The sequence below is a fragment of the Corvus moneduloides genome, chromosome 21 (assembly GCF_009650955.1).
Source record: "Corvus moneduloides isolate bCorMon1 chromosome 21, bCorMon1.pri, whole genome shotgun sequence".
Classification (NCBI taxonomy): Eukaryota; Metazoa; Chordata; class Aves; order Passeriformes; family Corvidae; genus Corvus; species Corvus moneduloides.
Genome location: NC_045496.1, coordinates 6,411,105 through 6,699,462, shown reverse-complemented (window position 1 = coordinate 6,699,462; position 288,358 = coordinate 6,411,105). Strand labels below are relative to the sequence as shown.

The window sequence follows — 288,358 nt, the reverse complement described above, 5'->3', positions numbered from 1 at the left end:
CAAATAATGTATATACCAAAAATACCGATCTGGATAAGATACAGAAAGTCAATTTATTTCTAGGATCAAATGATACTGGAGCAAATCCCTGTTGTTTCAATCTCCCCACATCGCTTCCAGGTTAAATACTGGCTTGATGCAACCTTATTGCTTAAGGTTTTCTTTCCCCTCTTTTTTCATATGTTTTCAAATGAAAACCTCTCAGCAATCTCCTCTCTCTGTTCTAATACCGTAAATAATTGATTACACTGATAAAACATTTTGGCTGGACTAAAGCAAACATTTACCCTCAATATCTCCAAAATCAATCCCAGCAACACTGAGGGGCTCAGCATGGAGCCAGTTTCACTGGGGCCATTAAACCGTCATTGTGGTCTGGGTATTTGTTTCAATAAATTGTTTGTGTTTGTTATCATTTCTTGGTAAAACTAATTAAGGAACTAATTGATTGTTTTGTTGTTCTACTAATTAACTCCATATGGTGCACATCTCCATGGAGATACTGTATGAGTTATTGAAACTTCAGTGATTTAATGCATCACTATTGGATGTGAGGACACTTGTTTAAATCTAAGCATCCTTTCTATTTAAATCTCCTTTGGAGATGAGCTTCCTGCCTTTTCTGCCTCTCTCTCTTTGGTTAGAGACATTTTATGAACACAGCTATAGAAAAGCAAGCCATTTGGAAGACAAGACAGCCAAAGAAGATGGAGATGTGGTTAATTGCCATGAGAGGGCTTTATTCTGTGAATAAATGAGGAATATGTTGGCAATTTTGCCTCTTTGCTCCAGGCTAGTGAAAGCAAAATCTTTAGGTTCACTCAGTAGTCAAGAGGGCAAGGTAGGTTCCTCAAATCAGTGATTCCACAGCAATCCAGCTCCTCTTCCAGCCATCCTCTGCATTAAAAGCTGAGAAAGATTAGCACAAAAATAAGTCCCCCAAGGAATCTCCTGAGTGCCCTCAACCATCCCTAAAATCAGGACTGGTGCAAAAAATTCCCAGAAAAGCAATTAGTGGAGCTATTTAAGTTATTCCACAGTCAGCACTTTCTCCTGGGATTCAGGAGACACAGGTTCAAATCCCACCTTTGCTACAGTCTCTTCATGCTGTACATTATGTTAGTACATATCAACCATATGGTATCTAAAGATCCCCAGCCTCTGTGTAGCACAAGTAATTCGTGTTCCTGTGACAGGGAATCTGATCCTGCATGTTCCTGGCTATTTTTACCCATTTTAAGTCACAGCATGATGCCTGCCTTTGGGTCACAATTGTAAAAATTGAATCCAGGACCATTGGTTTCAAAAAGCACAAGGTTTGTCTCTCAATCATCTCCAAAGTTTGAAGGCAAAGCCATCATTCTATCAGAATAAATTAGTGGAATTATCCCCTCTATTGAGGCCAAGGCAGCAGTTGCTAAGACAGCTGTGTGGTCAGCTCACACAGATGCAGGTTTTACACACCCGACCAAGCGCACACAGAAAATTAGGTTCAAAACCTAATTTGTACTCCAAAGACATTTTTTTGGTGAATAAATAAACACAGCATGGGGTAAATACTCAGAGCTCTCTTTCGAGGCTGGCTTTGATGAGAGTGACTGGATAAATCCCTTCAAATTTCATCTGTGGTTGAGCTTAACAATGATGAGAGAGTGGACTGGACATAGAATTGCTGTTGTATTTCAAGTTTTCAAGCTGCCTGGCTCAGATATAGAGGGCTGTATGCAAAAGCTCCACGTAAAAATTACTTCCCTGAGGTCTGGGCTTGATGCGAGAAAGCTTTTGAGTTCCAGTGATCCTGAAAGCCACACTGGCAGACAGTGACCCTCCCAGGAAAACCACCTATGCCTGCACAGGGGCAGATGAAAAGGCAGCTCCTGCTCCGCTGAGTTTGCGGTGGAGCATCTGTTCAGAAAATAGGTTTGCTTTCTCACTCATGTCCTCAGCAAGAAAAGGAATTAGGAGGAAAAGGAATTAGATCCAGAATGCTAAAACCCACAATTAGACCTCCCTGTAGCATCAGTTTTCACAGTGCTTTTTTTTTTTCCTAGAATCCAATTATTTAAGGAGTTCTCAGAAAATTTCAGCTCCTACAACCAAGTAGGAGCTTGAACACAGGCTTTTTAGGTTTTTTCCCTAAAGAAATCCGCAAGTTCTCTTGGCAACCATGCATGTGTGCAGGCAATATATGCACATAAGTATGTACTCATATACCTGTAAACACAAAATCTCAGGCTTCTTAAGCCAGGTTTCTGTTTAGAAGTTTTAGCAGTATAGTCTGACTTAGGATACAAATCTGAGGGGACCTCTGGTTTGCATCCCTGAGAATATTCCTGAAGTTGCCCTATTATCTGTGACTGAGGGAAGGGGAGTGAGCAGCAAACACTGACTCTGATGTGGAGAACTTGTCTCAGGCTGAGTCTTCTCTAGTGCACTTGTCTGTACTCAGTGGCTGCTCTTTCCACCATTCAGTCTTCCAAGAGCCAGCAACAAACCTACCAGGGCAAAACCAAACCAAATTGGGACAACTAAACTGGCCCATCCTATCCTCAGTTAGAACTTCATCCAGTCTGTTTAGGGAAGGAACGGTCCAGAACCACCAGGAGCCTGCCTGGAGGCTGACACAGAGACAGAGAGGAAAAAAACCTCAGGGAATAGAGGGGAATACTTTCTTCTTCCTTTTACTCTTTAATATTCAGCCCTGACCTATTTTAGCCTTAAGCATTGCACCGTGACTGATGATTGCTCTCCTCTGGCCTTTGTTTTCAGCATTCAGATTGTTGATGTATTGCCGAAATGATGTTGTCTGAAGCACCTCTGCTGATCACGGAGGCAGCAATCAGCTCACCCTTCGATGAGCTATTGAGACAGGCAGGCAGCCACATTAGCCTGTCAATTCTGCCTCTTCCAACAGTTGGAACAATTTTGGTGAATTACAAGCAATAGAAAATCACTTTAGCTGCTCATTAGCTGGGAGACAGGATTGATGATAAATGCTCAGAGGCTTTGAAATGGCTTATGCAGACACAGTGTCCCTCCACAGCAAGGTCCAGTTAACCCTTTTGCTGGTCAGAAAACAGTGATGGATACAAGCCAGGGACCTGCTGGGCTCTGCTCATGGACTGGCAAACAAAACCCAGCTCTAGCATAAGCCACAGCTTCTAAAATGAAGGGAATCTGTGGGATTTGAACTTCCATATCTTATTGACCTGTTGGAGTGAGTCCAGAGGAGGCCACCAAGTTGATCAGAGGGATGGAGCAGCTCTGCAGGGAGGAAAGGCTGAGAGAGCTGGGATTGTTCAGCCTGGAAAGGAGAAGCTTCAGGCCTTCCAGTGCCTGAAGATGGAGAGAGACTATTTATAAGGGTCTGGAGTGACAGGACAAGGATGAATGGCTTCAAATTGAAAGAGAGGAGATTTAGATTGGATATTGGGAAGAAATTACTCCCTGCGAGGGTGGGGAGGCCCTGGCACAGGTCACCCAGAGAAGCTGTGGCTGCCCCAGCCCTGGAAGTGTCCAAGGCCAGATTGGACGGGGCTTGGGGCAACCTGGGGTAGCGGGAGGTGTCCCCACCCATGACAGGGGGTTGGAATGAGATGGGCTTTAATGTCCCTTCCAACCCAGGCCATTCTATGATCTTCCACTGGGCTGAAGAAGTAACTCCATCTCATTTTTTGGAGGAATGTGGCATGAAGGCCTTGTTTTCCATGGTCTGATCTATCCATCTGAAACACAGTGACTTCAGCAGCCTGATTTCATTCTATCCACACACACCTGAACTGTGTTTTAAATGCACTAAAGCATGTACTGGATAATGGAGTGGAGAAGGTCTGTGGGAGCAATATGATTGCCTTGCTTGGAGTGGCTTTCTCATGTGGGAGGAGACCCGTGTAAATACTAATGGCAAATAGAAAGGCCTCTGGTGCTGGTGTTTTGTGAGGACGGCAAGTCCTGTACCAGAATTTCAGGCTGCTGACACTGCAAGTCAGGGCATGTTGCAATGTCCTAGACACAAGTTTTGGGTGTTTGATATTCATAGTTATGGGAAAGTAACTCAATCAGAGTTCTTGAACCAGCAGTTTCAAGCTGGGTTCCTCACACAGGTCATATCTCTCAGCCCCAAGAGGTGAATTATTAGATAAATAGGAGAGGAAAGGATGGGAAAAAAAGGCAGTACTAGGGGAAATTCTGATAAAGTAAATGTACAGATGCAATGATCTCAGTTTTCGAACGCTCACCCACTCACACTGTGGAAGCTGCTCAAACACCACGGCAATGAACCTTGAACAAGAACCTGGAAAGGAGCAAGGATGTGGAGTGTCTAAAGAGTGAGCAGACTGTCAGAGATGAGCAAAAATTGATCCCAGTCTCGTCAGGGGGACAAAAGACTTTCTAAAGACATCCTAGAAATTTGGGCCTGACTTGTAGCACTGCTGTGGTGCTGGTATCTCACCCGCCCAACACACATCACCTCACCTGAAATAGACAATGACGGAGGGGCCACCCTGAATGGGGCTGTTTGTGGAACTCAGCCCACAGAGCTCCCAGGATGAAGAAGCTCTCTTTTTGTGAGAACTGAATAATCCAGGTCTGGCCCTGAAATTCTGAGCATTCATAGACTAAGCTGCACCTCTGAGCACTTTGTCCCTTGTCTGCTGCTATTTTAGGCAGCGTGCTGGGGGACTGGTTCCCCCTGCCATGTCATTGAGAATGACAAAGCCTCTCTACAGCATTCAGGAGAATTGGATGGATGAAGGACAGACAGGACAAAGGAGCTGATATTTTGAGAAGCTTCTTTTATTCAGATCAGGTCTTTTAACTTGCCCTCATGCCTTTGTTCTGCTGATTTAATGATTCCTTCCTCCACGCCTCTCCTCTATTTCCATTTGTGTGGATCAACTACAGCAGCAGGAAACTCTTTAATTGGTAAAAACATTTGCTCAGATGCAGAGGTCTGCAGGTAAAGGAGCACATTCAATGAGGTTCTTTCAGCATAGAGGAGAAGAAATTGCCATATCTTCTCTACTGGCAGGACCATTTTCTCCTCTTTGGATCTGGATTCTGAGATATCTACAACTGGTCAAATAGGCACTGCTGCTCCATTTTCCTTTTTTTTGGTCAGGAAAAGAAGGCTGACACATGAAAGGAAACTGTTCTGGAGACACAAGTTCAGTTCCCTGTTTCACTGCAAGCTTTCTGTTGGTCTCCCAATAAACTCTTTAATGCATCACTTCAGCATTTCTCTGCAAAGTGCTGTAAGAGGCAAGATTTAGGCAAGTAAGATTAACTTTCAGCTGAGATTAAGCCACCAATTAAATACATCACTGTGAGTATGTCACTTGGACACCTAAGCCATTCAAGCCATATTGTGTTTAACAGAATCACAGATCTATCCCTTTACAAGCCTGGTCCTTAGAGTGACTATTCCCAGCTCACCCTTCAAGACGTGAGAGCAGCAGCACTTCTGTACCAGGCTGGAGAAATGTGAGATTGCTGTACTGCATCTTGAGGCTCTAGGGTGTTTGTGAGTCATAAACAGCTCAGATCTGCAGCTCCTGAGCTGTGATCCATGGGCAGCAGTCAGTGGTCAGCAGCTGCTTGATCTCTGTGTATATAAAGCAGCACTTCTCACAAGTCTGTGCTGCCTTTGCCACCAAGGCAAAAGACTCACCCAGAAAACTGATTGATAATTAAATAAGAAACAGACGAGATTATGCTTTGGAGATTAATATCTCCATAGCAATCAAAAGTAAGGGAACGAGACACACCTGGAAGGCAAACCCACCAGGGGACTTCGCTGTGAGACAACCAGCAGAGGGAGGAAACTGACACACAGGGTGACTTGATAACTCCAAAACTGAGGGACTGAGACAACGTCATACTTGGGTTAATACACTGAGGTGTCATAAAAAGAAGCAAACCCGATGCTTTGGTCTGTCTATGCAGAGATGTGACAGCTGCACCAAGAATACTGATATATCACGACTAGGAGACCTCCAGTTGAGCTGGGGTTGAGGTGTTCATGCCTCTAATTTTCACTTTCCAGTTCTGCATTCAGATGGACAGAAGCCTGTAGGAGAATATCAAACTTCCACTAAGACCTTTTTAAATAATAATTACTCTGTAGCAGTGCTGTGAAATCTGTTATTAACCTGAGGCCAAAGGCCACTCTGTTAATCAGTCAGGGCTCATATTCTATCAAAAGAAGCTGGGGCTGATTGCTGGTCTAATCATAGGGTGACAGCAACTCTCAGACATGACATCTCTACTAGAATAAAAACAGCCCTAAGGGCTCAACTTTGCTGTGGACGTTACAAGACAATGGCTCTTCTGCTGAGGGATTTTGTGTTGGACATGGCAAAGTGACACTTCTATGACTTAGCCATGTGGTGGCTCTTGGGCTCTCAGTGGAACGTTTCTTTGCCCTGAGGGCTACAGCAGGTAGGAGAGCGTGACAGCACAGGAGCACTGAGTGATGTGTTCTCTCTCAGAGACACCTTTCAGGTAGCTTTTGGTGCCTCTGCCCTGATAGTTACTGAGAAGTGAGAGCAATGAAAGCAGAAATCAGAGCTGTGCTTCCCCTCATCCTCTTCCCTTTGCGTCTCACTGCCCAGATGAAATCCCTGCCATTACTGATAACCAACACAAAATCTTAGCTCAGGTCCCAGGCAAGCTCTTGCCAAGGAAAGGAAGAGCCTGCTCCACAGTGCAGAACAAGGTGAGAACATGGAGGAAAGAAAACCAAGAGTAAAGTGCCTGAGAGCTGGGAGGGGACAGAGTTACTGAAAAGCAAGAAAAATGGGGGAATTAGGCTGGGGGAGACAACTGAGTTGTAAAGGCACATCAGTGTGCAATTGAAGGAGAGAATGGACTGGCTACTCTATTTTAAAGCAGTTTTTGTCTTTGAACCAACACATTTTCACCTGCCCTGGGTGAGCTCCACCTCAGGTTCACCAAGTAGAGACTCCAAAGGGAAACTACAGCAGCTTCAGGTTCTTTACTTTCAATTGCTTTATTGCAATTCTCTCCATGCCCCCTCATCTTCTGCTTGTATTACCAGATTACCCAGTCTCATATTCAACTGTCTCTAAAAGATTAAACTGTCCCCTGGAAAAGGCCATCCATCCTGAAGGAGGAGATCCCATTTCCACTCCATGTCCCAAGAAAGAGTCTTTGCAAAGTTTTTCAAATTTGTAAGTCCTCATCATAATAAGAAATCTTCTGGCTGAAAATGAGAGCAAAGCCTAAGTGACAGGTGCCAGTCAGTTCCTATCCCATGTGGCACGAAACCCCATCTGCATGGGAAAGGGAGAGTGGGGCAGTGAGGGATCACTCAGTCGTGACCAGAGTGGTGGAACTCAGCATTTTTGCAGGCTCCATGGGGCAGGGCTAACTTCCTGGGATTCAAATTGAAGGGAGGAAAGGATAAACACCGTTGTGAGACACACAAGTGTGGGGGCTGCTGCCCACGGCTTTGCAAGAAAAGCAGCAGCAGGCACCTCCCCTGCCATGCCTGGGGGGCACGAGGACACAGCCACACTGCTCCTCACTCTCCCTGGGAGCTGGAGCTTTAGCCACGCCTCGTGTATTCCTCACCTTGTTCCCCAAGATTATCTGCAGCCTCCAGACTCTGCCTCCTGTTCACAAGAGCAATTTCCTTCCTATTGCTGAGGTCCAGTCCCTGTCAGTCATCCCCGACCTCCCCCTTTTCCCTCCCCTCCCGGGTCACACACAGTTATACCAAGCAGCATATAAATCTCAGGGTTTGGGTTATTTTTTCCCTTCTCACATCTAGACCTTTGCTCAAACTCTCGCTATCATCCTCATTTTATCCCCACTGTTGACAGCCTAAACTTCACACTCTGTCCATTGCTTGGCAGGTGTATTGCCAGGATGCCACTGACAACAATCTGCACCCTGCCTGCTGCACTACCCTGGCTCCTGGCTGGTCTCCACAGCTCCTGACCAGTTCCCGGGTCACAGTCTTGTTTCCTGGAACCATTTCAGCAGCTCAGTAATGCTCCCACATCCAGCAGTGCAGCAGAAAGGACCCTTTTCCTTCCCTTCCCCTTGCATATCCCCCTCAAACAGGGTAGCCCCACCAGAGGGGTCCTCATGGAATTTTCTCCATCTGCTTTGTCAACAAGCAGTGAGGCCAGAAAATCAGCCAGAGCCACACTTGAACCATTCCTCTGCTCTCAGCCTTTGTGCCACAGTAACATATGCAGAACAACACCCACCCTCACATTCCCCCTCCAAAAGCCACAAATCCAACTAATTAAAGCTGGACGCTCCCCACAAACATCCTGCCCAAGCTTGGAGGGAAATGCTGGAAGTGCACGACAGCAGGCTGTCGCTGTAACTTATTACTTTGTCACCCTGTAAATATTATAGATGCCATATGGATTTTCAATACCTGAGCAAAACTCTGCCATTAATATAAAATGTAATAAGATATCATATGCATGACAATCACAGGGAGGAAATGCAAAGCTCAGAAACTGCATGGTGGAGCTGTGCACAGTTTGGTTTTGCCATGAAAAAGCCAGAGGAAGATATAATGAATCATTTAGCAAATAAATTTTCTGTCTTTTCCCGTTTGCAAACTATCTGCCAGCAGATTGCCATTTTCTCAAATGTGTCCATTATTTGGAACTTGTCAGTGGACAATCACTTACATGTCTAATCATGGGCCATTGCTGAGGGATTTGTTGTGGGTGTGCATCACACTAAACGTGAGCAGATTTGAGCAATTCCCTGGGTCCCGTGGTGTGGTTCTCTTTCCTGACTGAATGAGACAGTTTGGAAGCCAATGTGGATGTTAAGGACTGTGCATCAGGAATCTGTTTAGCATGGCTTTGGCAATATTTTTTGAAGAGTAGCTAAAAGCAGATCTGTGCAATATCTGGACCACTCCATTTGCAGCCTCATGGCAGGTCAATTTTACCTGGCTGTGGGGAAGGGATAACATCTGTGGCTTTCTCTAACCTTGCTCTCCACCTTACAGTCCTGCAGCACCAGAATCCAGAGCAGAGTTTGCCCTTGCAGGGCTGGAAAGCCCCACTGAAACCCACACAACAATGGCTGATTTCCTGACTAAGGAGGCTGACACATTTTCTCCTATAACCTCCTACATCCAGCAGACTTGGTGACAAAGAGTTTCACTGAGTTTAGACTATCATCGCCAATATTAAACTGGAGATAATAACCCCTTGCTATGCCTCCTGAGGGTATTTTCACTTGTTGAGAGGCACAAAATGAAAGGACCTTTCCACATCCTCCCTATCCCTCTCCTATGTCTGTGCTGGCTAGTGGCAATAGAAAGGCAGTACCCTTTGAGTATCCATAGTTTATAGGAAGCTTGCAGTGACCATTTGCATAATGGGCTGTGCTCCCTGGTGCAGAGTGTGACAGGAATCGCTTACACACACTTTATTACAGATTTAATATAGTGCCTTTCACCAGAGTCAAACACAGAGCCAGGCAGGAAAACAAGCCCCTCATGAAGCTCATGGATAAGCACGTAAAGCGAGAATAAACTGAGATAAGGCAGGGTGGGAAAAAAGCATAAAAGAACTTGAGTTAGGTATTAAACGAGTTGATGAGCCCGTGGCTTGGCTCTCTGAAGGGAGATTTCTGCCAGGCTGCAGAGCACAAGAGAAACTGCTCGAAGTGTGGAATTTGAAACCGGTGACAACACAGCCACCAAGAATTAGCCAACCTGACAGTGCCTGCACACAGAAAACCCAGTGCCTGCACAGCAGCAGCAATGATCACAACCCCCAGTCTTTTCTATCAGGTGCCTCCCAGCTGTGGCTGCTGCAGGGGGTCAGGAAGAAGATGGATTCTCCCCATTTTACACACAGGGAAACTGAGGCACGGAGCAATGGGGTGATTTGTCCCAAATCATCAGTGGGGAATACAGAAAGAAAACCCTCTCTTGTGACACCCGGACCAGTTCTTTATTGTCCATGCTGACAGTTACCAAACTGGCAATTGGACACCCTGTAACTCACAGGGCTGCAGTAAGGAAAGGAAAAGTGTCGTCTAGAAATTATTTTTGTCTAAAGTGCAACCTTTGAGAAATCCAGGCCACCATGAAGGGTCTGAGGTCCTCCATAGTTGCAACAGCTGCATTAAACCAGACAATTTCTCAGTGGAACACAGAAGCAGTGAGATAAACAACTCACTTTCTTTAAGTTTCAGGTGGGATAATTTTGTTTCTCTCACAGCTGCTGGGCCAGTATGGATGGCTCTGACTTAGTGTTACTGATGTGCCCTGCTGGCAGAGCTGCAGGTGCAGAGGGGAGGCCACAGGCTGTGTAAATACATATGAGACTGTGGGAAAGAGGGGGAGAAGTGGGAGAAAATTTTCATTTTTGGAACCAGTTTCCCATGACATCATTAGAATGGTACAAGATAAGGATAGTGCCCCCTCCATGAAATACAATAAAAAATAAGATATAAAAACAGGATGGCAACAAGGAGAAAAGCTTTTCAGTCAGGTTAGAAAAGCTATTACTAGCAGAACAACTTCACTTGTAAAGCTGGATAGAGCTGTATACAACTGCCGACAGTGCAATCAGCTGCAGCTTCACTGATCCAGGCTCTTCAATAAATAATTTCAAAAAAGTTAAGGCTAAATTTGAAAATATTTACAAAGCTTTCAGTGAATCATCTATTAGTGCCCGGCTCCAGGACATCTTTTTCCTTCTTTCTGGTCCCACTTGGCTGACCTCTCCTGCAGCCTTCTTTTGAGACATCCAAGAAATCAAATTTCTCTCGCAGTTTTCCATCCCTGTGGCTGGTGAGGTCCAACACGCTCATTGTTGTTTTATCGTTCTTCTTCACTGTTTTGTCTAAATCTTTTCTAAACCTTGCCTGCAGCATCACTAGGGAAAAGATCAGGCCAAAAAAAATGAACGGTGTTACATTATTGAATCATAATAATTTGAAGAATGGAGATCTGGAGAGAAAAAAAAATATCTAAAAGGGGTTTGTTTACATTGAAACACTCCAGTCTTTTGTTTGTCCTTCTGATGTATGCTTGGATGGAAATGAAGACAGAAAAGACAACTTCTACTGGGCAGATTTCAGGCTGGTAGAAAGATTGAATGTTCCCTCCCCTCCTTTCCCTCCCAGCATCAGCAACGGTGTCCACACACTCCAGCGCTGAATGACTGTTTCCCTGAGAGAAACCGGTCCTGTTGAACGCATTAAGACCATTCTGGATATAAATCAAGATTATTTGTAAGTAATGAAGTCAGAAGTGACTGGGTTTGTTCAGCTGGAGAAGAGCAGAATGAGGTCAGCCCTCACCAGGGGCTGCAGCTCCTCCTGAGGAGTGCAGACCTACTTCCCACTCCTTTGGCATGTTCCTTATGTGGCCAGCTCAAGTGTCTTGTTCAGTGTCCAGGACTGTGGTCAGCAGAGCAGACACATCCTGACCTTCAGATGTGTGAGATATGGTGGTCTGGCTGCCCTATAGAGAGCGTACTTTGTGAAGAGCAGTCATGGTCACAGCTGCAGCACCGGCTGTGCTGCACTGGCCAGCAAGGGCTGAAAAGGCTTAGTCAAGTTCCTGAACTGCCTTTGTATCAAATTCAGCCCCAAATCACAGCATTTACAGTCATGGTGGCAGTGCTGGCAATCTCACATTGGGTGATGGGGAAAAGAAGAGAGGGAACATGCAGGAGTTCAAAGTAAATAGAAAAAGTTTTATTTTAAAGATGGGTGATTTTAGGCCCCGTGACAGGACCCAGGGAACGGCTGGAGCTGTGTCAGGGAAGGGTCAGGCTGGAGATCAGGGAAAGGTTCTTCCCTCAGAGGGTGCTGGGCACAGCCCCGAGGCTGCCAGAGCTCCAGGAGAGTTTGGACACCACTCCCAGGGATGCACAGGGTGGGATTGTTGGGGTGTCCGTGCAGGGCCAGGAGCTGGACTGGTTGAGCCTTGTGGGTCCCTTCCCACTCAGAATATTCCATAATCCTCTGATTCTAAGGATCAATTTTGCAATCTGAAGGCTGTGACGGAGTGCCAGAGGTTCCGCTGAGGCTCAGTGAAATAAAAAACACTTCTGGAAACGGCTGATAAATAAAAGCACAAGATCTTAAAGACTAAGTTAATGAATAAATGGAATAACAGTTGACAGCTGGAAATGAAACCCAGATTTTTGTAGCTCAGAAATGAGAGACAGCAGAGATGGGTTTATCTTAAAATGTAAAGACACAGAGTGACAGAACCTAAAAATAAAATCTCATTCTTAACTGTGCTAAATAGTAAACAATTAGCAGCATCCAGCTGGAAACACCACTTGGGCTATGAAAAAAACCCTGACAAAAAGAATCAAAAACTTAAAGAAGGAGCACTAAATCTGCTTTCTGTCTGCATAGAAACTAATGCTGAAACCACTAAGAAGTGTCAGGAGACCCCTGAGCAGAGGAAAGGATACAGAACTGAGCTGAGCACAAAATTCCTTTAAAAATAATTGGAACAGCTAGCTGCCCAGGGGGAATTGCCTGAGTGATTCCTACCACAAATGTGGGCACACAAGACCTGAAATAAACAGCTTAGAGACAACCCCAGGCTGAAAGCATCCTTCCCACAGTGGTGCAGAGCTGGAGAAATCCGCTGCCTCATAGCCCCTTAGCTGCTCCTGATCCCACACACCTCCCCTCAAAGGAGAAACTTGACATATTACACATCAAGGTTAAAGCTGGAAATCAATAGCTCCAGCATAACTTAGATATTCATTTGATAATGAGAAAATTTACCTCTTCATGTGTCAATTTGCTCATATGTAAATGAACGACTATGATTAGACACCGAGATAATGACACTTTAGCAAAGCAAGGATAATTTTAAATTATTTTCCTTCTGCTATATACACCTGAAAGCTAAAAAGTAGATGTATATACCTTGATTTTAATGAGAGCTGAGTATGAGTTTTAGGACAATATAGAATTTCTTTTCAATGTATACACAAATTCGGTAATTCTAAGGCAGGGACTGCAAGACAACACCCCTCATTTTCCATTCAATAAACCCAGAGTTACACAGGTGATTGATAGAGGGGGTTTGGAGCAACTACCATATTTAAGGGTGGATTTAACATTGAAACACGTTTGAATTGATCCTGAGCGTCCTACCTATACACAACCTGATATTTAATAGAAGTTCTTAATATATTAATGTTATAATATATTAACAATATTAATAACAATATGTATACATAATGTTCAGCCTGGAGAAGAGCAGACTGAGGTCAGAAACAGAGTTTAAGACACCACAAGTAGAAGTTGTGTGCTGGTTCATTAGAGATGTATAAGAGCAGCAAACAGTTTTAGCAACACATAGACAACACATTGTGCCATTATCAGCCACTGAAATTCTGCTTTGTCCACTAAAAAATTTTAATTAATTGCCAAGACACACTACAGAATGAGAACGCCTCTTCCTAGAGAAAGTCACACTTCCTGCTACTGCATTTCCCTCTGCCTGCTTTTCTGGGAATACTCACCACCTATGACAGTGTCAAATGAGTACCTGTCCATGTCATATTATTTATAAAACCTTTCACACAGCCCCAGTGTGCTGGGACTGCAAGTAATAATAAACTCTAGTCTGGTATATCAATGGCTCAGGGAAATTTTCTATTGCAATTTTCAGCACAAAATGAAACATCTTAGCAGGAGCCATTCTGAGAGGAAAGATTTCAGGTAATTCATCATTATGAAACGAAAATGCAAATGCCGTTGACATCTCCCAAAATTATACAAATAAACCCATGCTGTAAAGTCCATGATCAGTGAGGGGTTATATTCAGCAGTACTTGGTCCAATAAATATTGAGATACTAAATCATTCTTCATGTATCACAGTTCCCTTTCAGGGTGTGTGGCAAGAGCTTCTCAGAGCAACTGGGACACAGGCAGCTTCCCTGACATTTCCATCTGGAGTCTCCCTTTGCTCTCAACACCAGGAAGAGTAAACTGGAGAACTGAGCATTGTATCAAGTCCAGTGAAAGATTCAACTACTGCTCTCAAAACTTGTCCATCAGACATTAGGTCACAGCTCTTTCTGCCCTGGACTTGGCTGGATGTGAGTAGAGGTGGATAGATGATTTCAGAAAAACAAATTGGTCAAAAAATGCAGTCCCAAGAGGAAAAATTTATAAATATTGCATAATAAACCTGCACGAAGCATCCTTGAATAACTGTGAGTGAAACAGAAAGTCTTCTAGGCTTGAATCAAACATTTCTGCTGGGCTTCAATGTGAAATATATAGCTTTATTGACTAGAGAATTCAAGCTACAAACCAAAAGCTTTTTGGAATTGCTCTAATCAGCACTCAGTGCACTGATAAGCTGATGGAATCCCTAAGCCCAACAAGTCTAGTGGGTACTTAATGCCTCTGGCCATACCAAGAAATGCTTATTCTCCCAGGTGTAAGTGATGGGACAAGGGGAAACAGCCTCAAGTTACACTAGAGCATGTTAGATTGGATATTAGGGATAAATTCTACATCAAAAGGACTGTCAAGCCCATGCCAGGGCTGCCCAGGGCAGTGATGGTGTCACCAGTCTTGGAAGCGTTCAAAAAACATGTGGAGATGGCATTTGGGTACATGGGTTAGTGGTGGGATCTGCTGTGCTGGATTCATGTTTGAACTCGATGATCTTAGAGAGCTTTTCCAACATAAATGATCCCATGATCCAACACTTGAACCCTCACAAGATCAGCAGGAAAAACCTCCTTTGTGGGAGGAAAAGCATTTTACTCCCTGCATTTCCAACCTTTCAAAGTCAGCCTAACCTCAGGGGTCCATCTCTGCTTCCTGAAATTAGACAGCACTTCTGTTCTTTTGTCAGTCTTTAGCTGGGACTGGTTTGGGATCAGAATAGCAGATGAGAATTGTAGATGGCGAGGTGTGTAGGAAAGGCAGCACGAGGATACCCAGTTAAAAAAACACAGAAGATCATCCACAGCAAAAGTCATGTGCCTGCAAAGTGCTGCCTGGAAGGCTGGAACTAAACAACACATGGCAACTTCAGCTTGACTTTCCAGGGGATGAAATTTCCACTTCTTTAGTTCACACTGCACCTGATCTGTCCCCAACCAGTGCCATTAATCACATGTGTCTGCTCATATTCCTCCTGTCTGAAGACCGGGAAAATAGCACTGGGTCGTTCAAATAGCTCTTTAAAGAAATTTCCCTAGACCAGACTCAGATGAGAACTGAGTTATAGTTAAGCACATTTTGCACCATGAGACTGGTGGTCCATTGATGTGATTATGGACAGTTTTGAGCCCCATAAGAGTAGTAGATATCTGGCTCCCTGAGACTTGTTGAGTGTATCTAGAAAGGAATTATGCCTTTCTGTCAGAAATGCCTGTGTTTCTGCTGAGTGACAATCTCTCTCACTGTACCAGTTAAGCAGTGCAGAGAGGATATTCATGAGGCAGACAGAGCCATGTGCTCTTCCACTCTCTCCCACTGCTAGTCCAGCGAGCACAGGCAGCTCAGCTCCACCTGTGAGAGGTTCTGGAGGGCTAAAATTGCAAACAGCACCTGCCAGGTACCATGAGAGAGCACTGCCTTGAGGAAGTCAAAGAGGGCACACCTGAGGACTCCAGAATGGGATCTCAGCCCAGGAGTAGGCAGGACACTTGGAGGCACAAAACAAATATTTAGAGATGAAGACAGACAGCCAAAGAAATAATGGACAAACAGTCAGATCCTTGAGTTATTGTGCTGGAGAAAATAAATCCTTACTGGATCTTGTTTGACTTTCACTCCTCAGTTTCATGCCTGAAAGTTCAGCTCTTCCTTTCACAACACACTGACAGAGGATTTTCAGTTGATTGGCTCCAATGGATGCAAAAAGAGGTGTGATAGCACAGGTATCCTGTCCTCATTGGTACCCAGAAGCATGTCACAGAGTTAAAAAGACATTTCAAAGAGAGAAAGAGAAACGACCTGCACAAATCCTGCATTTCCAGCCAGGCACTCTGCAAGTTAATTCACATGACACAGCTTCAGTTGGGAAAGTTTCTTTTTTTTCCTGTGTCTAATGCAGATGAAGGGTAATACATAGGGAACTTGTTTCTCAGCAGCAATTCATGAAGTAGTCAAAGTTTTGAATCTAGGGCAAGTAAATCAAGCAGAAATAAGGAAGAACGACATGCAAGTTGTAATTGTCCTTCTCTATCGCTGAGCAGGAGATCGCTGTAAGGGCAGAGCAGGGGCTGCCGCACCACGGAGCCTCTTCCTGAGCAGCCTCACTGCCAGCAGCTCTGAGCCTCTGGCTTGTGGGGACAGCCACAGACAATTTTTCTGGGAAAAAAATATTTCAAAGGAATTAAGAGAAATTTAATAATGTAGAAGACCCAGAAGTGCTGGGAAGAAACCAATTGTTTTAGTGAAAGAGTTTCCCTTGGCTTTTCTGCCTTTCCCAGTGTGGGGAATGAGGGCAGTATCTGACAAGGATATTTTTAAAAAAAACCAAAGAACTCCATCAAAAACCAAAAAATAGACTGGGCAGGACAAGGGATGCTGGAAATGTCACAATTTTTCTGTCTAAATGTCTTGGAAATATTATTCATAACCCCGAACTGGTAAATAATAAGATATTTAAATAAACCCCCATTAACTCCTATATAATAAGACGAAATTTTTTCCCAGATGCTATTCATTTCTCTCCATACCAAAACTCTGATTATAATCAGTGGGGGAGCTTTTGGTATGACAAATAACTAAAATGGTTGGGGTTTCAGTTATTACAGGTAAGTCGAAAAAGAAAAAACTGGTTTCAGAAGGAAATACGCTTACACAGGCTGGGTAGACCAAATTACTGTAAATGGTAGCACTTGGCTCCACTAAAGGAGAGAAACAAGGAAAGAACTTCAGGTTATTCTGTATTCCAGTGCTGAAAGACCAAACATTTTGATTTCAACCTAAGTTACCTTTCAGGTAGATTCAGTGCACAAAATTACCATTTTTCCCCGTGACTAGTGGCAGGCAGAGCAAAAATGGAATGGACTAGAATAAGAATGGCACATGTTTCTCTTAACTCTCTTCGTATCATTTGGGAAAGAGAGTGCGGTGGAAAAGTCACTGTGGTGGAGCTTAAAAGACCAAGTTTAACCCCTGATTCTGCTTCCAGCTTCCTGCACAGTGCTCAGAACCTCAATTCCTCGCCCCATTCAAATGAATGAACAATCCTTTCCCTCATATCCTACACACATTGTCAATTTTTCGTGGGAGGAACTGTGAACATTTTGTGTACTCTGCTCAGGAGCAGCATCTTGAGCTGCTGTCTTAATTCCCCATAATAAATGAGAGTGCGAATTGGCACACGCCGGGGTCTGTTCTCTGGGCTTGGCACATCCTGCTTGCCCTGGGCTCCCAGCCCTGTGGCTTCCACAGGAACAAAGGCAGTCTAATTACAGTCAGGGCAGATTATTGCAATTTGATTACAGGCTTGGCTCTGATGGTTCTCCTGTGCTACTGAGAGAAGGAGTAGAGGCTCTTTCCTGTGGAGCCTGCGATACAAATGAAGAGAGAGAAGATGGAAAATATGCAATAGAGAAAATGCACAGTGGCTGCAGCCTCAGGGTCATTAGTCTGTATATTTTAACAATCAAGTGGCAGAATGTTGCCCAGAAAAGGTTAAAATCTGTGCCCTCCAGAGAGGAAGGGAAGCAAAGGAGTTGTGCACGTTACCAAAAATCTTATCTTCAATCTGCAGAGCCTCCATTTACCTCAGCGAATTTACTCTTCTTGACCTTAATTTGAGTGCAGACTTCAGTCCTGGGCACAGCCACGCGTCCAGAACTGAGGCAGGAGGAGCAACTTGCATCATAACATGTACTGAGCATCCACTCAGTGTGACTCAGCGTGAGCAGACCCTGTCAGGTGCGGAGCCCTGCCTGCCCTGCTCCTCTTCTCTGTCCACTGTTCCCCCAGTCCTGCATCCATGGGACTCTCACCTCCGTCGAAGCTCTTCTACCTGTGTCAATTTTACAGGAGGATCTAAAGCACAACCACTCCTTTAAGAGCCCTGAAGGTCTTTAATGATTAGAGGTTGACTCAAAGCCCACGTTACACTGGTTTGTCTAGATCCTTGCAGCAGTAAATCATATAACACAGCACACATTCCAAACATCCTTGTATAAAAGGCCAAAACTCCCTATTCATATTCCCTCTGAACCCTCTGCTGGTATCTCTGTCACTGCCTCATTTCTACCGGTTGCAGAGATGAAACTAAGTAAACATAGGTGTTACTATAGGGAGGAAAAAGAGCATCTTCCTCCTGCCTTCCTCGCTGCTCTGCCCTTATACTCCCAGCACAGGTGAATGACACTGGAGGTCTTGGTCCCTGTGTGTGGGAGACACCTCGTGCCTTCAGGCTGCTGTTTCCTGGAGAAAGATGTGAAGGTGAAGTTTAGGGGACTAACTCCAAATAACCTTGTGAATTACAGCCCTGCTAGGAGAGGATACAATTACATGACCCCCGGCCTCCTGTTTTCCATAAAATTTGTCTTTAAGCAAAATACTACAGCCCAAATTAAATAATATGGAAAGCACACAGCAGCCCCCTCACTGCATTTTTGAGTGGTGCTGCACTGAGACATCTCTAAGTTCAGTGGAGTTATGTCCCTTTGCCTCTGTGAAATCCACTGAGTTTGGACTGACCCCTGCTCCTAAAGGCACAAAAGCTGCAGCCATTTATCCGGTGCTGGTTTCGGCTTCCTACATCCACATTAGCTCCTTCTGCAGCATTCCACAATATTAGGTGCTTTCTTTGATCAATGAGTGATGAAGACACTTAGAACTTTATAGCACTTTAGGTGACAATTTTCTGGGTTGATTTTGCACCTCCCTTGTAGCAGAGGTTTCTGCATCACAGATGGTGTTTTACACGTAGCAGTAAAATTCCGTAGTTTGAACTGAAGCATATGTGCCTTTGCTGTGTCTCTGCACCCAGGCAAGTCCGTTGGGTTTCCAGCTCGCTCCTATTTTGCACAGCTCAGCTTAACATTCAGCAGATGGGATGCTGGCCTCTTCTTCATCCCTCAAATGACGGAAAGGATTGCAAAATTATAGTGGAGAAAAAGAAAATAAACAGGACGTTGTCCATGAATGTTATGTTTCCTTCCACTACAAAGCCACGTCTTTGCAATGTTATAAAATTGCTGTTATCCCTTTCCCAGTCTCCCTCAAAATAAATTGGCAGCAACCACTTTCATGGGTCTCCATTTAAGAGAATCCTGCAGGTTCTTTGGTGTTTTAAGCTTGTTAAGTATTTCCAACCTGATTCATTGAGAGTTATTACTGATGGGCATTTAGCACTGCCTAAAGTTCCTGGATTGTCCATCTTGGGAACGTAATGTTCTTTTCAGCTCACAGACCATTCTAGCAGAGACTGGGGAGGATGATTTCCCAGAGATATTCACCAACATGCTCAGGCTGCCCTCAGCTAGGAGGAAGAGCGGAAGGCTAATTCCCACTTGGACAGTGCCTCCTCCACCGAGCCCTTCTGCTGTGGGACCGTGCTCTGATAGAAATCTAGTTTAGTCTTCTTTGTGTTGGTGCTTTCCAAGGAAGGTGTTCCCATGGCTGAGGGTCAACGCTGTACAGATCAGTGACCCTGTCAGCCCCTGAACACTCATCCAAGAGGAACTGGGAGATACCATGAGAGGATGATCCCTTAAGCACAGCCACAGCAGAAGAACAGACGAGATTGAGATCAAGATATGAAAGTTGTTAGCCTGGCTTAACCTCTAATAAAATTGATGTCAGGCTACTCATAGCTGGAAAATGTTCTGAAGGGAGTTTGGGACCTGTGAGTAAGTTCCACAGTCTCTTTTCCATTTCTTCCAAATTGACACCCACCCAAAGACATTACATTTCCTCCTTGAGAGAGAGCTAAGGAAGAAATCCCTCTTACACCAGCCAGTTGCCCTGAAATCAATGTGCCCAACAGAGCCACATCTCAGGCTCCTGGGTGCCTCCAACAGAGCCCTTGTGAAACTCCAGTCAAGAACACATACAGCAAAGGTGTGCCTGCCTTGACAGTCTTTGTTTCCATGATGTTCCCAGGGACAAAGCACTTCTGTCCTGGCAGGGAGAGAGGCAGAGCAGTGTTTATTGTATCCAGCTTTCCAACCTCTCTCCTGCACAGACCTGGCTGTTCCTGGACCTGTCTTACCCTGTCACCCATTCCTTACACAGACACAGCATTTCACTCTAACTTCAGTTTTAAGGATGCAGTAGTAAGGAGCATAAGCCATGCAAACACTCTCTGTTTCTTTGTGTTTTCAGCTAAGTGCTCAAAATTTAGTTCACAATAAAAATATTCCTGGGGAGGTAGCAGAATTTCCCTACCCTTTTATTTCTGATATCCAAAGAAAATCAAGATGGACCTGAGTTGGTGCAATGACATCAACTCATATTTCTGTTGTTTCACTGTTTGGCAGAGTTTAATCTCAAAACTCCAGCTTTCAGAGCCATGTGGTAAGGCTCAGGAAATATAGGAAGTTAATGCAATTGCCTCTACCTTTTCACTGAGGGGAAAAATTTTAAAATTTAGTCTCTGTGACCCCCTCCAGTCTCTAAAAAGATATAGCAACAAATGTCTGAATCCTTCCCTTTCTTTATTAAGAAAAAAACAGCCATTTTGGAACAAATATTTTGATTTATAGAAGAAATTCACTCATGAATGCTCAAGTTTGGCAACTTCAGCCCTCCCTTATATTCCAGGAGCATATGACAAGGAGACATGCTATATCACCTGTAAACAGTGAAAACTGTATTTATGTTGAATAATCCCATGTGCAGGGCAAGAGATAAACAAAGCTCATGGCGCTCAAAAAAAACGTGGGGGGAGCAAGATGAAATCAATACCCCTTTAGTTCTCTTGTCTCAGCAAACGAAGGGTCTCAGGCAGCTTTTTAACCCTTTCCAATGCTAAAGAGGAGGAGAAATAACTCCAGACTGATTTGGGTCTTGTCATGCCTGTTAACATTAATTCTCTGATCTGACTCGAGATGTTGTGACAACAGCCTAAGCCCATGTCCAATAAAGATTTTAAAATACGAAATGTGTATGGTAAAATATGAAGACTGATGGCAAGTGCAGGGCATGGAGTAGTGCTTCAGCAGAGAAGAGCGGGATCCCTGCCTGGCAGGAGATGCAGTCCTGCACCCCATGGGCCCATGTCCTGTGTGATCTATCACTTGATGAGCATAGGGCACCCACCAACATCTCCAGAGGAGCAGCTGAGCTGCCTCCTGGCCCTGCTCACCTCTGTGTCGTCAAACTATTGCCTATACTGGGAGTGAGCAAACACATCACTTTCCCCATCTCATCATAAGTCAGAGAATGGTTTAGCTAGGAAAAGACCTCCAAGATCATCAAGTCCAGCTGTTCCTCCAGCACTGCCAGGTCCACTACAAACCCATGTCCCCAAGCACCATATGCACATGTTTTGTGAACACGTCAGGGATGGTGATTACACCACTTCCCTGAGCAGCCTGCTTCAAATTAACCAGAAAACCTCTACATCCACGTCCCAAGCTTGTTCTATTCTCCCTGGATGCCTCCTAATCCTCAGAAAATATCAGAGCTTTGTGGGGCTGCAGGCTGAGGAAATCAGAGCCAGGCTACAAGCTCAGCTTCCTCAGCCTCTAACATATGCAGGTAGCACCACTGGTTCCTATGATGTCACCCCAGGATTAGCATGCTGATTAACAGCTGGTTTCTTGCCATTTTAACAGTCTTTAAACACCTCTCCTAGGAGCTCCTAGCAGGAATTGGATGTTGGGAGGGGGCATTTTGTATTCACAAGGTCTTCTTCTTACCCGTAAGAGATTCAGTAATTCTCAGTACTGGTCCTACGCCTTATTTTTAAAGCTCATTGTTTTCAAAAATTATTTCATTGGTAGGGGCTGATGCATTCTCTGTCCCCGATTCCTGGCTCCCTCTTTTCTCTCTGGAGTTACTGATCTTTTGGCAGAGCAAGTTTTGTCTTTATTATACGTGAGCTGCAGTCTCCACAGATATTAGTGTAAGCTCGTGGCAGCAGATTGATTTGTTCTTTGCATATGGAAGAAGGGGGTCCCTCCCATGGTTTATCAGAGTTCCCTAGAGCCAGTTGTTCCTTACAAGGACAAAAAAATGGAAATTTGATTTCAGTTAAATACATCAGAAATTAGATTAGATGTTATTATTTCAAAATGTCAAGCTTCGGGGAAGAGTGTTCCTCAAAGAACTTTAAAAGAAGCGTTTTGTATAGAAATACAAAAAAACTTATGCTTTTCTTTCCACCACTCATGACCAACAGATCTAAGAGCAATCCTGCTCAGCAGAGTGCAAAACTAAATGATGATAAGACTGAAAAGTCATTCACCCTTCGGGACTAGAACTGCAAAAAGAAAGTTTGCATTCCCAACAGCCCTGGAGCATCATTCCTGCTGGTCCTTGCTTGTTGTAAGCAAAGAGTTCAAGAGCTAAACATGGTCATAAAGAGATATTTTTCCATCAGAACCCCCTGTTTCCATCAGAACACTTGCACACACTGCTGTGTGCAAGCAAATAGCAGGCATCAGTCAGGCTTTGCTGAATAACCTCCTGCAGTCACAGGCATCTGGGTAAAAAGGGGATGAGAGATGTGCACCAGGGCCACAAAACCCTCACAGAACAGCACATCTGGCACTCTGGGCCACCAGGAGCACTGGCCATTGTTGTGGCAGTGGCCAGGGAGCAGCACCACTCAGGTGCAAGGTAAAACACACCAGGCTTTAACAGTTCATGGACATCCCACAACTGTGGATCCCACTGAATCCCAGTGGTCCTTCTTCACCCCAATCCTCTTGATGATGGGGTCCAAGAGATGCTTTCTGGAGGTGCCAGCTTTATAGAGTCCGAGTTCTGGATACCCACAGGGTGGTTGCAGATGTTCCCACAACTTGGCTGGCATGGATGCAAGCAGTGGTTGCCTTGCCTTTCCCACAGTCTGCACAGCGGGAATTTTTGTTTGCTGTGCTAACCAAAACTTCACCTTTTTAGGAATTAGCAACTTCCTCTTTCAAATTCCTCTCTTATCTCAAATTTCTGCTGTGGTGGCTAATCTTACAGTTCCTTTGGCTTTGGCATTGTTTTGAGACAGGCACCTGCATTTTTTAAGTACTTGCAAGGTCACAGCCTCTTGCCTTGGGCTCCCAAACCCAGGGCTCATCCTGGAGCTGACACTGCAGCCGCACCCCGAACCACCTGCACTGAAAAGATTCCTCCACAGCTGGAGGTTACCAAGGACAGACTTGACCTGGGATTCACAAAGAAACAGGTTGGCACCCAAAAACACCAACCAAGTGGAGGGAGTGCTCAGCACTGTCCCATCACCTGTAGAACAGCTGCTGCAGAGCTGACTGAGCTGCACAGTCATCACAGGGCTTTTTTTTTTGAGTCTTACATGAAGAATGACAAGAAATAGTCTTTTCCCTGAGGAGATGTCTGAGAGTTTTGACATTGTCACCTATTGGTAAAATATCTAACAGATTTTTATTCTATATTTAGATAGTCCACAGAGCCAACCCAAGCAAGCCCACTCAACATCTTGTATCCTGATTGATAGTTTTCTTTCTGCTCGGAAAGATGTAAGCCATGCAATTCCTGTTAATTCAAAACACTGCTGCAATCATTTTCTCTAGCCACCCTTCTGACCCCTTCACACTTTCCTCTCTCACCTTCCCTTAGCTACTTCCTATCTATCACTCCTAAAACAACTTTTTTCCCTCTCAAACCCTTTGTGGATTAAACTGAGATAAGATAAAACATAAGGTAATATTTAATTACACTCGTTATTTTAGATAGATCCAATTCCAGCCAATCAGAGTCAGTTATGACAGAAAGGTGCAGGTTTATTTAAGCAGAAATTAAGCTGTACAGCTGATGTTTCTATTATGAGGACTCTTGCAAACAACTTGGTAATAGGCTGTTAACACTTTTATATTCATAGCCTTTTTGGTCTGGAAGAAAAAGATGTTAATGGTTCTCACGGTTCGTCAGTCTTTCCTATTTATATTGCAAGCTCTCCAGAGACACTTTATTTAGAAGCCAGCACAATGGAGTCCCGAATTCTCTCACGAACACAGGTGCTATTCCTTTTTTAATCACCATGCTCAGCACTGTCACTGACCCTTTCATTCCACGTTCTGATCCCACTGTCGCACACAGACTTTATTTTTGGAGACAATTCACAAGTCAAAGGTGGTTAAATGGCTCTAATCGTCATCATCCTGGCAGCCAGAAAAATTGCTGCCACATAAGGACAAAGTTTTCCAGGAACAGGAAAGCTGCTCAAGAACCTTCTTCTCAGTTTTCCAAAGCTAAGAGTGTCACTGAGAAAGGCATTCACACGTTCCCTCTGCAATGGGCTGGAATTAACGAAGGGGTGAGTCATGTTTCATTTGCAGAAATTTAATGACCCTCATCAACAGCATTTGCATTCATTATTCCTTCATGACATACCAAAGAGGTGGGGAAATTTTTGCTCTTTGAAAACCACATCACGGCAATACAAGTTGTGTCAAGGTCTTAATATTTATTTTAATTATACTTGGCAGGTTTTTTTCTTCTCAGACCACCATGAAGCATGTAATTTCTGAAGTAAATATACAATCCCACATGCACGTTTCTATAAAATAGTGTAAATATACGACAGAACCAATCATCTTTATAACATAAATATTTTTCCATTGAAGGATCATATGATTTCATGAGAAGAGTTTACTTCCATTTCCAGTCGACTGGCTGTGCAGTGTGGAAATGGGCAGCGGAGTGAAAAATCCATAGCCAGGAACTTCAAAAGGAAAAAAGGATACAGATTATGGTTTTTTCGTGGAAGATTTGGGGTGTCTCCATGAAGAACCTGTATTTTAAAGTTGCAGATACCTCAAATAACACATGTCCCCAGGTAAAACGATGAAATGGGAGCCATTTCTGCAAAGCCACATCTTGGCAATGAGCCAAACACCAGAGGAAATATTCCCAAGATCTTTGCCCCACGCTTTCCACAGCCCCAGTTTGGAGAGGCTGCCCGGCAAAGCACAGTCCTTACAGCAAGTTCTCGTCCTGGTTTCCCTGGTGAGAATGAGGAAAAATGAGTTAGCTCGCGCCAAGGAAGAGAACAGCTTTTCTGATTTAGAATTTCCACCAGTAAGAAGAGCTCAGAGAGAAATACCTTGTGCCAGTTGGGTCAACAACAGATCCCAGAGTGTTCTGGTTTTTCCATTATTTGATAAAACAGATAAACCTCATCCAATACATAGCCAGCAGAGGGATAAAACCCTCTCTAAAGAAATTAAGTACTCATACTCTCACATTTGTTAGGAAAGACACAGGTAGGAGACAGGACAGTGTTAAACCAGCTCCAGGGGCCGGGTCTGTCCAGGGCACAGTCACTGCTGCTTGTGAGGTCTCAGCAGTCCTCAGGAGCAAGGAGCAGCAAACTGGGAGCAGTAGCTACGCTTGCCTCTGAACCTTGTAGGGACTCTTGATGGATTGGTGTATTTATTTTTATATCTTAGGGTAGGAAAGCATGAACATTTAATGATAGAAAGCATGTTTCCCTTTGGTTTCAATTCTGGCTGTAGCAGAGCTTCGCTTTCATGTTGGCGTATGCCTGGTAGTGCAGATTTTCAGTATAATAAACCTGAGCTAGAAAACTGACCTGTCATAGATCATTGCAAACCTGGCCTAGATTTTAAACCCATCACGAAACAGTGAAAGACCCCATATTTTAACTTTTATCTTTTTAAACACAAATATAATTTATTTCATTCTTTGGTAGCCTAGTGAACACGAGCACCAGGACCAGCAGAGGTTTCATGTAAAACAACTGGAGGTCTGTACTCCCAAAGGCCGACTCTCCGTGGTCTCCCTGGATATGGTATCATCTCTGCCTTAAATTCTATGTTGTGCTGACTTTCCCCAACTAATTAGAGAGACACTTTATGGTACCAAGGAAACATTTTTCCCTTTCAGTCCCAAACTTGCGAACACCCTGATTCCATGTCCTTATTTGATCAAAAAGGAAAGTAATGACAAATTGGTCATTTATAATTCTCCAAGTGAATCATCCATCCCTGGGTGTCTCTAACTAAGCCAGTCTGTGTCAGGAATTCCTGATGCCATCTTTTGAAAGCACTTAGAGTGCAAAGCTTGTAAGAAACAGTGCACCGAAAAAGCCATATTTTATACTTTGCCTCCCTGTGTGGGACTCATACACACATGGAACAGCATTTAACAGTAGTTATCTCTACTCTATTGAAAAAGGAACTTTCCAGTTTTTACTTATGTTAATACAAAACCTAATGTCCTGTGGAAGCAGATGTGAGTTGTGCATGCATGAATTATTATCGATTTCCTTGCAAACACTTATCTCTGGACTACAAACAGTCTCAACATAAAATTTAAAGTGAAATACTCTCTCAAACGTGTTACACAAAAGGAAACTATTTCCATTCTAAGGCATTAAGCAAGAAAATACTGGATGCTATTCTTGCAAATGGAGCTTGAATAAACTATCGGTGTACAGGAAAAAGTGGAAAATGCATGAGTCAGGCTGAACCACTCTATCTGCTGGGGAGAGTGGAGAGACAAACGCATCAGCAAGGCTCTGTCTGGAGCAGCAGAGTGCTGAGATGGATATTCTGTCCTGGGAGCTGCCTCCCAGAGTGGCAGCTTTGTCTTTTGGTGGTGACTGAGAGTTAAATCTTTGTCAGAAAATAATTGTTCTGCCTACCTAGAGAAAACATTGATCTTTACATGAAAACCTCAAAACTTTACAATTTTGCACACTATGTACACCAAATGAGAATATAATAAATTTTGTGACAAAATTTCACAGGCATCTCTGTGTCTCTCTTCTTTGTATTTCCATTCTCCTGTGTGGGGGTGTAAAGTGGGTGCATTCCGGTATATCCGCAGTGCACTGAGATTTCCTTTGCTTGTCTTAACCATTGCTCATCAGAGGAGTTCCAAGTAGAAGCTTAACAATTGTTCTGTGTGCACATGAGGGGCCCAGAACAAAGATACAACTGCAGGAAAAGAGAACAGAAGCACATGAACCAAGGCTCATCCAGCAGTGCATTTCCATTTGTGAACACAAAGTTATTCCCTCTGGAGCTCCAGACTGGGAAGTTCCCTTCACTTCCTTTACCACTGCTCCACCAGGAAAAGCTGCAGCCATGGAGAAATGATATTCCCTCAGTGTGTGAGAGTTGAGGCTGCTCAGCCTTGAAAAGAGAAATCTCCAGGAGAATTCCAACACTGGCCAGTGCCTGAAGGTGGCTATAAGACAGATGGGAATCCATTTTTTCGCAGAGCATATTGTGATAGTCCAAGGAGTAATGATTTAAAACTAAAAGAGTGTTTATTTAGATTAGGCTTAAGCAAGAAATTTATCACAACGAGACTGGGGAGGCGCTGGCATAGGTTGCCCAGGGAAGCTGTGGCTGCACAGCCCTGGAAGCGTGCAAGGCAAGGTTGGACGGAACTTGGAGCAACCTGGGATAGTGGAAGGTGTCCCTAATCATGGCAAGGAGTTGGAATGAGAGGAACTTTAAGGTCCCTTCCAACCCAAACCACTCTCTGAATTCCAGGAATACAGAGAGAGGACTTAAATTTCCAATGGTTTTACCATGAATGGAAAAGTCTGATTTTAACCAGCTGGGGACACCGGCAGTTCCAGAGATGGCAGGCAGGAACACATAGCTTCTGATTTTACATTCAAACCAAGCCTGCTGATTTACTGAAATTACCATCCATTTGCAATCCTGTAAATGAAATCCAAAGCAGAGTTGGAGTTAATACATGGGCTGTTCTGATACTGCAAAACTGTCACTGGTTTTGCCTCCTCTATCACAAAGGCACGTAACTGAACAGAGTTCCAAACACCTTTTTTTCTGTTCAGTAAAAGGAAAATAAATGCACCTGGATCACTTCAGCAAATACTACACCTACAAAGGCACATATTTAATCAAATAATTAGGAGAGGTGCAGAGAAAACGTGTGCTGAAGAGATAATGTTGCACTTTAAAAGATTCATTATTGGTTATTACATTTTACATAGAATATAATTTTCTTTATGAGTAAAAGAAAAGGTGAAGGAAGAAAAACAACATCTTACTGACTAGATGCTTCAGCTCCATCTAAATTACAGACTGCTGAGAACATGCCTGAGAGTGGAGGTGCCACCTTTCAAAGGAACACTGCCCTAATTTTGTTAATAATTCACTATCTGCTTTTTCCCTTTTCAAAATAATTCTCTGCATTCAAGCACTGGGCAAAGACATACCTGGGCCTTATGACAGAGCATTTATATCCTATAACACCCAGAGCCAGCCTGCAGAGTATGTGGAGCCCACAGGAGAATGGAATGCAATCAGAGCCTGGGAGAGAGGGGTGTGCATCACCATCCATGGGACGACTCTAAGGAAATCGAGTGCCTGGCGAAGAACAGGGAAGTTGACAAAGGCAAAATGCAGGCACAAGAAGCACAGCAGAAAGAACGGAGATGCAAGAAAAGAAGATGTAAATTCTGACCCTCTGCCTCATGTTGACAGCCAGCTGTAGCTTTGATTTTATGTGATGTAAATTAAAGAAAAATCCAACCCACAAAACAGCTGAAAATCTTTCCCTGGATTCCACAAACTGTAGTTACCTCACTGTCAGCTCAGGAGTATTTTAAAGTGAGGAGACTGACAAAAAGTTAAAAACCACCTATAGAAAAGTGTCTGCTGGTGGTTCTGCTTTTAGAATTGAAAGTTCCTGTCTGCCTTTACATAAATTCTGACAGGCCTAAGGGGATTAATATATTAAAGCATCATTACAGCTTTCAAAGAGGATTTTCAAAGACTTTACCCTGTGATCTATTTGTCCTGTTACACGAAAGGAGCAGTAATAGGCCGATTGAGAAGAACCGATGCAATTGATAACCACCAATCCCCTACGGCTCCCTCCTGGCCACAGCCGCTCTCCCTTCGGATATGTGACTCAGGAGAAACTGTTGTATTTTTACTGGGTTCAACAGGAATGGGAGAATACAGAAGTCGGGGAACCTTTGCCCAGGCCGAGGTGGAATGAACCTTTCCAAAATTTCTCCTCTCCCTTATTCCCAGTGGAATCTCCTTCTCTGAGCTTTTCAAAACCTGCCTGGATGTGGTCTTGCTCTAGGTGAAGCTACTTTGGCAGGGGCTGAACTAGACTTACATCACAGATCTCTATCAAGCAAAACCATTCTGTGGGATCCCACCCCTCAGCCAACAGGTCACCTCCATTTGCATCACCTGACATAGACAAATGCTTAGAAAAGCAACTCCAGAAAGTGGTTGCTGCCGTTCTTCTCAGTACTGAGATCGCCAATCAGACAATCTACGGAATAGCTTAGGCAGTTTGAGAGGATTAAAAGGATTAATATATTAATGCATTATTAGAGCTTTTATAGGAGATTTTCAAGGACTTTAAGAGTGAGATATATTTATCCTGTTTCATAAAACATACAGTAATTTTCTTAATTTCTCTATTGTGAGTAAGTATTTCTGCTCAAATACTTCTACATTTCTACTTGTGCCAATTGTTCCAGGATTTCTTAGCAGTACAAAACAACTGAGTGAGCCCAGCATTGGAGTGCTCTCCAAAGATTTCTCTCAATTCAGCCAGGAGTCTCTGTTGTCTCTCTAATGTGGACAGAGGTAACAAATGTGACGTTTAATCATGAAAAATCCTCTCCATGCATCCAAAGCAAATATCGTGCAAGGGTGGTTGTGAGCACAGACATAATTTCTATCACCACACAGTAGAAATGAGTGCAAATTTCAAGGGAGCAAATTAGTAATGAAGTAAAAAAACCCTCACTGCTGGAAGAGCAAGTTATCTTCTTCCTCCTGTCTTATTTCACAGAGAAACCACTAATCAAAGGCACCCCAAAGCTCTGATTCAAGCAACATCAGCAAAGAAACGTAAAGAGAAGTGAGCTCTACTGCTGAGGCATGGCCAGGGGCCATCTGGCCATGCTCACACAGAAGGACTTCTCAGAGATGAGAGTCCCTCAATGCAGGTACCACCATCCGTTAATCTGTTCGTAACTTGGCAATGTTGATAAGAATCTCTTCTCCCTGGAAGATACAAGATCCGTGTCCTTTATGTCCTGCAAAGAAACATGAAAAAGTGGTAACGGAGACACAGCTGGGTGAGTCCCTTGGGGTGATATATGAGAGAAAATTACAAACAAAATCACAGTATGTTTTGGGTTGGAAGGGACCTTAAAGCTCATCTTTCCATTCTCTACCACGGGCAGGGACACCTACTACTAAACAAGGTTGCTCCAAGACCCGTTCAGCCTGGCCTTTAATAATTCCAGGGATGGGGTAGCTCCAGCTTCTCTGGGCAAACTGTGCCAGTGTAAAATTTTTTGCATCAGAAAATGCCCATTCAGCATGGAAATATTCAAGCATTGTTTCAGCTTCTTTAAGAAAAAGACATGTCAATTTTGTGAGGGCCAGAAAAGAAGCCCAAGCTCCCAGATTACTGGAGTAAAGGACTGATGCACAAAAACAGTTGGTTTCTCATCTATGTTTTCCAGGTTTTTTGCCTCTCAGAAACTGCCATCCTGTGCTGCTAGGAAAAAACATGAGCATATCTGGAAAAGACAAAAAAGGAAGAACTTATATTTCAGGAGACTATTCTTTCTCAAGGAGTTTAAACAATGCAACACAAGAACTCTTATCCCTTCAAATATTCTCCCAGTGCTTCTTGTTTTGTTGCTTGTTTCAGTTTCTGTCCCTTGCCCTGGGGACATCCCTGGCTGCAGGCAGGAAACTGAATCCCTGACTTTGCTGATTATTTTCGGGCCAACAAGGCAGATGAAGTCACACATTCACCTCACCTCCATAGCTTTTCTCATCTTAGTAAAAAAAAAAATTTGATTATAACAGAGAAGTGGTTACCAAATCATGATTTGAAAGGTGGGGTTTTTGGGGTTTTTGAAGCAGTTATGAAAACAAACAACAAGCTTAATAACATGCTCACAAATAATCAACTGAGTTTTCTTATTTCCAGTTACTTCTCATGTTTTCTTGCATACGTGATCTCACCTGCTTAAAGAATCAGCTGGATTCCCAGAAAATCAGAAATTCAAGTGAAAATACCCACAGGGATAGTAAGGGAATACGGAAAAAAGTGAGAGGTGCTCTGCTGGAATAATTAGTCGGTAAGGGCTTTGCAAATCGTGGGTAATAGCTGCTGCAAACATAGATGATATCTGCTGCAAACACAGGCCAGTCTTTCTTACTGCTTTCTTTAAATTTTTGTATACAGGCAGGTAAGGAGAGCAGAATATCCATCTCCCATGGTGTTGCAGGAGCTCTGCTCCCCTCTACCATCTATTTAAATTCTGCATCTGATTTAAGCCAACATATCCCAGCTGTGGTGATGTGTTTGTTTCCCCCATGTGTGACTCTGTAAGTTCCCCACCATGTAGAGAAAGGAGTTGGATTTGCCTAAATGTTTACTGTGGAGACACTGACTATAATGCTTAAATATGTGTCACGAGAAATACAGAATAAATATAAATTGAGATGGACTGTTTGCAATTCTCTTCATTGCAGCCTTTAAAAAAAATGCAAATTTGTGGCTTTCAAGACTGGCAATAAGCTGTCAGATCGAAATGAAAAATCATATAAAGTGCAGAAATTGAAAAAGGAGTAAAATAGCACAAACATTCAAGAGAAATCTTAGTCCTAATTTTATTTGTGAGTTCCTAGTAACAGAATAAATGTATGCAGATACTAACAATTAATTTCCATAACCTATTACAATCAGCCAATTCAGATAAATGTGCATTCCTTTCTGGAAAGGCGGGGGTCTTCCTTTTTTACACCCTTCCTTTCAGATCCATTCTCTTCAGCTTTCTTCCATTGCTAGAAAAACATGTTTATTGATGAAGAAATCAGCTTACTGCGTAACAGAGCATTTAATTTGCAAAGCTTCAGAATTCCATAAAGGATCTAATTTTGGTTACATACACCAAAGAAATGAAAATATTTCCAGTTATGCTCACAGGAGAGATGGAAAATTGGGGCTCAGGGAAAACTGCCTTGCATGTGGTCGTGTGGAAATTCTCTGGGAAAGAAGAGTCTACCTGTGGGATCTCTATTGCTCTCTCCTACTTCTCATCCTTCATATTTGTACTTGGGCACCACTGCAAAGATTCCTGACAAAATTGCCCCCTCCTAAAACAATTCCCACATTTACCACACAAGACACAAGTGCATTTTTCTTGCCTGTCACATGGAAATACTCAGGGCAGAAAAATGGAAGAGGCTTTTCTGGAGTAAGAGAAAAAAGAGGCCAAATAAGCCAGGACTTGCTGATCCCCAAATCCTCTATTTAAGCTCCCCATGCTCACCACTGTGTGCCATAGAAGTTGTTCCTTGCTTACGTTGTTCCTGATAAAAAGTAAATAAGAATTTCATAGTTCTCCACTGAGTAATAAAGCAAAAGGCACTTGGACTCCCAAATCCTCCATTTACTGGTAATGGTAAGGCTGGCTGTCTACACATATTACTCAACTCTAATTAGAACTGCAAAGGATTTTCATGAGTTTTTAATTTTCCCTCCTCAGAAGTAAATCCATCTTTAATACCATGGAGAACTTATTCTGAAAAAGCCAGACAGAAAGAAGAATTAAAGGAAAGCCCAAGTGAAGATATGGGAGAGGATGCCAGGTTCAATCACTGAAGAAAATAAAGTGAATTAGTTGGAGAGGCAGCAGCCATTCTGCTGGGAAAAGGAATATGGATGGAATGGCAAAGCAGGGATATCGACATCGTGATATAAAGTTAGAAGAGACAGTGAACCGGACGTTGAGCAGGCACCCAGTTTCTTCCATTTTCATGGGATGGGACCCGGATGACCAAATCAATTAAAGGGATATTTCAGTACCATTTGTATCTGCATAGCCCAGAGCACAATTTGGCCTTTTTTTTGTCATGAAGTCTTCAATCTATCATTAAAAAGTGGCTTCCTTTTCCTTCTTCTAACAGAAAAGGAGTGTGTCGATTGAAGGCTTGAGCCACTGAAAATAAATTGTCCTCTTTATACACAGTAATAACACATTTTTTAGCTCACTTGGAATCACTGTGTTGCTAGGTGGCCCATTTTCCACCAAAACCATGCACTCCTTTTGTTTCCTAGTGTCCAGAATCCTCATGAAGCATCCAGCTCCACTTAGGGAGGACATACTTTGGACATTGTCCTTGTGATACATTCTTGTTGTGACAAATAAAGAAGTAAACAGTGGCCTCATTCTGTGCTTTGGAATAATCACTAAAACCTTGAGATCATTTATTGATTTAAAAGAGAAAGTCAAATATCTGTATAAATGCAGGTCTGTGTCTCGAAAGCAACATAAGCTGGAAAACAGTACTTTTTTGTTTTTCAGTTTGACATACAGCTCAACACATGAAGAAGTTTCCTAGTTGGGGTGCTGGCCTAAATTTAAAGTGCCACAATCTGGGGCTTTTGCAGAATTTTTATGGCTTCAGATAACTTAGAATTTTCCAGTGAAGCAACAGTGAGGGTGGCACTGACCAGTTGCAGGGACAAGATACTTGCCAATGGCTGAGCAGTTGCAAAGGGCAGGGGAGGCACCTCAGGCACCTGGTACCAAAAGATATCATCCACCTCCATCCCAGGGGATGACTGGGAGTTGTAATACAATAGTAAGTGTTCATACCTGATAAATGCTGCTTGGCTCAAATACCTGGCTCAGCTGAAACTTCCAGCAAGCTGGGAGTAATTAGTCAAAGTCGCTTCTCTGACCAATCATTTATGCAGGACCAAAAGAAAATTGGTGACCCTAGAAGTTAGTGTTTTCCACTCCAATAAACAAAGGCACACTATAGCCTCTGGATTCTCCTTCTTTTTTTCACAAAATTGTCAGTCTTCATGGAGAGAGGGAACATGATTTCCTCTCCAATGTACCACAGAGTCATGTGTACTTGATCAACAGAGGAACACCCAGAGAGGACTGCAGAAGGATCTCTATTCCCAGTACATCAAGTTTACACATATATGATATACAGACTGTTCAATGTGATCACACAGTGAATATTTTGGAACACCACACTGCCCAGGGGATGCAGGTTCTCTGTTAAATCACCATTAATATGATCGCCATATGTTTCTGGCTTTCCCAAAGACTTGTGTCATAAGTCCCCCTGCATACCACAAGAGTTGGAGTAATCCATGCTCATAGGTGTGCTGCTTATCTGCACTGAAAAATCATCAGGATCCCAGCTGCAGATTCATATATAAGTGCTGTAACAGTGGAAGGAGCAAGCGCTTGAAAAGAATAGAGACTTAAGTAATAAAGCTCTGCCCCTTCTATGGGGCCATCTCCTCCCACTTTGTGCTATGGAGGGCAGAACACCCCTTCTGTATGTTTTGGGCAGGATCAATCTTTTGGACTCATTCCTGTATGTGCTTTCTTCAAAGTTGCTTTGTTTCCTATTTTGCAAGAATAAAGCAGAGTTACCAGAAAGAAAAAAGTTGTGTTTGTGTGCAAGCATACACCCCATGTATGCATGTTCGTGCTCAGCTCTTTCTTCATCCCTGTCGACAAATATGCAGCGGAGAAAAGTACAGGTCCAGGCAGCACAGGAGAGCCTCATCCCAGCCCCGCAAAAAGCAGAGGTTGTTAGGACTTAATATCGTCTCATAACGGCTGCAGGTGTTTGGGCATATACATGGTTATCATACAGACTGTCTTTGCAATCATCTCAACTTGTGGCAAAGAGCTTTACTTGACATGCAGACATAAATCTTTCAGCCTGATGCTCCTGTGTGCAAGGGTAGTGTGGATAAAACCTCTGTGCACATGCCTGTTTACGCTTTCATTATCTTCATAAAATAAACACACACACACACACACGGTAAATATAAACTCAAGTACATGGAATATTTCCCCACATATTTGCAGAAGACAGGAGCTTATGTCTGCAATAAAGTCCAACACACGTAGGATCCTAATTGGTTTTTTGAAGCCAGGTGCTTGCAGACTCCACATTTACATAAAATATCCAGACCTCATGAGCTCTTCCTCTCTACAACTCTCTTGATCCCCTCTGTTGAACGCTGGACTAGATGAAGAGCTCTAAGAGAGAAGAGCTGATATTGCCAACCAAATTGAAGACATGGCTTTGCAAGATATTTAAAATCTAGCAAATTTGTGGCTGACATGAAACTCTCCAGAGCATTGGTAGGAAAAAATTATCAGATTCGCTTCCAGACATAGAATTTTGGGCTGGGTAGCCAAAAAGTTATTTCAAGAATAATCAGCTGCAAATGATCAGTTACAGGTATTTTCAATCTGTGAATCACAAAGAAGCTGAATACTTCCACGTGCCACCGGTGAGACTGAACAAACAGATATTGGGGAGAAAAGCTACATCAGTTACCTTCTTATGAAGCTTAAAGGAAGGGTGGGCCAAGGGAAAAAGGAAACCTCTGTGATCAAAAAAGCAGCTTGGAAGATAGAAAGGGAAAAACCAGAAGGTTAGGTGTCTTATGGGACCAAAATGCAGAAAAACTGAACTTCCAGTTGCTGCTCCCCTCTTCCTCATGCCGAGGAAGAGCAGAAAGTGCAGGTGCCTCAAGTTACACTCTGCAATCACTGCCTCTTGCTGAGTGCCTTGCACAGGAAGCAGGAACCTTCCTCCAGCTCTTACTCACCCTGAATCCCATTTTATCAATACCATTACCTGCAGCAGGGAACCCCTCATTTCCTCCTAAAACCCCTGATATCACGTTTTTGGCACTCTAACAAATGGTCTTTGGAATGAAAGCACCACTCCACAATATCCTTGTAGTAGGGGGTTATTCAAACAAACAGCATGGAGGAAACCTACCTCTGTCTTTTTTCCTTTTGTAGCTGCACATTTTTTTCCTGCCCACTGTGGGCAGAACCATTGGTTGAATTTTACTCTTCACTTTATTTTCGTTATGATTTATTTTGTTTGACTCATTTCAGTTTGACCAAGGAGTGATAGAGTTGCCAGCAAGGCCTGTAATACTCAGCAGTGTTTTATCCTTTCACTTAAGGATCAAATGCATTTGCTGGGGGACTGAAAAAGTGGGAAGGATTTAAGGAATATTAACAATACTTGCAGCTAGCAGTGGGTCCGGATGGTAAAATAATCCAGATTCCAAAAATACAGAAACCCACAGGGTGTTCTGAGCTGCCAGTGTGATTTGTTTTACCTGATTTAACCTGTGCCAAAGGAAAAGTCATCCGAGTTTCAAGGCTTTCATGGCTTCCCACAGGGATCAGGAAGTACTTTCTTTCAAACCACTGCACAATTACTCCAGTGGAAAACGGTTTGGGGGTGAAGGTCATTTTCCACTGACTCATCACAGACTGGACACTGCAAAAAGCAGGAAGCAATGAAAATGCATTGAGTGATTACAAGAGATAAGGCTAATCCTCTGCTCCCACTTAATGCAGGAGCAGAAGTTCTCCTGGCATCTCCCGCAAGGAAAGGGGAGCTAAGCAAAAATTCCACAAATATTCACATCCTATAATTGATCAGCTCAGGGAGTTGCTAGCAAAGTAGTTGCTTCCAGCCATTTCCTTGATTTACATGTAAGTGTTTGTTTAAAAACATAATATGAAAGCCCAGAGGGAGCCTGAGTGTTTGATCTGCTCTGCCATCTGTAAGAGATGTAGGGTCATCGAGAGCAATTCCCTCCTCTGCAGTGCTGACACTTCCCAAAAGCTGCTAAATTTCCCCTTCCTGGGGCAGCTCCCTCACGAAACATCTGGTATGTGAAGACACGTGGAGCATTTAGAATTGAATCAATCCTTGGGACACAAGGTCTGGATGCAAAAAACCCCATATTTCTTGGCTCACAGCCTTAGGGATGAGAGTTATTCAGGAGACAACAGCTTCTCTCAGGAAAAGATAGGCATATCTGACCGGTTCAGGAGGGCCACATGTGTTGTTTGCTTTGGCCCTTATCCCACAAAACCTGAGTGATGTGTTAGCTTTCTTCGTAATAAATAGTGCCATCACACCTTATCTTGCTTCTTACCCCTGCTCTGCAAATCACCTTGACCTTCTTTGCTTTGGCTCTGAACCTCCAGCTGTATTCCTGGGCATGTCTGGGGCTGGGATAAAGCCTGGCTGGGAAGGCAGCAGTACAACTGGCTGCAGGACTCTTGTAGCACCTGAGGCAAAGCCCCATGTATTTTGGGCATTGGTTAGTCCACCACTGTGAGTGTGGATGCCTGGGTTTCAGCGAGGTGTATGGCTATGTAATGACACTGCAATTAACTTTAATAGCTCTGCTAATACCTCAGCTGCAGGACAGTTTATCTAAGAAATTTTGTGATGGGATTATTAACCTTTTGATGGCTCTACATATTTATTTACTTTAATATGCTGTCCCTAAAATTATATTTACCTTCCATCCAGATTCAAAAAATCACAGTCATTTAGGTTGGAAAATACCTCTGAGATCATTGAACCCAACCTTTGACTCCCATCACCACGTTGTCAACAAGACCATGACAGTGCCACATCCAGCTGGTGTTTTGAATACTTCCGAAGATGGTGACTCCAAACAGCTCCTTGGGTAGCCCCTTCCAATGTTTAACCACCCTTTCAGTGAAGAAATTCTCCCTTAAATGGCTTAAGGCCATTTGCTCTTGTCCTGTCGCTCGTTGCCTGGGAAAAGAGGAGAATTAATTCCATGTAAATGTCCAAGTTTGAGGCAAACCTGTGTGCTGGAAAGAGCCAGCAGCTGCTCTCTGGCAGCTGCAGGAGCAGGAAGAGTAATCCAGAATTCTATTAAACAAGTTCTCCACTCCAGACCATTCATTATGTCTCCAGGTAGGTTCTCCAGGGACACAGAAGAAAATATCTAAACTCCAAGAATCAAACTTCCATGGCAGCTTAGCATACAGTGAAGTTCCACTCTTTTCCTTGTTCATTTTGCAGAACTCCATCAATTTCTTTATTTTAACCTTTTGAACTGTGGGAGGTCTCTTTTTAGGCATCGTTTATTTATACAGCAGAATTATTTCTGGTTTTCAGATTAGAATCTGTTTAAACTTTCAGTGTCATTTATAAAGGCCTATCTTTCCTATCACAGCAGGTTTTGGTTTTCAGTTTTACTTGTTTCCAGCCTCCCAATGATTTTTAATCAGACAGCAATTAATGATGCAAATAAGAGTGGACACTGAGGAATTGCTGCATCTACTGTGTTACAGTTATTTGGATTTCAATAACTCTGTTAATTTTTTCTTAAACGGTTTGAAGGCTTTTTAGCACAGATATGTTTAATGTTCGGCCTGGAGAAGCACAGCCGGTGCAGTGTAAGCCACTTTATAGAGAATAGAAGTAATTTCTTCTTTTGCTTTTCCAAAGACGCAAATCTCCAGGAAAACATATAAGGCCATGCTGATGTTGGTATCTGTGTATGAGCCATTGATTTCTAGTATTTAAGGACCAAGTTCAGCAAGGTGCTTATACAGGAAATTTTATCTTATTGATTGCAAAGCTCAGCCCTCCTGAACAAGCTATCCCACCTCTGACCCGGGCCCCACAATCAGGAGTGCTGCCCTTCCCTGCTGTTGCATGGAGTGAAGAGTGGGATTCAAGAGAAATCTGAGCTAAAAAGCAACATTTGCCTTGGGACCTTGGGCTCGGTTCCAACAGCAACCTTACTGAAAATTATTACATGAAATGTTTTATTTGGGATGGTTTTCCATTGTGGGAACCAGCTCCTAAATTTGTCCAGAGCCACAAACTTTCCAGTGCAGCCAGCCCCTAATTTCACTCATGATGCCATCCTAAGACACGGCCTGAAGCACTGAGAACAGCTGAGGCTAGTTTTGCTAGATGTCTTGTGCTGCTGGTCAGCAAGAAGACCTCCACAGCTCTCCCTTTTATCTCAATTTTTAGGCTTCTCTGTTGGAAATGCAAGTGCTCAAGATTTCTTCTGTAGCCCAAAAAGATGAGGTGACATACCCAGAAGGCAACGCAGGCGAGCTCCCGCTTCAGGGTTCTGGCTCTTTCAGTTACTAAACAAAAAAATCCCCGTGGAATTAGCCCCTTAACCAATGCAAATCAAATGCCCCACATTAGCCAAGAGGAATGTTAAGCTTTGGGCAATAAAGAAAATCCAAACCACATGGCTACCTGGGCCTGTGCCTGTCCAGTGTTTCTCTCGAAGCAATTTCCAGTCCAGAGGTCCGTGCCCATGGGTGCAGCTGCTGGCTGAATGCATCTGTGTCCATGAAACCAAAACACCTGTTTACACAAATGTTATCAGCAGCAGTGACAAGGCTGCTGATGCTTTTTGTCATCCAAAAGAAAAGGCTCTGTGTCAGAAAGCAGGAGGCACCAGAGAGGGACCCTTGCTTGCTTATACAACTTCCTGTCTACAGGATCAGCTCTGCCAGCCAGGGAATAAACCTGAGCAACTGGGAAAAAGGTGTATTGTTATATGTTATTATTGTTATATGACTCTATATTCTTCAATAAAAGCCATCCTGTTCCGTACATTTTTTTTTCCCCCAAGGATATGAGTCACCTTCCAAAGGAACCCTGCCCCTTCTTGCTGCTACCAAAGCATCATTCAGTCATGCCTCTAAAAAGCAGCAACAAAACCTGTGGAGGAAAACAATTTTACCTTTTTTCAAAGAAAAACCAAAACAAAAAAGAAACAAACAAAAACAACAAGAATATTTTTCTTGTTGAGTAATCATATTCCATGAGGCATGGCAAGACGACCTTAAATTCTCACTCAACTCAAAGGCAAACCATTATTCTGTAATTTTGTATGTAAATAAGATATATTAGGAAATCACTCAAGCAATTAATTAAACAGCTGTTACAGAATAAGTGATAAGGAAATGGTGGGATGACTATGTGGAATTTTCCTTGCACGAGTATCAGGATGTTTTTATTTATTTATTGCCCTTGTAAAAAATCAGTACATGTCCTGCATACCTGGGTATCAGCTCTGAGGGTCGTCAGGGGGCTGTTTCCCATTTTGTTGGCTATTGACTTCATTGGTTCACCAAAGGTGATGCGGAATGCCGACAATTTGAAAGGGGGTGGGGTCTAGGGTTGTTGCTGACCACCAGTCTGCAGCACTTCGACTGAAGGAGGGACTTTACTTACTTCCAGAAAAAAGTTTTGAGACAAGCAGTAGCCTGGGAATTATGAACTTCAACCTAATCCGAAAGGGAATATGAGCCTTGATATCTTCACTTGGAGAGACACAATTTAATAAGCCACTTCTGTGTGTTCCACAGGGAAAAGCCTTGGGAGAGTGAGGCTCACCAGCCCTAACACCAAAGGATGTCCAGGCCTTGGCCACAGCTGAGATCCACCTGAAAAAATGGAATGCAGACAGCAAGGGGCAGTCTTACACTGAGGAGCAAGTGAGACAGGACAAATAAATAGTTTAAGGAAAAACTGCACCATGGAGATGAGCCTTTGGTAAAACCACACACAAGGCCATAAAGAGAAAAAAGGCTTCAACTATTCCAGATCATTGCTAATGGAATGCCATTCCACTGACCTCCCAGGAAATACTGGCATCAGTGGCAGGTATCAGTCTCTCGCAGGTCTTCCTTAGAGCTGATGCATTTCTGGATTATGTTTCTGAGGGCTAACAGGAAGTGCTGTGCTGGGCCAGCAAAAAAGGAAAAACAGAGAAAGGAAACTCAATCCACAGTTTCATTCTTCTTGTTCTGCTCATCTCCCCATCCTTCATTCCTTGCATTGCATTTGGTCTGAGTCCTCATCTTGGAAACACTTGGGAGGTGTGATTTACAGGGATACTGGGGAAGTCTGCTCCTTTGTGACAGACCAAAAGCAGCTGAGGACATTGGTTATGGTCTTCTGCTCCTCTATCATACTCCTCACATACTCCTCACATACTTCCTCACTTTTTCAGATTCAGCACAAGTGTAAATATTCATCCCTTTATGTAGAAAATGACTGTCTTCTTTTCAACTGTTTTTGATACCGTCAGCTTCTCAATGTCTGCCCAACAGTTTCCATGTGCAGGGAGAGCATCCTAAACCACTTCTGACCCCAGGTCTCTGGTGGCTGTGATCTAGCTCCAGACAAGGTACAAACTGCACAGGACCCATCCAGTCTGTGAGGACAGGAGACACAAGTGCCTTGTTGGCAATTCAATGTAGGGAAAGGTGGGAGTGAGCAGCATTAAGGGATTCCCTCTGTGGTACATCTCCATGCAGAGATCAGCACAGGGCCATATCTCAGAGCCTCTCTCAGCCTCTGACTGTTCCCATCCCTGCAGACTGAACCTTGTGTGGGGGCGCCACTGGGGTGGGACACAGGAACCCAGAGCATCCACAGCAATTTGTGCAGCCCTGAGCATACGATGTGCATGTGCTCCCAGCCTCATTAACCTGAAAAATGCAGGAAATATCATAGATTTGAAGAGGTGAAGGATTGTTGTGGCTAGCCAAGGAGTGATTTTAATTTGTAATATTCAGCTTCCAAGTGATCAACGATAGCAAGATATTAACAAGGTGGAGCTGGGGCTCATTCAGAAGTGACATTTCTTTCTGTCACTGTCCACATGTCCCTGTCACTCCTTAGGCAGCTCTCTCCTCTTACTGCTCCATCCCAAACTGAAGGGAACAGAAAAATAAATTGAATTTGTTCCTGAAGTGCGTAGCAGAATTTTGTCACACTGTTTGACCTTGTGGCCAAATTTGTTCTCACTCTGTTGGAAGAGCCAGAGTTCTTTCTCCAGTCCCATGATATTGCTCTTTGTTTCAACTCATCTTTTCTTCGGTAAGATTTAAGATCTTACCTTTCAGATTCTGTCAATAAGAGAAGGACAATGGATATTAAATCAACAAGCAGGAGGACATGGATAAATTTTTCTTCTGTCCAACCTAGACAATTATTCCATTGGCTGTCCTAGACATGGCAGATTTAATAACTACAAACGAAGGACATTTATCTCTGAAACAACTGATTTGATAAAAAATGGTAAAATCAATGAATTCATTACTACGTAGAGACAGTAATACTTGTAGGTGGAGGGTGACACAATCTTGTGCTGATATAAATTATTTCAGCCTGGGGGCATTTTTGTGTTCAAGGATGTGTTTCTGTGTAATGCAAACAGACGTGGTCTTTGAAACTGCGGGGGTCCAATGTGCAAAGCTCATCTTCCGCCAACACCACTGCAAAGAGCTCCTGAACCACCTGTAAATCCTGACCATCCCTCATGGGCAGAGCTGGAGGGAAATTATATCCAGGAATGAGTCACACAGCACTTCTTGTCTGCTGAGACAACGAACAGGCCTGGATAAAGAACTCCTCCCAACACCTTTGTTTTCCCCAGCACCAAAGCCAGAAAGACAGACAGACAAAAGTGAACTCAGCAAAAAACACACTTTTACAAAGTGACTGATTTAGCTGCTTCTGGAAGGGTGGGCCACAGCAGAAAGATATTCCTGCAGAATATCACTTTCAGGATACTTACCAGCATTTCATTTTTTAATAAGTCCAGCTTCAAAGATTTTCTATGACCTCTTGAAAATTTGTACTTAAGAAATGTAAAATATTTTCATTTCATTTACAGAATACTTTTAATTACTATCGGGAAAGACCTGCACAATATTTTATTTCCAGTTCTGCACCTGCTCTCTCTATGGTTTCCTATCTTTTATCCCCTCTTCTCACTTTTTTCGTTCCCGAAACTGCCACTCAAAGTAGAAGAAATGAAGGCAAAATAACTGCATTAAGCCAATGTATCGTTTAACTTTTTTGCATGGTAGAAAAGAAAGCAAGAACAAAATTACTTGTAATGGCAAATCAATATTATTAAAGAAATTTTCTTTTTTGATGGAACAGAAAAATCAGTCACCTTTTTTGGTGAATCTCTTGGATAACTCTGGTGAGGGTAGATTCTTAAGACTTTTAGCTCCAATGAACATGAAAGGATTTGCCCAATTTTAATATGAGGTCAGAAATATGTGCAGAATGTAATATGTAATGCGATCTACTGTCATGAAACCTTCCAGCTGCTGGGCTGTACATAAAAATATTGAGCACAGTAATTTCACTGGATGTTCAGTGCAAACAGAGCCTGGTGGGATTTAAGGCCCTAATTTCCAACCCTTTTTATTCTTTCAAAAAGCAGAGGTTTAAACCACATTGTATGTTTTAAAACGTCTTTTAGCCCTTTGCTCATCGCATCTGTGACAATGAATTGCAGCTTGGCACCTTCTCTCTTCTTACCGCGTTTTGTTTCGGTCCTGATATTTCTGGGTGGGGATTGGGCAGAGAAGCCAGCACAAAATGGGAGAGTGCCTGGCTGCAGATCCACTGCCACCCACGATTGGGGCTACCTGACACCAACTGAGGGCCTGTCCAATCACCCTAGCCAGAGAACAGTTATGCCTGGTTTCAGGCTGGGCCAATTCACTGCTGTACTGAAGAACACAAAATTCAGATGCAACAGATAAATCTGAATAAATCCAAGCTGCACTCACCATTAATTTGCCCTAGAAATAACACCCTCAGCAGAGCATGGGCTACTGGCAAGAACAGCAAAGCATCCGACGTGATGAATAATGTTTACATCCAAAATCCTGATGTCATTTTCCATTTTGTAGCTTCGGAAATAATGGCCTGTTACTTCTTACTAAATCAAACGCAATCCGTTCACCTAAAGGCCCAACGATAGCTATCTCTGCTAATCTCCACTCAGGGAGCTATAGTTATCAACAGGAGAGGCCTGTGTTTCCAGCAACAACTGGAAGAAAAATGATCTTCAGCAGTGGGCTTTGAAATATCAATTAGCATTTCAAACATATGGATCTGTCAGTGCAATCCTGCCCGACTAAACCCCAGTTTTCCACCAGTAGTGTGACCTCCTGTGTGCTCAGGCACACAGACCCCAATAATACTCATTCCTTAGTAAACCTTTCCCTATTTACCTCAATAAAAAGCTCAGTGACTCTCTCCAGTGATTATTCACCCCGTGTCTACAGCACTTCTGCCAGTTTTAATCCTCCTGTGGATGGAACTGATTTCAAAACTGGCTCTGATCTGAGCTGGTTGAACAGCATGACCCGAAGGTCCATTTCATCTCAATATTTTCTGGCTTCCATGAGGGAAAGGTGATAACAGCTGTGATTAAAATGCCATGACCTTGAAAAGCAATGGGAAGTTGTCTTTAAACCAGCTTTATAAAGTTTGGTTTTGTCCTAAGTGGGTTGAACCACGGAAACCCCTGGTTTGATCTCACGATGATAGCAATGGGCACCTGCCTTCCCTCATTTTTCTCCCCAGCTTTAGAAAAAAGTTATTTTCCCGTAAAAAAAATAAAAGGAAATTTAGAAAACATAGACTAAATACTGAAGTGTGTAACCAATTTATTTTGAGGTATTTGCACACAGCAAGATCTCTTCACATCTACTTTCAGATGCTGGTCCTTCACTTTGGGGCTTTCTCACTGTAATTTTGTTCAGGCTTTTATTTATACAGTGAATCTATAATGTAATTTCATGAGGTAGTGAGATGCACTGAAAAACATATGAGCCCTAAGTTGCTCTGCCTAATCCATATGAAACAGTGTTGGAAATCAGCCTGCTGCACACGGCAAGAGAACGAGGAAGGATTCCATCTGGGGCTCTGACACTAATCTAAAAAGGATTATCAAGAAGATAACTTGATATACAGAGCACTCAAAGAGAGATGACGAGGAAGCCTCTTCAAATGAATGCACTGGGTCGTGGGGGGCTTGTCAACAATTAACACATAGCCTTGCCACTGACCACACCAGCTCATTCTCCCCAGCCACTGCATGAGCCACATTTACTGCTCCAGTCACGGGATGCAAAGACAGTTTATGAGAAAAGGATGATTTTCTAACACTAGCTTTTAATAGGGGCAGCATGTTTCTGGGGATTAAACAAATGAAAAGCGGTTGCTGTTCACATTTGTAATCCACCCTCTGTTGTCTCGCTATCATTTCTCCACAAACTTCACTACTCGTTGCCTTGGGGACCTCACATCGAGACAAATCCACAGCAGGACACCCAATGCTCCGTGTGTGGGGTCCCAGTAGAAAGAGGGTCCGGCTGAAGTTCAAGCTGGGGGCCAGAGGTGGTGGTGCTTTTGGCCACTCTCCTCTGATATCCCTGCTCTCTTTTGCTTTTCTCATTTCTTCTTAATATTTTGTTTTTCCTAAAAACAAGTCTGTAAGCACAAGTCCATTTGGAGGGATGGAAAGCAAAGATCAGGCCAATGAATTATTAAATTGCCGACTTAAAACATGAGAATTGCTCTTTTTGAGGCAAAAGAAATTACTAAGTCTCTCCTTTTCTGGCAGAAATTTGAGAACCTTCTGATTGCCTCAGTCTCATCCGCTTGTCTCCCCCTTATCATATGAAATTTTCGTGGATTTTGGCCTTTCAAACTACAGGATTTGGTTTCCAAATACCAGAAAATGTTCTATGGTTTGTAGCTTGTGAAATCCGGTGTTTCTGTAACCCATGTGCCTGAAGCCAAGTGTTTGGTCAAGATGAAGGCTTCATGGGATGTCTCAGTAACAGTGGAAAAAATCCATGCTAATGCAGTAAAAGAACATTCATCCATCTTGTTACTCTTCCATTTGGGCTTCGGCATGCCCTGAAGTCCCCTAAAGTATTTCTAGGCTAGTGGGGTTCCAGGTAATGCATGAATAACATAAATTAACTTTGGAGGCCGACTGTGCTCCACGTGCCACTGTGTTCCCAAAAATCCTGAGCATCACTGCAAGCGCATCCACCTGGAGCACAACTACTTCACACAGATGGGGTGATTCCACCTGTGCCGAAGGAGATGGAGAACATAAAGGCACCCCTTTTGAGCCAGTCCTTTCCCACTTAATTTCTATTTCACCTTCCCATGAAAGCTAATGAACTCACGTGCAGGGTAGTGCATTACCTGGAGCAACACTTTTTCACCTTTCACGAGCCCAGTCAAATTCCGTTGCTAATTTTCCTTAGCAGTTCTCTTTCCACACCCGAAGAGTCCCATATAATTGCTTTATCAGCATGGTCCAGTGCATGGTTGAGGTAGATATTTGTGCTGGATGATGCAGAGCATTCCTTGCTTGAAATAAACGTGCCACAAAGTAACAAAACAACCTTTTTCCCTTTTTTCCATGTTATGTACCCTGCAAGCATTTATCCACTATAAAGTCTTCTTTGATTCAGTGAGACCGGAATGCATTCCAGAAGGTTAAATATCTCCAAAGCCAAAGTTACCCCTTCCTAGATTTCATGCATTTAGTTCACTTACCTTTCCAAACAGAAAAGTAATTATAACATAACAACACACCCAAGGGATCTGCAGTCTTCTCTTGGTTGTATTTACCCATCTCCCATCTTTTTCATCCCGTGGAAGATTTGTGCAAAACGGAGAATATTGGCATAAAAAAAGGACAGACCATAAAATAGAGGGCAAAGACGTCAAGTTATGTATCATAATGAGAACGAAAACATCCTCAGATTTGTGCCAGCAGAGAATCTGGATCTTTGTACTTCAAATATACGTAAATATTTCAGTGCAATAAAAGTGAGTATGCTCTAGCTCTACTTTTAAGGAGAGATTTCAGCAAACTTTATGTTTAAATTTCTTGGTTGATTAGCCCAGAATGACTTATAATTGCTTGGGAGAGTTTTTAAAAATCAAACTTGAATATACTCAAGGCACAGAAACCAAGAAATTTTTCGGTAGGTCATGGGGAGTAATTTATTTTTTAAGGAGAAACAAAATCTTTCAACACATTTGCAAGTTCATATTGCATCCAATATTGAGGATCTGAAAGGCAAAAGCATGTTTGAATGAAAGCTCAACAACTTATTTTCCTCTCATCTTGCAAATGATGTTCAGTCCTGTGGAAAATGATAGAGTAATATTATTATAAAAATGAGAAGGAGAGATAAAAGGGATCTTTGCTGTAAATTTTTTTGTGTTGGCCCTTGCAAGAGGGCGCTTTCTGTCTGAAGATGTGATGTGGATGGATCCTCTCAGTCCTCACAGGGGAGCAGCCAGAACTACTCAGTCAAACTCATGTCGGCACTGGGTGCCACCAAAACACTTATTTTTCCCAATGTTTTGTCAATTCCGTCCCTCACAGTGAGTTTCCCTGCAGCTGAAGTCCCTTATTTCTCCAAAGACCCAAATATCCAGGGGGCAAGGCAGGTTTTCAGATAATCAGAGATAATGCAGCCATTGCTGGGAAAGCTGCTTGCACCCATGACTGCCCAGCTGGAAAATGTAACTAATTTTATTCACTGGGGACTGCTGGGAAGATTAATTGGATTTAGTGGTCACAATGTACTTTACATTTGTTGTGTGGAAGGAGACAGATAAGTGCTGAGGTGAAAATTTCTCAGAGGTGCAAGGAAAATACTGACCAAGGAGGAGGGCCACTATTTAAACAGCGAAGAAAGGAAAAGAAAATTAGCATCGGTATCACCCTAACCCACAACAATTTGCAAAAATGAGTCTGAGGCTTTCATCCCATCAAGGATATAATTTCTTGACCTTCTTATAAAATATATTAAAAAAACACCAGCAAAAACGCAGCATGTCCACATGGGTGAACAGAAAACTGAAGGGCACACGAACAAATGGAAGGAAAACATTTTTTGGAAGGCTTGGATCTGAAATGAAACTACAGTAGGTCTAGCAAAGCGAGGGTTTTTCAACGGAGCCGAACAGGAGGCAGAAAATTTGAGCCACATATATTTGATTGTATTTTCTGTCCCTTGGGAGCCTGTCATTTGGACTTTGCCTGAAATTTATCCTGGCCTGTCGTCCTGCATTGCGCAGGAAAGGATTCTTTTTTCCCGTGTTCTTGTTTCCATGTTCTTAACAACTCAGACGTTGACCTCTACCATTTTGAGCACTGGAGCATGGAACAAATATGAGAGAAGCAAATGGAATACCAGGAGCAGCATAAATACCTTCTAAGTTGATTAGAGGAGAGAATACAGGTGCCACTTTCCTGATCTTTTATTAGCATATAATATTATTAATTACAGAGTTAAAGGAAATATAGTCTGAAAGGGACAAGAGAACAAGCATCTAATGGAATTGTGACTGGTTTATACCGTGGCTTTTCTTTTGTCTTTTTTCATTTTGTTTTATACTGAGACCACATTTTATATAGAAGAAATTTTTTTAAGGGCTATATGGAGACAGGGACTTAGGCCATGTCAGTTTGCAAGACAAAAGGTACACCTTGCTGATGGTACCAACTTTAAAAGGCTCTTTTATGGTTTTTAGGGGGTTTTTGTATTTGTGTTTAAGAGTCTCACTTGTCCAGGAAGCAGTGGACAGACCAGTGGTAAGTCTTCTCTTTAACCGTGGTTGCCTTCCTCTCCTCAGTTGGGAAAAAACCCACAACCTGTTCCAAAAAATCCTCATGTCTGTTATAAAGCATAGTTCTCTCTTCCTTTATGCAATGTTCTGTTTTGAAATAGAGGATTTCCTACTAATGCTGCGGAAGATTTTCATCAGCATTAAAGGGCAAGAAAACTCTGATAACACGAACTTTACTCAGCTCCTTTCATAGGTGCATTTAAAATCCTTTAAGGACCATATAAATATTATTTTCAGATTTTATTCCAAAAGCCATTTTGAGCTACCCTAGGAAGCCATAGCCTAAAAACTTCGAAAAAGGCACCCAGCCAACGGAAATATGTACAAATCTATCACTCGTTTTTGTGTATCTGCAAAATGCATAAGGGCTGAATATCAAGCTGCTTGCTTTTTACAGTTTTTTGCAAAACACCCAGTGCACTGTAGTTGTTATTTATAAAACTATTGATTTTTATTATTTATCTCAATGCCTTTCTTCTTCTCTTCCTGTGAGCTGATCTCTGTCAGATGTATTATATTGTGCACATGGATTGGACCGGAGTTGATGAGATTAATTGATTTGATTACATTGAGTGAAATCAGTGGATTTAACATCAAAGAGAATCAATAATCTGAATTACATTAGGCAGATGAGCAAACACTGGACAGGATCATTGCTCTGGCTTTCCTGGGATGTAAAAAGGTTTGAGATCCGTGGATTGACCTCATCTGTGCACGACACGGAGACTGGTTCCATTTGACTAACACTGGTGGTCTCAATAACGAAAATTTCTTTTTAACTTGAGTTTGTATGGATCCTTATAATAATTATACCTAGAGGCAATCACTCTCCCTGGTACACACCAGAAAGTTCATTACATGACACAGAGATGAAGTGGCTCATTTTCCCCATATTCTAATTTGGTAAATGGTGATTACAGAGGAAGGAGCATAGGGAAATCCGATGAGCCTTGATAATTTAGATTTTTTACAGGTTATCTTTACTGAGACCTAACTGCATGGAGCCAAGTCAGATGACAAGTCAAAACCTCTTGCCTGCTGCTACTGTTGTTATTCTCTTGAATATCCTCCAGCGTGTTGAACACTCTTGTGTGAGAAAGTGAGCACCATTGCAAAAAGCCACTTTTCTCTTGTCCTTAATCAAAAATGTTGAACTGTTCTCTAACCCCTTAGAGTGAAAAGAATTCATTAGATTTCATCTTTTTTTCACTCCTGAATGCCAAGTGTCTCCTCCTTTTTTTCCCCTCTTCCTGGGGGAAAGGTGTGAGGAATATTTAGAAAAAAATATTAACTCTCTCAATTCCCACATGAGACTGAATTCCATCACCTGCACAAAACTGCAGTCGGGGTAGGGTGTTATCAGCACATCCTTTCGGCTCACTGATCAAAAATAGATTAGACACCTCTTTCCCAGCTCAGTAACAAAAAACTGGGAATTTGCCTATGAAGGAAAAAGGCAGACTGTGTTGACAAAGAGAAGAAAGTTCAGTGTGTCGTGACCGAAGCTGTTATTTAAAAATAAAAGTTCATTCATATTTTGCCAAAAATAACACTCCTAAAATTAGGTTGCAGAAGTCACAAGTTTTGACAGGAAACTAGGGAGGGTTAGAAGAAAGGATGAGAGCAGGAGGCTAACTACACCTGTGGGTCCCTTCAATGGCAGCTCAAATATTCTGCAATTACCCCACATTGAGTCCAGCTAGCATTTATTTTCAATCTGACTTAAGTTTGCACTGAAAAGATGTCTACATTACTGCAAGAAAAAGTGACCCCAGACTCAGTCCTTTTTCTCACCTTCTGCCTTTTGGATTTTCTTTCTGCTTAAGAAATGCGGCCAGAGCCTGGATTCCTATCTGGCCTCCTTGGAAAAAAGCAGGTTTCCCCCAGGTCTGGTGCTATTGGAACAATCCCAGACAACGGGTGGATATGAAAAGCCACCCTCCAGAACACCTGCCTTGCTCTTCTGCCTTCACCTGACTAGAGGAGTAATGTTTCCATGTCCTCATTGCTCGAACACACATGTAACAGATGGCATTGTGGCAAAGGATGGAATATAAAAGCAAAATAAAATTATTAGGAAATACAGATAAAACAAATATCTGCCCTTAGATCTTTACGTAAACAGACCTTTTTACTTACCTCTGTAATTTGCACCTGTAACTTCTAGTTTATTTGCAGAATATTGACTTCATTTTAACTTGGGGAATCTACAATTTTATTATGGGAGGAGGTTGTCTCTTGTATTTATGCACAACAGGACAAGGATGTTTCCTAGTCTCCAGAAAAGAGACTGGATTAGGCTATTAAAGGACAAGCAAATATATCTTTTTTAGAATATGAAACACACAGCAGTATTCCACAATTTAGCTTTGATACAGTGGTCTCCAAACTTCAGGAATACTGAGGGATTAGCTCAATTTAAAAACACCGGAATGCAGAAAGGCTCCCATTATGCACAAAAACCAGAAAAACTGCAGCATTCAGCTCAAAAACACAGCCAAGTAAAATCTATAACACAAAAACGTTGTCAGTTCTCTGCTGAGACCTCGTGCCTCTAATCCCCTTCCTCCAGCTCCTTTCCCCTCTTCGCCTCTCCTTTTTCCCCAGCAAGGCAGGATCTCATATGTCTGCAGTTAGCAGAAACAGAAGTAACTGGACTTTCTGCTTTAAGAGAAGAAAATATGTGCTGTTAACAGTTCATTGAGCTGTGAGATGAACAAGCTGGATGTTCATAAGGAAATCCACGCTAAGACTATATTTCCAGTGTTAATAAAGCTCTTTCCTTTTGTTGTATGTTTCCAAACACTGAATCTAAAATGGCTGTGTTCCGATTTTTTCTAAAATTAGACAACAGGAAAAAATTAAGGTAACTTGGAGTCCTTTATCCTTGCTAAATTACAACTCTCTGTGCTGCATTTGGAGATCTGGTTTGTCGTCCATCTTTAGTTAAAAATGCTGTCATATCTACAGTTGTCTTTGCCTTTTGCAACAAAGTGTCCTAAAATGGTACTGTCAGTCTCACCTTAAACACAAAGGGATAGGCTGGACAGCAAGGTCTGTGTTTATAAGAGCAGAGCAAGTCTGCTTTCGTCTCACAGGAAGATAGAGCAGTACCTCTCCTGATTCCTGGAGGTACTTTGCTTTCTTAAATGAAGACAGAATTTTAGGGACCCAAACTGGCTGCTTATGATGGAAGAGACTTCACAGAAGCGCCACAATTAAGACAGGTGGGAAAGGCACAGTGATTTAGGTTTGAGATGGGAACGGGAAAACCCCACACTGGTGAAGTTTCTCTTGTTTTTCCTCAGAATATGGTGCCTTACAGGAGATACCATTTCCAGGGACAAAGACATTACCATAAATCCTGTGTTATCTCCTCCTTTGTAGAGGATTATCACAGGTGAGGCAGGTGGATGTGTGAGTTCCTGTTACCAGATGTTTTTGCTGTCTTCTCTGTGAGCAGATGCTCTGTGCAAGTTGCTTTCTGCTATTCTTGGCAGGCGGTAAGTCCAATTAAATTTTGAACTCCACTTTTAAATGGAGGAGATTTTGGTTTGGGTTTTTTTGGAGCATTATGTGCAGCAATTGCGTAACCTGCAATGATTTAGAGATCATCTCTCTTACAGTCAAGCCCATTTGGCGTTTACTTTCATGAGCCACAATGGAGACCTCATGCTGCAGTGACGTTTGGTTTGAATTTTCTTTCATTATCACAAAGCCATCATAATCAGGTTTTGCTTCCGAGTTTTATATTTTGCTGAAAAGGCGAGTACCATATATTTTTCACATCACATTATTTTCACAACATTTGAGGTGCTGGACAAATGCATTATAAGAAAACATTCCCCTGCTGTGAAGAGTTTACAATCCCAGGCAGAAAAGACAGATTAAATTTAGAGGTAAAGAGATGTACTATAAAAAACCAAATGAAATAAGGAAACATGCAAGGTGTCATGATTAACAGATATGGTTTAATTCTTTTTCTTAGTATTCCATTTCACTGGCAGAGACTGTTGAAAATTTTTCAAAACTCCTCCTCCTTTCTGCTGAAAGATAAAAACAAAAAACACAAAAAAGACTTTTGGTTTTTTGAAAACACAGAAGTATGTTTAATCTCTCATTGTACTTGAATCTTTGATTTACAGAATTTCCGTTCATCTCTTGAAGACTCAGCTGCAGAATTGCTTTATTAAACCTTTAAAAAAAAAATCACTTGTTTGATTTGTCATAAAGAAATTTCCTGGAAATAGACTGCCCAGGTAAAAATCTCCCTTTCTTCTCTTGCAATAATTCCACTTTCGGTGCAGCACTGACATGAGGCCCCATTCACACACATCAGTTTGTGTGTTCTAACAGCCTTGTTTTCATCCCCTGGTCTTCTTTCACCTGCTTTGCCAAAGTACTTCCAACCCCTTTTTTTACAAGAAGTGATCTGTGCATCCTTTGGTTGCACACAGCAGACTTTTTATTTTGCCTTTCCTCTCTGCTCACCAGTCCTGAAATATTTGGTGGCCCCTTTGCTGGCCCTGATCCACAGCACTCATCCTTCTACAGAAATAAAGGTGGCTCTTGGAGGATCTCCTATCACGTGAAGAGCACAAACTTCTATCTCTTATCATAATCCTGCACATATGTCATCAAAAGTCCAGAGTGTGCTGGTGGCTTTTTAGGTGGCATATTGCCCATTTGATTTTGGGATTTCTGCTTCCTTTTCTCAACAGTTTTTTTCACAGCAGCTGACCTTCAGTGAGTAGTTGAATCATTTAATTGCCTTTGTGAAAATATAGCAGTGAACATCTTTTTTTTTATTTTCCTCCCTGCCTTTCAGTTTAGTACCAACATATTTGAGGTGTCCTGTAAAATCCTGACACAGACAAGCACCAGCCTGTGTTTGCATCCAGGCAGGGAATGCACAGTCATTTTGATGTGATTTTTTAGGAAAAGGGATTGTATTGCTAGAATTAACAGGCTCTTTTTAGTGCTCTTTTATTAGCTGTTTCTATTTCATTAAAGCTAAGCAGAGGGAGGTGGGGGGAAACACTTCCTAGTGTCGTGTCATTGCACTGGGAACAGAGCAAGGGCAGCTGGGCAGCTACGGGGTATTTTGCTTCATGGGAAATTTCATTTAAAGGAAACTACTTTCGGGGGAGATGGCCTCTGCTGTCTTTTTTTAGATTCCTTTCAAATAAATGTTTTCAATTGGTCAGAATTTTTCATTTTGAAAAAGAAGGGATAACTCTTTCTGAGTTTAATTCTAAAGTGACAGGAACCACTGTCGGTGGCTTAGACTCTCCATCTGCTTTGGTGTTGCTCTCTGGTTTGGCTGCAGCCTGAGTGACTGGGGTGTCTGCTGATTTATCTTCCTGCCCCTCTACCTTTACCTGCTGCTCTACAGTACCTAGCAGTGTGCGATAGGCATATGCCAAGGCCCAACATATTACAATGGGATTTTTCTCATTAGAATTGTCATTGTATTTCTCTTTCAGATATTCCTCCACCTCAGCTCGTTTCTGAACTTGTTCAGGGGGAAAGTTCCACGCAATTGGGTCAGAGAAATTCTTCAGGGTTTGGTCCATATCCTCCCATTCCCCACACCACTCAGGATTTTCCACCTCTGGGTCAGGTGTCTCATCAGTCACCCTGGAAATCTGAGTTCTCATTCTAGACAAGCTGCAAACCACATAGAGGAAGCTTACAAGATAAAATACCAGAAATACCAGGAGGGTGGTGTCTCTAACATCCAGGGGATACTGAACGTTCTCAAAAGATAATGTGTCAAATTTAAAGGGGAGGGAGATGAAAGGCCGGGAAACCCCTCTCCTCCTCTTCTCACAAACTGGGTGCAATTACTAATAAACCTCCAAAACAGGCTACTGAAACTAGGACTGGGATTAGGACGGAGAAACCACATATCATACACACTTGGAACATCTGCCTGTACCTCTGTTAACTTCTTATAAGTCATTATCACTGAGCACAGCAAAATAGAAATCCAGATTCATGCGCATCCTCTGTAAAATTTACGTATCATGGACAAGATCGGAGCAAGCTGTGGATAGGCAAACAAGCCTAGGGACCAGAAAGGCACCGGTACCTCAATCAAGCCTAGAATCAAAAAGACATGAGTACATCAAGTCACAGAGACATTATGAACTCAACCAACATGGTGACTACTTTACCCCAACAAAGAGTAAGTAAATTCAAACAAAAATGTAATTAGTACAGGTTTTTCACTTTTCTTCGAGCCATGCAGTTGAGTGCCACTAATTATTTTTTCCTGTTTGGACAAATTTAGAGGAAAACATCTTCTGATAGAAGGCAGGTTACAACCAACCCTCCCCCACCAGGTTTGGGAAAAAAGAAGGAAAGTGAAAGAGATAAAACTATTTATTTAACAAACACACAGGAAAAGGATAATAATGGCAAATAAGAAAACCTCTTACTGTGGAGAGAAAAATCTGGGAAAATTTCAGAGTCCTTCCGTAGGTAGTCTCTCTCCTCCTCCTCAGAGCTGGGACGAGGTGGGCCCTCCTCCGAGGCCTTGATGGAAAAAAATCCTCCCGATGTGTTCTGATGTTGAAACTGTCCAAAAAAAAGAAGGGAAAAAACCAAAGTCCCAGGAAAGCAAAAGTTCAGCTCTCCGTTTCTCTCTCCGGAGAAAAACGGCCGAAAGCTGGCTGAAGAGTAAAGAGGGTGCTTCCCTCTGCTCTCGCTCGGCAGGAGAATGCAGAGGAGACTGTGTGTCCTTGAAACACTGCTTTGAACGTTCTCTTGGTTTTTTCTTCTCCCCCCTCTCAGGCTCTGTTTAAAGGCATAGAAAGGCACAAAATTTCTGGGCATAGGACACTGATGTGGGATACACATCATAAAGTCACCCCAAGACAGGTATCTAAAAGTGCCTTTGGCTTTCTTGGTGTGCCCAAAGACGCTTTTCAGTCCCACCCAGGACATGGATGTTTTCAGTCCCACCATCTCAGGGCCCCCACTGTGAGTTACTGCTGGGTGTATTTCTCAAGAGTTGGTGTTTGACAAGACATCCACTAGCGAAACTGGAGTCTGGCTGAACCACTTCTGTGTTTTGTCCTCCCCAAAGAATTGCAACAGAGGAATTTTACTTTTTCAGGTTCCTGGGTGGTTTTTTGCTTTTTTACCATATTCCCATGTTTCCCTTCCTTGCTTCTGCACCAGGTCACTGTATTATTTTTGATATGGAAGAGGCTTCACAAGACTTGTTTTTCTCTCTGGTCTTTCAAATGTCTCCACTGTCACATCCCATTTTAGTTCTCAGACTTACTTCTCTGGGCTATTTTCATGATGTATATTTGACTGTTCTTGCCACTTTTTACTGTATTGCCTACTTGCAGGTATAAAATCAGGTTTCATATACAAAAAAAATTTCTATTGAAGAAATGAAACCGCTGTTGAAATGTATACGTGCTGAAATAAATCAAATGGGGGAAGTGATAAAGATATAATATTTCATTTACATAAATATACTTAAAGGAAAAAGTGGCATTCCAGGTAACTATCAGCAGATGGCAACCCTAGCAGCTTAGGGGACTGCTGCTTTAAGAACGAGGTCCTTATTTTTCTCCAGTACGTAAATCTGTAGTTTATAGTTATTGCATGACAACCTGCCACTAATTAAATTTTAAATGACATGACAAGGAACTCTTTAAAAATTACTCAATAACTTTTTGGGACACTTAAATACATTCCATTTTCTGAAGGACAGTGACGTCCCCCAGTGTTTGCATTTAAAATAAATTGAAACAGTGAAGGATCTGAAACATTTCACTTAACGAGACACTGGATGAGCTGTGGGAGTCTCTGCCAGCACCAGGGCTCATCCCTCTTTTCCCTTCTCGGGAACTCTGGCCATAATACCTGCAGCTGATTTAGCAGTTGGGGAACTTTTTGCAAGTGGGAAAAGTGCCCCTCCTTATCCTCATACTGGAAGAGAAACAACCCTCTGCCTAATGAATGGATGATCCACCAAGGGGTGATATTTTAATCACTATGCTTGGTCAGTAATAATATTTGTGAACAGTAATTGTTTAAATAATAACATTTGAAAATAATAATTTGTGGAATAACAAAAAAAGGCTCTTTAAATTACCTAGGCTTAACCCAGAGAAGTTTCTTTTTCTCAGTCCTCCAGTGAGGCGCATTACTTCTTGCAGAAATGATCCATACCCCCCTACTAGTCCTGAAACATTTTTGTGTTCACAACCCCAGTGCCCATTTTAGTGAGTCCCATGTGATGCCACATGTGACCCACGTTAGTTTTCCAGCTCCATGATCCAGGTAATTTGGAGCTCAATCAATGGTGCTGCAGGCAAGAAAACATGGCTTTGCCTCCCAGTGCCTCACTGGGACCCACGTCCCATCCCTGGGTGCCTGCAGAGCCGTGTGTCACCCTGCAGACAGCTAGCTGATAAAGCAGGTTTATTGCTTCCCTTTTTCAGTGGAAAATGACATAAAGCATAGCAGATTTTTTCTTTGATAGCTTAATGCTGCTGATGTGAAGTGTTTGGGGATGAACAGGACTCGGTGTTTGTTAATGAGCATTTAATGTCTTCATCTTCTGCATTAAACACCCGTTAATTAATATTCATTCAATTGGAAATGTAAAAAATAAATTATACATAATTAAGCTTTACACAGGAAGCAAGTGACCTCATTTCTGCTCTTTTCAGGTGCTAATTATATTACCTCCTTTTTCTATAGAGGGGGAGGCACCAAGTGCTGCTGGTACTGAAGGGAGCCTTGCAGTTGGATGCAGAATATCTCAGTTGGGAGTACCTTGTTCTGCTCTGCCCTGAGCTGGTAGAGACGAAAAACTAAAGCTAGAAAAAACAGGTGTAGAGTTTTTTGAGTCTGGAAAAATTTCTGGCCAGTGGAAAGACTTTCTTTGCTGGTTTGTTGGCGGGTGTTGCTGGGAGAGAAGGATGTGTGCTGAGCTGGGGCAAACTGGGAGCTGTATAAGGTATTGATTCCAGTGTGGTCCTGCCTGCTGGCTTTGGCCAACTCTTCCTCCTTTTTTATGGATTTGATTTTTTTCCCTGCTATGAACAGATTCTAAACTTCAGGAGATGGTGTTCCTTTGGAGGTGAGTTTTGGCTTAGAGAGAAGATGGAGACCTCTGGGATGAAGAGGTGCTCTGACTTCAACAAGGGCAGAATAAAACAAGCCAGCCTGAGCTGACTTTACGCAGACAGACCACAGGGGTCCTGAATATTCACTACTGCCAACTTATCTAATGTAACTTTGAAGCTGGCTTTGCTTTGAGTCAGGGGTGGTATCAGCTGACCTGCAGAGGTCTTTCCAGATTCAATTACTCCATGATACTATGTTTCTTCTACTTGCCTGTATCCTGAAGCAATGTTTGTCTCCTTGTTGCAGAAATACTCTAAAAAGAAGTGAGAGCCAGTAAAAACTCAAACTGCACAAAGACCTGCTGTGGATTATTGCACACTGTGATGGGGTGGGAAGGGGAGCAGGGGAACAAAGGTTCTATGCTGGAATGTGTTAAATAGTGCATCATCCATTACTGCCCTCTTCGTCTGGTACTTGCTAGCAGCCCTGAATAGCAATTTGATTTTAAAATGGGAGCGATGGGCATCTGTGTGAGTAAAGCACAGTTATCTCTTATAAGTTGGCGAAAAGGAGAAAACACCTTTGGATGAGATGGCTCAATTACTGAGGGTTTGGTGGATTGGCTTTGTGTGTGCTGTTAAGAGTCGAAAGCAGTACAGGGTACCAGTGATACTGAATAGAGATTGCGTGTGATGGTAGTTATCCCTTGAATAGGAGGAGGGAGTGATAAATATTTTAGAACTACTAAAAAAACAGTTGCAACACTACTGACAGGGCGACGGTGAGACCCAATTTTGTTATTTAGATCGTCTCATCCTGCAGAGAAATGGGATTATTCGTAGTGTGACTGTCCTTATTTGACTCAAGCCATCACAAAGATAAAATTATTTACAAAGGAGGCAAGAATGAACTACAGTGTTACAGAGGCACCTTGGCAAAAAGGAGGCTATTTTGTGGAATGGAGGTCAACACTGCTGCAAAGGAGAATTTTCCTCTGCTGCCTGCTGCTGCTGTGGCCCTTCATAATACAACAAAATAACTACCATGGCTTGTCCTGTTGTGAACTCCTGTGAAAGCTCACATCCGTCTGCCTTTTTTCCATTCTACTGCTTCTGTGTCCTTTTCTTGCTCTCTCTGCTACGCTTCCTCATTAGCTAAAATGTCTTAATCTTCAGAAACTGTGCTTGGTTTCAAGACAGAGTCCTGCTTTCCTTGGCTTATTCTAGCTATCACAATAGTTGGCACCAACTGTTCGGGCTGTGCTTACGGCACCAATTCTGGATGTTACTTGTGAGAGATAGCGAGGTACTTATTTGTCCGTTTCAGGCAATGCTGAGAGCCAGGGGCTGCTGTCGTAGTTCACTGCTGTGCTTTTTCTTCTCTGGTGTCACTCTGACTTCTTAATTTACTGTGTCTTGCAAGGCTGTGAGGGGAGGATGGAGGCACACAAGCATCAGGTTTATAGAGTTGGTTGGGTAAGATGATATTCTTTGATCACTATGCCCTTGTGTGGCAAAGCACTTCTGCACATCCTTAACTTGTAATGTTTTGGGTCTTTTGGATTGATGATATCAGGTTCTGTGTGCTGAAGTGCTTTGCTCAATAGACCTGCTTGTCTGGAGTCTGAGTGTTACTCATTTGTCTAGAAGTGGTGCTCTTTGTAAGTAGTCTCGCTCCTGTCTTGGTGGCGAGATCCAGGCACTTTGTAGATTGGCAAGGCTAAAACAAGACTAATGTCATTGAAGGGTTAAAAAAAAGAAGGGTTCCTGAAGTTATTGGATTAGCATTTGTTTGAATTGTGTGAGAAGTGGGCAAGATTTTCCGCATTTTCTTCTGTGACCAAGAAACTAGTATTGTTCATAAATACCCCAACAAAACCTCCGGGCTGAGGGGCGGGTAGAAGCCTTTGGAAGAACACAGGCCTTACCCTGCATGTTCTGTTTCCCAGGAGAGCTTTTCCTCACTGAAGTAATTCCTGCTTGAGTGGAGAGGAGTGTGCCTCTCACCACCCCAGATCGGCAGGTTAGGTTTCTCCCTAACATTACAGATTTTTCTACCAAGTCGTCCAGGAAGTGTTTCTTTTCTTCTGTGATATTTGGGGAAAATGGCTTTTGTGGGTCTCTCAAAAAAGGATACCAGTCTCAAATTCCCCATCTCAACCCACTACAGAGTCAAGAGGTGTTTATAATTGGCAAAATTAATCACACCAAATATTTGAGGACTTTGCTGAAATCTTTCATTTCACTGCTCACTCAGGCTGCTCAGGAAGATTAGAGTGCGTGCTGATGGCTTTGCAAACCGCTCCAGTGAACACTGAGTAAATATTTCAGGTAGCACAGCTGCAAAACGCTCCTAATCCAGCCCTTTCAGTGACAAACCTTACCTAACCAGCCTAGTCCAAAAGGAAACACCAAACCCGTGACCACAAATCCTCCTTGTTTTCCTAAGAAGGACCCAATGCATGCTCAGAATTCACAGCAGGGTAGCCTGATTTGCTGCTGGGTTTTGTATTGTGCTTCTGGGAAAATTAGGCAAACATGAGGTCAGAAAATGGGCAAGGACCTGGGAATCCACCCCCCGGCTTGGTGTCAGGTTGGGATTAACCCTGACATATTGAAGACGTCTACTTAATTCAGTGAAAATATCAGGAGAGGTCTATGCAGCTTGTTCTCACTGGTTATTAGAAATTTATTAACAGGTGAAAAGTCTTGTTTTTAAAATGAGTTGCATTTTTGCCCAAGAACCATGGAATTCACAGTAGACCAGTTCTGTGGGGGCCTTCTCAACATATGGGTTGTAAGTACAGAAGGGTGACCAGGCTCCTGCTGTGCCAGTTTTCCACAAGGTAGCTCTGCTTTTTTCTTTTCACATCTATCACTTCCTCAAGCACATATATATTAATGATCCTGATAATAACTAGAGGGGGTTTCCCATTTTATATTTACCTCTATTTCGTTGGCTCCTGTCCAGTCTGAAAAGTCTCACAAAAAGAAATCAAAATAAGAGCTGTTCTGTCTGAATTGTTTAGAGGTCATCGGATTTAATGCCCCTTTCAAATTCTGACCAGCCTTCATAGATGGATAGATCTGTGCTCCTGGCTGATGCTGGTGGGTCACACATCCCTACAGGAGCAAACAGGGGGAGGGCAGGCTCTGGAGCTTGCTTTTGCCTCGGGTTATGGGGACATTCTCTAAATGGGATTTTATTACAGTGACAATTCTGAGTGTGAATCACCCCATTTTTGTGATATTTCCAGAAGCTCCACCATTTATGGTCACCTTTGCCACGAAGAACAAAGGAATTAAGAGCAGCTACTGGACTGGCACAGCCTTGGGTGCCAAGTCAGGAGCATGTGACAAAGCAGATGAGTCCCCACCTGCCTCTTTTCTTATTTTCCTCACTATCAGGTATTTATTGTAATAATTGAAAGGCAGCATTTACCTGGCATATCACTTTCTATTTAAGGTGCTGTGCAGAGCAGGCCATTCCACAGATAAAAGGAAAAGTATGTTTGAAGATAATATTGGGACTGAAAGGGAAATTGCAGTAAATTGGGTTGGCAAGCATCCTTATTATTCATTGGCATGATTTAAGTACCTCTTTTAGAAAGGAGAAAAAAGTAAAGGTGTGTGGATGGGGGGAAATATTCTAAAACTGAAAGTGTCCTCTGCTCAGTAATTAAATCTATTTATTTGTTTATTTATTTTATTGTTTATCCTGACCTAGCAGTCCCCCAGGGATCTTTCTTGCCCAGCCTCCAAGCCAGACATGCTGCTGAAGGACTCTGAAGCCTTGCTGAGAGAAGGGATCAGCTTCTTCGAGTGTTGTTCTGACTCCTTTAGGAGAATATTTTCTGAATTGGAGGGCTGGTAACGGTTAAGAAGGGGGTCCTCTCCTTTGCCTTGATATCTGTGTGCACCAAGTGGCAGGAGAGCTGTCTAGAGCAGGATTCTCATGGGACTGTCTTGTGTTTATGGAGGACACAACAGATTTTCCCAGTACATGCTATTGAGGCTTCAGTTTTTTGGAGCAATTTGTAAGCAGCACAGGAAACTCCTAAAAATTTGACCAGCCCAGGATGGATTATTAATCCCTCAGCTCCCTGCAGGGGTCCCAGGAGATGAACATATCCTTTCCTTTTCCAGTCATTGCTGCTGTTTCTATGGATTTTCGTATTACAGGGATTTTTCGATTACAGGGATTTTCTATTATCTGGATTGTAGTATTTACCCTGATGAGCTCACAAGAAGCCTTGGATAGTATGGAACTCCTCAACACTGGCATTTCCTGTTTTTATTTAGTACTCTTAAAGTAAGTACTCTTAAGTAAGGCTCTTAAAAGCACTTTTGAGGTGTACATGCCCAGAATTACACATCATTCCTTTGAAGTGCAAACAGTTTGCTACTGCAGACTATTGTTGGTTCGATGGGGTGTTGATTCTGCCCCAGTGTTCAGAGCAGAAAATGAGGAACCATGGTATGTAACAGCAAATGAGCAAGGGCTGTGCTTATCAGAGTGTAATTAACCTGATCTGTGACCCAGAGGGAGCTGAGGCTCTGATAAGAAGGCCTTGGCAAGGGTACTCTCCTGTCAGACTGAGAAGATGCACAAAGATGAGCTTCTGCTCCTATCCCAGTTTGTCCTTTTATTTTTCCTGTTTTTTTCTCCTTATTTCTACAGAACAAACTTTGTGAGCTTTTTTGCCTTTTCAGCTTCCTAGGCTGCAGTCTGAAGAAAATCACTTTCACATCCTTTTTCTGACAGGGCCTTGGATATGTCTGGGTTCCTCCACGATGCCCTGTGGGCAACTTAGGTGTCCCAGTGTCACCTGTGGTGGTTCTGCTCTGAAAAAATATTCTTGTTTAGCCCTCCTGTTCCAGTGGCCATTAGCTCTGAAGCCCCAGCATCATTTGATGGGCTGACAGTGCTCGGTGACCTGAGAACACAGTGTACAAACAACACTGAAGGCAACACTGAGATCGTGGTTTCCCGTTGGGCATGTGGATCTTCACACTCTGCTTGAAAGGCCTTTTAGTTCAGAGGGGGGTTAACTATGCAAAAACTCTCCCTCTCCAAAAACCAAACAATGCACTTGCACTCGAGGCCATGTGACACAAATTGCCTTGTCACCTGCCCAGCTCCTCCACAGACACCTCCAGCTGCATCCCACCTCTGCTATATCATTTCACATTTCAAATACTCCCTTCCATCACAAGTCCCATGAGAAAAGACTAACACAGAGCAAGAGCAGTGTCTGTGCTTGGCAAGTACTGTGGTACCTGTGGAGAGCAAAACATTCGCTGTAAAGGAGCAGTGTCCATAGTACAATCACTTACAGGGAACTATTATGGGCTCTCTCTGCTCTGGTCCCGATGTCTGACTATTATCAGTGAATTAGGAGTGTGTTTTTTCTAAAAGCAGTTCTGTTTCTGAGGACCAAGGGTGCTGTGCCATGTGAACTGAAGTATAACAAAGAGGAAGTTTTCATATTCAAAATATGCACTCTTGGTCTTAAACAAAATGCTGCTGTAGGTGCACACACACAAAAGCAACATGAAATTGCCTGAACCTGCAGAGAAAAATTTGGCATGGCTCTGAGCAAGCCCAGGCAGATTGGTCTGCTTCTTTTTTCTCTCAGCTCGTAGATAATAGTGCACCCTCAGAAAGGACAGAATTCATGGCTCACTTATGTTCCTTCCAAAAAAGTAAATAAATATTTACTGGGCTTAAACAAAATTAACTGTATAGTACAGAGCTGGGAAAAGCAGTTGAGGGTTTCATAGAAATAAAAACATATGTGCCATATCAAGAGGAAAGAGAAAACCTTCTATTGCACCTATTGCTTGGGATGTTTTTTGTAAGCATGTGTCAGATGAGTACTTTTTAGCATGTGTCTGGAAATTTTTCATTATAAAAAAAGGGTATGGATAGTGTTGGACCTGTGACAGATCCAGATACCTCTGAATCTGAGGAAAAGTCATGTCCCTAGCTTTGCTTTTGAAATGAAAGCATGTGGATGGGATCCTGGATCTTCCCATCATTGTAACATATGATGTTGCCCAAAATAAATCTCAACCTACTAGAAAAAGAATTACCAAGTAAATCACAAGAAGCTGTGCAGAAGTGTATCTTTCTTTTAGCATCTCCACCTATGTGGAAACCACATGGGTACAAATCGGTTTCCAATAACCATGTCTGCTACCCTTCCATAAACCCACAAAGCCTGGATACATCTGTACCTTGCTCTCAGGATTTGGCTGTAGTGTTAGGAAGCAGATGTGCTCCTCGTAGGCCTCCTTGGTTATTTAAATATGCAAAGCCAACGTGTTACTGCCCTGACACCATTACTGCACTCTGTGCTGTTTCTTCTCTAAAATGCTCAAAACAGTGCTGTGCCCTCCCACACTGGGATCATTTTCAGCAGGATAACAGTTTAATATCCCCTTGGAGCAGTTCAACAATAGGTATTCTAAGACAGGAGAGGCTAGAATTTTTTTTTTCTTAGCTTTATCCCCTTATCTACCTGCCTTCAGTTAAACTTGGCTGTCTCTACTTCCTGAAAGTTAAGGCTGATTTGTTCCAGAAATCCACTCAGTTATAGAAGACTTCTGGAAATTTGAAATTAGACATTCTCTTAGAAAATATATTGTTTGTACTTGGGGCCCTCAGCTAAGGACCCTTCCTTTCTATCGGCTTCTGCTCATAAGAACAAGCTCAGAGCTACATCTTTGAAGGTTATTTATAAGTTTCAAGAGGTTCCCTTATTTTGGAGCCTTTGGGAACATCTGTCCTTTTTCTGGGTCTGCCTTCAGACCATTAGGAATGGAGTCTTAACAAGCCAACCCACACCCTGGGTGTGCTGAGCTGCTGCCACACCGAGAACATTCCTGAAGTGTTGTGCTGGCTGCTGTCGGCTGCACTATCAGCAACACAGATTGACAACGTCCCGGTAAGCGTCAAACCAAAACTGCGACTTTCATTTTGCTGCTAATTGTTTGGAATTCTTTGAACTCACGTCTGCGGATGGCACTTAATACTGCCTCTGCCTGGTACACCTCATAAACAGATGGAGTGTTTGTTGACGTTTCTGTGACAGCTTGAAAACTTGTTTCCTACCTCTGAGCTGAGCCCTTTCTGCCTTGTCCTCCATCTGCCATCTCATTTTAAAACTAGCAGAACAACTCGAGTGAAGCAATTCCGACTTTTTCCATCTGTGCACAGTTAATTAAGAGGGTAATGAGAGCTCCAAATGAACAAGCCCTGCAAAAATTCAAGATATGATTAAGGAAAACACCCAAAGTCAAAAATATATATATGTGCTTACATACATGCATTTTTAAAAAGCCTGAGTCCCTTTTTTCTGTCCCTGTACTTGCCACCATTACGGTTACGGATGATTAAAAAATAGGAAAGATGACTATGGAAAACTGAGTCTGTACTCTGAACATGGGATCTGTATATAAGCAGCTTAAAAGTGTAGAGATTGTTATAACTTGAATATGTGTGAAGAGGGGGCTTGATAGTGGGAGAAAAAATGTTGTCTGCTTTTGGGGGGATTAGAAAAGTGCGTTACAGAAAGGAAGGCATGGAGAGATTCGCAATCCAAGTAGTTGCCCCAAGTGAAATTAAAAATATAGGGTCTCTGTAATATTTGCTTTTATGGCCATCCCTGTGTGTTCTCAGGCAGGCAATTTGTGACCACAGGAATGTAACCTTGGGAAATTCTACAACAAGCCAACATTGTCTCAGCAGTTACTGAATTAGTAATTCCAGCCTAGGCTGGGAAAAGTGGGGATATTTCTTAATTTTGCTCTACTCAGTCTAAGGAGCCAACAAAGAGCCTCCTTGGGAGACCCAGGAGAATGAAGTGGAGAGGAGCGAGGCAAAGTTTGGTCCTGAAAAGTTTAAATTGGAGGATCTCAGCAGCTGGGGAAGGACAAGGCTGGGATAATATGGTAGGTGAGAAAGGACAGGCAAAACAAAGGGGTATGAAGACCTCGGAAAGAGAAAGAGGAGGAGGCTTCAGAGCAAAGCAGCAGCTTTTTCCTCGTTACCTTGTGGCTCCCTCTAGCTTTACAGCTCGCATTTTGCTTTACTGGGGTTGAAAAATGAGTGGCATTGAAGAGGCTGGGTGAATCATTGTTTGGGTATTTTCCCCCTTTCTTGGTTTCTTGCAGCAGCAAGAAACAGAGAAAATATTTCCAAATGAAGGCTGAAATTGGCTGTTTGCATTTTGCCTGTGAAATTTCCTGTGGCTCACCAATTGGACTCTCATCCCCGAGCTGCCTGGGAAGGCAGACACATTAAGCAGAGCTCGATAGAGCTCTTGGCTGCAGCCACCAGAAGGGGGCTTGGATTCACCTGCTAAAGCCTTATTAATAAAAAAAGCTTTCTCTGGCCCCTGGTGGTGGCTAATGAAGCCTGTTGCCAGATGCCACAGAGAACAACCCTTTTCAACCCACCCCACGTGCTCCTTGCCAAGGAGGGGAGGCACAGCAGTGGGGAGGTGGCAGATTGTGAAAGCTCTTGGCATTTACACAGGCATCCCAAGGAGACTGGTGGAGTGAGGTGTCCCACAGCACACGATCGCACAGGGAAGGATGGAAGCCATCAAAATTTGTATCCTCTTATTTCTAAATTATTTCCAAAGCACTGTAGGAAACAGGGCTGGAAAAGAACCAAGATATTACCCTCTGCCCCAAGGAACATCAAAATTGTCACTCACGTCAAGCATTTGTCTAATCTGCACCGAGGACTTCCCCGGGTGGGGATCTCACACTCTTCCTGGGCTATACCTTCAGGAGTTGAACTACTGATGCTGTTAGAAAGTTTATCTTAATATCTGGTCTGGATCTCCCTGGCTGTAATTTAAGCCCATTATTCTTTGTTCTACCTGACATGGAGACCAAATTTATTCTCCTTTCTGCACAATTTCCTGAAAGCGAGTATCTCGCCGAAGATGTGTGTGGGGTTCAGCCTGCCAGGGTTAGCAGAGACAAAAACACTGGGTTGGAAATGCACTGGTAACACATTTATGTGCCAAGACTCCCCTTGAGCCTACAGCTCTCCACAGCTGTGCCCTAATCCCGTAGGTGGGCTGGGTTTTGCATTGTCTTGGTGACACTGCCTGGGACAGTGTAAAACTGAATGGCGAAGGGAATTGGTCATGGAACTGGGACATGGTCAACCTGATGTTCAAACTTTTAGAGGGTTAATATACTCATAGCATTTGAATGACAAATTGGGTAAGTTTTGCCTCAAATCTGAGGAAAACGAAATTCTTCCCCAAGCTGTCAATATGTTAGAAGTTTCCATTTAAAATAATAAATAGATAGAATTCCTCACCTTTTTATCAACTAAGTCAGAAACTCCTTGAAAAAAGGGCTAGTAATGGAAATGCTGACAGTATCTTAACTAAAGTAGCGTGAAAGGACTGATATAATAGTTTATTTCAGGTAATGCCATGGTGATTTTTAATATCAAAAATGTCAAAAATGCAATATGTGAACATTCTAAAAGCAAAACAATGGTGATAAAAACATCTATTTATTTCTTTTGCCTCCTTGCAGAAATGAGAGACTGAACAAAGGCACAAGGGAGAACCTCAAGGCCATGGTATTTGCATGAGGCAAAACTACACGCAATGTACCCTCAGTGTTTGAAAGGGAAGATGACCCAAGTAGTTGCTCTTGTCTCAAATCATTTGCTTATTTAATAGCATACCATTTGCAAAATGATGTTTAGATTGTTTTCCCTTCCTAGCATTAAATATAACTGGTGTACAGTGAATGTGAGCGGGCTGTGGAGGACTCCCAGGTCCTAAATTCAATGCTCCTACCAGTTCAGCGTGCCCTGCCTGGGGATGCAAAAAATGTGTCCCGAATGGAGGGGCCTGTGGGGTGCTAAAGTTTGGGGGTTTATAGATTTGGAGGATTTTTAGGCAATTAGTCCGATATCTGTTGGGATTTTTGAGATCAGGTGGTCCTCATTCCTGGAACAAGATAGCTAAGTGATGTCCTCAAGGCCCAGAGGGGAGCTCAGGGTTCAGAGCTGTTCTGTGTGTTCCTGAACAGGTTTCCCCTTGTCCATGGGAGGAGAGGTTTTGCCCTGGGTGCTCACCCAAGCCAAGTGGGACTCAATGATCCTGACGGTCTTTTCCAACTTCAATGATTTCCTGTGTCATATTCTAATGCAAGAGTGCGTGTCAAGGGGACACTTGTTCTGCTACCTTGAGCCAGGGGCTCTTTGGAGGACCCTGCCTACCCTAATCAAAAACTGAGATGATCCTGGAGGTTAGCAATAATCTGCTGTCCATCCCAATTTCTGAAATAACTGTACTGGTATTATAAAGAGGTGGCTGTGAAGAGAGAAGGATCAACCAGCTCCTTTCCAAAGAAAATACACTGCAGATCTATAGAAAAATTACGGCTCAAAGAGGGTCCAGTGTCCTCCAGAGGAACTGTTTAAAACCAGCATTAAGCAAATTTGCTGTTAGCTATAACCAGTCCACTAAAACTCCAGTTTGGTGTATGTGATATTGAACCAGCCAGGAGAATCTTCTGGGAATGGCGGTTAACTTCTGTGGTCACTTCTTTTAGCAGAGCCCCATCAGACACTGCTTGCTTGTAGATTAATTCATTAATTCCCTTTAGGAAATAGGGCTTAGGAACGTTGTGGCAAATGTCCTTACATGGATAGAAAACCCTAGAATGTGAGGAAATACACGTGATGTGGGCCACCGACAGCTCACAGGAGCAATGCAGAGTCTTCCAGCTGGTACTAAGTTCTCCAAAACGAATTTTAGTTGATTTTCAACATGTCCAGTCCTTGTACTCTCCCACCACACAAAGGGTAAACTCCAGCTTGAGTGATTAACACAGCCCAGTGTGACAAAATAGAGCTTGCAGCCACTAAAGCAGCCTAGTGTGACAAAAAACTCTGAAAGAAGTTAATAGAAATCCTGCATCATGAAACAATCCACAGAGGAAGAGAATCCCTTGTAACAATATTATACTTTGAATATCATTCATAAAAATAAAACAAATAACAATCAATTGTAAGGGCCAGGTCACCACAAAATATAAGTTTGTTTAGAGACACTAAGAAGGAAAATTTGTTTTAAATATGTGTAATCATCTTGAAGCCTCATACATTTGCAGTTCTAATCTAGCACATTAGTGAGTTTAGTGCATGGGTTTTTTTGCAATTAAACTGCATATTTTATCACTTCTTCTACTTTCATGCTATATAAACTTCCAGGAAATTACAGGCCTATAAATATTGCCAGAGCCCTTCCTCTGTGGGAGACAGAAGAACAGAGAGACAGAAGCAATGTGGGCGGCTGCTTCATTTTTTTCCCCTAGTTGTGCCATTAGTCAATAAACCCAAACTTTCATAGAGGCAATTGTAGGATTAGGATACACACTTGGAGAAGCTCAGAGTTCCCATGGAGATCTCTGTGCCTGCAGCCTCCAAAGCTTTCCAAAGACAGTGCAGGACGAGCCTCCTGCTTTACTGGAGAGGAAAGAGAGGTGGGAAAAGTGGAATCAGCAGTTTCCCAATGGAAAATTGGCTAAATCCTCTCCTGTGGTGTCAGCCTGTGTGACTGCCTGAGGAGGGAGAACTTTCTGCTCCTCAGCCCTTGTATTTGCTTTGTGTAAAGATGTTCTTCCTCTTCCTGTCCATGTCTTCACTGGGCTTTTTCTCCCTCTCCTCTTGTGCTGAGCATTAGTTTATCCATATGTATTTGTTGTTGCCACGTTTTGCACTGCCTTCCTCAGCTATCCATTCCTTCTCATTCCTGAGTTTAAATGTGCAGTTGTTCTTTGTGCTGCTTGAACAGTTAACATCTCTGCCTGCAGCTGGTTTTAGTCTTTGAGGAAGCTTTGCCTCGGTTATGTCAGCTGCAGCTCATCTATTCCTGCTTACATCACAGAGCAGGGGAATGTTTCCCATTTTGCATCAGAAACCAAAGTTTCAAAGGATGAAGGAGCCCAGGCACATCCCAAAATAAGCCTTTTTCTGGTCATTGACTCTCAGCGTTGTGCTAGAGCACACATCTCTGTGTGACAGACAGGAGAGCAGCTCATTCACTGTGAACTCATTCACTGTGTTGATCTGTGGCTTCTAAACTCCAGACACTGTCAGAGTTGCCTTTCTCCTCAACCAAAGTGCTTTCAGGTTTGTCAGGTGTTTGGAGTAGTTCTGCCAAGTAATGTGCTGGAGAAAGATAGACAGTGCTCTCAGCGGAAAGGGATGCAAAGAAGAAAAGAGCAGATGCCAGTATTTCCAGACATCAAGGTGCCTCTGTTGTAGAAGGCAAAAAAGAGCTGAGCTCTAGGCAAGGTTTGAGTAGCTTTAGAGTCAGTCGGGATCTGATCCACTCAATCCAGTGCTGTTGATGCCTCCAGCATCGTAAACTCATCTCCTTATATGTCACTTTGGAAGGTGAACAGATGGGAAGTGGAGCTAGAAATATATAACCATGTTAGATTTCTTTTATGAAAAATTCAGGGTTTTTTGGAAAAAAAAAAGGTCTTCATTACAAGCCCTTATCAGCCTTGCATTCTCTTCTTTCCATTCCTTTCAAACCAACCGAGTCCTTATCTGGTGTATGAAAGCAAAATTTTTGTCAATTGGAGCCAACAGCTGAAAGAAAGACCCAATTCAGTGAGTGCTGGGCATTTCCCTGGGATACCAGGAATGTTTCACCAGGCTCAGGCTGTTGGATCTCCAAGTCTTCTCCTGAGTGCAACCTTTGCAGCTGACCCAGGAGTACCCAGGCTTTGCGTCTGACTGAATTAGTGTCCTGGGGAGTGAGAAAGCACCAGGAACTGAAAGTAGAGCATTTCTCCATGAACCAAGGAAGATTTGCCGTAGTATCTCCAAACACCGGGCAGAAATCTATGCTTTTGTGTGTGTAGCCAGGAGGTGGCTGCTTCAAAGCTGATGGCAAAGCCATTGTGTATGGATGAGTCTGCAGATTTTGGGGAAAAAACTGGCAGAACACGGAGATTCCTGCTTCCCAACTGAGGCAATAACCAAATTCCTTGATTTTATCAACCTACGTTTTAGCACCTTATCAACAACTGACAATTGCTTCAGGCTGCTGATGCTTCAACAAACCCACAGCTCGATAGCCTGAAAGAGGAGTGTCTCAAAGACAAACCCGCTAAGCATTCTTGCAGAGCTCCCTGCAATCGGGACTTATGCATCTTGCAGGGCTCCCTGTGGGCCTGACACCAGGTGCACCTGCTGAATTACGTGCTCCATGGGCAAGAGAGGATAGAACAGGGAAAACAATGATGAATAATCACCGAACCATCACTCCAGGGTCATGTCCTGGCTTTGTCTTTGTACCAAGATTTGCTATACAAGTGCCTGCCTACCACCTGAGCCAGGTACCAACCACATTCTCACACACCCAGTCACCGGGTCCTGTCTGCAAAGACATCTGCAAAGACTTGGAATCAGGCAAGAACAAGTATCTCTGAGCTCCCCCTGTCCTGTAGGGCAGTTGACACTAAGACTTATGCACAGCCACTGCAAAGAGAAGTGAAGATGCACGAGGTAGATGCAAAACTAATGTCTCAAAATGGTTTTTTGGTATTTAACTCTGCCTGTTTTCTCTGAGACAAAAGGCAGGTCTTTGTCCCAGTCACCAGGTAGCACTGCAAAGGACTGGCAAACACTGCGGGACATCAGTGAAACTCTGCAGTGACAATTGTGGTGGTTATTTCTGTTCTACTTTTTGTCTACCAGCTGCTGGACGTGCCAAAGGAGCTGCTGGGAAAACAAATTTTCAGCTTTCTACACAAATATACAACACAAACCCTCCCACTCCATCACAGCTTTACCTTCTTGTGATTCCCGTGCCCCCAGATCCTGCATCTCATGTCATTGAGGCTACCAGGGGAGGAAACTGGAGAAGGGAATAAATAAATAACATAATGTGTAAAGTCCAGTGTCATCTGCAGTTTGAACAGCACTCTCATGTCCCACAAACCTACCTGTGTTCAGAAAGCTTGGATTAGTGGAGGTATTGGTTGGGGGTTGAAGGGTGGTGTCTTTTTTCTTTTTTCTACTGATATTTGTCTCCAGAGAAATGAGTAAAACCTTGCATAGGAACATGTCATAGAAAAAGAACATATGCTGCACATGCATTTTAATAGCATTTATCTTACTTTTCACTGCTGCAGTGGTGAAATATGTTCTCTTTGCTTTCAAATTTTAGGGACAAACAGATGGTAGAAAACTTAGTTTTGGGTATTATGTCCATCAAAATAACCTGTACTGCAAGCACCTCTTACTGTAATTGGGGATTTTAGCTGCAGCAGAATCTGGACTCCAGGAAAAGTCCTTTGTAGAAGTAGTGTGTAAAAAAAAGGAGCTGACTGCTGTCCTAAATATATTTTTTCTGAAATACACAGTTTTGCAATGCTGTAATTAGAAATAAAATCACTTTTTTGTTCTTGCTTTTGATAAGGATGGAGTAAAGCCCAAAGAACACAGTTCGTTCTTTGATTCCTACCTCTCCCCCTCCCAAAATGTTCCAGTGTACCCCCAAATGCATCCAGTCCTCACTGTAGGAATCCATGAAAAGGGAAAAAGAAGTTGCCAAAGATCCTTCTTCAAAAAGAAAATCTCTACAGGCCCAAGAGTCTCTCATCTATTTTATCACTGTTTAGATATTCCCAAAAACTCTGAAATTGCCGGTGTAAAATGAGCTTGGAGGGAAGTTCTGGCCCAGCCACCCTGCTCTGGGTGACTCTTTTTGTACCAGACCTGTGGAAAAGGAGGGATTGTGGCAGGTAATGGAAAACTTCAGTCAATCTGTGCAAAGCAAACTCAACCCTTTGCTGGAAGCACTGCAAAAAAAGGGAGAACGTGACCCTGGAATTCAATAAGCTTTGGCAGATGAAGATGCTGCAAATTGTGTGTTTGTGCCACATCCAGCATGGAGAGAACATCTTCTGACGGGAAGGGAATGGTTATGTATTGTAGGCTATATATAGTCAGGCAAATGCTGAAACCATCCAAAGCTCTCTCACACAGTTTTAGAGGATTCTATTTGAGGGTTTTATTTCTCTCTGGGCTTTTTTAAATTTGGCTTTTTTTTTTTTTTTAGTGTAGTACTCTTTGTTGTGGGTTGGTTTTTTTTTTGGCTTTGATGTGCTTGTTTTGCTCCTCAGCACTTTTCCTGGTTCCTCAGTTTCTAATCTCTAGGTTGGTGTGTGTTTTGCATGAATTTAATACCTGGTCAGCATTATCCCGTGTCCTAGAGGAGTGTCTTTGCCATTTCATTCTTGCAGAGCAGATCCAGGTTAGACAATTGCGCACAGAGAAATCATCCAGCAATTTTTAGGGACTTAAAAAAAAACCATAAGAGGAAAAGGAGAAATCCCTACCACCTTGCTGGAAGGGTGCCTAACACAGCAACAACATTTTAAAAGTCACTATTTGCCAGTAATAGATGCAGAGTAGCAACAGGAGTTTGATCTTTCCTCCTCGCGCTTAAGAAAAGAAATATCTGCCTCAAGGATGCCGAAAAATTATGTGAAACTCTTGGGACATATCCCTTATTTTTAAAGATGTCAATCATTTTAGTCCCAAACTTACAATGTACAATAGATGTCCTTCTTCTTCTTTTTTTTTGCGGATTGTTTATCTCAGAATTTAGAAAAAAATCATAAAAGACTAAGTGATGGAGAGAGTTGCCTGCACACAGAGAGGGAACTGGACCATATTTTTGTACCTACGTAAATAATTCTTTCATATAGTGCAGAGTCTGTCTCACATTTGGGCCCTGTCAGACTGAGAGCTATCTTTCTGGTTTTATTTATCTCCATACACTGAAGTGTGTGTTTGTTTAGAATAAACCTGGGGTCTCGGAGACCCATAAAATGTTTAAACATAAACATGGTTACAAATTGTCTGGTGTGTATTTACCAGGGGCCCCTGCTGTGTGATACAGAGTCATTTAATTTTGCTTGTTTGCATCATTTCTTCCAGAATGCTCATAGCACTTTATCCATGGAGTAGGAGCCTATGGTTTGGCATAAGGAGGATTATTTTTCTGTCTGTGCTGGAGTGGGTTTAAAAAGCTGGATTAGACTTTTTCCCCCATTTTTGTCAAAGGAAACATTGATTCAACTGTTTTTATAAATTAATACTGAAAATGTTTTGGCAGGGATCTTCTTTCTCCTGAAACAAAATGGAGAATGGTCTTATTATAAAGAAAACAAGATCACTTTTCATCCACTTTTCCCTGTTGGAGTGAAAGCTCTTCTGGACCCAGGCCCAGAGGGAAGCCAAACCACAGGGGTTGAATTAAAACCTCTGGACAAGCTGAGATCCATGAAGCCACACCAAAGTGAAATAGAAATACAGATTTTTTAAACTTTTAGTAGAAATATATGCTAAGTGCCTTAAACATTAAAAAGCTGTAGCAGAGGCCTTAGACACAGTTCTTGCTGCAGTAGTGTTACCTTTTCACAGAATTCTTTACTTTAGACAAAATATAGATAGAATTATACTGTTCACATTTTTTAGATAGAATGTTCACATAAGCAATAAGAACTGATAGAAACTGTATACACAAATCTGTGTAATACCTATGTAACACTTGTGTAAGACTTTTAAACTGTTAGAATTAGACCAGGATAAGTTAAGAAAAGAAAAACTAAAATCGTGTATTATTCTTACTGGTTAATTAGCAAATATAGTCCACACTTCTGTAAGAAAAAAGATAGAGCATATAGACCATATAGCATATAGAGCATATAGAAGAAGCTGTTTTCTGCCTGTTGTTGCTGCTGCTGCTTGCCTTTATCATGTAACCCCCGTCGAACTCTGCCTTCAAGAAAGCTGTGAGACTATGAAATAAAGAACTTAGCAGAACAGCAGCCTTCTCTGCTCTTTTACCCTTGTCCGAGAAGGAAGGGTACCCCGTCAAAAGCTCATTTCCCCACTGTGGTTCTGACATTGAGTAGCTGTTCTAATCTGGGCTCCTTCTTCCTCATGCTGTTTTTGGTGGCTGAAAATGATACTGCGCCAGATTTCATCTCCTTTAAGGATAATTTTCTTAAGGGGAAGAGGGCAAGAGCTACACTTCAAGATTTCTCTTATCTTCTCTAAGTGAAGAGAGATCCATGATTTACCCTGAAATAAGCGTGGCCAAGTGGCAGGGATAGCAGTTTCCAGTGTTTCTCTGAGCCAGGAGACATATCACTAGTTAGGCCAAGGAGGAAGCACATCTTTGGGTTTTGCATGACATACATACACATATATAGGACATTCAACAAATTCAGTGGCTCTGCTATTCAAGCCATAAAATCCAGAGTGGTTTGGCTCAGATTTGGCTGCAGACCCTGCGCCAGCAAAGGCTCTCAGTGGGCAAAACCCCTCTTTTAAAACGTATCCAGGTGAAGCACACTGAGATGTGTGTTTCATGGGACATATTTATTGACTGGGCTTCTTTCTCTGGAAAAATGCAATGCAGGACACAAATTTCGAAAGTGACACTGGGACAAAGCAGCCCCATGGCTGAATGGTCAGCCCAGGCACACAAGGGCCAGACAGGGCACCTGCCTCCGGCAGCCTCTCACCTGTGAGAAACTCCATTAAAGCACCTCTGTGGTTAGTAATATCCAAATTTTTTTCACCTTCATCAGGCCTCTCTTGGGATGTCAGCTTCCTGTTGTCCTCCAGGTGTACTGTTCCAGCAAACACAGTCATGGCACAGTGCAAACATTCCTTTACATCTCCCTATGGACATGCAGGTCTGTACATGGCTGCAAGAGACTTCCCACAAGTACCTGGAAAGGTTTGCCAGCTCCCAACTGATGCCAGACTTCTGATGCCTCCCAAAATCCAATTTGCCCTCCTTCATCCTTCCCACAAGGGTGGCTGGGCAGTCACAGCCCTTATTCTGCAGCTCTTCTTAGATAAGTTCCAGTCTGACCTTTTGACCTGTAATTTTTAGAAGAGATCCCATCTCTTTCTTCTCAGTTCTGAAGGTGAAGGGTGGAGGTCATGACTGCAAAGGGCTTTATAGCAAATATAGCTTTGCATGGTCTCTGTAACCATGTTGGTCATTGCAGAAGATGTAGTTTGGGGCAAGGATTTAGATGTCCAATCCACAGAGCTTAAACTTCTCCAATTTCCTTGTAGTTCACAAGGCTCACTGGTAAGTCTGTCCTGCACCACAGAAATTACACTCTTTCCCATTTTTTTGAGAAAGGAACACTGGAAACAGGCATTTTCACTGCCTGCAAGCGCAACTGCTGCTGTGTTTTTATTCTCACGTTATCCATTCTTTGGGCTAAGTAGAACTTTGAATACTTTTGGACAGGTTTATCAAGAAGCACAAATTATTTAGTTATGTGTGAGTGAAGTGTGGAATGCAGTGGAAACGCCCCTATCAAAAGTTCAAGACTGAAATGTGTCTGTCTAAGAGCTGACGCAAATATTTCCCTACAGGTAAAGCAGATTTTAAAAATAAAGAAAGTGACATTTTTCCTTCAAAGAATTCTTATCACTTTCTTAACATAAAGCATCTTTAAAGCCCTTCCCCTTAACCATTACAGCTGCATAATTTCGACATGTCAAGGTTATCTATAATTCCTTCATTTCCTTCTAGAAAGGCTCCTAACTACACACAACATCATGCATCTTTTATTACCACCTTAACGTATTTATAAAATATTGATCATTCCTTCTAAATAGCTTTGTAAATGAAGCCACGTAGCATGGGGTTCCCCTCAATTAGCAGCAGGTTCATTTACTGAAGTGACCCCATGCTCAGGGCTGGTTCTGAAACTGAACCTTTTAAATAAGCTTTTGCCTATTTTCAGTTCTTGTGCCAGTTTTTGCCTCCAGTTATATTCAGTGTTCATACTGAGGAAATTTTTTTTCCATTCTGTGAGGTTGCTCTCAAATTACACTGCACTAACTGGGGACAGAATGGGGTTAGTGCATCTGCTCTGTTTTTCTGCAACAGCAGAATGCAAGATAGGTTTACCTGAGACCTGCAGTACCTGTGAGCAGTGCTGGGCTGCTCTGGATTCATTCTAGAGAACAAAAAACACAGCAAGGTTAGTCCCCACTGACACCAGCAGAGCAGAGTTTTGAATTCAGCACCCAGTGTGTAAATTAACACCTAGAATTAATTTAGCATGCCACTTCCTGATGAGAAAATAGAAATGCTGGTTTATGAAACAAAGAAACACACAATTCAGGGTGAAGAATAAGTGCTAGGGAGTGCTTGTTGAAAGACCCAGCTTCAACCTCCTTCATGAGGCAAGTTTGTTGTTAAATTTAATGGGCTATAGGTGTTGATTGGTAGAGTCGTAAAATGAACTGTTAATTCGCTATTCCAAGAGTGGAGAATATATATTATGCAAATTGCTTTTAAAACTAGTCTGTTCCCAGCACAAGTATAACAATGTAACGTGGCCCTTTTTGACACCATTCTTTTTAGGACTCTTCCCCATTGCCATTGCTGGTAAATCTCTGTGCTTTGAAGTGCCGTGGGGCTTTGATTGCTTCTGATCTGCACTCGAAGCTCACAAAGGGGGTCCCTTTTGTCACCTATGTTCGAGCACCTATCTGAGTGAGATTTTAAAGTGACAGCCCAAAAGAGGCAGTGATGCTCATTGTGTTCAGAGTGACACCCAGGGAGAGGGCCCATGATGGGGGATGAGCACTCGCCTTGGTGGAGACTCAGGATTCACTCATCTGCTTCGCTCAAAGAGCACTCTGGGAAGGTGTCAGCATTTACACTTCATGAAGAATGAAACAAATTCTGCCAGATCTGGTGTTTCCAATGCAGCTATTAAAATCTCAGCCATGGCAAGCTCAAAATGAGTTTCACTCAGTAGGTGGAATGCGGGCCGTTGGCATCGGTGAGCATGGGGCAAGGGGTGGTGCTGGAGGAGTGATAAAAACCATGGGTGTGTGAGGATATGTCTCTCAGGACAGTGCTGAAACGTATCAGATCTGCTACATGAGTTGCCCTGGGCTTTTTGTGCCACAGACATGGCACTGGCAGCAACCATGGCACCACAAACCCTAAACTGTCCGCTGTGATATCAAATTTGTTCCCACTCAAAGCAGGGATCAGGGGTCCACATTGCTGATTATTTAGCCAGAGTTCATAATGAGGCCATCTCCTACTTTGTGGGAATGGGAAAAGTAGCATCCAGGTAAACATCTTGGACTTTCTCAGTAGGTGCCCTGCGATGCAATGTGGTTCCTCACTGTCTAATGGCCAAGTCTACGCAACAAGTGCCCCTCATCCTTCCAGTCCCCTACCAGTTCCTAGGACACACATGGCTGGCTCAGCAAACATGAACTGTAGGAGTACTCCTGTGGGACTGGAGAGGGGACAGAGAGCAGGAAGTTTGGCATTCACCATCATCCCCAAAATGAATACAAGAGGTCTCACATCCTTTAGCCACCCTCCCAAGGCTCTCTGCAGACTCCCCTCTCACATTTTGGTGACCTCTTTTGAAATGATAATGCTTACAGCTTTAACTGCTTTTTTAACAAATTTGAGTATCTGGTTTCTTCAGGGAGAAACTAGACCCACCACACTGACTGTAGACTGCTGCTTCCTAATGCTTCAAGCTGGAAGTCTTTGTGTGTTTGGAGTTGGCTGCATAGATGAAGACTTTTTCAATATCCATAAAAAAAAACTTCTAAGTGAGCAATATTTCTACCAAAATGGCTAGGTTTTTTTCTTTCAGTGAGTTAGAGCAATTTGTGCTGGCAGGTAAGAGAATTTTGCCTTGACAATATTGACATTGAGGAGAGGTAAAAAACCTGGTGCCAATAGCTTCATTTTTCTAAACAAAACATTGTCAAGCAAGTAAGAGAATAGGAATGAAATAAGCCACTTTTTCCCATCTCACCCTTCCCTAAAAACCAAGCAAGAAAATGCAATGGCATGTCACCTATTTGGATCACTCAGCTCTGAGGTCTTGCAAAACTCTGTAGTTTTCTGTTATGTTGTTTGTTTGGGTGTTTTTTTATTGCTATTATCATACTCACAACTGTTAAGTGAATCACTGGGAAGGTTTTGGCTGCACATCCACCAGAAACCTGCCTCAGGCAAGAACAAGGGTTTATTTATTCAACTTCAGAAACAACGAAGGGAGGAGTGAATTTCTCCCATGTATTTCTGTCACTGCTGTCCACAGGGACGGTGTGAAGAACGACACAGAAGTCCAGGATAAAATGGGATTATTTAATTAATTACAGACTCGTTTGTATACCTTTGTTCACAAGAGTGGTATAACATCATTGGGTGCTTGACCATCCACCTCCCAGAGTGATTGGCTGAATGCTACGACACCCATTTCAAAATATTTTTCCCAGTGTGGAAAACAAGACTGTGCATAACAAGTTTGCACCTGTGAGATAAAGTCTTGGTTTACAAAAACCTCTACACTCTTTTCAGCTAGCTTGAGTGAGAAAGGAGACTCTCACAAGCGGCTGTAAAAATGGGAAAATTTCTCTGCCAGCTTTTTTAGCATCTACATATTTCCATCTTCATCTGACCCTTACACATCTCTTTATTTAGCCAACATCCATCCTCTCTGCACCTTTGTGCCTGGCTCACCTATCGCCTCAAATCCCTCTTGCCTTGTGCACCTGGGAGTGAGGAACCTCTCCTTAAATGCCTGAGGTGCTGCTGGGGGAGCAGCACAGCCCAGGTGTGCCCAAGACACAGCCCAGGTGTGCCCCAGGCAGGGAGAGGAGCAGCTCAGGCTGGAGGGAGCACCTCAGCACTCGCCCCCAGCCCCTCGGCTCTGCTACCAAAGATGTCAGCAGCCCCCATCCTTGACCCCTCACTTTCCAAGGAATCCCTGCCTTGGGAAGTCCTTCTCCATGGCCAGGCATCCCTTTCTAGCTCAGGCAGAGGAGGTTGATTTCCAGAGAGATCTGGCATTCCTGCTTCTGTTGGAGGCGGCAGTCATGTAGGGGAATGGAGGAAGCCCGGGACAGTGCTTCCAAAATACTTGAAATCTGGGGGTCCTAAAATTTCTTTTTTTTTTTACAAACGGCTGTTGGATAACTGAACTAGAGGGTGGTAGCAGTCACAGCCCATCTCTGTGGCTGGGCAGAGGCACAGGCAAGCCCCTTGTCTCCTTGTCCTTGTGCATGGAGATGAGCACTCAGACCAGGGAGGAGACTCTGGGGTGCAGCGGTGCAGCTTTCCTTGAAGAGTGAGAGAACTCCTAATGTGGCTGGAGGACATCAGAGTTCAACCATCAGCAGTAGGTTGAACTGGAACATCCCAGACTCGCTGGAAAAATATGTTAGTTGACATTTCATTGGTTAATAAATAAGGATTTTTTTTTTTTTTTTTTTTTTTTTTTTTTTTTTTTTTTTTTTTTTGCCTCAGATAAGCATATCATTGCTCTGTTGTATTTTTTATTTTGGTATATTACTATACTAACAGTAGTATTGTGTTTATTCTACTTTAAATTAATCTCTGCATGAAATAGAGGAAAATAGCTGCTAGTTGGGGGATTTATTCTCAACAAAAAGAGAACTGGTTATCCTTTGCAAGGAAAGAAGTGATGTCATCCATACAACAGGCTGGGCGGTGCTGACTCTGCCCTGGTCTTGCACTGAGTGATCAGGGATGTGGTGCCTGCAGCAGTCGAAAGTGCTTTTTGTGGTCACTAAACCAGAACTATCCACGTGCCACACCATAACTCCAAGGGTCTATGAGCAATTCAGGGTGTTTATTGTCCAAAGGTGACATCCTTTGTTGTAAAAGCAGAAAAAGAACTACATTTACATGTCTAAAATAGGAACGAAGAGTCTCCTGCTCCGTTCCTTGTTCTCTTGACCTCATACCCTGTGCAGGTACATAGACAGGCTCCTCAGTGACAGAAAGGCTCTTCCCTTTCCCCTATCCCCAGGGATGGGCCGGAGCAGACAGGGAGCCAGGGACACCTCTGGGAGCAGCAGTACTGCCACAGCACACCCTGCTGAGAGCAAACTACTCTCATCTCATCCCACACTGCAAACATTTGCCTCCTGTGTGACGTGGGGACGATCCACGTGAGCACTGGGAGCCTCTGTGGCAGAAGGGAAAAGTCATTAATGAACCTCTGCTGATAAGCACTATTTACCTGTTTAGCCTGACCTCCAACTGATAAACCAGACATAAAAAATGGCACATGCTGACATGTCTTGCTTTGTTTGGAGGGAACATTTTCCCTGCACCCCGGTGTGTTTGCATGTTTTTCTGCCCCTATCTGAGTTCCATGCCGCTGAAAATATTCTCCACAGCAGTGGTGAGGTGGGTCTGTGCAGTCTCACTGCCTGCCCTGGGTGTCTCAGAGAGGTTTCCCCTTCCCTCATGATATCAGGTTGCTTTGGATGATCTTTGCACACACAGATTAAACCATGAAGAAGGCTGCCTGCTTTTTTAATCAAATCCTAGATTAGCCAGGACTGGAGATGGAAGATCAGCCCAAATGAACGTGATTAGCTGGTGCTCAGGAGATCTGAATTTCACATCCAGTGTTGTGCAGTCACTTGGACCATAATCCCAGCCCAGTACTTAATGATATAAACAGCGCTAATAACTCTGGGTCACCTGTCTGGGGAAGACAGATAAGGAATTGAAAATTATGCACATTAACAGAGGTAATCTACTACCAAATACTGTTGAGACCTCAATTTTTATTTCATTCCACTTATATTCTTGCCCTGAGTACACAGCAAATAAATTGCAAATTCAGAATTAAAGTACCTGCTAATTCAAATTGATCAGCAGCATCCAGCAACCCCCTCCCCACAGGTGTAAATGGATTCTGGTATCCACCCTAGGAAAGCAAATATTTAGTCTTCTCTGCTGCATTGTCAGAAATAAGTGGGGGGAAAGCCTACTTTCAATGGCACCAGGAAAAAAAGAAAAGTTTGCAGAAGGAGGAGGTGATGATCTGCTTTATTGTATCAGACAATTATTTGTTAGCAGTTAATATCCGCAGTCCTCTTTCTGTTCTTACAAACCAAACAGTAGCTGCAGCTTGAAAGTCACGCACAACTCTGAAAACAAAATGTTCCGTTCTGGCCTTTGGAGTGAGCTGAACCTGCAGCAGCTTCCACTGTGGAGCAACAGGTAGAGCTGGGGCAAGCACCAAGATTGCAAGGCAGCCAATTCCCCCTACATAATTGTTTTGATTAAATATTGGCAGGGAAGAACAGCATGGTGGGGAATGGTTTATTTAAATTCTCACCTGGTAGGAAAATCAGTCCCAGCACCCAAGGGTGAACATTCATGGACATAACTGTCTTCCCTCCTGTGGCAAGAATGAATTAATAAAACAGAGGGAAAAAATTATTTAAGCGCCGAGGACCACAACTGATCTGCCTTTGGGACAATACCTCAGGCCACTGGGACTCAGGGGCCAGACCCTCCTGTTTAACCACAAAATGCCCAAGGTCTCACATGGGACAGCCCACGCTGTGGTACCCCAGCCTTGGCTCATGCAGATTCCCTGCAGGGATGCTGCATTTTTTATTATTTTTGTTCCTGAAATAGAGGTAAATTGCTTCAGGCCAGGTGGAGTCAACTGCCAGCTCCTAATTGAGCCTGGGGCCTGGGGGCTGAAACTGGGATGTGACGGATTAGTTTTGGGTATGACTTCTGAACCCATGTCACAGCTGCCACCCACCATGCTGGGAACTGCAGATGAAAAGTGCCCTTTGAGCAAAGTGAAAATAAAGAGAAAGCAGTGCTGTTCCTGTAGATTGCATTTCTCTCTGCTGCTAGCCATGTGACAGACAGCCTGTGTGTGTTTCTCTATTTGTACCTGGAATGCTCCAATTTCTCCTGATAGTCTTAAAACCTTATTTTTACTCTTTCTTTTGACACTTACACACTGTGACTTGATTTGATAAATCAAACCTGGTGCTGTTGTTCTAGTCTGAGATTAAACTTGATGCTCTGCATAAGAAAATGCTTTTGATGGGTGAATTTAATAGCAATTGGTTATAGTAGGATGAAGTTAATTGCAGGTGGTTCAAATCACAGTTGAGCTGTGGTACCGCACAGTCAAATCTGTAGACACAAAAAGACCCCTTGCTAAGGGGGGATTGCAGCTGAGCATCATGTTTCATGCTGCTTTTGATAATACAATGGCATTTTATTTATAAGGACAGAGCAAGGAAAGTTACTTTTCCAGTAACTCAGAAAAGACACAAACTAATTTTTAAAATTTATGGTGGAAGATATTTTTTATTGCTCTGGAGCAGTAAGAGCCATATCTGAGTCATCCTTCTTGCTGATTATGTCTAGGTGGTGAATAATACTGCAGTCTACTGTACAAATTTTACACCTTGACATCCCTAACACTTACATCTCAACATATTTAGGGCACGCTGGTTGGTGTGGTTATCTCCTTGTGACAGCTGAGGAATCTGGACAAGCATGTACAGCATTACTCCGTGAGTCTGCAGCACACTAAGGGCAAAAATGCAGGATCAAACCCTTTCCCACTTCAGCTTTCTGCTTGAGTTCACCTTTATTCATGGTCTTAGCCATTATTTGCATGGTAGTGACCACTAGAGTCCCAAAAATGGACCCACCTCAAGGCGTCCTTCATGTGGTCCTGTCTGGGCACAGTCTGTGTCTCAAGAGGCTTCTGATGGTCCAGGAGAAGTGGACAAAGGCGAAGCAGAGAAGTAATGCACTCAGTGTTGAGAGCTTGGTACACAGTCCTGTGTTCTCATACCCTGCAACACTAACTAAGCCATGTAATTCCAACTCCTGGCATTCTTGTTTAATGTAAGACTAGGGGATTTGTTTCATTATGTGACTCTAACATCACGTTTTCAACTGTTCATTTACCAACTGTCTCTGCATTACAGCTTGTGCTGTTCTTTGTGCACTGACTCTGCAGTTCTTTCCATGCCGGATCTGCCCTGTCCTTCGGAGACTCTTTGGAGAAGTGGAAATGATCCCTGGCCCAGCAGAGCCCAGGAGCAGGCATGCACACCCCATTTAAATTGGAGCTGAAGGTTGAATGCCATGCAGGCTGCATCACTGACATACAGGAAATTCCTCTGCAGGAGCAGGGGCTTTTCTGATTCTATGAAAATTGTATCAACATCAAAAACGTGACACATGAAGGCCAAGGCAACATTGATCCATGAGAGCTCTCTGCTACAGTCAGCTCTCTCCTTTTGTCAGCTTGGATGAAGCTTACAATTTTTATATACATATACATGCATATTTAAATATCAATACAATTTTAAGGCTTGATTTGTTACACAGTGTAGCTGCTGCTTTTGGTGTATGTTGGTGATTCAGATCCTTAACACCCTTCATGTTTGGGACTAACTACTTCAGATATTGAATGTCACCCTATTTATGATCAGCCTGATGCAACTGCACTGGTGCAGGTCATATAATTTCTTAAATCAGCCTTGGAAGTGGGATAACTGAGGATAAGAGGAAAGAGAGGTGACCTGTCCCCTTTCACATGAGGAAGGAATAGGTGATCATGCAGTGGATCCAAGGAGTCCCAGCTCTTGTTGAGATTTAGACTGTTTACCTTCATTGTTTTGCAAGTTGCACGGTGAACTTGGAAGAGTTTGCTTTACATATTGATTTTCTTGGACTCACTCCCTGATTTTAAAACTACTGGAGTGGTAAAACACCTCCTGGCATTAAGGACAAAAAAACTCAGCTGTTCCCATGAATACCATTGATCAAAGATCACTTAAACCAACAGCATTACGTTGTGCCACCCAACTTGCTTAAACTGCCTTTGTGCACCTGGTCCCTCTGTTTGCAGGATCAGGTTGTTATTTAGGGAAATTCCTGTGACATAAATGACGTGGGATGACTATAACTGTAGAGATCCTGGTGGAAGGTCTTGCTTAAGAAAGCTCAGTCTGAGTCAGTTCCTGGAGATTTTTGACACAAATAACAGCTCAATAGTTGCCTCCTTGGCCTCCTGCCTGATACCTGCACAGGTTCTGTTCTGCTTGTGGACTTCTGCATTTATAAGCACTTTCTTTCTCTAACTCTGCGAGTCCATCATGTTTTATTTACCCTTCTTTTAGCTCTACCTATGCATTTCCAGCTACAGAAAAATCGATAGGTGTGTTGCTAATTTTATCTGGAAAAAAAAGGAAAATTTACTAGAGAATTAAATTGAGCAGGTCTTGAAGACTGTTTTTAAGGGTTCTCTTTTTATTTTTTATGAGGGAGAAGCATTTACACATCCAAACTAGCACCCTTTTCTTTCTTTTTTGACAATGAATGATTAGCACAAGCCTGGATTTTAAACATGTATGGACTTCATTATGCTACAAAGCCAAAAATTTTACAACTGTATGATTTATACCTTTTATAGCAAATGCAAAATTAAAAGATACCTCAATTTTTAAAGCAATTTGGCAATAGAGCTCTCAAAAAGGTTGATAATTCCTAGGCTGGCCACAGGGAATTTTTCAGAGGCCCTGATCACAGCTTCTAGTGGGTGGGAAAAACAAGGTCTGGGAATTAGGACATCACTCTGGAGTAGAGACTGACTGTACTCTTAATGCTGCTCCAAACGCCCAGAGATGTTGGGAAGGTTGTAGCCTTGCTCTGTGCCTCATTTCTCCATAGGTAGTGTAAGGTTGTGTATACTGACCCCACTTTCCAAACAATGCAAAGATCCCAGCACTGCTGGGTTTATATCTCAGCCTTTTCTTAGCATCCTCTCCACCTTCACATCATTCTTCTTTGGCTACATCTGTGACATGGTATATTTCAAAAAAGATATGTATATGTTTTTCTCGTCTGTGTACCTAGAGAATAGTGAAGGAACATGCAGCATAAATTTAAAAATAGGTAAATTAAATAAATATTCCAGAGCAATCAGTCTGCCATAGGAATCTTTCTAAAGCACAAGAAATATTCAAGAAGAACTAACTCTCAGTCCATTTATTTGATACACTTGTAAGGAAAAGAAAAAATAAATTCACTTGCTGTTAATTCTGAATGGAAATGTGCTTTGGAGCAGATCCTGAGGGATGCTGAGCTCGGAGTGCTGGGCTTTGGACACCTCCCCAGTGCAAGAAGCACCTTCATCCTCTGGCGAATTTCATGGGGACTGGAGATCCTCAGCACTTGGCAGGATTGTGCCTTTTATCAGGAGACTCTCAGCAGGGCCTGGGTGCTTATTTGGGAAGAGATATCATTGATGGCATGACAATAACTAGATCAAGGAGTAGCGCCCTGGAAGTAGGTACTTGCTTTAGATCTCACAGACATTGTCCTAATTGTACACTAAATTAGGAGATGGGAGACAGCTCAGGCACAGGCAGTGCAACTTCTCTGGTGATGCTATGCATTATCAACCCCAACCAAATGCTTTCTAAAGAAGGTTCATGTTTTATGCCATAAAGTCTGCTGGGTTGTTACTCAGAGTGATCTGTTAATGCATCTCTGAGCTAGATAACCTTTCTTTTTCTTCCTTTTCTTTTTTCTTTTATTTCTTTCTCTTTTTTTAGTGGATAATCAACTTGGAGAGGGCTTTTAAAAGGAGAAAAGGTTATTTCGCTGACATCAATTTTTGCATTAAAAGTGCACTTGGCTAAGAGCCAAAATATTTAATATCATTGCCATCTGTCCCAGCTGAATACAATTTTAGATTTATTGATTTTCTTTATTCTCTCTCTCTCTTTTTTTTTTTTTTTTTTTTTTTTTTTTTTTTTTTTTTTGGTTAGTTTTGGCTTCAGACAAGGTTAAGACTCTAAGACAACAACAAAGCCTTTCTCCTCCGATGGCATCATAATCTTTGACTAAGTCTAAACTGCCTTTTGATGTGCAGCTGGTGCCAACTGTCAGGTTACAAATGCTCTTTTTGGAAGGGTTTTGTCTCCAGCCACCAGCGGCTGTGTATTTCATGCACATGTCAGGAGGAAAGGGGGGTGCAGGGTGGGGTTCTTTTGGTAAGTGGGAATCCTCATTATAGAGGTTCGTTAATGTATCAAGGACTGCAGCCTGTGCTAGTTTCAGACCCATGTGGGGCTTTCCAGTCCACCCTCTTCCTCCTCCTCTGAGGTGAGGTGAGGACAGCCACAGGGGGGCAGTTCAGGAGCACAAGGAGATCTCTGTGGGGATGCTCCACTGACCGTCAGCTCCTGGGAGGAAGAAGGGACTTTTTCTGTGTATAGCACACCGCAAAAGATACTCCTGGGGGATATAATGGATCTCTGGGAAGGAGCCCAACGGTGCCAATAACAAAACTTGAGCGGTTCTTGAAAGTTTCCTTCAAGGGTTGTGGAGTCAGAGAAAGGTGGCATTTCCTGAGGAAGGAGGCAAGCCCAGAGACAGAGCTGTGCTGAGCCCTGTGCTGATGGCGAGGCTGGCATCCCACAGCTGCAAACCTGCCCTGTGTAATCTGGCACTAGCAGTCAGATTGCTGCTTTTCTCCACCACCTTTTCAGCAAATCTTTACCAAGGGACTCAGAGAGAGAGTGACAAAAACCTTCCTAAAGCACTGTGGTGAACAAGGTTCAGTCAAGGGACTTCCCCCCTCATTTTATCCAAGCTCGCTGTCTGTTTTAATGACCTCCTACTTTAGCAAGATCTGAAGCCTGAGTTCAGCCACACAAATTAATGGGAGCATTCCAAGGAGGTTGATTAGCTCCTGTTTTATTCACATAACCCTGAGTATCACCCAAGGAAAATGTTATTTGCACAGTATTCCTTCCCTTCCCACCTCCACCATGTAACCTGCTTCCATGAGGATTCGTGTCACCCAGCTGATCCAGGAGCCTGACAAACACTGCACTGTGGTGTGTAATGTGCCTGTACTGCTTCATTATTGGTTTAACCTTATTATGTTATGAGAACCTTTGTGTTGCTTTGTGCGTTGGGTAAGTGGTGCAGGTCACTTATGTACCTCTGATCTGGAAATACCTAATTAATAATGACAGCTTCCCCAAATGAACTTCCCTTCTTGAACACTCTAAGTCACTTTATACCCTATTGCCAACCATCTGTTTAGAGTATGTAAAATCATAGAGTAAATAATAAAATCATTTAGGTGGGAAAAGACATCTGAGGTCATGCAGTCCAACCCTGTGACTGATCCCCACACTGTCACCCAGCCCAGAGCATTGAGTGCCACATCCAAGAGTTCCTTGGACACCTCCAGGAATGGGGACTGCACCATCATCATAAACGTGTATAACACCAACAAACTTCTCAAGATGAGCACTGACAACCCCATCTCTTGAGGCAAGAAACACATGGCACAGTTTTCCTGGACAAAACTGAGCTGAGTTTGTTTTTCACCACTGCTGCAATAGGAGGATTTCTTTTAAAAGTGTTTCTTTTCTACTTTTCCCCACAAAAAAAACATTTCCCTAGGCACAGATTAAAAATAACTCCAGTATTTTCTGATTGTTGGAAGAACCCTGAGCTGGAGCTTTATAACTAAGATGGGTCTTTAGCATTAATCAGAGGAGCCTAGCCCTAACTGCAGGGTGAGCCATTTGCTTCTGAACAGACTCAGAAAAAGGCAATTTTTCCCTGAAAACCACATCTCTGCTGCCTGCCCAGCTCACCCAGGGAACTCTAGATTAATTGAGCATGCAGAGCATATTAACTGTGCTCTTCCATGTACATCCAGCAATTTGTAGGCAGTGTCCTGGCAGATCACTGTCTTTGTCCTCCATCACCGTATTTGTGCTAATCATGGGTACAGTGAGAACAAAAGGGCTTGGGTAGAAAGCCCTGAAAAGTTGTGTCAGGTATTTCATCCTGCATTCCAGGAGCTGGACTCAATGGTCCTTGTGGGTCCCTTCCAACTTGGGATATTCCATAATTCTATGATCAGCAGAGGGTTTTGTCCACCCTGTGAGCCCCACGGGTGCCATTGGGAGCATCTCCTACCAGTGGATACCAGTGGAACATCTGGATGTAAGAAACATGGATCCCTGTACACCCAAATGAATATAATGATAATTTGAAGTGTTCAGCAGAATTTCTTTGGATCAAGAGCTGAGACAGTAAGAAGTCTTCATCTGCCCAGCAGACAGGAGCAGACCATACAGTTCCCCTACAGGTTATCCCTCTCCTTGCTGTCACGGGAGTCACTGCTTCCAAGGCCTTTTTTCCTCTGGTTTGTGTAATTCTGGGCTTTTCAGCTTAGGCTGTCATGCTGTATTTTTAGTGTGGGAAAGGGCTTTTGAACACTGGAATGGGTCTACTTATCAAGCTTGCACATTCTGGATTATTCACTGCCAAATCCATGTGATAGTTTATCGTGTGGGGTTTAGCCTCAGCACTTGAAAAAATAAAAGAGGTTTGATATTTTTTATTGATTTCAACCAGAAGGTAAATACAGTTGTGCATGCTCTCTGCTGGTTTATACCTACCAACCTTCTGGAGGTCCAATAGGACTGCTGGCAGTGTCACTCAGTCTGGAATATGGGACCCTTTAATATTTGTACAAAATAAAAAAGGAAAAATACCCCTTTCATTATTAAATATCCATTTTGCAGTTTGCTCTTCCAAATGTGCAAATATAGATCAAGAAATGCTCTTTACAGATGTTCTGAGATGTCTCTGAGTCAGAGATATTCCACGGGCTCCCCACAGAGGGAAAACTACCTCTATCTTTGGCAGCATCCATAGGGAAGCAGAGGGGGAATAGGGTCCTTTATTCTCCTTTTTGCTTGCAAGCATTAGCAGAAAATTTCAGGGAGATTGTATAAAAAAATCCAACATGGAGAGTTCCATTTAGTTTCCTAGAAAGTCAGTAGGAAATGTTCTAGGAAAATCCATTGAGATTTTCAAGGGTAATTCATCGGAGGAAGTGGCCTTTCCAAAGTTCAGCAGCCATCAGAGGGAGCACGTCCTCCTTACATCACAAATGAGCCCATGGTCACCTGTGTCTACAAACCAGCCCTTTACTAAAATTCTCTTTAATGGGGCTTTCCTTCCCACAGCTCCTGTTGGGATTAACACACCTGGACAGCAGAGGCAGTGGGAAGAGCAGCACATTCTCTTTCTGCCTTTGTGACTCGAGTCTGGAGGAACTGACTTTCCCCAGTATTGATGAGCCAAGCAGGAGGGTTCCTGCCCTAATACCACCCTAAGGAACAGGTAACCCCACTGATCCCATCCTGGCTTACATGAAAACATCTGTTATTAAAAACTCTAATTTGAAACATCCAGATATGGTCAAGGATGCAGGGCCAGGCTGTGGAGTCTCACTGTTGTCTCTTGCTGAGAGAGTTTAGATATCACACAGGTGGTGACTTTGGACAGTACAGTCTTTGCCACAGATCCCAGCTCTTCCCAAGCTGCAGCCTTTTTGCCCTACCCACCAGGTATCCAAGGTAGTGCTTGGTGGAGGTAGGTGCCTGCAGGCAGTACTGCCACTGACTCTGGTGTTTCTGCATATGCTGCATAGGCAACACCAGAGATCCTGACCCTTTCACAATCAGAAGGCCTTAATTTTGCCCCCAATTAATGTTTTTATTCCAGAAGAGTACCAGGGAAGGTGGCCCAGCCAGCAGAGTACTCAGGAGGCCTGGGTTTGCTCCCCACATATCCAGCTGGATAATATTGCTCAAGGCACATCATCTTGTCAGGCCCCACTTGTGAAATTCAGTTAATGATACTGACCTCAGAGAAAGGGGAGAGCAGCAGCATTTAGGACCTTGTGGCTTGTTTGGTGTGTTGGGTTTTTATGACTGTGATCCTTTCAACTTTGTCAACCTAGTTAGCCCTCCACCAGGTGCTGGGAGAAAGGGAGGCACCAGCTGCCTCCAGCGTGACTGTAAGTTGGCATTCAGTGAATGAAGAGTCCACTCATGTTAGTGAAATCCAACCTTTTATGCCCTCAAATTCACTCTCATTAAGCAGCCTGTAAATTTTCCCTGCTCTGTTTTCTTTGCATTTGGTTCACCAAAGCTTTGGACAAGTGTCTCACAGGGATGTAAAGACACACTGCCCCTACTTGCATTTACCCCATGGCTTTTGGGCATGTATTTGTACAAATCCCACTGCCAGTTCCTGCTCTCCTGGGAGATATTAGACCCCCTAAAGCATCTGCAAACCCCCCTGTGTCCCACCTGTACCTGGTCCCACCTGCTCAGCTCAGCCCTGATGTAAGGTAAGACATGCTCTGCCCAGGGCTGAACTTAGTCCTTTATTTACAAATAATTTGAAGCAATTCTGTAAATGTTTTTGTGCCCAGAGGTCTGGGGCTGATTTACAGCTCTCTCAAACTGCATAGAACCTTGATCCAGCAGTGTCATTCACAGTAATGGGATATCTCAGCTGTCCAAACAGAGACATGTTTTAAATGTTAAAAATGTTCTGTGATCGATTTTCTCTGTTTATAGTAAATGCCTTGATTAGATTCCCTTGTAGGCACTTCAAAGGCAAACTCCCCCTCACAATCTTCCCATATGATGAAATCTAGTTCTTTCTTTGCTCTAGTTTTTATTTTTCCCTCTCCTAAACTAATTAAGTGCTTCAGAAAGGTGATTGATTGATGGCCTGGAGGACTGAGACTTTCTAAAGCAGCACCCAGGAACATTGTTCTGCTGCCTGAGCTCCAGGCAAAGGGGTGATCTATGAAGGCAGAGGGGCAAGGGAGACATGGATCCCCTTGGGCTGCAAGGGGTACCCAAGCCTGCATACCCTGGTCATGATGTTGAGGTGTTTAGCTTTGATTACAGGCACTCAAATGTCACCTCTGTTTTACATAAAGAGAACTGAGAATATGAGGGACCAGGTGATTTGCCAGAGATGAGAGAAATTGCAGAGCAGAGGTAGGAACAGAATAAGAGATGCCCCAGCTGGGCATTTTAATCGTCCTTGGTTTTCCTTCCTCAAAATTCTACATTTCTATTAAAAAAAAGAAAAGTAAGACAGGTTAAGATATTTTTGTGAAGTCTGCTCGGAACTGGATTAAGACCATCAATTCATTTCACATCCATCACTATCCAGCCATTAAAGGCAATGGTTTGCATTCTCCCTATTGACCTGGTCTGCAATCAGACCAGAGACCTTGAAAGCTGAACAACTATTAACAAACCCCTGAGCCATCCAATTCCCTTGAAAGTCATGTCCTTTTTTTTTTTGTTTTCTCTTTTTACTTTTTAAAAAAAATTTAATGGAAAATGCTCTGCTTTAATCCACGTGTGTCTATTGTTCAAGAGACCAAGCCTGCTCAATCTGCTCTGTGGAAGAGAGTGTGACATTAAGAACGTGTTGCGACTTAGTATGAAAGGGTCAGTCTAGCTCTCACTAATTAACCTTCCTTTTTTAATATTAGTTAATTTGCAACTTGCTCTTCTAATCACACCTCTGTTAAGTCTAGATTATCAACCTTCCTTCCCCACCTCACAAACTCTTCTTTCTCCTTTTTCCCTGGCATATGTGGCTATGCCATGTACAATGCCATGATGTCATGGACACTGAAACAAATACCACAAGCCTGCTAGTTCTCTGGAGCATATCAGCATACATCTGTAGCATGCAATGGCAGAGCAGAGCCTCACAGAGAGAAATAAAATTTCACTCTGTTTTTGTTCTCCAGATTTAAATGGTGAATTGATGATGAGAGAAAATTTATCCCAGAACCACGTAGGAGAGAGGAATTTTCTTGTGGGAAGGTGCCATAATATTAGTTTGACTGAGAGTCCAAGGGCTTATAGGAGCTGTGTTAGGCTCAGAGATTATTTCATGCCAGAGATCATATCCCATGGAAAGCTCGGAGCACTGTGCCTGATTTTCCTGTCACGGGCACCAGTTTCCACACTGGTCTGCCAATACCATATTGATGTAGAACCTCCATGAGAGGAGGACCAGAGTTTTCCACTAACCAAGGTGTTAATACTACATTTTTTATGATCTCTGTAGTGTTTTCCACAGCTTCTTTCCAGCAACATTAGGCTCAGACAGTCCTGCAGAATTGCCAGTTTCCCCTGTTAGACAATGGATCTTCCAGCTGAGCTCTGAGGGGTTGATACCTGGTCAGGGAGTCTGGTTATTTCTACTCATGTCTCTGATTACAGAAATCTCTCAATTTCTCTATTGAATGATGGTTGATGTCTTTCATACCCTTAAAAACAAAGACAAGACATCACTGGTCCTCATTATTTAATTTTTAAGGTGTCACGGTTTGACTCTGGTTACGTGCCAGGCACCCATGAAAAATCTATTCCCTCATTTTCCTCTGCTAAGCAGAGCTAAGCAGAGGAGGGGAAATTGAAAACTTCATGAGTTGAGATAAGGATTATTGCAAAAAACCTTTAAGGCAAAACAAGTTCAAAACTTAAACAGTACAAAGAAGATTTATTATTGACAGCATTAAAAGTAAAAAAGGGTAATGAGAACCAAAGCAAACTTTCAGAATATCTTTCTTCCCCAGTCCCTCCCTCTTTCTACCGACCGCTCAAGGAAACAAAACATGGGGGTTTGGTCAGTATTTCACCTCTTAAAAGTCTTTCTTCAGTATGCTTAAGGAAAAGAGTTTCTTCTGCTGTGCCGTGGGATCCTTCCCAGAGGAGATAGCTCTCTGCAAACTTTGCTAGTGTGTTCTTAACTTTCAAGCCCTCCCGAACCTGCTGCAATGTGAAATCCCTCCCACGGGTCAAGCTGTCTTCCCACAACTGCCTAGCGTGGGTTGTTTTAGTTCATGGGGTTTAGTCTTTTAAGGATGAGCTGTTCTAGTTTGGGAGCAAAGGCTCTCTTCCTCGATCTCTAAAAGCAAGGGTCATCTCTCTCTGTCCAAGTTCCTTACTAGATTACAGCTTTTCAGCATCCACGCACTACAGTGTGAGTATTCTTCTTCACGGGCTGCGCGTGGATCTCTGCATCCCCCCATGCACCTCCTGAATTAGAGGGAAACACTTTGTTGTATTATAGTCCTCACCACAGCTTGCAGGAGAATCTCAGCTCCAGCGCTTGGAGCATCTCCTCCCTCTCCTTTTTCCTCACATGTCATCACTTTTCCTTTTTCTCTGACTTGGAAGAAAGTTGGTGTCTGTAAGCTGTAATTGAGAGGTTGATCTTGTCTGGGCTCCGCATCGGGGAATTGCTCGCCGTGTCTCTCGCTGCGGGCCATGTGGTGCCTGCCAGCACCACATGGGTGGCTCCAGTCTCAGGAGGGGCCCGGCCACGCGGTCCCGGCCTTGGGAGGGCTCCAGCTGTGCAGCCCCCAGCGGCCCCCACCAGGAAGGGGCCTGGAAGCCCCCTCGCCACCCCTTGGATGAGGTTGCCTGTTAACCCCCTGGTTCTGCGATGCCATGTTCCCCCTGTTCCCTCCCTAGCCTTGGCCACTCCCTCGGTTTCTCCCTATTGGCTCCTGTACCCCAACCCCGCCCAGGGACCACCCCTGGGCCCCTCACAAAACCACCCCGCACCCAGACCAGAAGGTCTCTCTCTCAGCCTCTGAGGGCGCTGGGACGAGATGTGAATAAAGCCATCTTACCACCCTCATGGGAGACCCTTCTCTGCCTCCTTTATCATCACTGCGTTGTAACGCTGCTAGCTGCCGGAGCCAGATCGAGGGGCTGTCCGAAATGGACTCCGGGATGTGACTGGTCGCATGGCCCTAGGTAAGCCCTGCTGTGCTCACAGGGAGCTGCAGCCTGCTAGGCAGAGTCCAGCGGTTACAACACTTGGAGGGGAACAAGAAAAAAGAGCTTCTTGCAGTTTTTCTTTTCTTAAGTATGTCATCACAGAGGTGTTACCAACTTGTCTAATTGGGCTAGTAACCTGCCCATTGTCAGAGCCTTCAGCGATTGGCTCTGTGCCAGACATAGAAGTTTCGAACAGCTTTTTTTTCCCTGCCCCCACAAACCAGGTTTTGTTAAACCAGAACACAAGGAATATACTTTGATTGTTGAATAAAGCTGTCAAGGGTGAATTAACAACTCATCTTCACTGTTGCAAACTTACAAATTAAGTTGAAAGGGACCTTAGCTTTTGAGTATTGTTCCAGCATCAATTGTCTTCCAACTCAAACCTCTCTGCACTGTCACAACCAGTGACTTCTGCCCACTTCTTGTTTTGTTTGGATCGTGTTTAACCCCAATTTGTGCTGAAACAGAGCCACGCAGGAGGCATCACAGATATTTGCAATTCTCTGGGCACATTGATGGACAGATCCAGATGGCAATTCCAGGCATGGAGAAGGGTTAGGAAGCACATAGTAACCCCCATCAGCCAGGAGCACATCTTTTAAGAGGCTGGACTAGTTAGGAAGAAGTGCACGGTTAATGTAGAAATTAATTCAGGGTCATGACAAAGTGGAAGGGAGCTGCTGCATGTTTGAGTGCCTGGCAGCACTGCTCATGTTCTGCAATAGCTCTTTGCAATATGTATTTTGGACTCTGCCTTTTAAATCCATTAAGTGTTAGATGCAGTTATACACTGTAGCTAAATCCAGAAATTAACTCCTACTGCACAACTTCCTCACATTAATTTATGTGCTTAGTGAATGTTGGGCTAATGAATGGACATGAGTTGGCCCTTCCTTATTTTAAAGAACTTTAATCACATAAAGATAAGTGGCACAGTTTCTCCTGTGATACTCACCTGTGGCTTTGAGTTGTCCTGGGCTAGCAGTGTTTCAGAAAACATTTGCTCCACTTCTTGGGGTTTGGTTTCTTTATTGGGACTATCCACAGGGGAAGCAGTTATGGCTAAGCTTTTGTTTGACAAAGATAATACAGACGTCGGAAACCAAGACAGTAGCAGTAACACCTGGAACCACATTGCAATCTCCTGTCTGCTAAGGAACTCTCAACGTCTCAGTGCTTTGTCAGAACTTTGTTAATTTGTTCTATGTGGTTTCTCTCCTTGTTTCTTTGCATAAATATCATCCTGGCCATATCTCAGCTGTGGTTCACACACTGTGGCATGGACACATGCCAACATTACCAGCACCATTTTTGCAGATGGGGAAAAACAGAGACAAAATCATACTGGAGTTGCACAGTGCCACTCAGAAAGGCCATGGGAGGTGGAGAAGTAGAAAGACATCTTTGGTTTGTTATGACCAGGTGGAGGAGAGGTGAAGTAAATTCAATTTGACCAGAATAAAATCAGAATGGGTGGATTTCCTTGTAAGAGGTCCATCAGTATCTTTTCCCAGTGGTCAAGCACATTAAGCAGGAATAGTGAGGCACAATATGACTTGACTGCACTTCCAGGCTCTTCCTGCTAATTTTCTCTCAAGCCTGAGCACCACACACTTTGCTTACCTTACTGCCAGGTCAGGAACATGAATGATCAGGGAAAGCACAGGAAGTGTATCCAAATGGCAAATATCTTCTGAGCTGTAGAGCACTCTGTCACTCAAGAGTTGAGTCGTGACACCTCCTGGGGCTGGTGTGGTACCTGCCGAGCTGTGCTGAGCACCCCCAGAATGTGGCACTGTGGCTGCTCTGCTCAGGCATGAAGAAGGTTGTAATTTACATCTGGTACTGAAGCAGGAGAACAAGTTGACTTACGGTAAGTGGAGAAAAAATGTTACTTTAAAGGAAATTATGATGCAGCCAGACTATCACAAGGTGCTGGCTGAGTGTGTCGTCGACTCCATAGCTGGACACTTCCACTGCCACTGCCAAAGTCTGTGGGACATTTGCAGGGACACAAATAGTGCTCCTGCAGTTAGATATAGTAGCTCACCTGAGAATGTCCATAAGAGGTTTTTAATGACTCTCATTTAATTGGTGGTGAAGGTCTGGTCATCCCCTTAGGGCAGAACTAGGGCACAGCAGGCCAGCCCAGCAGGGTCACAAAGAGGATATTTGTGCCTTGTCCTTACATCCATGGAGTTTGATCGTGTGCACATTCCCTTAACCTTAGGAGAATTCCGTTTGACTGGAATTCTTGTGAGAACAGGCTTTCCTTGTGAGTGGTGGACCAGGTCTCCCATCCCTGGCTGCACCATGTCTTTTTAAGTGTGACATCCTACAGTGCCAGGACAAGTGTGCTTCCAAGCGGCTTCACAACTGGGATATGTCCATTTACAGGGGTTGTTACAAGCCAGACATTCTCTTCCAATAGGAGCTATCTGCTTGAAGTCATCCTGACTGTGTGATGTACCTGTCCCACTCCACCACAGAGTTACACAGCACTCCTCTCTGCTATTGTCTGTGACTGAATGTCTCACATGTGGCTAGGCTGGAATTTGGGGTTTTGTTGGTGACACCAAACCACGATGCTTTGTTCCAGCATTTTATGTCTTAGCCTGCCTCCATCGCATGGGCTGCCCTTTACTGCACATCCCACTCTGCTCCCTAAGGGTCACTGAGGCACGAGGAGAAGGCTAGGAGTTTTCTGCAATTTAAAATGTCATATCAAAGTAAGGAATTCATCCCGGTCCAGAGACACAGGCTTGAGACTGCTTATACCTCATTCATGATTATCTCTTAGGTCAAGGTCCCTTGTAGCAGAATAGCATTCAGAAAGGTCCTTGGGCCCTGCCTCTGCCACTGACTTCCTCTGTAGCCTGAGGCAAGTCACTTCTTTCTTCAGGATTTCTGCTTCCCCTCCCACCTTCCCTTCCTTTGCTTGGACAGTGTGTGCTCAAGGCCAGGAGTATTTCCAAACAAGTTTATCTAGCCTGGAGCAACAGAGCCCTGATTTCATTGGGGGCCTGATCTACTGCAGCACAGAAGAAAGAGCTCATTCCCACCTCTGTATCCCACGAAGTGATTCAGCAGTAGGATGAAGTTAATGAGCAAATGACACTATCTTGCTGTCAATGTCATGGGAGAATGGGGGATGACATGTGTCTGCGTACCAGGGATGCCTTTCAGTTCCTGTACATCAACTTCGTAGTTTTGGAAATAAAGGAGCGAGAGTCTTGTCTGGAGTCCCAAGGTGTCCATCCAGCAGCACAGCCTGTAGCTGGTGGACCTGTCTGAGCAGCTTGCACTAGCAATTGGAGCAAGAATAGGCATCAAAGGATGCTGGGGAAGCAGGATTAATAGAACCCAGTGGGAGACAAGCTGCATCATTATGTGCTGATTACATGATCAGGGCTTTTCAACAACAGCAGAGATGCATTCTTGAGGGGGTCCTCCTCTGGCTTGAGCGCTAACCGTCATTCAATCATAAAAAACTCTAAGGTGTTGACAGGTGGAAAATAGAAATTCTTTAAGGAAAGATTTCAAGACAGTTTGAGCACTCTTCGAGGACAGTCAGTACAGAGGGAGGTTATGCTAATTGCTGAAATCGAGGTGATCTGCAGAAACATTGGCAGTCCCATCCTGCAGTCACCTTCAGCACAGCAAGGTCCCAAAATCCTGTTCCCAGAGCATTGGACCATGTGCCAGCTCCTGCAGCCGTCTCCAAAAAGGATGCTTCAAGAGCACATTGCATTATAAATTGATGCCCACGTGAACATGCATTCCCACTACCGGAGGTAATTATAAACCCTCTTCTGTTAAGGATTTCTGGCAAGCCTCTGTTTCCTTCCTGAAACTAAACGAGAAGTCAGAGGACTTAGAGCAGAGCAAAAAAAAGAGATTATATTCAGCCTTTTTTGAACAGCCGTTCCTGAATTCTCACACTCTGTGTCCTCTAATGCTGAGAGGAAGATGATACACAGTTGCCTCATATGATCAATGGTAGTTACACATTTTAATAGACAATGAAATGTGAACAGGAATTGTGCAAAGACAAACCTATATAATTAGAAGGCTAAATATTGTGATAGCTTAACAAAAACAACCCTGACAAAACCGAGACTTCTGACTTGCAACCCATGACTGAAGAAATTCAGCAGACTGGAACAAGTCTAGGGTTTGGAGTTTGATTTTATTTAGGTTTTTTTATCATCTTGGAGCAGTACAATTTCTGAGTACAAGCCAGAGCAGTTCTCTGGAAGAGTGGCCACTCCTTTCCCTCCTTAGAAGCTAATGGCTCATCTATCAATTCAGGAGGAGTCAGGAGATAGTCATCTTACTGTAATATCTTTTGTCTTTCTCTACCAACACCTCATTGATGGGCAATTTTTTCTAAACAACAGCAAAATTGCAGTGCCTGCTTCTCTGTCAATAAATTCCATTATTTCACATGGAGCTTGGCTACCATAGATAGAAAATGCTGAAGTGATTACATTGAGGAACTACAGATCTGTGACGTGAGCACTCTATAAATCTATGGACAAAGTTTGATAAAGCACATTGATAATTTATCTAGATTTATGGGGCTTAAAGCTGCTTGCACTGTCTTCCTTGATTCAATTAATGCAAAAGCAGTTCCCATCTTCACAGTTCTTACTTGTTGGGTGTTGCAGTGGGGATCCTGCAACACGCATATATCAAACCAGGAGTCCCGTGGAAAGGAAATATATATGGACAGACAGATTCTTGATAGCTGTTTCAGAGAGATGTTTATTTCTCCAGCCGCATGGCCGGGGCTCAGCGGAGGAACCGTTCAATCACGGGACCAAGGGTCCTTCTGCCCGCGCAGGGAACACAAACCAACAATGGGAACGAGGCTGAGCAGGGGCAGGGAAGCCCCGTGTCTGTGCCCTCAGGGCCCCTCTCCCAGGGCTCCATGGCAGGGGAGGGACCCCAACAGTTGGGCAAGATGTGAACTTGACATTCTGCAGGGTCCCGTGCCAGCTGGGTGTCCTGGGGTCCATGCGAGACTGCTGCTTGCTCCAGGCTGGGACCAGGGTGGATGGAGTCTGTTCCTGAGCGTGCGGGGAGACGGGCAAAGCCCCAGCCTGGGCCTGCCCCGGCTCCTGGTGGCTGCAGCACGCAAGGAGGAAGGATAAAACAGAGAAGCTCCACGTGGGGGAAAAGAGATTTATTCCAGGGTCCACGTGGAGAGCGCCAGAGAACCCCACGTGGCCAGGGACTGCGGTTTGTACCCCGGCCAAACGGGCGTGGAAAACATACAGTAATCAATAGCACATCTGCCAGGGGTGTTACCGGAGTGGGGAGAGGGGTTCCAGTCAGTGGAGGAAGGGGTAGGTGGGGAGGGGTAACAGAGACCAACCAGCACAGCCTCGGGGGTCTCCCAGCCACTTCAGGGGTCCCGAGCTGTGGGTAAGCGGCCGGATATGGGGGAAGGGAGATACGCAGCTAAAGGTAAGGCATGGATTTATGTATTTTTCCCAGCCTTATGAATGCTCAGGGCTTTTGGGGCTGGCCCTGGGATTGGTAATGGTTCACCACAACATTCTTCTCCCACTTTAATGAGTAAAATATAAAGTGGTGGAATCAGCCAAGGAATAATAGCATTGCTCTGGAGCAGGGCTGGTAACGCAATGGGGTGCTCGACGTTAATGTGCTGAGATCCATGGAGGATTTGCTCCAGTCTTGGGGTGCCATCAGTTTTTCCTGTAATCTTTTGTAGTTCTAATAATGAGCAGCAAAATCAGACAAAATTGGGGCATGTTTAAAAAATATTGCACTTCACTTTTTTATTTGCTTCAAACTGGCCAGGAGTGAGTCATTGAGAGACAGGGAGAAAGAGGAGGTTATGCTTTGGGATAATGGGGATGTAGCTTGTGCTCTTTCATTACTGGATGGGGTTGAAATGAGATGCTCTTTAAGGCCCATTCTATTATTTTGTGATTCTACAGAAGTCTCTGTCTCCTTCAAACACCTGCAATAAAGCACTTCTGGTTTTGTCTTCATTTGCTTTTTTGTGCAGAAACTGTCTCTTTAATACTTGCTGTTACTTTGGTATCTCAGGCCCACTTCTACATCCTTTCAGGGTCCAAAACCCTGCTGGTGTGAGAATCCATGACTGTTTCCTGTGGTATGCAGTTAAAGGAGGTTTGGAGCTGTGTGTGATACCTAGCGCTGGAACAAGCCCTGCTGGTGGTGTGCACTGCAGTTCTGTGTGCAGGGAATGTTTAGCTGTGGAGAAATCCAGGAAAGTGATTGACCTGCCAGATTAGGAATATTTGCTATGATTTTTGCCCAAAAAGAGGGAGTTTCTCCCAGCCATGCCTTGCTGAAGTCGGAGGATTGAAGTGACACTTGAGAAGTGCCCAGGCTTCACAGTGTCCCTCGGGCAGGGACCAGTTCACCCCAGAGCATCACTGCCATCCTGGGGACCTTGCCTGCATCCCCTGACACGGTGTAACTCCTCTGTGCTCCCTGACAGGAATGCAATTTACTGCAATTTACTATAAATCATCATAAGAGCTCTTCTCTTGTGACACAGTCAGAAACCCTAAAAATGACTGACAGGCTCTTCATAAATATTTATGACCTCTAAAAAAAGATTGAAAGAAAGAAAAGTTAAATTCTTCCCTCAGTGAAGTTTGACGGTGGAGACTTCTCTGCAACAGCCAGGTCTGCCCTTCTGCTGGCACAGCAGAAGTGGCCTCACCCTGCCCAGTGGAGCTGGCCCTGCTCAGGGTCACCCTCATCCCCAAAAGCAGGAGGGTACAGAGAGCCCAGCACTGCCAGCTCGGCCACAGTGACAAAGGGGTGTCCCCACGCCCAGTCCCACTGCTGCTGCACTCATGGTATCAAGCCCAGAGGAAACTTGGAGAGACTGGAAGTGCAGGAGGCATTCAAAGTCCTAAAAAATTGCCCAAAGTAGGCAAAGCTGCTTTTCTGATGGCCTATATACAGGGCTTCTGTACTTCATAGTTTCTTTTTGCCATAAGGAAGCAAATCATAACCCAAACAGGGTCCTTCAAGGCCAGGTCTCCCAAGAGAAATCAGCCCACAGGCATTTGAGCCCATCCATTAAAGCCTCTGGGGCTGATTAGGAGTTTATATCCATGTTATTTTGCTACTTTGACTTCTGCTCTTGTTCGGTTTATAAATATTGTGACATTTACTGCTGATAGTTTGGGAGGAAAAAAGTGGAATAGGTTAGAACTGAGCAAAGTCTCGGTATTTGTGTTGCAGAGTCAAGCCAGGAAAGGAAATTTGAATATGGAAAATTAAACGAATATTCCTCAGATGAAACTGTCTCCTAATAATAAGTCATGTGATAATAAATTTCAGTTGAGTGACAACAATATTAACAAACTGAAAAAAAGATTGATGTGCATCACAGGTCCATGAATGCAAAATAAAAGGGAAAGGCTTGCTAGTCTGTGATAGGTAAAGTGTAAATATGTATCACTTGGTTCTAAAGTGAGTTATGATTACATTTTCCTACTTGTACCTGAAATCTGTAGAGGTTATTCATCTTATCCCTGTATCAGCCACGACAGTTATGGCTATGTGCTGCATACGGCACAGATACCTGCTCAGCAGATAAATCAGCAGCCATGAAGGGACTTGTTATCAATTTGATCTTCAGAATAAATATATAAATATGTGTACGGCATTGTTGTCACTGAGAACAATTTCCCTTCTTCTCGCCAATACATTTTTAAGAGGTTGTTCCAAGAGCCACTTTCTGACAATGCCAGAGGGAAACGGAGAGGAGGAATGATCAGGCAGGAGGACTAGATTTATGGACTGCTGTCTGTTTTATTTAAAAAGGAAAAAAAACCCAACCTCTTCCTTCTAGCATCACTTGTCCTTAGAGCACAGCACTGGCTGTCTGCAGTGAGCAGGGGAGAGAAGAGGCTATGGGGAGTTACGGTCAGTGAACATCTGTAAGAGGAAACCATTTCTGATGAGGCTGAGAGTGGTATTGCCTCTCCACTGGTGCTAAAGAGCTAAAGGTTTTATGATGCAGCAGAGACTGTAGTTTAATCCTGATTTACCACGGCAGTTCAGCCAGGAGGAGAGGCTCATCCAGAACTCAGCCAGGCAGCACAAGGAGCCGCCAGGACCTGCCGGCCGCACACCCAGTGGAGGAGCTGGGGAGGGAGAGCCAGGGGAGATTTCTTTCCCTTTACTTGCCAGCCAGATCACAGCGACAGGCACAAGGATGTGGGAACACTGGGACTACGCCACTGCACCACTGCATGCAGCATCTGAGCAGAGAGACATCGGGTCATGTTGGGATCTAAACGCAGGATAGGAGGGACGCTGTCCTGGAGGAGTCTATCCTCACTGGGCAGTTTTGGACAGGCCACTCATGCAAATCAATCCAGGTGCCAGTCCTGGGGTTGCCGTGGGTGACAGCCCTCACAGCCCCAGCTTCTGTCAGCTGTCCCTCCTTGTAGAATTACAGCAAGAGGAGATATGGCAGCAGAGACACCAGTGTCTCCAAACATTGGCTGCTGGAATATCCCAGCAAAACAGGAAGGTATTAAAACAACTCCAGTGCTATAAAAGGCATCTGCCTGTGTGCACTGACCTGAGCCCTGTGGTCTTTGGTCCCAGAGTGAGCAATAAAGGCTTGCCCAGCTAGAAATGCTGACAGATACTGAAGTTAAGACATTGAATTGATGCTTTGCCTTCCTTGTTGTTTTTATGGACTGAAATGGTTCATGCCTTAAACATTGTTATGAAGGAGTTCTGCCCATTACAGCAAAAACTGTATAAAGAAGCTACAACCACAGAAGCCCACCCCTCCTTGATGATGCCTAACTGGAACTTTGGACTGTGAGTTAAGCCGCCTAGCTAAGATAAAGGGGACACTATTGTTCAGTCATCTCAAGCTGAGGGAGAAGAATGCATCCGCAAGAAAGCCAAACCCAGCAGCTGCGCTGAGAAATATCTCTGGCTGGGTTTGGGGTGGGGGAGACCACAGCCCATAGAGGCCAGCTTTACACAGACTCTTCTGGCAACTGAGGGCAGGGGGAGGAGGTTTCAGGTGTGTGGCGTAACCTCTGGTCAGAGGCACTGAACATCCATCCTCCCTTACACAAATTGGTCAGCTGTTGAACCCCCAACCCCACAGGACACATCCACGGGACACTGAAGTGAGAGGCAGCTGAGGGGATGCCATAATCCATGAAAGACCCCCCCGAAGTGCTCCCCAGACTCATTCCTGAGGCCTTGCACCACAGCACTGCACATGACACAAAGTGAAGCAGCAGAGCCAGAGTCTGCTGCGAGAGACTGTGTCAAACTGCCCCCCACTGGCGAGCGGTACCTGGGCATTCCCGCCTGGCCTGAGGGTATATTAATCCATTGGATTCTATGCTTTTTGGGGGACCCTCACCAGCAAGAATACCAGCTGGAGAGGATCATCAGGATGCCAATGGGATCCACGGAATGGTGATATTATCTTTAATCTGTCTCTGTCACTGTCTTTCTGTCCACCCCACCTCTTTTCTATTTCTTTCTCTTCCTTTCTCTCTCTCGTATTTACTATCAAATAAAATCCGTACTATTGACTTTGGCATATGATCTCGTTTGCACCTTAATTCGGGCAGAGGCATTGCCAATCAAAACTTGGACCGTAACAGATGTGTGCGTAACTCCAGAGTTACAGATGAGGGGTGGAGGCTCTCCACATTCACCTAAAAATGTGGGCAAAGGCAGCAGCAGCTGCACAACCGCTGCCTTGCCTAAATTTCATACATGATACCATGAAGAAGATGACAATATGAAATAGTTTCCATCCTTGACAGCTACATTCTGCCCTCGTACTTTTTCTAAGTCTGGGGGGAAGGACAGGGGTTCAATATAATTTCAATTTCCAGGTAAGGCTGGAATGCAATCTCCTGATGACTATGCCTCAGTAGCCTAGGGAAAAATTGTTTGGGGCTTCTAAACACTGTCTCTTCTGGGAAGCCTTTTGTTACTTAATTGGTACTGTTCACACAGCTGCATCACAACTGTGCTGAAGGTCCCCAGCAAGGATAAAGCCCCAGATTTGCCAAGAGGTAAAAAATATTGTTTCCAAATAAAGTTTTACATGGATAGGTGTTTGATAGTTACAAATCATAACCTTCAGGTTCCATCCTATCTCACAGAATTAATCACCTCCACTTCCCTGTCAGGCAGCTGTGTGTAATAAAGCTATTACCTCAGGTACACTGTGACTCTGTGCACACCCAAGCTTTAAAGTTTTCTGACCTTTTCTCCTTGGTTTTCTCCAAGATTGTGCCTTCCTTTTAACCAGCTGTATATATTTCTTCAACATTGGCATGGCTTTGATTTTTATTTCCCCAGGGAAACCTCAGGCTTTACTCTGGAAAGTCAGAGGTTAATTAAGATGTGTTTGATTTGGAAATGAGAAGGCAGGAGGGAAGTGCTGGCAAGTCAGGATTCTGGGAGATGGGGAAAGCAGCAAATTTGATTCTGAAGATGGCTGAGGATGTCACCTGTGAGGCACATGAAATGTTGCATGCTGAGTGTGTTAAATGACATGCAAGGAAAGGAGATGAATTGGGTTGGGTTTTTTCCCTAAACTATGATACTTTAATGAAAAACAACTTCTGTCCTTCTGCAAGAGCTATTCCTATTCTTGAACTCTGAAGGAGGAGGAGGAGGGAGCGGGAAAATGCCGTATGAAATTGTTAAGCTAAATTCAGAGATGGTACATTCTTGCCAACAAGGAAGATGTAACTATATATCACAGCATTCTGTTAATGAGGATTCATTTTTAGCCCAGCTTGTCTGTAATGAAAACCCCTAATGTTTAATTTCCATAAAGCCAGAATTAAGGCTGCCTTTAACCTCAGCGTTATCTACATATTTGATTTTGGCTGTGGGTAAATCTCTGTGCTCAAAGAGCAATGTAGGAGCCATCCTCCCACCATAATAAGTGGATAATGCTGACTCATAACTCTCACTGTAATTTCAGAAAAAAAATGTGCAGCTCCTATTGTTGGGAATACTGTCACTAAAAAGGTATCACTGCTTTAGTTAAATATTTGCAAAAAGAGAGAATTTGTTACACACTGACACTTCTATGTTTGCAGGAAAGGAGTGGTAAAAAGAATATAGGTGGATATACTTGTTTTGTGTACATAAAAATTGGAAAATTTCTATTTTCCCTTGAATTTATTTTCAACTCTAATAGTGTGTTATGTTGCCATGGCCATTTGGGCCATATTTTGTGTTTTCCAGTACCAAGATATCATTGAAAATTTGGACTTTAAGCATTACAGTGGTCATTTTGCCATTACAGCTAAAGACATCCAAGACCAAACGAGATATGAAGGACAAATCTCACTTCCCTGTGACACTTGAGTATACTCTAAATCACCTGCAGAGCTGTTTTGCATCAGTGTAAAAACAGGGCCCAAATTATCACAAATGACAATGGCAGAGGCTGATGTGCACTTTGCTATGAAGGAGTGGAAGGTGAAAAACACCAACTTTTTGCTGTGTCTTCATTTCATCCCCTGCCAAATGAAGACACCTCCAAAGGAGGCTGGTGGGGGTTTCTTCCTGAATGTCTGGAAGAACTCAGAGGAGGTGGAAAATGCAAAGGAATCATAAAGTATCCTTACAGTAAGGCTGCCTGGAAAAATTAGGAATCTCAATGTTAATTAGAGCTGTGTGAATAATTCATAATGGATTGCTCATTAAAAGAATGCTGTTCCTTCTTTCTGTTTGCAAATTGTCCATAAGCAGATGGTGATTTTTCTGGATTGTGTTTATTATTCAAACTTATTTGCTAAATTATCTTAGGGGAGTAGTTGCTCTGTGCCTCATTCAGGAGGAGTTAGCTGGGCGTATTGAATGGTCAGAATTCACCATGATCACCTCAGTTTGCATTGGCTATCTTGATAACCTGGAGGATTTATGTCCTGACTGGATGTGTTAACATTTGGAAGACGGACTCCAGCACAAGCACTTGTACACTGTATTACAGCTCCTTGTGCTCCCCCTTCTCTATGTCACATCCACCCGCTGTCTCTCTGTTCAGGACTTGCCTTTGCATAGAATGATTTAGAAATGTTTAAATCAGAATATTATTATTCCTGAATAGCTCTCTCTGTGAGCACTCATCCTATAATAAGAGTGCTGTGTACCAGTTTAGTTTAATCTGCTTGAAAGTGAGCTAAACTAAACAGGAATAAGGCATGGCAACTGCAAAAGAAAAGATGCCACAAAATTGAAATTCACAGCCTATCTCCTGCTTTTTAATACAAAATCCTTTTTCTGGGTCAAAGAGGCCCCTAAGCAGTGGAGCCGTGGAAGCTGAAGGGCTGAGGCAGTAGTGGCAGCACTCTGTAAACACCCCCTCAGTGCACCCACTGTTAGGGAGGAGATGCTCAAAGAGACTTTGGGTATGACCCCAAACGGTTGGTCTTTGGTTATCCAAATTATTTCCCATGTGTACACCAACCCTTTGGCTCAAGCACTCCCTTGCCTTGGGGTGTGCAGCTCCCAGCACAGCAGCCCCCACTCCCCGAGGCACAGTGGGGTTAATGAGCCAGGGAGCCCCACATAGCAGGGGCAGGATTAGGATCAGACACCAGATCCCACCACCTCCAAATCCCCACCTCCATCCTCTGAAATTACTCCTCGGTGGAAGCAAAAGGAAAGAAATAGAAAGACTCTCAAAACCTTGGTGGGTAAATATTCCTTCTGCACTACAAACCATTGCTTACAGCTAGTATTTTTTAGGTAATGATCTGCTTTTAGATTTTCTCTGAGATGTATATTCCATCTCTTTGGCACTGTCTCAGCCTTATCTCTGCTCATTTTTTTTCACTTTCTTAAATCTCTTTCTTTACGTTTAAAATGCTCTTACCCCGAGCAGTTACAGATGTATCATTGCTGGTTTTGCTCTTAACATGCAGCTGAGCAGCTCGGGAAGCAGAGGGAGGATGCTCGTGGCAAACTCCACATCCTGGATGCAGTTGAAGAAGCTGCTCCAGCTGAGCTGACCCTCTACCTTGAGCACCATCAAGTGCAGTGGTGCTGCTTCTGCCCAAGGGAGAGGTGAAACTAGAGCAGAAGCATGCAGCAGGACACCACTTTCAAAAGGATACTAAAATAAATAAAAATAAATAAAAATAAAAATTAATAAATGAGGAAATCTATTAAAAAAATTCTTTAAAGGCATGGATTTCATCTTCTCAGAGCCAACAGGAAGGCTCCCTGTGCAATCACAGATAAGACTTTCACGAGTACTCCAAGCAGCCACATTTCAGACCAGGCAATCTCACTTTCACAGGGATATTGGTGGGCACTTCTTGCCAAACTTCAGCTGGTTAAGTTTGGTACCTCCCTTTACCTGGTGATCTCAGGTTCACCCAGGGCCAAAGGAGGGGGAGAATCAATCTCAGGTGGACACTTCTGTGGTAGCCTCTTAACCCACTGCTTTCGTGATCCCTTGTTCCCCTTCTGGCTCCTCCCTGCCCTTAGCCTTGGCCGCTCCCTCGGTTTCTCCCTATTGGTTCCTGTACCCCAACCCCGCCCAGGGACAGCCCCTGGGCCCCTGACAAAACCGCCCGAGTCCAGACCACGAGGTCTCTCTGCCTCTGAGGGTTGCCTTGAATGGGTGTGATTAAAGCCTCTCCACCCTCATGGGAGGAGACCCTTCTCGCCTCCTTTGCCATCACTGATTGTAGTGCTGATATGTGACCAGAGCAAGACCAGGTCTCATTGCCCCAGGTAACCCCTGCTGAGCTCCTGGGGAGCTACAGCCTGCTAAACAAAATCTAGTGGTTACAACACCCTTCAGCTAGAAGAGATTGTTTGTCCTCTGCTGAAACAAATCTGAATTAGATTTCCTGGTAAGGCCAGCAGGAAAGTGGATTGCAGCAGTCTTTACTGGAGTGAGAATCACAAAGATATGGAGGTTGCAGGAGTTAAAATAAAAGATGTTCTTAGAGATAAGTTTTGTTTGAACAAACAAATTTGAGAGTAAGAAATTGCCAAGATGCTTGGGGACGCTGGCAAATGGAGAATTTGCATTTCAGTGTGTGACAGGGCAGAGATACTGAGTGAAAAATAGGCCACTCGGCTGTGACTGACAGCTGGGCTCCCCCACTGCCAGCAGTGCCTTTGCATCCCACCACTGGCATCTTCTCCCCTGCCTCCACACCATTCTCTTTCATCTTTCAGTCATTCCTCGGGCAGGTTTGGCAGAACTTCCCCCAGCACTTGGCATTGGTCTGAGAGCTTTTGGATTAACGAGAGTTTAATTCAAAGTCTTTGGTGTGCCCCAGTGCCCTGATCCTTCGCCTCAGTTTCCCTAGAGACAGTGCCAGCTTGAGCTCCTGCTTTGTAGCAGGGCACAGGAGCAGGGCAATGGCTCTGTGAAGGGTGGGGCCAGCAGGATCCCTGGCTCAGGTATCCCTTTCTTCCCCATTCCCTCTATTCCTTTAAGGTGCTGCTGTCATCCCTCTCTGAGCAGCAGGGACTGAGACCACACTGCAACCCTGGTGAAGCACCAAAGTAGGTTCTGAGCCCACCATCCAGGCAGAGGCAATATCCCACTTGGAGGCACTAGAGAAAAAGCCTCCTGAGAGAGACCTTCCAGGAAAAGGGCCGTGGTTCTCCCTCGTTCCCATCACGAAATTCCCAGGCTGCACCAGGGAGTTTAAAGGATGAAGTTGTGCACTCACCTGCCAGCCTTCCCCAGCCAAGGCCATAAAGCACAGCACCCAATGGCACCTCTGTTCCCATGCTTCCCAGGCAAGGTATGTTAATATTATCCTCTTTATTATCCTATCTGAAAAGATATTTCATTTTACCAGTTTTTACTACACAATCTCAATAACTCGAACTTGTTTAAAGGCTCACTGCTCCAGGAAAATGCATTACATCTTGGCTTTTAAATCCACCAGCTCCCATTTATTGGTATTAATAATAGATTGGGAAAGCTGTTCTTTTTATTTTATTTTGGACATCTGAATAATTTTTTTTCAGTAGCTCTAAAATCAAGTATTTTAAAAAGAAATTGCCTTTAAGCAGCATTTCTCTATCCTAAAGGTGGTCCCACTCTGTGTGCTGTTAAGGAGTCATTTGCAGTGCTTAGGAAAGGGGAAAAGTGATGGCAAAAATATAGCATAGCTGTTTAATAATCATTTATGAACCTAAAGTGTCCAGGGAAAAAAAAGTTTTTCATAATAAATACCTGAATTAGTTTTCACTTAAAGTTTAGACATCTTTAATTTATAAATCTATTTAGGCAGAGAAATGTTGATGAGGGCTAGAGTAATTACTCGCATAAGTAGAAGTACAAAACTTTGGTGCTTCACACAGTTTGTTCTCCTGCTAACTCCACAGAGCTTTTTTTAAGCTGAGCTCGCCTGGGGAATCACTGCCTGCATGTTTATGTATTTACTGTAAAGCTACTCTTTTTTCTAACTTTTTTTTTGCCAAGCCAGCATTGACTTTTTAATCTTTCACTCGTTTCAGCATTACTGTAGTGAAGGAGGATATTAATGGCCAGGCCCTTCTCTCAGGAATGCTGGTGTAAAATCAGAGTAAATGGGCTGAAGTCAGTGGAATTTCTCCACGTTTAAAGCATATAAACACAGCCCCTGGTGCTTGGGGGATGTGGTAACCTGGGATCACCTCGAGTGTACCTTTGCCTCTTCTCCTACTGTGTTAATCAAAATGGGAGAGAGGAAGTTTGGCCAATAATAATTCTTTTTCCTCTGCTGTATGCTTTATAAATGCAATCCCTGCATTATTATATTGAAGCTGGGAACCTCTAAGCAATTACTTCCCAGCACATTAGTGTCCATGTACTAAATGCTAAAGGGTTTATTCAGTGCATTGCAGGATCAGGTTATTGCTGAGTCTGTCCATCATGCCCAGAAATTATTGCTATAAGTGCTTTAAGAGCATGGCCAGTACAATGGAGATATAACCCAGCTGAAGGACTGCAGTGCTCCTATTTAGAGAAGGGGAAAAGCAAAAAAGGCTGCAAAAGCGTTCAGATGCACAAAATCTCGTCATCAAAAGCTCATTGCCGGAGGAACCAAAAAACATTTTTTTTTAAAAAGAGACACAAACAACTTTATGCTGAAATTCAGTGGAAATTGGAATAGTGAAGAAAATATGCTTTCTTTTTCAATTCCAGATGTTCATGCAGTCTTTTGCCTGTATTAATCTCTTGGATTAAGAGGTCACTTATTGCAGCCTTAAAGGATGAGGACTGGGCTAGATAGGAGAATCAGCAGCTGTTTATTCTGTAAATGTTTGAATATGAATCAAGTCTTCCTTTTCAGAGCTTTGCTTATTACTTTTATTTACCAGGATAATATCAGAAGTCTAATTAATTCTCCCTGCCTCTTTCGATCTTCAGTGTCTCAGTGCTTCAGCAAAGCTGGTTGCCTTAAAATGTACTAGTGCAGAGCACAGAGATAATATTGGGGGAATAATAACTTCCTTTTTTTTTCCGTTGCATTTGGTTATCAACTAGTGGTTTATTTCTGTAATCATCTTTATCAGAGTCCCTGCTGCACAGTGGTTAATATTCAGGAATGGTTATTATCTCTTTCAAAATTTAGAAATATCAGCCTCAGTGAGACATCCTGAGGTCTGGGGCTATGAAGTGACTTCTCCAAAATCATCTAGGGAAAGATTTTAAGGCTGAGATTAAACAGACCTAAATGTGATGCTCAAAAATCAGTGTCTAGTCCTGAAGTACTTCTGCAGACTTTCTGGGGACAACTGCCACTCTCTGGAGGTATTTCTGGAGGCAGCTCTTAGATTAAATGCAGCCCTGAAAGTGCTAAAGTTGGGTGTAATAAGTCCCAGTCTACCTCTCTGGGTTCTGCAGCAGGGATTTGCACCCGATTTGGGCCAAAATGCCTCTGCCATTGCCCTGTAGTGTCTGGTTTCAGCCCGTTTCCAGCCACCATCAGAGTCAAGGTGGCACGAGGCAGTTTCCTGAGGCAAATGCGGCACCCAGCACTTCACCAGGGCTGCAGCAGACACAGGTGGCTCCTGTGCCAGCGTGGGATGATGCTGGGGGTTGCTGTGCACATCCCCAGGAGCAGGAGGATGGTGTGGTTTATGCTTTCCTGGGTCAGGAAGTGGGTACCACTGTCACCTTGAGCTGAGATGACAGGTCCCCTGCTCTGAAGCCCTGTCTGCTTTGACTGTAAGCTCCTTACTCTGGGTGTCCCTCGCAGCACTCTCACATCCTGTCCTAGAAAGCTGCCACAAGAACAGCCCTTACCTTGATGAGGGGCTCAGTGTGCTGCTCTGCTGCATTGCAACAGTAATACCCATGGAAAAGTTCCTCCTCTCGTCCAGCCCAAGGACAAATGAACTCTCCCTCTGTGCTAATTCAACAAGGATTTTGTTTATTCTTGATTATTTCTGTTGGTGACGCTTGTATTACTGGAGTTAGCTGTTTGCTCACAGAACTCTCTCTGCTGCTAAAGCCTTTGTTTGTGCAGTTGACCTAAATATTTCCAGGTTTTAAAACCTTTCAATTAATTCCTATTGACTCCTTTTAGATTTAAAAAAAAAATTCCTTCTCCTTCCTATGACTCTGGTGCTCCCAAAATAGTTGTTCAGTAAAAATAACTCTTAATAACCCTGTGGCCCAAAGAGGTGCACGAGGGGCCCAGCCATTTCCTAAACACAGCACGAGGTGTTCTCTCTTGATTATGCATTTGGTATTGATGATTATTAATTATATGCCAGTTATTACACCACTCTCTTGTTCTATTGGCATGCTGTGCATTGCATTTCAGAGAGGCAAAAGCCATTCCAAGAGGAATGGGTGACATCTGCTCAGCACAATAATTAATAACTTTGATGATAATGATGTACATCTACTTAGCATTGAGCTCTGGAACACACAAGGAAGACCTACCTAAGATAGTTTCCACCTTGATGTGTACATGAAGGGGTGACTTTGCCATTAAGGCTGAGACACTTCTAGAGCCAAAAGAGGGAAGTGATAATTAGTCAGCATTAATTAGAGGGCTTTGCCTGGGCTTGGGCCTCTTGGATTTTTGCATTATGATGTTACACTTGGATTCTTCAGGAACTCCAAAGACATAGCTGGGCATGCACAGCTACCTGGGCTTCTGTGAGCAGGCTTGGTGTGCAAGAAATGCAAAGTAAGAAAATCATGTCCCTTCCCTGCTGTCTGAAGTTGGATCATTACACAAAATTCACTTTTGAAAAGCTTGATCCTCCTTCTTTGACATCTCTTTGAGCACTCCAGTGGTGGAAACAACACGGAAGCACAGCTTTGGCCATAGAGGTTTTCTCCCGCTCTATCCATCCAGAGCACCAGGGCCAAGGGAAAGATCCAAACCTCCCACTGACAGACACACTGTGGTGAATGGAGTCCCTTGGGATTTACACCAACATCCAAACTCTCCTCCTAATATTCCTTTGGATCTGCCAAGCTGTTATGTTTGGATTTCCAGCCTGGGTGTTATTTGAATGTGCAGTAAGTAGCCTCTTGCTGGCAAATACGAGATGCTGATAAGCTTCTGAAATCTATATTCCAGCCCTGAGATAACAAAACAACAAATTTTTTACATCCTAGGGAAAGAAAAAAGTGACAGGTTGTTAGGGGAAAAGATCAAGATATGTGCAAACATGTGTCCCTGTCCCTTCATTCCTGACTCAGTCATTCCCTGGATGACATAATTGGGGTGAGGGGAGTGTCCTAATTCCCAGAGAGGGGACAGAAGGGAGGGGACATGGAAACACCAGGGCTGGAATTGATTTTCCTCTGCTGGAGCAATTACACTCCCAAAGTGGCAAAAAATAAATAAAAATAAATGAGTCATAAACACCCCATTTGAATCTTTAAATGAATATCGGATTTTAATTATAGAGGTTTAATTTTTAGAACGGAAAAGCTACTTTTGCACAATTACTGCATGCAACTTTTAATTAACTTTCAAGAACTTTCTCTTACTTAAAAAAATCTAATTAATAATACTTAGGGAACTATTAGCATAAGATGTGTCATAGAGGGGCTAGAGAAATATAAAGCATATAGTGTACAAAATCGCTTGGAAGAAAGACTTGCTAATTCTAAAAACAAATGCAAAGTTTCCAGCTTTCCTAGTTCTGGCCTATAAAGAGCTTTTTTTTGCTGAATGAAAGCTTGAGAAAGACATGGAAATCATAGGATTTAGAACAGAAAATGCTGTTATGTAAATCAGCTGCTGCAGAGACCTGGTAGACTGGAAGAGGGGGGTCTCTTTCACTCAGCAGAGGTTCTTTTACTTGGAGGAAATATGGTAGGTGGGATGGTTCCAGGGAGATAGGGAGTGAAGGGGTAAGGAATGGATTGGGAACCCTCTTGATTGCTCATCAAAGAGCCTAAACCCAGCTGTGAAGAGGGGAGAGCTGAGCCTCACTGCTGGGCAGGAAAAGCAGGAGAAGAGACTTTTTTGCCACCCACCATGAGCTGGGAGGGTGGGGGTGGAAGGGAGCTGCCAAATCAGGTGTAAAAGAAACCTTCCTGAGGCATCCCACTGCCCTCCTGAAGGAAAGGGTCTGTATATGCAAAATATACAAGCAAGAGCAGGCTCAGAGCAGGAAGGGGGACGATGCTGTGACGTTCTGGTGCAGAAGGATATTACTGCAGGAGCCAAGAGGGAAATTAAGCCAGGGTACAAGGACACAGGGAGGGCAGCCTGTGGTAGAACTTGTTGCTTCAGTAATGGAACAGCGAATGAGAGTCACTTCACAATAATATTTTGCCCAGGTCTTGTTCCAGCTGAGTTTTAAATTAACCAGTGGATACAGCTGTCAGCATTTCCTTTATGAGATTGCTCCAACACAAGAAATCCTCCATGGTTGAAGCAGCGTGTTTGGAAATGTCTGTGTTTGAGTGTATACAGGAGGCTGAGCCTGATAATTTTGTGCTCTGCTAACATCGCTTTGACTCAGCTAAATGTACACTGAATTACACTGAGACCTGGACACAGTGTCCTCTATGGCCAGCTCAGCAAGAGAGAGCTTCCACCTCAATATCCCTTCAGGGAGAGAAGGAAGGATGCAAACCTGAAGATTTGAACCATTCCTTGCCTCGGGGGGGAGGAATTGAGGTTTGCAGCCCCTTCTCCTAATGAGCTCTCTGGCCAGTACAGCTGAAAAGTAAATCAATGAGCAGGAACAAAGTACCTGGAACAGACACATAAAACTTTGGGTTGGGGATGTTCCTGAAAACCCCAAGGGCAGAAACATCCTGCTCTTTGCACTCTGCTTTTGCAGCAAACCCACAACAGGCTGCGCCCAGGCTGCTCCCAGATGGCCTCTGGGAGCAGAGAACAGGATAAATCTTCCACCTTTCTCCTCCTTCGTGCCTGAGCAGCAGACAGACAGCCCAAGGGCAGATCACTGACATGCCTGACAAAGCTTATCGCTCTCACACGGGGCTCAGGGAGCCTTGGTCCTTGTCACCTGGCTGGGGGTGACTGGGATTTTCTGAAGCAGGACTGGCTCAGCTGGCTGAACTGGACCATATCAATCCCTGTTTGGAACAGGTTGTGTTTTGGGACCCTGTAGCCTTTGACTAAAAGTTCTCTTCATGATGTCTGCTCAGTGTTGTCACCTTCCTTCCTGGGACAGCAGCCCATATGCATCAACCATTTAGACAAAACTTCTGTTGTGGTATCCAGCACTCAGATTTCCCTTCTTTTTCTGCTTTGCTCTCCTGTTTTAGCGGGTCTGCCTGTGATGTCTGGTCATACTGGGCTGTAGGATTAGGATTTGCTGTGCTAGAGCCAAACAGGGGCAGGAGATCCAGAGTGTGCCTGGAATTCTGTGCTCATGTCAGAGGAGCAGCAAGTTCCCCATGGAGCCAGGCATGCAGCAAGACCTGGAGGTATACCCACAACCCCAATAGCCTGTCTGAAATAACTTTAAACCACTTGGCCCGGGTTTTGTTGGCTGCTTTTTGGGTTTTTTCATTCACCTTCTCCCACAGGGGATGATTTGGAGCACAGTCAGGTATATCTGCATAGTTAGGAGGGGTGAGTGTGATGTGGGAATGCCCTACACCAAAAAGGGGAGGAAGGTCAGGAAGGCAAAGAGAGGAAAGCATCGACTTGAGCAAGTTCACACTTAAATCTTACAAAAAATGTGATCCAGAGCCTGCGAGTGCACAGGACACATGCTGGACCGCACTTACCTCACTCCTCTGACAGGCTGGGAACTCAAAGATCTGTTTTTCTCTGGAGATATGAAAACATGTCACAAAATCTGCTACTTTTGCATTCCAAGTAATTTTACTTTTACAAGAAAAAAAATCACCCCGAGCTCTTGAAAAACAACTGCCACAATAACAAAAAAGAAAGGGAAAAAAAGCCACAACACCCAAACGAGTCGCGATTCTCACATCCCTGCCAGGATGTTCCAAATATAACTATGAAACATGGTTCTTAAGCCTGTATTTATTACTACACAAATCTAGTCTAAAAACAGCTCTACAGGGGTTTGTGTTCAGCTGTAGCACAAAATCAGAGTGAAAAGGACAGTTGTGCCAGCAGAACTGTAGGGCTGCACTGACCTCCAGTGGAACTGGAAGAATACTCCAGTGGTAGAGGCTTTTTCACAGCCCTCTGAAACCAAAACTTGCCTTGTTCCGAGCTTTATAGAGGCACTGAATTCATATAAGGATCAGGGAATTTATTACAGATTACTGTATAATTAGGATAAATACGTTAAAACACTGTAAGGGGATTTGTGTGGCATAACGTTTCCAGTCTAAGGCTAGCCTCATCAAATTTAAACTTAAATATGCAGGTGTTAAATAGAACTTTCCAAAATCAATCAGGCTGAGGGGTATTTAAGTGATTGAGGAGGAATTTTAACTCCCTTTTCCATTGCAGAAAATTGTTTAAAGATGGTTCATTTCGGTTTTCCCATCCTAAAAACCTTTTTGCTTTTGATTTGGTCACCTAATCTTGGAACTCTAATGACAGCTGCTCTGTGACATTTCCTCTCAGCACTTAGGAGGAGTTTTCCAAGGTCAGACAAAGGTGATGAAACAACAGAGTGGCACTTCTCAATCTGCGTGGAGGTGATTGATCGCCCCATCAGATATTAGAGAAACATTGTGTCCTTTCATGTCCTGATCAAAGGAGAGCGTCCTGTGCCCGAGATATTCTCCAGAATGCCTTCATTTCACAGTTTCAAGGTCAGCTGAAGGAAAACGTGGCATCTTTTCCTCTGGGCAATCTCCAGCCGCAGTGGCTCCACATGGGCTGTTTTAGGAACTGTACGTACTCAGAATGAAAAGGCTGACACTGACACAAAGAGCTCACAGAGAAACAACTCCTAGGTACTAAAAGACAACCTTTGCTGAAAACAGTCTCTTTCCCCTGAGACAGAGGGCCCTTCCAAGTTGTTCACGAATTTTCTCTGAAGAGCAATTAGAGAACTATTGTTCAAAGTGTGCTCAACAAGGAGGCAATGAGACTTCTAAGGGAAGAGGCAGAACCTCTTGGCTTGATAAAGCAACTCCAGAAACAAGCAGGGGGGAGTCAGACAGGCAAGGGGAACTGAAAAGAGCAGGAAAACAAGAGTAATTGAGACAGTGCTCTGGGGTTGGGTTCTTTTTGGGTGGGTATTTTGGGGGAGGCTTGGGGGGAGGAGTTATTTTGTTTTTGAAGGCAAGATTGAAATATTTCCATCCAAAATAATCAAACGAAATGAAACAAAGTGTTTTGACTTTGCATTATTTAACCTTATTTAACCAGTTCCCAAGAGCTTCATTCTAACCTCTCTTCAAATATAGGTCAAATTTAGATTCAAATTGCAAGTAGGACAAGTGGAAGGGTTCGATTTCCTAAAGAGCTTCCCAGGTCCTTTACAGTATTTGCTCTGCACCCACCTTCATCTCCTGTGTGTAACAAGAAGCAGCAGGCATAGGAGGCAGGAAGGTGGGGTGTCACTCACCCCACCTTACACCCCACCACGCCAGCAAGGCTCTGCTTTGACTCAGAATCTCGTCACTTAGCACTGATTCCCCCTGAACAGAAGCATTTTTAAAAATCCCACTCATTTTGCATGCCCTGCTCAGGCTATGACTCACCTGAAGCAAACACATTGTGTTCCATGTGCTGCCTGTGACAGTGGGATCCTTCTCCATGACTTGGGCTCTTGGTTCCTGCTCTGCCACTGACACACAGATCCTTGGGATGTTCATAGACATGATCATACAAGGAAAACCCAGTATTTCCTTGCTGGGCTGGCAGGAGCAGAGGTGTATTGCTTGGTTTAACTTTCAGAAGTGTATTTTCTGATATTTTACAGCAGAAGGAGCAGATGCAAACCTGCCTCAGGAAAACTGGTGGCACAGAAAATTCCAGCCCAAGGTTTTGCAAAATTATAATCAACTGCCAGCAGTGTTTTTCTAATGAGAGGTGTCAGATGATTTCAATAAGTACAAATGCCATTCCTCTGTATAATTGACTGTGAATATTATTTAAGATATATGTCAAACTATTTAAATGCCTAGTGGCTTTGGTTTATCAAGTACACTGATTCACCTCTAACAGAGTCTTCAAGGGATTTTTTTTATCCCCCTCACAAGCAATAAAACATTTTAGATGAGTTCTCTTTATATTAATGCTATCACAGAGCAAGAGATTAACAAACAGCAGGTGGAGGGACACTGTCCATGTAACACTGTGTGCTCACTGGGATTTTTTGTTCAGCAGGCAGGATTTGTTATTGCTGTAGGATGAGTCCATCTGTGACTTTTCAAAGAAATCCTTCCCACATGGCCAGAGCAGCCTGAAACACCTTCTTTCCTTCTGGGTACAAAACCCAGCTGCACTGGAAAGGCCCCATGGGTCCATGCAGTCCCATTGAATCCTGTAAGAGGGAGATGCTCCTCAGTGTCTTTGGAAGCTGCCAAGTTTTAATGCCTATGATGTGTTACTTCCTTGGGAATGCATGAAAAATATCGATTAGAGAAGCAAAGAAATAGGACCTTGAAAAAATAAAGCCAAAAAAAAAAGCAAAGAAAAAGTACTAATTTACCTTCTAATGATGATTCTCTGTGAAGTCCAGGGATCCAGGTGCTGTGTCTCCCACCTGGGGCTCATGGACACCCCAGGGATACTGCTCTCAGGTGGTAGCTCAATTAAAGGCATCACCTCAACTTCCACTCACTTCTCAGAAGGGAACACATTCCTAGTTTTAATCAATTGCAGCTTCTCCTTGCACTCTTATTATAATGCAGGTAGTGCAGTGGGTTTATATAATCTATCATATCTTAATTAAAAGGTCTGCAGCTTTCCCTTGGACTTTGTTCATCTCAGTTTAGTAGCAACAAACTAAAGCGATTGGACATTATTGAAAAAACATGTCTTGATGGCACTGAACCAAGACTCCTGACAAATAAGTTGGCAGAGAACTTCACAAGTGTGACCATTCATCATCCTCTGCAATAGTTATTTGTTTCAAAATGTCAGAATTTTCCACAGATCAGAAGTTCTCTTTCCTTTCTGTCTCTATTGCAAAGTCCCTCAGCCAAGATCCCCCTACACTGAGCCTGTAGGAATGCATAGATCAGCAAGACGTGTCAAGTGCTGCTGAAAGCATAAACAAAGTAATGGAAATTATTCTTAGAAAGCAGAAAAATATGGATTTAATGCTATAAAATTATTTGCTGAGTGTTGAACAACGAGGTGAGCCCTCCAGCCCAAGTATAAAGCATCTTGATTATACAAACCCCAGATTCATTATTCCCACTTTGATGCTGTACTGCACACAAGTACAGTGCTGTGATTCCTCCTACCATGTAGCATTACTCCTTAGTTTGTTATGGAAATGTATTTTGGGGGTAGAGATTTGACCCATCAATCAGTAGCTGTGAAGATGTGGGAGAAGACCTAAATTTTAAAAATATTTTCTCCTTGAAAAAGTCACCTGATATTTTATTTAAATAATTTCTTCATCTGACTTACTACTTTAAAACCCCAATTGTTTATTTCCAAGGCCCCACTTATCAATGCCACATAGGGGAGTAGAAGTGTTCTCCACCAGTTCATGGTCCTCAAATGCAAGGGTGGACTTTTCTAAAGGGGTCTGTTGGTGAGGTTTCTGTGTCAATGTGACACAGAAATGGTCAGACAATGGTGACATGGTTCAGACTGGACTACCAGGACAGTCCTTTGCACAAGCTACTTGAGCAGTTCTGGGAGTCTGGCAGGAGTGTTCACAGCTGCAATTGATGCCATGAAGATCTTTTGCCTTTTCTTTTATACCCCTGTTACACCTTTTTACAACTTCCTGTATTCTTAGTGCTTTTTCCCTACATTCTTGGACTTGTTTGTCAAGCTGAGAGACTCAACATTTTAGAAGCTTCGTAGTTATGGGATCAGTGTGCCCCAGACCCCAAGGTCCTCTCCAGAACACATCTCTGTAAACCAAGATAGAACCATCCAGGGGAAGGCTCCTTGGGGAGGGGGGCTCACTTGAGCCTCTCATTGGGGAATCTTTGATAGATCTGCTAATTAGTAAAACCTATGATGTTATACTCGATCTTTTGGGACATATTGGGCGGGGTGCATTTCGGTGCATATGACCTGGACGTGTGCACCTAAGGATCCTTAAAATAAATACCAAGGTAAAATCCCTTTTCCCCTTCTAACCATGTATGACTTGATTTTAAGACCAGGAAAAGGCATCATAATGACCTTTAGGCAAACAGCAAAGACTATTTATAGGCAACAAATTTCACTTGCAGTCACATCAGAAGTCGAATTCTAAGGATCAGATCACCCCATCAGAGAGCTAAAACAGTACCCTGCCACATATTCCCCATCAAGAGCAATCAGCACAGCTCTGAATTTTGTGGCTGTTTATAGCAAACTGCCCGTAAACAAGCTGCAGACCCAGGCAGGAACTTGAGATAACAAATGAATTTGAGCAAATCTCAGTAGCAGCTCCTGGTCAAGTCGTGAACGGGGAGGAAACTAAATTAATCAGATAAATTATTTGCTCAACTCGGGTAGAAAATGTCAAACACTTCAAAACTAACCTTTTGCACCAGGATTGCTGTTCCCGGATCTATTTAAAGATTTCTGCCTTTTGCTTTTGTCAACAGGGCTGGGAAGTGAGTGTATGTCAGGGGTGGTGATGTGCCATGCTGGACACGTAGGCACAGCCCCTGACTACCTGCAGCGAGGGTGCAAAACCCACACTGCCTGGAAAGCAAAATTCTGCTTCTTGGGCTGAGGGAAAGCATTTCCCAGCAGCTCAGAGCTAAGCCTGAGCACGATATTTCTGTCTGAACTGATTTTCCTCCAAAAAGGCTTTGACTGCTGATTTTCTAAAGGGTATTTTCAATGAGATTTCTCTGCTCTATGGAAATATTAACTTTGTATTTGGAAATTCTGCACAAATTAATTTTTCTCGCTGGAAGTTGGAGTATTTTTATTCTGGAAGATTGTTGCAGTGCCAAGGAGCGGGATAGCCCAGCTGGCTTCTGTTCCCTTCTTGCCGTGGTCACAGGGCTCCCCCAGCCAAGCCTTGGCTTCCACAATGGCACCGTGCCAGACCATGGTTGTGCTCCCCATCCCTGCCACAGCCCCAAGGGGCCCTGTAGGACAGGGTGTCCATTCAGGAAGTTTTTCTCTTGGTGATTTCTTTTCCTCCAGAACAAAGCACACTTGCTATAAACCAAGACAACAATGTTTTCACCTGGAAAAATTGTGGCTTTCAGCCAAAAAAAAGCCCAAAAATCCACACCAAGAAAAAACCCTCCAGAAAACCTAACTGTATTGACATGGATGCTATTAAAAAAAAAAAAAGTTTTACAAAAGGAGAAACACCATTTATTAGGGTTATATAGCTGCACACCTTGTTTCATTTCAAACTTAATCTCCAGATGTAAAATTTTCCCTCTTGCAGAGGATCAATGTTCCTGCAGCAGCCAAATCCCGTCCTCTCTTGTGTCCAAGGTGAGCAAAGGACAGGGCTCTTTATCCAAGGGTTTGCAATCAAAAATGCCAAATAAATATGAAAAAAATTGTAAGTTTGGCAGGACCCTGGTGTGTCTCACCAGCTTGTGTCACTGGAAGTTTCAACTTTCAGCTGAGACTTAGTAACATTTAGTTTAGAACACCAGTTTGAAGGAGACATATGGGCCTATAAGGCTTCTATCCTCAAGGTAAAACCAGTATTTGCTGATAATTCATCCCAAGCCAGCAGCTGTGTAGGTGAGTGAGGAAACTCCTGTCCTCTTTCTGTTACTTCAGGAAACTGGACACTACAAAGTTCCAAAACAACCTGGATCTTTTCTCAGAAATCCTGTGCACCGTATTTCATGGACATGCTAAAGCTTCATTGAAGCCAATTGCTTTGCTGATTCAGAGTTTGATTCCCACCCACGTGGCTGTATCGCAGACTACCTCCAGCTGGAGGGATGGGAGGGATCATCAGTCCCTGCTCTGGATGGATCCACACCCACAGGTGAGGACACCTCACGGCCAGGTCTGCACATCCAACAGCCCCAGAGGCCTTGGGAGTGGAGCTGTCTCTTTACCTGGTGGAAGTGCAGGGTGTTCAGTGTTTATTGTGTTTTTAACAAAGTCTGTTATCAGCGGGTTTGAAGTTTGTTGCTATCTTAGACTAATCACAGTAATGAAGGCATTGAGCTGAGCCCTTCTCAGGTGGCATTTACCATTGTTTGCTGCAGATAACATAAAACTTTCTGATTACAGTCGGCTGTTATCACTTCAGAGCAAATCTACTCCACTGAAATGTGCTAATAAAACCCACGGAAGCAACAAACTGGAAAGAAGTGTTACAGCAATAAAGGAACATGAGGGAAAATGTACAGCTTTTGCCACTGTTATCATTTTCAATTTATTAAGATCTAACCATTTTTGTAATATGGCGCTATTGCTGGGGGTTAATTTAATCTTCTCTAATACCAGGCTCCAGTCAGTTTTCAGGGTCAATTTAGATGTAATGCATATTTCTGCATTACAGTCAGAGAAATCCCCTCCGTGGCCCCATGACCATATGGTTTCAACAATCCAAGTGTAAGTGTCCAGCACTTTACACATCCATTTATGAGATTAGCTCCAGCCTTTAAACACACAAATCCCAGACAGGATCTTGAGCGTTGTGGCTCTGAGGACAGAGTGGCTGCCACAGGGAAGCATTGAGAGCCATCCTCCTGTGCTCCCCTTGGAAAACCATCCCCAATTCTGCTGCCTCTCACTGCAACGCCCCAAAGTCAGGGTAGACAACTGCTTGGGTTACATCCTAAGATCTTAATTCAGTCTTTGCTGAAGACAGCAGCTGGTTTGCACATGTAAGAATAATGTAAAACCCAGCAAAGGTTTTATGTTGCCACCAGAGTGGCTAAAGAGAGCAGCCAAGACAGCAACCTACATAGAGAGGGGAAAGCTGGATCCAAATATTTGGGCCAATGCAAGAGAAGGACAATCTATGTCCTCCACATCTGCGCATAGGAGACAGGATATGTGGAGACTTTGTATCTATAATCACCCAAAATAAATAGTACCAAACTTTTTATCTGCTTTGCATGAGACACACTGACCTGGCCAAGATTTCAATCCATGTCTTTCCCTTCGAGTTATCTCTTGTAAATGAAGGACATCAAATCTCTCCCGTACCCCACCTCCCTGGTTGATACCTGGCTCCATTTTGCCCTGTTCTCCTATGATCTGTGTTGTTTTCTTCTGAAAGATTCAGCTCCTGCTCCCTGTCTTTTGATGTGCTCCTGTGCAGTTAAAGCATTCATCTGACAGCAGGAGCAGGAGTCGAACAGAAAGTTACTTGAACACACTTTGCTTCTTTGGAGCCTTGTAGGCTCCTGGATTTCACTGGACATTGTTCAGCCTCTGTGATCAGAGACTGCACATTCTTGGACTCATTACATCTACATGCCCATCTTGGGGATCGTTTCACAGCCTGTTTCCTGATCCATGGGAGCCTCCTGGCTGTTCTCCCAGCCTTCACTTTTTTCCCTTAGTGGGTATGCTTTTAAGAAGGGAGAAGAAATGGGGATTAAAGACAACAGATCTCACATCTCTGGTATGCTCAGCCTGACATAACTGGCTCCCTCTGTCCTAACAGAGCAGATGGAGACACTGAATCTTCAAAAGATCCAGTGATTTAGCAAGGTCACACAAGACTGAAGGAGCAGAGATTGAATTTAAGCCTGAAACACTCACGTTCTTTTTCTCTCTCTCTGGTCTCTAATGAGAGTCCCAAGTGTGGAGCCAGAGATGTCAGAGGTACAAAATGGAAAGGCACAGTTTCTGCAGCATTTTGTCAAAACCCTTGCACAGAGATCACTCACAGTTCGGGCACCTCTAAGAGAGGTCATGCAAGATCTCGCAGGCAATTAATGAGACTTCCAAGGCAGTGGGTAAATTAGCTGCCAACAGAGAGACTTCCAGCTTCCTACAGGGCTTGGGGTGAGCGAGAGGGGTGGGTGCACAACTGCAACACAGCAGGGAGGGAAGAAAGGTGTGCCACCCCCTCCCTCACCCCCACAGCTCCTGGCAGGAGCATCTCCACATGTGTTGTGTAATCCCAGGAAGGGCTGCAGGATGCTGTTTGTGTGGCTGGTGTGATAACAGGTGATGCACTGGACTGAGTTACAGTGAATAAAGAGAGGAAAACATTGATCATCTCTGAATGACTGGGGCTGGGAGGGAGCAGGGAGTGGCAGAGCCTTTGAATGCTCTACCTGCCAGGCTGTGTGTCTTGTCCAGGGCAGGCTAAAAGGCATTGCTTGCTGCTGAATCAAGATTTCGTCTTGAACTCACTCCAGTATCTCTCCTGCATTTGCCTCAAGGCACCAGGCAGATCTCAGGGTCGTTCCTAACAGAATATCTGTATCCTCCCTGTCACGAGTGCTCAGGGCTGCAGGTGAGACTGGGAGGGGTGGGCAGGGCAGCCCAGGGGGCTGAAAATTATTGAGCAGCCCCACAGAGAGAATCCTGGGTACAGAGACCTGAGGGCAGAAAGCCAGAGATGGAGTTTATAAACTCAGTTCTATGCTCCAGAGTCCAGGTGGGCACAGAGAGTAGAACAGGCAGGGCACATGTGTCCCCCCCCTCAATTCCCCAGCTCAGGAGCTGCCTTGTGAGCAGCTAATGAGATTAATGCAAATGGGTATGGTGAGTTATACAACATATAGATGCCCTTCACACAATGACGGACACTTTCTGCTACAGTTTATTTTTCTAGCAATCATCAGTAGCACTAATAATAATTAAATCTCAGAGGCTGTAATGAATAATACATAGCAGCACTCTGGTAACAAAACAAAAAAACACCTTTAAAGATTTTCTCCTAAGCTAGCATCAGTGCTTGTTTCTTGCAGTGATTTATTTTTCGTGATGTATTAAGCACCTTTTGAAACGTACTGAGTCACAAAATAAACCCTAGAAACAAAGAAAGGCAGGTGCCATTAAGCTGAGCATTTTTATTTGTATGTAACTGGCAGAGATGAGCAGAGTCACAGCTGAAGCTGGAGCAAAGGACAGGAATGTGAGGGGCTGAGGGGAGACAAAGCATAGCAGGGGCTGAATCCTGCTCTGTGACCTTGCACACATAGATTAGGGAAGAAATCCATCTCTTCCCAAAGTCAGGCATTGAGCTGGGGCTCATCAGTGAGGCTTTCCAAGCCAAGGAGAGGGCAGGACTGGAGAGACCTGTGCCTTCCAGGAGGGGTTCAGTGGCTTTTGATGACCACAGTGATTTGGACTGGTGTTACCTGTGCCAGTATCTCAAGACATCAGGCAGGTCCCAGTAGCTCTGCTGGGCACCAGCCCTACTGCAGTCCCCATCCTGCAAGTCAAAGTCATTTTTCCAGGAGAGCATCCCCCCATTTCCAAAACCGCAAATTCGTGTTCCTCCAAACTGCTGTGTTTGCAGACTTGCGGTCAGGAGAAAAATGACCATGTCACATGTTTCTATTTACTCCAGGATGTAACAATCTGGTCACTCAGAGAGGCCTCCAAAGTGTCATCCCTTACAAAATGTGCTTGTAACACAGTGGTTACTCAAGGAGTGTCTGAAGACCAGAGATGGAGATGGTTCAGAGAGCCCTGACAGCTCTGACACGACTTCACTGCCTGTGCAAACCCCAGATCCAAGTTCTCTTCAGGACTTAAACAGCCAGGAGGCTTTGTGGAAAGTCAACTGAAGAAAATCTCAGTGTGAACCTGGTCTGGAGAGCAGAGAAAGGGCTGATTTTCTCTCTGATACCAGATCAGACAGCAGAATTTGCCTACTAAAGGAGCAACTGGTTAATCAGTTTAATCAGATATTACAGGGATAAGCATAAGATAAATAGCCCCCATACCACAGCTATGAGCGTTGGCATGAAAAACACAATACCCCAGCAATGAGCTCAACAGCAGTAACCCAACACCACAGCAGAGAGCTCAGTATGAATAATCAATACCATGGTGATATCTTAACATGAACACTGTGATACCACAGCAATTAGCCTGGCATAAATAACCCCAAATCCCAGCAATCAGCGTGGCATGAAAAATTGCATCCCATACAAAAACTATAGCATAGCAAAGGCAAAAAGAAGACAAGTGGAAGAGAACTGGTATGTGTTTATTACTGCCCAGGTTTATACAGCAGTACCTGCTTTGGAGCACTCCCAGTTTTGTCCCTGTGTAGGCAGCAGCCCCCCACAAAATCAGGGTTATGGGCTGGGCACAGTGTTCTGGAGGGAGCAAAACCCAGTGGAGGAAATGAGATAGGTTTGGGGTATTTTTAAGCAGGTGGGATGAACACAGGCCTGCACTATTCTCCAAAACTGGTTCTCTGATTCTGTTCCAATCAAGTCAGTGCAGTGACAGGACAGGGGTGAATGGCTTCAACTGAGAGTAGGTTTAGATTAGATACTTGGAAATAATTCTTCCCTCGTGAGGATGGTGAGGCCCTGGCACAGCTTGCCCAGAAGAAGCTGTGGCTGCCCCTGGATCCCTGCAAGTGTCCAAGGCCAGGTTGGACATTGGGGCTTGGAGCAACCTGGGACAGTGGAAGGTGTCCCTGCCCATGGCAGGGGGTGGAATGAGATGAGCTTTAAGGTCCCTTCCAACCCAAACCATTCTGAGATTCTGTGAAGAGCATTGTCCAGGGGCCCCAGGGCCTGGTGGGCAGCAGCTCCTGCAGGGATGCAGGTGATGGGCTGGGAGCTCAGTAATTCCTCCTGGGGGTCCCTCTGGCAATAGTGCATGAATCCTCCTGCCAAATCCTGCTCCAGCGATGAATATCTGGCCAGTGTTACCACCCTGACTCCACTTAACACAGGAATGCTAAATTTATATGTGAGTCACAAGCACATCTTTTTATGCACTCTTAAAAACCAGAAGCATAATTACTAAGGTCAATATATAATGTTTATTTCCTTTATAATAGACATCTCTAATTTCACTGTAGGGAAAAGCAACTATATGCATAGAAATAATGACAAATATTAAAGGTCACCAAAATAATGGAACCAGATCACTCTACTAATCCTAAATTTAAATGCATAACAATCTCTGTAACATTAAAGGTCTGATAAGCCAAATTAGGTTTCTTGTAAGCATAATTAATCTTCTTTTTCAATGAAGATATTACAAGGGAGTTAATTTGAATCCCAAAGGCATTTCTAAAATTGAATTATATAGATAAAGCAAATATTTGACCTTTTACTGATAATTGCTATAAAAAATCAGCATGCAAATGAAGCTTATGAAAACCTCTCCTGAAAATGGTATTACTGGGGTAATAAAATCCTCTATAAGCAAAATGCCAATCATTTAATGCCTTAAAAGACAGGTAACCCCTACCTTAACCTATAATTTTAGAGTATTAAATTACAATAGTGAGGTCTGTGTTTATTAACAAAGAATTGAATGGAATCAAACAGAAATGATTACGTCAAATGCAGGGATTATCTGGTTTTATTCATAGGTCATTAAATTTAAAAGACTGCTGGTGTTGGCTCACCTTCTCTTCTGAAATTATTTTTTTGGTGTCATTAAAGGATGGTGATATTTATTGATTTAAATTGCTCTCTGACTGGAAGAGGCTTTTTCATGGCACTGAATCAGGATATCTTTGAAGAAAATTTCAGTGTGGAACCAGCATTCACTTCTCCATCACAAACTGCAGCTTCTAAAATCTCACACAGCTGGAGACTCACTGGATGAGTTTAGCATTAGGAAGGTGCCTCAGTCTCTCATGGTGAGCATGGAACCCTCTGGCTGCTGGGATTTGCAGGACTGAACCACAAGTCATCAAACAAATAACAAGGAAACCCAGGAAAAGCATTTTTTTTCCAGGATTTTGAATTTAAAATGACCAGGACATAATTTTCCCTGGTGTTGGTCTGTGCTTATGGTCACACATCCCTGCATTAAACCTCAATGTCACCCATTAAATCAGCAACTTTACTATTAGCCAAACTTTTGGCAAGTGGATAGGCAAGGAATAAAGGAAAATCTTTCTCATGCTTGAGCTGCTCCATCCAGCCAAAATTTGAGACCCAACAAAGCACTAGCACTGAACTCAAGCTCGTTTTGTAACCATTCCTGTCCCTGTTTTCCTGCCAATTCGAGGATTTTGATCTCCAGAATGGTCAATCAACAACCTCAGTGTGCTTTGAGTGTCCATCTCCAAACTTCTCGAGCTGCTCAAGCCAGAATTGAGTTATCCAGCACAGCTTTGGTCTCAGTAGAAGGTTGTAAAACTCCCTTCTGACACAGCCAGCACCAAGCAGGCCAACAACAGCAGGCCAGAGCTGTGCAATCACTGGGGTTGGCTCTCTGGCATTTCAGAACCTGGGAGCCAACAAGGCTCCTCAGTCCTTTAGGCTCTTTGGAAGTATCTACCTGGGAACACATAAAAACCTGGTTTTTGTCCAGATCTGGTTTTGACTTCAATAGCATGATAGAAGATTGGTCTCAGTGGCAATTTGACTCTGTTCAAAGTCATCAGGATCCTGCAGAGAAGCATCACTCCTATATTGAAAGACTTTTCCCAGGACAACATTAACCAGTCTATTCTATCTCAAGCCCCTGGTCTTTCAGATATAATTGCTTTATTAAATGTCACAAATGTTCATTGACTTAGATGGTGTCTGTCTCTCTCAAAAAGAGAGAATCTTTATTTAGACACAGAAAATGGCCCATTTGCTGTCGAATTCAAAGCAAATACCCATCTCTAACTCTAAACTCAGTTTCTTCTGTTGGAATGTTTGCAGTAAGGGACATTTAAATGGCCTGAAACAAAGTCATTTTCTTTGTCATTATTACACTTGAGTTTTCTATCTCTCTGATTAGATTAGAATTGAATCTGGTTGAAAGAAATTGAATTTGTAAATTTCCCTAATCATACGATCTTCAAACACTGAACTTTCTAGTACCAATTAGTCTGCCCTGATTGGAATGAACCTTCAGAGATGTCCCTATTGATGGGAACAAGGAATGAAAAGCTGTTGATGAAAGTGATGATCAATTGATAAACTGCCACCTGCATATACACTCTCATGCTCTTTTCAGGTGATTGCATTTTTGGCATCTTCAGAGTTTCTCCAAAGCTGATAGCTACTGAAAAACTGTTCTGCTCTATGTTTGTAGAAAATTCACACCCTTCATTCTGGTGGTCATGGTCAGTCATGGACATGCTGTGACAGTGTATCCCTGACATGCACTTGGTTGAATTTTTGGTGTTTTTCATCTGGCAGTAGGAAGCTGATTTAGAGTACTGGCCTTGTAAATCCCCTCTGAGAGCAGCTGAGCGTGGCTAGTGTGCCCCTAAAAACTCCATCCAGGTTCTCTCTTGACACTTCTATCTAAGCACTGAAACACAAATTTGTTGTTACACTTTATTTTCTGGGCATAGAACCCTCTTTGTTCCTGTTCACAAACTGAAAAAACCCCAACAATTTTGTACTCCCATGTGTACCAATTGACTGTCTTTTCTCAGTAGGAACCATTTCTAAATTAAACAACCAATCTAGATTAAACAACCCAGCCCAAGATGGCAAAGGCAGCTGGATGACATCTCCTCCAGCAAAGAGCAGGGGATTAAATGTGTGTGCATATGTGAGTGTGTCAGCAGCACACAGGATCAAAATAATGGTCAAAAAATGGTCAAAAAGCTCAGGGCCAGCTCTCAGCCTGTCACCCCTGTCAGCTGTGACCCCTCTTTGGTGGGCATCACTGAGAGCCTGGGAAGGGTCAGGGAAGGGCTGGTGAAAAGTACAGGGAGAAAAGCGCATGGGGAAAAGCACAGGATTGTTATAGATCACGGAATTATCAATGAGAAGTTAATCACAAGTATTCAAGGCAAAGAAAATGGTTTCTGACAGCCACCCAGAGCAAAATGATTGCTGAAGTGACATTAAATTCAGCTGGTTTTGACACAGATGTATTTAGCCCTCTGTGAGCAGAGAATCTCCTTGCTGGGTCTGGGGTTTGTCTTCAGGCAAAGAGCGGAGGGAGACATGAAGACAGTTTTAGTGACTGCTCAAATGGAATGTGTTTTTATATTGAGGAGGGTTGTTTCAAGGAAACATCTATCAAAAGGGAAAACAAAATTTCAGCAAGCAGAGGCCCTGTTAGATCAGAACCCGAGAGATGAAGTGCAGGATCACTGTTAGTGAAAGAGGGAAATAAATAGGAGAACTCCAACTTTGAAACATTTGGCTTCATTACTCTTCATTACTCCTCAAAAATCAGAGCTGCCTCAGGTCATCCTCACACAGGGTATTTTCCCCCCTGTTTTGAACATTATTCCACAGCGACACTCTCTGAACTAGCTCACATTCGTGCTGCCTTTTAAACTGACATATTGTAGGAAAGCTTCTGCAGTCCCCAGAAACCAGACACGGCCCTGTCTGGATGTTTGTCAGTGTGTAATATAGCAGTAGCATCAAAAAAAAAAAAAAAAAAAAAAAGCTGTTCCAAATAAAATGAGCAGCTGGTGTTCATCTGTAATCAACAGAGAGAGGGAGAGGTATTTCAAGGGGGTGACTCACCAGGAGATATGTCTGAGATAAGGATGCTCAATGGACTTGTCGTCATCTCACAGGCTGTAGAGGGGCATGGATGAGTAGCATAGTGGTGGATGGCAGTGGTCTGATAAAATTAATCCATTCAAAGTGGCTAATCCCTTCCAGATGGCTTGGGGGATGAATAGAATTCCACAAAATTGGAGTCTGAGCGAGAAATCAGTGAGACCATAGAGCACCCTTCAGCTTTAGAGATCATGGAGGCACAGGGGCTCTTCAAGCAGAGGAATGTGGCCTTTGCAGAGCTCAGGGGACAGGATACATCCCTGACCACCCAGCACAGGCTGGCACAGCTCAGGTCTCAGGGGACACAGTGAAAACAGGCAGGATCGGGAAATCCAGTGGCAAAGCTCCTGGTCCCATTTGTACATCCTGGCCCTTGAAGGGCTCATCTCATGAATTCTACACAGAGGATCCAAGTCTACAGTTTATGCTCTGCCTGTTGCAGGAACCCAACATCTGGCAGGCACCAAGGGGGAAATTCTGCTCTGCTTTCTGTGTGGTGTCCTTTTTCCACGTGATCCCCTCTTGAAGGGACAGTGCCCTTTGGAGGGAAGTGGAGGAAGGCTTGTTTCCTTATCACAGCACAGAGGCAGGTACCAAATGATCTCCCCTCAAACAGCATTAGTGACATTCATTTTTAGCTCCAGCAGTGACTTTGCAGAGGCTCCAGATCAGAAGCTAATGAATGGCTGCTCAAGGAAGCTATTTTTGCCAGCTGTTGGCAGTAGTTATTTTGCTTTTAATTGTGCATTCACATGCCTGAGTCCTGATAACAGTGGCTGCTGTGGAAAAATGCAGTTTTCATGAATAATAAATGTTCCCTTGGAAAAAAACCTCCACTCTGTTTTAGATACCAGGAACCTCCTGATCCACTGTTGTCAGATCTGCAAAGTCTGGTATTCACCATCACATTCAGCATCCTCCTGAATAATGATAATTCATCTGTGTTCACTTCACTAAACTATCACATTTTATGGAAGGAGTTAATTAAATAGTGATTTGCACTTCTGCTGAACATTAAACATTTAATGCAGATGCTCCAGTCATTGCCTGAGCTCTAAAGTGGGAAATGCCTTCAAAACTTCATATTTCCTTAAGAGGTTTAATGATGCTAGATCAGGCTATTTGCATACATACATATCCAGGCATATTTTATACCAGCATTTATTGCAAAGAAACCCAGCTTTCTTCTTGCCATGTTCTCAAGAATACGAGGTGGGACACACAGATTGCAACTGAAGAGTTCTCTCTGGATGATTTGCCCCTGCCACCATCAAATTAATGGGCTCATTAATGAGAGATTTTCTAGGAAGGCATTAGAAAGAAACAGTTATCTACAGCAGGTCGTCTCTCCTATAATTTAGAATAAATTAATTGGTAATAAATTAAGAATGCTAAAAATTAATTATTGTACAGCAGGAGCAGGGCTTATATGCATTGCCTTCAGTTGAAGTGTCACAGTAAATCCTCTATAAGTAAATAATTATTGAGATGGGGGAGGAAAGGAAATTAATATTAATGTGCATTGGAGGGGATGACACAGAGGTGAAATGTAAGGCAGCCTTTGGATGGTGTGTGAGGAGGGTTTTTACTTCCTGAAATATGAATCCTCATAGGAGGCAGGAAGAGAAAACAAGGAACTACTGGGTGTCTTGCATCCTTCATGCTCTGGGGAGCCCTGATGAATTGGCCTGCTCTGTCCAAACGATGCTGTCAGCACAGCAAGTCACACTGGGGAGGGATTCTTCTCACTAAGCAGATGGATGGCTGTCACACCTTAGCTGGGATTGCTGTTCCAGGACTGCCACAACGGGGTTTGTGGAGAAGTGGTGCAGAAAGGAGCCTCCACTTTAACAAAACTTGGCAGTTTTTTCCCTATTACCTCAAAATAAAATGAAATTGGAATAGTTTCTCATTTGGGATGTAATGCATAAAAGTTTTGTTTGTTTTTTTTTTTTTAAAGTCACATGTTTTCAACTGAGGGAGAGATGGGAGAGAGTGGAGATGTTTCAACACATCTTCAAAAGCAAAGAAGTTTCATTCCCTTCACTCCCAGCAACAATTTGAGAAGAAAAAGGCAAATTTTCTCTTTAAGTTGTTCCATTATTAACACTGCATCTCCCAAGTGCCAGATTGCTTGGGTCTTTCCCTCCTCCCAAATTCACACAACTTCAGTTTGAAATATAAGAAGCTTTGATTTTTTATTCTATCCCAGGATTTTCAGATCTAAACTTCTTTCAGCCCTTACACAAATATCTCCCTCAAAAAAAAAAAAAAGCTTAAAGCAATTATTGTTGCATATAACAAATGCTCTTAGAGTACCAGTTATGCTTTAATGTACATTAATTTTAGATCTCCTTGCCCTTTTCCAACTAAGCCTGTGCCTAGAATTTTTTTAGGCTATGAAAAATTATTCACAGATATGTCAAGCATAAAGTTAGTAAATTAATATAGGTTTGAATTCAATTTGTTTTAGCAAACTACTGTTATAAAGAGCCTAGTGTAGCATGAATTATTATCCAGATTTATGCTCAGCATCTAACAAAATGTTAAGGTACTTTTTCAAGTATCCACTAACTCTAAATAAAGGCAGAACCATGCCATTCCCACATGGCAGTTCTCAACGCCAGCTTCACGCTCCATCACATTTTCAGCTTGGTCATGTTGCTGCCATTGATATCTCCCAGCTCCAGGTGCTTCAGCAGAGGCAGGAGGTGGGGACAGAGCTGGCCAGCACAGGCTGTGAGAGGAGTGACAAGACTCTCACACTCCATCACCATCTGAACAGCAGGCAGCTGGCAGAAGGTGTCCATAGGACTTAAAACGGTGATGGCTCAGGTCCATCTCTTCTTCCAAAGGTGAAATTATAGAAAAGCTGGTTTGTTCTCCTACTAATCATGGCAACTCAGGGGGTAGAAGACAATCCTCATGGCTGGCAGCTTCCATGCCTTGTGTTGAAAACACAAGGAGCAGAACAGAGTATTTCCACTGGGCTCTGTGCACAGGACCAACTCTGCATCTCCAGAAAGGAGCAGGCACCACACAACCCACACATCATTCACACCATTAACTGCTCTTCTGGTGGGCCCAAACATCTGATTAAACACTCCCCAGGCTGAGCTCCAGCCTCCCCCTGGAAAGGAGCCACCAGCACATTGCACCAGCAACGCAAGATTTACAAGAAGCAGATGAAATCAAGCCCTACAATAGTTCATTATAATTAACAAAGCTGGAATTGCACTGGGCTTTGAGCTCTATATCAATGCTAAATATCTCATTACCAGTGTAAAATATTTATGTCTCAGGGTCTTTATCAGAAATGTAGGCTCACAGTTAGTGTGTCCTGGTCCAGAAGAGGGATTCCAAGGAGGAAATTAATGGCTTGGAATAAAAGGCTGCCAGCCCCACAGGATAAAATTCCTTACTGCACATGACCCCAGTGATGGAGGGGGAAATGAATGTGCAGCAAATGCACAGCCTGGGGCTGCAGAATTATGGTCTGTGTAGGCAAACACTCTCCACTTTTTCCCCTTATGTCTCCTCAGGGCCAGATCAATCCTGGGCTGTCACGGCGTATGGTGGTTTGTGTTTTGACTTCATCAAGGGCTGGCAGGTGCTCCTGGGTCCAGCTCCAGGGGTGGTGGGAATTGCTGCTGCTCACCTGCTGATGGACCTGGAGACTTCCCTGCAGCCCAGCCTTCTCAACCTGCAGCCTGAGGGATTTGGGGATTTCCAGGTCTTGAGAGTGGAAGACAGGGCTGATGGACTTTTTCATGGGGTCTACATTGTCCAGGAGCTTTGGTATGCTCTCATAGGGTCTCCTTTTCTCTTCCCACTGGGAAGGATGCACCTCTGCCAGCACAGCCTTCCTCTGGTCCCCTCAGCACTCCGTGTGCTCATCACCAGCCAGGGCAAGGCTCCAGAGACACTATGGCCACATGCAAAGGAGACATAAAAGAGATCTTTTGTTACTCATTTTAATCTTTTTCTCTAGAGAACTAAGCTCAAGTCCGGGGCAAAGGCTGCAGCTCATTTTTGCTGGCTCAGCAGTGCTTCACTTAGGACTTGAATAATTTGAAGGTGTGAATCCTGTTCTGGAACTCGGAAGAGCTGCACCCCTACCTGCCATGGGCTATCTGTGCCTCTGAGTGAGACTTCTGCAAATGGAGGCAAAGAAATGTGCTTGTCCTTGTCCCCTGCCTTCGCCTGGCCTGTTGATGTGGGGCAGGGCAGACACAGCTCCTTCCACTGGGGCCTCTGGTCTCCACTCTGGTATGAATAAAGTTTTCACCTCTACTGCCTCTTACTCCAAACTTGTAAATAGTTCCCAGACTCACTACAAAGGTCAGGCATGAAGGTTCAGCCCCTCAGAGTCCCAGCAGGAGTGCAGCTCTCTGGCACAGGAACGGGCAGAGGAGCACCTGCTCCACCCTACAGACGGATTAGTGCCCGGTTATTGTCAGACTGTCCCGGACCACTCCAGCCTGCAGGTCACCCTGCATCTTCCCCAGCTCCCTGGGCTTGCAGGAAGCTGGCTGGGAGAGGGCACACACTGGGAATCAGGCAGGAAAAGATGATATGGAATTGTCAGCATTTTTTATCCGGGAGTTCTGGTGTGATGGATCCTGACCTGGCTGGAGTAGGGCAGGGTAGATGGATTGCTTGCTCACACCAGCTCTCACAAGTGAGGTGCTGAACATTTCGACTTGGCCACATTTAGTTTCCAAAGGCTGCCAACATACTACAGAAAAATAGAGCAATTTTTTAAAATTCCAATTAGGGGGTGAACAGGTTTTGGCAGAGGGAAGCTGGGAGAACAGAGGCACATTTTTGTATACTTAGGACATTTATTTGGGAATGTCCTGGGGTGACTTTATGATGTGTATCCCCTATCTCTGCCCTATGTCCAGAAATTAATTTTGTGCCTTTCCATGCCTTTAAACTGAGCCTGAGAGGGGAGAGAGAAAAAACTGAGCAAACTCTTCAAAGCCGTTTTTATTTCAAGAACACACAGATATACACACAGACTCCTCTTGCTTCTAACAGCAGCAGCAGGAGCAGGAAGAAGCACCTGGCTTGGTTTTCTTTCCACCCAGCTTTCAGCAGTTTTTTCAGCTCTTTTTCCTCCAGAGAGTTGAACTTTTGTTTCCCTGGGACTTCAGTTTTTCCCCTTCTTCTCTGCTGGACTGTTTCAACATCAGAATACATTGGGAGGATTTTCCACCGAGGCCTTGGCCCTGGAGGAGGGCCCACCCCATCCCAGCTCTGAGGAGGAGGGGAGAGGCTACCTACAGAAGGACTCTGAAATTTTCCCAGGTTTTTCTCTCCACAGCAAGAAGTTTCATTATTTAGCATTATTATCCTTTTCCTGTGTGTTTGTTAAATAAATAGTTTTATCTCTTTCACTATCCTTTGAGGAAAATTCATTTTTTCCCGAACCTGGTGGGGGAGGGCTGATTGTAACCTGCCTTCTGTCAGAGCATATTTTCCTCCAAATTTGTCCAAACCGGCAAAATTAGTACCTCCTAGTAAACAGGTATTAACTAAAATCTGTCTGAATTATGCTTGTAATTACAATTTCATTTGTGGTGGTGGTGTATTTATTACAATAAGCTTCCTGTGTATTTATTGTATTATGTATTGGAGTGAGGCTCGGGATGCTGAATGCATATGCTGAATGTGTGGGCTTATAAACATTGCAGTGATTGCAAAGCCCTTTATGAAGGGTGAGGCATTTTATTCAAACTTTGGAATATTTCTCTTGCATTAAATGCAAGAAATATTCTAGGTGTCCACCTTCATTTTGATCTTCAGAAGTTTTACTCTATCATCTTTGCTTATTATTTTTCTCTCTCATTTTTAACTGCTGCCCAAAATGACAATTCTATTTTTTTGCCTCAACGATCTCTTTCTATTGGAAGTGCAGCTAGTATTTGGACCACCCTGTGCTTTTTCTGGATGACCTGAAGGTAATTCTTCATTGCTATTTTTTGAGGTGGGCATTCCCCTCTATTTTCTCAGGTGCATCAATCCACAGCTCTGGGCTTGGTTGCTGGTTTTTTTCAGTGATGGCAACGTCCAAAGTGACCTAAGGAACAGCCGTGTGCTCTAAGGATCCCATTCCAGATTTCATACTGTAATATACTGAGTCTTTACACAAAAACCCCAGAGCCAGGAGAGCTATAAATTGTAGTCAGACCATTGTGCATTTAATCCTTCTCATAAACGTATAAAGTTAGTCTCCAGAAAGCCATAATGAAGGAAAGCAGATTGAAGCCAGGAAGTGTCTCGTTAGCATGTGATGGAAATGTTAATCAGCAGTCTTTAAGGAGGATGTAATTAATTCCCCACACCATGCTGGGTGAGGTTCCTGGGGGCAATCAGGCAGCAAAGGGCAGAGCAGCTGGAGGGGGAGGTGGGGAAAAGGTTATTTAGCTGAGGGAGAGGGGCTCCTTGGTGCTCCCTTCCATTTAATGGTTATTGGAGTCGGCCTGGAGCAAGGACCTACCTGAAACTTGGCCTTGATTCATGGAACCAGGTAAGCTGTGACATCATTTCTTTCTGCTTCCAGGGGCACTCAGGTAGCAAAGGTGTACAACAGGTACTGATAAAACAGGTACATAGCTGGAAATCTACTACTAAGGTTCTGCTGAATACCTGGTCCTCCCTCTTCTTTTTCTTCCAAGTTCTCTTCCCTACTGTTCTTACACCTGTATTTTGGGGTTTGTGTGTGTTCTGCCCTGCTCTCTGGGTCAGCGTCTCTGATGCATTTTGAGGACTACAAATTAAAAACCTGGTGCTGCACAAATAACAGCAATGATTGTCTGTGGCATTGTCTCCTACCCCCATGGTGTGTTCCCTTAAGCTTTGATCCCAAGAAATTCCCAGCTCCCTGTGCCACAGGCAGAGTGGTGCCTCTGAGGGCTGTGGGTGCCTCTGCAGGGAGCTTGGGCTGGAAGTTGCCACATTTTTCTCCAAATGAGCTCCGTTTATTTCCATTTCTAATGCAATCAAAGCAGAGTTCCAACTTTTGTGCTGAAAATACAGTCACTGTGTTTCACACATCCCTCTCTATGGAACTCCTTGTATTTTTCCAGTGCAAAAGTCTTTCCATCTGAATGGAAACTAAAGTTTGACTTTATTTCCTTGGACTTGAGAACTTTTGTTAGCTGTGTTGGATCCAAATTTCTTCCTTGTTACTGTGCTTTTCACACTCTGCCTGCAGCCTCAGTGTTATAACAGTAAAAACCTGGGGATCTGTATTGACTATGACTCCTCCAACATCTGGGACTTTTCCACCCCAACAGATTTGCAAGCCCAGAGAGACTTTATTTTACTGGCTAATTTTGCAGGAAATAATAAAACATGCAAACCAGCGAGACTGTAAACCAACCCCATTAAACCTCATTATTGTCAATTTGTGCCTGGTACCTGCGGCTTGTTGAAAGTTCTCGCCTGTGGTTAACCAGCAATTGTTGTTTATGTGTTTATGAGCTTGAGCCCAGCATATGCTTAATGGCTCTTCTGCCCATCTCTTTTACTGTGGTTTTCCTCACTGGTTTTGGAAGGCATCGTGGCCACAGCAGTCACAAACTGTCTCTGCCCAGCAAGGGCTGCTGACCTTCTGGCAAGAGGTGCCTTTGGTGGCAGGCTGTGAACTTTTGTCCTCCTCTCTTGCACTGCTTTTGGCTGGAGAACTGCAAGGAGGAATAAAATGGAGAGGAAAAGGGCTATGACACCAAGTCCTGGCTCTGAATGGGATCAAGGCCAGACCTATGAGATGGGGCTGGTAGATCCAAGCATGATCTGGGCAATAGGAGAAAATATTCTTGCTGTGAGGTTACTGTTCTCCCCATGGGAGAAGACAAATTTGGGGTTTTTTTTTAAATATTCTAGTGCCTGAAATTATTTGATTGATGACTGTGGATGTTCCTCCCAAGGAGGAACACATCCTTCAGGGATGGTTTGGGAGGACTACAGATACCACTCCTCAAAGTTATCTTCTGAAACCCCTGCTCAGGTGTCAGCTGCATCTAGAGGTGTCTGAACCCCATGGTCTGGGGAGTTTGTTTATTTAAGTCGGTGGGAAGAGATGGAATAAAGTTGAGTTACAAGCTGTAAAACCTGCCTGCAGAGGAGTACATGGTGGCACACAGAAGCTTGTCTCCATCAGACCTTGGGGGGAGGAGGTGTCACACAGCAAACCCCTATGGAGAGGAGCCTGCCGGGAGCTGACGGACGGGTGAACAGTGAGTGACCACCCCATAGAAGGAAGCGTGCTGCTGATGTAGCAACACAGGATATGTCACATAGTGAGGATTACCATGTCAGGAAATACTGTGCCTTGGAAAAGTGTATAAAACCAGCTCATTCCTTTGAATAAACAATTCAGATTCCCTGCCGGTCTGGGTCCATGCCTCAATCACCGACTCTGAGGAAGCGGGAATTTTTATCCCATAGATAATAAGAGTGGGAAAAAATTGTGTTCCTACCAAATGTTGTCTCTGTATTCAGAGGGGGAAATTCATAGTGAAGTTTTCCTGGAAGAACTGGTGTGCTTGTGCAGGGAAGGAGTCCAGGAGAAAAGGACCTGATGACACACAAGGCAGATCTGGGCGCTCAGGTCTGAGTGTAGGTGTGTGATTTCTGACAGCTCTGATATTGGGAATTCTAGCAGAGTGGTGTTATGAATGGATGATGTGGGTTTAAATCAGTCCCTGCCTTTTTCCCAGGCCTCTGGCAGCAGGCAGTCATGTTATTGAGGTGTCCAGCACCCCAAAAACCCACTCTCATTCGCAAGTTCTTTAATAATGGCTGATTCCGTCTATTATAAAAGGAATTATTTATTAATAGACACAAAACTAACAGTCATAAGACTCAAAACAGACTATTACTGCACAGGGATAAGACAAAAAGGGATACTAGTGTAATACACGTGGAGTTAAAGGTACCATTAAATTTATAGCTAGCTAAGAAAGAATATAACTTAGGCTCCAATGTTTCTTACCGCCAATTCTTGAAGGGTGTGCCGGTTTGGACAAATTTGAAGGCAAAATATCCTCTGATAGAAGGCAGGTTACAACCACACCTCTTCCACCAGGTTCGGGAAAAAAGAAATTTTCCTCAGAGGAAAGTGAGAGAGAAAAACTATTTATTTAACAAACTGTAGTGGTTTGGTTCAAAGTATCCATTACTTACTTATTTTGCTTCTGTGAGATAAGAATTAGGAGAAAACAAAGCAGGCACAAAACTTAAAAGAATATAAAAAAGTTTGTTAACAGACCTAAAAGAAAGGAAAAAAATCAGCCTAAACCTTCAGAACACTTTCCTCCCCCCACCTTTCTCCTTTCCCCCCCTGACAACATAAAAAGACAACCCATGAGATTTTCAGTCTGTTTACCACCTCTATAATAATCTTTTTCAGTTCACTTAGTTCAACTTGCTCATGTTATGGAGACATCTCCACAACAAACAGTTCTCTCATGGCTTCAGTGTCACAGTGAGACAGCCGCCCTGGTTGGTTCTCTGCTCGCATGTGAGTCCCATCCCTTCTCTTACAGCTTTCCCCACAACTGCTTTCGAGGGTCCAATCTTGAGCTACTGGGGTACCATTTTAAGGTTGAGCTGCTCAGAAACAAAGGTTCTCTTCACCCATCTCTGGGAGCGTTTCATCTCCAGGAATAGAGGCCCTCCTCCTCCCTTGGGAGCAAAGGGTCCTCATCACTTTCATCTCTAGGAACAGAGGTCTTCTCCTTCCCTGGGAGCAAGGGTCCTCATCAAATTACAGCTACTGTCATTTGCTTTTTTCAGCACAAGTACTTTTGCTCACAATTACAGTTTGAACGCTCAACCCCCCCATGCTTTCATGAAATTACAACGGGTACTCTGATATATCATAGTCCAATTGTCACCAATGTTTATTTTCTTTTATCTCTTTCCACATCTGCTCTCATACCAAGATGTGTACTCAGGGATTGGACTCAGACTCTCAGGAGCCTGTAGGTGACCTGCTGCTGGGCTCTCTGACTCCTCGCTGGGCTATTAATCTGGCCTGAGAGATCTCTTCCAGCCATGAGAGAGGGGGGATGTCCTGCCACAAGTGGCTGTCTCTTAACTGCGCTCTTTAGTGAGGGATGAGTGGCCTTCCCCTGGTGTGCCTAGCCAAAGCTGGGAAACTTCTGCTGGAGCCAGCCCTCCATGGTCAGTGCAATATCTGCTCTCTTCTTAACCAGAAACCCAGCATTCCTGCTCATGTTTTAAACTGAATTAGTGACAATGCAAACTATTGCTTCAGTGCCTGTCTTTCCCCTATGGGGCTGGAGGAGTGTTACCTTTCCTGAGCTGGTGAAATAGATATATTCTGTAACTCTTCAGGGAATTCATGTTACTAAGTTTAACAAATTGCTGTCAGTTCCACATATTTTTGGTTTAACAAGCAACTGCAGACTCAAAATGATGAGCTTGGTTGCAAATGCTGCACCTCTCTTTGGGGTCTGGGGATGTGAGTTTTACCAATTTAAGTGGAAATATGTTTGAACTGAGCAGTGGAAAAATCAACAGCCAAATTAGCAGTCTGTAAGATTAAAAATGCTTTGGTGGGACCTCACCAGAGACCAGTTGAACCCCCAGCTCAAGAGGCTCTCTGGAAAAGCTGGTTTTGATCCCTTTGCATAATGTTTGTCCTTGGGGAGGCTTGTGGCGGGGTCATAGCATCATTCCTGGACTGGGCTGCAGGCAGAAACCTTTCTCTGGGGTCAGTGCAATGGGATTCCAGTGGGTCTCTGCAGAGCATCAGGTGCAGGTGGACAAAAATACCAAATTTCCAGCATCTCTTGCCAGTATCTGAAGCCAATCCTGTTTTGGGGAGGTTGGTTGGTATTTTTTTCCTTTTTTTTTTTTTTTTTTTTCTTTTTTCAGTTTTTCTCAGAGCAAGGATGTCTTAGGAGAGATGTTCTGTGTCTCTGGGAACCCAGAGTTCCAGCTCCTCTCCATGTTACAGGATAGCCGAAGATTTCTGCCAAAGATACTCCCAAAAAACACCCTCCTGGGCTTCCTTTCTGACCTTCCAATTCCATAGGTGCCTTCACCCCTCTCATCTGCAATGCAATCTGTGGCACACTGGAAATAGACTTTAAACCAGAGAAGTGGTGATTAGAAAAATCTCTCCCACCGGAAGGTACAAAGGTTCAGGTGCTCCCTTTCTGCCAGTCCAACTCCTCCTTTGGAGGACCATTTTGCCCAGCAAGATAGAAGAATATTCCTCTATTGCCTTCCTCCTCCGAGGTTGTTTTCCAATGTTTTTTTACCTTTTACATCCTTTTGTCCCTGTGTGTTTTCAGGAGTGCAGTACAAAGTTAAGCTCATCATGAAAAGCTGCAGTAGTAGCATTGGGTTACTTGTTAGAATGGGCAGCAATAATCAAGAACAGATGTTTTGGATGAAGTTCAAAGGTTTTTAATGAGCAGCTTATTAGGAACCAGCTTCTGGAACACATTTGTTGGGATTTTCTACTGTAATCCCAAGCAGTGCTGAGGTTTTTCTGATCTCTAGAAAGTTCATGGATTTGAAAGAACACTTGAGAGGCCATTTTTCATTTCAATTTTAAAAAACCCAAAGAAACAAACCTTTGCCGAAGCTCCCTGTATCCTCTGTGGTAATGGTTGTTGTTGGGTGGTGATGAATTTCACAGCTACAGCCCACATTGCCTTTCTAAAATGTTTTCCTATCTGTGAGTTCTTGTGGCTCCTTCCGTGTCCAGGTGTCAGAGCTGCTGGGAGCTCTTCTGTGTCACTTTTTCTGACCTTGAACAACTTTGATGCTGAAGCCCATGGCCCCTTCCATCTCCCCACCCATCTGTATGCACTTCCATAGATAAAGAAATAATAAGCCTCCACACCATTAAATTCAGGCAATTGATGCATTTTAAATGCAGAAAACAGAAGCAATGGAAAGTCTTGCTAATTTTTACACTAATTTACACCAGAGGGAATAAGAAGTCTCTTAAATCAGATGCTAATTTTGTTTACTTAACTTCCTAGTCAGCACAATGACCTTTTATCCACGAGTAGGAACAGATTAGTGCAGAAGTTCTTTGTGGGAGACAGGAGAACTTGCCTCAACCTGATACTGAATAATATCCAATTAAATGTATTTTCTAACAGCTCTGCCTTCCCTCCTAGAAGGAAGCTTCAGATAAAAGAACAAAATGATATGCCTTTTATTTGCCACTTTACAAAATCCCTCCACGTAATGCAAAAAACCCTAACCCTAGTGTGTCTGATACAGGATTTGCAATGCTCTAGGTTTTTGGTAAGAGGATAAGAAGCTTATTACTGTTTATCAGGGGAGGATAAAAGATTGCCTGTTCCCCTGCTAGGAGGGGAGTGGATTTTCATGTTTATCAACAATCAGGGAAAGGTGGGTGGGAGGGAGGTATTTGGATAACTATGCTGAAAACACACCAAAAAAATATATTTCTGGTAGATGAAAAGAATGGAAGTTCTTCCTATTTGGTAATGGCATAAGAGACATTCAGCATGCTCTTTGGTGAGACAAGGCGCTTACACTCCAGTGGAACTGCTTTCTAGTATCAATAAAGAGACCCAGAGGCCTCCCAAGCATTAGGAAGCAGCTGAGCAGTCATCTGGGGATTGGTGAAGGGAGCAGGGGATGCTGGACGTGGCCACAGTGGAGAGGGACCAGCCACCTGCAGTTCCTCGTGCTTGGACAGAGGTTTGCCCTTAGATGGGGAACTGAGCAGTGAATCACAGTGATAGGAAAGGAAATGAGGGGCAGAGTCCAGATGTGCCTTTGGTCACCAGGGATGTGGTGTGGAGCTGGCCAGGGGATGGTGCCTTGGACTTTGGGGAATGCAGGCTTGAAACATACTTGTGAGAGAGAGAGAGGCATCCCCAGCATCATCCCTTCTGCCACCTCTGTCCAGACCTCCAGGTCTACTCTTCAAGTAAAACCAAGCTGTTTGTGGTCAGCCTGGGAGGTGGTGAAGAGGAAAAGCAGAACCCTACATCCACATTGTGCATTCCAAGGGATGCCTGTCCCCTCGTCTCTCTGGAGGCAGCGTTTCATATCCTCAGCCCTGCTCTCATTGTCAGGTTGATGTAAATTTAATATCCTTGGGTTATAATGACAGAAACCAAACAAGTGCCAGGCATTTGTCACACAGTCAATGAATGAGACAATGTGGCATCAGGCAGAGCATTGGATTCACTGGGCTGTGAAGGCAGCTACCCACAACATCACCTTCAAGGGCTTGTTAGGGAGAAAATTGAGTGAATAGGCTGGTCAGAGGAGGAGGAAAGTGCCATGGCAGCCCCAGCCTTGCTCAATGCATCAGGTGCTGAGATGCCGCAGGGGCTGGGTGGGCATCAGGAGAGGTTAAAAGCTAAATATATTGAAACTCTAAATCTGGGGCACGTATCTTGTTTAAAATATATTGTCTGACAGATGGATGTGTATTTTAGCTATAAATGGCTCTGCTGAAGCTGGCATGGTGGAGGGGTGACCTCTGAGCCAGCCCCTGCACTGTCAGTGTCACGCGATGCCGTGTCTCTGGCACCAGCTCACCTGAGAGAGAGCAGAACCCAATTCCTCTCTCAGTTCTTTTGTAAACTTCCCCCTGGAGTCATGGTTGCTGTTCCATCCACCTCTGCCAACTGCATATTCTGTGGGTCTCCTGTCCCCCTGGGAGCTGTAGAAGGACCCAGGTCAAGGAAGCAGCAGTCAGGTTTTTGGGATCCCAAGATGTGACCCTGGGGCCAGCTCCTGCCTGCTCTGCAGAGGGACTTTACCATGAGCGGGTCCTTGGCTGCACCAGTGAAGTTCCTGCAGCTCAGACTCTATAATAAACTACAAATGCAAGGCTTATGAGGAAGATAATGTGAGGTTTTTACCCATTAATGCCTCTGGAAAGGAAAAGAAGTTATCCAGCACACAGACCTTGCTCCAAACATGTAGTGCTGTGCAGATGGGAGCATCCCATCTGTCCCTAAAACTTCCCCATTTTTGTGCTTTGTATCAATTTTACATCCTTGCAAGTCTGTGCTAGTGTGCCTGCCTCCAGATAACACATCCCAGGAAAGTTCAGAGACAAACTGTGGGAGAAAAGAGATCTTTTCTTGACTGACTTTCCTTTTTTTAATCAGTTGTTTGGGTTGGTTTTTCTTTTTTTTTTTGCTTTGAGCAATGACTTTCAAGGTAGCAATGGCTCATTCTGAAAGAAAAAAGAAAAATAGACAGACTGCTATAATTTTTTTTAAAGTCAGTTTTCACATGCTTGTTAGTTTTTGGCAACTTCACAGTCTGTCACTTAAATTAATTTTTAGGAGGTAGCAACTAATTGTCTTTGTTTTCTGGAGCCCCTGGGGCTCAGAACTGAGTGCTCTGCAAGCCAGAGCAACTTCCTTCTCCAACAAATTATGCTTAGGCTTCTGACTTTAGATTTCTGACTTAGGCAAAAAGAAACTGCAGACACTTATCTCTGCAGTTTATGTGAAATAAAGCTGGGCTTAAAAGAACTGTGGTGAAGGGGAGTGAACATGTCCTTAGGAAGAGAATTGTGGGCAAAATGTGGGATCTCGTGCTAAACTGATTTTGCTCTGTGTGTGTCTGGCTGTGTGGCTCCTTACTGGTCCCAGATGGTGAAGTGCTACTGCCAGGTGACCTGTCTGCCCCTTTGGAAGTTGCTTTCCCCTTAGGAGCACAGGCTGAGGTGCAGAGGGAGGTTGGTTTGGAGCCAGCAGTAGCTAATCCTGTTGTATTCCTGCCTCCTCCTTCCTGGATGAAGAGCTGGGGAGCCATCTGTCCACCCCCTGCATGGGTCACCGGGATTCCTCCTGAGAGAAATGTTCCCTTCATCCTCTCTGTTGCAGCAGGGCCAAGAAACTAGCCCAGCCCAGGACCACCACTGCCACAAGGCATGTGGCATCCCTCAGTCCAAAGAAATAAATCCGTACTCATGGTTCTCTCCTTCCCACCTCACTCGGGGCTGGGGCTGCAGATGGGAAGGCCAGCAGGATGCTCCTCGGGTCCAGATCCAGAGCTCAGCTCTTTTCAGATAAGAATTTAGTTTTCGGCTTCTCTCCAGTTGGGTACAGGCTGCAGATTCCTGCATTGCTTATCCTCCCCTTGACGAGCCCTCCAGCTCTGAGGATAAGCTCCAAGCTTATCCAAGTTATCAGCAGGATCCTGCTGGCATGGACTGGGGCTGTGCTTTGGCTTCTCCCAGGGATGTGGAGTGGCAGAGTGGGAATGGTCCGGGGGCTGGAAGCACACCAGGTGCATCCACAGTGGCAGGGGAAATTCACATGCTGTTGAGGTGCATGAGTTGTTTTCCTTGTGGATGTTGCCTTGGGAAGTGGTGGGGTTGTTGGGTTTTTAGGGCTGTGGAAGGTGTTCCTTGGATCGGGGTGGGAGCAGAGGAAAAGAAGGGGACACATCTGCTCTGAGATTGGCTCTGTGCTGCTTCATAACAGAGTTTTAAGGTGAAATTCCCCAAATCTCTAGGTTTTTGTCCCCACACAGAGGCCTGAGGACCTGTGGTGGGTCTGTGCTGGTCTGTCAGGAGCTCGGTGAAGGTGGAAGATGGGGAAGCTGCTGCCCCAACCAGGACAGAGTGTGGGGGACATATCATATCATCTTTAATGGCAAGTAGGAGCCATATTTTGGTTTATTTGTTTTCCCCATCCACAAACCCTTGTGAGGGCTGTGGTTCACTGAACCTCTGTGCTTGCAGTGTGAGCTGCTGTAAGTCCAAACCTTCCACCCAAAATAAACCCTCATGACTCCCCCTTAGCCAGACCTGCTGCCAGAGAGGCTTCCCTGCCCTCCAGCAGCAGGGAAGTTCCCATATCCCCTTTCCAGATGAATCTTTCCCTCTGGAGCTTAACTCCAGCAAAGGAATGATTTGCTCTTACAGCCTGTAAATGAATTTCTGAAATAAGGAATTAATTACCGTCTGTCTAAATTAGAGTTGTCCTATCCTTTGAGATCCATCTTTTTGATTCTAATTAATTTTAAAAATTACTTTTAGAGTCTTCAGTAGACATTCTAATTTATTTTACTCTAATATTATTTCTCTGATAAGCAAGTTAGTTTTTAGATCAGAATCCACCTAATCTCAAATTTGTCACACAAACTCTGCTCTCTAAGATACTGTTTACAGCTTTTTGGAGATGACAGATCTTGATGCACAAATCATTCTTTCTTCCTTTTTTCCTTTTTAACCACCTGAATATGTGTGTTCAAAGGAGATTAATTGAAACCCTTCACTGTGCTGTGTTTAGGAAAGATCCTTAATATTTTAGAACCAAAACCAAATATTAGTTATAAAGCTTCTCTAATTGCCCTTTTTCATGGAGAAAAATGCATGTCTAATTTGCTTTTTTAAAAGAACATTTGCTTTATGGGTATTTGCCTGAATTTGACAGTTATTTAACTGGCTGTTTTTATTAACTCATGTTCTCAGCACCAAGTGCAGTGGCAGCTGGGGAAAATTCAAATATCAGTTTTATGTTCTTATCAAAGCTGCCATCCCAGAGGCTGCAATAAACCCTGCAGCAAACTTCATTCTGGCTCCTGGGTTTGTCCTCGTGGAGATTTGTCCTTGAACTCTGCTGGTAGCAGAGCTGACACAGACCCCTACAGGGACATGAATGGGGAATCTGTGATGGTCAGAGATCAGGGAAGAAGGGCAGGGGTTGTAAAGGGCTGCATCTGTCCTCATGGATGGTGTGTGGGCACCCAGCACTCCTGGGCAGAGGAAAGGAACAACTGGAGCAAAGTGCTGAGGAGACGCAGCAGCCTCTCCCTCATTGGCAGCATTTTCCTTTCTTTTTGTTTTTTCCTCTTTCCTATGTTATTTCTTTTCCTCGTTCCTGTGTTTGTGTTTTCTCTCTGTGCGTCCTGGGTTGCAGTGTATTCTATTCCCATCCTCATGAGCTGTTGAAATCAGGTGGGGCAGTGTTCCCTTGCCTCCTCCCCCCGGACTATCTTCTGTTAATGGCCCATCCATGCCCTGCCCATGACTCACAGATAACTCCCTCCGGACCATCTTCTGTTACTGAGCCCATCAATGCTCTGCCCATGACTCACAGATAACTCCCTCCGGACCATCTTCTGTTACTGAGCCCATCAACGCCTGGCCTCATCATCCCATTGTGAGATGCTCCACCCAGAGGGAGGAACCAAGCATTCCATCCTGGATATAATCTGAGATTCCCAACACCACAGACACCCTTTCCACTGGATTTCCAGAGGACAGGAGCTACACAGCCACCACTGGACCTTCTGAGGAAGAGCAGCCCCTTTCTGCAGGATCACCGCTTCAACAGAACCACATCAGCACTTCAGGAGGACTGCAGCCACCATCTTATGGGACTGCTACCACCACCCTGACCTACAGGGTGTCAGGCTGTATCCTGACTGTCAGTTTAAATCAGTGGTTTCTGCTTTTAATTTTTTTAATTTCCCTCTTAAATTGTTATTCTGACTTGGTGCCTCCCACTGGTCTGTTTTCAAACTAGTACACGATGTTTGTGTTTTCTTTATAATTTGATGAAAGTTTAAAAATCTAGTAGCAAGGGACAGAGAAATAACCTGAAGTCTTACAATGTCACCAAAAGTCTTGCAAGCAAAGCCCCAGAGAGTCCTGGAAGTTTTTCTGGAGGCCTCAAGGGAACTTGGATTTTCCCACTGTCTCTCATATGTGAAGAAGACCCCTGTGCTGAGTGTCCTGCTAAGTTGATCTCTGGGGTACCTACACCCCTCCCCGGCATCACTACAGAGCATTTTTTGGCCCTGGCCCAAGTTGAGAGGCACCAGTGCACAAAGTGGACAGAGTCCCTTGGCTGTGCATCTGCTTTGTGTCCTGTAAGAACCAAACTCCCAAGCTTATATTCAAGCTGTAAAAGAGCTTCCCCAGTAATTTTGGACAATTTCATATTACGGTTTTTTGGGTTCTTAAGCTCCTTCAATTCATATTTTTTAATTCCCACCTGTGTGGGGTATGGATCTTGGATTTTAAGAATCCCAGATGCTTAGCAGATGGTTAGCTAGAAAAAATAATCAAAGAGGCAGCAAAATTTTGTTCATGAGCTCGTATTTATTTCAATCTGGTGTTTTGCCTCACAACAAGACTAATAAGCAATTACTCTTGCATCTCAAATGCTTATGCAGTGTAAATGCATCTGTCAACCAGATTCAACATCATCAATAAAGCTGCCAAAGCTGTTCATAATTCAATGATATATGCTTTGAGCATCTTTTTTGAATATAATTTAAAGATTGCAGTCCTATGATTCTGACATTATTTCCTGTGTGTTTAAAATACCTCCAGCTGGAAGGATCCATGCCTGCATCACATAATCACCTCTGCCTGTGTAGACCATTACAAACAGCGCCATTTGGTTTGCGTGAGGGTTTTACTTTCTGGCTGGGCTCTGACAGGGTTCCCACAGGGGCTGCTGGGGCTGAGGGAGTCTTTCTGGGATTTGGAGTATTTCTCCCTCCTTTCTCTCCTGGTGAAATTCACCCCCATGCAGAATTCCCTTGAAGTGCCACAGGCCTTATGGGCTGTGCATGAAGGGAACTTGTTAGCAGGGAAGGTGTGCTCTGCAGTGCCTGGGAGAATGTTCTTTTTTAAACAATCTTTTGCAGGCAAATGTTGTTAGGAAACAGGCTGATGAGATAAACCTCTACCTGTATGGACACACATCTTAATGGCTTTTCCGGATTTCATCCCAGTTTGACAGAGATGTCCTAAATATATTTTCATTAATCACAGAGTGTTTTGGGTTGGAAAGGACCTTAAAGACCATCCCATTCCAGCCCTCTGCCATGGACAGAGACACCTTCCACTATCCCAGGCTGCTCCAAGTCCCATCCAACCTGGCCTTGGACAATTCCAGGAATCCAGGGGCAGCCACAGCTTATCTGGGAAATGAATGTATATGAACAACTCACCTGCACTTGTGCAAGCTGGTACTTTTAAAGCCTTAGTTTTAGAATTATTTCAAACTATAATCCAGCACAGGCAGCTCCCAGGGCCAGTGCCAGTGTGGCTAGGATTTACTGTGGAGCAGGGTTTGCTGGAAGGTTCCTGGGGTGCTCCTGCAACACCTCCTGGGCTCTCCAGCTCCCTGAGGAGCTCAGGAGCCAATTCCTCACCAGTTGGGATGGACCTGCCCCTGCTTTCCTCCTCTGTCTGCCCACTGAAGGACAGAACCAAACTTTTGTCCTTGATAATAGGATTATTGTGACTTTCCTGTTTCTCAGTTCTCGTCTGGGTGTCTGTGTGCACAGTGTTGCTGTCAGGGCACTCTCCACTTGCAGTTTTCCGAGTATGGTGCATGTGTTCTCCAGCTCAGAGTGGAGCTGCTAATCAGCTGCAGGAAGGGGATGCTCACTGGAATTTGGCTCCCTCTTATCTCTGCTACCAAATCCATGCAGACCCTCTTGGCCATAGGCTTTTACTGCTGCTCCAAGGAGGGATTAGCTGTTTTTTCCATCAGGATCACTTTTTATGTGCCCAAGCCCTCTGTTCCCTGCACACACAGAGGATGCTAATGGGCTCTGACTCTGTTTTTCAGCCACCCACTGGGGTGAGTTTCTCTTTCTCTTGGTTTGCTTTGTGCCTTATGTGTCAGAGTTAATGAAATACAGATTTCTGAGCAAAGAGAGATCCCAGTGATTTTTTTAAACTTTTGTTTTTCTAAGTCTCTGCGTGAATGAGAATCTGAGTCTATCAATGTGGGAAGCAATCCTGCACAGTTTAATTTCTCTGCTCTCTCAACTGTATCAACTCCTGAAGGGAGAAAGAAAAAAGGAGGAAAAAAAAAAAAAAGAGTTGAAGCAACATGCTAGGAGTGGTAGTTCAAGGTTACAAAAAGGAAGTGTTTTAAAACTGAATCTTTGGAAAGAATATATCTTCATTGCCAGTCCTGTGCAGTTTCCGCTTTCCTAGAGATTTAGGAGTGATGAAATGTTAATCTTTTCCCACATCAGCAGAAAACCATCCTGGCTGAGGTTTTTGCTAAAGTGAACATATTTTGTCCTAATGTCAATTCATTCCTCGTCCCTCAAGAACAAGCCAGACTCTCTTTGCTCTGGCTGACCTTACACTGTGTTTTGGGTTCCTCATTCCCAGATTCTCCAAAAATTAAGGGCTCACTGAGGAAAGCTGGAAAGCAGTCAGGTGGATCGGACCATGTGCTCCTAGCACTGGGCTGGGTTTGGGGGTTGTTTTGGTGTGTTTCCCTGTTTTGAAAACAGTTCCCACCGCTGTTGGAGATGAGTCCTCTTTCTACAGGTCCTTGTGTTCAAATCTGTCCTTTGGAGTCTTCAGTTAAAATAGACTAAAAATCCAAGTCTGCCAGAGCACCCTCTGCCTTATTCTGTGAAACTGGTGAAGTTGAAAACTTTCCAAAGTACCAGACCCAAACCCTGAGTATCAGTGTTCACCATGGGCTCAGGAGAAATTGCAGGATCACTTCGGATGCCATATTTTACACATTGCATAATTTTACTCCATTTCATGCTTTCCCAGCTAAGAAACTTTTTTTAAGACCATGGAACAAATGAAAAGGTGAGGATGGCTTCCCTGTCCCAGCCAGCTGTGCTCAGCTGAGCTCTCGGCTGTTAAACCCAGCCTGGGTTTACAGCCAAGAGGTACAAGGGGAAAAAAGATGGCAGAAAAATTTAAACCGCTTTATGAAGTATTTTACGGAAAAGTGATGTGGCATCTATAGACCAGTTAATGGTGTGGTATGAGGGGTTTATTGGCACTTGGGAGCAATGCAGTTGCTACATGAGCCCATGCTAATAAAAAAAAACCAAAAACCCTTTAATCGACACCACATCGCTCTGGTCTCCTGAGCCAAATTCTGTTGCCCTCAGCCAGGTGATGGATCCCTGGGGATGGAGCCAAGCCAGGGTTCTCAGAGGCTCCCCCAGCCATGTGCCTTGCAAAAGTCAGGGTTTCAGTGGGCTCAGCAGGTCCCCACCCCGTAATCAGTGCAGCTCTAAAGCTTTGGGTTTGAACTGTTTCATTTTTGGATTTGTGCTTTTGCCCTCACAAAGTGGGGAGTCTTTGCTCTTTGCTTTGAGGAGAAAAGCCTGGTTTCTGGAAAAATTCTATTTTCTAGAAATACCAAGCCAAGCAGGCTTGAAGGTTGCATCGTTGGTGGAGGAGCTGCAGCAATGGTGATGCCACATGATCCATCCCCAAGGTGGTGGTCATACAGTGCTAAGGGTGGCCACTGCTGCAGCATGGGGTGGCCCAGCCCTCTGAAAGGCAGATGATGCATTTAGGCCTTGCAATAATTGAATGGTTTGGATTGGAAGGGATCTTTAATCCCATCCCATTCCACCCCCTGCCATGCTCAGGGACACATTGTACTAGCCCAGGTTGCTCCAAGTCCCATCCAACCTGGCCTTGGACACTTCCAGGGATGGGGCAGCCCCAGCTTCTCTGGGCAAGCTGTGCCAGGGCCTCCCCATCCTGAGGCCAGAGATGCTCCCATCCATGCAGGAGATCATGGAGGGGACTGGTCAGACTCTGCTCTGGGTCTCACTGAGGTTGTTGCTGGGTCTCCCAGCAGTTTGTCACTGCTGACAAACTCCAGCAGCAGCTGCAAAATCCCTCCCGAGAAATAGGGAAAACCAGCCCAGCACAGAGACCTCAGTACCCACGGGCAGCAGATCATCAGAGAGCTGCTCTGGCTGCATAAAATTTTCATGCTGTTTCTCAGTTTCCCCGTGTCACAACGCAGTGCAAGTTCTGCAGTTTGTGGAGGTTACCAGGCCAACACACTTCATATTGATCTTTCTCTCTGCATTATCATCAGCTGTAACTAAAAACAATCAAGGAGCGGGTGGGTGCAAGCCTGCATTCAGGCAGATAGAAATACAAATATCCTTCCTGCTCTGCAGCTTGAATTGCATCAGACAGATCGGCTTCGGGGTGGAAGTTAGCCCTGTTACTGCTTAAAGTCACATTTTTCCTGCAGAAGAGTAGAAATGTCAGGTTTTGGGACCGTGTGTATCTGTGCCTTTGCATCAACACAAACCAATCAGGCCCCCATCAGGTGCTGTCCCCAGTTATCCTGAAAGCTGCTGATGGTGATGGAGCAAGATGGGTGTGGAGGATTAAACATGAGACGATCTGTGCAGCATTTCTGACCACCTGAGTCTTCAGAGTGACAGTGTGGCATCTGCTGGGCTCAGTAACTTGAACAGTGCTTTAAAACACCTCTGCTGTCCATGTTTGCCATCGTTATAAATTAATAGCTTTCTCCAAGTTATTTTACCTTATTATCCCACCTGTGCACTGTGTGTGTTGCTCTGTTAGGGACAGTGAAATTACAACAGCATGGTACTGTTTTTCCTTAACCACCACTGCCTTGCTAGTTTTTATCTTTCCTGCCTGGAGGAGTGTTTGAACAAAGTAACTTTTAAAATCATGATGTTTCTTTAATGCAACGTCTGGAGATAAGTTTATTGTGCTTTTACAGGGTATAAGTAAACACATTTCTTAAATATATTCCTCTCTACAAAAAGAAAAATATCCTGAAGTGGCTTTAGGCAAGCAGAGTATTGGTGGGGACTGTCAGAGCACCAGTGTGTGCCCCAGGTTGGACTGGGGTATGTGGAAGGATGGTGGATCTCTGTCTCCATTTGTTCCATGCCTTGAGGGCGAGGAGAAAGCAGGGAGCAGCTGCCAGCGGCTGTGGTCGTGTCTGGTTGCCAAACAGTACCTTTGGACCGCACTGTGGATTTCCCAGCAGGTGACACTTGGGGGAAATCACGAGCAGAGAGGCTCAGATTGCGCTCAGGGGAAGCGCAGAACTTTCCCCTCCCATTTGCAGCGAGGTCGGCGCTCAACGGAGCAATTTAATTTCGCATTACGCACTGCTGGAGAATGCGCGATTTGCTCTGGTGACTTGAGGGGAAGCAGGTTGGGGTTTTTCGCGTCTTTGACATCATTTTTCAAGGCTGCCAGCATCCCTTGCTGCCCTGAGGGGCAGCACTGTCTAGCGCTGAGGACCCAGGTCCCTGCCTGTGCCTTGGGCCCTGCGGGAGCTGGGGGATGCTCACACCAGGTCGGGCTGCAGCCGGGCCGGGAGGGCACGGGGTGAACACCCCAAAAAGTGGTGCAGAGCCAGGCACAGGGGCAGGGCGAGATCTCTGAGTCCTGCCACCCCCAGGTACAAAGGGGAACAAAGCCTTAACAAAGTGCTGCTCCAGCGCACTTCTCCCGCTGGACAGGAGGGATGCAGGGATGGGGCTGTTCCCGCACTTCCCGGTGTCTGTGAAGAACCACCTTGCCTCCTCTAACCCCGACAAAAGTTTCTTTATAAAGGCACCACCTTTAGGTAACATAAAGATTTTTTTCCCTGTCAGCCAAGCCACATTGTGGAGGTGTGATGAGAGGCTCAGCCTCACCTCGTTCATTCCTACAGCCCGTATTCCCCCTGGGATCGCGGCTGAAGCTCTCGTATCCCTCCCTCCCCCTTCGCCGGGTGCGTGGGAGAAACACCAGCCCGCAGAAAGGTCTTTCTGGGTTTTTTACATTTTTAACTCTGCCCCGGTGGGTGCCCAAGCAGCTGCCAGGATCCATGTGTGAGTGGGCACATCCCTGGCACCAGCACAGGGGTTGGAAGAGGAAGGTGTGGGGCTCAGCCTGAGCCGAGCCCAGCCCAGGAATGCTGTGGGATAGGAGGAAACCCGACCCTGTGCTTTCCCTCGAAATCTTTCTGTCTCCACGCGGAGTTCCCGGCTCTGGGAAAGTACTATATTTCTTCACGCTGAGCAAAGAGGAGACTGTAAAGGGTGAGATGTGGCCTGCAGGCTGTTAAGATTTAAAATTTTCCACTTTTCTGACTGCTAATACCATGATCACACTGTCTAAATAATGTCCATGCTCTGGCTGCCGTATTACCTGTCCTAAGCATGATTTACTGCTGTAATAAATTAGCCCTTAAGCCAAAGAATCAAAAATAATTGGCTTTATATCTTGGAACCTGTTTTATCCTGTTCTTTTTTCCTTCCCACCTGTCCTCTCTCTCCCTCTTTTTCATTATCTGACATTTTTTTCCCTTCTTAATTCCTTCTCAGGGGCCACTTTCTGATTCTTTTCCACTCCTCATGCTCTTGGGATCAACAGATGTGGTTTCTTGTCCTCTGTTTTCTCTTCCAGATGTTTCAAGCTATGGCCACAGGAGCAGCACAGCCCCATGCTGGCTGTGTCCCACCCTGGGGGGCTGCAGGAGAAGCCCCTGCCCACAGGAGGTGACAGAGGTGCCTCAGCAGAGGTTGGTGAGTACATCACTGTCACAGGGGGATTTTAAATGGACTTTAAAATGAGCCACACATCTGATTGCTCTGAAATACTCAATGGCCTCCGAGATGGTCTCCAAAATACTGTGGGGCAGGGGGCTGGGGGGGTTGATGGGCTGTGAATCTTCCGTATCTTTTCTTTTGAGTGTGTTTCTGCTTTATGTCTTTAACCTGAAGGGTTTGACACCACACTTAGCAGCCTGTACCCTTACTTATGGCACCTGCCAGTGTCACCAACTCCTACCACGTCCCCACTGCGTAGCAAAACATCTGCTTCCAGCCAAGGAGTAGAGCCATCCAGCCCTTCCAGGAGAAGGTAAAAGGGGGGTGGTGGGGGAGGGTGGGGCAGTGTTGTGGTGGATTAACGAGGGCAGGTCTGGCAAAAAGGCTTGAAGCCTTGGTGAGTGGTGGCCTTTGGAGTTTGACCCAAAATGTGTGGCCCCATGATGTGTTCTGAAAGCTGTTGCAGCACAAGACATGTGAACAGGAGTGGCTGATACAGGTTTTATTTGTCTCTAGAAGCAGGAAATGTCCGTGTTTGTGTGTAGGCAGTGTGTGTGTATCTGTGTGAACAGCAAGAGGGAGGGACAGGGAGATCCTCCTCCTTGGAGCAGGGTTGGTGATGCTGCCTTTGGGCTCACACAGAATCCCAGAACGATTTGGGGTGGAAGGGATCTTAAAAAACATCTCATTCCACCCTCTACCATGGGCAGGGACACCTTCCACTAGCCTGCCTTGCTCCAAGCCCCATCCAGCCCGGCCTTGGATATTGTAACACCATCACTGCTGTGTCCCACCAGCAGCTGCAGCCCGGTTACTCCCCAGAAGAGCGAACATGGGAACAACTTCACTGCTCTGAGCAAACCCAGTAAGAACAGCTCGAAAAAGTGGAGGCTGCTTTTTTGTTTTCCTTTAAATAAATGGGCATTTTCTGTTTTCTAGGTTTGTTTTTTGGGGTTTGTTTTTGGGTTTGGGTTGGTTTTTTTTGAGCTGTTAATGTTCATTTTGCGTGAGGACGCGATGCAGTTCCTGTTTCAGAATGCACACAGTGGAGTGCAAAAATCAAGATTGTATCTCATGCATAATGCATGGCCCAGCAACCCGCTCAACAAATTATCCAAGTAGATTCCTCCAACAGGGCTGGGGGGAAGGAGGGGAAAAATATATTTGTAACAAGTATCTTTCTAAAGAAATGACAAGATAAACACATAAAAAATAGGCATGCAGAGATTTTTCTCTGGGGGGTCAATTCAGAAATTAAAGACAAGGATGATGTGGCTGGAGAGCGTGAAGCAGCAGGTTGGGGATGGGGCAGGGGCAGCTGCAGGTCCTGGAGCTCCTGGATAGCAGGGGGGAGCCCAGAGCTGCCTGTGGAGGTGTCCGAGGGCTTGATTTGGTGTTGGGAACTTATTAGAGGAGAGACTTCCCGTGGAGAGGGGTAGGAAAAGGGATTATTTGGTTTATTTATCACTTTCAGTGTGCTGGGTTTGCAGGGAGGTGTTGCAGCTCTGTGCTGCTGTGTGACACTGGATTTTGTGCCACTTCTCTGGAAACAGAAGCCATAAAAATACAGATTTTATGTATGGGAGGTCATTTTATGTGTGGAGGACGGCGAGGAGGAGGACAGAAAGGTGGGAATGGGTCACCAAAACCTTTCTTGTTTCTCTGGTGTCACCAGCCCAGGAACAGCCTTGGCTTTCCCCACTGCTGCCAGAGAAGACAAGGATGAGGCCTCCCTGCAAGAGGAGTTTTCTGCCAACAGGTGCCAAAGTTAAGTGACCACATTCCTTCCCTGTGCCCCTGCTAAGCCTGGATCATTCCCTGCAGGGAGAGGGAGCAGCCACTGCCCGTTACCAGAGTGCTTCCCTCAGGAGCGAGCACTGCGGTGAAACCCGGGAGCTGAGCTGTGGGTTCGGGGTCAAACGTTGTGGTGGAGAAAAATGGCATTTTAGGAGCAGATGGGGGTTGGTTTGCTTTTCCTTCACACTGGAGGGTGAGGTGTCCATCACCCGGGGCTATGCAGGCAGCATGGAGGGGTTTGGTGGATGGGGCACCCTCAGGAGTCTGCTCCTCTGGAAGCCAAACCTGTTCAGTCTGGAGGCCAAACTTGCTGAAAAGGGTCAGAGGAAGGAATTTGCCTCCAGGGATGTAGAGAGACAGCCCCAAAACTTCAGCGAGCACTAAACTTGCTCATAATTTCACCCTGACAATAATGCCCATGGCTGCTGGATCACTCTGATCCATGCAGGGCACAATTTGAGACCGGGCTTGGTTGGGGATTTTTTTCTCATTTGAATGATAACTCAGGCTTCAAATCTCATCTTATTCATGTTACTCACACTAATGAGCCCAGGCCCGATCCAGCAGGGTGTGTGTGGGTTTATTTCAGCTCCCTGCAGGCAGGAGCTGGGCAGGAGCCCAAACCCAGAGCAGCAGCCGCGGGTCCGTGCTGGGCTCGGCACTCGCGGGTCCCGCTACAAGCCCAGAGCTGCGGCCACACAGCCCTGCCAGCACAACCTGCTCTTGCCATCTAGTGGCAAAATCACCCCGGGAAGGCTCAACACTGGACTGAGGAGCCAAGGACGAGGTCAGGAAGGGAAGGGGGGGTAAGGGAGAAATGCATGGAGAGGGTTTGTACTATTCAAGCAGGTTCTTTCCAAGTTGTTACAGCCGTGAGGATGCCCTGCTATGTGGGGTTGGTGCCACAGGTCTCAGCCTGCCCGTGTGACATGGCTGTGCTTGGCTGTTTCCAAATACCCTCTGCCAGCAGCAGAACCCAGCGCTGGAGGTGCAAATCCCCCTGCACGGCCACCTAAGAGTGGCTGCTGGGGTTTAACACCAGGACCAGCTTGGGCTCATTGGCACGGGAGTGGTTTGATGTCACCCACAGCAAAGCCCTGACCTCCCTCCAGGTTCCTGCTCTCCCCCAGTGCCACCCCTGTCTGTGCTAGGAAGGCTCTGGGCTCCAAGGAGCCAGTGTCCACAAGTGACCAGGGTCAGGTTTGGGCTGTTTGCACTTTGGGAATTTGCAATAGAGCTGCAGTGTGTTGCCACTTACTTTTTATATTTCTTTTCCCATATTGTCATTTTTGTGGAATTTGGGAGCGATGACAGGATTTGCTTTTTGTTTAGTTCAGGAGTGTTTAAAACAAACCCAAAATGTCAAGAGGGCATGTTCATCTCTGCTCAGCTCTTTGGGCCAGGCTGGAATGGGAAAAGTTAACCCAAATTGCTCTATGATTCCATATGGAAGGTGGGGAGGGCTCTGCCCTCTCCCCAAATCTCCTTGTGATCCCACAGCAGCCCTAGGAAGCCCACTCCTTTCCACCCCAGCAGACTGCACTCTGCAAAGCCTCCCAAAAACAGAAGGGGCAGCTTTAGCAGAAATTAAAATACCGCAAGATCCTGCTGCGGTTTTGTTTTTAAAAATGCCTGAGTGCATTTGTGTTGATTTATTTTTAATACAAGCAGCGATCTGTGAGCTTTGGGTGTTATTTCTATGTGTTCCCTTTGGCAGAGGTGGGTCTTCAGTGGTAGGCACAGGCCCTGCTCTGCCCCCAGGGCACTAAATATTGCCTCTTCCCCGTGCTACTGTACAGCTGCACATATTGTGGGGGCTTAAAGAGCTGTGAAAAGCCTTGTCTTTGGTTTTTTAACCTTCCCCCCCTCCCTTTTTTTTTCCCCTTTAATCTTAGCTGGCCCTTAACATCCTCTCTGAGAAAGACTTCAGCCTGTTCACTGTCTGTGAGCCGGGGGAATAAGCTGGATGTTCAAGGTCACAGGTAATGACAGCAGTCTCCCCTCTCCCACTGGAGCACTCCTCCCTGAACCACTCTCTCAGCAATGTTTCCAATCACCTTGCCCACATAATGAAAGTACAGGCAGCAACTCACTAAGCAAATGAGCCCCTCCTATAATTCCCTTTGCTTATGCTGCTTATTTTTCTCCTGCATAATTATTTTTAAAGGAAAATTTAATTTTGTTTAATGGGAACAAAGTTTAACACTTCGTAAGCTTTGTCTTCCGCAGCCACCATCTGGTGAGCTTTTTTCCTGGATTTTTTTTTCTAATTATTTTTAAACCAGCCCAGTAAATTGTGTGTGGTTAAAAGGCACTTCTCATTAAGATGAAATACTTTGATCTCGTAGGATCATCTGTTTTTAAAGAGGTAATGATATCCTACATTTTTTTCTCCCAGTTAACCTAATCTCAGTGGTGAGACCTGCCCAGGTGTGAACTGGGTGCAGCAATTAAAGCTTATCAGAAGAAAAAACGGGTCAGGAAAAGATCTCTGAGAGGGCACAACAGGGATCATTAAGAAGTAAGTGGCAAATCATCTCAGGAAAGGGAAACATTTAACCTGGTTATTTATTTATTTTTAAGTGCAGATGGTGGGGGGAATAAAAGGCTGCAAGAAGACCAAGAGTCATGGGGATGCTATATATAGCTGTACAGCTGTTTCCTTCAGGTGTTATAACTCAGAAACGTAGGATGATTAATTTTGAAAGTTGAAATGTATAGTGGATTTGATTACATCTGAGTGTCTATAATTTAGCTACTTAGTAAAATTAACTTGACGTTTTTAGTGAGCTGTGAGGACAATAATGTGTGAAGAGACTGAAGAAACAAGTTTGACTGCACGCTCTTCCCTTACCTCGCGCCCCCCTTTTCCCAATTCACGAAGTTTATTTTTAACTTTTCCTGTTTTCCCCGAATCCAGAGGAATGTGTCTGGCTCCTCCTGCTGGCAGCCAAGGGCTGAGCCTCTCCCAGCATGTGGCACAGGCAATTCCAGGAAAACTCAGGCTGCAGGTTGAGCTCTCTAGGGCACAGAACATTTCCCGGAGCATGACACGTCCAGGAAGGCTGTGGGACCCCCACTAAATCATTTTTTGTACTTCAGAGAAGGCCTGTGCTGGGAAATTAAACAGCAGGACACAGCAGGGACCATGGCAAGAGGCACCCTGGAAGTGCAGGGCTTTAGGTTGGCTTTCTCCAATAGAAAGTGCGCACAGTGGCTGTAAGGAAGGAATAGGAGAGACCTCCCCCAGTGCTGAGGACCAGATTATCTGTGCCAGCTTCTGTGAGGAAAGGCTGGGAGCTGTTCAACCTGGAGAAGAGAAGGTTCTGGGGTGATCTACTTCTGGTCTTTTTAGAACTGGAAGGGAACCAACAGAAAAGATGGAGAGAGACTATTTACAAAGGCTTCAAGTGACAGGACAAGGGGAAATGGCTTTAAACAGAGAGAGGAGGCTTAGATTGGATATTAGGAAAGATTTCTTCTCTGTGAGGGTGGGCAGGCCCTGGCACAGGGTGCCCAGAGCAGCTGTGGCTGCCCCTGGATCCCTGGCAGTGCCCAAGGCCAGGCTGGACATTGGGGCTTGGAGCAGCCTGGGCCAGTGGGAGGTGTCCCTGCCCTGGCAGGGGTGGGATGGGATAGTGTTTAAGGTCCTTTGGAACCCTGCAGCCCCCCTGTGCTGTGCAGGGAACAGCCCCAGCTCCAGGGGTGGGTGGAAGTTTCAGCTCTCCCCACGGCCCCACCTCAGAGGACAAACTCAGAGTTTTGTAGCTCATTACAAAAGGGCAAAATCAAGGACCTATATAAGCCCAACCCCACACTAAGATCTCCCACCCCCAGTGCTTGGATGCTAAGGGCAAATTTTCTTTTACCATGGGGGTGTCATCAGCTTGAGGGGGGAAAAAACATCGCATTTTGTGTGAAATGAGTTCAATGAAGACATGCTTGCACCACAAACTCTGCTTTTGTAACCAAAAATCACTTCAAATTACGGCCTTGTTAGTGTTAAACAGAACTGTTTTCCCAGTTCACTTTGTGTCACTCAGGAAAGAAATGCTCTGATGTGGCTGCTTTGGTCACTAACGCCCAAAGTCTGAGGTTTTAAACAAAGTAACACAAACACATTCGTGATTATTTTTCACTTTAATTGTCTGATTCTAAGTAACATTTTCAGACACAGCATCAATCTAAGTACCTTACACAAAGCCCAGCATCCGGCAGCTTTCCAGAGGAACCTTCCAGAGATGGTTAAAATGCTTTAAAATATTTTACATTTTTCATATTGCTACAAAACAATGACAACTGGCCGAGTATTTTTTTAACCTACATTCTTTTAGCAGGAGAGAAACAGTGGGAGGTGGATCACATTCTTGATTCTTTCAGGACCTGTTTGACTACAACAACAAATAGTTTTATAACGTGACAGGTACAAATATAAAATTTCACATATGCCAACTTTAAAAAAATTCTGGATTTTTCCTCAATATCTGCAGTACCTTGCTTCTGTAATAAATATTAAAAACCATCTTTACATTACAGAAAATGTTAAATAAGTTATTTACCAAAAGGTGTCTTTTTTTGTCCTTTTTTTTTTTTGGTCAAAGGCTGATTCCATTAAAAGAGCTGAACAAACATTTTTTACATCAATAAATAGTAAGGCAGCACAAAGCAAACAACACTCACAAAACCAGTCTCTGTTAGCAGAACTTTCTCCTTCAGATAATCCTTTTTTTGCTGGTGTAGAAAGGTGATTTTTGATTCTCAGCTGGTGGAACCTGGTTAGAAAAGCAGTAATTATTATTATTGTGCAGTACCTCAGTGCTCCCAATTTGTCTCTACCCCATCCTGCTGCACAAGGATGTGCAAAGAGGAGCTCCTGTGTTCATCAGATCTTCAAATTAAAGTGGTAAGACTTCCGTAAGCAGAAAGATTGTTTTATGTCATAACTTTCTAGCTCAGATAGGATAAGAACAGCACAGCAGCTGCAGAGGGAAGTGTTGATGCTGATGGGATTGAAGGAGAAGGGATTCATGGAAAAGATTAGAGGAAAATTTAAGGAGGGGCTGGGAATTGTACAATTATTCAGAGTGGATGAGTGTGAGGAGAAGGATGGGATTTCAGAGTCAGGGAATGTATTGCATCCTTCTGGGAGTAAAGTCTGAACCTTCTGGGAGAAATAAATCTGAGCAGTGATTACTTAAATACTCAGTGATTGAACACCCTGCACCAGCAGAGAGATGGTTCCAAAAGCTTCTCCTGTTGGGTCTATGGTTAAAAAATAAAAGCACCACCAGTGAGTGACTAACACAGGCTCCAGCTTTAAATAAGGGCGTCTGTGTGAAATTGTGTACCAGGCAGGTTATCAGGCTGTGATCTCCTGGAAATGAACTGCTGGAAGATGATGACAGACATGAATATTAATCTAGGGAGAGCATCAGGAAGGAGAGGGTTTAGCTGTTTATGTGGTCAGTCATAAAACTTAATTCAGCCATCAAACACAGCAGGCTATTTATCACACTAAACTGCTGTCACCCAGACTTGATTAGGTAGCAAACCCTAAAGCAAATCAGACTAATTCTGCAAAATACTCCTGACACAGCACTGTGTATTTTTGACTAGCATAGACCAAGGAATTCAGTACAAGCAAAAATTTTACTTACTTCCAGATTTCCTCTAGCCTTCTTCAAAACATCATGTGTTAAAACCACTGGAAAGAAAGAGGAGATTAAAAAGAATACTGCAAGTCTTTCTAAATTCCCTGGATTTGTCTTATGACCAAATATGAAATAATGTCTGAGCAGGAGGCTTCCCTCAGGACTGTAGGTCCAAAGCAGTGCCACCCCTGGAATGTCATTTGCAGCTCCTGGCCTGTGTTCCAAAATCTGCTTTTCAAACCTAAGCATCTTGGAAGTGTTTCTGAAGTTCTATTGCCACGTGAAGCAGGCAAAGCTCAGCACTGCATGTACCACCCCAGATATGCACAGCCCCTGCCACCCTCACTGCCAGCTTCCCTCCATCTAAGTAACACAGGAAGATTTTCTGTTCATTTTAAGGGGAGATGGTGCATGGTCTAACTCCAGTTTGATCCTTTACGTATCCTGCTTGGGCTGGGGAGGGCAGTTAGGAGCGGGAGAAGAGGACAGATGGCAAAAGAAATCAGCCACATCCTCCAGCAGTTCAAGGACAAAGCAACCTTTCTGTGCCATGGGGAAATCAAAAACCAGGGGCCTGCTCTGAAGGGTTCTAGGTTTTCTCCATGCATCCAGCCCAGCCTGTCTCTCTGGGGCCAGCAGGAGACCTGTGAATGGAGGAAGGGGTGTTTCCAAACAAAAGTGGTATTTAGAAATGTCAGGTTAAATATGTGAGGCTCTAATCGGTGTCAGCTCTGTAACTGCTAAAATGCACCACTCACAAGCACCAATTTGATATTCTGGTCTCAAAAATAAACAATTTAGCCATAATAAAGATTTTTCATTACAACAATAAGAAGCCAACAACTCCAAGGGTAGAGCTGTCATGAGATAATTACACCCTTGGCAGATTACTGCAATTTGGCACTGCATTGTTTCATGCTCAGAGGTTCAGACAAGGTTTATAAGCAATGAGCTCTCTCACCAGAGAGAGCACACAGAAGACTCTGAGCCACAAGAATGTTCCAGTCTCTGCCTCTAAATATATTTAGGAATGTTCAGCTAAATAACAGAGAGAACCTGAATATCCTCGGTGGAGCAGGCAGGTAACAGGATGTGTGCAGAATGAAGGCAGGCAAGGTCACCTACCACAGTGCTTTTCCTTTCTTTCTAGCAGAAGGAGAAGGGGAAAAAATCTCAAAACCAAGTGTAAGCATCCTGATAAAATCCAGCAGCTTCAGGTGATCCCCCAGTTTTGCTGGATGCTTGGCCAGGAATTTGTGTACAGATGCAAATTAGAAACATTTCTGAAATTTCTGCTCTTTTAAGACAAAGGCAACTTGACATCCGTAATTCCCATAATCAATGAAACTTAGAGAAAATCACATCCAGGTCTTTTTGTGTGGCAGAGTGCTCTCTGCTCCTAAGAGCTCTGCTAGTAAATTCATTTCACTTGGAAAACTAGATTTTTCTAAATCAAAAACACTAAATTCAGCCCGTGAAGAGAATTTTGGAAGCTGTGCCACTGCTGGCACAGCTGCTGCTCTCCAGGCAGATATTTCAGTTTCTCAGCACCTCATTCAGAGGGAGTTGAATGCCATGAAAAAAAGTGAGCAAATTTAGGGGAACAGGCGCTGTTTGCTTTTGGGAAGTGTGGGTGGGTGGGTGGGGTGGCTCAGGGATAACATTTTGGCAATAAGGGTAAAAATCTCTGTTGATTTATACCCAGCCTAGCTCTGAAATTACCCAGTGGGTCTGAGATGACACTGGAACTGGACAAAGCAGACCAATGAATCTACCCCAGGGATATTATTTGGAAAGACGTAATAGAACAGCTTTGATTTTTACATGACAACCCCAAACGGAGCTTTTTGGCTTTACAACCTGAACAAAACATAATTTATGATTTAATACAAGTAATATGTACACATATAATATAGCAATTTTGAAAGAAATTACCAAACACCAGCCCATAAATGCCTGAAACAACAAAAATCTGCAGGATATATCAGAAGATATATGGGCCTTAGATATAAAAATTACAGGCTATGGAGCAAAATAACATTTATCACTCTACATTGCATTTAACTGACTTGAGTAACATATAATATTATGGATATTTTTATAACTTTGTATGGTGTGGAAAAATTTCCAGTCTAGATTAATTACTGATAACACAAGTGCCACTCCAGCAAAGACTAATGAGCCATTCAGTCCCACCACTTCAGAGAAGGTAGGAATGGATTTTTTGAAAAAATTTTTTTACAGAAGAAAATTAACTCCTCCTCCCACAATACACATATTGCTGTAGCATGGAGGTAGAGGAGAATTCCATCCAGATCTCTTCTGGTGAGTGATTGAAGTCTAAAGCAGCAGAGATGGATCTCTTCAAACAGACACCTGGCTTAACACAGCTACAATACTCCTTATGTCCCACTTGTTTTCGTGTTTCCAGATAATTCTCTAGACCTGGGCCACTAAGGGTAAAATATAATTAGGGCACAGCATGCCCTAATTTTTCTTAAAAAAATTACTCATAGCAAGCTTTTGTTTCCCTTGTTCTGAGGTTGTTCTCCTGCACTTCTTAGTTTGGTGCAGAGCACTGACAGAACTCCTTTCCAGGCAGCACCTCAGAAAATGTAGAAGCCTAATTCCACATTTATTAAGACTGAGGCAAAACCACAATTTTGACAATGTCAAAAACTTTGGCTGAAAATGTTTACAGCAAACAGTAACTCTGCCTCTGTCCAGAACTGTTGTAAAACAGAAAAAAAAGAGTATCCAAAATGGAATAACCCAAGTAGGAATTAGTGGCAGCTGCATGGATTGATACATTATCAGTGGTTTGTGTAAAACCATGAACAGCTCCCCATGATATTCTCTACAGCCCTTTGTACTTTGGGCAACTTCTATCCACTGGAATGAGGCTCCATCAGTTCAGCACAGCCTGAGCTTGTTTGTCACAGCTGGAGCACACAAGGCAACACCAAATTTAAAGGTAGCCACAGTCTACGAAAACAAAATCAGAATCATTATTAAAGCACACACTCACACTGGTCAATGATAACTTTCTCCATGTTTTCCTTCAGCTGGTTTGTGGAGTGCAGGCGTTTCACCGTGCTGTGCAACTTCTTTTCTTGCTCAGACAGTTTCTTACGTAACCTAAATATTTCTGCTTTCATTCCTTCGTCCTAAATTGGGAGAAGAAAGTAAGATATTAAACTACTAGCTAAAACTATTTTCCACGTTGGGAATTGCTCAATACTTTTGTACAAGTACCCTCAAGCTTCCTTGGAGTACCAACAACTTAAAGGAGTGAAGGACCACCACTGAGTCCTGTCCTTCCTTCTTCACATCCCCCATGACACGAGATTCTATGATACAACCACAACTCTTAGCTGGATTTTAGTGCAAGTAATTTTTCTATTAGACTGAGGAAAGTCTATTAGACTGGTGCCTGGTTTTGCTTCTCAACTAGAAAAGATAAGGAAGGCCAGTGCCACAGGATCAGTGTCCTGTCTGCCAGGTTCAGAATTCCAGCTTTCTCTTTGTGTTCTATTAATGGCTGATGCTGCCTTTACCAAAGGGCTAAAAGGCCCTGGGACAGTTTAACTGCAAAATTATTTGACAGTATCATTATTAAGGTTCAGTTTTCACCACCAATCCAAACAAAGTTCTGGTCAGTGAATCTACCCCAGGGATTCTACAGCAGTACTGCGAGAAGCCCTGGTACATCAGCCAGTGTCACTTGTACAGATTTAAGCTTGGACATTTTTTCCTTGTTGGGCCACTTGTTAAGTAATAAAACTTCTGGAATTTGCCCCCACTATTTATCTCTGCAGAAAAACTGATTACTCACAACTCCTGTGGGGCTGCAGAGAAGGCACTGAATACTCAGCATATTTTAGAACCCAAACTTCAATAGAGAGATTCTTTCATATTCTGCATTTAAGACATCAGGAGCAATCTAATATCCTTAAGATCCAGGGAGGTTGAATAAGAAACACTAGAAAAGATTCTATTAGTCTCAAATTAGAAGCATCCTGGGAATTCAGATCCCCACACACATTAAGATCAGACTTTCAGAAGTGACTGATCCAAATCAAGGTTCAGATCAGTGTGACAGGAAAGCAGGAGATGAATCCTCCACATCCTGAAAGCCCTGTGTGGGTGAAATATGTTCAGTCACTGCAATCCAGGCCAACACAGAGCTGTCTGTATGGATTACACACTTGAGGATAAAAATGGAAGTATACACTCTTGCCAAGACATCCCAAATCTGGAGCTGAAACATCAGTGAATGTATCAGACAGCAAACTTCACTCCCACTGCTTTTGTGATTTTATATATTTAAGGATACTAAAAAATATCACCAAAAATGTTATGAAATTATATATAAAATGTTTGTTTTCCCAAAGTTTGAGGGGTTTTTTCAGGAATATCCTGCTTCCCTTAATAAACACATACAAAAACCTCAGTGAAATCACTTTAGATTTATTTTAAAGCCAAGGTTTGGAACAGTTTCATTGCTGAGTGGTGGTATTCTAATGGCAGAGGTATTTCATTCCTCATTTAGTTTACTTTTATTCATTTACATAGTGCAATCCTTGTTAGTTAAAGTGTTATAAAACTTGTCTTGGGGTTTTGTCACCCTTACAAAAGCTTCTTCTTTCACAGCTTTTGCATCAATGACGTAAAAGTAAAAGCTGAGATTACATCAACGTTGATGATGTTTCCCTTCTTACCAATACACACATAATCCAATTGAATTTGGTTCAATTAACAGGGACCCAGAGACTGGGGTCATGATTTTCCAAAGATTTTCCCAAATGACCCGTCTGTAATTGGCGCATCTTCTTTGAGACGTTCCCAGAGTCCAAAAAACCATCCCAAACCCCCAAACAAACCAACAAAGCCCAGATGAAGCCCAGCAGTACCTGAGTGCCCTGAGCAGTACCATGAGCAGCTTTCAGGGGAAGTGAAACTCTCCAGAGAAGCTTCAGTGAATGTGCAGCCTCTTCTAAAATCTGCTGTACCGTGTGAGTGTTTGTGGAAAAGCCATGCAGGGATGCCTGTTCTGGTACCTGTATCACAGGATTAGAGACATTTTATATTTAAAACATTATGAAAATGTAATATTAATTAATGGGTTTAATCCAGCTGGTGTGATTTCATATTTAAGATAATGTACACAGCCACTGTGTGCCAAAAACTAATTTGTTAGTTAACAAAGGCTGCTGAATTATGTATTATCTGGGAATTTCAGGGAGGGAGGGGATTTATCCTAATCAATAACCATGATTAACAATAGATTATATTTACTAGATTTGCTATGCCACATGGTAACAGCTGGCAACTCTCTTCTTTCTTCATTTGTATTTCGTGTCATGTTATTTGAAAGCCAATGATTACAGACATCAATTTAAGCAGTATTGGTGTTTCTTCCTTAGCAAACCCTTTAAACTGTTCCATTTAATAATAAAATAACTATCAAGATACACATAAAATGTTTTCCTCTGCTGACAGATAAGAAAACCAGATTGAAAGAATTGCATAAATGTGAAATAAAGGAGGGAAAGAATGTGAGGGGAGCAAATGAATTACCAAAGCAATGGTGCTACAGAAGGGGGAAGGGTAATGAAAGAAAAGCATTTGCAGTTCCTGCCCCATGCAGGATACAATCTGAATATTTATTTAGCATTGTTATCTAACCAGAATCCTCCTGTCACATAAAACATCCCATTTGCTAAGTAGTCTGAAACTTCAGTGATGTAAAGCTTGATAGGAAAGTGCAAATTGTGAAACTTACTGCTTTTATCTGTACACCAGGAAAACAAGTTAAAAACTTAGAGACATTACTTTTTCAGTCATTATCAGTATGTTAACTAGGTCATTGGGAAATGTATGATACTTCAGAGAGTCTTAAGTGTCATTCAGGCACAATTTGACTGTGTGAGCACACATGTGATACCACAAAAAGAATTGCAGAATTGTTGCAGACTTCTTGTACCTTCAATAGCTTCACTAATTATAACTGCAAAAATAAGTGGCATGAATTTATCCCTGCAGTTAAGACCTTCTGTTTTCTGAAGAGCAGCAAGCAGGGTTTTTTACAACATTTATATTATCATAAAATCATAGGTGTGAAAAGGACCTTCATTAGACACTTAGTTTCCTTTCCCTCTCCAAGGCAGGAAAGCATTACATGGAATTTTTTAAACATTGGCATAATCTATCCTTAAAATTGCCTCCAGCCAGTATCTCTGAGCACCCTCCATGCCAGTAGTTCATTATTTTTACCACTAGCTGCTGTTTTCCATGCCTGATCCAAGCCCTTCCGGTCAGGGTTTAAGTTTCTTAGTTCCTTATTAAATGCCACAGACGTGCACAGATTGTTCCTTCCTTCTAATTGAAGCTTGTGGGCAAATTTTTCTTTTCAAACCACCCCAAATATGCCATCATTAACTGTGTCCAAAAATTAATACTACATAAGAGAAAATTAGCAGAAGTAAACACTAACTAGGTCTCCTTATTCTAGACAAAAAGGACTGATGTTACTCAAGACAAAATAACATTTTATTGGTTTAAGCATCCTTAAGACTGCAACAAGAGGACCATGAGTTGCTAACACTGTCAGAGAATGAAGAAAGGATGATACTGTCTTCTAGGACTCAGTGTATTTGATCATTAATGAGATATTCGAGTTTCTGGACTGGCTTATGATATTGCTAAAATGTTCAACTGATAACCAGGAAGTGAAAAAATATAAAAAATCTTCCTTGAAATATGAATGTAATATGAAACAAGCCTCATCAGCATATATCAGTCTTTAATGTACAGTTATAACCTGGTGTTACTAAAAGGCTGAATTCAACTAAGTGGAGAACTTAATCAGCTCTGTATCACATTTAATTGTCTTACATTTCCTGGGTTTATCTCAAGCCTTCATTATATGAAAATCTTAATTATTTTTATCCTTAGGTTACTTTTACAAACCCCTCATTTAAACCCTCTCTGAAGCATTTTAGATTTTTACCTGGGGTTTTCTGCTGCTGCTTTTGTTTGGTTCTTTATCATTTCCAGCACAACACTGATTTCCACAGCAAAATCAAGCAGTTTTACCTAATTTCAAGCCAAAACTGAAAGTGAGATTGCTTAAACGACTAGAAAGAACTAACTCAGAATCACACTGAGTCCATCTAGATGATGACTGTGCCAAGCTTGAGGTGTCCTGAGTTATTCAGTCAATTCTTCCCTTTGCAACATTTTGTGCCCCTGGGTAAAATCCACCCTCCTTTACAGGATTTCAGCACTCACCTTTACTCCAGGCTCCTGCAGCTTGGTCCCAGTGACCTCCCTGAGAGCAATCTCCATGTGTGCCAGCACCTGCTGCCCCTCTGAGATCTGTTTCCTCAGGGCATCGTAGTCCTCGATGAGGCCCAGGACGTGCCGCCCGTTCCTGTCCGCCCACATCCGATGGCCGGGCACCAGGCGTGGGGTGCATGTCCTGCTGGAGCCTGAGGTGCTGCTGCACAGGGAGGCACTGTCCACATCATCCTTAGGGGCTGGCTGAGTACCTGGGACAGAAAAATTGGGTCATCTTTTTATCATCAAACAAACAAACAAATCAAAACAAAAAATTGATTTACACTCTTCTTCTCTTAAACAGCCAGTCTGGGTGTACCTGGTTTCCTCACTGTAATGCAGCATCCGTTCTGCTGCTTCTGCAGCTCACAAATATTTCTCCTGGCACCAGGGCAGTTACAGAGATTTTCTGCATATAAAAAGGGAGAAGGAAAGCTGTATTATTAGAGGTTTTCATGCCTTTTAAAAACAAACCCTCCCAGCTCTTCTGTTCCTCTTATTGCTGATGCTACACTTGGACTCTGGAAGCAGGGAAAACCAGCTAATTTTACCATGCCATGGATCTTCCAGTATTTACCTACTTTTATACTTGAGCACCTATCCAAAATCTAGGTATCTCCCAAAATCAAGCCATAGTTAAAAAATCTAAAATACATCCTGATGAACATATTTTAATTAACAAATGTAAGCTTCCCATTAACTCCACAAGAAGTAGGACATTTTCACAGCTGCACCAGACTAAAGATAATCTTTACATTCCTCCCCTTCAGAACTTCCAAATTCCCTAAGCACCTATGAGAAAAGCACATCTAAAAAATTCAGCTGCTGACATTCCAAGGAGTCTTTCTGGTCCATATGATTTTATCTGGATGTATGGAAAGCTGTTACTGTGCAGAGCACTTTAAGGAGGAAGATTCTTGTGCCCTCTGTATCCCATGTACATAAATATTGGAACAATAACCTAACCCTGGGTGTAAACATTACACTTTCCTTCATTTGCTAAAACAGCATCACTTAACAGTGATTGAAATAAAGGTAAAATATTCCTCAAGGGCAAAGAGGGGAGAACTGATTTATCCCAAGCCCATTCAGTGCACTTATTGATCATTCTTGAGTAATACACACTCACCCTTAGCAAACACTATAGAGCTCAGCAGTGAAAAAAGAACCTCCCAGGTAAGCAAAATTTATGACAATTTATTGCAGGCATCCTCCCATCCCAGAGACTCTGCAAATGCTTTGTTTGGATGCAAAGAAAGCACCAGCTGGAGGCTCTAGGACAGTGCAGTGTGCACTTCACACACCAGCTCTAACAGCAGAGGGATGCGAGGCCAGCTGATGTCGTTTAATGCTGTAAGAGCATCTTTAAAGAACGAGGCACAGGTTCTCCAGTACCCCAAAAGCACACAGAGCACAGTACCATCCACTCCTGCACAGTGCTGAGAGCCTGGCTTGAACAGACAGTTGTTATTAACAGCTGACACTGGTCCCACTTCTTCTCTCTTCCCTTTGGAAAGCTGTTCTTCTAATTTTTCATGCAAAGATTTGTTGGTGTCTATGCTCCTCTCCAGCTGCACTCGCAGGCTCTGGATTTCAGTCAACAGTTCATGTAAATCAAGTGGATTATTCTGATCTTTCCGGAATTCTTCTGAGGCATCACATCTGGGATCTGAGACAATTTCAAAAGAAACATTCAAACATCTTTAACAATTAAAATAATATTACCTACTAGAATGCTCAGCAAGTAAGTTATAGCCAGTGTTATCCTCAATATTAAGAATTAACTACAAACAGCATTAAGATAATGGTTTGACAAAAAAGCATGTCTTAATTGCTTCTACCCTTGAAAGATTTAAAGAGCCGAAAATTGTTTTCTGCTTTGTCCATGAAAGCTACTATGTCTCATGCCAAAAGACAAAAAATGAGATAAAAGGAGAACGAAGAGGATTTACAAAATGTGAAGTGCAGTAATTCACAGTCTGGGGAAAGGAAAAGGAATGGGGAACATCAGAGTGTGGAGGAGGGATGGAGTAGAACTGGGAGTTTAATTCTATACACCGAGGGAAAAAGAAAACAGTGATCACCTGGCAACCAGAGGAACAAATCTGAACCTGAGAAAAGCAAGGGCTGTGTTTGCGTTCACACAGAAAGAGATCAGTACACAAACAACTCCATGCATTCTTTCCTGCTGAAATCCAGCTGTTCAGGGTGTTCTCCAGACAGTGGGAAGGGGCTCAGCTCAGGGTGCTGCTACTCTCTGATGACATCAGGAGTTCTGCAAGGAGAATCCCTTCCACCCCTGAGCCAACTCTGCCTTAAAGCCTCATGCCAACAGGGCTCTTCTGCTGCAGCCAGGCAGGAAAACCACTGGCAGCAGGGCACAACACTTGGAGCAGCAGGGAGAAAAAAAATGAACTTTCTAAGAACTTCCAGTGGGAAATTTGCTGGATGTGGTAAGGGCTCTTCAGCAATGAACAGCATTCCACTCCTCCACCTCAGCATACCAACAGCTGCGTGGTGGTGCAGCTTCCTTCCAAGGGGTAGGAATAACTCAGGTGAGCTCCAGTCCTCCTCTCACATTTACTGACAGCAAAGCGGACAGGAAATTATTAAACACCTCGTTCAGGAAACAGTGCCAGCACTTCTGCCAGCCCCAGGGAGAAGCCTCTCCCCTCACCTCCAGCCAAGAGAAAGCACAAGCTACCTGAGTAAGCAGGAAGCTTACTTACTTGCTGTGAGGATGCAGCAGCAGGATTTTATATGACAAGTAAATATCTAAGATCCCCAGGAAACTCATCCAGCCTGAGCCACTAAGTCTTCAATTCTGGTTTTTAGATTAGCTAAGAAGATAGAGGAAACTTGGGGGTGTCTAGTCAACATCTGACACATCTCAGGCTTGCAGTTACCACAAGTCAAAAAGCATCTGAGCAGCAGGTTGTCAGCTCTCTTTGCAGTGACTCAGCCCTACTGGCCTTTGACAAGAGCACATTCAGAGGGAAGAGGTGCAAAGGGTACAGAGACAATTGTGCATTTATACCTGTCCCCTTCCTTCTTGCTTCTTCCAGCTTCTCATAAACCTTGATCTCAGTTCGCAGTGACTGCAGCAACTTCTCATTCTCAGAGATCTGATGCTGCTTTACATTAATTTCTGTTTGCAACCTGTTAAGTCCCAATAAACAGCTGAGTTACATTCTGATTTTTTTTTTCAAAATCTAAAATCCACTCCTCTTTCCCTCTATAATTCTTCCCTTGCCTTTTGAATATATCCATGCCCCTCATTAATGTTAATGGCTATGGCTAAACATGTGCCTGTCACACTGACAACTTCTTCTCTAAATGACTGTTTAAATGTGGATAGTACCTGTTTAGTTCATTGCGACTGCTGTAAATTTGACATGTCAGGTATCTGATTTCATCTTCCTTTTGGCAAATTTGTTTTTGCAACTTTTCATTTTCTTTCTTGATGCATTCATGGTCCTCATGAAGATGCTCAATGATTGCATTCTTCTTAGAAAGAGATTCTCTTAACTTTTCATTTTCCTTTTGCTTATCTGAAACAAGAAAAAACACAAGCTATCTGCAATGCCCACAACCCACTAAGGCTATGATTTTTAACTAAATCAGCTTTTTCAGACACTACCTGAAAAAACCAGCTGCTACTCCATTATTGCAAATCCCAGCTTGAATGCTCATGGTTCAGCATGGAATTTCAGGGGTGGGAAGAATGGCTAAGTCAATTTAACGAGTGGACTGTGAATATTTTATTGTTTTCCAATCTGGGATGAGTTGCAGGCTACTCCTGTAAAGAACAGTTTACGTTTTTACCTCTAGATCCTTTTGCTAGCATTGCATTCAGAACTTGATTTTGCTTCCTCAGGAAATGTATTTCAGAAGTCAGGGAATTATGCTGCTCTGAGCCATGGATAAAAATGTTTGCAGAACCTATAAATATACACATGAAAGATGATTTATGAGTCATCTCTAGGTCATTAAAGATTAAACTTTCCAGACAAGAACAATTTTAAAAATTGCAGAAAAACATGTTATAAAAGCTATTTCTCCCCTATATATTTTGAAGGTTATCAGTACAGGCTAAAAGACAGCTCAGGTTAATGCCAAGTAATCCAAAGCCCTGTGCAGCACAAGTGCCTCTCATTGCTGGGCAATTACCAAAATTGCAGAATTATCCCTGGCAGTCTTTACCTATCAGCTAAAATCCCAACAGGACAAAACACAGGAGTATTTTGTGACATTGCTATGATTTGAGAAGAAAATTGTAGGAGGGTGTCATGGGTTAGCAAGCATAGTCCCAGAAGTGATGTTCTCGCAAAGGGGTGCTTACAGCTTCCTCTGGGACCTGACAGAACCTATCAGCGGCCAGTTTGAATATGGACAATTCTCTAAGCCACTTAAAGTTGTGACCGCCTCTGTGATCCACACTTAAGAATAGACAACCCCTCCCCACAGCTCTCTCTCGTTGCTGGTGCTGGGACAGGTGGCTGCGGGCCCCGTGCGGGGGCCAGCGGGCCCAGCCCAGGCCCTGCTCGGGCCAGGCCAGGCCGGACCACGGCCATCCTGGAGCCGATGGGCCCTGTCCCACCCACGGAACCACCCCCACAGCCCTGCTCTGGGCAGCTGGAGCAGCCCAGCTCCCCCTCTCCAGTGCGGCCAAGATTCAGCTGAAGCTGCCCTGCTGTCCGGCAAAGATCATGTGAGCAACAGCGATAAGCGACATTCCAGCTGCAAGGCCTGGGTGAGATTAACCCTTTTAGTGCTGTGAAGAGCTGAAAACCTAAGGGAGAAGAAAGAGGAGATGCTTAAAGCTGAAATTCTGTTGTAAAGCTATGATATATCAGAGTACCCGTTGTAATTTCATGAAGGCATGGGGGGTGGAGCGTTCAACTCGTGAGCAAAAGCACCTGCACTGAGATAGGCAGATGCTGACACAGCTGTAATTTCATGAGAAGTTTGAACAGGGAGAGATGGAAGCGATGAGGACTTTTGCTCCAAATGGAAAAGGAGAAGACCTCAGTTCCTACAGATGCTCCCAGAGATAGTCCTAGAGACGAAGATGAGGAGGACCCTTTGCTCCCAGGGAAGGAGAAAGGCATCTGTTCTTAGAGATGAAACGCTCCCAGAGATGGGTGAAGAGAACTTTTGTTTCTGAACGGCTCAACCTTAAAATTGTACCCCAGTAATTCAAGAGTGGACCCTTGAAAGCAGTTGTGGGAAAAGCTGCAAGTCGGGGGAAGGGACTCACATGCGAGCAGAGAACCAACCTGGGCGGCTGGCTCGTGATAATTTCTCCATAGCATGGGCAAGAGAGACTCCTCTTCCTAAATGGACTGAACAAGGTTATTATGGAAGTGGTAAACAGACTGAACATCTCAAGGGTTGTCTTTTTACATTGTCAGTGGGAGAAGGGAGAAAGGTGGGGGGAGGAGGAGAGCTCTGAAGGTGTGGTATGATTTTTTTTTTTTTCTTCTTTTAGGTCTGTTAATAAACTTCTTTATATTCTTTCAAGTTTGGTGCCTGCTTTGCGTTCCTCCTAGTTCTTATCTCACAGAAGGTAAACAGTAACGAGTATTTTGAACCAAACCACTACAGAGGGTTTACCATGTATTTTAGTCTTGCACTGCTCATACTCCATTGTATTTAGTGAGAAAACAATGAGATTCTACCAGCTAATCCACAGGGGTTAATGCAGGGAGGCTTGTAAATAGTCTGGTGATAGATCTGTTACCACACAGGCAAGAGCATAAGGCTAGAGTCACTGTCTTGGCCTCAGATTACAAACTCCGAACCCATTTATGATCACAGGGATGAAAATTTATCCCTCTTAAATCTGCATTTCTAAAATTGAGGTAACTGAGCCAGTCCTGATCAACCATCAGCAGCCATGGGGAGGAACAGGCCCCTCCAAAGCTCAACTCACCCCGTGTCTCCTGTCCTCACATCTCTGAGGATGAGATCCTCTGTCTTCTAAGAGCTGAATTTCCCTCCAGTGCCTCCACAAGAAGCTCTGGGTAACTGGCACGAATTAAATGTCTGACTCTGACAAACATAAGGGTGATGAATCCTGCTCTGAGGATCTTACTGCACTAGTCAAGTGAATCTAAGTATTAAATCCTGTATCCAGCAAGCTAAATGCCAGCCCAGGCAATCCTCAATGCACTGTATTCGTGCTAGTCATCCCCCAGTGATGTGCACTGGTGCAGCACAGCCTGGAAAGTGCCACATCCCACGCTCAAGGTGCTGCCTCTGAAATGCAAGTCAAGTAATTGTTATTGCCCTTTGTAACCTTCTCATAGTCAGTAAAACACTTCAGGACCAACCAGAATTAAAAGTATTTTTCAGCTGATTGGTTATCCCAGTATCTCCCACGCTTAAAGCCTGAGATAAGTACATGAGCGTCAACTATTTGGTTAATAGAGAAATAACCAGCTGGCAAAAAAAATTAGCTGAATGTATGAGGAGGATGCCTTTCAGCTCTGGCAGTTCAATTCAATTTGATGTGCTGCACTTCCTCTGAGTAATCTCATTTTATTGTAATCCCAATTGAAGCTTTTACTAACACTACCTAACTGGGATGTACTGTGCCATGATACAAACCTCTTGTCACTGCTGAAAGACTCAAAGGCTCTTGAAGCCTGGCACTAATGGCATTTTACTATCTATATGTTAAAGAGTTGAGGCAGCTATGTGAACTCAAAAGGCTCTCTCCTTTCAGACTGTAACAAAGCAATCCAAGTTGAAGTGGCAAGGCTTGATGGTCTCATCTTGATTCTAATTTAATTTATTGCCCATCACCCAACTTTATCCTATTTGAAAAGTTATGCTATCCCAGTTCTACTGAAAGGCTTTAGAATATAACTATTAGTTATCATACATAATAAGGGATAATGCAGAGCCAGTGGTAATAGGGCCACAATCCCACAATTTGACCCACTATTGAGACTACTACTTCTGTGCAGAGCCCTGCTGACATCAATTACTCTCTCCATAGAGGCAAAGGTCTATCTAACCAGAGGGAAGTGGAGCATCAAGGCCCACAGCTGCAATACACTTGAGTTTTCATTCTGTTTTGTTCTGAAAAAGTGCATGCTAAGGAAACATACCTTGAAGGTTTCAAAGGAAACACTGACTGAAAGAAAGGCACTATTGAAAATCGCAGCAATGAGGAAGGAAATATTCACTCCCAGGCAAAGCAAAATAAAGGCACTCAAAAGCTCAAGAGAAGTCTGAGTAGAAACAACAGCTACTTGTGGGTTAAAAAGAGCAAACAAACCCCCTTTTAATGTTAACTGCTGTTAATAACATTTGAAACCTAGGACACTCAAAATTAAACCTTTGATTTTATTTTGAAGCCTAACATTTGAAATGATTGAAGCAATTATTTTAGTTCTACTTGCACTGCAAGCCTCAGCTCTACAGGAGTGATGTAGTCATTACCAGCATTGAGTCATTCATAGGATACTGGAAGCCCAGAGGCATTTAAATACTGAAAGAATCTAAATATTAAAAATAACATGGCAGAAACAGTAGGCAGATGTGTGTATATACATCCATACAATATTTATCAGACAAGAATAAATCTATGCAATAACTTTTGTTGAACAAACAATTCAGTATCATGAATTTTAGCAGGCTGCCATCAACAATTAAGTATGTTACAATGTGGCCTTGTGTTTTAAAGGAAAACAAACTAAGGACATCCAGTTAAAAGCAAAAATGTTGAATTCAAGTCACAGAATGGTTTGGGTTGGAAGGGACCTTAAAGGTTCAATTAGTTCCAATCTCCTGCCATGGGCAGGGACACTTTCCACTATCCCAGGTTGCTCCAAGCCCTGTCCAACCTGGCCTTGGACACTTCCAGGGATCCAGGGGCAGCCACAGCTTCTCTGGGCACCCTGTGCCAGGGCCTTACCACCCTCATAGGGAACAATTTCTTCCTGATATCCAATCTTAACCTGCCCTCCTTCAGCTTAAGGCCATTCCAATGTGCCCTTGTGAATCCTCTCAGCTTCACTTAGGAATTTCTTTTTACACTGTAAGTCAAAGAAAGGTCATCTATCAGGAAAAAGGAGCATCACTAGCAAGAGAGCATGTGCATATCTGATAGCATGAAAGAGATCTTTGATACAGAGAGAAACAAGAACTGAAAGAACACAGTAACAAAAAGGAGCTGTTCTAACAGCAGTTGCTTTTTTCCTTTACTTTTCCAAATTTCTCCTGCACGCATTGGTAGACGTGCTAAGGCAACAAGAAGACAGATGGAAGGCATAAGACAGTTTATAAAGAAAATTTACTTTCACTGCATTAATGGATGCCCTTGCCAGAATCTTTATGAAGCTGTAAAGGAGTTGGAAGTGTTTCAGTGTGGTTATTTCATGAACACAGAATGCCTTTCCAGCAGTGTAAATACCTCATGAATGAAATGGATGCTTTTTATCCACCTTTCCATCACTGTAAATTATCCCTGAAAGCAAACTGCCATGTGCAGGTTGCCTCCATTTAAACACCAACAGAAATGGATCATGGGGATGACGTAAAACATAATGAATCTAATGTCAATACCAGTAAAATTGAGGAAAAGGAAAGTATGTCTGTATTTATTACTTGCTTCCAGAATGAGTAATACTGTATATTAATCAACTGTCCTATGGGGGAAAAGGTGGGAAGGAGAGTGAAGCAAAGTGTAGGAAAATACAGGGATGGGGTGCTTCAAAAGGTGCTCCAAAAGCATCTTTAGTGAAAGTTGCCTACTTGTGAAAAGTTTTAAATCTGCCTCAGAACTTGGCTTTCAGACATGCTGAACACCAGCAACAGAGAGCAGTGACTCCAAACCTGCATAACTATTTTTAATGGTTTTCATCCACTGCTTTATATTAGAGTTTGGAATAAAAACCAACTCTATGCTAAATTTTCCATCAGTTGTTGTTGTGTATTTCTCGTTAAAAACTCACCATGGCATTTTGTGTGGGACACATTTATCCCAGAAATCAATGGCAGGCTGGACACCATGGCCTCAGCTCTGTCTCACAGATATTTTGTCCCTGTGTGTGAACACAAGCTGGCTTTAAAGCAGTCACAGAATTCCAGAAAAGGCATCTCCAGCAGTCCTGTTAGCAGTGCTGTACTGACCACCCTAAGGATACACAGAGCAGGTGCAGGAAAGCTAATTCCACACAATTCCTACTTTGGATCAGCAGCAGCATAATTTAGAGCAAAGCACCTCCTTCTTCATTCATACTGGGCCCCACTGCAATCATATTGATAAAATGGGCTTCCTCTCCAGCAACTGACCCTGGTTGGACATGGCAGACAATTCAAAGAGGGTGACATCCTAAAATACAGGAACATTCCAATAATAATGGACTAGAATAAAGGCACTAGAAAAAAAAATGGAAAAAAAAGCAGACTGTTTACTGGTAACAGAACTAGAAGGGTCTTTCAATTCTCTGTAAGAAATTCAACCACGGGATCATCAAATGTCATAAAACTACCTGACAGTCTTGTTCTCTGAGCAATCTGTGCAAGTGCAGATTTGAGGCTCTGTGCTGCACATGTATCCCATGAAAGATTTGTGCTCAGCACTGGGTACAATTCCAGCAATGGACTCTGCCTTTATGCCACTCCACAGCAGTGTGGGAAAGCTGTGTCTCTGACAGAGTTCAAGATGGAGCAGGACTCAGAGAAAGGCACATCATTTCCCAACTGGAAGAGGTGAGGTTATTCAAAAAAGCAAACAAAACCTTTCCAGTGGTATTTGATCCCTCGGGCTCTCAGCAGGAAAGATGGATCCAGTTTCTCATTAAATGAATTCTTACCTTGATCTAGTTCCTTGTCTGTAACTTGTCTCTCAAGCTGCTTCCTCAGTCTCTCATTAGTTTTTATTGAGTATTCTAAACGCTGTCTCAGGATTCTAATTTCTTGCAGATGCTCCATTAATAACTCTAAATAAAGCAAGAGACCACTTCTTATTTAGAGCAGATGATTGTGTTCTTTTACACTATGTCCTCTTGTCAAATCTAATGAGTGTTAATCCTAAAAGATGACACAGAGCTGTTAAAAATGGCAGCTATTAAATACCTGACTCCACAACACTCTCTTCCTGTACAGTACTCAAACCATGCATTCAGTGACAACTCCTACTCTACATTCTAACTTAAACAATGGTCCTGAGTTTTAAGTCTCTTCAAATTTCTTCTTCCTACAAAAGTGGAATAGATAACAATTTTATCTACTTAAACATTCCCTGTACTGAGGAAAGAATCCAAAGTTCTGCAATGCAGCTCCACATTCCGGCTCGACAAACCACCAGCAAGCATTTTTCCTTACAACAATAGGAAGCTCCCACAGTAACTCCAGAGAAATTTGACTTTGACTTACACAACACACTCCACAATAAATAAACCTGTTGTAGCAAGTTTCAATATTATACCTTTTCCTTCTTGCTTTGCCATTCTACCGTTTTTCTTTCACTGGCTGCAAGTTTCATCCTTCCTCAGGAGCCGATCTGTTCTACCTGTCACTGTGTGATGTGTCAGTTTATCCATGTCACACACTCCTGGTTTACTCTGCAGTATTTCTCCCTGAACAGGATGTGCCAGCTCAGCTATTAAATTTTCATTGCTCCCGATAAAGTACTGCAAGCATCACTTGTTTTTAGTGGAACTATCCAGGTCAAACACGACACCACTTATTAATTATGCAGCACTTAACAATTCTCAAGGAAACACAACACTGGCTTCTATAAAATTGGAAAATCTTTCCTTTTCCACATAATAATCTCTTGACAATTGTCTATTTTCACCTTATAAGTTGTCTGTTTAAAGAGTGTCTGGAGCACTGCAAAAGCTGGTAGCCTAAAACAACAAGGACACAAACTAACACACTTTATATTGCCTCAAACAGGGTAGTTCAGATGGTTGCCATCTCTGTGTGCCTTATCACTGAAATTGCAATGATTATGTGAGGAACTGGAAAGCTGAGGCAGACAAACATTCTTCATTATTTCTTAATTAGCTCCCTTGTGTGTTATTTACAGCTTATCCCAATATCCAAATTCTTCAGTGGGAAAAATATTACCTGAAGGAAACTTGCTTGGCAGAAGTGGCAGTGTGCTGTGCTGGCCTTCCAGGTCATGCCTGTGCTCAGGTGAGCCAAGAGGAGACTTCTCTGACAAATCAAAGTCGGACGAGCTATGAACAACAGACGGCACAGGTGATTCACCCTGAAGATGCTGGTACATGGTGGCATTCTTCTCATTATCCCTTTTGTGCCAAACAAAATGGTTTAAAAGTTATTTTATGACTTTGGAAAGTGTGAACAGAGGGTGGCAAATTTACACCAATTTACAGGTAAATTTATGTGACAGGGCATGAGAAACTACTACACATCAGAGGTTGCATCAAGACTGAAATTCAGAGCTCACTGAAGTCAGCAGGAGTAATCAGTGGCCCTCCAGCCTACTTTGTATTTTCTAGCACCAAGCAGTCACCTTTGTGTTCAGGGGACCTCAAGCTGTCTTGGACAGGATTCAAGGTACTGAGGATTTCTGTAGCACAGAAGAATCCCAAACTGGCATAAAACCAACATACGCAGCACAACAGCACCTGCTATCTTCACCTTCAGCTTCAGGGTGCTCTGAGAATAAACTTCAGCAGTGCTGCACTTCAGTGACCCTGAGCCAGCCCAAAAGGCCATGGGGACACACGGGGTGGGACTGTACACCCTGGCAGCTGCACCAGGATAATGTCTGAGCATGCACCACAGTGGGTTATGGACATGTTTTGTTTGTTCATGAAAGGAACAATCCTGGTAGCACAATGTTTCTCCTTCAGTATCTCACCTGCTTGGTGAGAAGTGGGGAAAAAAGCCCAGTCTGTTTTCAATGGGTATTTGTCCTGGGTTGCAGTGTATTCTATTCCCATCCTCATGAGCTGTTGAAATCAGGTGGGGCAGTGTTTCCTTGCCTCATCCCCGCAGACTATCTTCCTGTTAATGGCCCATCAATGCTCTGCCCATGACTCACAGATAACTCCCTCCGGACCATCTTCTGTTACTGAGCCCATCCATGCCCTGCCCATGACTCACAGATAACTCCCTCCGGACCATCTTCTGTTACTGAGCCCATCAATGCTCTGCCCATGACTCACAGATAACTCCCTCCGGACCATCTTCTGTTACTGAGCCCATCAATGCTCTGCCCATGACTCACGGATAACTCCCTCCGGACCATCTTCTGTTACTGAGCCCATCAATGCTCTGCCCATGACTCACAGATAACTCCCTCCGGACCATCTTCTGTTACTGAGCCCATCAATGCTCTGCCCATGACTCACAGATAACTCCCTCCGGACCATCTTCTGTTACTGAGCCCATCAATGCTCTGCCCATGACTCACAGATAACTCCCTCCGGACCATCTTCTGTTACTGAGCCCATCAACGCCCGGCCTCATCACTCATCATCCCATTGTGAGATGCTCCACCCAGAGGGAGGAACCAAGCATCCCATCCTGGATATAATCTGAGATTCCCAACACCACAGACACCCTTTCCACTGGATTCCCAGAGGACAGGAGCTACACAGCCACCACTGGACCTTCTGAGGAAGAGCAGCCCCTTTCTGCAGGATCACTGCTTCAACAGAACCATATCCAGCACTTCAGGAGGACTGCAGCCACCCTTTTATCGGACTGCTACCACCACCCTGACCTACAGGGTGTCAGGCTGTATCCTGACTGTCAGTTTAAATCAGTGGTTTCTGCTTTTAATTTTTTTAATTTCCCTCTTAAATTGTTATTCTGACTTGGTGCCTCCCACTGGTTTGTTTTCAAACTAATACAGTATTTTATTAACAAAATGGGTATTAATAAGCAAAGCCCTGCCAAACAGCGAAACATGCTACAAAACATGGAGTATCCTTATCAACTTATGAAACAACCATATTTTTGCTACACATTCAGTTGTACTCTTACCTTTGAGCTAATTCATAAAGTATAGTGACTTCTGTACCTATTGATTCTCCTGCAAAGCAGAAACAGCTGATTAAAAACACGTACTGAGAATTACAATTTTTCTCCTCCATCTTACTCTATTTAAATACAGAGTGCTAAATTAATGAGAAATTAGAGAAATCAACAGATACTAACACACTTTGTATTAGTGTCAAATGCCGTACATGGCAAAACTATTTATAGCCCAGCAACAAAGCAATAGCTTGCTCTGGAACTCACAAAAAAAAATTATCAGGGACCACAGGTGCCAGATTTTACAGCCTTGGTGTTTTAATTAGCATACCAATTTGAAATAATTGCGCTATATGGCAAAAGGATTACAGGCACATGATGTTACTTCTCCAATAACATTTATATAAAAACAATTCCATTGCACTTGGATTTTTTGTGCTTGTTTTGGAGTCAGGTTACCCAGTTATCCTTAATGAAGGAGCACACACAGGATTTTGTCTGCAACATTCTCTGTGGAATTGCGTGTGAGCACAGACACAATTCAGTGCAAGAGATCTGGACTCAGACACTAATTTGAATAAGAAAACAAGAGTTTTGTGGTGTCACCTTCGCTCCCCAGATTTTAAAATTTTTGTGCAATTAAGCAAAAGTGGCAGGGAAGAGTTGCACAGCTGAAATTTCAGGGGAATGAACTGAAGGTCAGGATGGAAATGTAGAGAGACAGCTGTTCGTGCTTCTTTACAGTCAATTCTTAGTAGACTGGATATTCTTTACAACCCTACAAACATCATTTTACTTTAATGTGCGATTCAATGCAATACCATTGTGTTAGATATATTGAATTGTCTCAGTTGTCAGTGACTTTTCATAGTATACAGGATACCATCTGTTGGTTTAAAGGCATTTAATGTTTATTCACTACAGTCTTCCCATTTGCAATTCAAGGAATCTCTGTAGCCACCGAAATTGTTGAACACACTCAATCTTTTACTACCCTGCTATGACACAAGGCTGTAATACCTTTTTCTCATATACAGCTGCTTTATATGAGCAATCAAAACTGCAACATCCTGCCACGATCTGTAATGAAAGGCAGAACACAGATCAAGCTATGACTGGGCCCCAAATGGGGCTGAACTAAGGTAGCTCCCAGAGCCAATTCCAGGAGGATGTGAGGGTCAGGTTCCTATCTCAGGCACCTCAAGTATTTTGCTGGATATGTCACCCCTGCAGCTGACATCTGTGAAGGATTGCTGGTTGTTTGGGTCAGCAAGAGCAACACTTGTGATGCCAGGAAAAGGTCTTTCTTGCTGTTACTTGCAACAGCATCCCTTTTCTATCACTTTCCTGCTAACTTTCTTTAAACTATAGAAAGCAATATGCAGGTAATACTCTTCCTTCAAGTGACAAATGTCAATTGTGATGCTCATTTTCCAAAACATGGTTGTATTTTACCTCTCTTACGAAAGGCAGTGTACATTTCTCCACCAGCCAGACTAGCAGGCAGCCCAATGCAGGTCCATTAGGAAAATCATTGAGTAATTTAAGTTGGAAAAGACATCTTAGATCATTGAGTCCAACTGTTACCCCAGCACTGCCAGGCCCAGCACTAACTCAAGTCCCCAGGTGTCTTCAACAGTCAGCTGGGCCGTTCCCTGAAACAGGAAACCCTGAAGCCACTTGTAACAAAACTTTTATATAACTACTGTATTTTGGACAATTAAAATATGCTTGTGTTGAGATGACCCCAAATAGCAGGCATCAATAAAGAGTACAGCTACAAAAGTCAAGGAGTAATGGCCATAAACTAAAACACAAGAAGTTCCACCTCAACATGAGGAAAAACTTCTTTACGTTGAGGGTGGAACAGGTGCCTAGGGATGGTGTGGAATCTCCCTCTCGGGAGACATTCCAAACCCACATGGACACGTTCCTGTGGCACCTGCTCCAGGTGACCCTGCCTTGGTAGGGGCTTGGACTGGATGATCTCCAGAGGTCCCTTCCAATTCTGTGATTCTTTGCGATTCTTGTTGAATCATAATAATTTTACCTTCCATGACACTCCTCCCAATAAACCATCTTAAAGTAACCAACAGCAAGGAAGGTTTCCCTTTCACCAAGTACATAAAATCCTTCCCATTTCAAAGGCATTAATCTATCTGACAACAAGCACAAAATACTGCTGCTCACCATAGAGGAATTTCATTTCCAGTTTCTCAAACAACAGCACACTTTGGTTCAGTTGCTCACGGAAGCCTTCAGCAACATAGTAATCAACATCACTGGCCTGGAGCAGCTCCTCAAAGGCCTTCACCAGGCTGGTGAGATGCTCATGGTAGGTGACACAGCCATAGCGGATCTCCTTGATTTGTTGGCATTGGAAGGACAGTTCCCGAACTTGTGAATGAACTAATGAATCGTATCTGAGAAAATGAAATTAGCTGTAAAGCAATTGTCTGGCCATAAATGACATTTAAATACAAATTAAAAGGGAATTAGACTTATATTCCTAAACTATAACTTTATGTGGCTCAATTTGCTTTTAAAATGCTTTTAACAGCCACAACGGGAAATGTATTATCTCTGACTGTGTAGTTTGGTATATAGGGATTATTCTCCTTCACTTAGCTGCATCATTTATAAAATGAGCCAAAACTAATGGGATGACTTGATGGCCTGCTTGGAAAGAACATGGATGGCAGCAGAGGTGCCAAATTAAACTAAGTAAGAGTGAATACATGTAAAGAATTTTCAAGAATACATGTATTTTTCCTGACTGGTTGGGGATTATTTTTAGTTTGGTGTTTTGTGGTTTTCTTAACTCCCCATGGAAGCAGACAGCTGTCCCTTCTCTGAAACTTTATGTATTTCCTGCTAAAACAATATTGGACTTTCTGAACTGATGGTTTCACCCAGTCTGAAAATTCTGCACATCTCTGCATGTGTACTGCAAGAGACAATGACAACCACTGTGGTGCCCAAACTCCGGTACTCCACAAGCCAGGATATAAATTTCAACTCAGATCAATTGAATTTATTTATTGAATTTATACTTGCAAATACAGACATCCCCTTTGTACTGCCACTGTCTGTACCACAGGTAGAGTTCTTTCTCCAGAATCATCCATTAGTGGGAAGAAAAGGAGAGAGGATGTTAAAAGATGCAGGGAATCAAACAAAATCTATGGTGGTGTGGGTTGTTATAGCATTTTTACTGTCATTTGTATAGGAAGAGATGTGTAACTCATTTTGGTGTCTGTCACTTGTGACTCATGATGTTGTCCAAGACAGTGGCCATAAAAACCTCACGGTGCTCCACAGGGCCTCATTCCTTAATTTACAGTTAGATCTTCCTTTGTAAAATGGATGAGGTATATTTTCAAGGCATGTAAATTTATATGGAGTCTGTAACACCACTGTATTTTACAACAGTAAGACTCAGAGATATACAATAGTCCATGCTGGCAGTTGCTCAGTGTCTCCAAATATTTCTACTCAAGCATTTGGAAGAAAGGCACAAGGCTGAATGCCTTTCTTTGTTACAATTTCTGATATTCCACAGGCCCCCCAGGACGGTATCAATATTTAAAAAGGAGAAAAGGCAAGTGGATGTTAAAAAAAGGCTCACTCTTTTGATCCCCCATCGTATGTTTGCTATTTGTACATATGTAGCCAAAATGCTCCCCCAAATCTCATACAAAATCCAAGACTGATACTTTTCAGCCTCCCATAAATGATTTTCCAGCTTATAAGCTTATGCTATAAAATTTCATTCATTATTTTTTATATTTATCTCCTCTCACATCCTTCACATGAATTTATCAGTTTTATACTAAGGGGGTCTTTTAACAAAACGTTTCAGTTCCTTTATGTTAATGTTAGCAAAATTTAGCCTTTACTGTAACAACACTTGTGAATAAAATTATCTTCATATCACCTTCCTATGCTATCTGGTATTGCTGTGTACAAAAGGGAACCTCAAACAGCAGCAGTTTTACTCACTTGGATGGTGATGTTGCTCTCAGACTATTCTGAAGAGGATACACTTCATCAAGATGCATATTCAGAACTTGCTCTTTGTCAAGTTCTGCCTCATTGGCCAACAGTAGTTCCTCAAGGTTCTGTGCTGCCCATGTATCAGGTGCTTCCAAAGACTCAGAATCCCTATTTTTGGTGTGGATCTCATAATCCAGCTGACAGACACCAGAGGATGTCTGGACTCCTTCCATAGCTGTATCTTGCACTTGTGTGACAAACCCTCCCACAGGCAGGGCTGTTTCACTCACAACTCCATTGAAAACACCACTGAACAAGAGCTGGTCAGAGCTCTGCAGCTGCAGCAGGAACTTTTTGTACTTTTCAAGCTCAGACTGCATAATCTTAACTCTATGTTTCAATTCTTCTATATCCTCTGTGGCTTCACAGCCATCAAGTGCATCTGTTCTTGCTCCACTCCCTCGGCGAGCAAGCAGGCACTTGGAGCCTGAATGTGCAGGGGCTGAGACAATGTCCTTGTGTCCCATGGAATAAAACTCTTCATCCACCTCTTTTAATGAACTCTGGACATTTCCATTGCTAATGTTATGATGATTTTGCATTTCTGAAAAACAGGAGGCCTGTGTGTGAATATTAATATTTCTTTATCTGACATTCTGTTCTTAACAGCACTAGAATGAATTAATTTAATTCTATAATAGCAGAATCAAAATGTAGGTAATTACAAGTTATACATTATTAGTTTGGGACTTTTGACCTCTTTCTGTGATTTGCCATTAATTCAATTTGCACATCAAGTATTTCAAACCCTTTATTACCTTTCAAATAAACAACATTCAAAATACACCCACTTCCTCTTCCCAAATGACTGAAAATTCCTTTTGCCATATGCTCTCCTGAATCAGACACTGATCAAGCCCAGACCTTTCCAGCCACAAAGATAACCTCAAACATGAGGCAAAGGAGACTCTGACTTCACATGGTTCCTCCTAAAGCTTCTAATTAAATATTCTTCTTCTCCCCACTTTAAAAATCTATACAAAACCAATTGGAGCATAAAGTCAGTGGAATTTTAAAAAGATTATCAACAAAATAGTCAGATTTGAAAAGGAGGCTATAATAACTTCTTTTTAAAAGGTGTTCTAAACAAACCCCACTAAAGTGTTTGGTGTTAAAGGTTTTACTGGCACACAGTTGATATGAACATCACATTCCTCAGGTGACTTTGCCATCTCTAAGTAATGCAATCACCTCAGATTCAGCCCAATAAGACATATATTCCTACATATAATCCATGTTTATAGTTCTGTGTATGTTGAGGGCTGTATGTGTAAGTAGCTAGCAAAATGGCTATTTTCTAGTTACCAGTAAATTAAATTTTCCCCTTCTATTAGTTCTGCAAAAGATCACTATGAATTAGAACTTCCCTTTTGGGAGCCAATTCATTGATCTTTCAGACAGGTTGTAATACTTTCATATTGGTTTCCATGGAGAATTTGAATGCCCTGGTTCAAGCTGTAAATCAGTACAAAAACTCAGATGGAACAGCTCTGTATGAAATACCAAGACCAAGAACAAGAGAATAAAAATAAATATTACCTAAAAGCTGGAATAAAATGAAGCTGTGATTCTGGGATATCAACACTGCCCAGAGAAGCTGTGGCTGCCTCTTCCCTGGAATGTTTGAGGCCAGGTTGGGCTTGGAGCAACCTGGGATAGTGGAAGGGGTCCCTGCCCATGGCACGGGTGGAACGGGATGAGTTTTAAGGTCCCTTTCAACTCAAACCAGAGATCAAGGCCAGAGGATGTTTGCTGCACTCCACTCATTTTGTGTGGCATTCCAAAGGAAGGAGATGCTTCCAAGAAAGTGCCCAGGTATGAATTCCAGAGGACACAATAAGGGAATGCAACACCTCATTCATTAACTTCTGCTGCAGTAACACAGATGGCAAAAAACCCAAGCACCGGGTGAACTCTCAAACTCTGAAATCCTGATTCCATGCATCATTCCAGATAACAAACAGAGAAAATAAAAACAGATATTAATGAAGAAATATTTCAGATCAAAGCACTGGCTATAGTTTTTAACGACACAGTGCCCTTTAATTAAAGGAGAACTAATGAGCTTTGTGCACATGTCCACACCCCCAAAGGGTGTGCACATTGAGCAGGACTCTGCACACCAAAGGATTACATAATTGGCCATATCCTCTGCACTCTCCAGTGTTATTCAGGTTATTCAAGCCCTCCCAAAAAAGACTAATGGATGATGCAGAAACATGGAAGACACAGCACCAAGCCTATTTACATTTTCATTAAACTATTCCATTAGGTTTCAGCCTACTTGAATGCCTTCAAATAATTCAGATAAGCAAAATTCTATCATTCAGTTGCTTCATTCCAATAGTTCAGAACTAGATGCAGAAGCAGTAACAAACGTTTAATTCAGAGAGGAGTTCAGAAGTGAGGACATTAGCAACAGAGATCAGAGTCAGGCATACAACTCATTATTTTTACAGGAAGCCAGACTCATAAATCCCTGCAGCCCTTCTGAAAGCACAACCCTGAAAGACCAACTTGGATTCTTGGAGCAATTAATCCATAGCAGCTAAGAAAACCAGTTTTAAAACCCACAAATAACAGCAAAGGAGATGATTACCTGAAGCAATTTACAATTTTGCACAACTGAGAAGAAACTAAAGTTTTTTAATTTCCTTTTTTTTTTTTAATTATGTACGATATAAATGCTCCACCTTGATAGTTTTGCTGATTTTTGTCCTTTACATGTTTATTCTTGGTCCCTGTACCTGGATCAACACCTTGCAACTCCACCTGGGTCTCAATATTATCCAGTTTGAGCAATGAGTCAACTGGAGAACAGTGGGGAAAGGTAAAACAGAAATCAGTAAGAGACTGAAAAAAAGTAAGTGATGATAGTTAAAAAACAAAACCAAACTAAACCCAACCAACCAAACCAATAAATAAAATTGAAAAAGCAAAAAAAACCCTCACCTTACAAATACAAACCTGGTTCTCTGACAACTTGGAACAGGAAAATCTTTCTTGATAATATGAGTATCTTTAAATACTTGAACTAATTATATGGGTAACTACTAAGAATTAATTGCAAAGGCTCCTACAAACAAATGAAGATAAACATTTGTAGGTCCCCTTTGTAATGTAACTATATCAATCTCTAGTGCATTTTTAAATGTTCTCTGTTAAGCTTAGAGAAAGGCTTAAAAGTTTCTCCAATCTGAGCACTGATGATAAACCAACCTCCTGCAATCACTGCAGCAAGTCTCAGAATCATCAAGTGTGCAGCACACCTGTTATCCAAGGGAAAAAAATCAGAGTGGAAAAGACATCACAGGACTGCAGCTTCTGATTCCTTCCAGGATCAAATTCAGAAATACTGTCCTTCTCAGGATTCTCCATGGGTTTTTCACCTACTGGAATTAATTGCCCCAGTCCCATCACCTTGAGTATTTACAATAAATTGTACCATATCTGTGTCTTACCACAACAATGTTATTATTAACAACAGTCTCTGCAACCTCTGGGTCTGACAGTGGCTCACCTGCCACTTGACTGAGTCTTATTTTTTTATTTCCTCTCCCTCACCTATCCTTCACACCTCTATCAGTTTTTAATGAAACTGCTAAGTGCATTTTTATTTTTTTACCACCCCAAATCTTTATCTAATACCCATTGCTCTCTGTTTTACAATTTGTCATACTTAGCTGATCCCAATATTTTGTCAACAACTGAGTTCAAATTAACCCAGCCACAGTGGGAACAGATACGGATGACTTGACTGATCAGTGAAATATTGGAAAAGTTTAATTATCTGGCATAAACAAAACCAGGATTTTTATACTCTCGTCTCCATTACAGACACTTTTCATTAAACTTGGCATCTTATTAAGGAAATTGTTCATTTACCTAAACATTGATATATGTGTGCACATGCAAGCACCCTGTGATCTGCCATTTATTACAGACTTTATGCCACATGTACACAGCAGGTTTTTTCCACAAAAAACTGGTTTATATCTTAGTAGCAAACAGGAATAAAAAAGGTGTTTTTCTAAGATCTACACGTATTTGTCTACTCAAGAAAACTCATAAAGATTAAGCAGCATTGCAGCTATATAAAGATGATCTGGGTTTACTTTCTGCTGCCACTCTTCCAGGCAGTACCACAAGTAACCAGATTTGCTCTTTATTTACCTCTCCCTGATATGTTTCCCTGTGCAGGCTCCTCTGGAAGGTTTTCAGCTCCAGACTCATTCAGTAACTCTCCATCAGGTTGTGCCTGAAATGGTTTGGTTTGTACTTCACAGGCTCTCAGACCTTCATCAGGTGCCCTGGAACAATGCTGTGGTTCTGCAGCTGATTTCTGCACCCAGGAGCTCAAAGGCACATTTCCTAATGGTCTGTGGGATCTTAAGAGCACAGGCAGACGTGACTTCTTGGGTAAGGAAGCAGAGTCAGCCTGAAAAAGACATGGAAGAAAATGGGGAGTTAGTGGCTCGTGTGTAACAGTCAAGCGTAGGAAAAATAAAAATTTTCCTGTAAAATCAGTCAACTGTCATGTTAGTTTTGAAAATGAAATTGCAATACCCTTTGCTACATGAGAAATAAATATTCAGAGAGGCAAAAAACCATTCCACTGGTATAATTTTCTGTAAGTCCCAGCTGTCCATGCATCCACAAGCTCCTGAAGCAGGACAGCAAATCCAGCAGTGACTACCAAAGGCTTTTAACCACCAGGAGTATTAATTAGCTCTGGATTTGTGGATGCCTTAGGAAAACAGTTCCTCACCCACACTGACCTCTCTAACTGCTACTTCCCACTGTCATTTATATCATAAATGTCTGCCAGCCCAGAAACTTTTTCCCTTAAAACACTTTTTTTTTTTTTAAAAGTTGAGGATCCTCCTCATTTTTCAACAGCTCCTAAGTTTACTTTCCTTTCTTCCTTTAGTCTCCACCCAACAGGCCCTACTTCCATAGCTTTGAGAAAACCAGCATAACTTTGCATCAGCCACAGAGGACATTTATTCTGACACAGAGAAATTCTTTATGAACAAAACCAGTTTCTTCACAGATCCACTCCATAAATTGCTTCTGGAGGATTCCCATTTCCTGCTGTAACAGACATTCCCTCACTGGAGTTGGGGGAAGTTACATTTCTTAAGTCACTACATTTTAGCCTCTCACCTTTGGAAGACTCTGCACAAAACAAATGTTCCTTGTTTAAACCACACAGCATAGAACAGTGCTGTCCCCAAAAAGATAAAAAGCATGCCATGTGTTGATGAGAGTTACGGAATTGTGTGTAATGATAATAAAAACCAATAATGGCATGTTCAGATAGATTTAGTTTATAATTTTGTTGTTCATTTGCTCCACCAGTGCTGTTAAGTCCCCTAATTTCTTTCACCACCCAGTGTATTCTGAAATGCCTTTCCACATTCACTTCTCAGCAATTATAGTCTTTACACAATTTAAAATCATAAAAAGCAAGTTCCATTTTCCTAATGCCATCCTCAATTCCTTTTGTACATATATGAGTACAGTATCCTTCACAGGCTGCAAAATAAATCCAGAACTTCCAGCTAACTAAACTGCATTAATAAACATGGAACCATTTCCAGCTGTCTCAGGGCTGTGGCACAGACACATTTGTCACCCAGATTACCCAAAGGCCACTTCAGCTGGCTACATCAAATTATTTATAAAAGCCATTCCAAAGCTAAAGATACAGTGCATTAGTCCAAACAAGAAAGCTTTTAAAGCAACTGATTCAAGGGCTGCATTGAGGTTGCCACTGATTAAACCAGAGAGGAATCTGGAAAATGGTGACTCAGAACAGTAAACTGAAACTCAGGGAAAACAGGAACTTGAGAAATAAAAAGAAAATTGCACAAAGAATCAGCAAATCACAGAATGGTTTGGGTTGGAAGGGACCTTAAAGCTCATCTCGTTCCACCCCCTGCCATGGGCAGGGACACTTTCCACTATCCCAGGCTGCTCCAAGCCCTGTCCAACCTGGCCTTGGACACCTGCAGGGATCCAGGGGCAGCCACAGCTTCTCTGGGCAACCTGTGCCAAGGCCTCACTGCCCTCACAGGGAAGAATTTTTTCTTAATATTCCATCTTTCTTAATATCCCAGTACCTTGCCCTCCTTCATCTTAAGGCCATTCCCCCTTGTCCTGTCACTTCGTGCCCAGAACTAAACTTTATCAACATCCCTTCATTTACAAGCCACTTTCTTCAGAAAAACGAATCCAAGAGGAACAAGCCAGAATAAAAATGAACTGCTCCTAATCGCTACCTCTCAGAAATCTCCTGATCACTAAAGTTATGGAAACCACTCTTTGCAGAAGGTGCTACAACACTCCCTATTAGCAGTGCACAAAATCAAAAGCAATACTCCCCCCTTTGTCCCCTCCACAGGAGCCAAGATCTTCAAAGAGTTTTCAACTTCACTTCTGTCACTGTTGCTGAAACAATACGCAGGAACTCTTTAGCAGACACTGGTTTCCCACCTCTTTGTTTGGGATCACAGACTGCCTGCAGACAGAAGGCTTCAAAACTCATCTGGCACAAGCACACCCTGTCTGCACTCCCAGAACAGACTCTGTGCACTCAGGTCCCGAACAAACACAACAAACTGCCCCCTTTTCACAGGGCACTCCTGGCCACACTTCTCAGAAAGCAAGACACAATGACAGGATGTTAATAAAAGCTTAAAATTAAGATTTGAGTTCGTGGAAGTTTCCCACTGACCCCTCCACAGCCTGCTCCCAGACACAATGCAAATCTGGAATTTTCTAGAATGCTTTTGCCATTTAGACTTCATCAGTTCCGAATGCTCTGGTTCTGTACATTATGAACAAGAAACACAGACTCTCCTTCTTTCCAAAAGCTGTAATATTTACGAGTACATGGTCCCAGGGAGGATTGAAATTCAATAAATTAACGTTCTAAATCACGTTGGAGATGAAGCACTCTGAACATTAAGAACAATTATCTAAAATATATTTGGCTTACATCTCTTTTCCTAATATGAAAAATCATACAAAAGCAAGATATAGTATTAGAAATTAAACATATTTTTCCCTTTTATACATCTATTCCCTAAGTTCAAAAAAGAGAGTAAACTTACTTCATTTGTTCTAGTAAAAGAAAGTCTTTCATGCTCTTCACTCTTCTTATACACATTTTCTTGCTGATGTTCTGCTTCTGCATTTAATTTTGAATATTTTGGCTTTTCTTCTGAGGCTCCTTTTTTGCCTTCATGTTTGACTCTCATGACATTACTCTCTAAAGTCATTGTTTGTGTAGCTGCATCTTTCAATTCCACTTTCAACAGCTGAATCTCCTTTTTAATCTGTGGCACTGCATCTGGATAAAGCTTCTCTTCCCCATCAAAAGTTGATTTCAATTCTACTCGATGCTTTAAGAATTTAGTGACCTGCTTGAAATGTTTGAGTTCAGCTCTTAGTTGAATAATCATTTGCCTAAGATCTTTTTCATCCTTTTTCTCTATATCTTCACTTGAACATTCTTCCTCTGTCGTGTTCAGATGATCTAACAGTTCATTTACAATTTTCATTTGTTCTTGTCTGCTGCACTCAGGAAAGAGGAGAGAAAAGGCATGAATTTAGATTTTTATTTAAGCAAACAAAAATACCTTCCAATAAACCCTTCTGCTGTGTTGTGACATATCTGAAATTCCCAGAAGGTTCCATTTTACTCACTAATGAATTATTCACTAACTGAGTTTTTGGAACCTTTTTTCAACATGAACGATACCATAAATTGCCTCATCATGGCTTTTCTCCTATTTAACACAGAAATATAAGAAATATGAATGGATTCTCAAAAAAGTTTACTCTCTATCTTAAAAGTTAATTTATACCAAAACCACACCAGACTAGACCATATTATCATAGATTATCCCAAGTTGGAAGGGAGCCACAAGGACCATCTAAGTGCCACTCCTGGCCCTGATGTTGAGTTCTTGTGAACATCTATCACTCCATGTATTTCTAATGGAACAGGGAAGATGAAAAATGAGAAAACAGCCAAAAAGCCTGCAAAACCAGCTCGTTAGACACCACAAACTGCCCCATGGATAACTAGCAGCTCATGGACAGCAGTTTGGAAAGCAATGCTTTAAGAGAAACTGAAGCCATATAAGAGGCATTTAAAGCACAAGCAAGCTCTGAAATTCTACAGACAATTTCATGTATCTAATAGAGAGCTGTTTGTGCCATTAAACATATAAACCAGAGTTTTAAACAACTGCATTTGTATAGTTTAGCATTTGAAATGGTAGAAGCTAACTAGGCTTTTTATAGCTTCCTCTGGCATCTAATGATATTAGTGAGAATTCAGTTATGCAAAGCACAAGCTCATCACCCATCAGCCTGGTCATTTATACTTGAACACAGGAAAAATCACACACTAGAGTGGTAAAGATGATGGTGCTAGAATTACTCATTAGCCAACTTTTAAGTAAAGATAACAAATAAACAATGCTCTCTCTTTATTTTTAAGGGAGTTGTATCTCCTCATTCACCACTAACTACTCCTCTGACAACTCAGGCCATTTATGCCTGTTGGGAGAGTTTTAAATAGTAATGTGAAAACACAGAATTGCCTGAATGAAGCCAAGTGCAGCATGGTGACCACAGAAACCAGGGTTTGACTTGTGTAACTCCACGGGATATTCTGCTCCCAGTGCTGACAGGCACTGGAAAAGTCACATAATTCTGTACATAATCAGTACAGTGACCACAAAAGGAACTAGAGAAGGAAAAGAAACTATAGAATAAGGAAAGGAACATGAGAATTATCTACACCAAAGCTCTAACTCAGTTCTCAACCAGGAGATTAAGTCGTGTAAGCATGAAACTGGGGGAAATCAGTCAGGCTGTGTGGTTTTCCCGTACAGGTTTTTCTTGCTTGGCATTGTCCAGTTCCTAAGGAAATGAGCATTTCAGCTGGGAATTGATCAAATCACAGTGTAACACACACACCCCAATCCACCCACCCACCACCCACACTTGAAATCCACTGGTGCCAGTAGGGCTTGTACAGATTTAGGTCCCCAAGAGTTTTCTCCTGCATGAAAAGTGACTCAAGAACTTAGAACATAGTTCAGGCAGTCCTACATGCGGTTGCACTGCATGAACCCATTAGTCAAGTGCAGGACATTGGCCCCAACTCCCTCAACTGAGAGGCAGCAAACCCCTGCCCAGGCAGTCCAGGTGGAATAGTGAAGGGCATTCAGTGTACAGCACCATCCATTCAAAATTATCCCTCTAAAAAGTCACTGTAACTCCAATTCTTCCATCCTTAGCTCCTTTTACATACTGTTTTTACAGCAGTAAAATGTTGTCCCTTCCACCACACCATCTTTCACTGGCCTGTACTCTCAGATATTCTGGTTTTTTAAAGAAAAATACCAGCTACTATCAACTAAGCCCTTTAACTCTGTTAGACCCCATCCTGGAAACAATCAGTCCCTGCAGTAAAGCTCCATGGATCAGTAACTTTGGAGAGTTTCTTTCTTGCAATGGGTTTTTCTTAAGAGTTTCTACTGATAGTATGTTTCCTAATTACTTAATTGCATGATAGACTAAAATGGCTCTGAAGGTGCCTTGCCAATCTCTCAGGTAAATTAGACAGTGCCATTATCTAAATTCACTTTAGCAAAATTACTTTATTCTCTTCTCAAATAGAAATACTGTCAAAAGCAGTGCATATCCCTCATACTTACGTAGATTCCAGCACAGATGTTCTATTTTCTCTTAGAAGAGATGTGAGCAAGTTCTCTTCTGTTTCATGTTCACTCATTCCTGTTCTGCCCAAGTGTTTGCCAGTTGTATCATGCTCAAACTGAGGCTTAATTGGACTCCTATAATGTCTGTCTTTGCAGAAACTCTCTGAATAGCCTGATGGAGTTATCTGTTAAAAAATTGCAAACACTGTCTTATTACACAGGTATGTAATGTTCTGTTGAATTCAGCAGGGCTGTAATCTTTCTGTAATCAGGTTCTGTAATTCCTGATGCTCTTTATCTGCATTAAGAAGCATCCACAGACATTTTGCTGACTATTTATTAATAGAAAAACTAATTAACATCTATTTCATATGATTAATTCATAGTGATCAGTTGTTTAGTAAGGAGCGAGAAGATATCCCTGAAGGTCTTTAGCTAACAAGAGGTATGAAACTTCTGGAATGTTGCCTGCAGACTGCAGCTAACAATTTTGTTAGCTCAGCTTTGAATCATCTGTATTTACAGTACAGATTCTGTCCTGGGATCTTCAGATTCAAGCCCTGATGGCTGGGACAGGACAAACTTGGAAGCATTTACAAGCTGCAACTTTCTGTATAAAACATCATGGATGTGTCCTAGGGAATTTCTACCTGGGATCTCTACAGTCATTCAAACCCCAATAAAAAAATCAAAATCTGTATCAATCACATGAGAATTCAGTCTGGGCCCATTTGTGTACAGTTCCCATCAGCAACAAGAGCCAAAAGAATCTTTACAACACATCATTTACCTGTTTATCCACCTCACACGGAAAGTCCAAAGAGACTTGAAGGCACACCTGGTAAACAGAGAAACACAGAAATGACAGATTTCATAGAGCAGAATAACATCATTCTGCAACATTACAAACCAATTTGGAACCTGAATTATTTTATGATTCCATGATGTTTTATCTTACATCGATTAGATTGAGAGGACAGCAGATTCATGTTTGTATGAAAATGCAGTTTACAATTTACCCACATATCAAGCATTTCAACCCTAAAGAAGGATCTGCAGGATTTTTTTCCTCAATCACAGCAAGTGAATCTCATACAATTTGTACTCCAGGCCTGACTGCAATGGAGGCAGGAAATCAAACTGTGTGGATGTAAAGAAACACAATTTCAAGGGACTCTCTATCATCCCCATCCAGGGTGACTGAGTACTCAAACAACAGGAAACAAGGTCCACAATGGAAGCAATCTTGAATGCAAAACCAACAGAAAAATACAGGAGAAAGATTTCAGAAGCTCTTTAGGATAACAATTAGTTGAAAGCAAAATCAGATACCAAGAAAGGTGTATTTTGTTTGGAAAAGACTTTAAGAAAATAAAGACATTTTAAAGGCATGCAGAGAAGGGAGCACTGTAACAAAATGTACTCCGAGCAGATCGTACCTGATTGACCCTCTCACAAAACTGACTGTTCTGCATCTTCCTGTCACTGTCACCATCTTCAGGCTGCATCACAGGCTCCTCTGTTGTTTCAAGACACTACATAAAGTATGGAATGATGTGAAAATGTATCACAAAAAAAATACTGTGATATGAAACATGCATAAGTAAGTCAGTGATATGTCTTAAAAGAAAAACAAAAAAAGCCTGTAATACAAAGTAACAAACACTGAATTAGATTCCTTCAACAAGATCAAAGAAAATTAATATAAACCCCAGGAATGACTCATCTCAAATAAAGTGAAACTTCATCTTATACATTCTTTAATTTTTATTTAACCCTTTCTCCTCAGAATTTATAGAACATATAAAAACCATTTAACCTCTTGTGGCAAAGGAGCTCTGTATCCTCAGTCGTGTTCCCATTCTGCCTATTTTATTTTCCAATTTCCAGAATTTATTTTCATTTGCTACACAGTTTAGGCTCTTCTCCAGCATTCAAGAAATAGATGCTTTTAAAACTAAGCACTTGTGGCTTGCTGTACACTAGAAAGATTTACTGTGCCACTGAAGGTTACAATCTGCTGTGTCTATGCCTGAATTTGCCCATTTGTAGCAAACAGTGCCAAATCATCTTTTACTCCCTGTTTTCCACAGATCCCAACCCATTTCTCATCACTGATATTGCCTGAGCAAAAAGGAGGAGGAAGACTCAGCTTTTTTAGGAGCAGCACCCAAGTCGCTGACATCAGCATCACTGAGAGCAGGAGCAGAATCCCTTTGGATGCTATTGAGCATTTCCAGGGATCCAGGGGCAGCCACAGCTTCTCTGGGCACCCTGTGCCAGGGCCTCACCACCCTCACAGGGAAGGAATTCTTCCTAATATCCCATCTAAACCTGCACTCCTTCATCTTAAGGCCGTTCCCCCTTGTCCTGTTATTCCAGGCCCTTGTCCAAAGTCTTCCTCCAGCTCTCCTGGAGCCCATTTAGGCATTGAAGGGGCTCTGAGGACTCCCTGGAGTGTTCTCTTCTCCAGGGGAGCACCCCCAGCTCTCCCAGCCTGGCTCCAGAGCAGAGGGGCTCCAGCCCTCAGAGCATCTCTGCGGCCTCCTCTGGAAAGCCTAAATATGCCTAATCCATAGGTAGGATACCCTGACACAGAGGATTCCAACCTGCAAGGGACAGAGTTACTTTTACTTCCTCAGAACACTGGGAATTGAATGTATGTGTGGGGGTTTATTTTTTAATTGAGTATGCATTGAATGTATGCATAGATATATACATATATATATGAAATTAATGAGAAAAACCCTTTTATCTCCCAATCCCTTGCAGTATAAGCAACTCTAATGGTTTTAGGTAAGAATTTTAAAAGGCAGACACTGGGTGGTGCAGAGTATTAATACATTTGTGTTTTATAATTAGAATTCTATAAGGAAAATTGACTTCCAAGTCATGTTTGGGTTATGTTGGTATTTTCACTCAGACTTGGTTTTCTAGGACAACACAGAGTAAAGACAATTTGAAAACCGGAGAAAGACACAGAGGGGATTGTGGTATATAACAAGAGCATGCATAACAAAAAAGTCTTTTTGTTGTAATCATGGGATGCCAAAAGTCCAATAATGTTAACTATTATTTTAAAAATCCTATTTAGATTGAATCTTGCATGTGGAGGTTCAGGATAAACCCTGCATTTGTGTATCAAAAATAAACTTATTTGCACATGTAACTTATCCATCCAATGCAACTACCTTTTATGGGTCAACATTTTTTAATATCTGCTTTTCCCAGGCCAGTATTTGGTTTAATAAGTGAGGATTCATTAATGAAATTACTACATAAGACCAACATACACTGTGACAATAAATCACTGCAGGCTGAGCCTGATCCTATGGTCCTGTGTCTGAGAGGCCAAAATGTCCTGTACTCCAAGGAATATAACCTAATGTGCAACAAAATGTTGAAAGAAAATAAGTGTCTTAAGGCCAGAAAGATAAGAATAAGCTGCCTGTTTTAAAGTATTTCCTTGGAAACTGAAAACCAGGAGAATGTTTTTCCTAAATGAAGCACTGATGTGCTTGGTTTGCAAAGATCTCCAGAGCCTTGAAGGCTGAAAGCACTGAGGCTGCTCCTCTCTGAGAAGGCAGATGTTCAGAGGACAGAACAAGAATAACCTTTTCCTTTCCTCCTCCTCCCTCGCAGCATGAACAGGAAGTCAAGGAGCAGAGGAAGGAAGGGCTGTCAGACCCTGCAGAGGCACCAAGGAGCACATTCATCTGGTTTGTGCTCTGGCTTTGGGAAGGAAAAGCAGGATGGGAGCGTTTTAAGAACCTAAGGAAGATCCTTCTTCCCATGTATATCCAAATTCCTTTTATAACACATATGTCAGTGTCATCCCAGCACTACCTGCCAACAAATTCTAGCTCAAAAACCATGAAAAACAGAATGTAGGGGGTTTTTGACAGTGGTTGTTAATATGCCAAACACACTGTTGTCACACCCATAACCCAATATCCAGGTTGTCATTTATTGCCAAGACTGATAAAAAGATACCTTTATGAACTAAAAACTTTTAACTAAAGATCCTTTCATTTTTGAGCTCCATAGTACTACAGACATTCTGGCACTGGATAAACTCCATATTTAACTTTCCTATGTCCTTTCCCAGAACACTGAGGTTTATTTATATTTTACAAGTTTCACTCTTTGTCATTTTACATCTAATTTTGTAGCTTCTTCAATGAGCAGCCCTGTATGTACTTGTCATGTCGAGACAAGCAGGAGCATACAGCATCCTGCCATGATAACCATAGCACAGGACAGGAATTCCTTTGGAATTCACTGTAGCATCCGCGGGGATGCAGAGCCCTCTGCAGGATGACGAGACAAATTGCTAAAGATGTTAACTATGGAGAATGCAAGCACCTGGATGGGGATTGCCCACTTGTTCTTCTCCCAAAACTCTCAGTGACACATTAATTCACCATTTCAATAAAACCATGGCACACCTAAAGATCTGTTTCTAACTTAAAATATACTTCTGTTACAGAAGGGACCCCAACATACTTCAATTAAAGACAGTATGACTATGTCTTAAAACTGAAGAAGCAAGAATACTTTGTGACTGTCCCAGTACACCCACAGCACATCCAGGAAAAGACAGCTTTTCTCCTGAGTCCTGCAGAAAAATCATTAATTCCACAGTCCCAGTTCTTGAATCAGCCAGTCCTGCACATAACTGATTCAAACTACTTCTGATCTTGTTCTTTTGAGTTTAATTCAGAAATTCAAGACACAGAATACCACCACCATCATCATTCCTTTTATATTTTTTCCTTCCTATTCAATACATGCTGCACAACAACAACAGAACAAGCAAAAGCCACAAAGGAACATAAAGAAAAGCCCTACCAGCCACATTCAAGCAATACTTTCCAAGCTGTAAGGGTCACCCAGAACCTCCTGAACAACCTTCACCACTCACACACACACGTGGGGACCCAGCACCCAAAATGCTGCTCCATGCAAGTATTTTGCCAAGGCCTCTCCTTCCCCACAGCTGAAAACAGTCCCAGCTTTGGGGAAATGAATAAAACACCCAGCAAGGATTACTTCCTTGCACCTCTGTCCTAGGTTACAATGTAAGATGTGCCCACAAGCGTGTGTTCTATCACCATCTTCATGAGCTGTTAGAACCAGGTGGGGCAGTGCTCCCTGCCTCCTCCCTCAAGACCATGTCCTGTTAATGGCCCATCAGTGCCTTATCTCACGACTCACCATTCCACTGTGAGATGCTCCACCCAGAGGGAGAAACCAAGCATCCCATCCTGGATATAAACTGCGATTTTTGAAGACCACAGGCAGCCTTTTCCCACTGGATTTTCCAGAGGACAAGAGCTACATACCTACCCCTGGACCTTCTGAGGAAGACCAGATCTTTCTACACAGGATCACCACTTCAGCAGAACCACATCTGTTCACTTCAGGAGGACTGCAGCCACCACCTTATCAGACTGCTGCTGCTACCCTGACTAACAGGGTCAGGTCGTATCTTACTCTGTCAGTTTAAATCAGTTTTGTTCCTTTTTTTCTCTACCTTGTTTTTTTATATATATATATATATTATAAGTAAAGCACTGTTATTCCTATTTCCCAAAGCTTTGCCTGAAAGCCCCTTGATTTTAAAATCATAATAATTCGGAGGGAAGGGGGTTTGCATCTGCCATTCCAAGGGAGGGAGGCTCCTGCCTTCCTTAGCAGACACCTGTCTTTCAAACCAAGACAACCTCTCAGCAAACCACCACAGTGCTGGCCCCTTCTTCATGTACTTCTCTATTCTATGTGAAGAAATAGCCACGTGTTTAGGTGACCTGAAGTTCTATTCCTTGTTTGTTGGCTACACTGAACCCTCCTATTTTGAAGATGCATCAGAGATCTGAACAAAACTCTTAGAAAATTAAGACACAGCCTGACAATGACTATGCAATAGCAAACAGACTTTCAGGAATAACTAAAATGTTTTCTAAGATATTGCTTTCTTTGTAAAATTAACTACTTCCTTCCCTTTCAATTGACAAAAAAAATAGATCACAGACCCAATTAATATTTAAATGAGTATGTTGCTTCCTTAAAATCAACTTGACACATCACTGAACACTTGCATTGAGCTGCTTCTCCGTCATGGTAACATGTTAAAGTTGTTTACATCATTAATTTTAAAAGTTACTATAAGGAATTAGCAACCTCAGCCCCAAGGGCTTTACACTCCTTCTGCACTGATGGAAACGACTCCACAAGGCAGATTAGATGTGAGAGTCAGACTCACTACTTTAAAACAGAAAACCTACCTCTCTGTGGCTTAATATTTTCAGTGCTTCCTTCCCTTGAGAATCCTTTGGACAACATCCAGACTGTCTGGCCTTAAGTTCTTGATTAATTGACTGCAGCTCTTTGACCATCAGGAGCAGGTCAGTAACCTAAATAACCAAAGGAAGAACAAGCAGAACTGGTAACATCCAAACTAGTAGGAAAACAAATGATGACAGATAAATCTCCAGCTAAACGCAAACTGCAGTTAGAAGCTTGGGTTTGTGTCTCTGCTCCTGAGTTAATCTCCCTAGGTATGGAAACATGCTTCTGTGTTTGTGAATTAGTGGTCAAGGTACCTTAATTTGTAACACTGTAGTTCATGGTCTGTTACTAAGTTTAGGTAACAAGTTTCACAACTCAGTAGCAAGAACAAACCTGAGGGCACCTCATACCAACAGCTGATTCGAGAAGAAACATTTAATGCAAGAAAAAACCAGCATTACTGGAAACATTCAGGAACAAGCTGTTCTTGTGTCACCAACCCCCTTTAAAAGCCACTCTCATTCTGAGCAATTTCACAGACATAGAATCTGACTGGACAGTCGGGTTCAAAACTCTCACAGCCACAAAGCCATGAACTGTATCAAGAAGGCAACGTTTGGAGAAAAAAGTTAAATCTTTTTATCAGACCAATTAATATACTTGGAAAACCAGGTCAGCTTTCAGTCACACAAACCCTTTTTTCCAGTAAGAAATTATTTATAAATATCTTTTGCTAATGAGTATCCCTGAGCCTTCTGAAGGGAACACGCTCAGAGATAAAAGTGGTGAAACCCCAGAATGGCACTGGGACACAATCTGGGCTTTTTTTAGGGACACCTGTTCAGAGAAAGACAAACTTCCTTCCTTCAGATTACCCACCTCCAGAGTGTGAGCACCTGCCTACAATTCAGCTGTCCCTGAGAAATAGAAAAACTTCACTTATGCTCACTCCCAACCAACCATATTCAAAATTATTCCTTGTCATAAACTGGTGCCTGGATTGGAAGTCACTGCACAGGATCAGAAGAAAGAGAACAAGTTTCTGAACCCCAATACTGATTTATTGTTTGGTCTGCACATTTCATCTCTGTGAATTTCAGTTCTCCTTATGCAGAATAGAGAACTCACCTCAGGGTTATTTTGTAACATGCCCTACTTACCAAAAGATTTGCAAATCCTGGGATGGAGTGTGCTAAACAGAATATAGGCTATAGACACCACCACTTCCATGATTAATAAAGCTGCATGAAATACACACTGTGGGATGCTCAATGCAAAACCTTTCTTCAGAGTTGATGTAGATGATATCTGAAACACGGTACTGAGTCAAAATCTTGAGTCCAGGTGTCCAATACCACAAAACCCTGGCTGCAAGTCACTCAGCTTTCAGCTGATTCTGAAGCCCATGTGGTGTGACAAAGTTAAATAGTTCATAAAAGGTGGGTTACAAATCACAGAGATGGGAGCTTCAAATCCTTTCAGAACTACCCAACTGTACGTAAATAAATGTTTCTGTGAGAGATACAGAAACTATAAACAAAGCAGAATTAAGCCATTAGAAACAGTAAATAATAAAAGAGATCAATACCTTTCCTTTAAGTTCTTCCAGAGACAGATGGTCTATCTGAAGGTTTAAATGGTCTTGTTCTCCTAAACAGATACTCATATAAGATGTTTGATCTCCACAGAAAGATAGTGTTTCATCTGCCAAAAGAGCCAAGGACAGACATTATTTCAGAAACTCCATTTGCAGGAAAACACAGCACAAAATGCACAGGACTTTTTGAATAAGAACCTTCCAGTAAGTCTGTGGGAGGCCAGTTAGAATGTTTAATTCCCAAAACAAGCTTCCTGTTTAATTGAAAAAATTTTGTCCTCATATGTCTTTGTGCTTCTGACACACAGACATGCTGCATTTTCTGTGGCTGTATTTTCTGTGGTTATCAGCACGAGCTGTGAATGTAATTCTGAATTATAATTTGCATATTTAGCATGACAATTAGAAATAATTTTTAGGAAGGATAAGTTAGGCATGAATAGTTATTTATTTTAACTATAGTTTTATGAACATGAACTCAAGGTCTCAAGGCTAAAAGCCAGGTTAGATAAAGTTAATTAATTTATTTTGCTTTGGGGTCAAAAGAATGCAGTAATTGGATTGAAAACAGTTACTTATTCACTGCCTCTATAACTGCAGGAATTGTTTATGTTTTAATAAACACTTGTTTATTTACAATATAAATGACAGTCAATTCTATTAATAAATCTTATTAGATAGGGAGAAAGCATAACTAAATTAGGACAAATAAGAGACATCCCAATCCTACTCCCAGTTCTGACACTGATCCTGTGGCTGCTGCAAGGACCCAAAAGTCACAAATCATTACTAATTTTTCAGTCTTTATTCCTACCAGCCTCACCCTCAACACAACAGCTCCTGAGAACCCTGGAGTATCCACAAGACCCTTTGGCCCACCCTGGTTGTTGATTATCTCTGGGCTTTTGAGGTTGGAAACTCTGAAACAGCTGAAGTTTACTTATCAGAGCTGTCAAGTGATGCTAAAATTGAAAATCTAAGTTGAAAGGGGAAGTGAACAGGCTTTACTGTTATTTATATATCCCCTATGGAATAAAACAGAAACATCTTGTACATATGCAGTAAACTATTTAATGATACCCACTTACATTATTCTTTTCTATATCTAAGAATATACTAAAAACACCTCCCAAGACATACAGCAAGAAAGCCAGAAGCTAAGCTATATTTAAAAGCTCTACTTTTTCTGAATTACTAAGTAACAAAACTTCTGGGTATTTTTTCTTTCTCTGGAAATACTTCTGTCAGGAGGAGGTTACCAGTGCCTGAGCCACAAGCTCTTTGGGAAGTAATTACATCCCATGGTCAGAAAATAATCCCATGGCCACCGACCGATTCCAAGTCAGGAATCTCTGACTTTTGTGGAAAACAGTAAATTCTGTGAGTACAAAGCTGCAGGCAGCATAAAATGATCCCTGCAGTAGAATTGCCACAGAATTTCTAACATTTGCTGCATGGAAAGAGAAGCTGTCCCTCTGATTGCTCCAAGACATTCTGTTACAAATCCCCCAAATCATCTTCAGTATAAAAAGTCAAAAAGAAATCTTTTCACACCTTTTTTTTACTCTCAAATATTTTTTCTCCATGCCAGCAAACTGACTGTAATAAAACCACTTTTCTTCCTTTGTGCATGAGGAGGGTTGGACTGGGCATGGATACAAACCTTGGTGGTTTTTCATGTCCTTAATCTGATCTTGTAAGATTTTCTGGAGATTCCTGTTACCTAAAACATCTTCTTCCAGTTGTTTTCTCAACATGAAAATGTTGTTCAGTTCTACTTGCAAGCTATTTATACTGGAATAAAAAGGGGAAAAATAAATATTTGAGATTCAATTCAAAACATTTTGGTATGCACTGGTGTTTCTCCATCCAGGCTTGCACTAAGAGCCCATTTCCCATGGCTGGATTTCAGCCCACACTTCCATCATTTTGATGCATAAGCACAAACAAATCCCCACATAGAAAGAGATTAAATGTTTACAAACACAGCCTTTTCCTACTCTTTTGGGCTGTGCTGCCTAAGTCAGTTTCCCCATGACAGAGCTCTTCTAACCAGCCTCTTTCTGGGCAGTTTTTTAAAAGGAAAATCGAAATTACTAACTTCTAAAAAGTATGCCAGAAAAATATCATTATCACATAATGCTGATGGCTTTGTGTACTCAATTATGTGGTGACCATGGAAACTTTGTTCCCTTGCCACAGAGCTACACTAGATAATCTAATGCTGCACTTCAGAAAAACATCAAAAAATCCTGTTTCATTGAAAATAGGAACCAGACACAACTGTTTTATTTCTTCATTTATCCACAGTCTGTAAAAAGATCTCTTGCATTCTAAATTGTCTCAATTACTGCAATGGGGCATCAATGTCCAAACTTAAAATTTATAATTTGTCAAGGTGATTTAATTTTTTAAGCAACTTTGCTACTGAAGCTCTTCAGCATCAGCTGGCTCCTCAGGCCCCAGAGTCAGCTGCCCCTTGCTACATTTTCCCCACACCCTTCAACTGCATCAACAAGTCAGTTCTGATCAATCTGTAAAAAGATTTAAGTGCTGAAAATAAATCAACCTGAAATTGTAATAAAATGAAATGAATTCGATTTAATAAAAAATAAATAACAGGGTGTTACTGAACTCTTTGTATTACTTATTTTCACATTTACTTCACTCAGTGTTTTAAGATAAATTAAGCTGCTGCAGAATTTCCAAGCCACTGCACTAAATGCCAGAGAATTCAGGAATCTTTAAAAAAATTTCAATCAATCTGATGGGAGACTGTACAGGAACACAGAGCACATCATACTTGCATGAGAATAACAGAGTACTGCAGATGCACATTAATTAAAAGGCTGCATGTATGAAAAGCTTCTCAGTCTGTCTCCTGACAAGTGTGCTGTTGTCAGGGGTTCCTGCACAAGAAACTACTGCTTTAACCAATTCTTCCTCATACAAGAGCTTCTTTGAAGAGAGAGTGCTCTTAAAGGCTCAGCAAAATAATTAAGAATAAAACCAAACCAACACATGACTAGAAGCCAGGTAAGCACATTTTCTCCTTTTCATGAATTAAAGGTTTTATAAGAACAAGCACTGATTCCCCTCTTGGAGAGAGAAGGAATGTCTTGGTCCTGACATCCAGTAGCTCATTTTGAAAAATAACCACCCAGGTTGCTTAAAATAAATAATGCCTAAAAGAAGATGTCAGCAAGAAAACAGATGTTTGCCCAAAATCCGTGTCACTGCTGATGGCAATTAAATCCAGCTTCCTCATCTGTGTATCTGAAGGGCTTGTTTGTTTATCCATTCCCCAGAAGTTTGGGATTCAAGTCTTGATGAAGTTTACAGCACGTTTCAGCCCCCAAAACTGTTGAGATGGAGGAATAAGAGCAGTTCCAAGCCCTAGCTCATGGTGCATCCTCTGCTATTGTGGCACAACAGGCACTGACTGCTCCATGCATTCCACAATACCACATCAGGGAAGCAGGGCTAATGATCCTGATCCTACAGAAGTTCATTGAAAAACCCCAGTGATTATACCCACAGTTCTAAGTTTCCTTATTTGAAAGCCATTCTAAGAAAAACCAGTTTCAGAGCCACACAGCTTTGCTGCCATTGCTATACAGTATGTGGACCCTCTCCTTGCCCACAGAGCAGGAGTTGGTGTCAGGTCACACTCTTCATAAGAAATCAGAAATAATCTCCATCATCTGACTGCTATCATTATTTTTAATCAGTATTTTTTCTAGTATCTAAAGCAGGTTCTGAGCTGTGGCCAAGCACAAGCTGGCATTGCTGCTAAGTGCTTAACTCACACACAGATCTCATCTACTCTAGTGCTACTTCTCTTTATGGTTTCCAAACTATAATGGTCTGTAAACCAATTGCAAAATATAAATAAACATTCCCCAAAGCTGGCAGGTATAAGCCATTGCTTTCAGGAGCTGGCTCTCAAATGTTAAATACTTCATTAAGAGATTTGCAATTATAACAGTAAATTTTTTATAAAATATTTAAATTTCATTTGCCTACAGATTAAGTATTTTCTTTATCATAACGTCTCCTCCTCAACTGCCAGGCAATAACAGGATACAGAGTAGGCTACAGATTTCTTTCTAAATTGTTGTGTTCTTTGATTTTAAAAGGTTAAAAACCACTTGCTCCTGCCACCCTTTTCAATGCTTTACACTGAAAGTATACTGTGCAAACTTCAATTATTCTGTTTTGTTTAACCTTCTCCCAAATCTTGCATATTTATATTCTCATCAAAATTCTCACAGTGTCACTTTTAAGGTAAGTATTATCTATATTTTAGGAGTAAACCATGGCAAATTGTCCAGTGCCCAAAAGTTCACTGCAATTTGATTTTAGTCCTATATGCCAAAACACAAGACCTAAGTATGGAAAATCCTGCTGCTTACTTTGGTACCTACATGGAAACAGGGCCCATTTGAGATTCCAATCTAAAAAGAAATACCTTCAGAAACATCTAAGTAATTTAGATAATAGCAACTCACTTACATAAACATTTCTATTTAGCGACTACTACAGAGAGTTTATAAACAACTGGCCAGAACAAACTAATCTCTACATTTTTTTCACAAATTCTTGACTTTCACCCTTTGAGTTCAGATTACCCCCCAAAACAGAAGCACTTACCTATCTGACTCCCTGAAGGTCTTCACCAGTGTAGAATAAACGTTCTGTTCTTTCCTTAAAGCAAGGATCAGCTTCTCATACTCAGCTTCTTTATTTTCCTGAATTAAAAGAACATCCTGCGCTTACAACATAATTTTTATGTTCCATGTCTATGACCATGTGTGTACTTTGTGTCCTGAAGTACTTGTGGAAGAAGCTGAAAACCCAGTTTTCTGAACAGGACCACCAATGCCCAACATAGATCTGAGAACCATTCACTGTCCTTAAATCCAGCTGGTATTGAAGGAGGCAAAGACTGTTTCACTATGTACCTATCATGAGTGAGTCACACATCTCAACAGTGCTTCAACATTTTTCTCACAGCCTCAGAAGCTTCCCCCAGCCCCACCTCAAGCATCCTCACTCCAAAAGTTCCAACAACCAGGAACAACCCGGCAGGCAGCTATTCCAGAGAAGGGGAAGGGAGGGAAGGGAGAGCAGACGAGCCAAAGTTCCAAGTACACATTTTAGAACAAGTCCTCTCTGTGTTCTGGATAAAACTGGCTTTTTTGGGGGGAGGAGAACAGCAAATTCTGTTCCATCTCACAAGAATCACAAGAAGGATTATATTGAGCCCCAAATAAAGGACAATCAGATCAGACACTCCGTAAGTCAGTTTTCTGCACACTCATCTGGGTCACTACAAGCTGCTGCTTCACTTGTGCGAAGAAAAGAAAACGGGTTTATCTGCAGTCTTGCTCACAGAAAGGATGATATTATTACTATAAGAATAAACACAAACTCTTAAGGTACATTCTCAGTAAAGGATCCATTAAATTCTCCTGACTTTTTCACTCCAAAACAACCAGAGAGTCACTTTTTCAGCAGGAAGCAAAAAATGCAGCTATTTAAAGGAGTGTTTTCTTGCACGTACTATATAAGAGTATCAGTCATCTCCAAAGAGAAATAACTGGAATATTATAGCAAATTTAGATACATTAATATCAGGCACAAATTCTGCCTCTGTTAAAGAATTTTTGGTTCTCTCAGTTTGCTTTTTTGACTGAAAACTGAAAGGAGGAACAAAAAAGGTGTCACAGCTAAGGGGGAATTTCAGCTAAGGGAACTCTTAAGAGATACTAAATCATTAGTGAACAGATCATTAACAAGGAAGAAACCTACACCCAGGAGTTTTAAGCAGCTGTTATTGTTCCAACTGCAATTCCTAAGGAGGAAATTGCAACAAAAAAAAATTCAGCTACAAAGAATCTCGTTAATTCACACTAAAGATGCCAAGACTATTAATTTGAACAACTCAGTGTTCTGCAAAGCAAACAGCACAAAAGCAAGGACAACCGGTGTTTACTTTTAATTATTTACACTCTTACTTCACAATATGCCAGTAAATATGTTAAATAATATTTTGCAAGTGTAATCAAGCTGTGATCAAATGACTGTAGTTAAGGTAACCTGCCTGGCAGGTCCTGCTGCAGCTTCTACCACTGATGCTCCAGACTCTTGGAAGAAGCGACCTTGCCTTTGGACATGTGCCCCATGTTCAGCTGCCATCTAAAGGCTGCTGTGTTCTAAGAGACATTTCCAGGCTCTAGTGCAATTTATACTATTCTATACTATACTATTCTGTATCAAAGTGCAAAATCCTGAGCTTCACATCAAATTTATTATCTAGATGAGCAGTGGAGGAGCTCCCAGCAAAGCTGCTGACTGAGCACAGAGAAACACAAACAGATGGAGATGGGTGATCCAGAGGCCAGTCATAAAATAATCTCATGAAAAGAAATGTTAAAAAGTACAACTTGCAGCCTGAATTAAGGAGTCTTATCAATGTGCTAGAAGCTCAGCCTTTCAAGAACAGTCACTAAACATAAAATACATGGGTTGTAATTTAAGTTGGAAAAGTTTGATCATGAACACTGACCAATGACGTAGAAAGCAACAGGAAAAAATAAATCTTTTTACTTAATTTAGTTGTTTCACAGTCTGTTAGAAGTTCTAATGAACTCCTCCATATGTCTGATACAAACCTTGCAATTATTACTGAAGACACTACAGGACTCTATCCTAATTAAAGCTCTTTCTGAAGCCTTGGCAGAGCAATGTCACTGTGCAGAGTTAGGGAGGATAAATGAGGGAAGGAATGTCACCCATGGCTCAGGGTCTATGGCTGCTGCATGAACAAAGCAGTGCCACACATAAACCCTGTTCCACCTCCCTGTTCCTTTTAGGATTCACATGTTGAGTTCTCCATTTGTACCAAAATCCCAGTAAGCTCATGAAATCCTCCCAACTCTTTCTGCGTAACAGGAGACATGAGCTATTTCTTAATTCTAAATGTCACAGACTATACACAAATTATTAAATTCTAAATTCAACTACCTAAGTAAAGGTTAGCAAAATCACGAGGAAGTGTTCCTGATTTTTTCAGAATCTTTCATGAATAATAAGGATGAGAAGATGCAGCACGAACATCCCTTTTTTTTGTACATTATTACTGTCATTTCTAAATAACGCGTAGGAGTGAATTATTTCAATCAACTCCCCAATGGTACACAAAACATAAGGCAGCTCTGTAACTTAAATAGACTGTAATGCTGTGGGAGTTAATGAAACATTAAACCTCTTGACACATGGTGTGAGGGAAAATGTGTTAGAGGAGATAGCTGCAAGACATCCAGGACCATATTGCAGTGAAAGATTTATATTCCCATGAAAGGAGGCAATCTAATACGTTAAAGTCTATATTTAAGTCTGAAATACTATTGCTAAGCAGCAGTGGTGGAAAACATAACTTATTTTCATTAAAGGTTCCCTAAATTGTAAGCAATGAAAGTAAAAGGTTTATACCTCCACAATAAATAACTTATCGGCAAAGTCACAAGAATATCCAGTTGCCTCACTGAATGTTCTTGCGCTTCCAACAACCCTCAGGATCACCTCAAAATCTCTGAAGGTTAAAGGACAAATGACTGAGAGAAGGATATAACCTATACCTTCCTCACTGATCCATCCACCATTCATCCATCACTAGAATTTGGTAATTTCTTCTAATTTCTAAATTCCTTATCTGTAAAATACATTTAACTCAGAGACTTCAGAGATACCAGAGTCAGAAGTTGCCAGACTCCCCTAATTATCAGTGCCCTTGCTCACTCTCTCTAGGCCATAACAGTGGCTCAAAAATCCAAACTCCAAAATTAGAACCTTTCCTGGCCTGGCCAAGGCACCCAGCAGAGCTTTGGGAGTTGGTTGCTTTAAAATTTATCATTACATTAAAACAAAGTACAAAGATGAAAGGGAGAAAAGTTCTGTATCTCTCAAGTCTATTTCTTCAACTTCAAAGATCAGTGAGGCTGAAGAGCCTAGTTTCTGCCCCCTCTGGTGGGCAGGATCCAGCTGTGGATTTGTTGAGAGTCGGTGCAGCACCACAAAGCCATCCAAGAGTGCCAGGCAGCCAATGAGAGCAGAGCTCTGGATCATCTGTGTCCAAAAACTGGTGATTAATATGCCAAAGTGGGTCCTTATGGAGATATGTGACACAGAGGTTGGGCAGAGAGGACAATGGGCTGTGATTAGATATTGTTCAGTCACTGAGTGCACCAGCAGCAGAGAATGGGCTGTGATTAGAAGGTGGGTCTGGGTGATTACCATGCACTGCCTGCCACTGCTCCTGCCCCTGGTTATCCACCTGAACCAAGCGAGGGGTATGCAGGGAAGTCAGTGTTTGATTTCCATTAATTCCCTATGATTTTCCATCCTAGGTGCCTTTGTGACAGAAGCTATGTGCATGCACTGCAGTTTGTTGTGCAGAGGTGGAATTTCTCCCCAGCCTTTCCCAGACTATTTTCTCTGTCTGCACATTCACATATACTGGGATAAACCCTCACACTACCCAAGCAAAAAAGGCTTCAGCTCCTTTACTCTGAGCTTGTCACATAACTAGGACTCCACATGTTCTTGTCTCTCCCATGGTTAATTATAGTGCCCATCACATTCATCAGCTCACCACCAGACTGTTCAGAATGTGACCCAAGACACTGCACTTACATTTCCTTCGCCATTGGCTCCTTTTGTTTTGAACTTCCTTGAGAAAGTCTCCTTAATGACTGATACATTATTAAAGAAATGAAAAAGCTTTCTCCACCATTACTGTGTACCAGTCTAATTATTTTTACTTTGCCTGATGCTTTTAGAAATCTTGATACACCAGGCTGCAAACAACACAAAAAAAGAGACAAGAAATGTACCTTCAAAAGCAGTTTATTTGTTCAATAATCTGTATACCATGATGCACTGTGGAGTCAGGCAGTGATCCAAAAATTTAACAGTACCTGACTTCTTTTTGCTACAACAGAATGGAGGGTAAAGAGAGAAGGAACTACTTCTAAAACTAAAATTTTGAATTTTGACCTCTGACTTCAGGTACAAGTCTTTTTGATTCATGGCGTCAAGCAAAATAATGGGCATATGTTGCTCACCCATTTTTAATAGATATATTTCTGTACAAGTTCTTTGCTTTAAAGCAGCTTTCTTCTTGTCCTGGACATATTTTCACTCCTACCTGTATTTATCCTCACATTCCATTTATCTCCTATGGTCACCAGCTCTGTGCAATCTTTCCCTTTATCTATCCAAAGTACACAAACTCTTCTCTGCACCTCTCTGCAGAGATGCAGATATCCTCCCACTCAGTGAATTATGTCTGCCCTAACCACCAAAAAACCTCTACCTCTTTATGGCAGGCAAAACATCTTACATGCTTTCTGAAAGTAGGGAGTTTAGTGATGCCATATAAATTCATCAGTGCACAACACATGGTCAATTACAACATATATGAGTCCACAGCTTTAAAGTCCAAGTCAAAATTCTCTTCAATTTGAAGTCAAGGTACTTATCTGCAAATGATCAGTTATGCAAAACTCACCTCCAGCTCTCTGACTATCTTGATAATTGACTGTTGAGACTGTGCAGCACATTTCTCCTTTACTAAGCCCTCATTTTTCAGTTCAAGTTCTTCATTAACTCTTAGAAGGTTCTTGCACTTATTCTGGAGCTCCTGCAGTTCTGCATCCTTTTCTTTAACTGTTCCATCAAGTTTCTAACAAAAGAAAACAGTTTTACAAAATCTACTCTAATTTTAAACTGCAAAATACAAAACCTAACAAAATTCAGGAGAATATCCAAGGATGACCTGGAACATGTTATTTACACACCTTGCAAAAAGAGCTCAATTTAAGATACCAGAAGCGAAACCAAAAGATACACAAAAGCTTTCCCCACCTATGCAATCTTTTCAGGATCAAAAAATGATGTCAAGGCATGCACCTTTGTCTCCAGGTACAGAGCAACCTCAACTCTGACTCTCTGCATTGCTGGCTGAATACCTGCTACCTTTTTCACCCTGTGTTAAAACTGAGCAGGGGTCTGTTACCATTCAGGCAGGAACCTCCTCACACAGGTCATTTGGGGCTCCCAGAAAAGATAAAATATTTCAGTATCTATACCTATTCCTCAACTTCCACTTTCTGCACAATAAACTGAAAATCATGAGCACTTCGGAGCTTTTACAACAGTGACAATCCTACAGAAGTATTAGTAAAGCTTTCTTCCCCCTCTGTCCACATGCTTCACAAAACCCTAACAAGAAATCCTGTTGAATGCCACACACTCTGTAATTACAGGTCTGTTCTGCAAATACAGTATTATGAGACGTGAAGGATTATCATCAAAATCAACAATAACTCCAAATACAAGCGTGATTTGGTTATAATTCCCCATACAAAATCAATGATAACTTTCCATTTTTCACTTCAAAGTAAGTCTACCCACCTCAAGCAGCAGATCCTTGTGATTGACACTGTCTGTCAGCTGCCTTATAACAAGTTCTTGGCTCTGCAGCTTCTGATTGCTTTCACTCAAAAGAATATTGTAATGGTGTTCAACTGCTTTTTCTTTCTCAGTCATTTCACCATGTAATTTCTCTAGCTGATTTCTAAGGTCCTACAAAAACAAAAATGAAACTGAATATGCAGCAAATGAACTTTAAAGAAAGTTTAAGACTAACAACCCACACTATCACTGAAGAAAGTACTGAAGCCACTTTCTTTTGGCATTAATGAATACAATTAAAGAAAGAACAACTTTCAGATAAGATGTCAGTCTTTTCTTCCAAAAATCTAGGTTGTTGTTTAAATGCTTTTCATACAGAATGCTGGACTCCAAGGCCGTTGGGAATATTATGCACATAGATGTTGTCAGAATGAACATTCACTTCTGAGTCAATCTACTCCCTGGCTAGAAAAGGAGAAAATTGCTTATGGGTGATTCAGTTTGTCACTTGCCTTTTTTCTCATCACACCATGAAAATTGTTGCACTAACTCTTGTATCACTGGTTACTCTGGCATCAAAAAAAAGATCAGAAATGTTAAAACTTTTTTCTTTCGACAAGAATACAAACTTCAAATGACCAATCAGGTCCACCTCATGATCAGAAGGGATGAAAAGAACTTGATTTTGACTCTGACTCTGTTAATTACTTCCTGCAGCTCCAAGATTAGCTGCATTACCTCCACATCTTAGTTTCCAATCAGAGAAATGTGTGCTCCTTGTCCATTCTGCTCCTAAACCACAGGAACAATCTCTTAAACAGCTTCTACACAGCAGCGAGTCCAAAGGACTCCGAGATTTGTTAGGACCAACATGGAATGCTGCAATGGAAGAGCAGCAGCCCCTGGGTTGCACCACAATCACAGCTCTCCTCTGCAACCCTAGAGATCCTGTCCCACTCCATCTGAAAATCCAACTCTGAAAATACAGCTCTCCATGGGGTTTCAAAGCATGGCCACCCAACAAAGCCTTGGGTTCCAAGAAGTAACATCAAAAAATTCCTACTCCTTACATTCTGCCACCAACCAGGACAATCACTACATCTATGTGAATAGATGAGATTATTAGCATGAAATTTATAGTCAGCTCACAGTTAAGAGTAGAAAATATTTAAGAGCACAGGGCAGTAGAAAAATTTCCAACATGGCTTCTCTGTCCTTCCACCTTCTCTCCCACCACCACTGTTTTGTGTCAATTCCAACATTTTTGCTGGTTTGTTGGAAGTTTCAACACTGTCAGCTGAAGGAGGCAAAGCTTGCATAGACACCAGCCTCATTTTATAAACTTTTCCTCTGCATTTACTGCACAGATTGTGTGGAAAAAAGAGGTAGAAACTTGTAACACAAGAGCTGTTGCCCAAAATTAAACAATTAAAACTTACAGGACACTTTATACTATCTAAACTTCTGTTCAGACCCAAAGAACCAGGTAACACAGCCTACATTTTCAAATAAATGTTTTCTATTTATTCCCCAAAAGGGCCCATTTGTGAAGCAGCATAAGCCCTTTGAACAGTTTGCACATATGGCAGTCACCTGCAAATTTTACTTTTACCTCCACAGGGATTTAAAATTTAGTAGTTGTTTCTTATTCTAAGTCCAAAGAAATAGCACTAGTGACATTTTAATTGCAGTCTCTTTACAAACTGTTTTATGTCCTTTTCTTGACTTAATTACTTTGCTTCATGCAGATTCACATCAAATCCTTAACATCACTTTATTACCTCAGTGTTTTATTTATTTTGCACATTAAATGCAAAATGTCATTTACAAAGCCTTTTGATTTACTTTCTCCATTTTAGCTTCATCCCCACAATTCAGCTAAGAAATGCCTAACAGCTCCCAAAACCCCCTCAAATGTTATTCAAAGAATGATTACACCCAGACCTTCAGTTCTGCAAACTAATTTTTTTCAGGAGCAAAAGAACTAAGAAAACTGAAGAACAGCAGAACCAGGTCCAAGTTTTGTCTAGCTACCCAAACCCTCCCATATGTTCCTGTTTTTCCCTAACTGCTGCCTATAAATGCAAACTGCAGAGGGAAGTAGTGCAAGGTCTGATAATTGCAAAGGCTTTTGGCTCCAAGTTATGGAGCTCTTCAAGTGGGTCACATTAAGTCTATTCCCACACAGTACTGGAATTGGAAGCAAAGGATCAACAGCAGTGTTATCACATTCCCTGCACTGCAGAGGTGACTCCTTGGCTTTTTAAAATGTTACTTTTATACTATTACATTACTGAACAGCTTTAACTGACACATTACCTGTAAGTAAACTTCAGGGGACTTTTCATCTGTCCTGTAACTTCAAGTGACCAATACAGTGACTCATCTTAATGAAAAGCATAAGCAGCTTGAAGACAGCAGACATGCAGAGGTAGAAAGATGCTGCTACAGCAACTGTACCCCACCCATTATCTCATCTCAGTCCTCTTGGTGCCCAGCACTTGTCAGGTGCAGAAACCAGGCTTCACCCTTTAAAGCAGCAAAACTGTGTAATGGCCAGGTTTATGGAAAGAGCTGGACTGACAAGGGATGCAATTGTGGAAAAAGTAAAACAGCCTGTGCGAGATTTGCAATTTGCACATAACTTTGCCTCTACTATTTCTGCCCCCATAACTCCCTAAATCCTTCCCAAAGAAAGCTAGAGGTGAGACTGAAAATTACCTTCTTTGCATGAGCTGGAATTCTGTAACACACTAAACTATCCATCACTGTAGCAGGTTGCTTGAACTCATTGACCACTCAAATTGTCTGGGAGAAAATCTATCAGTTTCTATACGCTGACTTGCAAGGATAATATAGCACCTACAGCTCTCAGAGCATAAACTTTGCAATTGCCTCTGCCAACCCTTTCCCCAAGAGATTTTCCTATGATTAATGATAGCTGAACTAAGAAAAATGAATGTGAAACACTATAATATCAAAGACTGGAGCAGATGCCTCCCCCTTCTTGTCAGATGAAAACCAGTTTGGTGAATAATTAAGTTGTGAAGTTCCAAAACCTCCCTCTCAGGCTAAACTACAGGTAGGAAGACTAAATAATAAATTCTGCCTAATGAGTTATTCTGCATTTCCCCAACCAACTGATCAAATATGAATATCTAGTAAATACACTTTAATTGTCTACATTTAGGCCTGGAGAGAGAATGGATATGTGAAGTGTTTAATCATGTAAATTTGAACAAACTTCTTGAGGAAGAAGCACTCCATCCCTGTTACAGGCACAGTAACATGGTAGCCATGAACAACATCAAGGATGAGATATTTATTCCTCACCAATAGTGTGTTAAAATTTAAGTCCAAAGCTTCTTGTTTCAAAGAGCTTTAAGGGATGTTTAACAGCACCTTGCCAGTGATGCTTAGAAGTGATACTTAACAACAGCTTTTGGAAAGTACAGAACTGAAAGAGCTTTTAAAAGCTCTTTCAGATACCTTTTAAAGTTGCCCACCCTGAGGCAAGAACATGGTTCAAGAATACCTAAACCCATTAATCCAGGAAACTCCTAATATTGGACAAAGTCTATGATCTGGATGATCAGCTCACACTGAACAGTCTTACTTGATTTAGTTTCACCTTCTTCCCTTCCAGGTCAGTAATGCCCAGTTCATGTCCAGATAAACTGGGTTTACAGTAGGCCAGAAATACATTTCAGGGGGGTTGTTTGTTGGGGTGTTTGGGATTTTTTTAATGAATATGCACAAAAATTAGCATTACCCCACTTACAGTATATGGAAAGTCACTGCAAATTTCCCTATGAGGGAAGAGCTAGGACAGCAGTTCATTATAGATATTGAGGGCATTTTCTACAGTTTATACACTTTTTTGCTAACTTTATTCTAACAAAATAGAAACATTGATAAATAGATATCTTGGAGCATAAATAGAACTGAGTTTTTAAGGCTGTCTCAAAAAGCTTGCACCAGATCACCAAAGCAGTTTCCTATTTGTCAAAGAGCAAAATCTCACAGCATTTTTTAACTCACACATATCTACTACTTAATGGGCAACACTTCACAGGCAATGTGGTTCTATCCAATGGGCTTGCAGCTCTGAAATTGAAGCAGCTGTTCTGCAAGGAGTAGGAAATAGGTTAGGGATATAATTTTTGTAAGACTGCTCATCTTTTGGCAGGAATGCTTTTCCCCAAGAAGCTCATCATTTACATGAAAAACTTGGACATAATGGAGTCAAATAGGGCTTCTGTAATCCAGGTAACATCAAATCCCCCAGCAACTCCCCACTCAGTCTTATTTTTCCTGTCTTTCCTGTACAGTTATATTCTAGCTGCTCTGGAAGATGAAAAAAAATCTGAATAGAAAAGACAGTTAAATATAAAATACTTCAAATCAATAAATGCTCTTTGTGGCTGTTTTACTGACAAGAGCGATCTGTTCTCACTCTCCGTAACCTGAACGCCCTGAAGAAATCTCAAAGCATGCCAAAGACAGGGATTTTGTGACTGCAGCCAAACCACAGTTGACAATCAAACAAAAATGCGTTAAATTGGGTGTACGAGGGGAAGAGGAACTTAATTTGTTTGTAGGTAAAGAGACCCCTCTGCTGGTTTTAAGGAATAGTGCAGGAGCAGCAGTTTCCAGATCTCCCAGCTTTATTAAGGTCCTTATTTAATAATGGAACCAAAACATCTAGTGAATAAAGACAGGCTCATTAAATCTTTCATGTAATTTAATATAGCAGGAGACTAATCCCCAACTGAGGAGGATCAGACTCTGGATGCAAGCAGGACTCTGCTCATTATGTAAATGCTGCCCTCGTGGAAGCAAAAGTGGGAAGACTTTAGCAAAATCCACATGACAAAGCATACAGGTGAAAACTGTTGTGTGTCAAAGCCTCAGGAGAAGGGGCATCCTTCTTCCAAAGGAAAAAAAGGAGAAACCTAATCATTCACTATGTTGCATCAGCTGTGAGTGCTGCGAGCAGGAGAGCTTATCTGAATGCCCACAGCAAGGTAAAAACCCTCAACAGAATATGAAGCAGCAAAATTAATGAACAGCACCTCATTTTTTATGTTAAATTGTGATCAATTAATCCTGTGCTTTGGGCTTTTACAAGCAGAAGTTATTTAATATACAGCCTTTACAGTGACCCTGCTAGGAGAGCAGGCTGAGGTTTGGTTCCAGGTCACAACTAAAAGAGAGGTTAAGTAGTGAAATTAAAGATAATCTACAGACATGCAACAAGATAAATATGGCAGAAATGTAAACATACATCATCATGCATATTCAGATTTTCCCATCAGAAAAACTGGAATCAGGAGTAACTATCTACCGCTTTTAAAGGTTAATGGGTTTTTCCTAGGACCTAACTATCAAAATTATATTTAAAATATTATTCTTTGCAGATTATGTGCCAGAATTTTCCTCAGTCTTCATACACAGCATTAGGCAGTGTCAGGTATTTCCCTCCCAAAAGTTATTTAAATTAAAAACCTAATTTTGTTAGAAAAGGACCTGCTAAAGCACTGAATTATTTCTAGACTTTAGAAAATAAAGCAAAAATGTGATAATAACATTAATGGTTTTGTCACTTCTGCTCTTCTGTAGTTGTGCTTCATCCAGCTCCTTCTCCATTTTCTCTCTTTGCAAATTCAGATCACTCAGCTCTTGACCAGTGACTTTAATTATCCTTTGTAGCCTGCGATTTTCAGCGTCCTTTGTGAGGTTCTCTGAGCGCAGCTCTGCCAGCAGGGTCTCCTTTTCCATCAGCAGAGCCTGATAATCTGCAGCACCCTGAAACACAAAACAGCAGTCAGGCTCCAGAAGTGGGTTTTGTAGAGCCTGGGAGTCCTTACTCCCATTGCACCCAAACCCACAACCCTGCCCCTCTTCCCAGCCTTTCAGAATTGGTGTTGCAAAGAAACAGTGAAACAACAAAACAAGGAAAGTGAAACAATAAAATTTCCTCTACTGATGCAACAAAACTTTCCACGACATCCAGCGCAGGCTAAGGAAGTCTGAGGTAACAAAGAACGAGAGAGAGAAAGGTTTATATGCAAAGGAGTCCACCGTGCAAACAAGGTCATGGCAGTATTATTGATTCACAAAGCAATAATTACATAAAACTCTACTTTTGGAGTAGAGTCCAGTTTCAATCTGGACTAGGGCAGGAAGTTACTGAGTCTTTCATGAAATTAAGGTTGGAAAAGACCTTTAAGATTTGAGTCCAGCTGCCAACCCAGCACCAGCATGGCGTTCACCACCAACCCATGTCCTCAAGTGCCACAGCCACACATTTTTGGAACATTTCCAGGGATGGTGACTCCAGCCCTGCCCTTGACATAAGCCTATTTTGTGTTCTTCCCCACCACATCCTGCTACAACTGGTCCTGGAGCTCACAGCAGAGGTGTCAGGAGCAGTGAGCTCTGCAGCACGATTTACTCACAGAGAACTGCCTTCAACTCATGGTTGTAGCTAAGGAGGAGAGAACTGAGGAAAAGGACTTGCTCTGCAATGTGGATTCTGTGGACAGGAGGGATCAGTTGCATGCTTTTAAAACTTAGAATTTTTTAAAAATCATCAAGGTCTCAAGAATCATAAAGCCCCTTTTCTCCTTCACACACACAAAAAAAGCAGTACTAAATCACATTTTCACACATAACATTCCACTATTTTATAAATGCTGGTTTCACACTTATTATATAAATAATTCCAAGCAGGTGTCTCACAGCCAGTTCAACTCTGCTAATAGGAAGCCTGTGCTGGCACCATACTTTGAGGAAAAAAATAACAGGTCCAGAAAAAAAAGCTCAAGATAATCTCAGCTTCCCAACAATTTGTGTCTTTATTTATAACTTATTTTGATATTACATGTTTCTCCCTTAAAGATCTGCAGTTGGTTTAGAATTAGAAAAAGCAAGGAGGAGAACCAAGGTAAGTTATCTGACATTTTAACATTCTATTTTTCAAATAATTTGATTTGGGAAATTTTTTTCAAAGTAGGAAAAACTAATCATTTTAAAACAACATTTTAAACTAATTTCCATTCCTCTGCTTTCAAAGATAGCAAGCACTGCCTGCTGTGTGGAATTACACAGAAGGGAGGAGCAGGAGTGGGGAAAATCACAACAAATTGCTTGTTCTTACCTTGAATTTTTGGACATGTGCCTTGTGAGTTGCCTCTCTTGCCTTAGCCAATGAAGCATTTAACTCTTCAATTTCAGAACCCAGCTCCTCATTCTTTAAAAAAAGTAAAATGAATACTATGTAGGAAGAGTTATTTCCAAGGGATGGTGACACAGTAATTTCTACCCCATCTCATTATCCATTCATCCAACTACACAAAACACTTTCAAGAACACCAAATGCATCCTAGTAAATCTTATATAAAGAAATTCTCGCTCTTATACACTCACTAGACTGCCTATCCCTCAAGTGAAGTATTTCCCACTCTTCCACACAATCTGAACTTCAGCTGACGTTGACCTCTCTTATTTTAGCTGCCTTTGACAGCTCCACTTACTCAACAACATAAAATACCCCTCGGATCTTTTAAGTGGTGCTCAGAGCTGATAAAAATCAACATGCAGCTGAAAACATTTTTCTTTAACGTTCTTAAGGGAGAAGGATACTTAACTTTCTCCTCTCTCCTCCAGTCCAAGAGCCCAAACTGCAGACAAACAAAACTGCTTGGAGAGATGACAGCAGTGACAGGGACCCACTAGAAGCCTCCTCATGGTTACAGTGAGATCAGACCCTGCCCCACACACACAAAACACTCCCTCCCCTCCCCAACCCCCCCACCCCAGTGGTACTTCAACAAACCAGCAAGATCACAATCACCCTACCTCTTTTTCCTTTGCTTTTAAGGCAACAGTTAGTCCTTGGATAGTTTTATCCCTTTTCAAACCATTCTTCTTTTCAACAGCAAGCTCATTTTCTCTTTCTTGTAGCTCTTCTTGGAGTGACTAAATTAGATTATGTGAAAGTTGCATTAACTTCCCACTACGACATACTGTAATTGCACATCAATAAGTACATTCCCTCAGAGTTCTTGGAGCTTATTACTCAGATTACCAACATAAAATACAGTCCCCAAAATGAGAGGCAGCATCTTAAAGATGTGCCTCGAATATTCTATAAGAAGGGGGCAGGACATGAGCATCACCTTCAATATTTGATGAGTGTCTCTATCAGCTTTCCTGAAAATTGCTTCAAAAACAGGAGGGGTCCTCCTGTCACCCCATATAAAAGAGAATTTAACAGAGGAACTGCTCTGCTTCTCTTGAAGTCAAGGCCTCCTGTGCCTATGAAAGGATAACAGAGGGAGCCCAACACACACTGTAAGGGGCCAAGGAAACAGGAGAAAAACTGGAACTTACCTGAATTTTTTTTTCAAAGGAATTTCTCTCATTTTTAAGCTCCATTCTAAGAGCCTATAAGAACAAAACATTTGTTATGGTCACTTCAATTCATTCTCAACACAAATATAACTCATTAAGCAATAAAGTGAAGCAAAATGAGCTTAAAAGCCCTGGGCACGAAATAAGCCAGTCCACATTAAGAAGGAAAAAAAAGAAAATAAAACAAAACCCCACAAAACATGCTCAATGAGACAGAACAACTGCACTTGCTGAGTGAATAGAGGTGCATTTTTATGTGACATTTATCTTTGTCAGCAAGATGCTTTTATCAAGAGAGATTTTAATTAGCACTTTTCCCTGGGGAGGTTACAGAATTATTTGTTTTAAAAAAGTAATCATACGTAAAACCAGAGTTGTGCAAAGGTATTCATCAGATTTTTTTCTCCAATACTGCACCACAAATGATCACATGTACTCTGCCCACCTCCTGTGAAATGATTACAGATGATGCTGTTTTCACCTTGACACACAAATACTCTTGTGAAATCAGGGTGCTTTTTCCTGGCACAGATAGATTTAATTGCAAGATCACCCAGAACCGAAAACTTTTAATACCTGTAATCAATTCAATCATAAAAGATTCTTGACACAGACAAAAAAAAGTGTGTAGGTACTGAGCTGAGCAATATTAAGTTTCAAAACAAAAGGGAAGAAAAATTCTCAGATGCCTGACAGCCTCCATAATTAACTTTCTTAATTCTGCCAGCTTTAATTTCTTCTTTGAATAACCAATAGGAAAAAAAGACAACAAGCCTCAGGACCTCCTTCTGCATTCCAGCTTTTAGGATCTCTGTCTTCCTATTTAGGAGCCAAGTGAAACAGAAGAGTGATTCTTGCACCTTTTGTAAGCTAAAGGGTAAACTTTGCACTTTATTTCATGAGATCTTTTCATGCCTACCTCCCTTACCACAGCTTTTTTTCCAGACCATAACAGCAGAGACACTTCCCAAGAACAAACTCTCAAGTCACATTCTTAACTTTTATAGCAGTTATGTCATCCAGTGAGGGATCTATTAACATCCAGGATTTCTCTAATATATACTTCTGTAAAGCAATTGCACAGTATCTATTACAGAAGCATAAAGTCAGTGGGAAACACAACCTCTCACTGAATGAATGGATAAATAAGGATGAATATTGCCAACCAAGCCACAGCATAAACCATGAATGGTAAGGAACCAGAAAATGGAGGAGGAAATAATATTTTAAAAAATTGGCTGATGTCACTCACATAGCATCCTGCACAAAACCTTTAAAATCCTACCCCCCATGAGATTTATAACACATAATTGGTCAGACAGTTTCCTCACCTCTATCTCCCCATCCTTTTCAAGCCTCAAAGCAATGGTAAGTTCTCTGATTTGTTCTGCTGGCAAGTTCCCATCGGAAGAGCCACTCTGAGACTTTTCCTTTTCAAGGTGCTGAATTAGAGCTTCTTTACTTTTCAGTGACAGATTCAGTTGCTCTATAAGCCTAAAATGATATGATTTTAAATATTAATCTTGCACCATCTACCACCAATTCTCCAGTCATTGCAGTAAATCTTGCAGACAACTCCTCTAAGTGAAGACTCAAGACAATACTTGCAGAACTCAAGGGAGGACTTTCATAACCCTGGAAAACATGAAAAAGTGCTGTAACCTTAACACAAGCAAACAGGGTTGAGCTATCTGCAAAGTGCTCATTCTTATTTTCCTCCAATACCACTTCAAATATCAACAGTTAAGTTTCAATATTTTACTTGCATTGTCCTTTACAGCACACACAAAAACCTTATTAATCTCTTTCCTTTCTTAGCTCACACACCACATCCTTACGTGCCTTCACCAAGTGTCCATCGAGTACTCAGTTTCATCTAAATTTGTATCTAAGCTGGTTCTCATTTCACATAAACAAAACAGAAAAAAAAACACTAAAAACAAGTCAGGTCAGTGATGTTGTCTTTTGCCAATGCACATCTTCACACTTCCAGTGTTCCAAGAACAATAACAATGTTTTCTGACAGACCTGAGTGTTACACATGAAAACTTTGCAGCATAAGATGCCATTCCTGATTCCTCATGTTTTGTAACCTGGCTTGTAAAAGTATTTCTAACAGTGCTTCTCTTCCCATTAAATTTACCTGCCTGACCTAGGAGCTTGTGTCTCACACATCCTGACCCTTTTAGGCTTTCAGAGAACTTTTAAAGATGACTTTGCTACACAAAGCTACTAAACTGGTTGCTGTTCACTCCATAGATGGCCAGTAAGTCTCCTGTACCCAAGGGTAGGACCAAACTGATCAAACCCAAACCCATGCTGACTCTTCACACTTTAACAATAAAGAATTCCAGCAGTTAGAAACATTACTCTCAACAGTTCTGACCTGTCTTTCTCAGCTTCTGTAACCTTGTCCACATCCTTGGCCGAGGCACTCATTATTGAAGCAAGTTTCTGCTCAGCAGCAATTCTCAGAGCTTTCTCCTTCTCTGTCATTGCAAGGGCTTTTTCCACCTCTTCTTGGGCAGCTTTAAGATTCTGAAATTAAAACACACAATCCTGATGCCTATAAGAACTAAATGCTCATGAATTTTTTCACATACTGAAGTTTCTTCTACCCAACATACGTCAGGATGTCTAGTTTAGGAACTTTTTAACAAGTATTTCAAGCTATTTGTAAATGTTTCTGAACTCTGTGTCTGCATTTTCAAGATTAATCCGCTTTCTGTGGTACAGAAAGAAGGGAAATTGGTTGCAAAGAAATAAATAATACCCTAACTGATAGCAGAACTGGAAACAAAAGTACCCCTATGCTATGATTTTAGATTTAGCAATTATAACATGGTTTTGTCCCACTGTCCTCCCACTATCATAATAAAAAGCTACACTTAAATTAAAGAGGTTAAATAAGGGCTTTTTTTGTTCAATAAAATTAATATTCCAAAGCTCACTGTAGCTAACTGAAACTCTCTTACAATATTATAAATGATGTTGGAAAGAACTGATAAAGTATGAACCAGACATTTTTCTCTTGAACAGCAAAAGAAATTGAGATAACAGCCACAGATTTCAGTCAACTTCCTCTGGGTGACCCAACTCACAGAAACGGAGAATGCCAAAAAAAAGACACTTGCCTTATACTACATCAAATTTGATTCAGATCTTCATTTTTACACTGTAAGCTTCCCTGCTGTGCTCACCCAATTTAGCTTCTTATGAAATAAAAGCCTCCTTGTAGCCTAACAAGTCATATCCCTCTTGCTTTCACATCTAAATTAAAAAGTATTTCTTTGGGGGAGGGAGAGGAAAAGCTCCTTCCCCAGTGAACTTCCCCACTCAGCCCCTCTCCTGAAAAGCTGTTTTGCCAACAGTCACCTGTCAATCCAGAACTCTGAAGGAAATTAATCTTTGTTAGCACTCCCTGGATCTATATAATTACATGGTGCTGTGTAAACCTGTGACTAAAACCACACTGCAATGTTTGAATTCATAAGCAGAATACAATTAACATCAGAGGCCAACACTATCTTTGGGCTACAGAATACAGTTGATCTCCATGAGATTAGAAAATCTGCTCTTCAACCTATCAAATCTGGGAAACACCAGCCTGACTGACTGATTTGGGACAGAGGAAGCAATTTAAGAACTTCTCTACCAATTCAACAGCACAAAGAATGCTTTCAGAAATGCCAGTTCCACTAAAATGAATAAGAGGTCATGGAAATTGCCCTTTCCTCCTCCCTCAAGGAGCTCACTTTAAATGGACTTCAATCATCCTTGTAGGTCCCTTCCATCTACACTACAATTCCCCTGTAAAGTAACCAGAAATGGCTCAGCAATAAATACAGGAATAAACCATCTCAAGCATAGATAGTGAGGAATGAATAAAGACATTATGAAAATATAGGTTGACCACAGTATCAAATCTCAGGTAACAGCACAAAACCAGCAGTGATTTCTTATTATTCCTTCAGCTGTGGCCACTTACCTCTTCCAGAAGGTTTATTCTGCCAGTCAGCATTTCCTCCATCTCTTGCATCTTCTTCTGTGCCTCTGTCCCACGCTGCACTTCAGCATCACCACCCTGGGCCAAGCTTTCAACTGCCTTACTGAAAGACAGTAACACAGACATAAATCCCAGGGCATATCAACGTGGAACACATTTCAGGTGCCACTGGCTGATGGATTATGCTCAAGCACCTTCCACCTTCTCTGGAACATGCTTATCACTTTAAGGTTAAATACAAACATCTACAGACTGTACAGCAATTTGGGTAGCGTCCATTGAGTTCCACATACAAGCCTTGGCACAGTGGATAAAGAAGCATTTCAGATGTATGATGAAAAAGTGAAATATTTCCTTTATGTATCTAAAGCTTCCAAATACACTATAAAACCTTCAGCAGAGCTGTGTTTTCTACAAGAAGCAGCACTGAAATAAATGAAGATATGGAGCTGCTGAGATCTCTCCATTTGCCTTTTCAGTATTTGTTAACACCTCGTGGGAAAAGAACAGGTAGAGTTTCCTTACTCAACATCAGATGACCACTCCTTCATGACTGCCACCTAAATTTTGCTTTCTAGTATGACCTTGTGCAAGGCTCCCTTCAAAGCACGGCAATACCCTTTGAGCAACCTGGAGAGATCAAACAAAATTCATCTGGTCCTCAGGAAAACAAAGAAAATTCCATTGCAATTGAGGCCCATGGGGCAATCAACAGCTGCCAGCCTGGATTAGATAAGTGCCCTTTATCTCTTCCAATTCCTAAAGCATTAGGAAAAAAAAACACATAGAAACAAGTCCTAAGTAATGGACATCAAGAAATAAACTGGTGCTTACTAGGCCTTGATGAGTAGCTTCTCCCTCTCCTGCAGTTCACGCTTCAGACTTTCTATCTCAACTTTCAGCTCAATGTTCTGTGACAAAAGAATGAAAATGTCTGGAGAGAACTGGAAGATCACCCAGCCCCAAAGTTATTGGCAATGTGTAGATTACTTTTTGCTTGGACCAGCAAATATAAAGTATCAGTGGGCTAAGAATAGACACTTAGCTGTTAAAAGGCATATTTCGCAAGGTTCAAGCCTTTCAGAAATATCAAAAGCATTCAGGACCATTGCACTCAAGCAATACAAATCCCCTACACACACACTTAACTGCTCTAATGGGGAGTACTGCATGTCAGTTTGGGAATTTCTAGGGTTTCCAAGCATATTTTTCTTAAGCTACAAGATATTTTATTTTCTTTTAAAAACCTGATTTCATCAACAGTAATTTTAGAATTATTTTATTATAGCCTGAGAAAACCTCTCATGATGTAATTGTACAAAGAACTCCTTGGCCCAGAAGCTGACAAACACCATTTCAACACATCAGCAATTACATAAAAATCACCAGTGGAGAAGACCAGGCAGCAATACTCAGATGAAACTGTGATGTACCCAAACATCAATTTATGTTCTTAACTACTGAAACATGCATCGAGACTCAAGTTTCCATCCCATTATGGAAAAGAGACCTGAGGAAAGCACCTGTTTAGGGTTTAGGTCACTTTAATTTTGTTATTACTGAAAAGGATAAGGTCAGAATAAAACAATCACACCAAAATTTCCAATAACAAAAAAAGACTAAGAAGACAAGTGAAATAGGCAACCTCCCCACAAAACAAACTCTTCAAAAAGAGACACAGTTCCAGGGTGTTATTCTAAATGCCTACGATTTTGTAGATTTCTTCAGTGGGACCATCAAACTTCTGCTGCATTCGCTCCTCCAGAAAATAAATACGAAGTTTCAGGTTGAAGTTTTCTTTTTTCAAATCAGTGATTTGCTGTGAAAGAAGAAATTAAAAAAAATAAAAAGCAGTAAAGGACAGAACTCCGCAGTGGCAGCGACTGCTCCCCACAGCAGCACCAGCACTGTCCCCTCCTCCAGTGCCGAGAGCGAGAGAGGAGAGAGAGAGGAGCCGAGCCCAGCCACTCACCCCCCAGCCAAAATCTCACCGTATCTCTGCTCTTCCCAAGAGAAAGTTCCCCAGCTAAGAGAGTGCAGCCAGCTGCACCCTTCCCCTTCTCCTCCTCCCCACAGCCACATCCTTTGTCTCTTAAGTATCAGTCGTTCCCAGCTCTTCGGCGACAAATGGGATAAAATTCCGAGAGAAAGAAAAGGAGAAAAAAAAAAAAAAGGAACAATCCTAACCGGCAAAAGTTTTGCTTTCAACAGCGCAAGACTGGAATTCCACCCATTCGCCATAGTTAAACTCGTACATACATGTGGGTGACACACACACACATTCAATTGTGAATGTGTTAATTAAATATATAATACATATTCTTGTGCCCTTTAGAATATTCCTAAAGTATCAAAATACTGACTAACTTTACACAATAAGAATTCAGGAGAGATTTTTTAATTTAACAACATTAAGTAATTCTTCTAAAAGATAGAACTTGAACAAAATACAAGACACCATGTTGAAACAGAAATATTTTCTAAGCAAAAGCCTGGGAAGGCAGCCTCATTAATGGGACCCAGGTAACTTTATTCATAGCAAGAAAAGCCACAAGCACACAAGTGAGCCTAATCGAACAACAATAAAACCTTTGTGCCACCCCATAATTCATAGTGCAATTCTTTGGGGAAAAAATTGCTTATCACTTTTAACCTTCCTTGTAGAAGCAGTAACTTAGTTGATGGTTTCATTAAAGAAAGGAGTCTGCTCCTAAACTTTTTTAAGAGACTAAGCATAAAACATTCATTCAAATAAGACTTGTGTCCCGTGCCAGATGCTTTCAGCAAATGGAAATCTAATATGTTACACAGGCACTAATAAAATATTTATGTAGGTTTTTCCAGAACAGCACAGTGCTATTTGTAAAAATTATTAGCAATACAATTTCTAAAATATTTAGCTTGTGAAACCCAAGATTACTCTCTGTAACTGCACTAAGAACCTGCATCTGCAAACAATTCTGTTTAATAATCCCTGCCCAGCAAGGTGCCTCATCATTATTCACAAAAGTGAAAATCATCCAAGCAACTAAAAATCCTACATAAACTTCGTGGCTCATTCCCACACCTTGAAGCAACCAGGGTAGATCATTCAGTAGATCAATCCCAGCAGTCCCAGCTCATTCAGAAAAAGTCCAAGTGACAAAAACACTCTGAAGTTGTACCAGCTGAACTTCTAATTAATCTCCATACATTCAATATATTTCTGAGTCAAAAGGAAAAAATGATTTCAAAAGAACTCAGCATTTTTCAACTCTTGTCACATGTATAAACCAGAGTGCTTAAGGGTAATATTTTCAAAAGGCAAATGAAACAGACTATGTAATCATAAACTAAGGAGTGAAACAAATGTCATCTCTGATGTTCACTTTCTTGGATGAAAGTTGGAGCAGGCAGACAATTTAAAAGTTATTGGTTAATAAAAGAGAATGTGTAAAATGTGAGAAAGTTCACACTGCAAAAAGATTTTAATGGCAACCCTCTGAACTTACACATTTGAAGACTCAGTCTTAATTACTTTATGCATTTTGATTTCTGTATTTAAACAAAAGGAATGAAAACCAAGACAATGACATATACACTGCACAGAATATTCCACAGCATGAACAGCATGGCAGCAAATCCTAGCTCAGATTAGCTCCTTTCCAAGTCTGCATGGAGCCAGTTTTGTGCATCAGGGATCTGTCAGCAGTGGCTATGGTTTCACAGCACAACAGTTTTCAACTGCAAAGGCTGTTTTAGATTTACAGCAAAACTCTAAGTGGGTTTGGAGAGACAAGAAAGAAACCCACAAGCATTATTACTCAGCTCCCTAACTTGATACCCATCACCCTTTCTGTTCATGAACACCTCGTTACTGATAACAAGGTCCTCCTTAGAGAAGCTTTTCACTTTGCCCATGTAAACAGGTTTTCTATCATAGGATGGTTACCTCTATATTGCAACTAAGTGGGACACCATAAATAATTCAAAAATCTGCACGTCCAACATTATCCAGCTCAGCATCTTCTCCAGGTATAAACACTGAAGGACCTTTCCTACATGGATCCACCTTTTAGCCCATTTAAGGGTCATTACATTCATCCTGTTCTCTCTGAGCTACAAGGCCAGAGCCCATTCTTTTCATTACATCCTTCTTATAGCCTGTATGAACAACAGTTATAGAAATAAGTTTAATGTTGTTTAATGTATATTCTTCTTCCTTCATGTCAATGGATCTCTGAGCTTCATTACACTGCTGGCATCCATAAAAGTTCTCATCCCATGGGAAGTTTTACAACTCAGTTTAACATGAGGGGTCTGAACATACCAGAATGCCAGACCTGTGGGGAGGCCCCTGCTCTACATCACACAGGACAAACAGCAACAGATTTTTCCTCCGTTCTGAAGTTTTTTTCCTGTGCCCAAGAACCCTGCAGCTAGTAAACCACTTGCAGAATGCATATTCTGGACTGAGGTCTTTGGCACACATCACAGTAAGAGATTTTAAGCACATACTAATGCCAAGGCAGTGTCTTGTCTAGCCCAGCCAACACACAGGAACAAGAAAGAAAGGGAAATAGATACAAACTGCAAAAAACATCCTTCACCAAGGCTTTCCAAAATAAGCTTTAAATTCTGAGCAAAGAGCAGAGCTTTCTCCTCAGGAGGATGTAAGGCCACAAGAAAATGAAAGAGTTTATAGGAAACACTCATTTCAAACACAGCATTGCCACAAAAGGTAACAGCAGCAGTGCACTGAAACTGCAGACTCTTGACACAGCCCAAAGGCAGCAGCCACAGCCTTTATCTGCAGCATTCATCTCAGAGATTTTAGATTGCTTTCCCCTGTACCGCTTTTTCACACAACAATAAATGTCTTAAAGTTCTTTCCTCTACTCCTTAACGGGGAAGTTGTCCTGCAACACAGCCCAATCAAATCATCATTCAGCAGATATAAACAACTGTCTTACTCAATTTAAAAAGCCAATAAAGTTAGTGTGTTTTTTAAATCTAATGTTTTCCTTTATATTATAGTAAGTGCCAAAATACTTTAATCTACAGAATCGTCACAATGATACTAGACTTTTACTACACAAGCATTCCAAGCACACTCATACTATAAAGTTAAAAGGCATTATACTGTAGTCAATGAATTAAAAACACAAATCCTGCACTAACCTAAATGAAAATAAACTTGATGCTTCCCTGAAATAAATCAACAGCAGATGTGCAAACCAAGTTCTGATGTTTCTGGTGAGCTGCAGGAGCTTTTGAGCAGAGGATGCCAACTTTGTTTCACAACAGTTGGCTGCTCTGAACAACAAATTCCCACCTCGGCTTTTTGAAAGCAACACTTAAGAAATGGAGGTTCAAAGGGTGGACAGGGACATTCACCTGGTCACACCTCCAACAGCTGACACAAACTAAGAGTCAACACTTCAGCCAACATGCTGGAAATACCTCGGCCATAAATTGTCACCGAGTCTTACATTAAAAGTTCTGCTTACATTTTCATAGTCCTTCATGGTCCGAGCTCGAGTTGGTGAGACAGTGTCTTCTGTCACGTGTGGTACCACTAGACATTGAAGAAGACAGAACAAGTTCAGACAGTAGAATCTCTCTAAGTAGGGCTTCAATTTGGCAAAGGTCTACACTAATCTAAACATAACAAAACCTTTTGGGAAGGGAGAGAGGCACTGCTTGGCCCTCTGTCTACATTATATGTTAGTACCTACATTTCTTTCTGATGACAGTAAGCTCTCTATCACTTGAACTCCCAAATTCCATCACCCATTTAAATTATGATGTACACTGGAATTAGGCTATATGAGGTGCACTGTCAGGTATAAATCCTCATAGCAAGAAGTGGATGATGCACAGTGTGCAACTTCCCTAACCCTGAGCAAAATGCGAACGGGCAGCACGGCCTCACTGGATATTCCAAGTGTTTTAAGTACACGCTGCGCAAAACCGCTGATCATCTTATGTAAGGCTGAGAGCCCTAATGACCACAGGCAGCGAGCACACACCAGTGACGCCAGGAGCTGCTGACGCTCCGTGGTCTTAAAAACCCTAAAATTACCTTAAAAAGCGCATCACTTAAAAGCCTTTGTTTGGCCTTTCTGCCGCAAGTTTGCGGTTTTTCCCGCAGGTTTGGAGAGCAGCGCGAAGCACCGAGCCGGGGCAGGAGTGTGCGGGCTCCGGCCGCGGTCCAGCCTTACCTTGTCCGCCGGGCGGGCCGGGCTGGGGGTTCTCGCGGGAGGTGTCCGGCAGCTGGAGGCCGCTGACGTCGGGGAAGAAGGAGGAGAGCGCTGAGAGCAGAACACCCGGGGGGCTCGTCCCCCGACCCCCGCCCGCGGGCCCGGCCCCGCCACACGCACCCGCGCTGCCTGAGCGCATCCCCGCCCCGCAGCTCCCTCCGTACCTGCCGTCGAACGCCAGCGGCAGCGTCAGGTCCTCCCCTGGCAGCGAATCCATGGATGGGCCACGCTGTCCCGGCGCCTTTGTGCGCGGATTTGGCGGCTTCCCTGGAATTCAAACGCCCGCAATCGCTTCCGCCATGTTTGCGTGGAGCGAGCTGAAGCCGCTGAAGCCGCCGCGGAAGCGCGCAGAGGGCGGGCGCAGTGGAACCCGAATGGGAGCCGCCCTGTTGGACGAGGGCAGGCGCCATGTTGGCTGAGGGCAGAGCGGGACCGGTGCCGGCCGGGCGAACGGGGAGAGAGCGGCGGGCGCCATCTTGAGTGAGGGAAGGAGGCCGTGGCCTGAGGTGACGGGAGGGGAGCGCGGACAGGGTGATCCTCGCCACTCCCCGGGCCCTGCTCCGAAAGTAAACCCATTTGGAAGAGGCTTTTGAAGGGAGGCACCAGGCCCCCGGGCTCGTGCTGAGCCTGGCAGAGCCGCTGGAGCTGATGTTTACCATGTTCCCCGCAGCGCAAAGCCGTCATTGGACTTGGCGGAAGAAATAAACACGGGTTAGTTCCACATTCTGGTCACTGCTCATCGTAACGGGCAGGGGTGAAGGCAGCTACTGTCATCATCCGCGCAGGCGGATTTTTAATTAATCTGGGGGGGTTTTGTAAAGCAAAGTTTGTAAGCGTGTCGGCTCTCCCACTTTTGGGAGGAAAAAATGCATCTACATTGGACGTTTAAGAACACTGACAGCGGGAAATGCTGAACTGGATTAAATGCTGCTGTTGCGGCCCGTCCTTCACGGGGCATGGCCAGGGTAACAGTGCCAGTCACAAGTGCAGCTCCAGACTCTTCCTTGCTGTGCATCCTTGCCCTCCTTTAATTAATTTAGAACCTGTGTCCAGGATTGAAATACCTCCTTGCAATATTTACATCATCACAGAGTCACAGAACTGCTTAGGCTGGAAAACACCTCTGAGATACGGAATACAACCTTTGACCAATCCCCACCTTGTCACCCAGCCCAGCACACTGAGTGCCACATCCAGTCATTCCTTGGACACCTCCAAGGACAGCAACTCCATCACCTCCCTGGGCAGCCCCTTCCAATGTCTAATCACCCATTTTGTGAGGAAACTTCTCCTGATGTCCAACCTGAACCTCCCCGGTACAGCTTGAGGCCGTTCCCTATTGTCCTTTCTCTTGTTCCCTGGGAGCAGAGCCCAACACCTCCCCAGCTGCACCCTCCTGTCAGGGAGCTGTGGAGAGCCAGAAGGTCACCCCTGAGCCTCCTTTTCTCCAGACTGACCCCCCCCAGCTCCCATAGCTGCTCCTGGTGCTCCAGACCTTTCCCCAGCTCTGTTCCCTTCCCTGGACATGCTCCAGCTCCTCAAGGTCTTTCTGGTCACAAGGTGCCCAGAACTGGACACAGCACTCGAGGTACCTCACCTGTGCTCAGCACAGGGGACAATCACTGCCCCGGTCCTGTGGCCACACTACTGCTGGTACAAGCCAGGAGCCATTGGCCTTCTTGCCCACTTGGGCACACCTGGCTCATGTTCAGCCACTGTCAACCAGCATTTCCAGGTCCTTTTCCACTGGGCCACCTTCCAGCCACTCTGCCCCCAGAGAGCATCAAGTGGTGCCTCATGCTGGGACTTGCTCTTACCATTCTCTGTAACACAAGGAAGCTCCATCCCAGCAGGACACTCACCTGGCTCACCCACGGGAGTGACCCTGTGCATTAGATTTGGTTTCCTCTTCTGGATTTGGTTTCCTCTTTGGTACCAACTCAGGTCAGGTTTCACTCACTTTCCTCTGGGCTGTCTCAAGGGGACTCTTACCTGGCCAGGAATTAGGCCACAGATAAGGGCTGACTGCAGGCCATGAATTCTGTGAGCTTATTATTCCCAGTTCTGTGAGTTTATTATTCCCAGTTGTCCTGGTGCCCTGTGAACTCCATTTCCTCCATGTACCTGCACTAGCTCACTGTTTAGATTGACACTCACCTGTCAAATGCCCCAGACTGGTGGGAGCAGCCACTGCAGCTCTGGATGTGTATGGTTGTGGTGGGCTTCCCATCCTTGCTTAATTCTTTCAGCTTCATGGGTACAATAATGTGCATGATGGAACTGCTGCAGAGTCCCAAACTGCCAGGAAGAGCCAGGCATTACCCAGCACAACTAAGCTCTTAAGTCCATCTCTTGTCCAATTGGACATGTCTCATGCTTTGTGTTTGGGGTCTGATGACCCCAAGGGATGTTTAGTCCCTTCGACTCCCCCATTAGAGACCTTGAGAGACAATGGTCACTTTACGTGACTGAAACCCTTTTGCAGTGGCCACTGGCAAACTGAAATTAAGTTCACAAAATCAGGTCTACCATACGGCACCAGGATCTGATCAGCCAGGCTGAAATGTGGCTTTTTCTCGTTTACAGAGCAGATCTTCATAAAATGAGTACGTTCACTCACTTGAAAGGATAATACCAATTTGCTCTTGTTTAAGGTTTCAGAGAGATGTTACATATTTGATGTAGGTCTTTAAATCAGCATCCATCAGCCACAAGTGCAGAGTAAATCACTCTGCACACACAGCACCTCTGTCTGCAGAGTCACAGCCCATGTCCAACACACTGTAGTCAAAAGGATCTCAGCAGAGCCCTCCTTGTGTAGTTTATTACTTCATAAAGTGTCTGTCTGATGGACAAAGATACGGATATATAGAGATACATCCCTCTCTATCTTCCCTGGAAGTGTTCAGAACTAAGCTGGATGGGGCTTGGAACAACCTGGTCTAGTGGAAGGTGTCCCTGCCCATGGCAGGAGGTGAAACGAGATGATCTTTTAGGTCCTTTCCAACCCAAATCATTCTGTGGTCCTATGATTCTATGTATACACACAGCCAGGATGGAGATTTTCCCTGGGTAATTTTACTGCACTGCCCAATGTTTTAAAACCTGCAGTAGCACCTGCAAGGGGCAGAAAGGACAGGGAAATGTGTTGTTTAGAAGCAGTTAACAACTTGCCTTCGGATAATCTGCTTAATGTTGTTTAACCTTATTAGTAGCACATTTGGGGAGATTACACTAAATCCTCATCCCAGGAAGCCATGTTGGAACTTTCCTACTTCTCAAGGCAGCCTCAGATCCTTCCCACCTCAGGAAGAGAGTCCTAAAGGGAGTCTGGGAAAGAAGGACTTCTGCTGAGTGCAGTGGTAGGGCTGAGTTGAGCAAGATGGGAGCCAGCTGCTCGCTGTGCTGTGCTGGCATAAGGAGGGCGGATGTCACCATCAGCTGAACACGCGTCCCCCTCACCCTCCTGTTCTCACTCCCTGCTCTGCGGACCTGGTTCACTCAGTTCTGCCTCCTCCTCGTACAGCTCACAGCAAGATTCTTCCTAAGTTAAGTCATACACACTCCAACTGCTCTGCTAATGCAAATTAGGTGTCAATAAACTCCCTTGAATTTCACCAGTGTGGCCATTACTTACACAGCTCTGGCTCAGTCAAACATCTGAATGAACACTTAAAACCACGTGCTCGCTCAGTGTATGAAGCCTTACCTCTCCAAGTTCTTTGCTTAATAAAGGGCTGAAGAGTCAGACACAGCTTTCACAGAAAAGAGCCTTTAGCAGTTGTGTTTGCAAAACAAATACCAGTTTCCTAACTCTGCCAAGTGAGAAGAAAATGCAAGCTTTCCACAGGCCCTTCTGCAAACACTCCCAGAACTGTGGATTTCAGAGTATCTGTAACAAAAATGGCCTTTGAAAGACATCTGTGGTCATGAAGAAAAATCTGATACAATAGCCTCATCCCATTTCCAGCTTTGCTCTGAGGGTTTTGTTGTTAGTGACTCACATCTCTGACAAAATGTGTCCATGTGAATGATACAGAAAACAGTGGGAAAACAGTCGTTGCCTGTGGAGCTCCCAAACACGGCTGAGGGCTGGGATGGTTCATTGCAGACACACGAGATCAGAGGGCTCATTTTTTAGCTGGATTCTCTGACACAGAATGTCAACTGTGCTTATGAATATCTATGATAGAAAACACTTTTGTGCCTTGGTTCTCATCTCACATACAGGGGCATAATGAAGGAATAATTCTCTTGGAACAAATGTTATTACTGGGATGAGATTGGATTCAATCCTTTCTGTCACTGAGAAGACTCTTGCTGAAATTCAATGAACAAAATCACAAATGCAAAAATCCAAGTGACATAGATACAAATTATATACATTTATTTTTATTCATTTTAAATAACATTCTTCTGTATAAATTCTTACATATATTCAAATCATACACCTTTTTTTCTTTTTAGAAATGCATTTGTAAGCATAGCATATGCTTGGGAGACGCCGTATTTGGATGTAGAGTGAGACTGATGGTTTTCAGATGGGAGCAAGTACAACTTTTAAGGCCCACATTTTTCTTATTTTAATCCATTCCTCTGACACATAAAGAGCAGAGTCCTGTGGGAGCTCACTCTAAAACTTCACTTTAAAGAGAAAACTATTTTTATATCCTTTATTTAAAGGAGACTCTGCAGACTTTCTGCCACATTTACATTGCCTGTAACATTTAAGATGATGATGCTGCACAGGAGTGGTTAACTGGCCCAGGGTACCTGAAGGATGCTGGATACATCCCCTCCTCTTTCCTAAATGCTTGCTAAGTTTGCTCAGCCTGGTCCAAGGGAATTATCATTCCAGTGGCTGACATCTTCTGACAGCTCCCCAGGGCTAGTGCTCCTCGTAGCTATTTCCAGCTACAGTGGTCCACAAGATTTGAGATCATCTCTCCTCATTAACCCAACCACTTTTCTACATGTCTGTTGCACTCGGTACCATCAAATGCTCCCCCAAGCTGAGAGCCCTCCAGGCTGCCCTGGCCCTGCCCCACCCCAGCTCTGTGCCCTTCATCTGCTCATTCTGTCCTCTTGCCTTTACTGCTTGCCGAGCTGAACTCACCCCAGCCAGACCAGCTGGGCCCTCACACTGCCAAGGATCGTGCCTGCAGCTCCTTTCCCACATCCACCAGCCCCCCTGCCCTGCCACACCTCCTCTCTGCTCTGCAGCTGGTGTCCCATGCCCTGAGTGCCTTTCTCCATGACAGCCCCACCACTGCAGCTGGACAGCATTCCCAGGCAGAAGGTGCTGCAGGTGGCCCATCAGGAACACCACGTGTACCTGTATTGCCACCTCAGCCCTGCAAGTCACAGAGATGCCCTCCCCTGGCCTCGCTGGCTGCTCAGCTGGGCCTCAAAGCAGCCCTGAGAGTCTGCTTCTGATTTACCTGCCCTTACCCCAACCTCAGGACAAACCTCAGCACCTGGGAAGCCTCATGACAAGCGATGACACATGTCATGGTCCTGGTGGCCCTCAGTACCCTGGCACAAGTGTTTGAGCTCTGCTACCCCTCCACATACAATCCAACCCAAGGTGATGGAGACAGAACCAGCTCAGCTTCTTCCTCCCCTCCTGTGGTGCCAGGGGAAGCTGCACGATTGATAAGAGCACAGACGATCTGATCTCACATCACCAAAGTCAAACTGCTGAAGCTGTTTATTCTTTCCCTGCTGAGGCACTGATCTCCTTTTATAACTGTTTTTCCTGTGTGCCAAGGCCTGGGTGGCAGGAGGTGGCTGCTGTGTCCCTCCTGAGTCATTCTGCCATTTGACAAGCATGGTGCCAGTGCCACATCCTCACTGTGCTTCCTGTTCAGGAACATCCTGTGCCATCCAAATCTGGGCAGCCAGGTCCTCCCTGTTCAACCAAGCCTCCCATCACATTTACCAGGCTGTCTCCATTCCTTCAATCCAGCTGTGCAATCCACAGGCAGCAGCTGTCCCACCCTCCCCTGCAGCCCGACTGCAGGGCATCCTGACTCCTCCTCTTCCCAAACACAAAGCCTTTGGGGTATTTTGGAGGTCAGAAGCAGCCCAGGTGTCAACACCTCCTGTGCTGTGGCAGGCAGGAACTAGGAGGGTTCAGCACCTGAGCCCACGCTCTGCTTGAGCAGATGGTCCTTATTTCTACAGTGAGCCAAAATCCAAGCCTGTTCCTGTTACAGAGCAGCCCACAATCATAGCAAAATTTAAGGAAGAGGTGTTTTGTGGCAGAAATGAAAAAACTACTAAAGTATTTTAGAAACATTAAAGTGAACAACCTGTCCTTTGCTTTGCTTGTTAACATCAGTCCCAGAAGCCAACACTTCCTAAATTACCTTTCCCCACCCCATGAAGTGACCAAGTGCAAGTGTGTCGCTAGATCAGCACCTCTAAATAATTACAACTTTTAGGAAACTTTCTATTTTGCCACCACTCTGCTCTTTAAAAGTTTGATGAGTAACTCAAGGATAGCAATATCCAGATTTTCTTCTCCAGTCCCCCCCCGTTTTATAACTATAAGTAACATTGCTCTGAATGACATGAGCCAGATTTATTACCTGAAGTATAGGACCTCACCCAGGCCCACTGCAGGCAACAGGAGCTTTTCCATCAGCTTTTTTCCAACAGCTTGGGCCTATATGCAATTACACATTCTGCCCTCACCACTTCTTTTGGTCATCCTCAATGATTTTCCTCCTTGCCGTGCGCCTCATCTTTAAATCAGGCAGCACATTTTTGAGGCAGAAATGGCATCTTTCAGCATGTGTTTGAATCACCTATTTCCCCCCCACACGCAAGTTTCCAAAGATAAGAAAAACCTCCTCACAGCACCAAAAATCAAATAAATAACCACCATGTTCTCTCTACCATTTCTCATCTGAAGAAATATTCACGTTTTCCTGGCTTAGAGGACACATCCACCAGTTCCTGCATCACCACTGCCCCACCATGCACAGCAACTCAGCTGCAGCTCTGAGGCCGGGCAAGAGTGAGGGGAAATATTTGTTTCTTGCCTGGTTTCCATGCAGTAATTTGATTTCCAGGGGTGGGACTAGTAGCACGGGGAGCACAGCCCCTGCCCTGAGGCACACACACTGCAGGTACCAACCCAGGAGCTCCGAGGTGTGACCTCCCTGTGCTGTGCTGCCTGTTGTTCTCTCTGCTAACAGCCCACCAGCCCCACACCAAAACCAGGGGGATCTGTAAAACTTGTTCCCTGTAGGGTTTTTTTCACAGTTGAATGCCCAACACCAACTTGTGCTACATTAAATTCTGAAAGCATCTGTGCACTTTTACCTTCTGAGCCTTGAAGCACAGATCTGGTCCTGCGAGCTCTTAATCTCAAAGCTGTTTCCACCCAAATCCAGGAGTCCTTTGCTCTTGGCCCTCAGGAGGCCAGGGGGCTGAGCTCAGCCCTCCAGCACATCCCCCCTACCGTGTCAGCAGGGATGGCAATGGGTTCCCTCCACACGATGAGCACCCACTTGGGAGAACCTCAGCCATTGAGCCCAGGCTCCCAGTGTGTTTGTGACAGTGTATTTGCATTTTATATAGAGACTTAAAAGCAAGGAATACATTGGTGCATCCAATTTTTGGATACCTACTCAGCCCTAGTCATGGCAACACTGGTATTCACTCAGTATTTGAAGGAATGGCAAAATTTGACAGGTACAAGTAGGGAGCACTCACATTTTCTCTAAAAAAGAAGTTATTCAATGACAATGGAAGAAAAGCTTTAAGCAGTCGGTGTTTGCCAGAGGCCCAGCTCCAACAATATTGCCATCTCATTTACAGTATTTTAAACAATCCTCATGTTTTTTTTCTTTTTTAAACAACGTCACTAACCGCTGTACAATTAAAACCTAGAGGATAAAACATGACCTGGGGAGTGGGGGAGGTTGGGGAAGGGGCTCATGGTTTTGTTGTTGGGGGTTTTTTGGTTGGTCAGTTGGTTGCTTGTCTTTTTTACAAATAATTACAAATACAATTCCAAGAAGATATATTACATTTTATATACAGAACACACCATTTCTATCAGGGTAGGGTATTAAGCCTGGCTTTTATTTTTACATGGCAACCCTGAGATGTCTTCTTGTCTTCCCTTGCACAGAAACTATACAAGTTCATTAACTCCTTCTAGAAAAAAATGGATTGCTATGTCTTAATAGCATCATCACCCTGTATAAATACTCAGAAAGGGAAAAGCTTAGTATCTTCCCTCACTCAAATGTTCTTGTGATTTTTTTTGCTGTTTCCCTGCTTAGTGGGAACAGATAATGGTGACTTTTTTAAGCGTGCAACTCACTCCTCTACTTCCCTTTTGGTAGCACAGTGAACAATTACTTCCCTTTTTTTTTGTCCTCCTTTTCAAACAAGTTTCTATCAGGAACTAAGATGATGCCTTTCCAAAGATCTGTTTCCTGAAATTCCACTGTTAATTCATGAGCTACTTCTCGAACTAAAAGATGAAGACACAAGTGTTGGGTTGGCTGGAAACCAAGTAGCTTCTGATTCCTCATCGGGTTCTGCTCTCTCCACCCCACCACCTTTTCATTAAAAAAAGTTTCAATTCAGCATAATCCAGTTCATAACAACAGTGAATTCTATGGATCTTTATGGAGAACAGGACACAGAATGCATTTCACCACACTACCTGAAATTCAGATGTACTACACCGTCTTCTGTTCACCTGCAAGCTACAGCACGCCCGGCACAAGAGAGTATCTGAAGAGCAAATTCCTCTCCGTGGAGCCTTGGCACGGATCCTGATACCCCTTCCACAAGCCCTGTAACTATTTGAGAAGCAAACTTTGGAATAGCTGGATGACTTCTAAGCTTTATAATTATGCATGGGAGTCGTCAGCGTGAGCTGTCCATTCGGGGCCACCTCATTCCCATCATCTTCCAGCAGCCCCGACACGTCAGCATTGGGAATGCTGTCATGGTAGCTGCTGAAACTGATGTTGTCCTCTTTGAGTTCAATGGTCCAAAAGGGAGCGTTAAGTTTTCGGTTCTGATACTCACGGTACATGTAGACAGCACCCACAAAGCCCATTAGTAGGACCACAACAATGATGATCACTGTCAAAATAATGATGTTAAACTGAGTCCATGAAACATCTGCGAGAGCAGAGGTGCTGTTGTCAGAGGAACTTACAGGAAATACTGTCTGTAGAGTTGTTGGTGACAAAGTACTGTTTAGCACTGCTGTGGAAAAGGATGTGGCCTTGGTGTCATTTGGAGCAGAAGTTGTAAACTCTGTTGGTTCTGGGCCAAGAGTGGCTTCTATAAAACAAATTTTAAAATGATCAATAAGAAATCTGCTGAGCTGAAAATCAAACACAAACATAAGAGATTTGACATTTATATAACAGTTATTATGGCAACTAAGGTTACACTGTTAAAACTGGTATTTTTTCAAAGCAGTTTAGAAAATGTCTGTCCAGGGTTGTGTTTGGGGCTTTTTTATATAATTCTGTGTGCTAAGTGCCCATGGACTACAGGATTCCTCTGAAAAGTCTGGTGCTGAGGGACAGGTGCAGTAGTCATGATTCAGGGTTCAATACAGGAGCTCATGATGACAGCAAGTCCCAGTCCAGCTCCTGTTCAGACCAGGAAAACAGGGCTTTACCAAGCTCAGCAAGTTTGGACTCTGTACCAACGTGTCCCTTGGTGTCTGTGTGGGCTGCACATTCAGACACAGCAACTCCAGGAGCTTAAACCCTTCATAACCAGTGCACCAGATGTAGGATTTTGTTCACAGTATTATTATTTCTGCCCTACTTGTACAAACAAGAAGATCAAAACTGAAAAAATGAACCACAAGTACTCAGCTGTCCCAGCATTTCGCAGCAGGTTCAGTGTTTGCACCACTTTAGGTAAAAGGGCAAAATAACCTCAGTTCAGCTTTTGAATGAAGTCATGTACAAGCCACATGGAAATCCCCAGTCAGCACAGCCAGAAGCAGAAGGTCACCAAATCATAACAACAAAAAAGACTGTGGATGTTCTTCAGAAGCTTTTGAACACAGCGGAGGCCGGTTGGGATCCTGGTTTGGTTTCAGCTGCTGGCATATGTGCACACAGGAAGGATCAGAACATGGGAACTACCAGACTATGCTCTGTCTTTTCCTTGGCACTCAACAGCCAAGAACCTGCCTGGCTTCCAGCAGCCATGGGATAACTCCCTTCTCAGTTCAGGAGTCAGGTTAACCTTGAGATCTCAGAAGTGGGATGCAAATTCATTACACCTGCATCAAACCTGTTGAGCTACAGGCCTCAGAGAGCACCATAAATCGGGAGTATTAAGCTCACAAATGTAGCTAATAAAGCATTTCCTCACATGAATAACCTGATCTATTTTAGGTTCTCAAGTCCAGGCAACAGGAACACTCCACAAGCTGAAGCCTCAATCAGCCAGAATGTTCTCTGCACCTATTGCTCCACAGGATTCTCTGCATCCTCTTTCCCACTCTCTTCCTGCCAACAGAAAAGCAACTTCATTTTAAATCCACGTACAGCTGCAGCAATTACAGCTGATGGTGCCATGCTGTATGGATCCAGCTTCCAGCTCTCCTGAACATCTACTAATTATGATTGAGGAGGAGAGTCACTTCCGAAGGACTAATTTTGCACTAAGTTGCATCTCCAGTGGCAACAAGAGCTGGAAATATTCAGCACATGTCCTGCCACAGGCCCTCAGGGGAACTCCCACAAGTTAACTTTGGGCTGTCACATTCCCAGTTCAGGCAATCAGGAAAGAAATTCCTCTGGAAGGGGCATCACACACCTGAGGTTCCTGCTCAGAGTCCCCTTCCTGCAGCAGCCCCTCTGCTCTCTACAGCTCCTGCCTTAGGTTGATAAGGACACTCAGGATGCTGAATGCCAGAAGGCATTTCTCTATGGGATAACAGGCAAACTTTTGCAATAGGAAGCAACATGACAGGAGCAAGAGGTTCCTGGAAAATCTCTGGCTTTGGGAAAAGGGCATGAGGAATTCAGTCATCCTTTCCAAATTCCTTCACCAATACTCAATCCCCAGCAAACCCTGCCAGTAGCTATAAGTAGGGAAAAAACAGAACTGAGACAATGGCTGATTCACCAGAAGGAAACAGCACTTTTCTGGGCTTTATTTGTGAGTCAGCATCAGCTCAGGGCTGGCACAGAGGCCTCGGGTGAAGACATTTCCTGGCGCTCCCAGAACGTCACAGTGAAGTGCCGGGCTCTGGCCCCGGTGCTGCTTCCAGGCCGTGACACAGCGCTGCCTGTTCCACTCCCGGGGCCGTGCCAGCTCTCCAGATGTCCCAGAGCAGCTCCTTGTGAGCAGCAGCTGCTCACTCAATGGGCTGCTTTGGCAGCTTTGACGGGAGCATCAGATCCAGCTGCTTGATTGAAGTGCCAGCTCTGCAGAGCTGCTGCTGCCTCCTGGAGTGGAGGAGCTCTGGTGAGAGCCCACACGCCCATTCCTGGGGAGGCTGCAGTGCTTGGGTGGGTGGCACAGAGCCACACTGCACCAGCACTAAGTCCCTGCTGTGCCTCGCCATGGCAGCAAGAGCACCACCTGCTCTGGGGCTGAAAACCCTCACTTTGGTCCTTTGAATATCCTCTCTATCTGCCTTGAAAGCACCAGAATCCTGGTCAGGCTTAAGACAGGATGACAGGATACATGGGGTTGGGCTGAGCTTTGCCCAGGCTGTACAGAACCTGCTGTCTCATTTCACCTGCGACCACTGAAACAGAGCTTGGGTGATGATTTCACTCCAGAAGCCACTCAAATGCACTGGTGATTTATGAAAACCTTTACCTAAAACAAGTTAATGCTCAGTAACCTCAGCATGTCAGTTTTTAGGCAATTTTTGTTTAAGGAGCTGGAAAGAAGCTGCACATCTTTTAAATTGCTTAATAAAAAAGGGAAAACACAGGTGTCAGGGAGAGGGGAAAGCTCAAGGAGCATGTTCCAGCCCCCTTGAAAGGAACTGGATATAAAAATGCCATTAAAATAAAACTGAATGGTGAAAACTGCAAGTACAAGCAAAGCCATACATATGAATTTTAATGGAGCAAAGTCATGTGGATCCTTGCACAAAGCCAGAGCTGTGCAGGGGGAGGTAATGGATGAGCTGATGCAAAGTGCCATTTCCAGCCCTGTTACAGCTAATGAGCATCCAACTTCGTTGTATTGATCATCTCCCTGAGCAGGGAAGGACTCTGTGATTACACACCCAGAAAGCAGCACAGGAGTGAAAACCACATTAGCTCCTGATGGAAGATCTTACTTGAATCTCTGTCCATGACAAGGACAAATTTGTGCCCAAATACTTCCCTGAACTCTGGGTTCTTTCATCTAATACATCACACTGGTAATGTTTCCATGCATGGTGCTGGAGATCCACCAACCTCCAGATAACCACTGAAGGAACAACTTCAGAACCATTTTCTCTCATTCTACATTAAATACACTACAGATAGACTGGTTTTCCAGCTTGTTCACTGGCAGTGCGTGCCAGGGTCTGGAATCAGGGTGGTCACAGAGCTAACTCTAAACCATCCTTCAAGGCCAGTAGGCACCAACGTGTTAAAACGATCTGGTTTTCTCCTCTGCACTAGAGGCCAGATGAATCTAAACCAATGTGAACAATTAACAGCATTCCCTCTCCAACCTTTGGGCAGCTGCACAGTGAGCCTTGACACTGACTTGAGCAGCACTTTTTACCTTTCCTGGTGCAGTTGGTGCCCCCGGGGTCCCTGCTGTAGCCCTCCTCACACAGCTCACAGTGGAAGCCCGTGGTGTGGTACAGACACCCGATGCACTCTCCGCTGTCCGGCTGGCACACGCTTGGGGACAGCGCCGGGTCCACGTTCCCGTTGCACTTACACCTCACACAGATGCTGTCCGAGTTGTAGTAGCCCTTGTCGCACTGGTTGCAGTTGAGGCCAGTGTACCCTGGTCTGCACCTGTCACACCTCGGGACAGTCTCGCCAGGCTCTGGAGAACACAGAAAGCAAAGCAGGGATGTGCCACAGCCTCTTGCAGAGACACCCTCGCTGCAGGATTTGTTCTGTGGGGTTTGTTCTATGGGACCTGACCACAAGACACCCTGACAGAAATCAGCAGCCACCAAGTATTGACCAATCTCAAATTTTGAGCTGAAAATACAACTTTTGAACTGCAGCAGTTTCTCTGTTAGTAGGGGAAAAAACAGCTTTGGGGAGTTCTGATGCCTCGTACCAGCCTCACAGAGCAAACTTGGCACGTTGCTAAGGAAATAGATTATTACTCCTGAACATTTCCACCTCAAGCAGGCAATTTCAGAGAACAGCTGAACTATACTGGGAGTCCTTGCAATCCAAAAGAACTTTTGGGCCTATACAGAGGCAGCTTGCTTGCAAAATTGATTAGGGAAATATCAAAAAAAGTCTTACATATGATTATTACAACTCTAACTTCTCTCAGTTACATTTGGGGAATCTCTGCATGAAGTCCCATGGAGGTGCTCAGAAGCAGACTCAGAAGTATGGAGGGCTACTGCTGAGCATCTCCTGCCCCTCACCTGGCTGCCACAAGCTCTCTGCAAAACTTTGCAGGCTCTTCAGAGCAGACTGCAGCAACACACTGGGAGCTGGAAGTAGACTTTAAGATCCCTTCCAAGCCAAACCATTTTGTGATTCTGATCACTCCCCTGCACAGCTGCTCTCCCAAGAGGCAACACAGGCACCAGGACCCATCACAGCAGGTGCTGCTTCCAGTGCCCACAAACAGGAGCTCCACAGGCTGTAGAATACCTTGCTGGGCTGACACACTCTGAGGGGCAATTTAACTGAAGAGAGCAACCTTCATTATGAGGAATTAGACCAAAGCAAGAGCCTCACGTATGTGGCAGGTGCCGGTGGATGCCACGATGGAGCAGGGGCAGTGCTGGCAGCCGTGGGCAGGATGGGTGCTCCGATAGAAACCTTCCTTGCAGAGCTCACAGTGCTTCCCCTCGGTGTTTCCGTGGCAGTCCAGGCAGGTGCCTGAGGAATGGAGAGGAGAACAAGCAAACATTCAGCAGCAGGAACTAGAGCAGAACATTTGGAGCAAGAACCTATGTGGAACACACTCCATTATCAGAGCTCACAAGTGGTTTTGGATGCCCTCTGGCCAAAACATGATCCTGGCCTCTTATGACCTTCTGATGCTCATCTCCTCGCTCCACACGTACACAGATAATGTGGAAAAGCAGGTAGCCCCAGCAGAGAGGCCCCACAACTCACCACTAAAAGGTCACTACAGGTAAACACAAGTCATCAGTGTTAAAATTCTCCCCAAGGAAAGCAGTTTCAGTTTGCATTTGTACCAGTGAGATGAACACTGATGCTTCAAGTCCCCCACTCTCATGAGGGGTCCCTCAGGTTTATGCCTTTGGTTTTTTGTGTGCAGCCTCTTCCTATACATGAAAGCTGGTGGTCAGGGGTGAGGACGTGCCACTGTCCTGCTTTGGGGACAGGCAGCTCCATCCCACCAGTGTGGCTCCAGCTCCTCCACCCCAGGACAAGGCAGCAGCAGTCACTGACATTCCCAGAAAAACAGAGCCACCTGCCCTTCCTGGGGAAGCCCCTGAATCAGAAGCTAGATGTGCCATGTCTTCACATACACCGTATCCTTTGATACTACTGTGACCAAGAAGAAAAATCTCCTTAGTTACAAAAGCACAGCCTCCATCCAAAGCCCATCCATCACCAGGAACATGCTGTAATTCAGCTGGCTCCTCGGTGAGGTGGCAGGGAGCTGATGGAAGATTTGATTAAATCCCATGTACCAGACTGCAAAGGCAGCAGCCCCTTCTATAAACAAGAGTGGCACAGAGCAGTGTGAGAGCAGACAGATTCACTGAGCTGATCCAGCAGTGTTGCTGGGGGATGGAGAAGTCTCATATCAACATCAACTACAGGAAAAAATCCTGACTGAGGTTTATGCTGACTGTTATGAAGACCACAGCAGATTTTATTATTAATATCAGAACAGTTTGGCTCCCTCACAAGCCTGACACGGCTCCTGCTCCTCAATTCCCACAGTGATGACTCCACAGCCAAGCATCCCCAGCCAGCCTGGCATGTCCTTGCAGCCAACCCTCATGCTAAGGGCAGGAAGCAAACGCAGGAAGCAGCTGATTCACCCACCCAGCAGGGCCCTGCCAGCACCCTCTGCTCAGCATCACCTCCCACACACTGTTTGCTCTTCCCTCGGCAGCCTGTCAGGCATGAGCCAGTGGTTTTTGTGGGAGAGATGTCGGGGTTAGAGGGGGAAATTATGTGCTAGACTTGGCTTCTCCAGCTGCAAACCTGGATCAACTGTTTCAGTGGGATGGATGTCTTGGACAAGAGAAGTTAATCTGCCTAGTCACAGCAAGGCTGCCTTGGACCTTGCTCCCCAGGCACTAACAGGGGCATAAATCTGGAATCCCACCTGTGTTGCCTTGGTCATTTCAGGACCAATGTCTTTCCCATCAGCAGAAAACACCCACATCCATCTCCACCAGCCCTGCAAAATGGCTGTGTTTCCCTGAGTCAGCACGTTGCTCAGCCAGGCAGAGCACACACAGGCTTGCAATCAGGTATCGCTGTGGAGAGCCTTAATAATTAATAGCACTTCTCATCCTGATAATTCCCTCAGGAAGGATCAGACCTCACAGGACCCCAACTGGGAAGCACCAGCCCACCTCACTGCACCGACACACCACAGAACACAACGGTCATGGCAGAGGAAGTGCTGTCGGCTGGGGAGCTCCTGCTGCCCAAGTTATTTATTTATGCCTAGTAATTTTAAATATTCCTTCTGGACAGAGTGATGCCAAGCAGGAGCCGGCTGCAGAGCCGGCAGAGGGAGCCCAAAGTACAGCATTAATGGGAAAAAAACCTTGAAAATTTGACAAAGGCTACACAGAATTGATGTAAAGCTGAGGAGGTCACACAGAGTGCAGTCTCTAGAGCAGGTGTCCGATCTAATTTTTAATCAGCTTTGTTCTCTGTTCTGGTTTTGTTTGGTTTCCTCAGACACAGCAGCAAATAGAGCAGATGGCAGAAAATTTAAAAAGAAAATAAAAAGAAAAAAATATTTTTGTCAAATCAGTAATAGGTCATTAAGCAAAATGAGGGGTTTTCATTGCAGTGCTGTGAGCAGCACTGGGCAATCCCAACAGAAAGAGCAGCCCCATCCCAGGGGCAAGGTTTGTTCTGGATTTTCTTTGCTAAATCGAGAGCAGGAGGAACATTGAGGGGAAAAAAAAGGAAGAGCAGATTATCCTCCCCCTTCACAAAACCTACACACCCAGCTCCAAATCAGCAACACAGCTGATGTGTGCACAGCTTTAGAGACAGCCTTATATCCTTCAATACTGGTAGGACATAAGCACATACAGTTCAGTATAGGAGTGAATGGAGTAATTCATCCTCAAGGGAATGCAGTAATTCACCCACAGGGAGCACAGATCCACTGCCCACAGATCAGGGCATTCCTCTACTGCAAACACACAGCCCATGAGGGAACACCCGGGCACAAATTGCCCAGAAATAGCTGATTTCATGGGCTCTGCCTCTATGCCAACAAATTTTGCAACACTACTTTTAATTATTACCCCTTTCTAAGCTCCTGGATAAATATTACAGAACTGCTTTTCAGCCTGGATGTTTTGAGGAGAATTTGGATTTTGGAGTGAGTGCTGTGGCTGAAGTAGGTGTTGCGCAGGCAGTCCCATAACAGTGCTCCTCCAGGATCTCTCCTTCCAGTCAAGACTGGAAAGCAATTGGGCTCCCCCCTGCCCCCCCCCATAAGCTGTTCAAGCACAGGTGCCTCAACATTTGCACTCCATCAACATCTGTCTGAGAGACAGTCAAAGAAATAATCAAGGAAAATGAACAAGGCCGATTTATAAAAAGTGGGCAATATTAATTAGGTGCTGCCAGTTTTTACCAGCTCTAATCCTGTTACCTGTGGCTGCAAGTCCCCTTACGTCAGTGCCAGCACAGTATATGTTTCCAGGTAAACAGCAGTTAAACAAAAGCTCTTTAAAAGTCCATGCTGTGTGTTTGTGTAAGCTCAGAGAACAACAGAGCCCCAATTTCTGATACAGGCTGCTGAATTAAGGCTCTGCACTGCAGCCTGGGCTAAAGCACACTGCTTTCACTGCCTTCCTTCAAAGGAGACCAGCTCCAACCTCGCATTTCCATTTCAGATTTAAGATTTCAGGTATGCAAGGTAGAAAGATGTAGATGAAGGGGATACGAGCAGAGCGTGCCGAATGAGAACAGAAAAATCATAGACAGAAGGGGCAGGTGAAGTCTGCGCCCCCATGGTCACAAGACGACATCATCACCTGTTGAGTTGTCGCAGGTTTGGGAGTGGTTGTTGCACTGGCAGGGCTCACACGTGGCTTCATTAAACCTGTAGTAGCCCTCACTGCACCGGTCACACTTCAGGTCCGTGACACCAACTTTGCACTGGCACTTCCCAGAGCTGCAGAGGGAAAAACAAACAGTGAGATCTGGCTGTGCTGGGAGGTATCCAAGGTACAAACCTGCAGGCAGGATTTTGGATTCCCTTTCTTCCTTTCTGCTGGAAGCAGGACATGAAACCCAGGGGCAACCATTTCCAAAAAGTGATAGGGAGTTCAAGAAAAGACGAGTGTCTGCCAAGCCAGTTGCCCTGACAGCAATTTCCAACCAGGCACCAGAAATCATTGCTCATTCTAGAAAGCCTTGGCCCAGAGCCATCCCCTTGCATCAGCCCCAGCAGATGCTCTGACAGCCCTTCTGGAGTCCCTGCTCCACTGAGTACCTGCACCAGCCCTGGGTACTGCAGGACACTGGTACAGCCATGGTCACTGTGCCTGAACAATCCCAGAGCACCCACGTGGATCATCCTCTCCCCTCCACATCAGTGCTGAGCAGCACCTCCCAGATTTTCATGTGAGTAGACAATTCCCTGCTCACCACCTGCTCTCCTGGCTCCCCTGGGAGCTGGGGCAGCAGCTCATGTGTTCTGCTTGGCTCCAGCCAGGGCAGGTGTCAGCCACCTGCACTCCCTCCACTTCTCCTCCATGATCCCATTTATCCCTTCCACACAACATCTCCATGGACACTTGGGCAAGGCCCCTCTCTCTAGCTGAATTCTACCCAGTAAAGCCAGGGAGAGACAAGAGAGGGTTCTCCCTTCCCTAGCAGAGGCTTCCACTCCAGCTGACCCCAGCCAGGAGCTGTTTACTTGGGCACAGCGTGACTGCAGGAGCACTGCACTGTGAACACAGAGGGCATTGCTGGTGGCTGCCATGAGCAAATACCAGGAGCTATAAAAAGCAAAGGTTACCCTCATTCCATTGGCTTTCCATGCTACTCTCTCCACACAGAGGCTTCCAACCCTTTGCTTTCATAGGAGACTTTATACACTGGCAGCATTTAGCTCAAGTCTCAGAGGAATCACAAGAATGGATAAAATGCTCCTTCCCATCCAGCCCTGGGCACAGCCACTACTGGAGGTGGCTCATCCCACCTGCACACCAGTAAGAGCCAAGCCAAGGGACAGCGAGCACCCAGTGCCTCTGCACATGCTCGAGAGCCCGGGGGTGACCTGCAGGAACCCCCAGCCTTGCCTGCTGCAGGGAACCAGGACAGCAACACAAATAAACAGCATTTGGTCCACTCCAGGTGATGGATTTATCTGCAGCCACAGCAGAGGAGGTGATACCACCTACAGACAGCCCTGCACATGCTGGACCATTCTCTTAGCTCTCCCCTGTATAACCTCCACCCTGTTCAAACACCTTTTAAATACCTCTGAAATACCTTTTAAAGTCAGCATTTCAGGGCTCACTGTGCCTGCACAAAGCTCATCCATTGTTCCCCCTCTCCTCCTGGGAAGAGTGAACAAGGTACAATTTGCTCCTAAAAGCCTCCAGAAAAATCTGCTTATTAAAACTAATAGATGTTTGATGCACTGTTGATGTGTTGTTTTTAATTAAAATGCAGTAGATTGCAATGTTTTGGGCAAAGACATTGCTTCTGTTAGAAATTAGCATAATTCAGTATTTCTGTTGATTGTTTGTTTGTTTGCCAAAGGAAGAGGAACTACTCACCAAAATATGGACCTCAGCCCAAGGGGCTACACAATTAAATAGTTGCAGAATCTGAAATCTCAGGCATATTTAATGGCCTGATTACAAGAAGAAGAAAGGAATACCATGTTTCCTCACTCTCCAGGCCATTATCTGAAAGTGCAGCAGGCAGATGCAAAATTCAAAGGCGTGCTGGTAAGCAGCTCAGTATGTTTGGCTGGTAAGCAGCTCAGTATGTTTGACTTTTAAAGAGCTTTTCACAAGACCCAACATTAATCCAAATGTTGTCACAGTGTTTAAAATAAGCGCAAACAAAAAGCAGCTTGTTATTATTTGCTCCTGACTGCTACTGCTATTCCTGTAAGAGGGCAGGGACAGGCAGGGAAAAGCATGTGCTATGGAGAGCAAAATCTGATATTTAGCCTGAAAACACATCTTTTGGGGATGCACCATATGAGCAGGGCTTTGTAGGACCAGGCATTTAAGCTACATCATCTTCACCCTCCCTCGCTTCCTCTTGGAGTTCAGAGAGCTCTGTTTGACTACCTCCTGTCTCTGATCCAGCCTTTTTCTCAATGGCACCCTCCTCTTTCTCCCTGCTTCCACCCAGACTCCCACTTCATTTCTTTCAAGGAGGTTTATTTCCCCAATGACCCTGCTAGAGCTCAATTCAGCATTTTGGGGCACAGTCCCTTGATTTTACTCATTAGCTTAGAAACAACAGGAAAGGAAGCTTTTTTTTTTTTTTTTAAAGAAAAAAAATACTTTTGGAAAGTTTGGTTTGAATGCCTCTTGAGCAGACCTTTTCTCAACATGTTACACATGGCACAGAGCCAAGTCTTGCATGTGCAAGAATTAAATCACTCAGCAAATATAAAGCTTTGCCTGTGGTCATTGCTTCCACAGAATAAAGCCCCCTTACAACACTCCTTTTTATAGCTCCAGCCCAGAAAAGTCTGTCTGACACTTTTTAAAGCAAAGGTCAATGATATAAATGCATTGAAACCACAAAAAAAAAAATCCTGTTAACAGACCAATTGTGCCCATAAAAATCCAGAAATTTGAAAGAAAAGACCCACAGTTTAATACTTGCACAGTGAGAATGAAACTGGATTTTGAGTGTCAGCCAGGAATTTCTTTTTGGGGGGAAGGAGGGGAACAAGGGGGATGGGAAAAGGGAAGTGTTTTGATGCAGTAACATCAATTACTGAACTCCATTTCAGATGATGATTAACCCCTCTGAAGCCAGCCAATGTTTAGCTCTCACGAAGAATTGACACAAATATGTGTTGGGATAAAACCAGGGTTCCAGTAACCAAAGTCTCCTGCCAGAATTGGTTTCTACCAGATATTTATGAATATACTCACTCTGGAGACCATGTAGGTGGTGTGTATCACCATCACATCATCCATCAACTTTACAGATGTTTCCTACTGATTAAAACCATGACCAGCACACAAGGCACTGGCAGAAGGAGCAGGCTGTGACTGCTGGTCAGGGCACAGCCCCATCCAAGGCTTGGTTCCAGCACGGAATGATCTGACCCTACGGGGATGAGGCCCACACACCAAGTTTGGGACCTGGTAGGAGCTCGTTCACCTGATCACTCTCATCCCTCAGGTTCTGTGTTCTGCCTCAGGAGCAGCTCGATGCCTGCACGGAGACAGCCTGAGGCTGGACTACGACACAGCCACCCTGGGCAGCAGCATTCCCACAGACATGGGGCAGGGCGGTGTAAATAAAAGCAAAATATTGGGGCAGGGGACAGCCTCCACCCCAAAATATGCTGGCAAAAGCCAGTCTGGCTTCATTTCCAGTTCCCACAGCTCCCTTCCACTCCTCTCAAGGGGAAAGAGCCACAGGATCCCGTCACTTGCCAAGTGATTTGTGCCACTGGTGGCAACCAGATGTTCCCTGAGGTGGGATTTTACACAGGACTGCAGCTTTACAGGTACAGAAGTCAAGGTGACACATCAGAGACACCTCAGGCCTCCCCTGGATACTGGTAAAGAGGAGGACTGCAGACAGTTTTCACCCCACTTGGAAGTGTCTCAAGAGCAGGGCACAGAGCATCCTGTGGATGATTTTCAGCCAGGTCTGGTGGCTCAGGAAGGACGTGATGAGGGGATGGACTTGGGAGCTTGGGCGATGCCCTCACCTTGCACTGCTCAGCACAGACTGCACAGGAACTCAAGGCCTCATCACAAGGGGGGAAAAAAGCATTAAAGTATCTGTGATCTGAGACAGACCACAATGTGCAGTCACATCTGCAAGGGGTCTCCACTCCTCCTCCACAGAAACATCTTGATTTTAACAGGGACATGACAAGATGAATGGGAGGATGAAGGACCATGGCCCTAGGGGCTGTTGGGAGACAAGCTGTGCAGAGTTAACGGTCTAACAGGAAACTCTTCAGCAATCTCCAATCATTTCTTTTCTTTTTTTTTTTTCCCCCAAGGAGGAGGAAGGGAGAAATTAATTTTGAATATATTCCCAGACACCAGAAAAGCCTGGATGCCCCAGTCAGAGCTCAGTGTGTTGGTCTGGCACGGCCCGGGTTTTTGGAAGCAGGGGAGGGCCACCGAAATAGCTTCTGTGAGAAGCTGCTGGAAGCTTCCACTATGTCCGACAGAGCCAATCTCTGCTGGCTCTGAAGATGGACATGCTGCTGGCCCAGTTAGAGAGGTTGGTAACCCTCTGTGATGCCACATTTAAGAAGGAACTCAAACAGCACACGTGCAGTTTATTCCAGGGGCAGTGAGCCGCCGCCGCCCCGGGGCGTTCTGGCCGGCCCGTGGCCATGTGCTGCTGTGGCCACCACCATCTCGGTGTGGCCTGTGGCGAGCTCTGCCTGCCTGGCTGCCCCTAGCCACGCCACACCGTGGGCAGAAGGGCAGGGGTGGCAGTGGTGGCTTCTCCTTCCCAGTGCCCCACGTGAGGAGAGGCTTTAAATAAGCTGGCACCACGGCGGCTGCCACTGCCCACATGGTGGCAGCGGGGCCGGCAGCAAAAACACGGCGAGCGATTCCCCCACGCGGAACCCAGACGAGATCAACCTCGGTGCTGCGGGATGCTGCAAGAATCTTTGAATTAGTGAAAACTGGTTTGCAATGGTACCTATGGGCAGCAGTTTTTCTTTAGATAGAGAAGAGGAGGAAGTAAAGACATGTAAGAGAACAACATGGCGGCACCAAGGTCAGTGGAAAAACGGGGAGGAGGTGCTCCAGACATCAGGGCCAAAATTCTTCTCAAGCTGTGGTGAGGACCACGGTGAAACAAACTGTCCCCCTGTAATCTATGAAGTCCATGGGGGATGCAGAGATCCATTCACAGCCCGTGGGAAAAGTGCTCATGCTGGAGCAGGTGGATGCCAGAGAAAGCTGTAATCCAGTGGGAAACCCAAATAGAGAGAAAGAGGGCCCTTGCTTCCAAACTAGAGCAGCCTATCCTTAAAAGACTGCACCCCGTGGATGAGTGACCCATGCCACAACAGTTTTGGGAAGACTGTTTGTCCATGGGAGGGACTCACGTTGCAACAATTTTGACAGGACTGCTGCTCATGAGATTGGAGCCACACTAGAGAAGTTCACAGAGAACTGTCTCACATAGGAGGGACCCCATGGCACAGCAGAGGAAAGACTCCTCTCCCTGAACAAACAGGAGAAAGATCTCAGGTGATGAACTTACCAAAACCCCCATGCCCTGTCTCCCTGCGCTGTCGTGGGAAAGAGGGAGAGGCTGGGGGGGAAAAGAGGTGTTTTAAAGGCTTGTTTTACTTCTCATTATCCTCCTCTGACTCTTAATAATAAATTTACCTTATACCTTTAAATTTGAACCGGTTTTGCCCTTAGCCTTTCCTCCCAGTCCTTATCTCAACTCATGAGCCCTTCATTATTTTTTTTTCCCACTGTAGTAGAAGAAGGTGAGCAAACAGCTTTTGTGGATGCCTGGTGTTTGGCCAGTGTCAAAGCATGACACCCAGGGACTGCTTGGCCATGTCAGACCCAGCCAAAGCAGCACAGCACCAAGCTCTTGTGCCTTTATTTTCAGAACATATGAGATTGGTAAGATTTTGGGATAGAGCCAGAGAGGAGGGAGCTTACATGGGTCTCAAACCAGGGCATGCCCTGCAGATGAGCCATGCAAAACCTACAACAAGAGTTTTGCCAAATACACTTACTGTCTTCACCTTGAAGCACAGAGCACACACCTCCACCCTGCACAGCTCAGCATCTCCCCAGACCAGCCCCAGGAGAGCTGGGGAGAGGCACACTGCCCTGAGAAAGAGGAAAGTGAGTGCTACACCAGCTCGTCCCTGGGCATCTCCAGGTGACATCTCCAGCTTCAACTGTGCCCTGTCCCTTTTCCCTTGGAAACCCCCAATGACAGCAGTGCCCATCACTCATCCCTGGAGGTGTCCCTGGAACAGGCACAATTAACAGTAGTGACAGCGCTCTGTATGAATTAGGGAAATCACATTGAACTATGAACATCTGTAAAACAAACCCCATGAAAAGGCTTTGTCACACTTTGATGGGATAAAACAAAAGGATTCTGCACAAGATTAGGAGGATTCAGACGAGATGTCTCTAAAAATGGTGCGTTCCTCCAGCGAGCCAGGCTCCTTTAGTGCTGATTTCCTGTGATATTTGACAGCAGACAGGGGATTAATCTCTCTTACGCTTTCCTGGGCAATGTGGAAAAGTTAACATTTGAAATCTAAATGCTGCAAGACACTTTGGTGGGAAAACCAATGCTGTTAACACACAGAATCACAGAATCATTCAGGTGGAAAAGGCCTCCAAGATCATCAAGTCCAGCTTTTGACTGATCATCACCAGAGCACTGAGTGCCATGTCCGATTTGTTGAACACCTCCCGGGATGGGGACTCTACCACCTCCCTGGGCAGTCCCTTCAAATGCTTCACAACCCTTTCCATGAAAAAATTCTTCTGATGTCCAACCTAACCTCCCCTGCTGCAGCTTGAGGCCATGTCCTCTCATCCTGAGGATACCAAGAACCCTCACAGCCCACATGCTGCCTTTTCTGTGGGTCAATTATTGGAATATCAGCATGTGGGGAAGGGGAGAGCAGGAAAAAGCCCCACACTGGGTTTCTCCTCCCTGCTCCCTCAGCTCAACCCAAAGCCACTGGCGGCCGAGGTGGCTCTGTGGGAGAGTCAGGGGGGCCAGGGCCAAGCCCTGCACCGGGCGCCTGCTCTGAGCCCCTTTGTGGAGGGCACAAGAAGCGGAGCTTTATGGGGGCCAACACTGGGCCATTGTGTGCCACATTCCTCGCTCCGTGCTGGGGGACAGCAGCTGTTTGTAGGGCAGCTCTCGACGGAGCAGGGACACTTCACAGCTCTGAAAGGCCACTCTGTAAATGTCAGAGGGCCACCTTGTCTGGCCATCGCCACCTCCGCAGCCCCAGCTCCCCCGTGAGGGAAAGCCAGGAATCTCCAGCCAGGACTGTGGAAAGTGAGGAATCTCCAGCCTGTGCTGTCTCCTCCAGGGAAGGAAGGAAGCAAAGGAAAGTCTACATTGACCCTGGGGAGGGAGGTTGGATGGGGTCCTCTACAGTTCCATGAGCAAAAGCCTCCACTCACTGCAAAATCAACCTCAGCTGGCGGGTCCTGGTTTCCCAGAGTAACCGCTGGAGATCATGGCAGTGCAGGGATGGGACAGGGAACCTCAATGCAGAGAAGGACATATCAATGGGGATGGCAGGGAGATGGGGCTGGTCCCCACTGAACACATCAGTTTTGCCCAAAGTGGTCCCTCCATCCCCCAGACCTCTGTTGGTGCCTCTGCTCAGACAGCAAAAGGAGACTAAGGGTACAAGCAGTGCCTGAAGTACACACTGGGCACCACCCCCCAACCAGAATTTAGCCACAAAAGCTTAAACAGTTGAGCCAGTATTTCTTTTTGAGGGCAGTCAGTGTTTGCCAGAGCAGCAAAGTTTGCAATAGACAACACAGGAATGGCAAAGCCTGCTGGAAGATCCACAAAATAACAGGATTTCTGAGAAGCCATAATTACCATAGGAGAGATGATAACAATCCACCTTTCCCTGCTGCTGTGTCCAGTCACTCATTCATTTCCCAGTCCTGTCTGCAACTGAATAAAAATGGGTTCAGGTACCTTTACCTTCTTGGGGGGGGAGAGAGGAGAAGAACTGATCAGATGTAAAGGATGTGAGAGGCTGGAATAGGGGAGAGATTTAGATAATTAAAGCATGCAGAAAAATAGCCTTTAACAGGGTATTCTTCTGCTTTTCTGAGGTCCATATGTAATAATTTCCGCTACAAAACAAGATCTGTTCTCTGCAGAGTGATGCTGACAAGGCATAACTGGGAGATAATGAGCCACTGGTTGTGCTCATCCGATCTATAAAAGGGAGAGCAGTCTTTTTAAAGGGAAAAGGTGGGTTTGTCTGGTTTTGGGGGGTTTTTAAAGCACAAGTCCTTGAGGATTTCAGCTCCCAAGATCACATCTCCAAAGGGGAGCAGTGCCTGATGTGGTTTACTGGACTGCTAAAATACAGCAGAATGGAGAGACACATCCCACGCAAAGAAGAGACATTTCAGAAGTGTGATGACACTCTGCAGACAGACAATGAAGATTTTATCTATGCAAAACAAGAACTTCATCACTTCCCCCAAATAACCTCCAGGGTCTGGGATGGCCAGCAGCCCTGCAGGCTGGTGAAGCTCCACAAAAACCTTGAATTTCAATGGACCTGCATTTCCTGACCACTAAAACAACCCCACCAAATTCTGCCTCACATGAGATGTGTCCAGACTGCCACACCAGGCTGCCTCTCCCAGTCTCTTTGCATCTTTCCACATCCCACCAGCTCCCCAATCCCAGTGTGTGGCTCTCCCTGCCCAGCTTCCCAAGCTCCCTCAGAACCTCCAGCACTTATTCAAAGGCCTCAACAAAGCACTTTGTCCAGTGCTGCTGACCTTACCCTCACCAGCCAGGCTCTTGCAAATCCCCACGAGCTGGGGTCACAAGATCAGCCTCTCCACATAGAATCCCACCACAAAGGCAGCACACAGGGATGGCCACTGCCCTCCCTGCTCAGCCTCGCAGCATCCCTGCTCCAGGGGACAGCCATGTACAGACGCTCCCAGGGACGCTCTGCCTTCATTCTTTTTAATATGAACACAAAGCCTGAGGTCCCCTTGAGGGGGGAAAAGCATGTCTGAATTAACACTTGAGCATTTATATGTGTGTGTTAATATTTTTTTTCACTGGAAATGAGTGACGGGAGCTCTCTCTCACAAGACTTATGCCAAGCCTGCAGCACAAGCCATGCAGGAGTTAGGATCACAGGGCTGTCTCTGTAGCCAGCAGTAAGGAAAGGCTGCTGGATCAGCAAAGGAGCAGAGCACTACACACTTGGGCATAGGGTTTCAGCCCACAGCAACCAAAGAAGACCAGACATCACCTCCAAGCTGTCTGCTGGAGCTTCTGCTTCCCACTGCCCTTCTACTTGTGGGGAAACTGAGGCAAGGGCAGAGGCAGCAACTTAAATTGATCCACAGACCCCAGTTGAACAGGCACTAGGGACAATGGCAGCATATATGTATGTTTAGTTTAGAGCTTTTTAAGGGAACTCGAAAAACGTAACCCAGTTTAGATGGTTAACCTGGGTTTAGGTAAACCATATGGCAAAGCCATGTCAGGGAAGGCTTAGGCTGGATACCAGGAAAAGGTCCCTCCCCCAGAGGGTGTTGAGCACTGGAAAAGGCTCCCCAGGGAATGGTCACAGCCCTAAGGCTGCCAGAGCTCCAGAAGCATTTGGACAATGCTCTCAGGCACAGGGTGGGATTGTTGGGGTGTCTGTGCAGGGCCAGGAGCTGGACTGGAGGATCCCTGTAGGTCCCTTCCAGCTCAGAATACTCTGTGATCCTTAAAACACCCCACAGCAGCCACAGCTCTCCTCTTGTTCACTGGCACAGGTACTGGTGCATTACTTTTCTTCCCTAGAACCAGGACAAGTTTAAAAACACAAAACCTCCTAGGGAAACAGGGAATTGAGGGCTGAACCCTTCTGCCTGGCAGCAGCATCTCATAGCAGCATCTCTGCTTCACAGCTCCACTCCCCCATTCACATCCCAAACCCACAGGAGCACCCACACAGGGACAGCTGCTCGTGGGCTAAACATGCTGCCTCCATGGCTGCAGGAAAGGAAAAGCCACAGACACCCAAGTGCTGGGCTAGGAAAAGTTGGGATAAACACCTCACAGGAGGTAAATCAAGGTCAACCCTCCTGCAGATGAGCTGGGTCACACTGGGCTGCCCAGGGCCAGCGTTTGCAGTCCCACGTGGGGATGGGCAGTGCTGCCAGCAAGGTAAAAATAAACCAAAAACTGCCGAGTCATCTGCTGTCTCCTGCTCCCCAGGAGGGGGATGCTGCCTCATCCAGGCTGGCTTCATCCTGCCTGCAGTCCTGGTCCTTCAAATCACTCAGCCAGAGGACAGGTTTACATGGAGAATTAGCTCAGCGTATGTTGGAAGAGCTGTGCCTGCACAGCTCCTCACACCAGGGCATGAGGGCTGCAGACCTAAAAGCTTCCTCAAACCAAGCCTCTTTCCCCTCACCCTCTTCATCCCAGGGCTGCTGTTCTGGCTCATCCTGCCATGACTCAGCTGGGGACATGGGTGGCACTTTGGGCAAAGCTGCACAGGGTGCAGAGGGCCAGAAACACTGTGAAGAGCCCCAGTGCTCCCACTGCTGCCCTGGCTATTGGCACTGGAGACCACCAACCCCAGCCCACTCCTGCTGCCTCTGCCTTGGCTCCCTGCCCAGCCTTAAGGGAGCAAGAGATGAGAGTTCAGGCACAGGACTCTGCTCACATGAAGGAAAAAAGGAAAAATAATTGTACAGGGGTGCAAGGCTAGGAAATGTGGGCTGGCCAGCCTGGGCATGGTGACCTTCTCCAGCAGCACTGATCACCTTCAGTCCTCCACCAGGCTGGGAGGTTCTGGTTTCCTCAGAGGACACACAGCACAGCCTTCAACTCAAGGGGCCCAAAAGATGGTGAGAGATGCAGCTGGTGGGGGCAGCTCTTGGCTGAGGCTACATCAGCATGGGCTGAGGCTGCTACCAGGCACCCTCCCCACTCTGTCACTGTCCCAGCGCTCTGCAGCAGGAACACAGCCCTTCCAGCTCAGCCCGTGCACCCACATGAGTCACCGTCCTCATTCTCCACTACTCTGACCTTGACCCACGGCCCTTGAAACTTCAGCTTCTTTCTCCACCCTTCCTCTATGGACTGTGAACACTTCCAGGCCACAGCTATCTTTAGCAAGCATCTGCACAGCATCCAACCCAAAGAAATGTGGTTTTTTCTGAGGTTTCTAGGCGTTAACCACAGCAGGGACAATTTACTCCCCCTCTCCAAGATGTGTCAGCCCTCTCTGAGAAGCTCAAGATTCCATCCAGCCCCACAGCAAGCTCCAGCTTGAGCCACACACAGCTTTTCATCTAACAAAAAAACCACCCAAACCAGGGCACAGAAATCCTCTACCATCCCACAGGGGGATCTGTGTGGATCTTCCTAGATAATCAAATTTAAACCACCACCAAAACAGACCTTTGATTAGCAGCCATGGAGCCCATTCATAGCGACAGCATGTCAGGTCAATGTTCACTCCCAAAATCAACTCTGTGCCTTGGGAAAGGGAATTTTTTAATTTTTATTTGATGGTCTGCATTTGAGGTCTAGTTAATAAGCAGGGGACTTGGGTTGCCATCTGGCCAGCCCGAGAGTGTGCCGAGAAATAATACTAATAATCATCCTATGATTAAAAGGCACTTTTACAAAAGCCTGGGTGAGCTGACTGAAACCTAAGAGGCATCTTTGTGTGCCCTGAGGGCTCGGCCTTCGGGTACTTTGCCCCTCCAATCAGCCACCCTCAAAAAAGGTCAGAGTCCAAAATCTCTGCTGCTGTTTCACCCGGAGCCCCATTGGAACAGCTTTCCTCTGAAGCCCTACACAGGAATTCACTTGTGCAAGTCAAGCTGGGCTGGTGCTTTATTAAATAAATAAATAGTACTGCTTACAGGATTTTCCATGTCAACAAAACAGTAGCTGGTTGCTGGTATTGGGCAATGCCTGCGTGCCTCATCCTGAGCAGAGATTGCCCGAGGGACACGCACTGCTCCTCCAGGGACTCCTCAGCAGCCACCCAGGGCTTCCAGCAAGAGAGCCAAAAATCCCATTCCAGGATTCACACACACATTTCCCTGCAATGCACAAGAGGCTCTCCCACCCATCAGGACAGATCCCACTGCAGGGATGCACCCCATCCCTGGTGCCTGCCCCTACCCATCCCAGCTGCAGACAGGCAGGAGCTGTGCCCAGCCCTGGTGCCCACTCTAACACAACAGAAACAAGGGGAGCATCTGCCCTTCCTGGGATTTGTGTCCCACTCCATTTTCCAATACACATCACTGCCCATCTTGCAGCCATTCTGATGCCTCCAGCCCTACAACACAGACAACTGACCTATTTTCCTCGTTTTGAACACCCAGGGGTCATCTCCATCTGCAGCAAACCCCTCTGAGCCAGGAACAGAAACAGAGCGATCTCTGTTAGCAACATCCCCCCTCCCCAAATCTCCCTCCACATCTTGCCCTGTGCTGTCTCTTCTAAATGTCTGAGAATGAGCATCTCCCACATCCCTCAAGGCTGTGAAATGGTGCTGAGGAGAGGCTGGGGAGGTCCCTGCTGTTTCTGGCTCCACCTCCACCTTATTCTCCTTCACAACTCAGAGTATCCCACCTGAAGCTCCCAAGGGCATTCCTTGGCTCGCCCCATGCAGTGAGACATGGGGAGACACCACACATGTCCATACTTCACCCACTGCCCAGTGACTCAGAGCTGGGGCAAGAATGCTCCCTTCCAGTTAACCCAGTTGCTCCAGCAACTGCTTTCCCTCTTCTCCCAGCTCTTAAAGATAAGATTTGCCCCGTCTGCCTTTCTGCCCAATTTGCCATTATAGTAGGTCTGACCAAAATCACACTTTCCATTCTGTGGCAAACCCTGGTGCTTCCAGCCACATCTTCCCATACCTAAAGCAACCACTGAAAAAAAAAAAAAAAAAAGTGGAAAAACTTCACACTTTCCACCCCCAAGAATCACTCTTTTAGTAAGAAGGTCACTCTCCTCAATTGGAGCGTTACTTTTAAGTTCCGAATTGTCAGAGCTTATGCAAGCAGAAAAACGCAGCATTGAAACAGAAAGGAAGGACATCAACAGAGGGTTTGGGCATTTGGGAAAAGATAATATATAAAGTAATTACAGGCAGCATGTCCCTGCAGAGCATTTTGACTCTGACTCAGCTCCTGCCCTGGCAGGGAACTGCAGGTGGCTGAGCCCAGACCAAACCCTAGAAGACAATAAGGCAGCAGGAGCCTGGGAAGGCTGGAAGCTGCTGCAGGGTGGTTGCTGAGGTCTCCTCCAAGGAGAGACTTTGAAACTTGCTGTCCCCATGAGCACAAGCTGGAGACCCAATGGGTCAGGCTGCTGCTCAGTCTGATCTTGCATGAATAGAGATCCCCTCAACTCAGCCACAGATCTCTAATGGCTGACGGATCACCGCTTGGAAAATAACTGCATGCCAGCTTTTACAAGGCAAGATGGGGTGGGTGAGGTGAAATGAGGAGGAACACATTCATTATACAAGAGCTCCAAGCATCAGCTCTGGTGACTGTAAACACCAGGCAAGGCAGGAGCCGACTCTGCTGTTGGGCTGCCGCTTCCACCCCAATGCTCAGCAAGGGCAGAGCACAAAGCTTTGCCTGCCTCTGGCAGAAAACCTATCCCTTTGGAAAATAAACCTCTCCAAAGCCCCCATGCTCCACCCCAGCCTCCACTTCCCTCCCAGCTCAGGCGCGAAGGCAGCCCTGCCCGACAGGTACTAACAGATGCACAAGGCATTAGGAGAGGTTCTGCTTCCATGCGACTCTGAAACACAAGTCAACTCCCTTGGGGGTTGCCAGGGCTTTTGCCACAGCCACGATATTTTTATAATTGAGCTCTTGAAAGATGAAGAATAATCTTCATGAATTGTTATAAGATCAGCTTCCTTCCTGCTTATTTTTTTTCTTTTAAACACCAGCACAGATGACAAGACCCACTCTTGCCCCAAACCCAAAACACACCAAATTCCGACACCTTGCGCACAGACCCCCGGGGATGCCTGGCATTACTCACTGGTCACACTGGTCACTGGTGGCTCCGGTGGGACTGCAGCCGCAGGGCTGGCACCGCTGGCTGCCCTGCTCGGGGAAGAAGCCGCGGGCACAGCTGTGGCACTGCGGCCCCGTGTAGCCTGCCAGGCAGTGGCACTGCCCCGTCGTGCGGTTGCATTCGATGCTGCCCACGGAGCTGCAGTTGCACAGGTCTCCTGCAAGGGAAAGAGAAACAGAGCCATGGAATCACAGAACTGCAGAATGGTTTGCGTTGGGAGGGGCCTTAAAGCCCATCTCATTCCAACCTCCCTGCTGTGGGATGAGACACCTTCCAAGTTGCTCCAAGCCCCGTCTAACCTGGCCTGACACTTCCAGGGATGTGGCAACCACAGGTTCTCTGAGCAACCTGTGCCAGGGCCTCACCACTCCCGTTGCATACCCCCATCATCACTGTAAGGATGATTTTTGCTTTGAAATGTTGAGATGATAGGAAGAAAACCACATTGGGAGCACCCTGGGGTTTGAAACACAGCAGTTCATGCTTGAAGTCTCTCCAAAGAAGAGCTACAAGGTTACGGGTATAACTACCTAAAATACATAGCTATATACAATGTCTTTATGTATATACACACACCTATCCACCCTCATGGTTGTCTGACTCCAGGAGCTGACAAGCACTAACTGTGTAATATCAGGATTAAATCAGCAACAGGTTACAAAATCATTAATTCTAAGAGCCTCCATTCCACACCACTGGAACACCCCTGATTTACCACAGAACACACACTGACGCAACAAACTGGCAGCAGCATCTCCCACTCCCGGAAAAGGGATACAGAATCCCCTGAAAATCTGCCCCCAAGGGGGCACCAAGCACATGAAAATGACTTTAAAAGCTGTGGTAGAGCTGAAGGCAGGACAAAGACCTCCACCACCTAAAACACACCACCTTCAGCCCTGTGGTGAGAGCAGATGGCTCTGGGGACCCAAACATGGTCTTTGGGGACACTCTATATTTCCAGGGGTGCTGGAAAGCATGCACTGAACAGCTGCTTTTTTAAGAGAGAAGCAAATCTTTTGATCAAGTGATGAATTCCCAGTCCCCCTGCACGTTATTTCTCATAATACTTTAAAGCCCCAAATGCACTGAAGAGAACAGCCTCTCCCTGGCAATTTGTTTCTGCCAAGAGCTTTATCTCTGTTCTTTCATTGCAAAATATTTAGTGCCTTAATAATTTAAAGTCTTTTTCTGCCAAGACTGAATTATAAACAAGGATTATTTGCAGAAATAGTGCATAAAGCATTGGGGGCTTTACACAACTGCTGGTGTTTGTTATTGCCTGAGAAGAGCCAGTGTTCAGGGCACTTCAGGGAGAGGGGAGAGGCCAGGTCCCCATCCCAAGAAAACTTAACTTAAAGCTCTTCTCCTTGTCATCCATGTTCTTCTAACACACAAAGAAATGTGAGTTATTTAGCTTTATTACTCCATCCTAGGATCCCCACAGAAGCCGTGTTGTCCCTGTACATACACCTGTGAAATTGCACCTAAATTTTCTTCAATCCAAACTATCAAATAGGACAAACACCTCAAGATCTGCAATTATCCACTTCAGCAGCCACTTCACATAACGAACTAAATTCCCAGCTCAATTATCCAAGCAGAACCATATCAATTTGGGCACTTGGGCTTCTCCCTGCCACCAGAACAGAAGCCACAAAAACTTGTTGAGCAAAAGCACTTCGGAGTTTGTCAAACACACATCAAAACAAATTTCCCTCACGTGTGGTGCCATTACACCTGCCAGACTTGATTAAGGAAAGAAAACAAGCATCGTGTCTGTTCTAACAGCATGGGAGGCACTGACAGGGCAGGCCCCACACAGGGGGATGAGCTACTCCATGTGGAAACCACCCTTGTGCTCCAGAAGCATCAAAGCCAGAGCCACCACCAGCTGCATGAGACCATCCTGACACTCCCTATGGATAACTGGATGAGGAGGGCAGGAGTGGGGTAGTGCTTGAGGATGGTCCCCATTGGCATGATCGAGCTCTGCCCCATCACTTATGCTCCAGCAGGATGGCAGCACTTTGAACAGGAATCTGACTTTGTAGCACTCACTGCTCTCCATCTGATGCTCTAGCCCATCAAAATTGCCCCAACTCAGGTTGGGCTCCACCTCAGCTGCCAAATTCAACAGCAACACAGACACCACTGCAATGCCAGTTCCCCAGGAAAGAGAGAAATGCTGCAATAATCCAAAATAACACTGGCAAAAGCAGTTTTTGCTTAGGAGGCTGGTGGAACCTGGTTCTGCTGGTGATGGGGGCAGGAGCTGAGACTGTCTGCTGTGAAATCACCCCGAGTGCATGATAATGCAACAGGGCAGATCCAGAAGTTGTCTCCCAAAAGGGCTGATTCCTTGAAGACCCTACCTCCCCCAACCACCCCAGAGATCTTTGGGGAGGGATGGTGGTCCCAGGCAGGGGAACAGCATCACACACGGTACCTGCCCACCCCAAATGCACCCAGCCCAGGTCACACATGGATGCAGCCCCAAGATGCCCCGGAGCTGTGTAGGTTGGGCAGTGGAGGAGATTCAGACAGCAGCACTGAAGTCTGGACTCCATCATCTGGCGCAGTGTCGAGGTCAAGGGCTGACACAAGGATGTACCAGACTATGAAAATCCCAGGCCTAATTTAAAGGACACTTTGTTGTCCCCACGGCAGCTGGGTTACAGAAGGCGTGAATGGTCCTCAGCCAGAACGGGAACGTGATAATGAACATCTGCCCTGGACTCCAGGAACACAGCAAAGAGGATGAGCACTACAGAAGAAAATTAGGGAACATCGTCCTGGCTTCTGGCCAGAGCCTGGGTTTTTGGAGCCTTTATTCAGTTTTCTCAAGCCAATGTTTTGCTTTTGAAGATAACCTTCCAAAACACCTCACTGACAGCTTTTGTGAGGGCAAAGGAATGAACAGGGTGGATGAACCCCAGGGCTGTCCCACTCCAGACTGCACAGTCATGGTTGGAGGATTGTGTTGAGGTTGGGATAACACCATCGGCAAAGGAGCTAAGGGCAAAGACCTCTCAGGGATGAGGCAGTGATCCAAGCTCTGACTCTTCCCAGTTTGCTATCCTGACTCACCCTTGCTCTGCCTCAGTTTTCCCATCTCAGGGTGTTCCCCTGCCCCCCAGCGCCTCCAAGCCCTGCTCGTCTCTGCCTGTTCCCCATTGCTAAACCATCGAGGTCCCCCTTCCTTCCTCACAAAGCACTACACAACAGCTCAAAGCACAGGAAAAAAACCCACCTCTGCTTGTGGAGGGACTGACAGGCTTTAATTAATTAACAGCCTAATGACGTTTTGAGGTCCAAGAATAGAAGCACCATAAATATGTGTGTCACTGCCACGTTACCCCTCAAACAAAATAACCAAACACCTCTCCATTCAGGAATAATATTTCACCTTCACTGGTTGTTGCTTAGAGGAAGGTGGAGTGGAAGGAAAGGTTCCTAGTTTGGGAAGCAAAGGGCACACTGCTGTATGGGGACAGATTTAATACCCAATTTCAGTTAGCCCCAGCCTCAAACCGAGTAATTTCTAGTATGCAAAAGCCATAGGTTACCAATAAACAGGAGAAGAGATGTTTTATATTGCATTGGATCCACACCATGGCTGTAAATAGCACTGACACAACCAAGAACCTCCAGGTCTGAGGGTGCCCTGTGACCCCTCAGTGTGGCCACCTGAGGCTCAGTGCCAGTTCCCCAGCCCACCCCTGATAAAGATCTCAGCCTCCAAATCCCATCCCAGTGCAAACCCCAACTCTGCAAATCCCAGCAACATTCCAGCCTGCGCCAGATCCATCAAGAGCCCGCACCCCTTCATCTCCCATCCCCTCCTAGTACTTAAACAAGGCTTGTTCTGATGTAAAAACCCTTCCTCAAATTATTTTTTTCACATCCTTTCAGCTTTGCAGTGTTTTAAGTCTTCACACATATTATAAGTGTGATTCCTCCTCCTTTCCAAGCCACTTAATGAATGAATAATTTAAAAAACAGGTGAAATATTTACAAGGGCTAAAGAAGCCAATACTGTGAAAGGCACGAAGGTCTCTGTGAAACCACATTAGCTGGGGACATCCTGAACCAGTGCAATTCCTGAATGAACTCACCTACTCCCTGGGAGCCAGTGTGGAAAACCCAAGATGTAAGCTTTTGGTTATAAGAACATGCAGCTGTAAGAGCAAGCTGTGAAGGCCCACAGATGCTATTTACTGTCCTGCTGCAAAAGCATCCTCAAGGAGATGGACATTTTCTGTTCTCTAGACTAGATGAAGGGGAAAAAAACCAACACATTTCTAACCTGGAGGTACTGTTGGGTTTTTGGGAGCCAGAGATGCAGCCCCAGTGTGGCACCTGCAGCTCTGAAGCCAACACAGCCCAGTAAGAACCTCACCTCCCAAATACTCCCTAGATATCCCACTGGATTTAAACCACTGCACACAACACCATCCCACACCTGGAAAGGCTTTGGTTTTGTATTAATTTAGCAGTTTTCCCCCTTCCCCAGACTTCATTCCCAAATTCAAGCCCTACTTTCTCTCCCATTTCCCCTTCTCGATCCCTCTCCAGGCACCATTCTTGACAAGACAGGAATAAAGGGATCAGGCAGCAGGTTTAAAAATCTATCCAAGGTCATTTCCTTTCCCCTTGTAATTAAATTGTGGAACTCATTGTCAGGGGATGTTCTGGCTGCCAGAAATACCTATGGCTTCAAAGCAGGACTGGAAAAGCTCACAGAGGACAGGTCCACTGGTGGCTGTTAAACACGGGGATCTGGAGGAAGCATCCTGATAGGAAAGGCCCTGAAACTCTGTCCAGAAAAGTCAGGATTATGCCCTGGCCTCTTGGCAACTTCTTCTGGCCTTTCTTGGGTGGGTGAAGCTTTGCTCTGAGCCAGCCTGGCAGTTCTATTTTCTCCTTGTTTCCACTGCTCAGGGATGGTGGCAGCTCCGGTCCTTCCCCCAAACACACAAATCCCCCTTAAAGAGTTAGACACTGCTCTTTCCACCGGGAATTTTTCCTTATTACAGCCAAAGGCACAGCTGTGCTACACCATTGCTCTGTCTTTCCCCCTTGCCTCTCAACAGGCTCTTTCCCTTACCCCCGAGAAGACATTTCATCCCCTCAGTACAACCCACTGATGTGCCAAATCTCCCCTAGCAATGGGATGAGGGTCAGGACAGTGCTGTTCCAGCATGGGATAATGGGAGTATGCATGAGCTAGCTATTAAAAGGGAAGGTCCCATCCTACCCAGCCCTTGTCAAACAATTTCCTGAGCTGCAGCCCATCCCTTCCACGTCTCTGATGCACCATCTCAGTGTGGTCCAGACTAGCCCCGGGACTGGAATTTGGGTTCAGCTCCATCACTCTTCACTTGGGTGCAACTCTACTGATGCTCTGAGTGCAGGAGTTGTTATCCCAGTGCAGGGATGCTTTGGCCTCCGACCTTCCCCCACGGCTGCAGCAGCTCTGAGAGGACACAGCCTGGCTGAGCTCTCTCCCAGGGAGCTGAAGAACATCTGCCATGGGCTAAGAACTTCAGCAAGAACAAGCTAGAGAGCAGCTGATGCACTCTAACTTCCCAGAGAGAGGAGTTCTGCCAAGTCCCAGGACTCATTCCCATCCAGACAGCACTCAACACAAAATAAGAGTCAACTCTTGTGTCACGAAGGTGCATTAAAGCGCTCAGACCTGTAATTTACTCTCACTTGAGGCTACAGTGCAAAGCCAAAGTGGTAGGAAGAGTATCTCTGCCTACCCCAAAAAAATTTTATATACATATAGGAGCATCTTCTGTTATTTTGCATTCACTTTATTACTCAGTGCACCACATTCTGAGCACTTACAGCCTCCATCAAGCTCCAGGCTCTGCAAACTCAGGTGCTGATGGTGAAGAGAACATCATTCACATTAATGCTGTTAAGAGTGTCACAGAGTCACTTGTGCTGTTCCATAAAAGGCTTTTATGGGTCAACAAGGGGGAAAAGACAAGAATTTCTCAATGCATATACATCACTTGTAATATCATTAGAAGATTAAACACATCCATTGAGGAAAATTGTATCAGATTAAATCTCTCACTTATCACTCGGAAAGAAGTACAAAGCCCAGGTCACAACTGTTGGGGTCACCAGCAGCTGCACAAGCACTTTTCATCAGCCTGATGAGACAGGTTTGGGGTTTCAGCCAAACTCCAGCTCAGCCTCAACTGTCACCCCGTGCCTTTCCAAAGGGATGGAGCATCACTCCCCACCCCAGCTCACAGCCCTCCTGCCTCACCAGCCGTGAGCAAACCAGGACCCTCAAACCCTCCCCAAAGGCAAAGGCTGCTCACTCCCCAGGATCGGTTATTTCTATTCCTTCCCTGCACCTGTAATGGAACCTGCAGGCATCTGGTTTCTGAGGAGTTCCTGAAAGCTCCTTCACACAGAGCAATTTTTTGTTTTTTCCTCCTTTTTGATGCTAAACAAGTCAGCAACCTGTGCACAAAGCTTTGAACCCACCCATTCCCCAGCAAACCTGCTTTAAAAGTCAGACTCACAAGTGTAAAGCTGTCTTGGGAGACTAAAGGATAAAGCCCTGTAAACATCGGGGGGGAAAAAAAGAAAAATATGGATTCTCATTAACTCTGTATTCCTCCTGCATTGGGAGATCCCCAGCTCACAGCTCTGCAGGAACACACCACCTGAGGAGCTCCCATGGATGGGACAAGGAGAGGTCAGGAGAAGAGGAGGGGTCCTGGAGTCATTAAGATCCAGGTTCTAAGGCAGAAAAGTTGTGCAGGAGGAATTGCACAGCTGCAGCTGAGGAATTGTTCATTCCTATATAACAATAAATTTCCATAGGCAGACAAACCCTCCGGGTCTCTTACAAAGCAGACTGCACAAAGAGGAATGTGGCCCTAAACTGTTTATGATACAAGTAGCTACAGTAACTTCAAATAGACCAAATAAATGCTTGAGGATTAAAACCTCCACAGTTAAAAAAAAAAGAATCCAAGACTTTTACTTAATTTAGAAATAGTTTCATTGGCATTTTACTTTAGTTGGTTAGGTTTTCCCACTAATATTTCCACAAACGTCTGCAACCATATAAATATTCCCTGTTTCTGTTTGAAAATCTCTGTATTTTTTACCACCCTGTGTGTGACGCAGCCAGCCCAACTCCAGGTTTAGAGATAAACAAGGTGAAAACTAACTTTGGTAAACACCTCCCCACCAGCACACAGAACCCTGGCAGCTCATACCCTCCTGACAGATGTACTTGCGTGGCACCTCTCAGGAAACTGAATTGTTTTGTCAGCAAAATGCTTTCAGTGGAAGATCAAGACAGCTCACACGGGATGAGGCTGGGAATTCATGAGCAGATTCCAATTTTAGTCTCTATCAACCATGCCCCAGCAGAGAAGGGGATTATGAAGAGCTCCATGAATAATATGAACTATAATCATCTGTTGAAGGCTCTGCGTGCTCCAATTCCTGAAAAAAGTAATTAAACTCACAAACTTTGCTCGGTGCTTTGGGGAGTTGCAACTAATGAATGAATACGTTAATTTATGGGAGATTTAAGGCTCTTCAGAGAACACCCTGAGCAGGAACTGTCCTTCCAACTGTTTGTGTTTGGGCTGTAAAGTTGTGCTGCGTGAATAACCAGCAAGAAAACAGAGATGAGCTGGGGGATGAGCTTGGGTAACACCCCTTGATCACATCCTGCCCTTCCCAGTGGGGCTCCCTGTAACTCCTCTGGGCAAGACCTTGGGGACAACAGGGTCAAACCTTTTGTTTGAGTAACAGCCGGGTTTGCTGCTCACACTCATGGCTGAGAAGCAAAACTTTCTCTTCCTGCTGCTCCCAGCAGATCCCAGGCAAGAGCAGGTGCAGCAGCACAGCCCACACTCCCAGGGATGCAGCAGAGCAGGGACTTTGTCCTGCCTGCAAGGAACTGATCTGCCCAGCGACAGGAGCTGCCTCCTGTCTGCACATTTGTCTGACACAATTAAGTTACTTCAAACCAAAATCCATCGCTGCAAGGCATGTGGCCTTCCAGAGCCTTCTCCCTTCTGGACCCTGCCTGCAGATAAAACAGATCCTCTTCTCCCGAGTCACTGCAATTAACTCCTCATGCTCCCAGTGTCGACTTCAGCTTTGGCAGGAATGGATGTGACCTCCAACCTCCTCCTTCCAGAGCCAGCTTCGTGCTGAGCACCCACTGAATACCCAACCTGAGAGCTCCGTCGGTGCGGCTGAGCAGGATTTGTCATCCCCAGCCATGGCTCACTCTGCCTGGGAGAACAAAAGGGAATGGCCAAGTCCAGGCTGCTGGAAAGCCATTTTTTGCTTAGTACAGAAATAACAGAGTAGGTGATAACACACCTGTGCTTCAGTGCCATCAGTTGCTGAAAGCAGCTGAAGGGAGGGGCACTGGTGAGAACTGTGCCAACCTCCCTCCCTCCATGCAGGTACATCATGTACAAGCTGCAGGGCTTGGATCTCTTGGGAGGTTTCCCAGGGAGGTGGCAAACACACATGGCTGATCTCACTGCAAAATGCAGTAGTTTTTTTGTTGCAAAGACATAACCCAATTTCTTTGCACCAGGTGTAGCCACAGTGTAACCAGGTCCTTCACTGGTGTATGAAGGGAGCTGCAGCTTTGCCTCACTGACCCTGGGCAGAGCTACCAAAGCTCAGTCTAACCTGGGATGGACATGGTAGGAAGTCATCCTTCCTTTCTCCCTCATTTACAGCACTCTTACACCAGGAGGGAAGACAGGACAAAAGCGAGGAGATGCCAACAGCAATGGTGCAGTCAATCCATAATTCAATATAAAAATACTTGGAAGTGCATTCTCCCCCAGCAGAGGCAGAGGAGTGCTCTGCATCTCCTGGAAGCAGCAGCTGCTCCTCGGATGGCTGCCACAGCCCCCCAGCCTGCTCTGGGGCACACATAACCTCTGGGGATGGTCTTCACCTTTAGGGACAGCAAAAGCATCAGGCCCAGGTTTCTCTCCAAGCATGCAGGAGTGATTTTTAAGCTGCTCTAATCATTCCCCAGGCCGAGAGGTGCATTCGAAGGGAGACTCTGGACACACACAAGAGGTAGAAGATGGACCAAGGCGGGGGTCACACTGCTGTAAGATGCAATGCTCTCCACACAGGGAAGGGGCCCATCATTCATAGCTCGGCACACAGGCAGCAAGAGGCATTTTTACAACTTTTTTTACCTTTTTTTAATGAGAAAGAAAAGACGACTTGCATTGGAGGGTTTCAGGCTATTTTATGTTTAAGCCTGTGGTGAAAATCTGGAATGAAAACTTTGATCAGTAACTCCAGCAGGTGCCCAGGGCAGTTCCTTTCAAGATTCAGCTCCTCCAGCTGAGCAGCAAAGGGACAGACCCGTTAACAAAGGCGCCTTTTATCCACAGTGTTAATAAACACTAACTGAAAGTGTTAATAAAAAGAGGCTTTCCAGAGCCTGAGCTAAGACCCCAGTTTGTCTCAGCTCTTTGCATTTTCAAGCTTAGAGATGAAGCAAAGCCCCAACGAATCCCAGGATTCATTCCCAATACACATTCCTAATTCTTCTCCTACTCTAAACAAACATATTTAAATGCAGCCTTTTATTAATCACAAACAGCAAAGTATCTTTGTTCCTCTCTCACTCACTTTAAAGGCCATGCAGAGGAAGGCAGAGGGACTTGAAGAGAAGAAAACCCTTTGACAGCCTGCAGCCAGCAAGTCCTGCTCCTCTCATTGCTCCCGAGCTTGGTTCCAAGTTTAATAAAGGTGTTTTGTCTCCTTGCTTAATAAGTGGAATTACCATAGCAGAAAGCCCAGCGGGGGAAAGGGATAGCACGGAGCATGAGTAATCACAACCGGTTTCGGGCAGGTTTTGCCATTTGGGTCCTGTTTCAAGGTTATGATGACATAGTGCTATGGGCTGGTTTGGAGTTACCGTAACTCCTGCCAGACAAGGAGTTGTAAGTTACAATGTGGTGCAAGCAGGGAGAGCTGCTGGGACAGAGCAAGGAAAATGTCATCCGAGCTGGGAATAGAAGTTTCCTGTTCCTTACGTTTTATTCCCTTATTTTATAATGCAGCCTTGTGCTTGCCCTGCTATACTTTGCACAGGACACGGTGATGCCTTTACCTCCAGCTCACAGTGACTTAAATTCCCGCTTTCGGAACTTGTTTCACATCTTTGCTCTCACCCAGCACCTGCCAAACTGGGTCACAGATACTGCACCCAGACGAAGTTTGCTGGCAAATCCACGGAGAAGAAGCCAAGCTTTCAAAGAGGGAACTGATACGGGCCAGGCCGCGTCATGGAAAAAGACACCTGGATGGAGAAAGCCATCATTTATCACTGGAAACAGGGGACTGCAGCAGATCCAGTATCATCTGCTGAGGACCTGCTGAGGGGAAGCAGCCAGCATGGTGCAGCTCAGCTGTACTCCAAAACTTCCTCCAGCAACTGCAGCTATGCCATGAATTTAAAGAGCATAAATCCCTCCCTGCACAGAGAGCAGGGGCAGAGCCCACCCGCAGGGCTCTGAGGGCAGCTGCCAGCCCCTGCCTCCCCCTCACCTCTGCTTTGAGCCCCCAAGCCCTGCAGCAGATGAATGACTCCAGTCAGGGCTGCACATCAGCTTTTCATTCCTCTCTCCTTAGTCCCTGTGGACGGACAGTGCAGCTCCATCCAGTCCCAGCTCCTGCCTCAGCCCTGAGGTACTACCTGTATTTATTTCCAGCAATAGCACTCCTACCAAAGGGAAATGTTTCCTTTAAACAGCCCCAGTTCAGCAACTACAAACAAACAGTGACTTAAAGCCTAAGCCAATTCTCTGAAACTTCCACAATAAATACCAAGCCATCCAGTGAAGTACAACAGGCAACAACCCTGCCCCGCAGAACACCCAAACCCCTGTAAACAGGCAAAACCTTTAAAAGCATGACAGGAAGGATGGAGACAGCCAGGCATGAGGGTTTCAGGCTCCATGTGCAGCACTCCCCATCTCACCCACAGCTCAGGCACTAAGCTGAGACCAAGCCTGAGCAAAGACGCTGAAACCAAAGTAGTGATTTGCAGAGTCAGAGCTGAGCCCTCCGGCATCACCAGGGAGGAATTAGCCTCGTCAACAGCAGCACACTCAGTCCGGGGCTGGCAAAACCAAGCCTGATCCCAAGCCAAAGAAATGCTCAAAACCACAGAGCTTCCTCTGAAGCCAATAGGTCAGCTAGGAGAGGTTTGTTGACATTTCTATCTTGGCCATTTCCTCATTTTTGAGGGCTTCATAATGACTGTTTTGGCATTGCAGGAGGAGGAGCAGTGCCTTCTCTTCCACCAGCTCTGCTGCCAGAAAGAAACACTGTGAAAGGAGGATCTGAGTCCCACCTGCAAAGAAGCATCCAAAATCCTACTGAACCCAGGGAGCTGCAGGTACCTGACACGACCCTGAGACTCTACTTTGACAGGGCCAATATTGCACCCACTGTTCAATATATCACCTGGAATTACAGATATACAGGTGGGAGAGATGTCAGCTCTAAGGCAAAGTCAGTATAGCTCCTGTACATCCTGACAGTGGACACAGAGGATGCTCTCAGAGGGCTCACAAAGCGATGGGTGATGGTGCAGAGAGAGGAGAGCATCAACCCTTCAGTCCATAAACTTGAACTTGCCATCTGCATACCCCCTGGAAAGCTTCTAAGGGGTTTGTAAACCAAAAATCAGGGGTAGTCACTGCTCCAGGCATCCCCTGACACCAAACTGAGGTGCTGGGGGGAAGGCTCTCTCCTGTCATTGCATCCATCCCAAACAGAGCTCACTGCCTTCCACAGGGAAGTCAGTACCACCCTTGTAACTGACTGTCCCTTCAGAGACTGGTCCATGTCTTGTTTATCTTTCATTTTAAATGGATTAGACATGTACAAAAGCCTCCCTTAAAAAGGAACAACCAAGATGTGAAAAGGATGGGAAGATCCAACTGTCAGGCATCAGCACTAATCCACGTCAAAGGGCACGCTGTCAACAACTCACTGTAAACTTTCAGGAGGAAAGAACCCCTCAGAATAAAATAGTTAAGACCAAATAAATATTTGTCATTCATTATCTGGAGTCAAACTTGGATTTCTCAACAACACAGCCAAGCAAAAGCAAGCACATTAATAAGAGAACATCTTTTCCAGGAAGCTACCCGCCAGGCGTGCAGCCTGCCCTTGAAGGGAGGAAGGCTGGAGGCAGGTGAAGGCTCTGTTTGCCTTTCTCCGATAACAGGTATTTCGTTTTCTACGTCACTCCGCTTTATCGTAGCCTGAAACCTGGCTGAGCACCCGGTTCCACCTCCCCATCTGCTCCCTGTGCCAGCTGGCCCTGCGGCCCAGGGGACGCTGAGCCAGCCACAGCGATGCCACAGAACACAACAGCTCCCCAGATCCAAACTGGGGGACCCCCAGCCCTGTTCAGGAACTGGAGGGCATTGCTCGAAAACCCCACAGGGCAGATCTTAACACGACATGGATGATCACAAGGAGGGGAGTGCTGGGAGCACTCATGTCCAAGTCATGCAGGGAGCTGGAAAACAAGGCAAATTCCACTCCCAAATCCTTCCTCAAGTATTGGGACTGGGAAAAAAAAACCACTGGCCTTGGCAGGGAAGGGCAGAGCACAAGCTGGGGAGGCTCCAGCAAAGACACTGCCTGTGTTGGCAGCAAGTGAGCAAACACCCAGCCCAGGCAGAAGCCGACAGGTCAGTATGCTCCATTTCAGCTCCAGTAACCTTCCAGCTTGGACAAACAACTGGAGCAGATCCTCCTCAGGATGTCTTGAGGTCCTAATTGCATCCCAGCCCAGCTCCCCACAGACCAGGCTGCAGTTTGGGGTGGGAAGGGGTGCATGGAAACACCTCCTCCTGCCCCACAGGCACTACCAGCCGGGGCACTGCACAAGCTCTGTGTCCTTTCTCATCCAGGAACACTCCAAACCCATGGCACGGTGAAGGCGTGGGTGCCTCTGGCCCCATTAGTCACACATCTGCCATCAAGACGTGTCTTGGGGTTTGTAGGAGCCTTATCCCAAAATCCTGCCTGCTCCCTCAGAGCCCAACATGGTGCATCCATCCTGGTTTTTCCCCCCAAATAACTGCTCAAGTGAGTGTGTCTAGTTTGGAACAGAGAAAGAACACCCTAAAACCCAGGCTATAATGTTTGCTTTGTGATAAAAGGCAAGAGCTTTAGCTAGCAAATAAAATATATGTAATATATACATATACCTATACAGTTTTTCTTTAAATAGAGGGAAGGAAAATGGAATCATTGAAGTTTTCATAGCCCAAGGAGCTTTGAAAAATTTGGAGAGAAGGAACAGAACATCAAGTTTAAACTGTTTTCAGTGGAAAAGCCCATTAAATGAAAAGGGATCTTTTGCAGAAAGATATATATTTTGCTGATTTTGACAAAAAGGCCTGTTCAGAGGAGGGGGAAAAAAGCTTTCATCTGAAGGTATTGAGCATTGCTTTTGCACCTTTATAGCGCTGCTCATGAAAGCATCCTCACAAACCTGTTATTGCTGGAACACAGCATGCCTATGGAGAAGGTGGATCTGACCACGTGCAGGGTGCAGGCAGGGGTTTGGAGACAACCCTTGCCTGTGCTACGAAAATGAGAAGTTATTACAAAAGGCAGGAGAAAAAAATATATATTAAAAAAAATAATCAACTTCCTTCCCTTCCATTTGGCCCCTGGGAAGGGGAAATGCTGATCCTCCAGCTCACAGATGGTTTTCCTGGAATAACCTCCTGGTTTCCACCCTGTCAGCCACACCTAGCGCTGGGGAGAGATTTTGGAGGACAGATGAAGGACATCAGCCTCCCTCCTCCACATCAGCACCAGCAGCACTGCACATGCCATGGGATGCACCACGGCACACAGTGGTATTTCCTGGGATGAAACATCAACTTTGCCCACAGATCCCTCCCCAGCAATGACCACATCTCACATTGCAGGAGAGGAAGCTGTGGGTTGAGCACACACATCCCTGGCAATTAAAGTCATCTTCTCAGCATCAACCAGTCCCAGCCATCCTGTGACAGGCCACAGAGATATGAATTACACCCTTGCCAATTTAGACTGCTTTTCTTCTCATTCAGGTGTTGTTGGACACGAGTCCCATTCAGTGACAATCACAGCATCACTCAGCAACTGCACAGAAGGAAGGATTGAGCACCACCTAAAAGGTTGCTGTCCCACCTTGTATCTTCTCAAAACTTTGCACAACTGCACACACAGGGATGAATTTAGAGTAATGTCACCAGTGAAGCTCTCAGTAGCAGTGAAGTGTAAGTGCTCCACGTGGCAGGCAGAGCCCTGCTGGGGAAAATGACCTGTGAAAGCTGAAAAGGCAGCCCACAATGAGACCACTGGGAGAAAAAAAAAAAGGCAACAAAACAAACAGTCCATTTCAATCTCCTTTTCATAAAGAGACAAAATGAACCCAGGAACACATCAGAGAACAATCATTTAGCACAGATCAAACGGGAGAACTAGCATATTAAAAATACATGCAGCATTAATCAGCTACACAGAGTTATGTGCCATCATTTCCATAAATAATACAGGATCAAAGCAGCCCAAGCAGCACTATCAGTTAATATAGTCAGCCAGTCAGTCAAAATAGAGTAAAGCTGCCTAAAAATCGTGGCTGTACAGTTTGCCAGGAATAAAGCAGATTCATCTGAGAAGTGGCACTACCAGTTAAACGGGTAAAGGTTACCAGCAGCCTCGTCATTAAGAGGGAGGTGATGCCACAAAGGAGGGGGAAAAAAAAAAAAAAAAAAAAAGAAGGAATGAAAGGTTAATGCAGCCTCAACAAATTATTTAAAAAAAAAACCCAAACAACTTGGGGAATATCAATATATCTTGTCTAGTGGTGACCCCAAGAAGGGCCAAGCTGTGGGGGACAGGGGGGAAAGACTGACCCTTCTGGGAACATCCCCAGTGGCTGGAGCACGGGTGAGCCATGGGGTGCAGCTCACCCAGAGCCCCTTCCCCAGGGTTGGGGCAGTGCCAAGGGGCTCCTCTTTGCCCAGGAAAAAACTCCCTGCTGTAGAAACCATCCTGTTCAGGGTGAAGGCTCAGCACCAGACAGCCTTTAAACATCCACCCATCCATGCACAGAAAATGCCTGTGTCATTAAGCCCTTTTCTGAAAGGCTGCAGAGCTGTTTAGCTGCCCGATTTTTAAAACAGGCATGTGGAGCAGAGCTATAAATAGCAGGGATGTTTGCCTCGTCATGTTTCTGGGGGCTTATTTATAAGGACAGGGGGCGACTGAATTAAAAATGGTTAAAAAAGAAGTGTCTTGGGCTTCTCTGCTTTAAAGCCAAGTTGCCAGAAGACAAAAACCTTCGAGGTTTTTGCTTTTTCTTTTTCCAGGCAAAAAGCAAATGCCCATCGCTCATGCTCAGACTCTGAATTGGTTACATTTACAAGTCAAATTTTAATTCATACAGCAGGTGTTCAGAAATAAAAAAAAAAAAAATCCTCCTTCAAGCAGTACAAGACCAAACTAAGGCTTTGCATTAGTTCTTGCAGCTTCAGGGAAGCTCCTCATTCACTGAAATAGGACCCATGTATGTGAATGAGGAGCAGAGATCTCAAAAATCTCTTCCAGAGTCGGAGCGGGGTGGGGTGGGGGGGGAAGCCCTGAAGGGCTGGAGCAGAGCTGTTGCCAAATCCGGGGGCTGGCAGCCTGCATGGCATCACGACCCTGCTGCATCTCGGGTGATGGAGGGCGATAGGAATTTTGCATGGGAAGATCCAGATGAGCACCAGCCAGAGGAGGAATTCAGCCTCTAACAAAAGAGCCGCTTTGGGCAGCTCAAGCGGTCCCCCAGGCGATTACAGCCCCGGCAGTGTTTGGAGGGTCTATTCTTCGCAGGAAGCTAGGCGAAATCCCGGGAAACCACGCGGATCGAGCAGCCCCCTCCCTGTTCCCTGCCTTTATTAAATCGCCGGAGAAAACAAAAAGAGGCAGCCAAGCTGCTCCCAGCCCCTCAGCGCCAGGACACCAGCCAGCTGGGATGCAGAAGCTGGACCATTTTCCCTGCATCCCTCGATGCAGGGATAGGAGCCGTGGGGGAGTGAGTGACCCTGTCAGGAGAGGTGACAACCTCCCCTGCTCCTCCAGCAAAGGCAGCTGCAGCGAGCCAGGACCAGCACCATCGGGAAGTTTCCTACTGAATAAGGGGGGGAATGTTCTGTCAGACAAATGAGGTTCAATTATTCCAAGTCTAGAATGTCTTGTTGGAAATGCTTCCAGACTGACAAGCTTTAATCCAATAAAAGACCCTTCCAGACAAGCCCTGCTGGGACTTTGGGAGCATTTCCCCCTGGCAGAGACCCAGCAGCCCCCAACCCCACAGTGGAGATGGATTTAGCCTGAGGCATAACAATCTTACAGGGCAGCCTCAAGGCACAGGACACTGGAAGCTTAAGCAGAAGCAAAGCAAGAACAACAATTCCATTTCAATCTGACACAACCCAAAAGTCAAATTTAAAAAAAGCAAATAATTTCCTGTGAACCAGAAATCTGCCAGTTTAATGAGACTGAATTGCAACTGATTCTGTTCTCCTGGGGTGCTGGAGACACATGAACCCCCAAGGCAGGGCAGATGGCTGGACTGCAATCTGGCCTTTAGCTCGTAAAATATATTAATATCCCCAAGCAATTATAAAGTGCCAGACTCTGCCCCTCCAGGCCCTACTCCCACCGAGCAATGCCTCGCTGTACAAGGCAGCCCTGTTGAGCTCAGACATGCAGCACCTCCCAGGGCAACACAGCCTATGGCTTTCCAGGACTTCTAAAGCAAGTCCAAGCCCTTGCTCCATCCTCATCCAAGAGCTCAGTCAAGTCTCAGGTGCGGTCAAGGTGCTGTACAAAAATCCAGCTCCTCAATACTATTTTTTTTGTTTTATTTTAAGTGCTTGTCAGAGGTAAAGCAGGAGCCTTCCTTTCCAGCCAGACAGCTGTAAAAAGATCCCTGCCTTCAGCACCCAGCCTTGGCATGGGTTTATTCCCAAAGCTGGCAGATGCATCACACCACTACAAAGAGCTCGGCTGCTTCTTGGAAGCACCAGCAAGCACCTTGGATCCACAGCAGCGCTCTCTGACAGTCAGCTGGTGTTAGCTCCACAAATGTCACCAGCACACAGAGCCTCAGCCCTAGATATTTATAGGGCTCTCGTCAAAAAACCTCTGGAATCTTTCCCCTGATTTCAGCAGAAGTTCACATCCAGGACCTCAGCTCCTTAAGAACAGCTTGTTCTGTGCCCACAGGGTGTGGGATGTCCTGGATGTCCCTGTCCTCATGCTGCTCACCTGCAGCAGTGAGGACAGACCTGGGGACAGGCTTGATGCCCACCATCACCACCACCCAGGTACGCAGATCCCGGGATGCTGCAGCCACCTGCAAGGCCACACTGGAGCAGCACAAGGACCACAGTTCTCTCGGGGATGGGGTCACACACCCTGAGGTTACACCTTGGTGTAGCCCATGACACCATCACAGTGGTCCTGTCCCCTCTGGCACAGCCAGGCAGGGTCAAGGCCAGGGTGCCTCACTGGGAACAGGCAGCACCAGGAAGGTGCTCCAAGGGCAGAACCAGTCACTGTCCAAGAAGCCCATCCCATGCTTGGCTACGCATTTCCCAGCTGTCTGAACAGGCGCAACCTTTGCACCCCATGCAAACTCCAGTCTGTGTCGCAAGAGTCCCTTCGGTCACATTCCAGCACTGTCCCACCTGTCCCAGCCACCCTCGCAGGGCCTGGAGGGACTCTGGCATCAGCAAAGGGACTGGGACATCTGCCACCACACAGCCTCACACAAACCACTGTCTTCAGTGCTCCAATACCTTTGCCTCCCCACAGGCTGGTGTTTGGGTATGACCAACAGCAGCCAGAATAATATCACCTCACAGTGGTGGTGCCACTTTACAGATGGGATTTTCCAAGTGACAGCTCAGCAATGATATGTCTGAATGTCACCTATCATTTAAAATAAAAACAAAAAGCAAAATCCCAACAGAGAGAAGCTAACAAATAAGACCCTCCATGCTCTAGAGATCCTCCCAGAAATATCCTGATTTTCGTGAGCATTGCTAAGTCCCAGAATCTCAATCTTGAGTCAGGACAGTTGGATGCATCTGATTCAAGAATGATTCAGATGGGAGAGTGGAGGCAGGGAAGAAGGCAAGGGAGTGACATTTTCTGCTCTGGGCAACATGTCTTTATTTTAAGCTCTAAGATACAAACGTATTATTTGATTGAAAAAAGGCACTCTCTGCCCTGGCTGCTCCCATGCTGATCCTGAGGAACAAGACCATCCTCCTGATCCTCAGCTTTCACATCCATACTTTAATTTCCATTTCTTTAAATAAATTTCAATCCTGCTGGCACCTTGAACACAAGTTATCTCAGTAACCACATGGAACACAATCCTGAGCCCTCAAACAATGAAGGCTTAAACTGCCTTCCCAAGCAATGAGCAGGAGGAAAGCTCCAGCTCACCCTCCCTGGCTCCTCCTGCTTGTCCCCCACAGGGTCAGAGGCAGAGCAGGGGCATTCAGGCAGGTGAACCCATACACAGGTAGGAATACTTCTTCCAAAGGATCTAATGGCTGGATGAGAGAAGGGAAGAGGAGGAGTCACCCAGAGCTGTAAAAGGGATGATGGCACAAAGTCCTGAAACTACCTTCAACAACTCAGCTGTTTGTGTCCTACCAGGACTTGAGAGCTCCCAACCCCTCAAGGGGCATAGCCCCAGTGTGGCAGGGTCTGGCTGCTGATGGCTCCATGGCTTGGACCAGTCTTTCCTCTACAACAATACTGTCGGTGCTGTGGGGACCCCCCAAACCTGCCCTCACCATGCCTCCTGCAAGAACAGGATGCACAGACCTTTCTTCAAATGCCCTGCACAAAAGCAAAACCCTCCACCTCTCCAGATGGATGAAGCCAGCACTCAGCAGTCCCTTCCCCTGTGTCCAGCCATTACCTAGGTCACCCCCAATGCCCCCGGGGATTTGCCAGGCTCCTCATCACAAGCTGAACCCATCAGCTAATCCCACCTAAAGCCGCAGCCACCACTCATTGAGGGGCTCTGGCTGCACCTCCTCCATCTGTGCAGCAGCACCCCAGCCCAAAGTGGTCTCACACCAGAGGCTGGGGACCCATCAGCTGTCACTGCATGCTCTGACGCAGCTTTCACATTCCGTGGCAGTGTGCAACACCTTCCTGTGGGTAATGCTCCAAGCCACCTGCATTTCCGGCCCCGTGCCTGCAGCAGAAATTGTTCGTTGTCCCCTCCTACGTGATGCAGAGGTGAGAAGTCAGACCCAGCATCACCTCTGGACACTGGTGACCCAGGAAGGCAGGTGAAGCATGACAAAACACCAGGGGGGAGAGGAGGCAACAACTGTCAGGATCTGAAGCACTCAATACAGTCTAAAGACACCAATACCCAGGGTTTGGGTGCAGCTCTCCTGCTGACCCAGCACAGCAAGGCTGTGAAAGGACGTTTGGGTTTTTCAGTCCAGCCACCTGCTGTGCATGGGGCTGGAAGAGAGTCAGAACAAAATGTCCTTCAAAGAGACCCATGTTGCTCAGCACTGCCCTCAGAACCATGTGGGATTGAGGATTTTTGTTCTGTAAGCAGGGAAAGTCCAACCAGGACCACGCGGGCCACAGCAGCTGCATCTCTGCTTTAACACAAGCATCCACCCAAGCAGCAGCCATCCCCAGGCCAGATTCCCCAGCAAAGCTCCAGCTCCTGCTTAAAATGAGACTACTAGGGATAAAAGGAAGAGGCAGAGTGTCCACTGTGGGTGTTAGAGGCTTTGGCGATAAGGCGGGGGATACTTCTAAGCTTGTCTCCACAAACATAAGGATTAGCAACTTACTTCCCTTAAAAACAAAATCTAGGATTTTAACAATCACAGGCTTGGAAAGAAAAATAAACATCATGAGACTAGGAAAAGGAGGAGAACAAGAGCAGAGCAAGCAGGCAGCTTGGGGAAAACTGGAGTGCTCCTTAAATCGGAATGAGAAACACACCAAAGTCAGAATTGAAATCTTGGTAGCTCTGAACACCACTGACCCTTAGGCCTCTCACACCAACCTCTTATCAGTGATAATGCTATGAACATTAAGAGAACCCTTTCTAATAATGTGCATGAGAAAAGGCCCGTTTGTTTAATGCAACAGAGCACATAATGCATTAATTACCTACTGAGTTGGAAAAGTGCTGCTGAAAACATGCTTGAGTTAAAACAAACGGAGGGTTTCAGCTAAGCCCATTAGATCCACTGCCTTTGCTGTGGCTGCAGTGCATAACAGCCTTTGAGAGCAAACCTCTGTACGAGACTCCTTCACAGCAGATGGGGCAGCACAGAAAACCCCACAAAACCCAGAGAAAGCAGCTCCCACACAGACCATGGCTGTACCATCCACCCATAACACCACCCCAGGCTTCCCCATCACACAGGGGATGCTACCAAGCCCAGCATCTCCTCCTGATGCTGCCTCATCCACCCTCAGGTGCTCTAAAACCCACCCAGCCCGGGAGCACACCAGCAACCCCCCATCAACCAGGGCTAATCTCAACCTGTTACACTCAGGACTATCAAATTGGCCTCTTGGAGAAGACATAATCTGCCCACGTGCTCCTGCCCTGGCCATCACCACAGTGAAAAGGCACCAGAGAGCAATTTTGCAATTAAGTGGCTGTAGCCATTAATAATTAGGACATTAAACTTCAAAAGGGTGATGCTGGCCTCCACAACACAGACTCAGCACACCCAGGGGTGGCGGTGAGGAGTACTCATCCTGGATGCTCCCTTTTCCCAAGGGAGAACTGAAGCACAGGGGTGAGGGCAGCCCGTGGCAGCACAGGGATTAGGCATAAAATTCCCCAGACTTCCATCCCTGACAGCTCCTATGGCAGAAGACATAGAGGATGTTATGTAAGCATCCTACATGGAACCTGGGAGCATCCCAAAGCCACTGGTAAACCAGCCACCTCATGCACCTGCCTGTGGGAGTAGGATGCTCTTGATGAAGCCATTGGAGCCGAGGGTGGGAGACCCAGTGCCAATGGATACTAATGGAAACAAACACAACACAGGGGCCAGAGAGGGAAATGGGCTGGAGGAAGCTTGGGATGTGTATGTGGATCCCCTGGTTGGCACCCAGAGGGTCGCACTGTGCTGCACTGAGTTGCTCAGTCCATTCTGTCTGATCATGGCACAAGAGGAGAAATTGCTTTTGCTTTAAGAACACTCAAGTCATCCTACCTTTATCAGCAATTCCCAGTCTTAAGCTGTTCAGTTTCTTCCAGAAAAAGCAAAGAGAGAAACCTCAATGGAAGAAAGCAAATTAAAGCCTGAAAAGCAAGCAACTCCAGATCTTCAGCTGATTTTATTTCTAGCCAAATAAAAAAGGTAGATTAATCCCCTTGTTCAGACTGCTAACACTACCAGAACAACAGACTCCATCCCTTTCACATCAGAGGAAGCTCAATGTACTTAAGCCAAACATCTTCCAGAGAAAGAGAAAAAGTAAATATAAAACAGGAAAGAATCAGTGCTATAGTATTTGCATGTAACTGAAGATAAAGCTTTGGAATCACAGAGTGAAGCCAAGTTCTCCAGTAAAATAAGTGGACAAAGCTCCATCCTTGGACTCCAGCACAGTTTTGTCTACTTAATCTATAGGTAAACTGAAGTCTCAGCTTTGAAGAGCATCAGTGTTTCACCTCCCAGCGAGTGACCAGTGCTGTCACTGTGTGCTACACCCAGCAGGAGCTTCACCTGAGAGTACAGCCTTCCCATTCACTCTTCACCTCTCTCCTCCTCACACCCTACATTGAGAATTCCATTTATTCCCGTTGCCATAGCACCTTCCTCAGCTCTGTATAAGCCCCGACCACCACAGGGGCAGGATGAGGCCTCGCACAGGCTACACTGAGACACATCATTCCCAGCACAGATGAAGCTGGTGCCTCGTTTCTGCCCTTGCACACCCATCAGGTACCATGTGAGTACCCCAGCACCCACTGAGCTGCAAATACGCCTCCTGACACAGGTAAGAACAAGGGCCCTGGTGACACCAAGTCATCACTAACCCTGCTCTCTCTCTGCTGTCAGCACGTCGAGGTGGGACACCGGGGACATTTGATGGTTGTGGAGCAACTCGACCTACAAAGTCCCACCGGAGGATGCCCGAGGCCAGCATCCACCCTGTTGGACACTGGATGCAAGGCGATGGGAAGGACCTGTCATCATCTCCTCCACGGGGAGCACCGTGCTTGACACGGACCACTGCCTGAAGAATGCTTCGGGTAGCATGAACCAGCACCTGCCCCGCTGCTCCCCAAAAGCACCAGTACCAGCCCCGGCACAGCACGGGCTTGACACAGCTGCCCCTCCAGACTGCATCCAAGGGTCGGCACAGCCGCGGCAGCCCCGCACCCAGCCCCGCGGGGAGGCCGGAGCCGGGGCTGGGCCGGGAGATGCTCCGAGGGTCCCGCACCGCGTGGGTCACTTCGCCCACCCCGCACGGGGGTCGCCGCAGCCGGAGGGGCCTCGGGAGCCGCCGCAGCCCCGTCCCCGGCCGCGCGTTTGTCCGCCCGGCGGAGGATGACGGGGAGCAGTCCCGTCCCGCTCCCCGCCGGTGGCCCCGCTGACACCGCCCCGCCACGGATACGCGCGGGCCGCTCACCTGCGGGGCCGCTGCCCGCAGCCCCCTCCTCCTCCTGCTCCTCTTCCTCCTCCTCCGCCACCGCCTCCTCCTCCTCCTCCCGCACCTCCTCCGGGGGCGGCGGCGGCGCCGGGCTGCCCCGTGCGGGCGCGGCGGTGCCGCGGGGCCGTGCGGGCGGCACCGTGCCCGGGCTGCTCTCAGCGGGACCGCCGCTGCCGCTGCCGGGCTCGGCGGGCGGCGCGGCGCTGGCGGGCAGCGCGGCGGTGGCGGCGGTCAGGAGGGCGGCGAGGCACAGCAGGGCGAGCGCGCTGCTCGGCCGGCGCCTCATGGTGCGGCGCGGGGCTCCGCCATCCACTCATTCATTGACGCGGGCGCTCGCACACGCACCGAGCGCGGCCGGGAGCGGCGCCGGGCGGCGGCGGCTCCTCCCGCCGCCTCAGCCAGCCATGCCGCGCCCGCGCCCTGCGCCCCTCCGGCGGCTCCTGCCGCGCCGCGCCCCGGCTGACAGCGCCGCGCCCGCCCCGCCCCGAGCCGCCGCAGCCAATCAGCGCCGCGCCCGCCCCACCTGACGGCGCGGATCAGCCAATCAGCGCCGGGCGGGGGCGGGCCGAGGGGCGGCGCGCGGCGGGGAGGGGGCGGCATTGTGCGGGCGTGAGGGACACCGGGCCGGAGCTCCCGTGCCCCCGGGAGCGGGAGCGGGCGGACGCGCGCCTGCCTTTCTTATGAGGGTGGGTGTGTGGGGGGTGTGTGTGTGTGTATGCTCGATGTGTAAAAATAGAGGGTTTTAAATGTTTTCGTGTTTTATTGTGTTTAAAATTTTTGTTAAAAAAATTTAATTTCCCCCATCCTCCCCCGCCTCAGTTTTGGGGAAAAACGAGGAAGGCGCCGG

General features: G+C 44.1%; 2 protein-coding genes and 2 long non-coding RNA genes across 6 annotated transcripts; 2 read left to right on the top strand and 2 right to left on the bottom strand.

Annotated features, from left to right (window-relative positions):
* Positions 1–139,657: 139,657 nt before the first annotated feature.
* On the top strand, positions 139,658–148,877 carry LOC116454453. Its single transcript, XR_004244102.1, has 3 exons — positions 139,658–139,808; positions 140,508–140,513; positions 148,867–148,877. It is a non-coding gene; the product is annotated as an uncharacterized LOC116454453 (long non-coding RNA).
* Positions 148,878–154,592: 5,715 nt separating this feature from the next.
* On the top strand, positions 154,593–159,939 carry LOC116454537. The gene is made up of 4 exons (XR_004244130.1): positions 154,593–154,706; positions 154,905–155,043; positions 156,406–158,509; positions 158,926–159,939. It is a non-coding gene; the product is annotated as an uncharacterized LOC116454537 (long non-coding RNA).
* Positions 159,940–160,648: 709 nt separating this feature from the next.
* On the bottom strand, positions 160,649–233,727 carry CDK5RAP2 (CDK5 regulatory subunit associated protein 2). 3 transcript variants are annotated; one of them, XM_032130826.1, is made up of 39 exons: positions 233,491–233,727; positions 233,288–233,349; positions 232,574–232,641; positions 228,793–228,903; positions 227,919–227,995; positions 227,067–227,187; positions 225,465–225,616; positions 224,410–224,572; positions 223,058–223,111; positions 222,524–222,643; positions 221,823–221,915; positions 220,250–220,468; positions 214,661–214,831; positions 213,756–213,929; positions 208,835–208,932; positions 205,845–205,975; positions 204,173–204,288; positions 202,581–202,709; positions 197,733–197,828; positions 197,084–197,131; positions 196,291–196,478; positions 193,668–194,131; positions 190,724–190,981; positions 189,244–189,360; positions 186,497–187,094; positions 184,685–184,917; positions 182,504–182,552; positions 180,611–180,795; positions 179,350–179,475; positions 173,345–173,461; positions 172,881–173,070; positions 172,557–172,678; positions 170,940–171,188; positions 169,839–169,928; positions 169,472–169,731; positions 167,092–167,238; positions 165,207–165,345; positions 162,185–162,231; positions 160,649–161,299 (listed from the first exon to the last, which is right to left on the bottom strand). In XM_032130826.1, the coding sequence occupies exons 1-39, from the start codon at positions 233,541–233,543 to the stop codon at positions 161,240–161,242; spliced, it is 5,895 nt and encodes a 1,964-aa protein (XP_031986717.1). In that variant the 5' UTR covers positions 233,544–233,727; the 3' UTR covers positions 160,649–161,239. The 3 variants fall into 3 exon arrangements, with proteins under 3 accessions (XP_031986717.1, XP_031986716.1, XP_031986718.1); XM_032130825.1 differs by having other exon boundaries at positions 190,724–190,988; positions 193,669–194,131; positions 233,491–233,726; XM_032130827.1 differs by lacking the exon at positions 189,244–189,360 and having other exon boundaries at positions 190,724–190,988; positions 193,669–194,131; positions 233,491–233,725.
* A 3,960-nt stretch (positions 233,728–237,687) lies between these two features.
* On the bottom strand, positions 237,688–287,797 carry MEGF9 (multiple EGF like domains 9). Its single transcript, XM_032131215.1, has 6 exons — positions 287,491–287,797; positions 264,679–264,871; positions 250,713–250,852; positions 247,231–247,374; positions 246,074–246,346; positions 237,688–242,647 (listed from the first exon to the last, which is right to left on the bottom strand). Exons 1-6 carry the CDS (start codon positions 287,795–287,797, stop codon positions 242,193–242,195), a joined length of 1,512 nt encoding a protein of 503 aa, XP_031987106.1. The 3' UTR covers positions 237,688–242,192.
* Positions 287,798–288,358: the final 561 nt, after the last annotated feature.

Coding starts and splice junctions, on each gene's coding strand:
- MEGF9 (XM_032131215.1), bottom strand. CDS start 287,797: ATGAGGCGCCGGCCGAGCAGCGCGCTCGCCCTGCTGTGCCTCGCCGCC. Junction 250,853..264,678: donor ACCAGTGACCAGTGTGACCA/GTGAGTAATGCC, acceptor TTCCCTCTGCAG/CTCTGGGAAGTGCCAGTGCA. Junction 246,347..247,230: donor CACCGGCACCTGCCACATAC/GTGAGGCTCTTG, acceptor TGTGTTCTCCAG/AGCCTGGCGAGACTGTCCCG.
- CDK5RAP2 (XM_032130825.1), bottom strand. CDS start 233,543: ATGGATTCGCTGCCAGGGGAGGACCTGACGCTGCCGCTGGCGTTCGAC. Junction 232,642..233,287: donor CGGCCCGCCCGGCGGACAAG/GTAAGGCTGGAC, acceptor TTCAATGTCTAG/TGGTACCACACGTGACAGAA. Junction 184,918..186,496: donor AGAGCAACATCACCATCCAA/GTGAGTAAAACT, acceptor TCATTTTCTCAG/ATACGATTCATTAGTTCATT.